Source organism: Callospermophilus lateralis, chromosome 2, assembly GCF_048772815.1.
Source record: "Callospermophilus lateralis isolate mCalLat2 chromosome 2, mCalLat2.hap1, whole genome shotgun sequence".
In the NCBI taxonomy this organism is placed as follows: Eukaryota; Metazoa; Chordata; class Mammalia; order Rodentia; family Sciuridae; genus Callospermophilus; species Callospermophilus lateralis.
Genome location: NC_135306.1, coordinates 151,485,514 through 151,729,306, shown reverse-complemented (window position 1 = coordinate 151,729,306; position 243,793 = coordinate 151,485,514). Strand labels below are relative to the sequence as shown.

Here is a 243,793-nt window from a genome sequence, read left to right as displayed (position 1 = left end):
TGTCCTTTAGAATAGAGGGCTGGGGACTTCACTGTGCCTCTACTGCCCTGTTTTTTATAAATTGTTGGTTAGATCTAGAGACTTGATTCCCATTCTTTCCCACCTCTCCCAATACTTCATAGGTGGTGCTGTGTACTAAATTACTCTATCACTTCAAAGGACACATCTGGCTGTCCCACTTTGAAGGTGTTGGTTCAGGTCTTGTCAGCTTGATCATCCCTTATAAATTCCCAGTCAACCTTTTCCTATCAATTGTGGCCAGGATTCCATCATTTCATTATTGTAAATCCTATAACTTTATATGTGTGGTCATCTCATTATTTTCAAATTAGAGATATAATAATGATTTACAATTTTTTTGCTATAATAACTCCTTAAAATTACCCACTTTAGGGGCTGGGATTGTGGCTGAGCAGTAGAGTGCTCGTGTAGCACGTGCGAGGCCCTGGGTTCGATCCTCAGCACCACATGGAAGAGGATAAATAAAATAAAGGTATTGTGTCCAACTACTTCTAAAAAATAAATATTTTTAAGAAGAAATACGTAACATACATTAAAAAGATTGCATGTGAAAATCTTAATAAATAAATAAGTAAATAAATATATTTTTTTTTAAATCACCTACTTTGGGGGACTGGGGCTTTGGCTCAGCAGTAGCACACTTGCCTGGCATGTGTTAGGCACTGGGTTTGAGTCTTAGCACCACGTATAAATAAAGAAAGGTCTAACAACAACTAAAAATATAAAAAAGAAATTAACCAATTTTGGACTATTAACTTTTTTTCAATATAACATTTTCACCACAAAACATACTAAATATAAGAAATATTTCATTTGTTACAGGGACTAATATTTATTTATTGAGTTTTTAATTTGGTTTCTTCCTGGCAAAGAAAACCAAAACCTAGAAAAATCAAGAAATGTGCAGATGATCACACAGCTTATGTGGGAGAGAAAATGGGAACTGAATTCTCAATTTGGTCTAACGAGAAAGTTTATAGTCTTATCCTCATACCACTTCTATTGGCTCTGATTGTAGTTGATATTCTACTTCATATATCCTGTGGTTTTTCATGTTGCTACAAAGCCTTCAAAACTTATTTATTTGTTCATTTATTTTTTGGTGTTGGTGATCAAACCTAGGGTTTCACATAATGGCAAGTACATGCTTTATCACTGAGAATAGTCTACATACCATTCTCCTATTATGAGTACCTACATTCCTCCCAAATCATTTTGTCATTAAAAGGAATTCTGAAACAAACAAGTTGCATCATGTTGACATAAAGCAGTAATTCTAGAAGGAGGAGCAGGCTCTTCTCCTTTGATATTACCAGAAATCTTAATATGCATCACTCTTCGCTTCCCCATGTCTCTGCTCTCATTTGCTCCTTCTTGTTCTGCTCTTAGGAAAGAAGCTTCTCATTTCTCACTATTAAATATAATGTTAGCCATAAGATTTTTTGTTCTTTATTAAGTTGAGGAAGTTCCTCTTTGTTTGCTGAGAGTTTTTAGAATGAAAGGGTGTTGGGTATTGTGAGCACTTGCATTTTGAAATGATGTGAAACACATGCAACATCCAGAGGGAGATTGGGAAGGTGGATGGATATAGGGATCATGTAGGAGACAGGACTGGGCTAGAGAAAGCAAGGAATTGACATATCTACAATATCTGAGTCTAGGCCATGAATGTGATTGCCAGAAAAGTATGTATAGCCATTGGTCAGTTAATGGGCCAACTTTGACAAAAGCATGTAGAACTGCATGGTAAATACCTGTGAATTTTATGTGTATGATCCTGAAGCTGTCCTAACTCACACCTTACAACAAATACTATTGATTGTCTACTACCTTAGGCACTTATACTGTCTGGTTATTACATTTAATTCTTCAGCTTTCAAGGTGAGTACCAGTAATCCCATTATCCAGATTGAGAAAACTGAAACTCACAATATCACCCAGATCAGACAGCTCATAAAGCTGAGCTGAAAGCCTAAACTTTCCCTCTAACCCCACTGTCAGTGTTTGGACATTGTCGGGGAGGGAGGGGACGAAGTCAGACTGCAGGGACTCTGTGAAGAGGATACGGGCTGCATCTCCTGCTCTGCATCCCCTGGCATGGCCTAAGGCTCAGCATGACTCCCACCAGGAGGGGAAAGGTTTCATGGCACAAAGCACCTAGCCTCACTGGGAGGAAAGCTGCAGGTGAAAAGCAAGCCTCCAGAATTCAGGCAATGGTTTCAGAGCTGGAAGAACAGTTGCCATCCATGGGCCCTGGCCTCACACACCCTTAAGACTATGGCTTATGACAACCTTAGAATGTACTCTGTCCTAGGATGGACTGAGCCTGAGTGCTGCTTTACAGAATTTGAATAATTTAGGTCCCAACAGCCTGAGGTGTCAGTTTCAATTGCTGTTTCCATGGGCACAGGTGCCCCAACCCTGTAAGCTAATAAAAAGGGCAAGGAGGGAGGGGCCACTATCCTATGCCTCAGAACCCTCAGGGTGATAACATTCCTACCTCTGGTTCTGCTGGGAGATCAAACTCACCTAGAGTTCAGGTGCAAAGAACAGAGGACAGAAGTCAGGGGGAACTGAAACAAAAGGAGAAAGGGAGAATGGAAAGGGGCAGAGAAAGATCAGAGTCAGGGAGGCAGAGGGACCAAGATGGTTACAGAAGAAAAGGAAATTGAGAGATTAGAAGTAAATGGTTACAGAGCATAGAAAGGGAGAGAGACTTAAGGCCAGAAGAGGTAAGAACCAGCAAAGAAGGAAAAAACAACAGGTTCCAAGGGCCACATACTAACATAGTAGGCAGGTACGAATCAGAAGGTCAGATAACTAAAAGGGCCACAGAGCTCCCCAGAGGGTAGGTGGACACAAGAGTTCTCAGTCTTTTTCTGATTTTCAGGTACTGTCCACACCATTCTTGCTGGCTGGGTCTGATGCTGTCCTAGGTCTGGCCAGTGACCTGCCCCACCTCTGGCTGTAGCAGGGCCATGGAGACCTGGAGTCACCACCTCTGCCTGGGCCTTCTGCTCCTGCTCCTGCTCTCGGCAGGTAGGAAGCTCAGTGAACCAGCCACAGCATCTCCTGCTATTGCTGCTATTCCTCTTGCCCCAACGCTCTCTCCACATGGTCTCTCTTTTTCTTTCTCTTCAGTAATTTTTATGCTGGGAACAAGCTCTCAGGCTGGGACTGTGAAGAAAGGGAGTGCTAAAGAGGGTGAAAGGGGACTTGCCTGTCTGGGGTGGGAACAGTGACAGGGGGATCTTCCAGAGACAGAGCTGGAAAAGTCAGAGAAGGATCTTGAATGCCAGATCAGGGCTTTATCTTACAGCCAGTGGGAGCCCTTAAAGGTTTTAAGCAGGTACTGGCCTGGTCAGATTTGCATGTTTAAAAGCTTGATTTACAGGAGGCATGAAGGGTGGTAGGAGAGAGTGAGCTTGAGATAGGAGCAGCAATGCTGCCATGGCTCAGGAGGGAGGAAGTGTCCTGAGATGGAGAGGAGAGAATGGATTCAAGAGATATCTAGCAGAATTTGGAGGACCTGACAGGATTTGGAGACTGATGGATTGTAAGTGAAGAAGGAGAGAGAAGATAAAGGCAGGATAATTCCCAGGTTTCCTGAGGTCACTAGGGATGCAGTTTGCTGAGATAGTAAACACAGATAATAAGCAGATTTTAGGGGTTAGGGGTATAGCTCAGTGGTAGAAGACAACCTTAGAATGTGCCAGGCCCTGGACTTGATCCCCAGCACCAAAAAAAAAAAAAAAAAAAAAAAAGTTTCAGAGCATCGGACAGGAGATGAGACAGGATTGTGAGAATAATGTTTAAGTCAGGGAATGAGGAAAATGTCTTAGGAAGGTTAGTGTGAGCTGGGTGCAGTGGTGCATGCCTGTAGTACCTGCTGCTCAAGAGACTGAAGCAACTTCACAAGGCCCTGTCTCAAAATGTTTTAAAAGAGGGGAGGCTAGGCCCTGGGTTCAATCCGCAGTACAGAGTGGGGAGGGAGACCTAATGTGTTTTACAAAGAGATAATGCTAGGCACAGTGGTATACACCTATAGTCCCAGCTACTAGGAGGCTGAGGCAAGAGGATCCTTTGAGCACAGGAGTTGAGACCGAGCAACACAGTGAGACCCTGTCTCAAAACAAGCAAGCAAACAAACAGACCAACCAACCAGTAGCTGACTGCAAAAGAGGGAATATATTGGAAGCTTTGGGAAAAATAGTTGAAATGTAGATGAAGGAGTGGAAAGATTTGAGAGAATAGAGGTATAGGATAATAGAATTCAGAATACCTGGATAACAATTTAGATTCCTGTGACTATTTGGGTCCTTCTAGCCTCTGTAGCAAGGCAGGAAGAATCCAGGTCCTTGGGCAGGGAAGAGTGGGGAAGAAATAGTCAGCATTGCTCCAGAGACGGTCCATGGTCTTTACTTAATTCCTCCCTAGAGGCAGACCAGGGAGGAAAGAGCCATAGCTAAAGAGACAGAGGACAAATATCAGAAGGCTATAAAATAGTGAAGCAGATGATAAGGTTCCAGCCAGGGGTGGAGGATGTGAGCAAAGAGCCCCTCGACTAGGGTCATGGATGGACAACCCTTCTAATCAATCCTCCAGAGTGCTTGGGAGCTGAGGGCAGGCTGGCTCACAAGCTGTTCCGTGACCTCTTCGCCAACTACACAAGTGCCCTCAGACCTGTGGCAGACACAGACCAGACTCTGAATGTGACCTTGGAAGTGACATTGTCCCAGATCATCGATATGGTGCGTTATGGTGGTAGTACAGCTGTAGAATGTTATTTGTGACCATGTCAAGGGGACAAAGGGATAAGAGATGGGGATTATCATCCCAACAATTCTTTATCTGCAAGCATTATATTAACAACAATGATAACATTTATTAATTGTGGGGTGCCCACTGTGCCCAACACTTTGCCCACCTGAACTCAATCTCATACCTGAATCTCACCCCATGTAACTGCTGAGGAAAGTGAGGCCAAGGTGACATAGCAAGTACTAGACTGTATATACAAATCATTTTAGTGGGTGCTGACCAGAATCCTGTAGGTGAGTGTGCACAAAGAGGGCAAGATACGTTTATACAGATGTCTACTCCCTACCCCCACCAGGATGAACGGAACCAGGTGCTGACCCTGTACCTGTGGATCCGGCAGGAATGGACGGATGCCTACCTACGATGGGACCCCAATGCCTATGGTGGCCTGGATTCCATCCGCATCCCCAGTAGTCTTGTGTGGCGGCCAGACATCGTGCTCTATAACAAGTACTGCCTGCCTGGGCCCCTCCCCTTTCCTATCCCTTTAGAAAGTTGCCCTTAGCCCTGGGTGTGTATTGATCCCCCTCCCCACCACCTAATCTGGTTGCTATGCTGCTCAGGAAACTCTCCCTGGGACCCATCTAAAATACCAGAAGCTCACAGACCTTCCATGGCGCCCCCATTTTAGGCTGTCCCAAGCCAACTCAGACTGAATGTGTCCTGGGAACCCGTTACGTGGTTCTGACCAATTATGTCTCTCAAAGAAAGATGTCTGTGGTACATTACCTCTCTGGCACCCTCCACTCTGCAAGACCAGCTCGCAGTCTCAGGGATTCCCAGGACTTTCTCTTCCAGGGTCTAGCTCTCTGAAGCATTCTTTTATGCCACCTTAATCAGTTCTGTCTCTCCCAAACAATACGTGGTATTACATAGCTTTCCCGTGACCCTCTAATGAGTTTTGAAGATAACACCCAAGGATACTCCCAATGTCACCACCGGTTTTACAAAAGCCTTTTTGTCCTGTCCTGGGCTAGACTGTGTCCCTTCAGATTCCTTCAGGCACTACCTATTTTAGACCTCCAAAGGTGGAATTTCACTTTAGGGCATACTCCACCCTCGGTGCTGCACTGCCCTCTATGAATTAAGGGCCGCTCTTCCGCTGTGGTCACTTTGGTGAGCCTCGTCCCGCTTGCTCGCAGGGCTGACGCGCAGCCATCAGCATCCGCCAGCACCAATGTGGTTGTGCGGCATGATGGCGCAGTGCGCTGGGATGCACCGGCCATCACGCGTAGCTCATGCCACGTAGACGTGTCAGCCTTCCCATTCGACGCTCAGCGCTGCGGACTGACGTTCGGCTCATGGACACATGGTGGGCATCAGCTGGATGTGCGGCCTCGTGGCGCCGCCGCCAGCCTGGCTGACTTCGTGGAAAACGTGGAATGGCGTGTGCTGGGTATGCCGGCGCGGCGGCGTGTGCTCAACTATGGCTGTTGCTCAGAGCCCTATCCCGACGTGACCTTCACGCTGCTGCTGCGCCGCCGCGCTGCCGCCTATGTGTGCAACCTGCTGCTTCCCTGCGTGCTCATCTCGCTGCTTGCGCCACTTGCCTTCCACCTACCAGCTGATTCCGGAGAGAAGGTGTCACTCGGGGTCACCGTGCTGCTGGCGCTCACCGTCTTCCAGCTGCTCCTGGCTGAGAGTATGCCGCCAGCCGAGAGCGTGCCACTTATTGGTGAGGCCCCCTGGGCGTTGGGAGAGGTGGTCCCCTTCTGGGCTGAGGCTCCTGGGCATCCATAATACAGGGTAGGGGAGCCCTGAGCTCCAGCCCCAACCAGGAGCGGATTCAGGGATTGAGGCCGCAGAGTGGCTCTGCTTCAGTGAGAGAGAGTGAGCCATGGGTGCATCCTGCATTTTGAAGTGAGGGGAAAAAAGTAGAAAAGCCCTCACCACTAGGGGCGGGAAGGAGTCAGTCTTGGGGCTTTGATGAAGGAAGATCATATAATAATAGGCAAAATGTATTGTGTGCTCCCTGTGTGCCAGGCATTCTTTTGTGTGTTTGACATTTATTAACTTAGGTGAGCATTACCACAGACGTCTGTGGACAACGTCTTGTTGTCCCAGTTGTATAGAAAGGATTGGCATGTAGCCTGAGAGTATGCCCATAACTATATGGGCCTCCACCAGTGTGGAAAACAAGCAGGAGGCAGGCAACTTCTGAGGGTGCACTGGGAGGGATGAGGAATGAGGAGAACTGGGCTCTTAACTCCTTCGTTTTTCTATTCATTGGGCTTGAAGAGTCCTCAAAGCCTTCTGGAGGGCTTCTATTTAGGGGGAGGCAGCTGAGAAACTCATGACCCTGAAGTTCTTTTGGGTCCCAACTGGTTATTTCTCTTACAGGGAAGTACTATATGGCCACTATGACCATGGTCACATTCTCAACAGCACTTACCATCCTTATCATGAATCTGCATTACTGTGGTCCCAGTGCCCGCCCAGTACCAGCCTGGGCTAGGGTCCTCCTGCTAGGACACCTGGCAAGAGGCCTGTGTGTGCGAGAACGAGGGGAGCCCTGTGGACAGCCCAGGCCACCGGAGCCAGTCCCCAGCCCCCAGCCGCCTGCTGGCCCCCCAGCAGGGCCTTGCCATGAGCCACATTGTCTGTGCAGGCAGGAAGCCCTATTACACCATGTATGCACCATTGCCAGCACCTTCCGCAGCCACAGGGCTGCCCAGCGCCGCCGTGAAGACTGGAAGCGCCTGGCACGTGTGATGGACCGCTTCTTCCTGGGAATCTTCTTTTCCATGGCCCTGGTCATGAGTCTTCTGGTGCTGGTACAGGCCCTGTGAGGAGCTGGGACTGGGTCCCAGAAAGCATCCATAGCCACAGCAGCCACAGGATGGATGGCAAAAGCCAGGTGGTTGTTGATCCTCAAATAATCCAGCCTCTCCTTACTGCTGCTAAGAGCCTAGGAAACCCTCTCTTCAGAATCAGTACTGCTGATTTCACAATCTACAAGGAACCCTTGTTGTGTCCATGCCCTAACTAAGGGGGATCCAGATCCTAACACTGCCCTAATTCCTAAAGAAGAACTCCAGGAAGGATCGAGATCGAAGTATAAACTTGGACAGAACTGAATGACCATGCTCAGAGTTAGAGCTCTTAGTGGGGAAAGAGCAAGTGATTACATAAGAAACAGCAGCGGGTATGATGGTGCATCCCTGTAATCCCAGCAGCTCAGGAGGCTAAGGAAGGAGGATCACACAAGTTTGAGGCCCACCTCAGCAATTAGTGAGACCCTGTCTCAAAAATTAAAAAAGGACTGGGAATGTAGCTCAGTGTTAGAATGCCCTGGGTTCAATCCCCAGCTCAGAAAGGAAGGAAGAAGGAAGAGAGTTACTGCATTTCCTGTCTTTATAGGCAGCTGGTGCTTTGGAAACATGGTTGGTCTTGCCTATCACTATCTAGGGCTCAGGGAAAACAATTTGATGTCTCCTTTCCAGAGCAAGAAGTGAAACAGACATCTGTTCCCAAAGCCTTAACCTATAATAAAGTGTGTGCCTAGTATCTCCTTGATGTCCTGTCTTCCCCTGGTGGTCTATGGTAGCAGAAGTCAGGGATCCATGTTTTTCTCTAGAGACAGGCACCTCAGGACTCATGAATCACAGCATAAATTAACATCTTTGCTGACAAGAAAACTGGGATTTGACTGGGACTCTCAGAGAGGGCCTAAAGCTCTATTTCTTCTTCTCTCTGAGCTCTGGACTTAGATGCAGTCCATCCAATTCCCACACACTTACATTTGGGGAGCTTGAAAGTGTCCAAAGTAGGGGCAGTGCAGATACCAGCCTTTCACAGGAATTTGTCCCTTTCTGACTTCCACACAGTTCCAGGCATTATCTCTGTGCCTCAGACTCAGTCCCTATCCTCAGGAATCTCACAACCTGATATGGGAAGCATTCATGGACCTTTGCGAGCACAGAGGCAGTGCCCATAACCCAGGCAGGTGGCAGAGGTCAGAGAAGGCTTCCTGGAGGAGTGAATTAGAGCTTTCCAGGTAAATATGTGAAGCATTTGAATTGCACCAGCAAGTCCTATGGCCAAGTGCTTTCCTACCCAGTCAGCCACCAATAAATTGAAATCTCTTCTATCTCCAAGTGAGTGAATGCCTGTTCTGGAATCCTCCTGCCTCTAGTCAGAGTATCATTCCTAGCACCCTGGTGGAAGATTCAGTCCCTAAATTCTTTATTGTGTCTCCAGGTCTGAGAGGTCTGGAAGCTGTCAGAGAAGGTCCCAGAGCCCTGCAAATGGGTTTACCAGGCATCTTGGCTACACTTAAAGTACACACATGGCCAACATCCTTAGGTTGGCAGAATGTCAGGTAAGGCTGCTCAGTGTCTGATGGATCAGAGGAAGCCTGGACTCTCTGGAAGGGACCCCACGACAAGGAACTGGAGCAGCAGCAGAAGGGACCAGACTGTGAAGAGGGAGCTTTGACCCGTAGCTGCAGGGAAAGCAAAGATGGGGAGGGAGAGAGAGATTTAGGAGCAAAGTGAAGACATTATGAAACAAGACGGAGGGGCTGGGATTGTGGCTCAGTGGTAAAATGCTTGCCTAGCTAAGGCACTGGGTTCTATTCTCAGCACCACATAAAATAAAGATATTGAATCCATCTACAACAAAAAAAAATATTAAAAAGAAAATGGGCTGAGGTTGTGGCTCAGTGGTAGAGCACTCACCTCGCTCGTGTGAGGCCCTAGGTTCAATCCTTAGCACCGCATAAAAATAAATAAAGGTATTGTGTCCAACTATAACTAAAAAAGAAAAAAGAAACAGGATGGAGAAACTGTCAGAGTGTGCAGGACTAATACACAAAATATAATGGAAGACAGATGAAACGCAAGAATTGAGGGAGTAAGGTAGAAATATAGAGATCAGTGAGAGCCCAGGTTCCCCTTTCAGAGGTCTTTAGGTTGAACCCCATGCCTTCTGAAGTCGACAAAAATGTGGTGTGAGGGCAGGATAGAATGAGGGGTAGAGATCTGAATGAGGTCTAGTAATGCTAAACTTGGCTCCTCTGCCCATACCTGGTAGGAGACATGCTGGGTAGACTGTCGGGGAGACATCCTAAATTCTTCCAGTGTCTGAAATCATATCAGAACTTAAAGAAGAGGCCTGAGTTTGTAGCTGGGATGGCCTCTGGTCTTGGCTTTGCCACTTATTCTGTCACCTTAGGCAAGTCGCTTCTGTCTCTGATCTCACTTTACTATATATAATGAGGTCCATAATCCTGTTCTGCCTCCTTCTAGCAGACTATTGTCTGGTAAGGATAGATGAGATAATGTGTGGGGAAGGTGGGAGCCATCCTGTAGGGTGGTTCAGAGTTTGGTTCTACAGCCCTTTAGGAGCTGTGTGGTAAAGGGCTGATTGCTTCTCTCTGGGCCTTAGTTCTGTTTTCCATAGAATGGGGTGATACTGGAGTATGGTAGGATAATGTTGTGATGCACCTGGAACTCTTAAGTTCTACTGTCAGGAGAATGGGGAGAACAAAATGAGACTGGGATCCTTCCTACCGGTGACTCGGAGAGCCCCCAAGAGAGGAAGGGAGGAAAGACCCACAGCTGGGAGCAGGGGAGTTGCTGTTTCTTCTCTGGAAGTAGCCTATTTCCTCAAAGAGAAGTGGTGGCCCAGGTAAGCCCTAGCATAGATAGGTGTTCAAAGGAAGAGAAGAAACCCTGGTGACATCTGGTCTTATTTGCTTATTTACAAATAGAGAAATTGAGGCCCAGAGAAAAACAGGTTGGTCATAGAGAAAATTAAAGTAGAGGCGGGACTAGAATCCAGACTTCCAGAACCCAAGACCAGGCCTTGGCCTTCAAAGGTGGGTCTGAGCAAGTACTGAATACATTAATAGGGACAGTGGGTTCTGTAGCTGAAGGAAAAGGCCATCCCTACCCTGAGTCTCTCGGATGCCTGCGGCCCTTACCTGAGTTATCCAGATGACAGGATCCAGACTTGCACTTCTTGTCTGAAGGAAACAAAGAGCAAAAAATCAACAAAAGCTTCAGTATCTTTCCAGGTGAAAAGAACCCTTAGAGCTCTGGTGACTCAGCCCTGACTTGCTTAGAAAAAGCTGGTCCATTTCCTTCTAGTTCTGCTGGTCCATTTTCCTCTAGCCCAGGATGGGAATTTCCTGGACTGTTTAACTTGATCCATGAGCAGTGGGGCCAGAAGGCAGTGATCAAAGCTAGGGCCCCTTCTGGGCGACTTTTGCTCCCATAGCTGTAACTGTGCCTCCTTGCTACACTCACCTCTCCGGCTTCTTGAACCAGCCAAGGGGACTTGTGTTTTGGCCTGTCTTCTCTGTCAGCTTATGTCATTATGCTTCCTGTCCAAATTGGGACCAGAAGCCACAATGGACCATTTTAGCCGTGGTCACAGTTCTGTCCTCTATGAAAACTGAGCCTTGGGCTGGGACTGTAGCTCAGTAGCAGAGCACTTGTCTACCATGTGTGAGGCACTGGGTTCAATCCTCAGCACCACATAAAAAAGTAAATAAATAAAAATAAAGGCATGTTGTCCATCTACAACTATTTAAAAAGAATAAAACTGAGCCTTGCTTGGCCAGGAACAGCAGTGCACAGCCTCTTCAGAAATTAATGGACCTGTCTTCACCTCATGATTCTGTCTCCAGCCAGACCCAGGATGGGACAGGAGGGGCAATCAACACCTGCCTGACTTAAGCCTGAAGTGAAACTTTGAGGTGTAACGCCAGCTGCTGTCTTGCCCCCTCCCGACCCAGCATGTGATACAGCACACAATTCCTATTCTGTATTATAAATATGCTTCTCCTAGAAATGAAAGTTGGGACTTTCACTCATTTTTGGCCACAGCAGTCTGTGTATTGATTCTGTAGCTGGAAATGAGTTCCTTTCCTGCTGGGAGAAGAGTGTGACCAGGTGTGCCTGCCCCCTCAGGTAACTTATGGCCCTGCCTTGGTCAGGGAGCCCTCTTTAGCTTCCCATCAGGCAGGTGGCCATCTGTGGCCTAGATACCTTCAGGGACTAGAAGCATTCCATTTCAGAAACCTGTGTCTCCCTCAATGGGAGGCTGGAGGGACTGTGCCATGACTGCTGCTCCTCACTGATGGTTTACTTTTAATATATATGAAGGTATCCCTGGGACACAGGATGGGGCTCAGTTTTGCCAAAATCCTTTGTAGATGCAGAAGCCCACCTTTCTGCACAGTTTTGATCCTGTGCCCCTCCTCACCTTTGATGTACTCGCAATTGTATGTGCTGCGCTTGCCCAGGGCCCGGAGGTAGATGCGGGCCGGGCCTTGGGCGGGTCGGCTGGCATTGATCACCTGGAAGGTCTCAAACGGTGGGATTAGCACCTCCTCCTCTCCAGGGAAAAAGGAGTAACCCTTGATAGGAGCCCCAAGGCAGGTCCAGATGCCAAAGAAGGTGTCCTCTCCAAACTGCTGGGCTGCAACATTCTGCAGGGATGCGGAGGCAAAGCCCCCTAGTCTTACCGTAGCCCCAGGCCCTGCTGGCCGGAAGCGCAGGCCATGCACCCCTCGGTACACCTGGCGGCACTGGGGCGAACGCTGACCCCTGCCCAGCAGCTGCAAGGCCTCAGTCAACAGGAAGTGGAGTGTCTTGAAGGAGAAGTGATGGAGGTAGTGAGCCCGAGAGCGGCCTGCCTCGCGCACGGCTGCATTAAACTCCTTGTGCAGGGGGCTGTTGGCTGTATAGGCCAAGAGGGCCACCCCATGCTCATCTCGGAAGCCTGGAGGTGGTGGGGGAAGGCGGGTAGGGCTGAGGCCCCACACTGGCCCCCAGGCCTGGCGCTCCTGCCATTGACTGTTTGCCAGTGCCCAGCCATCTGCATACACTTTATTGGTCTGAAACTCCGTGTGGTTGAGATCTGTAAGGGCAGCCATCATAGCTGCTGCACAGCCAGTGTACTGGTCATCAAAGGAGGCTGGGGCCATGTCTAGGGGTGTTTCTTGAGAGAAGACATCTCGTGTGATGAGATGGCTCTGGACCTGAATGGGAGGGAGCAGCAAGGACGAGAGGATATGCCCCTGTGAGAATGAGGCCCTTATTATCCAGTTCTCCCTCCATGAGATAAGGCTTGAGAAAGGCATAAAGGGCCCAAGCACACCTGGAAGGGTAGAGGATTTGGAACTGCCGGTTGTAAGCTCCCCAAGACCAGCACTGGGGTTGCCCCCTTAGGCAGAGTGATCCCCAAGGGAAGTGGCATTCTTTCCACCCTCTGTTTCTCCTTCCAGGGTTCAGAAGCTGACAGCCAAGCTCCCTGCTGGGGTGATGGGGACGGTAGAGGATACTGTACCTGAAGTGTGTCCATGAGGCCCATGGACACAAGTAGCAAAGGCATCATGGCAGGAATCTGCATATTGGAGGTGACCCTGGGCAAGTTGCTGTGTCTTTTTCCTCATCTGGAAAATTGCAATGTTAATCTACACAGTTTAATAAATGTTAATTGACACCTAGTGTGTGCCACTCCCAGTGCTTCGCACAGAGCACCCAAGATATAAATGAAGGTTCAAAATAGAGAGGATTCTTCTTTTTTTTTTTTTTAATTCTTTTTTTAAAGTTGTTGATGAACCTTTATTTTATGTATTTGTATGTGGTGCTGAGAATTGAACCCAGTGCCTCACACTTGCTAGGCAAGCACCCTACCACTGAGCCACAACCCCAGCCCAAGAGAATTCTTCTTGCTGGAAGGAACATGGGAGACTTCCTGGAGGAGATGACTCGTAACTAGGATCAATATAACAGCAAGTTGAGACTTGGTGAGAAAAAGTTGGGGCTTGAAGAGAAAAAGGAGTTTGGGGCAGCAGCAATGGAAAGAGTAAGGTACCAGAAGGAGGAACTTTGAGGATAAAGAGTGAATAACATGTTATCTAGTCTGGCAGTGCTTGTCGGGGTGGGAATGTTGGGAAGACCAGTCGTGAAGGGACTAGGCTTCACCTCACAAGGGATGTGTGGCCAGAACAGGGGCAGTTCCATGAGCAGTCAGCAGGTGGGGCCATAGAAGGTCTCTAGGGACAGACAAAGCAGGGCCTGGGGGCGTCCAGAGGTCCTCCAGTTTCTCTGCAGATCTCTTGAGCCCTCTTCTCCCAAACCTCAGCTGCTTCCGGTGAGGGACTGATAGAGACCCCTGGTGCTGGGAGAGAGGAGTGTACAGAGGACATCCACCTCCCCTGGGAAGCAGGATAAACCACAGCTTCCTCCACCCTGAGGGCCCAAAGTGACTGAGAAGAGGGTGTTCCAGCATTGGGTCAGGATCGGACAGGTGGTCTCCAATTCAGGGCTGCTGCTACTGCGCTGCATCTTTCTTCTTCCTCCCTGCCTCTCCCTTTTGGAGGGGATGGTACTCAGGGGCACTCAATCACTGAGCCACATCCTCATCCCTAATTTGTATTTTATTTAGAGACAGGATCTCACTGAGTTGCTTAGCACCTCACTTTTGCTGAGGCTGGTTTTGAACTCGAGACCCTCCTGGTCTCAGCTTTCCGAGCTACTGGGATCACAGGTGTGCACCACCACATCCGGCCTTCCTCTTTTTTTTTTTTTTTATTTTAAAAATATTTATTTTTTTTTTTTAGTTATCGGCAGACACAACATCTTTGTTGGTATGTGGTGCTGAGGATCGAACCCGGGCCGCACGCATGCCAGACGAGCGCACTACCGCTTGAGCCACATCCCCAGCCCCGGCCTTCCTCTTTTTTATTATTTTATTTCAAAGTAATGTGTGCTTGCTTCCAGGGAAGTAAGTATATGAATCACAAAATCCAAGTTCCCTTTCTTCTTTCACTTTCTGCACATGCCCTTCCCACTCTTACATACCCCTGCCAGTGGGGAGAGAGAGACTAGTGATAAGGGTATCTTTCAGAACTTTCTCAGAGAATATACAAATAATATATTTAAATGTATATATATATATAGTTTTCTATAGACAGCTGGTTTAATTTATTATTTTTATTTTGTGGTATTGTATTGGGGTGCTCTGCCACTGAGCTACATCCCCAGCACTTTTTTTTTTTTTTTTTGTACCAAGGATCAAATCCAGGGGCACTTAACCACTGAGCCACATCCCAGCCTTTTTTATTTTTATTTTTTAAATATATTTTTAGTTGTAGATGGACACAATACCTTTAGTTTATAGATTTATTTTTTTATGTAGTGCTGAGGATCGAACCCAGTGCCTCACACATGCTACCATTGAGCCACAACCCCAGCCCCTTATTTTTTATTTTCAGACAGGTTCTCACCAAGTTGCTTAGGACCTTGCTGAGTTGCTGAGGCTGGCTTTGAATTTGTGATCCACCTGCCTCAGCCTCCCAAGTCACTGGGATTATAGTCATGTGCCACTGTGCCCAGCTTATCCCTACCACTTTAAAATTTTTATTTTGAAATAGAATCTCACTAAATTGCTAAGGCTGGCCTCAAATTTTTGATCCTCCTGTCTCAGCCTTCCAAGCTGTTGGAATTACAGGCATGCACCACCACCACTAAATTACATCCTAACCATCCCAGACCTCCCAGTCCATTTCTTTTCTAAAATTTTTTTATGGTGCTGGGGATTGAACCCACGGCCTTGTGCATATGAGGCAAGCACTCTACCAACTGAACTATGTCCCCAGCCTACCAATTTCATTTTGAGACAGGATTTTTCTAAGTTGCCAGGCTGGCCTCAAACAAGACCCACTTGTTTTTTGTTTTTTTTTTTTTTTTTGCTTTTTTTTTCCCTAGTTGTATGTAGACAGATACTTTTATTTTTATTTATTTTTAGTTTTATATAGTGCTGAGGATCAAACCCAGTGCCTCATGCCATGCCAGGCAAGTGCTCTATCACTCTGCTACAACCCCAGCCCCTTGTTCTGGGTTTTATTGTCATTTTTTCAGAAAGGAAACATGCTTACATATGCACATCCTATTACCTCCCACCCCACCGCTGCCAAGAAACAATATATTATGGATTTCCTTCCATGTCAGTATATACATATCTACCTTGTTCATTATAATGACAGCATGGTGTATTTCATGGTATAGTTAAATCATATGATAGATACTTAAGTATTTTTCCTAATTTTAAAATATTATGCATCATTTATAGTGAACATTCATATATATAAATTCTTGTCTATTTGTGTGCATGTTTTTATAGGAATTATTTCAAGAAGTAGAATGATATTTAAAGAACATGAATGTCTTTAATTTTGATAGGCACTGCCAAACTGTCATCCAAAAAGGTACCATTTTGTCCCCATCAGAAATGAAGGTAAGGGCCAGGGTTGTGACTCAGTGGTAGAGTGCTTTCCTCGCATAGCCACTGGGTTCAATCCCCAGAACATAAAAAAATAAACAAATAAAATACAGGTTTTGTGTCCATCTATAACTAAAAAAATATATTTTTTAAAAAAGGTGGCAAGTGCTCTTTTGTCCATGTTTTTGCCAATGCTGGATATTATTGATCTCTTTTTTTTCATTTTAATTAAGTGAATATTAATTTGGAATATGGTTTGGAAATGTTATGCTCATACCATCACCCCATTCAAAATATTAAACATATCTATCACCTCAAAAAGTTTTTTTTTATCCCTTTGCTTTTATTTATTTCTTTTGTTTTGCTTTTTTTTTTTTTTTTTGTGTGTGTGTGTGTGTATATGTGTGGCAAGAACACTTAATGTTAGATCTAACCTCTTTACAAATTTTTAAGTGCCTAGTATCCAATTGTTAACAATGGGCCTTATCTTGTACTGAATAGATTTTAAAGGCCCATTTTGCTCTTTGCAGTCCCAGAACACAAGAGAGTCTCACTAAAAATGCATTGAATGAATGATTGGTTTGGAGGGGACATGGTGATTTCAGTTTGTAAATGCAAATTCTCCAAGGGCAGATGTCCAAGAGGTAGCTGAATGATGATAAGAGACATTGAGCCAGGTATGGTGGTACATCCCTGTAATCCCAGCTACTCAGGAGACAGGAGAATCACAAGGTCAAGGCCAGTCAGCAAGACTGTGTCTCAAAATTTTTTAAAAGGACTGGGGATGTAGCTCAGTGGTAGAGCGCTTGCCTGGTATGAGGGAGGCCCTGGATTATAACCCACACATTGTAAAACAAAACCAAAAAGTGTAGTTACCAACTAATGCTGGGCACAATATGGACCCCTCCTGGATTCTCATTCCCTTTGCTCATTCCCTCTCACCCCACAGTCAGGTCTGCACTTGCCTCCTTGGAGACCTCCCTACCTCCTCTTTCACCCCTGTTAGATTATTATGAAGCAGGGAACAGTGCAGATGAAGAGTTCTCATACTCCAGCTTCATGGTAACTCTACCTCAGGTCCTGACCATTAATAAGTTACAACTGGATAACAAGAGAGACTGGGAGAAAAGAACAAGAAGGAAGAACATATCTTCCGATGATGCTATTTTACATTCATTGTGGCTGAAGCTCTAGTCATCTTCCTAATCTGCTTAAAAAGCCTCTGTCCCAAAACTGACTGGAAGAAATTTCTCAAAAAAAGCAGAGTAAAGGGCTGGGGATATAGCTAAGTTGGTAGAGTGTTTGCCTTGCATGCACAAGGCCCTATGCGTGCCCCCCCAACAAAAATTAGAGTAAAAATGCAGAGATGACAATTATGGCAGTAGAGATGAGAACATGTCTTGCAAAAGAAAATAAAACATCCCTTCACAACCTCAGGATAAAGTCCAATCTCTATACCCCAGACTTAAAAAAAAATTTTTTTTGGTGGAGCTGAGGATTGAACCCAGGGCCTTGTGCATGCATGCAAAGTAAGCACTCTACCAACTGAGTTAAATCCTCAGCCCCTGTATTCTGGCCTTTGAGGCCCTTTGGACCTTGTTAGTCCCATTCCCCTCCACCTCTGCTTGGCTTCTGCAGTACAGAACCAAGTTCCAAACAGGCCCAATTATTTCCCCTCTCCCTGGGACATCCTGCTCCTGGCTACTCACTCTTCAAGGCTTAGCCCAGAGCTACCTCCTTCAGGAAGCCCACTGACTCCTTTACCCCTTCCCCCTCCATGATACTGTCCTCTGTCACTGCCCTAAGCATACAGAGCTGCCCTCATGTATGCCTTTCTCCCCTCCTGGCCCATGAGTTACTTGTGGACAGAGACCAGGCTTGACCTCAGCCCAAGGCCAGGCAACCCAGAGGGTGAGACCCCCCCAGAAGGATTACTGAGAGTCGGAGAGGCTTTTGGGGCACAGCTAAGAAGGTAGAACACTGAAGAGCAGGTAGATGGCTGACCTTGGTGACAAGTTTCAGGGGGAGATGGGACAGAGATCAGAGGGATTAGGGATAATGGGGAAGTGAGGAAGTGGAGATAGTGGGCAATCTCTCTTCAGTCAAGGGAGCTGCCCTTCCTCTGTCCTTCCTTTCATCCTGTTCATAGCAATTCTCTTGTCAGTTTCTTCTTTTCCAGCTTGAACGTTCCCTTCTGGAAATGTGAGTATATACCTCTCCCCAGGAATCCCAAATTTCTCTATGACCCCAAACCTTCCTCAGTACCCCAAACCTCTTTATCAAGTGTTCCCTAAAACTTTTCCTTATGATTCCTAAAAGTTCCATTAATCCCCCAAATCTCACTTCAAAAAAGTTTCCCTGCCTCACAACCTGGAGGAGTGTGGGTTGTCCCTTACCTAGGCCTTTTCCAGGGTGGGGAAGCTGTTGGTGGGTCTCCCGTGATGGTCACCAGGGGAGGGGAGGATAGATTTCCCCTTTATACTGTCAATTCCCCACCCCTTGTACCTCCGGCACACAGCTGCTCAGAAATGTGACACTCCCTCTTCTATTTCTGGATGTCTCCTCAAGGCTCAGGAACACAAGTTTCTCTGCCCAGTCTGATGGACCCAGTGCTCTGCCCAAGAAAAAAGGAATCCCTAAAGCCAGATGGAAGGTCGACTGAGGCATGGAGGATATTGCCTGGGAAAACTACCTCTTCATTGGGTTTGGTCCTATGCCCTGCTCACCAAGGAGGAAAAAGAGAGGGTGGCTTCAATAACCCTGGCTTCAGGAGGCTTCTCTTTGCATTTTATTCCTTTCTTGTGAATATCGACTCATCTGAGATGGAAGGAGAGATTCAGCATAAGGAGGTTGGGTTCTAGGTCCCAGCTCCAACTCTGATTTGCCATGTGATCCGGAAGGATTTCTACCCCACTCAGCACCACTGTCCATCACTTGAGTACTTGTGGGGATTTTAGGTCCTAGGATGGGAGAAGCAGTTCCTCAAAGCCAGAGGGTGGAGAGAGAACAATGCAATGATCTCAGTAAGTCTGGTCCTTGGGGGCTGTTCCAGTAGGTCAAGCTGTCCCCACTCTATCCTCTGTCCCTGCAACTGCAAACACTCATGTCCCTCCAGGCATAGGGGCAGGTAAGATATGTAGGCAAGGTGCTATTTTTCACAATTATGGTAAATGGTAGACTGCCTCCTGATTCTCTAACCTAGAAGGGCCCTCAGGTGGCTAGTCTCATTGGAAAGGAGCAAAAGAACTTTTCTTGAAGCTATTTCCCTATCAAGCATTCTGTCTGGGAAGATGCCACTGTTTCCATCTCCCTCCCTACCTGCCCCATACCTGGACACATTTTGTCATCTTCTTTTGTTTTTAGGAAGGGTTTTGGGAGTAAAAAGGATTCAGGTGAAGGAAACTCTTTATTTGCTGGATAATCTGAAGGGTTGGAGCAGGGCAGGGATGGGACAAATTAGTAAAACAAGATCAGGATAGAGACCTTTGTGTAGATCTACTTCCCATGACTAATCCAGCCCCATCAGGTGACATCTCTTAAATTTTGACGTTCAGGACCCCCACTCTCTCCTCCATGTTCAGGCTGTCAGAAAGCTCTTCCCTGAGCCATTTACTGATAAGTCAGCTGGCCCCTTCTCTCATTACCTCTACATGGGCATCCAAAACTCAGAGCCAGGTTATTTATAGTCAAGCTCTCAGAGGGTGGAAGGGAAAGCTAGTGTTTACAAACACGGGGTCACCTGAGTCTGAGAGACTGGAACACGTGACCAACGCGTGGGTCATATGCAAATTGTACGCAAACTAGCGAGTGCTCAAGTCACCACTTCTTAGCAACCAGGGCCCCTAGCGGGGCGACCCTCTTCCTGGTCTGGGGGCCGGGCCTGGCTGGGTCAGGGCACCCTTGATGGGGAGGCCGAATCTCATAGGTTCCTCCCCCAGCCCTGGCCTTGCTCGGAGCCAAAGAGGGTCCTGGAGAAAGAACCTGCAGGCTCTGGGCAAGGCAGTTTCGTCCTCAGCCCCTTACCCTGCCCACGCCGGGTCTGTAGTTGCAGAAGACAGGTGTCGGGTTACAGCTGGGGCTATAGTTAGCCGCAGAGACTTTGTTTAGCAGTCGGGGGACAGCGCTGCGCCTGCAGGAACTTTAGCCCCTTCTGGGTTCCTTCCCGCTTTCTGCCTCCATAACCTCCAGGTGGGTCCTGGGTTCCCTAATCCTTCCTCACTCCTTCAGGTGGAGCCCTATGATCACCCCATCTTCGCTGTCTCAAAAAAAGAAGGCGGGGTGGGGGGCAAGGGATGCGGCTCAGTGGGGGAGTTCTTGCTTAGCCAAAAAAAGCCACAAGACTGGAGATACTGAGTGTGGGGGCATCTGGTAGTCTGGGGAGCAGACACTCAGGGGTGTGCAGGGGACTGTAAAATTCAAGGCCCCCCCCCTTACCCTTAGGCCCGCCCTTGGCCCCGCCCTCATCCCACCTGGACCCCAGTCCAACCAAGGGACCCCTCACGCTGCGAGAGAGGAAGAGTGCTGGAGTCCATCGAAGCCAGGACTCCAACGCTGTGAGCCTCATCTGGCCCCGGCATGATGCTGGTGGCTCTGCTGATCACCCTCAGCTACCTGGGCTTCGATACCCTCTTCCTGCAGGTAACTCTGAGGAACCATTCCTTGCCACAAAGGGGGAAGTTGGGGGCAGACTCCGAGGAGGTGGTTTGAGGGATGTCTCCTCAAAATTGTCTTCTAGGGACTTTTCCCTAGGATTCCTCTCCTCTCAGTCCTCTTCCTCTCAGGAACTTTCATCCCTGAAGAGAATCCCAGATTCCCATCCCCTTTCCAAGAATCCTCATCCGCCCTCATAGCTCCCCATGTGATCCTCCCTCCTTCATGTCATCCTTCCCAACTTTCTCTTCCTCACTTCTCACATCCCACCATGTTCAGCCTCTGGAAACTCCTCCTGTGCCCTTCTGTCCCCATACCCCCTCCTTGACCAGGGCTTGACCTCCTCACACCACCCCCAAATTTGGGATAAAGGCTTCTAAAGTCCTCTCCCTAAAGGAGAGGACTCAGGAATCTCAAAGTTGACAGTGATTTGGTGTGGTGTCTGAGGGCTCCAAGGGCTTCCAGAAAGATGAGTGGGAAGAGTCTGAGGAGGATGGGGACAGGATCAGGTAATTGCGTGTGGACTGCATGTTCATCACCTGCATACTGAATCTGAGAGCCAGAAAAGTGCCAGGGGTCATCCAATCTTAACTCCTGCTGACTGCAGGAAACTTTCCAATGACAAGATGACCCTTTTTAGGTTATGCTGAAGTGATCTTTATGCTGTCCTCACAACAACCCTGTGAGGTTGGAAATATCCTCAGTTTTTAGTCACAGAACCTGAATCCCAGAAAAGTTGAGACTTCCTCAAGATCCCACAGCTATTAGGTGGTGTTTGGACCCATGTCTATCTGACTCAAGTGCTGTGTGTTATTTACACTGTGTTTCTGAACTCTCCTGCCACTAGGCTCTTTGTCCAGAGTTCTGAAATACTCTTTCCTGTGTGACTCCTTATGTCCATAGGCCTATGCTGTTCCTATTCTGCCCCTGGGCCTGGCTCCAGACACCTTCGATGATGCCTATGTGGGTTGCTTAGAGGAGATGGAGGAGAAGGCAGCCCTCCTGCTAAAGGAGGAGATGGTTCATCACACCCTGCTGCGGGAATCTTGGGAGGCAGCCCAGAAGGCCTGGGAACATCGTCGTCAAGGGCTCACTCTGCCCCTTGGCTTCAAAGCCCAGCATGGAATAGCCATTATGGTCTACACCAACTCATCTAATACTTTGTACTGGGAGCTGAATCAGGCCGTGCGGATGGGCGGTGTCTCCCGCGAATACTACATGAGACACTTCCCCTTCAAAGCCCTGCATTTCTACCTAACCAGAGCCCTGCAGCTTCTGCGGAGCCATGGAGGCTGCAGTAGAGGATCTGGGGAGGTGGTGTTTAGAGGCGTGAGCAGCCTTCGGTTTGAACCCAAGAGGTTGGGAGACTCTGTCCGCTTAGGCCAGTTTGCCTCCAGTTCCCTGGATGAGGCAGTAGCCCACAGGTTTGGTAATGCCACCTTCTTCTCTCTAAGGACTTGTTTTGGGGCTCGTATTCAGGCCCTGTCTGTCTTCCCTGAAGAACGTGAGGTGCTGATTCCCCCCCATGAAGTCTTCTTGGTCACTGGGTTCTCCCAGGATGGACCCTGGAACCTAGTGACTCTCTGGAGCTATAATCGGACCTGCAGCCACTTTAACTGCGCATTTTTGGGTGGTGAGCTGTGCATGGGGGATGCAGGACTGGCAGGGTGGGTGAAATAAGCCAGTATGTCCTTAACACAGTTCCCAGAGCCTTCAGGAGACCCACTTGGTTTCACTTGATGAAAATTGGAGGCTAAAATTCAGCTGGAGTTATTGTCCTCTGAGACTCAGGTTCTGCCAGGGCCATGTTTTCTAGATCTGTGAACATTTTCAGATGATTCTACATGTCATCTGCTGCTGGGGATATGACTGTGTAGTAGAGCATTTCCCCTAGCATTCATGAGGTTCAGGGTTCAATCCCCAGCAACAAAGGTTCTACTCTATAGTTTGACAGACCAAAGGAACTTGGTTAGGGAGGTTATCACACAAAGGAAACAGACAGGAGTACTGTTTCAGATCTCAGAGGCCCCAGGCTTGATAGGACACAAATATGCTATTCCCAAGTGCTGAGGCAGGGACCGAATGAAAGAGTGGCTGGGTGTGGTGGGAGCAGAGGTGGATAGGCAATCTGGAAGGATTTCCTGGGAGAAGGAGAAGGAAGAAAAATCAGAAGTTTGCCTTTAAGTGAAGGAAAAGATGAATTCAGTGGGGAAATGGCCTTGGCAAGGCCTGGTGGGAAGGACATTTGGGGTGTGAGTCTGTCTCACCTGCTGTCTGTTGCAGGGGAGAAGAGGCGGCGATGTGTGCCTGGACCAGGTAAGTCGCCCTCCTGCCACCTCTCAGCTGCTTCAACTCCTCCTGGGACTGCTGGCCCCCTCACTTTCTTTTCTTTTTCCAGAAGTAGAGCAGCCAGAGTCTCCTTCCAAGGGGAACTTTTCTACTTTCCTAGAAAATCCCACTCTTGGCTCCTGGGAGGTTCCAATTCTCAAGAGCTGGGTCCTGAAAGTCCAACACCTGCCACTTAGGAATCCTGGGAACTGGTGACCTTCATATGAAGAAGGGGGCTTCAAACAGCCTTGAGAAGCAAGACCATGGTTCTGGACCCACCTCCTGCAGCCATATTCCAAAAGGGTGTGGGGAGACCTTAGGCCATTGCAGGGTTGAGGGAAGCACACTATCTGGTGGGGACTTCCTTGGACAAGCAAGGGAAATACTATGATGGCGCCTCAATTAAATGGTGTCGCAGCATGGAGACATGGAATTATATGATTGGTTTATTCCATGAGACTGGACCATCTGCCCTTGCCAGGCTCAGGGACTGAGGAAATAAAAAGAGTAACTTTCTGGTCACTCTGAGACATGGTCTCCTGTCAGACCCCCACCACACACTTTATCTTGCAAACTCAGAAGCTTTAACATCCAGAGGGTCCTCACAGCACCCAGTAAGGCAGGAAAAGGGACAGATGGATTTCTCAGCACTATTTGTCTGATGAGGAATACAAGGCCAAGAGGGACTTAACTTGTTCAAGGTCAGATAGGTAGTATTGCAGCCAAACCTCTTGCTTCCCAGGCCTCCTGCCTCCTAGTCCAGAGCTCTTTTCTACCAAAGATCTGAGGAATCCCAAAGTAGAATTCTAAGCCCAAAAATATCTGGAAGCCCAGAGCAAGCCATTTCTTTCTGCCCTGCTCACACAGGGTTCAGAAGGAAGTGGAGGAAGGATCTTAAAGCATCAAGACACAGGAATTCTCACGTACTCCGTGGGCATCTGATATCACCAGTAGTAACTTTATTGAAGCAAGGAAAGCTCTTACTAAGTGATCCTCGCCCCCACCCAACTACGCTGCTGAATGTAGAGGAAGAGGCCTTTCCACTGCATTAGGAATCCCTATTGGTCCCCAAAGCCTCTTGTGGGTCCAAGTCCCCAGCCTCCTCTTCTTCTTGCTCCCTGTGCACCAGCACATGAGCTGGGGAGGAGAGGCCAGCTGGAGCCCCAGCCTCTTCAGCAGTCTGAAGCCCAGTTTCCGAAGAGTGTTGGATCCCCACAATTCCTGACATGGTCAGCTCTGGGGTCTCAGAGATGGGGGGCCCCAGGTTTTGAAAGCTGTTGCGTACTCGGGTGATATAGCGACTGAGGATGCTGGCACCATCAGGAGGCCGAGGCATCCCTCCTGCTGCCAAGTTTCGATGAACACCAGCAACCTCGCTTTGTAGTCGAGACACAGTTTTGGTTAACTCTGTCAGTCTGTTGCCCAGGTCTGAGAGGTGGAACATTGAGAGGGATGTTTTTCAGAAGATGAGCCTACTCAGTATTTCTTCTGCCCTCCACAGAACCCCAGGGGACACCTTGTCTGAGATTCCTGAGGACCCAGGACTGGAAGAACTGAGGGGTCAGTGGGTCAGTGAGTGGACAGAATCTGAGGTAGATGAAACTAAGTAGTGGTGGAGGGTGGCTGCTTTAGAGCTATAAAGAAGGAAGGTCTTGTGGGTCAGAAAAGGCAAGATGACTCATGGGGAGAAATTTTAATTGGTAGGGATTTTTAGATCTGCCCCAACAGCCCTCTCCCCAGTCTACACCTGGCCAGCTCATTCCTGTCCTTCGGGCTTAGTTCAAATTCTACCTGCCTTTTCTCCAACTTCTCCCTCTCAAAACAATAGGCTTTTTCTGTCCTTTGGGTTCCCAGTGCAATCTGTGTCTCTCTTTCTACCTAGTATGATGGCTTCTTCCCATACTGAAAGCTTCCCTTGTATGCCTGCTGTATACAGTGCCCCCCCCCCCTACAAGACAAGCCTAGAACAAGGGAGGACACAGCAACAATCACAGGTTGATATGTAAGTAAGTGAACGAGTGAATAAATGAACAGGTGAATAAAAGGGCTAGGTGATTAAATGAAACGAATGGCCTAAGTGCCTGAATGGGTCAGGGGGTAATTCAGTGCAAGGGGCAATATTGTGCAGGTTGTGGTTTCCAAGTGTAGGGTGGGGCCACATACCATGCAGGCTGAGTGAGGGGTGATGAGTTAGAAACAGGGGTGGGGAAAGCTTGGAGGCTGACCACTAACCTTTCCGACGTGTCTCCTCAAACTCGCGCCGAGCAGTCTCTATGTAGCGCTGTACCAGAGCCTTGATGACACGAAGGCGGTAGGACCCACGCTCTCCCTCCCCAGGCCCAGGCCCTGCCCCTGCCCCCTGGTTGGCCTGGAATGGGAAGACAGGAAGGTGAGAGAGATTTCTCTACCCTCAGCCTTCCTCTAATCACTGTGCCACCCCAGCAATAAAGGACCAAGTCAAAGTTTGTGCAGACTTCTTTGTCCCTATAGGCCACACACCTACACCTGGTCTGCCTCCACTTCACAGTGGAGTCCTAAAAGTGAGAAGGATTGGGGCCAGAAGCTAGGGAAGGGTCCACTATGAGAGGCCCATGGTAGTGGGTGGAAATAAAGGTTAGGAGGTAGAAGAGAGATTGGAGAACCCCAAAAAGACATGGCAGTAACTTGAAGGGGCTGTCCTGCCCAACCAGACCAGGTTAGGGTACAGAAAAGCAGAGTAAGTGAGCCCCCTGGATGCCCACCTTCCTCTCTCAGGTCTCTGTCAGCCTGATAATTTCCCAATTGGTTGGACATTTACCCTTGGCTTCTTAAAATGTTTCTGAAAAACATTCAGCCACATCTTGGCCCAGTTTGAAGTATCTGTAGCTTGGGAGGAGGGTGGCATGAACTTCTGTTCACATTGTATAACACAGCACTGGGAATTTAGGAAATGACCAGAGCCAAGAAGAGGGAAAAGGATGTTCTGGGAATATAGCTGGAAGGATAGCTATGCCAGAGATGTGCACACAAATGGATGGTATACAGTTGAAGCCTGGTATGAGAGGGCCAATAAGTAGATGAGGTACTCACATAGGTGGGGATTGGGGGATAGTCTGGCTTCTTGGTTTTGCAGCAGGAGCAGCAACAGCAAATAAACTGGAAAATTCTCCTGAGAAATTTCAATGGTGGAAAGAGGTTAGTCACAGAACAGTTCTAGGGAAATGAGGGAAGGAGGTCTGGGGATGTGACTCAGTAGTAGAGTACTTTCCTAACATGTACAGGGCCCAATACAACAATAAAAAATAAAAAAGAAAGAAAAGAAAAAGAAATGGGGTAAGGAGCTGGGTAATGTGTGGGGGCTGGGTGCCCAGGGGTTGGGGTGAGAGCTCTGAGGTCATCACCTGAGAAGGTAGAAGAAGGCCTTGGGGGAGGGCAGGATGTTGAAGGGCACAGGCAGAGTCAGGCCCTCTCGGAAATAGGATAGGTAGAGCTTAGAGCGAGCAAACTTCCACTCCACGTCAGCATCATCCTGGAGGCCAGGAGGCAAGGGACTGTGAAGGACTAGGTTAGCACCTGGTTCTCCTGCTCACTGAATCTGCCTTCTCCCTCAGCCCTCACATCTCATACTCTCCAGTGTGTCAACCATTCTCCCCATTCTGGCTTCCAACTCCTCGGACACCCACCTCTCCCCTGCCTGTCTCCACCTTTCCTCTCTCCCTCCCCATTATCTTTCATCCTCACATCTTGATCCTGTCCAGCCTGTTCTCCAGCATGCAAACCATAACCCTTCCCCTCCCTTGCCTCTCTCTTCTCATGTTCCCAATTATTTTTCCACAATGCACTCCTCCCCCTGACCGAAAAGAGGAAAGAGCACTAGACTTGATGTCTAGAGACACTAACAGCATTACTGGGACCTTCATTTTACAGAGGAGAATTTATCCAGAGCCACAAACAAGACCACAGAGAAGGTAGAGCAGGAACACAAGTGTCTTAACTCCTTGCACCTGCTCCTCTCCATCCTTTCTCCCTTCTTCTAACTAGCTTAGGTTGACCTTGGTTCACGCACCTCGATCTTCTGGAAGGAGTTGGTGATCATGGCAATGAGCATGTTGAGCAGCACAATGACCATAACGATGGTAAAAATGCCATAGAGGGCCCGGCCCACAAATTCAGGCACCAGAAACTGAGGCATGTCCACCACACTGTGCTCCTCCATGCCAAACATGGTCCAGAACAGAAACTGGAAAGTCTCGTTGAAACTGGCATGTGGGGTCAAGAAAAGGATAGGAAATGAGGGGTGAGGGAACAGCCTGGACTCTGCCCAGACACACTCTTCCTCACCCTCCAGGATCCAGCTGAAGGTGTTCTGTATTCATGAAGTCCTTCTGGTGGAACGCTTGCCACTTTCTCTCTTTTTTTTTTTTTGTGTGTGTGTATGTGTGTGTGTGTCTGTGTGTGTGTGTGTGTGTGTGTGTGTTGGGGGCTGATACTGGTGATTGAACTTAGGAACATTCTGCCTCTGAGCTACATACCCAGCCCTTTTTAAAACTTTGAGACAGGATCTCACTAAGTTGCCCACCCTGGCCCTGAATGTAGGATCCTCCTGCCTCAGCCTCTGGAGTATCTGGGATTACAAGTGTGTGCCACCATATTCTGCAACCTTGCCATTTCTGGGATTCAACTTTTATTCTTTTAGTCAACAAATATTTATTGAGCACACCGCAGTGTCATAGGTGCTAAGAACACATTGGTGAACAAGACAAGCAGTCTCTGTCTCCAAGGACCTTATGTTCTGGGGTGAGGATCACTCTGGGAGGTGACATGGACATTACTAACACTTGATCTTGGCCAAAATGTGGAGAAGTGATAAGATAAAGAACATGCCCCAAAGCAGGGGTTATGAACTTAGAGGGTTTAAAGAACTGAGAGGTCAGCATGACTCATCTCAGAGAGCAGAGTCTGGACCTCTGAGAGGGAAGAGAGGGAAGTAGGGTCCACCCAGATGTAGGACCTCATAGAGTAAAACCTAAGATCCTTACCTTGCTCTGCAAACAATAGGAAGCTAGAGTGAATTCTAAGCAGAGGTGATACCTGCTTTACATTTGAAAAGATCATGTTGTGAGTAGAATGCTGGTGAAAAGATGGGAGTAGAGGTTTGGAGACCAGTTAAGAAACTGTTAGGCTGCTGGTATGGCTCAGTGGTAGGTCCCCGGCACTAAGAGAGAGAGAGAGGGAGAGAGGGGGGGGAGAGAGAGACAGAGACAGAGAGAGAGAATATGAGGGAGAGAAACAGAGACACTGTTATTGTGGTCTGGGTGGGAGAAGATGGTAGTATGAAGCACAGTGATAGCAACTTCAGTGCTGCCTCTTCCAGGAAGCCCTTTCTGATCAGTCTTCCCTAAACACAGTAGAACATGTTTATCTGTTAGTCATTCACAGTTCTCATTACATTTTTCTTCCTATTGCACTTATTTGTGAATCTATCTTGTTCCCTCTATCTTGGTACCAGTTTAGACATAAATGACTACAACCTCACACTGGATCTAGTGTCTGGATCAGTGTAAGGATGGCCTTAACCTAAGAAGGGCCTTAGTCTAAGTACCTCCATTTTGAAATAAAACTGCAGTCCCCACCAGGTATGCCTATGGAGCCCTCCAATATGGTCATCAGGCATAGCCTGATTTTAAAAAGTCACTTTCCACAACCCTGATAAAACTCAGAGTGAAGTCTCTGTCATTTGCTTTCGCCCTGATAAAGGCAAAAGGCGAGATTAGGGTGGAGACCACCAGACCAGATGACTTGACATCAGAACAAAAGATGTCACTGAGAAACCCGGTAACAGCTGATAGAGATTGAAAGGGCAGTCAGAAACCCCCAAATTTAGGATAAATTATGGAGTGAATGAACAGACATTCAGCCAGCCGACACTGCTGCACACAAGGCTGAGAGCCTGAGGACCTAGGACATCCCAACTCTTCTCATCTGCCTGATCCTCTGCGTCGTCCTTATCACTCTCAAACTCTACAGCAGCCTCTTGACTCTGGTAAGAAAAGGACTTCTCCTTATGACCGTCACCTCAGCCAGCCATCAACTCCACCCCAGGAGAAGCCTCTATTGGTTCTTGACCTGGCTGCTACGGTCTGAGTGAGTGCATCTCCTGGACTTGAAACCCAAGACTTAAAACTTTAAATCTAGTACTTAAGCTTAGCATGCAGAAGGAATGTCTGTAATAGGTCTGTCTTGATTGAGTGCGTTTGCAGTGCTTAGAGTTAACTTCGAATTATTTGCTTTTAATTGATTATGTCTTTTGCAATGTCCACCATTAAGGATTGTCATTTCTTGATTAAGAACCTATAGAGTGAAACTGTATTAAGTGATATGAGTGAATAAACATTGAAAAGGGCAGAAGTGCGTGGACATTCTTCATCTCTCCCTTCAACTGCAGATGTCATACTTTTGCCCATTGCAATAATCAGTCTCTCGTTACTCTGACCTCCACATTACACTAAGGGTGTTCTTTCAGAACGCTAATCTGACCTGTGTGTGTTAATATTTAAATACTCCTAGCAATCTTCAGTCATATGTCTACCATACAACCTATCTCAGATTTTCAACAAAAATACTTTATTTTACTCTTTGGGGCTGGGGATGTGGCTCAAGCGGTAGCGCGCTCGCCTGTCATGCGTGTGGCCCGGGTTTGAACCTCAGCACCACATACAAAAACAAAGATGTTGTGTCCGCCAAAAACTAAAAAATAAATATTAAAATTCTCTCTCTCTCTAAAAAAATAAAAATAAAAATAAATATTTTACTTTGAGACAAGGTCTCACTAGTTGCTAAGGGTCTTGCTAAGTTGCTGAGGCTGGCCTTGAACTTGTGATCCTCCTGACTCAACCTCCCGAGTCACTGGGATTACGGGTGTGTGCCACTGTGCCCAGCACTCAACAAAAATACTTTTGACTTAATTTTATATTACCTAAGAACAAACAGTTCAGGAGGGCTCAGCCTTACCTTGCTGCTGTGGAATGAAACCACTAGGACCATGAAGCATGCAGGAATGAGTAGCTTCTGTCCCTGGTACTAAGATTCATGGTTTAAACTGTGAAATCTCAGTCCTTAATAAATAAATTTTAATAGATCTCAGATAATAACCTGAGTTTAGGCCAGAATTCTCTGTAAGAAACTGAATAAAGCTTTGATAGACCCTGAAACCATGAGAGTCTTAACCAGTATTTGCAGGCCCAAGTATTTGTCCTTTTAGTGTCGTAATTAAAACCATCATGTAGTTGCAGAATTTATGATTGGGCAACAGTTTAAGTATCACCTGGAGCTCCCTGGCCTGATGTAGAAAGATCAAGCTCCTAAGGAAGAACTTCATGACTCTAAGACCTTGTCCTAGTTACCTTCTCCAGTTGCCCCTTACAAAATTCTTCCCCAGCAGGGCACCACACACCTGTAATCCCAGTGGCTCAGAAGACTGAGACAGGAGGATCATGAGTTCAAAGGCAGCCTCAGCAAAATCGAGGTGCTAAGCAACTCAGTGAGACCCTGTCTCTAAAATAGTGCTGGGGATGTGGCTCAGTGGTCAAGTGCCCCTGAATTCAATCCCTGGTATCCCCCACCAAAAAAAAAAAAAAAAAAAAAAAAAAAATTCTCTTCATGCACCAACCATGGGATACATCTTGCTGTTCTACAAATACACCTTCCTGCTTTGGTATATGGCCCCTTTCTGCCCAGAATGCCTTGTATCTTCTCTGAAGTCTATAAACCTTCTAGGTGTAGTTCAGATTCTCCTTTTCCTATAAAACTTTCTCTGAGCATTCAAGGCAGAGAAAGGGGCTTCCTTTCTGGGCACTCTCAACAGAAGCCCTCCTTTTACATAGTATATATTATGCCAAATTGAGCCTGTTGTAGACATAGCTATCTTCTCTATGAGAACAAGCCTGGTTAATTTCTTCTCTCTGTGCTTCCAGATCCAGGGACAGGATTGACTACAAGGAAGGTGTCAGTAAGTATTGAGAACTTACTGAGAACTTAGTTGAGAACTCCAACAACAAACTGAATGGCTTTGAAAGTCAATGAATTTAAAAAGTGAGTGTATGAATGAATGAACAAATACTTGAATGAAAAAATTTAATTATTGGCCATATTTAGGAAGAATTGAGCATAAAAAGAATAATGACTATAATAAAAAATTAAAAGATATTTGCACTCATAGTGATATTTAAAAAGAAGAAGGTGGGGCTGGGGATACAGCTCAGTTGGTAGAGTGTTTTGCCTTGCATGCACAAGACCCTGGGTTCAATCCCCAGCACCAAAAAAAAAAAAAAAAAAAAAAAAAAAAAAAAAACAGAAGAAGAAGAAGAAATATAGAGACAGAAAATTGACATCTTAAAATTGCATTATAGAAATTGATTCAGATAAAAAACATCTATGGGGTTGGGATATAGCTCAGTTGGTACAGTGCTTGCCTCGCATGCACAAGACCTTGGGTTCAATCCCCAGCACCACACACACACACACACACACACACACAAATCATTATGGATGCTAAAATCACTGGGTAAAAGAAAGACTGAAAGGGAGCTGTTTAACCCCAGTATCTCCATATATGTTCCCGTTACTAGACGGGCTTCTCTAGTACCTTTGCAACCAAGGTTTGCTAGAATAAAGGGTCTCAACAGTGTGCCTCCCGATGTGGAAAATACCCATCACCAAATAAGCTGTGTTCTTACCAGAGCTCCTTAACTTGAATCTAATCATGAGGAAATAAATTCTAGCTGTGGAATATGACTTGGTCTACAGTCTTGACAAAAGCATTTGTCATATAAGACATTAAAAAAAGGGAATGTTCAAGATTAAAGGAAACTATAGAGAGATGTGACAACAAAATGCAAAATGCAATGTATGATTCAATGCATGGGATTTTTAATTTTTAAAAACTCTTAAGATTTTTTTGGGCAACTGGGGAATTTGGGGGGGAGTGTACTGGGGATTGAACCCAGGGGCACTTAACCACTGAGCCACATTCCCAGCCCTTTTTTATTTTTTATTTGAGACAGGGTCTCACTAAGTTGCTTAGGCTGACCTCAAACTTGAGATCCTTCTACCTCAGGTTCCTGAGTCATTGGGCTTATAGGTGTGCACCACCATGCTTAGCAGCAACTAAGGAAGTTTGAATGAGGAATGCATAGTAAGTAATATTATGGTATTGATATTAAATTTTTGAGTATGCAATAAGGCAAAAATTGGCCACAGACCATACATGAGCATAGTTACATTCTAATAAAACTTTGTGAACAAAAACCATTTTTTTTAAGTGGGATAATGGTTTTGTGGTTATTCTCTTAGGAAACATCTGAACTATTTGGGGGTAAAGTGTCATGAGATTTACAACTTACTTTAAAACATTTCAAATAAAAGAGAGTAATAGACCAAGCAAATGTGGCAAAACAGTAACAATTGGTAAAGTCAGGTGAAGGGTATAGGGATGTCCAGTATACTTTTTAATTTTTTCGTAAGAGTGCCATTTTTCAATATGAAAAGTTTATGAAGGAAATGAGTGAACAAATGAATGTATAAACAGATGAGTGACCAAGTGAATTAATGAGTGAGCAAACAAGAAAACTGATTGAATGAATAAACAAGGGAAAGAAAAAGAGATGATCAAGCTGCAAGTCCCCAGCCTCTGCCCCAGCATACTTGCCCAGCCGCTCTGTCTCCTGGTAGGGCACATAGATGTTGTTTAGGCCACAGAGGAAGGCAGTCAGGATGATCATGAGGATGAACATGAACCTGGCATGGGATGGGATGTGGAAGGGTCAGAGAAGGTCTTCACCCTGGGAGAAATAGGACTTTGGGAAGAGGGATTGGGGATAATGTACTTTATGGCTCTCAGGAGTATTCAATTTGGTTACTATTAAAAATAAAGAAATTAGGGGATGGGAATGAGAAGGAATTTAAAGTAAGTGCCAAAGCAGAAGATTTCCCTTAAGAATAATGGGTATTGGGTCTAATCAATCAAAGCTGGGGAAGGACCAGTCTCTTAGGGAGTGACTGTGATGCTGAGATTGTATAGGGATGGCTGCGTGTCAGGGATTCTTATTGGGTGGGAGCCATCCCTAGAGAGTTAGAACCACATGAGAACGAGTTATCCTGTAATAGGGAAGGCTGGAAGAATCACTAGGTGGGATATGAGATTCTCCTCCAAGCTAAGCCAACCTGCAGCTGTTCAGAGATATAACTAGCACTTTTCTCACCAATGGCACCATCTCCAGTCCCACCTGAGGCAGGATCCTAAGGGAGTAGGCATTAACTGTGTGTTCTGATTAGGACAAGAGACCAGGTTTGGCTGTACATGATTTATCTTTCCAAAAAGGGGAAACCCATGGAACCGAGACTACTATAACCAAGGACTCTTTCAGCTGTCGGTGGTTTACCATCTTTTCTGGGGTCATGAGCCTCTTTGAGAAGTAGGTTAAACTTATAGACCCTCCCTCAAAATAAATATATGTTCATATTTATACTCCAATCTTGTCTATACTTCCAGGCATTCAGAGGTCTCTAGAGCTTATACTTCTGGAGGAAGGCAAACCAGGAATTCCTATGCCACATTAAAGCTGGGGAAAGTCACCAGGAGGTTAAGTGGGGTTTATCAGAAAGGAGGACACTCCAAGCAGGGACAGTACACACCGTATCATGTCATCAATCATCCTGCCGATGGAAATCTGCAGAGTGCCCAAAGACTCGTGGGCCGGCAGAATGTAGGCCAGGCGGGTGAAGCTGAGCATGCTGGTGATAGCAAAAAGCACCTCAGCCAAGAACTGGGGATCCTCTGTGCGCCATTCACTTCGCTCTGAGCAGATGAAATGGGGACAGTGGCTGAGAGACAAGGAAGAGGAGGGACTAGGGGATTCAGGGCTGAGTTGGGATACTCACCAGCAGTGGTGAAATAGTGGCAGGCTGCTCCATTGGCAGCATCCCTGCAGTGCATGTGGGCAAGCCCAGCCAGGAGGAGGCGCAGTGCGAAGGCTGCCAGGTACAGGGACAGGATGACCACATCCAGGAAGTTCCACCAGTCCAGGAGGTAACTGCGCAGGCCCTCGATCCATACTTCCTTACACTCGAACCACAGGAAGCCTGGAAGGGGTGGCAGAGGGCCAGGACAGGATGGGGCAAAACTCTGTTCCTCCTTGTAGGTCAGAGCCAGATTATGATGACCCTTTGATAGGGGCGGGGGAGCTAAAACATCACTGGGGTAAAGTCAATAAAATGTAAATGTTTAATCTATCCAAGTGTAGAATGATCTTATGTGAAAACAAGGACTCTAGGTTCATGCAGACTCCAATCTTGTCTATACTTCCAGGCATTCAGAGGTCTCTAGAGGTTATACCCAAGGATCAGAGGTGGTTGATGCTCAGAAAGTGAGTGACACCTGGGAGGAACTGCATTAGGAGGGAATGGTTTACGTCTGCTATTTTTGACCTCCACCAAATAAATATTAGGAAAATATTGAAATAATCTTGATTTGAAGGGACTCCATATTATCAGTCTACTCAATGTGCCCATGTCTCAGTGGGGCCCATTGCCAGACTGTCAAGACTCCCGTATCCCTAAGGATACGGGAGTCTTGACAGTTGGTCCCCATTAGCCAGATGATCTTGCCATTTGTGCCCTTCTCCATTCCCTGCATATGTGCTCTCTGTACTATCTTGAATGCCTTTCCATATCCTTTGGAAGCCCGGCTCCTCTTTGTGGCCCAGAACAAATACTACTTCCTCCATGAAGCCTTCCCAAGGTGCAGGGAGTTGCCTTTGCTCCATATCCTCCTGGTTAGACTCTATATCTGTGATGCTCTCACTACAGGGCATTGCAGTAATGTCTCCTCGTGGGTCTGCCCTATCCTGGTCTGTCCCCTTGAACTTTGAGTCCCTCAAGGACAGAGACCATATCTCATAAATTTGCCAGTGATACCCAGAACAAATTAACTAATATTTATTAAGTTACTATAGATACCAGTGAGATCCTGTGGTAAATAAGACGAATATAGTACCATTCCTCCAAGGGCATATAATCTAATGAGACAGGCAGGAAACCAAGAAGATACAACACAATGTGGTCATGCTAGGACTGAGGAGCAGGGGAACTGAGGTGTTCTTTGGGAGTGTTTAGGATGGATCCTCACCCTGATTTGGGGGCCCCAGAAAGCTTCTGAAAGGCAGTAACATTTAAGTTGAGACCTGATAGAGGAGCTGAAGCCAGTGGGTGAAGGGGCAGTATGGGAAGTAGTGAGTGCTCTAGGAAAAGTGAGGAGCAAAGGCCTGGATGCAAGTGGAAATAGGATGTGATCAGGGTGGGAAATCAGCGCTATATGGCAGCACAGCACCTTGCTGGGGTGGGCTAGAGGCTCAGTGAATGTGTATAGAATGAATGGAAACATACTTAAGTTATCCATGTATTCTCAGGACTTTGCTTACAGTAGGACTTCAGCAAACATACACTGCCTGAATAAATGAGTTTTACTTTATGTGTTTAAAAGATGTTTCTTCTCCTACAGAAAGAGGAAGAACTTTATTGGTTACATCTCTACTCAGGGCAGGTCAATAAATGTTTTGTTTTGTTTTGTATCAGGGATTTCATCCAGGAGCACTTAACCACTGAGTCCATTCCCAGGCATTTTTACTTTTATTTTGTGTCTCAATAAGTTGCTTGGAGTCTTGATAAGTTGCTGAGTCTAGCCTCAAACTTTCAATCCTCCTGCCTCAGCCTGACAAGTCGACAGGATTACAGGCATGCACCACTGCACCTGGCTCAATAAATGTTTAATAAATAATGGGATAAAAAAATTTTGGGGGGGTTGCTCTTGTCTCTTTCCCTAAAGGTTTACTTCTGGCCAGGTGTAGTGGCACATGCCTATAATCCCAGCAGCTAGGGAGGCTGAGGCAGGAGGAACATGAACCAGCCTCAGCAAAAGTGAGGCACTAAGCAACTCTGTGAGACCCTTTCTCTAAATGAAATATAAAATAGGGCTGGGAATGTGGCTCAGTGGTCGAGTGACCCCGAGTTCAATCCTGGTATTCCCCCCCCCAAAAAAACAAAACAAAACAAAAGATTTACTTCTGGCCATCACTGACTGGCTTGGTACAGTGTGGACGGGTCTTGATATACTGTGAGTATACCAAGTTTAAGTGAGTATACCAAGCCTGGGAGTTTGCCAAGTGAGGGGGAGCCAGCTAAAGAACAGGCCACTAGTCCAGCCTGATGAGCTGACCAACCAGAGGTTGGTGGAACTCTGGGGATTCTTGTAAACTGTATTTGCTAAATTGTTTGAGAAAACTTGGTTCTACTATAGAAAAGAAGAAAACTGATAGAATGGATGAAACATGCATTAAGCACAGATGACTTAGTTTGAACAAATAAAGCAGGTAGAGCACATGCATATGATAGACACACACAGAAAGGCAAGGATAAACACCAAATATTCATGATACATTGAATATACATGAGGCATATGAGGCCCTTGGTATTTATCAGCTCTTAAGTCAGCAACCTGCTGGTGACACCAATGCTGGTTCCACAAGTCCTCTGTTCAAAGAATGCACATAAAATTCATAGTTGCTCATCAGGATAACTGGCAACATACTGAAACATATTAGCCACTGTTTTTCCCACAGATCAAGTCATGGCCTAGGCACCTCTGTCCATTGCACCTCCCTGCTGAAACTTCGTAACACCATCATAACAACATGTTTTGTGGGTGTAACAGACTATATGATTTGCATTTTAAGTTGGTCTGTGAGTCTTTCTGTTCTACACTTCTGGGATAGCTTGTCTGGAAGTACACTTATATGTTATTACTACACCAAGGCAAGTTGCCACTGGACACTGTGGACAAGTGTCTTATTTGTCAGAGGATAGGAACCTCCAGAATTGAAAGTGAGAGGTGCCAGGGAGAAGAATGGTGTCCCTGCTCAGGGAATCTGCCATAGGTTTAGGTCTCCCGACTGGGATAAAGGGAAAAGATTCTTGGTGTGCTAAAGCCCATAGGGGTTTGATTATATATCAGGGAGTATCTAGAAAGGCAGGGTTCCCCCACTGGGGTGCTTATCATGAAGAATAGTGAGGGGGCCTCAAGAAGAATACCATAAATAAAGGGTCCCACATATGTACCTGTGACCCAAATCATGTGTAGTGAAGTCTCCCAGACACTCTGGCTTCGGCCACGGAAAGTGCTCAGCTGTGTCTCCATGGCCAGGGATTCTCCCAGCAGGAAGATGAGGAACCATAGATAGGAGGCGGAGTGTAACAGGAACTTCAGCACTGGGATCTTCAGCAGGCGGCCCAGCTTTGGGAAAGCAGGAGAGCATGGCTCTCAAAGTCTCCCCACTGGCAGGCTGCAGGATTGCTCGGCCACATGAGACTCTGCTTTCTCAGATTTACCCATACTTATTCAGCTACTCACCAAGAATGTATTATATATCAATCAGTGGCATGGATGCATACCAGTAGTCCCAGAGATTTGAGAGGCTGAGGCAGGAGGATTGCAAGTTCAAGACCAGCTTCAGCAACTTAGTGAGGGCCCTAAACAACTTAGCAAGACCCTGTCTCAAAATAAATAATAATAATAATAATAATAATAATAATAATAATAATAATGGAGCTGGGTATGTGACTCAGTGGCTAAGTGCTTCTGGGTTCAATCCCTAGTACCAAAAAAGAAAAAAAAGAATGTACTATATATCAGGCCCTGTTCTCTCATATCTATTATTTCCTTTACAACCATATGAAACACAGAGGTGAAGTTACTTTCCCTTGTGGTCCCACAGGCTTTTCAAACTCAACCAAGTTAAAAGGTAAATTCATTACTTCTATCCTAAACTTGTTCCTCCTATCTCATAAAATGACCAGGCCACCCAGGAACCTGAACAGCATCTCCACATGCTTTTTCTCACATGCACTCTGACACTCTCCCTAACTCCAGTTCTGTGTCCCCAATCCATCTTTCACATGACTAGTAGGGGGAGCTTTTCAAAACACAAAACCCATGGGGCACTCACCTCATTAGTCTGGCATCTTTCATTTTAACATGGCTTACAAGGGCCTGGGAGAGCTGGCCCCTGCCCACTTCACTACTTGCTGTTGGCATTTCTGCCTTAGCAGCAGGGAGCTCCTTTCAGTCTCTAATGCTGTAAGTTTTCCCTCCCCTGGGCCTTCTTCCATGTTGTTCCTGCTTCACGGACACTCCTCTCCCTGTTCCTCGCCTGGTTAGCAGGAACAGGCCTGGTTGTTTATTATATCCCAGTGCCAGGCCCAATGCCTCACTTACAGTAGAGCCTCAAAGAAATATTTGGTTGGGCTAGGACTACTAGAGAGAATATTGGACTGTATAAGGGATTCAGGCTTTGGAGGTAGAGGCCGCAGTTTAAATCCTGATACTGTTGTTTGCTGTGTGCCCTGGGCAAAAATAGCCTGAGTCTGAGGTTCCTCCACCAACTGGGAATGCAATCCCTACCTTCCAGAGCTCATCAAGCTACTGAATGGGAACATGCACAAAGTTGTAGCTACAAAGCACCCAGGACAGAGCCTGGCATAAACCAAGTGCTCAATAAACAAGTTATCATTCATCTTATTCTTGTACCCGAGACTTGGGCGCCAGCCAGTAGCCAAGGCAGAGGAAGGGCATGGTGAGGAAGATGAGGAAGGCGACAAAGAGCTTCCAGATGGTGGTGCTTCCACGCCAACCAGCCAGGTTCCCACACCAGATGGAGGACAGGACTTGCTGGCAGATGGGGTGTGCTACAAACTAAGCAGAGATGGGGCATGAGGAGGTAGCCACCTGGCAGGGAGAAGGAATGAGCAGGTTGGGTGCATGTCCTTACTTTCTGCCAGTGATCAAACATCCTTCTTTTCTTTCCCTGCTGGCCAGCCCAGAAGAGAGGCAACTCACTTGCCATGCGCCCACGCAGACCCTGCCCTCTCTGGCCCTCAGGAGGCTAACTCTAAGATTAGTTTCCTAACTCAGGCAGTGGCAGGTAAAACTGAGAGTACAAGTCCCAGAACTCCCAGGGTTCCCTGCCTTCTAGAGATGTGGGGGTAACAACAGTCTGAACACTCCTGAGAAGGGAAGGGGCAGGGAAAGTGGGCTTGCTGTCCTGCATGGCTGGTCCAAGGGAGCCACTACGAAGGAAGGGTTTTGGTTAAGTTTTTGGTGGGTTAGGATATCTGAGGGTAGATCACATTAAGGGGTAAGAGACTAGAGGCAGCTAGAAAAGGAGCATGTCTTAGATTGGGGGAGGGGTGTTGTCTAATAAGACAGAATAAGAATCACTTGATGTTTAATTCCCGAGACATCTAGTGTAATCTTGTTCAGTGAGGTACTGAAATCCAACAGAACAAGACTGGGCCCAAGTCACTCAGCAGACTAGAGACAAAGCTAAACCTGAGACCTGCAAGCCCGGGTGTAAAGGTGGGTTCTCTAGGGAGAGGTTAGGAGCTTAGATTGAAGGTAAGAAAGGAAGGTGTCGGGGACCTAGATAGAAGGTGCTCAGAATGAACATCTCAGAGGGTCCCGAGGCCAGGAAAACGAGTTGCTTGGGGCTGGACTGGGGGACACCTAGAGGTGGCAGGGCAAGGGATCAAGGCAGTGAGGAGAGGTAGGCAGGGCCCAGCTGACCCGCTTCTGGTTGTAGTTGACAGCCAGCCGCAGTCTTGCCAGGTTGGGGATACCCTCCTCGAAGGCCTGGCTCAGTCCTTCAGCCTCAGGCTCAGTCTCGCTGTCCTCGCCCATGTCGTTGAGCACTGCAGTGACTTCGCTCTGGTTCCGGCACATACCCAGCAGCTCAAAACCATAGTCCTGGCTCAACGACTCCAGGGCAATGTACTCAGGCTGTAGGGAAGTAGGTCTGTGTGTGTCAGCCACCTGTGAACACAATTTCCTCCCTACCCCCGCCCCCCCCACAGTGGACTACCTGTGGACCTTTCTACATCTGATATCACTGAGTCATTGACTTCTTTTTTGACACCTCATCAATCTTCTTACTATAATGATGTACCTCCTGGTCACCTTTGCTTATCTGGTGCTATTTCAACCTCATCACTAAGTTACTTCAAACCAAACCCTCTGTCACCTCAGCCTGTTCCTTGTACTTTCCTTTTCTAATTTCTATTTCCTGTCCCACTTTAACTTCTAATCTTTCTTGTGCTCATTTAATTTTGTTGAACATCTACCTTATATGAGAACCCGTGTTGGCAATTTTAGGAGATGCAGAAATGAATAAGGCACATTACCCATCTTACCCTTGATTTCACTTGGGGCCCTTACCCCGGAGATCTAGGGCAGACTTTCAAGAGGCTAGGTCACCTTCCAGCACTGCCCCTTTGGTGGTGTCACATTGGGTCAGGTCCTTCCCTACTTCAGGCCTCAGTTTCCTTGTCTGAAAAGTGGAGATGGGAACTTTCTACTTTGCTCCCTTCCATGGGCTGCTGTGAGAATGGAGGGAAAGTCCTTTGGAAAGGACTGCCCTTTCCTGCTAGCTGTGCAGTGGGAGCTTTTCATGTTGTCCATCCAAGCTCCTGGTGGGGGGAGCATGCCCCTGCCCTGGCTGGCATGGCAACAGGCCACATCCTGCCTTAGGCTTTCATTTAATTACTTATTATTTTTGCAGTATTGGGGATTGAACCCAGGGGTGCTGTATCACTGAGCTATATCTCCAGCCATTCTTACTTTTTTTTTTTTAATATTTTATTAGTTGTTGTTGGATCTTTATTTATTTATTTTTATGTGGTGCTGAGAATTGAACTAAATGCCTCACACATACCAGGCAAGCACTCTACCACTGAGCCCCAGCCCCAGCCCTTAATTTTTGAGATAGGGTCTCACCAAGTTGCTGAGTCTAGCCTTGGAATCGCCATCCTTCTGCCTCAGCATATGCCATTGTGCCAGGCTCAGGCCTTCATTTTAATACTCTTCTGTTTCCCTGTCTAATGGCAATTTTGAGTCTGGCTTGGCTCACAGGATGCCAGTGGCTAAGTGATGGGTGAACTGGATTGGTGATTCAAGGCCCCTGACTGGTCCCTGCCTCCAGGCTCCACTCATATATTCGATCTTGCACAGGGTTCCCCTGCACTTATCACCACACATACTTTTGCTACCTGACAGCCTTTGCTGGGATTGTAGCCCTACTTCAAATACCCTTCCTGCTTCTCCACGCACAGCTAACCTGAATGCTGCTTCCTCCCTGGAGTGTTCCCTGAACACAACAGCTGCAGCTTCCTGACTGCTTTCTGGGCTTTGGCAGCCCTGTGAACACAGAAGCACTAAATGAAGCCCTGGGAGTGTCTTGACACCCTCTCCCTGCATTAGAGTCCCAAGACACAATATCCAGGACCAGGGCCACACCACTGCTTGGCCCCACCCCATGGAACACACAATAGGAACTCCAAAAAGACAGGTTCTACTGAATGTCATATCTAAGTCTGTCCAACTGTTCTTCTATTTGCTTTCTCTCTCTTCCTTCAGATAGACCTAGAGCACCCCTAGGGTGGGGGTTGTGCCTCTTGCATAAGACTAGGTGCCCCTAGCCTGGCATGGTGGCAAACACCTGTAATCCCAGCTACTCTGGAGGCTGAGGCAGAAGGATAGCAAGTTCAACCTCAGTAACTTAGCAAGACTCTGTCTCAAAATATAAAACGACTAGGGAAAAAAAGAACCGGGATGTATCTCAGTGATAAAGCACCCCTGGGTTTAATCACCAGTATCAACACCACCACGACAAAAAGACTAGGGGTCCCAGAACTGATTGTGACTCCTATCTATTCCAGGTAGATAGATGCAGGTAACCGAGGGCAGGAGGAAGTGTGAGAACCAACCTTAAACTCAGGCTCTTTGCGTGCAAGGCGCCTGAGCTCGCGGCTGAGCTGGAAGGCAGCTAGCATGGCATCCTCACTCGCCAGTGAGAGGTGGGCCCTGCTCGCAATGCCTCGGTAGGTGTTGATGCGGGACAGAGAGAACTTCAGCAGGTCATATCTGCGGGCATTACTGCACTCAAGGCAAGCGCAGGAGACGGGGTGGGGCCGGGCAATGGTATGACCCTGGTCCATAAGCAATTGCGCAATCTCATATAGGTCCTTCTGGCAGGCCAGGGTGAGTGGGGTGACACCAGGTGCAAAGCGGGAGCCATCGATCGATGAATCAAAGAAAGCCAGCGAGAAAGACTTGGTATCTACTTTGCGACCCTTCTCCCTTTCCAGCCGGGCCAGCAGGCGACGCACCACTGCTGGCTGGTTTGTGTCCACTGCTACTAGTAGGGCTTCATGGATCTGTCGGAAATCAAACTTGACATTGGCCAGTAACACATCGGTGATGGCCTCATGACCCAGGCGGATGGCCAGGTTGAGAGCTTCCCTCCAGGAGCGATCCTCAGCCTCCTCCACATTCCGCAGGGGCCCACCTGGCCCACTGCCTGTGGCCTCGACCCCTGACTCCAGCAGCTGCTGCACAAGACCCAGTCGCCCCTCTTGGATAGCACCCAAGAGTGGAGGCGGGAACTTGAGCTTTCTGTTCACAATCTCAGTCCAGTTAGGCTGTAGCTGGATGAAGGAGTGGAGAGGACAGGATTCTGAGTTTTTAGTCTCCTTTGTTTTGGAGTCTCTCTTACCTTCCCACTAGCTACCACTGTGTCCTTCCCTGCCCAATACATACAGGCAAAAAGTCTCTTATTCACCATTTTATTGTGTAGATTCTCATGTTAGTGAACGAGAGTGACAGAATGGATCCTAGGGGGTCCTTGTCCTTAATTTAACTTCCACCTTCACAGGGACCTAAATACATTGGGTCCAAATGGATGCCCTGAGAAAGGGTAGGTTAAAGCAGGGCTGTACAGGTAGCCTAACCCTACATGTAGGCACAAAGGATCTGGCCAGGACCCAGTTCCCATCTTGTTGACTTCATCTTCCAGCTGCTCATCCCTCTGAAAGACCCATAGCTTCTCCAAAGGGCAGGTCCAAACATGTCCACACAGGAGGATCTTTTTAACTATGAACACCCATCCCCAGCTCTGAACAGAACTCCTACCAATATCCCAACATGTTTTTTTTCTCCAACAAACCCCTCTCGCTTTGCCCTCTGCTACTTTGGAGGGCATTTCTCTCTCCTCAGTACTTACTGCCTTATCCCTCTTCTTTGAGGCCCATGCTCATTGCTCTTCTTTTGGGTTCAGTTCAAGGCTCTGGGGGCTCTTCCACTCACATAGTAAAGCTCATAACCTGCCTGGCAGCTAAGCTTCCCCTGCCGACTCGCCAATCTATTGCTTTGTCCATAATGAGGAATGGGAGTAGGATGGAGGAAGGGGAGCAGAGGTTCTTACCGTGAGAGGGTCCATGGCTGCACCCACCTATGCAGGAAAGGCATGAACTCCTCCTCTGTCTGCTCCCCTGAATGCATCTAGCATCTTCTTTCCCACTCATTCAAAACCCCGCCCCGGGCCCTCCCTTTGCCAGGACCAGCTGCTCCCCCTCTGCTCCCTGCCCTGGGGACCAGGGAAACTGGTGTTAGTGTCATGCAATGAAATCTTCTGGGAAAAGGGAGAGAGTGCATAGTTGCTCAAAGAAGGTAGAAATAGAATTTGGACTATCATAGTTTGAGGGAACTTGGAGAGCCTCTGGTCCAACTATCTCATTGTGTATAAGGGCAATGGGATTTGTGCAAGGTCCCTGGCATTATTCCCCAGTCATTAAACTATAACTACTTTGTGAGCAGCAGGTAAAGGGATTTTCTCTGTTTACAACAGTAAATTCTGGGCCCAAGATAAATAACTGTACCAAAGTCACATGGCAGTACGTGATTACAGCTAGGGCAGGAACTAAGGATATAAAAGCCAGTCTCATGCTCAAAACTTATCTTTCCAGAACACAATAGGATCTTATCTGTCAGGCAGTATTTTTCTTTTGACTAGTCCTCAGTTTTCCTTTTAGGAAAATGGACATGAGGATATATATACCATTCCTGGAGGGAAGGACATTCTGGACATTATCCCAAGGCCCTAAAGATTACCAGTTCCATCCCAAAAGTTCCAAGGGAGAAAAGGACAGAGCTGCTCTTAGGAGAATTGGGTGCCATGGTGATAGATCCTTGACAACTAGGAAGGGGGAGCTGGGCCCAGTGGTACTCTAGGCGTGTCCTGAGGGAATAAATGAAGGGAGGAAGGGAGGACTGCCTTCATCAGTCCTTCTCAGCTGCCAAGAGATCCACTTTCAGGGCTAGGGGTATAGCTCAGCGGTACAGCCCTTTCCTAGGACACATGAGGCCTTTGAATTCCAGCAACAACAATAACAACAACAAAACAACAACAAAAAGAGAGAGAGGTGAGAGACCTACTTCTCTGTCTTAGTCATAGTGGGGGCCCAAATCACAGGATTTCATGGCTCACGCTGGAAAAACCTCCCCACACACACTGGCATGTTCTTCTATTTCTCTTGCTGAGAACTGGAACTGGCAGATGGGACACTGGACCCAGGAAATGGGAGGTGAACTCTCTGGGGAGGACACCCACAGTACAGACTGGGATGAAGATGGTGAGGAGGGAGAAGCTGGGTGAGGCGGGGAGGTCTCTCCACAAGTGGCAGCATGCAGGGGAAGAATCTCAATGCTGAAGGAACCTAAGGGAGAGAGAGAGAGGTAAACACAATTGGGCCTGTTCTTAGGAAGGATGGCACCCCAAGAAGTCTGAAGGGAGCCAGGCATGGAGGCATATGGCTGTAATCCTAGCAACTCAGGAGGCTGAGGTAGGAGGACCATAAATTCAAAGCCAGCCTCAGCAACTTAGTGAGGCCCTAAGCAACTCAGCAAGACCCTGTCTCAAAAAATTAAAAAGGAATGGGGATGTAGCCTAGTGGTAAAGCATCCCTGGATTCAATCCTCAATACAAAAAAAAAAACAGAAGCCTGAAAGCCTGAAAGGTGTATCTGCTGCCAAAATGCAGCTGTTCTTGTAGAAAATTTATCATGGCTGAATATGTGACACCTGAGAGACACTATCATGTATCTGTCAAACATTTATTAAGTATTCACTATGTGCCTGACAGTATGCTAAGAGCTGAAGTAAACAGACTGTCCTTATGGAATGTAGTCTAGTGGTGAAGATAAACTGGGAACAAAAAGAATATTGACAGAAAGTAGGTGAGAAGTGCATAGTCCATGGAATTAAGAGAATGCTGCAGGAGCTCAACTGGGAGAGATTATCTGTGAAGATCAGAGAAGTTTTGGCAAAGAAGTGCCATTCGTTCCAGGGGTGTTCTACCACTGAGCTACATCTCCAGCTCTTTTTTGTGGTACCGGGTATTGAACTCAGGGGCACTCAACCACTGAGCCACATCCCCAGCCTTATTTTGTAGTTTATTTAGAGATAGGGTCTCAATGAGTTGATGAACGCCTTGCTGAGGCTGGGTTGAACTCTCTATCCTCCTGCTTCATCCTCCCTAGCTGCTGGGATTACAGGTGTGTGCCATTGTGCCCGGCTGCAGCTCTTTTAATTTTTATTTTCTTTCTTTTTTTAAAAAAATATTTATTTTTTAGTTGTAGTTGGACACAATACCTTTTGTTTGTTTGTTTGTTTGTTTTGTTTTAGGTGGACACAATACCTTTATTTTATTTTTATGTGGTGTTGAGGATTGAACCCAGGGCCTGGCATGTGGTAGGCAAGCACTCTACCGCTGAGCCACAACCCCAGTCCCTTAATTTTTATTTCCAAACAGGACCTCACTAAATTGTTCAGGGCCTTGCTAAACTGCTGAAGATGGCTTCAAACTTGTAACCCTCCTGCCTCAGTCTTCTAAGTCACTAGGATTACAGGTATATGCCACCACACCCAGCAAGAACTAACAATTTGAACAGAAACTTAGAGTAAGCAGAATTTGGACAGAGGGAAAAGTTATGAAGAAAATTCTAGGCTTTCTCTGACAGTGTTTTACATTGTTTGTGTTTAGCTTCTCCAGAGAGTTGGGGCCCTTGTCACTTCCTCAGCTTACCTGATGTGAAGGGAGCAGGTCCTCAATATAAATTTGTCTTGAATGACATTTGGCTAAAAACACATAGGTGGGACACATAGGTTACATAGGTGGGAACTGTAGAGATGACAGAGGCAAGGAGTCCAAATCCAAGTTTCTGCACAGTACCCCCAGATTTCCTATTCTTCCCTTAAGGAATGCTTAGTAATCACATGACCACCCTCCCAGACTGAAGCACCTTACCTGCACAAATGGGGCATTGTTCACTATCCTGGACACCATTGTTTTGGGCCTGGGATTGGTATTCTCTTTGCCTTGCCTTTACTGTCCCCTTCCTGTTCAGCCGGGAGTTTGAATTGGTCAAAGGCCTGTAAGAAAAAGCAGGTAAAGACCAGCTATCCGTGAGAAGCTATAAGGGCTGAAGGAATCTAGAATTAGAGCAAAAAATATTTAGAACAGTGATGTTGACCTAGTAACACTGGCTTGCAGTGATAGTTTTCCCATACCAGATTTAAAGGACTTTTTTTTTTTTTTTTCTTTTGTAGTACTGGGGATTAAACTCAGAGCCTCTTGCATGCTAGGCAAGTAATCAACTACTAAGTACAACCCTAATCATTTTCATGTTGAAATAGGGTCTAAGTTGCCCTTGCCTTGAACTTGTCATCCTCCTGCCTAAGCCTCCTGAGTAGCTGGTATTACAGGTGTGGGTTACCCTGCTGGGTGAAGGAAATCATTTAACCTTTGAACATCTGACAACAGGGCTTCTGGGGCTGGGGGGTATAGTTCAGTGGTAGAGGGTTTGCCTGGCATGAAGACCCTGGGTTTAATCCCCACTGAAGAAAATGAAACCAAAAAAACCCCAGAGCTTCTATTATTGTTCTTAGATTTCAATCATTTATTTCTTTTCTTTTTAAATTTATTTTTTAGTTGTAGTTGGATACAATATCTTTATTTTACTTACTTTTTTTTATGTGGTGCGGAGGATCAAACCCAGGGCCTTGCTCATGCTAGGTGAGCGCTCTACCACTGAGCCACAACCTCAGCCCTATTTATTTATTTTATTTTTTTTTTAAGTTGTGGATGGGCATAATACCTTTATTTTGTTTACTTATGTGGTGCTGAGGATTGAACTCAGTGCTTCATGCATGCGAGACAAGTGCCCTACCACTAAGCCACGACCCAGCCCATTTTTAAAAAATATTTTTTTAGTTGTAGTTGGACACAATACCTTTATTTTATTTATTTTTATGTGGTGCTGAGGATCAAACCCAGTGCCTAGCCTATACTAGGCGAGTGCTCTACTGCTGAGCTAGAACCCCAGCCCTTAATTATTATTATTATTATTATTTTAATATTGATTTTTTTGTTTTAGGTGGACACTATATCTTTTTAATTTATTTTTATGTAGTGCTGAGGATTGAACCCAGTGCCTCACGCATACCAGGCCTGCGCGCTATCACTTGAGCCACATCCTCCGCCCCATTAATTATTTTTTAATTGATGTATCATACACATACCATAACATTACCCCCCCACTTTTTTTTTTTTTTTAGTATTGGGGATTAAACCCAGGGGTATTTAACCACTGAGTCACATCCCCAGCCCTTTTTACTTTTTATATTGAGATGGGTCTTGCTAAGTTGCTGAGATACAGATAAGTGCCACCATGCTGGGCCCTTCATTTTTTTTTTTTTTAAAGGCATAGACAGAGGGCTGGCGATATAGCTCAGTTGGTAGAGTGCTTGCCTCGCATGCACAAGGCCCTGGGTTCAACCCTCAACACCACACACAGAAAAAAGCATAGACACAGGTTTATAGGAAAGTAGAAGTATATTTTCAGGAGAATATGGGTTATCTCCAGAAAGACACCCTTTTAAAATTTGAACTTTGGCCAGGTGCAGTAATATACCCTGGAATTCCAGCTACTTAAAAAATTGAGGCAGGAGGATTGCAAATTCAAGGCCAGCCTCAGCAATTTGGCAAGGGCTTAAGTAACTTTGTGAGATCCTGTCTCAAAGTAAAAAAGGACTGAGAATATATGTAGCTTAGTGGTAAAGTACCCCTGGGTTCAAGTTCCAGTACCTCCTCCCCCCAAAAAGAGTGCAGGCTGCAGTGGGTCAAGTCTATAATCCCAGTTACTTGAAAGGCTGAAATGCTGAGAAAGGAGGATTACAAGTTTGAGAACAGCCTAGGCATCTCAAAATAAAAAATCAAAAGAAATGGAATATAGCTCAGTGGAAGAGTGCCCCTGGGTTCAATTCCCAGTACCCACCCTCAACAGGTAAATTTAGTATCTTCACCAAGTCAAGTAACCACAACTATATCTAATTCTGGCAGGTTTTTACCACCCCCCCAAAGAAATCCCAAACCCATTAGCAGTGACTCCCCATTCCTCTGTACTACAATACTTATATATACTTTGTGTTTCTATGTATTTATCTATTGTGGACATTCTGTATAAATGGAATCCTACTACATGTGGTCTTTTGTGATGAACTTTTTTCACTTAGTGTTTTCAAGGTTTTTCATATTAGAACAGGTATTATACAATATATCTAAAATACTAAATTCACCTGGGTATTGGGGATTGAACCTAGGGGCACTCTACCACTGAGCTATATTCCATTCCTTTTGATTTTGTATTTTGAGATGCCTAGGATGGTCTCAAACTTGTAAACCTCCTTTTTCAGCATTTCAAGTAACTATAACCATTCCTTTTTCACGGACAAATAATATTCCATTGTGTATATATACACTACATTTTGTTTATCCATTCACCAGTTGATGGATATTTGGGTTGTTTCTACTTTCCAACTATTGTGAATAATGCTGCTATGGACATATAAGTTATGTGAATACCTGTGGGTATACACTAGGGATAGAATCACTGAATCATGTGGTAACTCTATCTTTAGGTTTCTGAATTGCCAAATTGTTTTCCAAAGCAGGTGCACTATTTTATTTAACTTTGATTTTTTTCCCCCCAGTGCTGGGGATTGAACCAAAGGCCTTATGAATGCCAGGAAAATCTCTACCACTGAGCTATGTTCTCAGTCTAAGCTGCGCTGTTTTACATTCCTACTGGTAATTTATAAAAGTTCCAGTTTCTCTAAATCTTTGCCAACACTTGTTATTGTCCATCTTTTTAATTAGTCATCCCATTTCTCTGATGGTGACTGATGTTGAGCATCTTTCATGTTTATTGGTCATTTTACATCTTCTTGAGAAAAAATTCTATTCAGATTCTTTGTCCATTTTTTAAAAAATATTGTTTTAATTGTTGATGGACCTTTATTTTATTTATTTCTATGTGCTGCTGAGGATCGAACCCAGTGCCTCAGACATTCTAGGCAAGCACTCTGCCACTGAGCCACAACCCCAGTCCTATTTGTCCACTTTTACAATTAGGTTATCTTTGTATTGTTGATTTAGAAGAGTTCTTTATATATTTTATATTTAGAGATATATATAAAATATGTAATATAATATACAAATATTTTCTCCCATATTCAATGGAATATCTTTTTATTTCCTTGACAATGACTTTTGAAGCAGAAAAGATTTAAATTTTTATGAAATCCTTAATCATTTACAGATTCTGGCTCCCTATAGGGCTGCCTTCTTGCCTGATGACACACGGACAGGTACTTGTTTCTCTTCTAAGTTCTAGACTAAGAGCTCAAGACCCAGACCCAAGGGTGCTCTCTGACCTACCTGATGCATGAGTGGGTGGAGAACAGCTGTAGAAGGATGATAAGGTTTGGGGAAGTGATCTGGCCTTTCACGTTGACCTACTTACCTTTGGTCCTGCATTTTTCGTCTCTTTATCCTGCCAACATCATTCTCTGAGTCCTCCTCCTCTGCTCTGGGCACTGTGTTAGAAATGCTCATTAAAGTTGGCTCATTCACAAAAGGTTTTCACATATTCTTTGAAGAATACCGTTTCCACCCTCTTTGCCTGGTTAATTCTCACTCTTCAAGTCTTAGATGAAATGCTATTTCCTATGAGTGGTTTTTCCTGGATTCTCTAATCTAATTCTAATCATCCTATTATGATTTTCCTTTGCTGTACTTATCACTATTTTAGTTTCAGATTTCTTTGTGTGACATGGGTACGTATCTCTTCATTAGGGTAGAATCATTGCTATTTTATTTACTGTGATAACTGTGGCATATGCTTGGCATGTAAGAAATGTTCAATAAATATCTGTCAATGAGTGATAACAAAATTTAATAACTGTCATCTGTCTAGTTTTCAGAATTTAAGAGACATTTTGTACAGCATTTAATATCAAAGTGCTTTTATAGCTCTGGAGCTCAGCATGTAGTAAATGTCCCAAAATGGTTAGTTCCATTCCATTTTCCTTCTATTAAAATAATAAACTATGTCTTTCATTACATGGAAGATAGCTTCTGAGAGGACTCCCATTGATTGCTGTCTCCTGATATTCATGTCTCTCCCTGAGTGTGGCCTGGACCTAATGACTTGCTTCTAAAGAACAGCATATGACACAAGTGATGGGATGACATAATCTGTCAGTTTCTTGCAACAGGCTGTAGCATGTGCACACTCCCTCTCTCTGGCACTCCATTTTGCCCTCTTGTTTGTTCACTAATGAAACAAGCTACCACACTGTGAGATACTTTATAGAGAGGATTTCATGGCAGAGGAAATTTTTTTTTTTTGTACCAGGGATTGAACCCAAGGGTGCTTAACCACTGAACCACATCCCCAGCCCTTTTTTTAATATTTTATTTAGAGACAGGGTTTTGCTGAGGTGCTTAGGGTCTCACTAAGTGGCTGAGGCTGGCTTGGAACTTGTGATTCTCTTGCCTTAGCCTCCTGAGCCTCTGGGATTATAGGCATGCACCATTGTGCCTGGATAGCAAAGGAATTGAAGGAACCACAGTCCAATATCACATGAGGAAATGAATCTGACCAATAACCATGTGTGTGGGTTATGAAGCAGGTCCTTTCCAGCTGAGCACTGAGACGGCTACAGCATTGTGACAGATCCAGAGCTAGAGGACCCACCTAAGCCATGAGTGGATTCCTAATCATCACAGACCATAAGATGATTTTGAGGTAATCTGTTACACAACAAAAAAGAATCAATATTTCCTATTTTTGCAGTAAAATAATACATTCATTATTTCACTAATTTGTTTAGTCCTTTGAAATGATAGGCAAATCTTTTCCTTTAAAAATTTTTCCCAATGAAACAACAAACTATCCTGTGTTTTTAACTTTTTGTTGATAACCTTATTGGTTTTCTCTTTCTTGCTATTTGGAAAAATAAAAAGAACAGAATGTTAGAGTGACTCAAAAATGTAACCTCTTTGAACCTTACATTCTTTGTAAAATGACGACATAAGTTTGTTGTGAACATTAAATAGGTAAAGTTGGTAAAAGTGCCTAGCAATGTCTGGTGCAAAACAGAACCCCAAAAGTCTTTTTTTTGTTTGTTTTTTGGTGGATACAATCTTTTTTTTTAATATATATTTTTAAAATTGTAGATGGACACAATACCTTCATTTTATTTATTTATTTTCATGTGGTGCTGAGGATCAAATCCAGTGCCTCATGCATGCTAGGCGAGCATTCTACTACTGAGCCACAATCCTAGCCTCACCAAGAATCTTTTAATTATTTCTTCTTTTCTCATTAAACTACACTATTCTGCCACCTTATTTCTCCAATAAACTCCAAACCCCATCACTCTTCAATTGTCTTTCTGAGATGACCACAGAATAAGGATACTCTAAGAAGTCTAGGTATTTAGTTTAATTCCTTCACTTTTAAGGCAAGGGAACTGAGGCCCAAAGAGATAAGGATTTTTGATTTAGGTCAATGCTCTTTCAATCATTATATATTATTTGACTTCTCTGCTGACAATAGTTTTTTTTCTTCCACATGAAGTACTACTTGTGAGCCATCCATGTACAGCAGTGGTGGATTCAAGGAAGGACACTGCTGGGAACATTAAGGAGCAGGTTACTAGGCCTTACCTGCATTCTTTGGAAGACTGGGACCTGGTTCTGCATGATTGCTCTTTGGGCTTGCCACACTGGCTGAAGGTGCCTTGTGGGCTGCAGAAAGCACCATATGGGCTGAACGCCCCAGAGTCCCTGGTTGTAGCTGCTTTAGGATATCCTTGAGCTCTGAAATCTTCTTAGAGCTTCTGCAGAGAAACAAGAGTTACTGGTTTCACTTGGAACACAGATTCCGTTCTGCTCACCCAAGTTGCTGGCATCTAGTGAGAAAGCCAGTTTGATATTCAGGTAGGGTTAGGCCGAGAGAGATGTGATTAATTAGGGAAACCCAGGCTGGGCTTGTGTGCTTGGGAGTGACATGGTAGCCTTTCTCTTCAAGGAGAAAGATCTGAGAAGTGACTGGTAGATCTTTGCTCTGGCAGCTACATACGTCTGGGGTTCTGGGAAGAATGTCCTCCGGATAGAAGGATTAGCCAGCCAGGGTTGAGGATGTGACTCCTGAGTGTCAGAAGAGCCCTGAGAACAGAGAAATATGGAATATCAAGATTCACCACCAGGGGACACTGTCACCTAGGAACTCACCTTAGTGAATGTATCTGCTGTAACTTATACATGGTATATTGGCAGATGTGTGCAGACTCTCAAATTCTCTTCTGGTTCTATAATATATTGTGATTTTGTATATTTAGTTCTCCAATGCAAAGAGTTTTGCCATGACCATGAAAACCCCCATGGATAAAAAAAATACACCTTTTGGAAAAAACAGGGCTATAGAGACTGATATCATGTGCAAACTTTTGTTTGTCATGTTCAAACTTTCAAAAATATGTATATTTTAATTGTCCATATATAAAATTGATTTAAGTCATTCATCTCTATATATCTTTTTATACCTTTATTTTTAATTTTATTTATTTATTTATTTTTATGCGGTGCCGAGGATCGAACACAGGGCCTCACACAAGGTAGGCAAGCACTCTACCGCTGAGCCGTCTATATATCTTTGAGAGAAAAAAATAATACGTATGTATTTATTTGATAATATTGTTTAATTAACAGTATGATTCATTTTGTGAACAATTTTGTTCATGTGCAATAAAAGCCTACCACATTTGGCCATCATTTCTAGCTACCTATAAAGAGATGCTTATATATATATATATGTATAAATGTGTGCATATATAGATATCACATGATCATTTCTACATAGATTTTTATTTAGGTAGTACACTACAGTTTCTAATTCTTTGTCAAAGCAATGCATCTGGGAGGTGGGGTTGTGGCTCAGTGGTAGAATGCTTGCCTAGCCCTCACAAGGCACAGGGTTCAATCCCTAGCACCACATAAAAAAAACCTAAATAAACAAAGGCATTGTGTCCATCTACAACTAAAAATATTTTTTAAAAAAATGCACTTGTCATTATTGACCTTTTTATTTTTTCAAATTTCCTTTTTTCCCTTAAGTTAAAAAGAATAATTGGGTTGGGGATGTGGCTCAGTGTCATAGACTGCTTTCCTAGCAATGTGAGGCCCTGGGTTTGATCCCCAGCCCTACAGAAAGAAGCTACATCTCCAGCCCTTTTTTGTAATTTATTTAGAGACAGGGTCTCACTGAGTTGCTTAGGGCCTTGCTAAATTGTTGATGCTGGCTTTGAACTCATAATCCTCCTGCCTCAGCCTCCCAAGCTGCTGGGATGTGCCACTTCATTTGGCTTATTATGGATTCTTCTAAAGGTAAATGTTTTTATAAAGTATGACTTGACCTCATTCTGAAAGCTTGGAAATTAGTATTTTTATTCACATTGACTGTTTACTATTTCTTTTCTTTCTTTCTTTTTTTTTTTTTTGCATTTCTTTATTTTATTTTTTTATTTATATATGACAGCGGAATGCATTAAAATTCTTATTACATATAGAGCAATTTTTCATATCTCTGGTTGTATATAAAGTAAATTCACAACAATTCGGGTCTTCATACATGTTTCAATGTTTACTATTTCTAATTGTCATTATAAACTATAATTATTTTAAAAATATTTTGTTTAATTTTTGAGGATTTTAGTTTTTTTTCTTTACATAATTGCATGAATTTTATTTTCTGGTGCTGGGGATTAAACTCAGAGTCTAATACATGCTAGAGTACCACTGAGCTCTATCCCCAGCCCTGCCACATGAATTTTAGAGTGAATACTACCAGAAAGGGTAACTAACTAGATGTGTGTTTGGAGATAATTATTTAATCTTAATTCTACATGAGATTGATCATTAGAATTTAGCTTATGAGCACAGGCTAGGTGGAGTCAAGCAGCTTGGGTTCAAACCCTCTCCAAGAATTAGCAGTGTGACCTATTTTCTTACTAGAATATTTGTGATCATAATAACTCTATTTCAGAAGGTTAAAAGCTGTTATGTTTTGCTTTCACTCCAATATACCAATTAGAATTACACTGTAGAAAAAAAGGCCTATGACATTTTAGACATCTTAAAATTATAAAACTGAGTATCACCAATGGTTTCCAAGTACCAACTGTCTCTTGTCAGAATGTTTCAGACTTCCTTTTCTTATGGTTTCATGCGGTAACTACATGTGTGTTTGATTCTATTCACTGTTCAGTGCCTTACTGACTCGGCTCTGGAGTTGTTAACTTTCTTTCTTGCAAGCCAATCAAGGTTGTGGAAGTGCAGAGTAATTCAAAAGCCAAAATGAAAGAAATTCTGGAAATCCCTTATTTATCCGAAAAGTAAGGTGATCATATATATGTCCTGGTCTGTCTGGGATAGTCCTGTAAATATTTTTTCTTTCTCTTTCTTTTTTTCTGTAGTGGGGATTGAACCCAGTTCAGGCTAACTGAACTCTACCATTGAGTTACATCTTCAACCCCTTTTATTTTTTTATTTTTTATTTTTTTAACCCCTTTTATTTTGAGACAGGATCTTGCTAAATTGCTGAGGCTGGCTTCAAACTTGAGACCCTCCTATCTCAGCCTCCAGCTGGGATTATAGGTGTGTGCCACCATGCCTGGCTTCCTAAATTGTATTTATTTATTTATTTATTTACTTACAGTATTGGGGATTAAACCCAGGGCCTCAAGAATGCTAGGCAAACACTCTGCCATTAAGCTATCTCCTCAGCCTTCCCTGGCCCATTTTAAAACATTTTGAGACAGGCATTAAGTTGCCCAGACTAACCTTGCATTTGTGATCTTCCTGAGTAGCTGGGATTATAGGTGTGTGCCATTGAGCTGGGCTCATTACAAATATTAATAGTACTCTCTTTTGCCTTTAAAGTGTCTTGGTTTGAATAATAATACTTTATGTGACTATCTGCAACTCCCCTCCAAGGGTCGTTTACACAATGAACTTTTTTACCAAAAGCCCATTTTGTTCCGGGAAATGTTCTAGGTGCCAGGAATACATTTATAGAAGAAGACAAACAGGTCCCTAATTTCACAGAGCTTCCATTTTATTGAAAGGCCAGGTTCATGGAGATTTAGCTCCATTCATGTCAGCTCCGGGCCCTGCAATCCTGGAACCTGGCTCACTCACTTGCACTTCCCTGTGTAAGGGAGAGAAGGGGAAGAGTTCATTCCTACTTGTAAGAAAGGGCAGCATGCCCACCTGTGCTTGTGTGCAGTGTGTCTACCCCTCAATCAAGCACCAGCTTTCTAACCCAAAACCCTCAAAGGGAGGGAAAATACTAAATCCTGGTTCTACCCTAGTACATACCTGGCTTAGCTCAGAGCTCACAGGGACTGAGAGATCCATCACAGGGTCATCTGAAGAGTCCAGAGAGGAACGCACCCGCAGAAAGGCCAGGCCAAAGGACTGATGACGTGTGAATGGTTGGGAACAAGTCAGGCGAAGTCGATCCCATGATTCTCCTGAGGCTGGAGCCAGGAAATCATCTCAAGGAAAAAAGAGAAACAAACTGAGGGGGAAAATGAATTAATGGAGGGGAAAAAATAAAAGAAAGTTTATCCCAAGGAAAGAGAAGACAGGTTATACAGAGCAAATTTCAACAGGACGAAGAATGAAGACGACCAGTAAATATTCCCCTCAGGTTTATTTTAGGTGCTCAGGGAATGGTAATACCAAGTAGTCCTGTCAGGGCTCTTTCAGACCCAGTTCCTTGCCTCTGACCATCACTCCCCCGTTATGCTTCCACACCATTTCCAGCCTGGGTACATCCTTATTCTACAACTCTCTAGGGACCTCATCAATATCTCAATCAACCAAGAGGCATCTGTGGTGCTAGGGTATGGGGAAACAGCTTGCTCATGGATTAGCTGAGATATCAACCCTTCCTGAACCACAAGACCTCAACCTCTCTCACGATGCTATAAGTCCTGCACATTCACTCATAGTATCAAACACTGATGTTACAAACTCTTTAATTTCTAACACAACTCTAATTTCTAACACTATCCAGTCAGGACTTCATCCTCTCCACCTCACATGCCCCTCCAGTATCATTCTTCCTTTATGACATTACAAACACCTTCAATTTAAACACCTTCAATTTAAACAAATCTTTACTAGGCTCTAAATCCCTAGAGGACAGGAATCAAATCCTATGTTTCTTTTGCAGTGCCCACTGAGCATATCTACATAAACAGAATTCAGGAAACACTATATGCTACATAAAATATAACCATTATGTAGCCTTCTGCTACTTACATCTATACTTAGATATGTTGGGTGCAGAGCAGGCTGAACTGTGTTGTCTGCAGGGCAGGCTGAACAGATGTTGGCTGCAAGATAGCCCACGCACTCAAACCCCACTCTGTCTGGTCCTTTATCACCTGTTGTGTCAAGTCCTGCTCAAGGCTGAGCACTCAACCCGCCTTGGGCCAACAAGGCAGCTTGCAGACCCAGAGGCCCCATTAGATTTGGGCTATAAAAACTCCCTCCTGCCAGGCCCCTCTCTCTCTCTCTTGCTCTCTCTCTCTCTTGCTCTCTCTCTCTCTTGCTCTCTCTCTCTCTTGCTATCTCTCTTGCTTTCTCTCTCCTGCGTGCGCTTCCTCTCTCTCTCCTTCTTTCTTTTCTCTTTGTTGCACTGCTGCAAAAAAGATCTTTTGGTTGCTCGAGTGTTGTGGTCACTTTCCTTTCAATATACATTTATACAAACAAAAAACATAGTAATTAACATGTGTTTTGTTTCATACTCTACAAGTCACAGGAAATATCAATCATACAGTAGCTAATAAACATCCCCAGCTATCAGGCATCCTCGTCATGAAGAATTCACATACAAGCATGTCACTCACTAATTAATCTACTTCTTAGGAAGTAGCCTAAGATAACTAAGCCCTTGAACAGGCTCCCTCCCACAATCTATACTCCAAAGCACTTACATCCTCTCTAGTACTGCATCCTTCTTACTCGGGAACATACCCCACTTCTGCTGTTGCCCTCTTTACCATTTTTAAACATGCGGACCCCTGAGCGGTTCTTCCCCTGCTTTGAATCGGTGAGGGACATTAGTGTGGTTGCAGGGAGCAGGGTGATGAAAGGTCTGTCTAGGGACCAGGAAGAACGGCCCACATCAATTTGCAGGAAAGCACAGCCACAGTTACCTGGGGACAAAAGGATGAGAAAAGGATAAGTGCGATAGAAATAATTATACACAAGGGAACTGGACGGGAAGAGGACATTCCTCACTCTAAAATTAGCAGGTAGTCAGAAAGGTCTGGCAACATGTGGAGTGACACAAGGAACCAATAATTTAATGATAACACAAAGGTTCTCTATCAGGCTACATGACAACATGGAATTACACTAAATAACCATGGGAAGATCCAGCAGAGACTTGCTGCTTCCCTGTCCTGGGCCCTGAAAGTAGTGCCAAATTCTGTTTCTCTTATATCCTTCCTAGGGAGCCCAACATCTTTCTGTCCTAACAAAGTTGGCACCAGATGACTTTGTCAATTCTCTATTTCAAAGAATTCTACAGTCAACCTTTTCCTGTGCACAGTTCACCTTACCAGTAATCCTGAGACACTAATATTTAGAGGTGTATACAAATTCTATTTGTTGGCATTTATAATTAGGCCAATGTCCTAAGGCTTTACCCAGATCACACAGATCAAAGCCGTACATTGCATAGTTCAAGGAGCTCCATTCACACTGTATTCCATATGAATGGAGACCATGGAGTTCTCCAACACCAAATCTTCCCCAAGGGCAAAGGCCACATTTCTCCTTCACACCTATGCAGGGCTTATTCTAGAAGGCTGCTTGGCTGGAATGAACTAAGACCTCTGAGTAGTGGCTTAGAGGGGAATATCACTCCAGTGTCTTACCTCAGAGGCCCCAGGGAACTAACTCACCTACATCAATATAGCTAATGGGCACTGCCCTCTCCAGCTGTAGTTCCACTTTCAGTTGCCCACTCTTGTCCTGAGGGCAGCTGAGCCAAGGCCTCCCCTGACTATCTGGGTTCAGCAAGTTCTCCACAGGATACTTGGGATCCTAAGTCAGAGAGAGAAGGAGAGAATCAGGAACTTTACTAAGTCTATGGGGAAAAATATGCCCATGAATAAGGTATCCCTATAATCCCAAGTCTTTTAAGGCACCCTAACATTATAGAAAGGCACCAGATGGGAATCCTCAGTAACACAGGAACCATGTACCAAGAGATTTAGATACCATCTACCTCTATCTATTTACCAGGCTCCCTCACTTAATCCTACATGTGTATTATTATTACTTCTTAGTTAGTAAATCAATAAACTGAAGTTTAGGGAAGCTCGGAAACTTACCCAAGGCCTCATGCCTGATAACCAACCAAAGCAGGTTTCTAAAACCAGAGCTTTTAACCATTACACTCTATTAATGTCTTTGATTTATCAGCTATTTCAGACATTTTCTTATCTTTATAACAATCCTAAAAGGGCAAAGATTTTTTTGAGAGAGAGAGAGAGAGAGAGAGAGATAGAGAGAGAGAGAGACAGAATTTTTTAATATTTATTTTTAAATTTTCGGTGGACACAACATCTTTATTTGTATGTGGTGCTGAGGATCAAATCCGGGCTGCACGCATGCCAGGAGAGCGCGCTACCGCTTGAGCCACATCCCCAGCCCCAAAGATTTTTATTCTAAGTTTACAATGGATGCTTATTATAAAGTGATTATTCCAAGACAATAAGTGATATATTTACATAGAAAGAAATTCTGAGTTTTAACCCAAAGTCAGATACTTTTTGGTTGAGAGGCCTTAAACAAACTACTTCCTCTTTGGATCAAAAATTTTTCATCCATAAGGAGAGCGGGGAAGCTGGACACATTTTTTAAAAATTTTTTTTAAGAGAGAGAGAGACAGAGAATTTTTTTTTTTGTCGCAGTCTGGCTGGGTATATTAAATCACCCAGCCGCCACAAAGCACTTGTATGTTCAAACAGAAAACTTTATTGCCCAAACCCCACCAACACTCCATAGGAACTCTCTCTGCTCTCCCCCGGGCTCTGCACTGACCCCAGAACTCCATGGGAACTCCAAAGTAGCAGGCGGTGCCTGAGGCAGCAGGAACCAGCCTATTGGGGGTGGGGGGGGCCCTTATTCCCTGGAGCCACCCTATTGTCGGACAGCAGGGGTCCATATACAACTGAATATACAGCTTAACATAACCATCATCATCTCAATGGCTCACCTCTCAACCACTCCCTTCTGGCAGAATGCCAAGCTTCATCCCTCAACATCTTTTAATATTTATTTTTTAGTTTTCGGTGGACACAACATCTTTATTTTATTTTTATGTGGTGCGGAGGATTGAACCCAGCGTCCCGTGCATGCCAGGCGAGCACGTTACCACTTGAGCTACATCCCAGCCCTAGACACATGGTTTCTAACCATGTTATTCCAGCAATAAAATCCACCCCCTCCTTTTTTTTTTTCCGGTGGTGCTGGGAATTGAACCCAGGGCCTTGTGCATGCAAGGCAAGCACCCTGCCAACTGAGCTATATCCCCTGACCCAAATCCCTTTTTTTAAATGAAATCTTATACTGAAGCATGTTATGTGTGTGTTTGAATATTTTTTTCAACAAATAGAAGCAGAGCTCTGGTTAAAGCACAGGTTGGGGGGATGCCTAGAGACATACTTGTCCTCCCTCCTTTCAATTTCTAGAAGTTGGCCCCTACAGAGTAGGGTTGGAAACCACAATATTGGAAGATGGATAATTACTTCATTTCATTTATTATTGTAGGTGTACTGGGGATTGAACCCAGGGGTGCTTTACCACTGAGCTATATCCCTAGCCCCTTGTATTTTTCAGTTTGAAACAGGGTCTCACAAAATTGCTGAGGCTGGCCTCGAACTTTCAATTCTTTTGCTTCAGCCTGCTGAAAGGCTGGGATTACAAGCATGTGCCACCATGTCTAGCTTCTTGCATTTTTTTTTTTTTAAATACAAATGAATCAGTCTTATCTAAAATTTTATTTCAGTCTGTTAGTACTATTTGTTTAAATTGCTCACACAAAATACATTCCATCTAAAAAGGAAACATAAGTTCTTCTGGCAGTCCAAAAATAATTGATAGGGCCTATCCAAAGGTCTTCCACTACAGTTTAAAGAAACTCTAAAAGTAGTTTAAAACAAACTGGATGTTTTATTCTCTGGGCCATAAGAAAGTTTCAAAATCACTTTGATTTTTTTGAATCCCATCAATTGTCAATCATAGCAGGAAAACCCCTGAGCTGATTTCTGATAATAACGTTATCAGAGAAAAGAAAAAAAACAAATATATATATATATATATATATATATATATATATATATATTACTCGGGATTGAACCTAGAGGCACTTACCCACATCCCCAGCCCTTTTTACTTTTTTATTTTGAGGCACAGTCTTGCTAAGTTGCTCAGGGCCTCACCAAGTTGCTGAGGCTGTCTTTGAACTCCCGATGCTCCTGCCTCAGCTTCCCAAGCCATTGGGATTACAGGTATGTGCCACTGCAACTGGCTCAGTGAATATAATGAATTATAAATGATTATTGGCACCATGAAGACTTGGGAAAGGAAGGTGCCTTGCAAGTTAGCTTAAGTATCACCTGTGCAGGAGTAACTGTGTGTCCCTAGAGTAGCCTTGTGTTATGGACTTCTACACTTCTGGGTTCACAGTGGTACTCAGGACCAAGAGCCAAAAGCACAATGTGCAAACTCTATGAAGGCTTTATAATAAGAGACTAATGCAGGAGGCACAGTCTAAATACTAAAAATGATAATATGATCTTGAGTACCTTCAATTTTATTAAGTTATTTTACATGTGTTATGGTTAGCTTCTAGCTTTTATAAGACTATGAGTCTATGAAGAAAACTGTTCAGGATGACTATGAAGATAAGCAGGATAAGTGTAATTATTGTTTTATTTTACTTAGAAGTTAATATAGTAGTTCCTAAAGACCCTCTAAGGGTATTTCTGAAATGTGTAGGGATGTTTTTGACTATCATAACAACTGATAAGCAATATTGTTATTGGGGCACAGGGTTAGGGATGCTAAATATCCCACCATGCAAATAATATTGCTGTAAAATGTAGACTTATCCCCTGAAATGCCACAGCACCTCTGGAGAAAGACCAGAGTTAACACGAGAGGAGGAATAAATGGGTAGAGCAATGATAATAGAGGAAAATGTGGGAAATGCTCGGGCTCAGGGTCTGGGATTTAGCTCTAAGTGGGAATTATAGAACATTTAGGGAAGAGGCTGAGATCACACTTGAGGGTGGTCATGATATCACAGGTCAGGTATGATGTTGAGTGTTCTGGTCTGCTCTCAATGACAAGACTGACCAAATGGTTGTTCTGGGGACCCTGGTGCAGATTCTGGGCCTAGGATCTATCCAGCACCTTTAAGCTATTAGTGGAATCCTGAGGTACCTCCTTTATGGAACTTCAAGTCCTGGGAACATTTCTATCGGTTTCTTGCACTGCTCTGGGAACAACCTGAAGGCAAGAACTATTTCTTCCCTGAGATTCTGGATTCCCAGAGAAGACATCATGTCCTTTCTATTAGACTGGGAGTTTCCTGAAAGTAGAGCCAAATCTCCTACTTTGTTCATTCCTTTCAGTCATCAAGGAAAACAAACAAACATGCCTATTGATTGATATACCTGAGAGGAAAATGACACCACATGACTGATCTTCACAGGAGCCATGGCAGGCCTATCAGCTGTCCAAGTACAGGGCAAAAATGCTTTATCTCAAGAATTCTTCTGTTACCACTTTGGCACTGTTTATGTTTTTGTTTTAGCAGCTTCCAGAAGAACAAGAATCTTCACATTACTCCTGAAGAAAAAAACAAAAGAAAAATAAACTATTATCAACTTGGGAGGCTGAGGATCTCAAGTTTGAGGTCAGCCTCAGTCACTTAGCAAGAAGATGTCTCAATTTAAAAAAAGGGGTGGGGATGTATTTTCAGTAGTACAGTGCCTCTAGCTTCTATTCCCAATACTGACAATCAACCTACCAAACAAAAAAGCCCATAAGAAAAAAGACAAAAAAAATTATGGTTGTTTCTCTAATTATATGAGTTTTTGAGGCCATCAGCCCATTTAATTCTTCTTCTTCTTTTTTTTTTTTTTGTGTGTGTGTGTGTTCCTAGGGATCAAACCCATGGCCTTGATCAAACCCAGTGCTATACCACTGAGCTATATTTCTAGCCCTCGTCCCGTTTCTGATGATTACTACTTTGGGCCTAGTGGGGGTGATGGGCAGGGAGCAGATCTGAACCATCTAATGAGATTCCAAATAATGTGAAATAACTGGAGTGCAACATCAAGGCAAGAGAGCAGCAAGTACAAAACATATTAATGTTAATGTTGGATTTATATGTAGATGAGTTCCTAAGAGTACCAATTGCCCCTTAAATTGTTTCTTTTTTTGAACAGTACTGGGGATTGAACTCAGGAGTACTTTAACTCTGAGTTATACCCCCAGTCCCCTTTCCCTTTTTGCTGGCCTCAAGCTTGTGATCCTCCTGCCTCAGCCTCTGGGATTGCAGGTGTGCTGCTCTACCTCTCCGGGCTTTTTGCTGAGGCTGAAATTGTAATCCTCTTGCTTCAGCCTCCTGAGTTGCTGGGATTACAGGCATGCAACATGGTGCATGGCCCGTTAAACTTTTTATAGGAAAATTTTAAGTATATGGAAAAGCACACATTTTAGTATAACAAACTGATGCATCCATCACCTAGCTTCAACAATTCCTTGGTGAGAGATGTTTTAAAGTTATCTGAATGTATTTCAGTGAGTTCTCTCTTTAAATATTTATGCTGGCTCATTTTATTCATGTTTTCTCGCTGATCCTGGATATACTCCTGGCCATAAAGATCCTTTTTTGTATCTCCAACCAAAAATTTTTTTTCTACCTCTAAGACTCTGCTCATGCCATTACCTCTGCTTGAATTGCTGTTCTGATATAGAAAGTTAGGGATACAGAAGGAACACCAAGTCTCTAAAGGAAAAATATTCCTATTAATATATAGAACAAATAATTCACAGACTGTCTAATGAGCAGGATAAAGGAGACTAAAGGACAGAAAATGGTCAAAATGTAAGGATGCACTAAATAGTCCACAAATTACTTTCAACTTTCCAGTTCCCTATCAGTTTTTTGGAACATAGTAAAACAGGAACAAAACCTCAACAGAAAGAGATCATTAATCTTGTCAGGGAAAGGAGCTAACATTTGATTGAACCATAACCCAGTGATCACCAGAGATGTTCATGTAATCGAAACCTACATTCCAAACCCACAGGGAAACATGATAATTCTGAATCCCAGAGGGAAGTTCAATCCTTTTGCATACAATATTCCACCTAATTATGTACCCTAACAAAAATCCAACCTTCAGCCCTGGCAATGTGGCTCACTCTTGAGATTGCCTGCAGCAGGGAGTAGACCTTTGCCTTATAACAAAGCTCTTCCTCTCTTTACTAAATCTCTTTACTAAAATTCTTATTTGTGATGGAGTCAAGGACCTGGAAGTTCTAATTAGAGGTCTCCTTCAGACCTCCTCAGACTCCTCATTATGACAGTTCCCTTTCCAACTTGTCAAATTGAATGCATTCTAGTGATCAAACTTCACTTTACCTCTGCTTCATCAGTTCTAAGTGATAGCTCCATCCTATCAATTCTCACTTACCACTTAATAGAGTGCCTCACACAACAATCATATATGTCCTATGTTCCTTGACAAATTGTAAACTCTTGCAGAACAGGTTTCATGTCTGACTTGTTGCTGTATACCCAATGTAAGAGGCAGAAAAATTGAGCTCCAAAGGGCTTGAAGTCATGCAGTGGGGTAGTCTGCAGCAACAGGAGTAACAAAACTCTTAGTGACTACCTCGTAATTATCAAGTATTCCTAACAGGTCAATGTGTTGTTAAGGCTTCAAAGACAGAAGAATGAAGGATGAGTCCTGAGTCACCTCTTTAGTTCTCCAGGTGTTTTTTGTTTTTTATTTGGTACCAGTATTAAACTCAAGGGCACTGAGCCACTGAGCCACATCCCCAGCCCTATTTTGTATCTTATTTAGAGATAGGGTCTCACTGAGTTGCTCAGCATTCTGATTTTTGCTGAGGCTGGCTTTAAACTCATAATCCTCCTGTCTCAGCCTCCTGAGCTGCTGGGATTACGGGTATGCACCATTGGCTCCAGGTGTGTTTGTTTGTTTGTATCAGGAATTGAACCCAGGGTGCTTAACCAGTAAGCCACATCCCAGCCCTTTTTATTTTTTATTTAGACAGAGTCTAAGTTCCTCAGAGTCTCACTAAATTGCTGAGGCTGGCTTTGAACTTTCCATTCTCTTGCCTCAGCTTCCTGAGTTTCTGGGATTACAGGTATGTGCCATCACACCCAGCAAGCTCACCAGATTTATGAAACTGATTAGTCCCGGAATGGGAACTCACTGGACATTCAAATTTTTACTATTCTCTGTGAGATATTGAAAACATCAGAATTAGATATAATCTGTTTTGGATAAACTCATAGTACAGGTTGTGCATCCTTAAAATCTAAAATATGCCAAAATATGCCACTTTTTTAGCACCACCATGATGTCACAGTGGAAATTCTATATCTGACCTCCTGTGACAGATTTCAATGAAAATGCAGGTGACTAAAATTACTGTATAAAATCACTTCAGGTATAAGGTATATACAAAACATAAATGAATTTCAGTTTAAAAATGGGTATTATCCTCATCAAGCATACGCAAATATTCAAAATCTGAAAAATCAAAAAATCCAAAACACTTCTGGGCCCAGCATTTCCTATAAGGGATGCTTTACCTGTAAAATATTTGTGATAGAAAAACATCATTTTTTTTCATTACCATCAAACAGATATCTGATTTAACAAGTCCCAAAGCCACTGAGCCACATCCCCAGCCCTATTTTGTATTTTATTTAGAGACAGGGGTCTCATTGAGTTGCTCAGCTCCCTGCTTTTTGCTGAGGCTGGCTTTGAACTGGTAATCCTCCTGTATCAGCCTCCTGAGCTGCTGGGATTACAGGTGTGTGCCACTGGTGCATCCTAGTTCTATTTACTCAATAGATCCAGGCTGGATGCTGAAAGGGCGTGTGAGCTGGGGTTACAGGTCTGCAAGCTAATGAATTCAGACATAGGAAGAACAAGGTGTTGAAAATCAGTGGCTTGGGAACCCTGAAGTTGTTGATTTTGGATATTTGATTTTGTTAATATTTGGGGAGTTTCTAGTAGGTATCAGGCATTGTATTAGGTGTTGGAAACACAGTGGTTAATGACACATACAATCTTTTGTAAGATAATCAAATTGCCCAAGAGATTAAGTTCTTACAGACCTCCTTGCCCTTACAAATGCTGTTGTAACTGTTTACCCTATGCTCCTTCTTGCTTCTTGAGGATATAGATTTTTGTCATGTTCATCATCTCAGAGATGGTCTAAACACAGTAGGCACTAATAAATATTCACTGAAAGAAGAGGATATTATTTAACTCCAATTAGAATTTCAACAGATATTTCTGGCAACCTGAAAACTCAACAATCAATTAAAGGTTACAAATTGCTAAGATGATTCCAAAAAAGAAAGATGAAAGAGGTAGGGTATCAAATTTTTTGAAAAAATCATAAAGTTATAGTAATTAGAACATACTGTCTATAGAAATAGGCAAATAGACTCTAGAAACACTGGTATAGATGAGAACTCATAACCACCAACTGTAAGATAGAGCAGGATCGTAATTCTTTTAGAAAAAGATGAGGTAATATATATAGTCGAGGTATTCAGAAAATTGGTTGACAATGTAAAGAAAAATGAAAATAGATCCCTATCTTGCAACTATTTTAAAAAATTATACTCCAGCAGGGTGTGGTGTTCCACGCCTGTATTCCCAGCAATTTGGAAGCTGAGGCAGGAGAAATGCATGTTCAAGTCTAGCTTCAGCAACCTAGCAAGACCCTGTCTCAAAATAAAAAACAAAAAGGGCTACGGATATGGCTCAGTGGTAAAATACCCCTTGGTTAAATCCCCAGTACCATAAAAAAGAAATATATATATGACATATATGTGTCTCTCTCTCTCTCTCTCTCTCTATATATATATATATATATATATACACACACACACACACACACACACACACCAGTGGATCAAAGATGGAAACATGAATAACAATACTTTAAGACAACATAAACTAGGTTAAAATACAGATGGCTAAGAAAAAGGTTACTTACAACACATGTAAACTTGGCTAGTATTCCAAGTATATTTTTTTAAAACCTACAAATCAATAAGAATAAGCAAACCAATAGAAAACTGGGTAGAAAGTGCAATTCACATAAGGTGAAATCTGAATGAACAAAGGCCCATATAGAAAAACTCATAGCCTGGTAATAAGGAAATTGCAAATATCACTTCTTTCCTCTAAGACTGGCAAAAAACTTACGAGTCTGATAATAGCCAGGCACAGCGGCTCACGTCTACAATCCTAGTGTCCAAGGAGGCTGAGAAAGGAGGATCACAAGTTCTAAGCCAGCCTCAGCAACGTCGCAAAGCTCTAGGCAACTTAGTGAGACTTTGTCTTAAAATAAAAATATAAAAAAGGGATTGGGATGTAGCTCAATGGCAAAAGTGCCTCTGAGTTTAACCCCTAATAACCCCAGCCAATCTTACAACATAAAGGAATGGCAATAATGTGGGGAAATGATTCCCCTCATAAACACTTTCAGCACATATTAATTCTAAGGAGCCACATTGCAAGAATAGTCATGTGGCTAGTAGTTAACTTATTTGAACAACAGCTCTGGAGACTCACATGTGCATAAAGACACATTGTTTCTGATAGCAAAAAAAAAAAAAAAAAAAAAAAAAAGGAACGGACAAAGGAAATATTATATATCATAAAAAAGAGCACAGTACAATGGTTAGGAATGAATTGGATGTAAATATACATCTATATAGGCTTTAAAAATAATAGTGAAAGAATTAAGTTGGGGGGTGATACACAGAAAACAGCATTTGTGTTCATTAAAAAAACAAAATCAGGATCTGGGATGTAGCACCATGGTAGAGCACTTGCCTAGCATGTGCAAGGTCCTGGGTTCCATACCAGGTACCACAAAAGAAAAAAAAATGCAACACTATGTATCATTTAAGGATACACATATAACTTTTTTAAATGGGCTGAATAAAACACACAGCTAATTTATAATAAAATTTGTTTTTATTGCAGATGAGAGGGTAATGGATCTGACAATAAAAGACACAGATTAAATTCAATTTTTTTCTATATTAACCTTTTAAAAAAACCAGGAAGCAAATATATCATATCAATAGTCAATCTGGTGTGATGAGAATACATTGTTTGTAATATTCTATTAATAATTTCCATATATAAAAGTTTCACAGGCTGGGGATGTGGCTCAAGCGGTAGTGCGCTCGCCTGGCATGCCTGCGGCCAGGGTTCCATCCTCAGCACCACATACAAACAAAGATGTTGTGTCCGCCAAAAACTAAAAAAAAAAAAAAAAAAAAGTTTTACATAATAAAAATTATTGTTTCAAGTAAATGAGATGTCTGTAGGTAGTAAATATTAACCTGTAAGTTCCTGTTGGCCCCCAAATAAAGTCGGCTGGCATTCTAGGTTTTCTGAACTCACAGGTCATCCTGGAGTTGATCTATCATCAATAGATCCAGACTGGACGCTGAGGGGGCGTGTGAGCTGGGTTACAGGTCTGCGAGCTAACGAATTCAGACATAAGAAAAGTAGGGTGCTGAAAATCAGAAAGCGATTAAAGGTGTACAGAAAGCGAGTAAAGGTAAGAGCTGGGGAAGCAGAATGTGGGGCAGGAAAGAGTATTAAAGATGTGTGAAATAGCAATGACAGCCTCTGTTGCCCTGAATCTTTAGAATCCCGAACACGCTGCTTTGTCCACTTCTTTGATGCCACTCCCCTCTTCGGCTACTACGCTCCGGGTCAACAAACCCCAACGCTCCTCACCCGAGACCACGAACCTCAAGAAGTTATACCGCGCCTCTGGTCGTGGATCACAAACATTCTCCCGCCAATTTGGTCCGCTGGCCTCCGCCTTCTGATCCCGGTAACACGCTCGGCCCGTTGAAGCTCAGGAACGCGTTCTGGAACCTAAAGAAGCCGCTGTTCCTGTAAAACGATTCCCATCGAGGCAAGGCAGCTGGTGCTACAGCCAGAAAAATACACTTGCATGTGTTTTTAATTTATATTTTTCACTTTAATTCTCGCGTCGAGAGAGCGCAATTTGAACTTCCGGGTTAGATTCGGTGTAGTATGGGAAATGTAGTTTTGAGTCTCCACGCTGCTCTCCTGGAGCCCACATCAGGGAGTGTCGCGAAAGTTGCTGGCTTAGGGGTTCTTCTCTTTGACTCTCCAAAGGGAATAACTGGAGAAATAATTGCACTAAAAATAATGTCGGCGAAATTTCTCACTTTCCAAGAACGATTCCCCGAGGAAGCTTCGAAGTGTACGGGACTCCTACTTTCTAAATCTAAAAGAAGTAGCAAACTGTCTCGGTCCCTGACAGGTCTGCCCCCAAGTCTTGGTGCTCCGCCCCCCCTGCTAGAGTCCCCGCTGCTGATTGGCTAAGAGCACATGAGCGGCGGAAGCAGCTGGCTGGCGCGGGGAGGAGAGAGGGGGTGAACCTGAAGATGGCGGCAGTAGTGGAGGTGGATGTTGGAGGAGGTGCTGCGGCTGAACGGGAGCTAGATGAGGTAAGAGGAGTTGAGAGACAAGGAAAGAAAAGACAGCCTGAAAGCGAAGGAAGGGGCAGTGAGGTATTAGAGAAAGGAGGTCCTAGGAGAAACGGGAAGGGTCCTGAGAGGGAAGAGGAGCTGTCTGGGGGGCGGGATGAAGGAAATCTGAGTTTCTCTTGACTCGGGCGCCCTGAGGTGGTCGTGGGGGTAGAAGACATGCAGTAGCTTCAGAAATGTAAATGAAGGACAGAGAGAAAGCCTGGACGGATGGAGGTGTTAAGATTTTGAGATTATTAGTTGGGGAGGGGGGTCTAAGGGTAGAACTAAAGGTCTGAGAGGTAGCTTTAGAGTTGAAGGGGCGTGGACTTCTGCAATGGAAGGCCGGGCTTTCTCTGTGGAAGAGGACTCTAAGCTTGGCGTGGGGGTTGGGCATGCGGATGGGGGAAAAAGTACTAATCTCAAGTATGATAGCTTTGATTTAATTTTAGGTAGGAACTATTTCAGTTTCATCCTTACATTCTATGTACCTAAAGTTTTGTTCAACGAATGGATGATTGAATGAATGGATGAATGGATGAATGAATGATTCATCCATTCACTTAAGTATCACCTTTGTTCCGGGTCCTGGGCAAGGTACTAGGGACACAAGGGTCCCTTCTCATGTAGAGCCCACAGTGTAGTGGCAGGAGGCAGACAAGAAGATTAGGCATTGCATCAGAAATATAATGGTGGTCTTGAGAAAAGGACACCAATTCATTTTGAGCTAGGGAAAACCTCCTAGAATTTGTTGAATCATAAAGGTTTATGATTTTGTTAAATAAATTCTTTGAAGGTGAACTTGAGAGTGCATGTCTCCTTTCCTATCTAATAAGCATTTAACAACTGATGTAGGCAGTTATCAGTGGACCTTGAATCACCGGAGGAAGGAGTCAGCTGAGTTTGAAAGGAATGAAAAGATAGGCTGAGAAGCAGAGAGAAGGTGAGGAAGGAAAGGGGAAAAAATCCTAAGGCTAAAGAGACAGTGATAGCTAGAGTTGCTTGTGGTCTTGTGTTTGACAGCATGTAGATAAAGACAGCACAGATTAATAGGAAGAGGATCAGTTGTCAGAGATGGAACCAGTGGGATCTCTAAGGGGTCAGAATCTTAGAGGCCCTGTCTGTATTTGGTGGAGGAGAGTGGGGAAAGTTTGGTGATGAAGCTCAGAAAAGGAAGTGGACTTAGGAAGCAAAGATATTGCTTGATGTGGGTTAACTTAGTTTAAATGATTGGGATCATTAAAGTGGGGGAAGAGACTGAGAAACTGACAGATGGTTGGTCCCAGCACTGTCTGTTGAAGCATTGTCTGTTGTCTCCTTCCTCCTAAACATTAGAGACTAGAGATGTTTGGATACCTTTAGATTGGTAAAGTGGGGTGGTTATGGAAATGACCTCCAAGGCTCCTCCTACTTTAAGATTCTAAGATTATAGTTGGCTGTGGTTCTGTGAGATATATTTGAAAACACCTTGAGGAGAGTAAATGCTGTATTGAAGTTATTGCTTATTGTTTGTTAGTCATGGGCTCTCTCCTTTTAGAGGTTGCATGTATCTCTTTCAAAGAGACATTTAGTTGCATATATAAGGGTTCATTGGGATGCAGAGCAGAAGTTTTGGAAGAGGAAAAAGAACTTAAGGTTTTCATGTAAGACTTTTTTTTTTTTTAAACTTTTGATTCTTAGTTTTTCTTTATTGTTTAAGGACTTTAGAGCTACTAGTAGTATAATATATTTTCCAGAATGTTAGGCTACAGAATTTTTTTTTTTTTGTACCAGGGATTGATTGGTACTCAGTGGCATTCATCCACTGAGCCACATCCCCAGCCCTATTTTATATTTTATTTAGAGACAGGATCTCACTGAGTTGCTTAGCACCTTGCTGTTGCTGAGGCTGGCTTTGAACTTGCAGTCCTCCTGCCTCAGCTTCCCAAGCCACGGGGATTACAGGCGTGCACCACTATGCCTGGCTAGAGGTCATCTTTATATGAAACCACTTGTATTCATCCCAGAAACCTTGTTACATATTTTATTTTCTGAGAAAGAATATAATCTATTATCTGGAAATTCTTTGTGAACTGAATTTCTATCTATTCTTCTGTGTGTTTAAGATAAAGTAACTCTGAGAAGCAGAAACAGTCATCCCCTTCAAGCTCCAGAAAGAACAGAGGTCTGGTCTGGCAGACCTTAGCTTGTGTGTTTCTTCTAATGTCTCCCCAGCTGTTTCTGCTCAGCCATCACTAGTGAAATAGAAGGTGAAATTCATCATTTAATATGTAATTGTAGGAATCTATGTGTGTTATGCATCAAGAATTCAAAGATGAGGGGCTGGGGCTGTGGCTCAGTGGTAGAGCACTCGTCCAGCATGTGCAAGGCACTGGGTTTGATCCTCAGCACCACATAAAAATAAATAAATAAAATAAAGGTATTGTGGCCCACTACAGCTAAAAAAAAGAAAAAGAAAAGAATTCAAAGATGAGACAGGATTTTTGCCAATTTACAATCCAGTGAGGAGACATGCAAATAGTCCATTACAATACCACTAGATAATTGCTATCATGAAAGTGTGTAACAAGTGCAGCCAAGTACAAGAGACAAACACTGGAATCTGCTAGGGGCAGTCAGTGAAGTCTTTATTATAGAGATGGGTTTGAGCTGAAAAATTAAAGGTTGGGCTTACCAAAAAAAGGTGTGATTTGCATGTGACATCAAAGTTGCTCTCTGTTGCACCTTCTGCTTGGTTAGATTCTGTTGTTGAGCCCAGATTATATAAGAGTAATGGGTAGCCTGACTAAAATGGAGCTAGTGTACTTTTCTTATACTTTGGAAAGAGTGAACATGGTGTGGTTTATTCTTCAGGTTATTGTATCTGGGTTTTCCAATAGCAGATGTTGTCAGCATGATACATGGTCTGGAATAGAAGTTCATTCATATTCTTTTCTTCTTTTTGTCTGGTTTCATGATTTTTCTCCAGATTTTGAGAAGTAATTTAGGCTTTTTAAAATGGCTTCTCCTGCTTTGTGGAGGTGAATAGAAAAGAAGGTTTAGGAAAGAGCTACCAGTAGAAAAGGTTATTATTTATTGAGCCCTAACTATAAATCAGCACTTGTTTAAAGCCCTTTACCTTTGTAGCAGTCCTGTGTGTTAGATGTATTAACTCCATATTTTAAATGAGCCAGAGACTAGAGAAATAAAGAAGTTTCCCAGGATTCCACAGTTTGTGAGTGAGGAAGTATAGATTCTGGCCAGGTTTCTCTATGCTATAATGAGTTTAGCATGCTATACTGAGCTCCGTGATTCTATTTCTCATGCCACTATTTGTGTTCTAGGGGTTATGTGATTTCAAATTGTATAATCTTAGCTGGGCATAGTGGTACATCCCTACAATCCCAGCTATTTTGGAGGCTGAGGCAGGAGGATTGTAAGTTCAAAGCCAGCCTCAGCAATTTAGCGAGGCCTTGTTTCAAAATAAGAAATTAAAACAAGCCTGGGGATGAGGCTCAGTAGTTAAGAGCCTTTCTTTTCAATCCCCAGTACTTGAATAAAATTGTATAGCCTTAATTATCTCATGTAAAAATCAATACAGTATATTGATAAGTAGTTGTGATTTAGAAGAACATTTTGAATTTCACATTTTTGAGGTAAGATTATTTTAGTATTCCATATTTATGATTGAGGAACTGAGCTTCCAAGGATTTGAGAGATGTTGAGAGTCTGCAGCTATAAGTAGTGTTACTAAGATTCGAATCCACATTTCCAGCCAGGCATGGTGATGAACGCCTGTAATCCCAGCAGCTTAAAGGCTGAGGCAGGAGGATCATGAGTTCAAAGCCAGCCTCAGCAATTTAGTGAGGCCCTAAGCAACTCAGTAAGACCCTGTCTCTATCTAAATAAAATACAAAAAAAAAAAAGATGGGTTGGGGTTGGCTCAGTGGTAGGGTGCTTGCCCAGCATGTGTGAGGCACTGAGTTCAATCCCCTGGATAACATAAAAATAAACAAATAAAATAAAGGTATTGTGTCCATCTATAACTAAAAAAAAATTTAAAAAAAAAAAAGAAAGAAATGAAAAGGACTGGGGATGCGGCTCAGTGGTTAGGTGCCCCTGGGTTCAACCCCTAGTACCAATAAGTAAGTAATAAATAAATAAACAAATAAATAAATCCACATTTCTGGATTCCAAAGTGTTTATTTCCCATCAGTTTAAAGACTCAAATTGCAGGCTTATCTTACCAAAGTAAACTGCCCCTTATATTCAAAAGTCCTGTTTCCAGCCAGTCCTGGTGGTGCATTCCAGTATTCCTAGTTACTCAGGAGGCTGAGGCAGGAGGATCACAAATTTAAGGCCAGCCTAGGCAGTTTAATGAGACCCTGTCTCAAAATAAAAAGGGCTGGGAATGTAGGTTGGTGATAGTGTGCCATTGGGTTCAGTTCCTAGTACAGGGGAGTGGGGAGTCTCATTTCCAAAACATGAAACAATTTTTTTTTCCTGAGAAGATCAAAATAGGGGTTAACCAAAAGAATGTTATTCTCTCTAAATAAGTCCTTTATTTGCGTTATTTGCTGATAACTTGATTCTGCTGAACCATTGATCATGAGGAATGATTAGCCAAGTGGTAGTTAGGGAGATGAGAGATGGGTTTAGCCATCTCTGGTCAGGCATTAAACAGGCTGTGATGATTGGTACTCAGTTCCCTCTCACAACTGTAAACCTTGGTGTGCTTGAGAATATTAGTTGGAGTGCCAGCTAGGAGACCCAGAAGCCAACCTACTCCTAGAGCCAGTGATTTTCTCCTCAATGGAATAGCTGACCAACCTCTGAGAGGAATTAGAGTCATCCTTTTGGCACTGGGAGTTGTTTAAGACTTAAAGGTAGAATAGCATGTCTGTACCCAATCATGGCCAGCCAACTCTCTGGCTAGTACCTGTGAATTCTGGATGTATCCATTTTTCAGTGCCTACTCATCTTCCAAAATGATGCTATATCATGCAGATTAGCGCATGCTGGAGATCAAAGCAGGTATCCCAAGTGCAACTAACTAAGGTATTACTGCCGCAGGTGAATAATTGATTTCTTCAGGGTCCTGTTTTACATTTGTTAGAAGAGGAGATCTGAGTCAAGCATGGGGTGTGAAGTTGTATGCTGTAATCCCAGCTACTCAGGATCACAAGTTCAAGACCAGCCTTTGCAACTTAATAAAATAAAAATAGGACTGAGATCTAGCTTTGTGGTGGGGTGCTTGCCTAGCATGTACAAACCCTGGATTTTCTACCTAGTACCATTTAAAAAAAAAAAAAGAGAGAGATTGGATTATGTTGGTGGCTTTTAAACTTTTATTTAATCATTAATCTCTTTACTTAAAAGCTCACTTTGAAGACTTTTTGGTCCTTGAAGGGACTCAACAGAAGCCCTAGGGTGTTTAAAGCCACAATTTAAAAATGAAGGAGCTGTCTTTTTTGGCCCACTGGATTGGGTCATCCTGTTTTGTGTTCCTTTAGCTCCCTCTGTTTTTCTAGCCCAGCTCTACTAAACATTATTGTAACTGTCTTCCCCACTAGGCTGTAAGCTTCATGAGAGAACAAAATCCTAGTCTTTCTTGTTTATTATTTTATTCTCTTCATTCAACATTATTCCCAGTATACAGTAGGTACCCAATAAGTATTTAATAATAATAACAATTATTATTTTTTGTGGTACTGAGATTTGAATTCAGGGATGTGCTAGCACTGAGCTTAATCCTTTTTAAAATTTTTATTTTGCAATAGGGTGTTGCTAAGTTGCCACAGCTGGCCTTGAACTTGTGATCCTCCTCAGGCCACCCTGACCCCAGTAACTAAGATTCCAGGAGTCCACCACTGTTCCCAGTGGTATGTGCTTTCTTTTATATTTTGGTACTGGGGATTGAATCCATGGGTGCTTAACCTCTGAGCTGCATCCCCACCTCTTTTAATTTTGAGATAGGGTCTTACTAAGTTTGCTTAGGGCCTCACTAAGTTTTTGAAAATGGCCCTAAGCAAACTTAGTAAGACCCTATCTCAAAATAAAACCTTTGATCCTCCTGCTTCAGCCTGCTGAGCTGCAGGGATTATGAACATTCACTACTACACCTGGCTTTATTTATTTATTTATTAATTTTGAGACAGTGTCTTCCTAAATTTTTGAGGGTCTTACCACATTGCTGAGTCTGTCCTCGAACTTGCCAACCTCCTGCCTTAGCCTTCTGGTGTGGGTCACCACATGCCCAGCTATGTGTACTATATTTCTGGTTGCTGCCAGGTCTTTATTGGTGCTGTCCTGTCTGTGTAGAATATCTTTCCCTTTCAAATCCTATGTGTCCTTTAGGATTCTAACCTAAGTCTCACTTGACTTCTAGGATTTTTCCAATCTACACCTTTAGCTTTTTACTCTGCCTTTTATGGTTTTCTCTGTGAAGGTTTAAACTTTAATTTTCAATCTAGTCATCAGACTTCTGAAGCACCTTCTGTGTGCCAGGCACTGTGCTATGCCTGATAATACCAAGATGGATAAAGTATGATAACTGCCATTAAGGGGTTTATAGACTAGTATAGGTAGAGAAAGACTGATAGGTAAATGAAAAAACATGTCATAGGTGCTGCAATAGTGGAGTAGATCCAGTGGGTAAATCAAGGAGAAATGGCAGTCAGTATCACATTTCTTCTTCCTAGGGTGTTTTTTGTTTTGTTTTGTTTTTGTGCTGCTGGGCATTGAACCAGTTAGTTTGGTAAAACCACAGCAGACAGGCTGTGGAAGTTCCCATTCCTTGCTTCTTCAAAGCAATAATCAATGTTTTGTTTTTTTGTTTTGTTGCTTTATTTTCCTCCTGTGGTCTCTCCCTGAAGACATTTGATAAGTGTTCCTGGTTTCCAGGTATTTTCTTCTCTGGGGATTTTTGGTCCAAGCCAAGATCTTATTGAGGGATTAATGCATGTTTGAGGTTTTTTTTTTTTTAATATATATATTTTTTAGTTGTAGTTGGACACAATACCATCTACGTATTTATTTATTTATCTATCTATCTATTTATTATTTTTTAATGTGATGCTGAGGATCAAACCCAGCTCCTCGCCCATGCTAGGTGAGCACGAGCACTCTACCATTGAGCCACAACCCTAGCCTTGCATGTGTGAGTTTAATCTTGAAAATCTGTTTATCTTTGGAATTTTAATTTTTTTATTTTTAAAATTTTTAGTTGTAGATGGACACATAACTTTATTTTTATTTATTTTTTTATGTGGTGCTGTAGATAGAACCCAGGGCCTCATACGTGCGAGGCAAGTGCCCTGAGCCATAACCCCAGCCTTGAAATTTTTTTTAGGGATATAAAATGAGTGGTAGCATAGTGAAGAAGGGGGAAAAAAAAACCCCACTAGAGTAGTCAGTAGTAATCCAGATTTTAGAGTACGAATAGTATTTGTTTTATCCCCGAGATAGCCAACTGATAGTAGATGATTAGAAGACAATGTTACGAAGGCTTTTGAGGCCAGGGTGTAGCAGAAAAAAGTGCTGAGGGAGAACACTGAAGGCAAAATAATACAGAATACTTACTCTGTGTAAAGGCCCCCACCAAGTGTTTTATATGCGTTATCTAATTTAATATCACAACCTTACAAGATAGGTACTAGTATTATTACCCTCACTCTACAGATGTAGACACTGAGAATTTAAATGACTTGTTTAACATCATACACATAGGTAAGTTCCAGCTCTTGTACTCTTAATCAACTTGGGAAGTATGAATAGTGTTTACTTCTTATCCTATTTTACACTAGACATCCCCACTATGTAAGTGTGTGATTTCATTTCCTGAGGTGGTTTGACTGAGGTTGTGCTATTTGTCTCTTCTACCAGACTCAGTTATGCTTGAAAGCCCTATTCATTCTTTTATTGCCACATAGTAGCTAGCATAGAATAGGTTTCAAATGTTTATTAAACTTGAATCTTTAATTTAGTCCTTCCGGGGCTGGGGATGTGGCTCAAGCGGTAGCGCGCTCGCCTGGCAGGCGTGCGGCCCGGGTTTGATCCTCAGCACCACATACAAACAAAGATGTTGTGTCTGCCGAAAACTAAAAAATAAAATATTAAAGTTCTCTCTCTCTCTCTCTCTCTCTCTCTTTAAAAAAAAAAAAAAAATTTAGTCCTTCCACCTGTTTTGAAATCTCCAGGAATTGGTGACTCAGTGTACATTTAAATCCCTCTAATGGTAGGGAGCTTATCATTCCTTAATCATTGTCTTCCGTCTTTGAATACCTCTGTAGCAGTATTCTTCAGATTGGGCTAGAATTCTTATTTCTGTATAGCTTTAACTTTTTAGTTCTCATTATGCCTTTTCTCAGATTCTGTTGTTTTGTAACTCTGAGTTTTGGAGGTACAGGCACTGACAGAGAATGTAGGCTCAGCATATTTGAGACTGACCTAAAAGCTTATGCTATGGAAGCTAACCCAGGATAATCCATTTAGTGTCATTTCTCATCTCCTTGATATTTCTTTGTGTTTTCCCTTCTTGAAGTCATATGTTATCTCTTTGCTCCTCAGAGGAAAATCTGTAGGTAAACATAAACTCATTAGTTCCCTCTAAAGTACAGCTTTCCCAAGAGAGTGCTGGGTCATAGCCGTGAGGTTTTTGGCCCTGGGCAGCTAGGGAGAAACTAGGGAAAGGGGAGGCACAGAGCGTAAGCCCTGACAAGCTTTTTGTTCTTTCTTTCCTTTTTCCCTCTTTCTTAGTTGTTGTTACCAATAACTGAAAGCATTCTATTTCTTAGAATCCTCTTATGACATTGTACTCCCCATTACCCTTAAGATTAAGTCTAACATCTGAGCTTTTCATTTGGTACCCTGCAAAAACAGTATTTTCTCTCCCTATTTTAATGATAACAGTAATAGGGTTTTTTTTTTTTTTTTGACAGTTCAGGAGATTGAAATAAGCAGATATAATAATTGCTATAATATGAAGAAGCACAGAGATCTCTGGGAACACAAAAAATGGCAGGCAAGGGATCAAGAAAGGCTCTTTAGAAGAAGTGGCTCCTTAGCTGACTGTGAATATATTAATATTTCTTTTATGAGGAATGAATATATTAATATTTATGAGGAAAAAGTCACCTTTTAGTTGAACAGCTATAAGGATGAAGTACTTCATTACAACCTGTCTCTTTCCTTCTGGATGTGAGTTCCTTAAGGAGAAGAAAGGGCACTTCCAGCAGAACTAAAGAATCATTCATTGCTGGGGATGAACATAGATTGTGATTTTGTCATGTTCTTATTATCTCTCATTGGCAAAGGGAATGGAGAGAGAGGGTCAGTTTTCTAAATGATGGGACATTTTGATAGTAACTTAAGAGCATAGGCACTGCAGGGTTGGTTTATATAGAAATTGCTTTTTTAAAAAAAGAGAAAAGAAATGGAGATGTACCTTTAGAAAACAGTATTCTCTCAGGGTTAAATGTAGGAGCAATGTATAAACAGGTTTTACTGGTTTCAGATGGCCTTCCCAGTTCCTCTGAATTTCTCTGCAGCATTGTCCCAGCATTTGTTCAGGAGAGAATTAGTCTCTGAGTATTTCCCAAACATTTGCTTTGTGTCTAGTATTAGGTATGAAGTTTGAGGGGGATGCTGAACAAGTAAGCTATTATCCTTGACTTCAAAGCAATTAAAATTATTTAGCATCTTTCCAACATTTATGTAATATATACAATGTGTCAGATTATATCTATTTCATATATATACATTATATATTCATATATGTATGTGTGTGTGTGTGTGTGTATACATATATATATGGATTAAACTGATCTTGGGCCATTTTTTACCCACTAGGATGGCTAAATTGGAGAAAAATCTTTGTAATGATTACATATAGAATATGTAAAGAACTCTTACAACTTGACATTAAAAAGAAATAACCTTTGGGCTGGGATATAGCTCATTTGGTAGAGAGCTTGCCTCACATGCAGAAGGCCATGGGAAGGAAGGAGGGAGGGAGGAAGAGAGGGAGGGAGGGAGGGAGGAAGGAAGGAAGGAAGGAAGGAAGGAAGGAAGGAAGGAAGGAAGGAAGGAAGGAAGGATGGATCACAAGTTCGCAGCTAGCCGCAGCAATTTAGTGAGGCCCTAAGTAACTTAGTGAGACTTTATCTCAAAATATAAAAAAGAACTGGAGGTGTGCCTCAGTGGTTAAATGCTCCTGAGTTTAGTCCCTAGTACCAAAAAATAAAAATAAAAAAGGCAAAAAAATCTAACTAGGCTTTTCTCTGAAGAAAATATACAAATAGACAATAAGCACATGAAAAGAGTGTTCAGCATCATTAGCTATCAGCGAAATGCAAATCAAAACCTCAGTAATATGGTGTGCAAACAATCGGGCAATTTCTCAATAGGTTAAGCATAGAGTTTTACACCCCAGAAATTCCACCCTTAGGTATATTCTTAACAAAAATAAAAATTAAAAAAGTCCACATATAAACTTATAGACAAATATTCATAACAACAAATATTCATAATTATTTTAAAAAACCAAAATGTTGAAACAACCCTCAGTATCCTTCAGCTGATGAATGGATAAATAAAATGTGATATTTCTGCATAGTGGAATATTATTTAGTAAGAAAAGGAGTGAACTACTGATACATGCTATAACATGGATGATTCTTGAAAATATGCTAAATGATAGAAGCCAGTCACAAAAGACCACATACTATATGAATTTATTTATATGAAAGGTCCAGAAAAGGCAAAGCTTTAGATTAGTGATTGCTAAAATCTGGGGGTGGGAATCAGAGGAGTTAGCAGATGAGCATGAAGTTTCTTTTTAGCATGGTGGGAATGATTTAAAATAAGAGGTTATACAGCTCTGTAAATATGCTAACAATCATTGAATTTCCCACTGAAACTTGATGATACACCTCAACATAGCTTAAAAAAAAAAAAAAATCCTATCAGGCATGGTGGCACATGCTTGTAATCCCAGCAGCTTGGGAGGCTCAGGCAGGAGGATCACGAGTTCAAAGCCAGCCTCAGAAACTTATTGAGGTCATAAGCAACTTAGCAGGACCCTGTCTCTAAATAAAATATAAAAAAGGACTAGGGGGATGGGCCTGTAGCTCAGTGGCAGAGCGCTTGCCTAGCATGTGTGAGGTACTGGGTTCTATCCTTAGCACCATATAAAAATAAACAGATAAAATAAAGGCATTCTGTCTATCTACAACTATAAAAAAAATTTTTTTTTTAATTACCTGGAGTCTTTGAGGGTGGGGTTCCAGGTAAGGGACCAGGGGTGTCATTCAGTGGTTAACAGCCCTAGGTTCAATCCCTGATATCAAAAAAAAAACAACAAAAAACCTTGGTCTGGTTACTTTGTCTTAATAGACTTCAAGCTCCTTAAGGGTGAGAATTGTTATTTGTTTATTATTGTATTTCTAGTGTAGAGCTTAATATATGTTTAGTTAACAGTTGAATGGATGTATGAATGGATAAAAGTGAAGAATGTCCTATAAATGAGGTGATATTTGAACTATCTTAAAGGTTGAATAGGAGTGAGCTAGACAGTAAAGGTGAGGAGAGAATTCTATAGAGAGAAGCAGCAGCCAAAGAATTGAGTCATGTCAGAGAAGGAGAAGGTCAGTTTAGAATGACAAGTGGTTCATTGTGGCTGAAGTAGAAGTCAGTTGCCTGATAGAGGTGAAATAAGGTAGCTGATTTGGGTTAGAGTACAAAGTACCTTGCATGTCATACTAAGGAGTTGGGACTTTAACCTAAAGGCAACAGAAAGTCATGAAAGTTTGTCAAAGTAGGATTCTAATGCAGATAGATGTTTGTCCGACTGAGACTGTTCTGGAAGATTAGAGTCCGAGAGATCACTTTGGAGCCCACTACAACAGTCCACAAGAGTACAAGGGTTTAAGCCTGAACTAAGAAAGTGTGACAGTGAAAAACTCAAGGGAGATTTCATAGGTGGTTATATATGATCAGCACACAAACAGTCCAGAATATAAAGGCTTTAGGTATTCATAAAGAATAGTTCTGTTCTGGGAGGTTCTGGAGGAGGTGACATCTAGTTTGGGTCTTTAAGGAAAGGTAAAGAAATTTAGGGTATATGGAAGCTGGAGTGCATACAGGAAAGAATAAGAGAAGAGGTCTCAGGAGGGAAGAAGCCAGAATGAGAAATAGAAATTTGATGGGATAGGAATTGAAGAACCAAAGAAGCAAACTTTATATGCTTTCATGTTTGAAAAGTTTAATTTAAAAAGCTACCTTGCTGGATTGAGGGCTGTGCTTTCTGGTGATGGTAGGTAGGGTAGGGAGATGACGGCAGGTAGCATCATCAGCAGTTGTTACAACTAACATCTGCTTTCACTTTATTGCTCCAAGTGTGCTGCCCATGTCAGGCCTTAGATTTGGATAAGTATATCTGATGTCCCAGTTGATTAGGACCTTGGAGGTCTAAAAGATGAGGTAGTTCCACTTTGAAGTTATTTGCCTTGAATTCTTGGCAGAACTAAGGAGTAAGGGTTGGGGGAATGTGAATGAAAGGAGAATGGGGAACTACAAATGTGGATAGCCTGTGAACCTTTGAACTTCGCTTGTTATTCTAATCACCCAGCAGACCACAGTATCTGTACCCTACCAGATTAAGACTGCTGGACTGGTTGTTGTTTTATAGTCCTACCAGGTTTAGGAGCTAGCTATTTTCTCTTTTTGCTGGGGTTACACAGCATTTTGTTTATGTGTCAGTAGTATCCTTATCATATTGTGTTTAATTGTAGTCTTCCACCACTCTCTGGACTGTGAATACATCAAGGGCAGAGGTTAGACTTATTCATCTCTAATGTTGTGAAATGATGAAGTCTCTAGTCCCTGGCTGTTAATTCTTTAATATGAAAGGATCAATTTATATTTATGAAATGTCAGCTTACCTACCCAAGAGAGGTTTTCAGAGTTTAGAGCCTTTGTGGTTAACACATTTAAAACCAGGGTGGGAGGCCATCCCCTGAGTGATGGAAAATTCTGTTGTGTGCATTATCACTTGGTAAGTTTTTAGTGATTTAATTTAGTAGCATCCAGTTATATGTCATCACACTAAAGGCATTTTGCTAAATTCTGTGGTCACTAAGGGAACTATGGTAGTTTCAAAGACCAAAATATTATAGCTGACTCTAGAGCTTTAGAGTTAGATAGATTTGGTGTGAATTATAGTATTTTAAATTAAGGGAACTTGGAAGTCATCTAAGCCAATCCTCTCATTTTATAGATGGAGAAACTGAGGCATGGGGATAAGTACCCTATTTATATAAATAAATAAATAATTTTAAGAGAATTTTTAATATTTTATTTATTTATTTATTTATTTATTTATTTTTTAGTTTTCTTTGTTGGTAGGTGGTGCTGAGGATCGAACCCGGGCCGCATGCATGCCAGGCGAGCGCACTACCATTTGAGCCACATCCCCAGCCCCAAAATAAATAAATTAAATATACAAATTTTTGGGGGGCAGTACCAGGGATTGAACTCAAGGGCACTTAACCACAGAGCCATATCCCCCACCCTTTTTTATTTTTTATTTTGAGACTGAGTCTTATAAGTTGCTTAGGGCCTCGTTAAGTTGCTGAGACTGGCCTTGAACTTATGATCCTTCTACCTCAGCCTCCTGAACTGCCGAGATTACAGGTGTGCTCCACCACACCTGGCTATATTTTTGTTTATAATGTATATATAACATTTATATGTGTATAATATATATATTTCACATGAACAAATATATAATGTATGTAAATACTTATACAAATATATATAATATGTAGTAAGTAAAGAGCTACACCAGATTAGAACTACAGTTGTATTTTCCTTCACTGAGGATAGTTGTTACCCTGAGGCCATTTCTCAGAGGGAAAATGAGAGTGAGTTAAAATCCTCCAAGGAAGTAAGACATAATACATGGACTAAGTGTCACTATCCATCTTATTCAGTATTTTCTTCTGGTGCTGGTAAACTTTTGAGGAAAGCAGAGTATTGATATGTAGCAATAAAGTAGCCTCCTTCTTTACTGTTCCTTTAGCCTTTTTTATTTTTGTACCTAACACTTCTATAAGAAATTATTTTATATATATTTTTTTACATGTCTATTATCTGCCTTCTGTATTAAAAAAGCAAGTTTTATAAAGGAAAAATCTATTTTAAGCCTGTCTTATAATTGTTAGCTACCTTCAAGATTCTAGACACATGGTATATTGCTTAATCTTTGACATTTGTTTTTTTGTTTGAATTTGTTTGTGATCTGTCTGGGGTTTTTTTGTTTGTTTGTTTTTTTGTATTTGATCATTCATGAATGTATCTAAACCTTTCTTGAAATGCAGAATGCACACTATTTTTTGGGTGGGGGGATGATTGGGGATTGAACTCAGGGTCATTCAACTACTGAGCCACATCCCTAGCCCAATTTTGTATTTTATTTAGAGATAGGGTCTCACTGAGTTGCTTAGCGCCTTGCTATTGCTGAGGCTGGCTTTGAACTCTCAATCCTCCTGCCTTAGCCTCCCAAGCTGTTGGGATTACAGGTGTGTTCCACTGCATTCCAGAATGCACGCTATTGTCAAATGATTTGTCAGATGACTCTGTATGGCTTATTTAAGTATATCTAAGATTACTTTTTTTGGTGGATTTAGTCAGTGTGAGATTTAGTGTGCATTTAAATTTCATCCTTCATGATAGACTCAGTAGAGACAAGAATCTCAGAAGCAGCAAAGCAATGTGACTTGGCAACTGAGAAGAGAACACTTAATCCACAGTTATAGGTAGAAAGCAAGGCTGATTTATTCATTAGATATAGTAGGTGCAGTGACTAGAAGCCCACAAAAATGTTTTTGATTCTTTTTAAATTAGAAGAAAAAGGTGAATAATCTGGCTTGGATTATACATTTTAATACCAATGTAGTCATAAAACACATATTTTTTAAAAAACTTTTCTTTTAATGGAGGAAGGGGTCCACAAAAGGAAGAGTGCCCAGGTCCTGTAAAAGTTATAATGTGGCCTTGACACAGGATCTTGTGAAAAGTAGTTATTGGCTGTTTGAAGCACTAATCCCTGACATTGGTTTCTCTCTTAAGGTCTATGCATCTCCCCAACACTTCTCTAGACCTCAATCACCATGATCATTGATGCGTTATATCTGTGTTTTATATCACATTTGTGCCTTTTATAAAATAGAAACAATTGTGTTTCTTGTGCTGAGTAAATTCCTGATTTTTTTTTTTTTAAAGCTTTTTATTTTCTGTCTTCTCAGGGGCAGGAAAAAGTTTGATTAATTTCTGTATCTCTGTGCTTAGCCTAACCTTCACTTTAGAATATGAGTAACTAAACTGGGAATAAGTAAATGAATACATGTATCAAACCTCTTAGATAGCCTCAGAGGTCCTTTTCTGGAAGAAGAGTATTATAAACAGTTTTCCACCTATCTTTTAGTTTTTCTGAGTGTCTTCAGCAAAATTTAGAGAGCTACTGGGATAGTAAAGAAGATGTGAAAAATAAGGGTGATCATCTGACTTAGAGAGTTAAAAGCCAATATAAAGAATCAGGCACAGAGAGGAAAGAATATTCTTTTTTTTTTATGAAATATATTATTTATTTATTTACTTACTTATTTTTAAGAGAGAGGGAGAGAGAGAGAGAATTTTAATATTTATTTTTTTAGTATTTGGCAGACACACATCTTTGTCTGTATGTGGTGCTAAGGATCGAACCTGGGCCGCACGCTTGCCAGGCGAGCGCGCTACCACTTGAGCCACATCCCTTAACAAATCATGCCAAGACAATTGGATAGCTATATATAGAAGAATGATGTTGAATCTCTGTTTCACACTATATAGAAAAATTAACTAAAAATGAACCAACAAGCTAAATGGAAGAACTAAACCTATGAAACTCTTAGAAGAAAACATAGATGTAATCTTCATGACCAGATTAGGTGGTAGTTTCTTAGATATATCAAAATTATAAGCAACAAAAGAAAAAATGTAAATTGGACTTTATCAAGATTAAAAACTTCTGCTGGGGCTGGGGTTGTGTCTCAGTGGTAGAGCACTCATGTGGCATGCATGAGGCACTGGGTTGGATCCTCAGCACCACATAAATGTAAAATAAAGATATTGTGTCCACCTAAAACTAAAAAATAAATATTAAAAAAACCTTTTGTGCTACAAAAGACATTAAAAAAGTGAAAAGATAACCTACATAATGGGAGAAAATATTTTCAAGTTGTCTATCAGATAAGGGATTTGTATCTAGAGCATAAAAATAACTTAAAATTCAACAGTAAAAAGATTATTGAAGGAAAACCAAAACCTGAATAGGCTTTTCTTCAAAGAAGACATACAGTGACCAATAAACATGAAAAGATGCTGAAGAGAAGCTACGGGTGTAGCTCAGTGGTAGAGCCATTGCCTAGCAAAACAGGTTTCATCCTCAGCACTGCAAAAAATAAAAAATTATAAAGTTGAAAAGATTCTCCACATCATTAGCCATTTGGGATGAAAAATCAAAATCACCTTGAGATATTATGTCACACCCATTTGGATGCCTTAATCAAAAAGAGTACAAATGGATTTGGGATTGTAGTTCACGTGTAGAGTGCTTGCCTAGGAGTGCGAGACACTCGGTTTGATCCTCATCACCATATAAAAATAAATAAATAAAAAGTATTGTACCCATCTATAACTAAAAAAAATTTAAAAAAATTTTATAATAACTGACATATAATTAAAATTTTTTGTTGTAAATGGACACAATACTTTTATTTGTTTATTTTATTTGTTTATTTTTATGTGGTGCCGGGGATCAAACCTAGTGCCTCATGCATGCTAGGCAAGCACTCTACCACTGAGCCACAATGCCAGCTCCTTTTTGAAATTTTTTTAAAAGTACAAATATTATCAAGGATGTGGAGAAATTGGAACTCACTGTTGGTGAGACTGTAAAATGGCACAGCTGTGATGGAAAACAGTTTTGACAGTTACTCAAAAGATTAAGCATGGAGTTATCATCATATTACCCAGCAATTCTACTCCTAGGTATATACTCAAGAGGAAATAAACATGTGTTCACACAAAAGTGTACTGAAAATGTTCATAGCAATATTACTTATAATAGCCCCAAAGTTGATATATTCCCAATATCTATCAACTAATGAATAGATAAGCAAAATACAGTATATATCCACAATGGAATATTGTTTGGCAATAAAAAGGAGTGACCCAGAACTTGAAGTTGTAGCTCAGTGTAGAGTATTTGCCTACACTGGGTGAGGCACTGGGTTCAAGCCTAAGCACCATATAGAAATAAATAAATAAAAGGTAAAATAAAGGTATTGTGTCCATCTACAACTAAAATATATATAAATTTTTAAAAAGGAAGTGAAGTACAATATATGCTACAAAATGGATCAGTCTTGGAAAAATTATGCCAGGCCACACAAAGTGGCAGGTGCTTGTAATCCCAGTGGCTGAGGGGCTGAGCAGGAGGTTAAAACCAGCCTCAGCAAAAGCAAGATGCTAAGCAACTCAGAGCCTGTCTCTTAAAAAAATACAAAATAGGACTGGGGATGTGGTTCAGTAGTCAAGTGTCCCTGAGTTCAATCCCCAGTGTCCCCCCACCAAAAAAAATAATGCCAAGTGAAAGAAAGCCAGCCACAAAAGACCATTATATATTCCCATTTATATAAATTGCATATATATATAGAAAGTAAGTTAGTGGTTACCTAGGGCTGGGGGTGAGGGGAGAATGGATAATGACTTCTAACTAGTATGTGGTTTCTTTTGGGGGGTAATTGTGGCATAATTCTGTGAATATACTAAAAGACCTTAGTATACTTTATTTTTTTAATTTTTATTTAAAAAAATTTTTTTAGATGTTGATGAACCTTTATTTTATTCATTTATTTATATGCAGTGCTAAGGATCGAACCCAGTGCCTCACACATGCTAGGCAGGCACTCTACCACTGAGCCACAACCTTAGCCCCCTAGTATACTTTAAATGGGTAAATTTTATGGTAGGTGAATTAGATCTCAGTAAAATTGTTATTACCAAAAAGAGAATCAGGCCAGGTGCAGTGATGCACACCTGTAATCCCAACAGTTCAGAAGGCTGAGGCAGGAGGATCATAAGTTCAAAGCCAGCCTCAGCAACTTAGCAAGGCCCTAAGCAACTTATTGAGACCCTATCTCAAATAAATAATAAATAAGTAAACAAACAAATAAATAAATAGAATCAGGTGTACAGATGCAAAAGGCTATAGGTGCAATTTATGAATGTGAGTGCTGGGATGTAGTAGTAATGCTTTTTAAACTTTTAACATATTTATGAATTACTTCAATATCTTATTAAAATAAAGATTCTGTCTCAGATTCTTGGATGGAGTCTGAGATTTTTTATTTTATAACAAGCTTCCACAGTGTTGTTGCTATTGGCTGTGGACCACAGATAGCAAGGTGGTATAGGATGTTGTGTTTTAAATGAATGAGATCAAAGAACCTTCCAGAAGCCAGGAGGAATAGATCAAAGTTTTGCAGGAAGGCAGAAAAGGGCTTAAGGAACAAAGTAACCAGCCTATGTAAAGATGCAGAGATCACAGACTATTTTTGTAGAGGACAGGAAAACTAAAATTGTAGGGTACAGTGGTGAGTCACTAATCATTTGCACCTTAGAAGATATAGCTGCCAACTTCTGACCATTTTTTATCTTTGCAAAATTTTCTCTTGCCCTCTGCCTGGCATTTTTGGTTTAACTTCTTTCAAATCTAGGCTTATGTAGATTGATATGACTAGGGGCTAGAAGTGAAATCCTAGAAGTGATTGATTAGCAATAAAACATTCTATGTATAGGTCATAGTGTTGATTATGGACCCATCAATCAGTACTCTTGACCTGAGAACCTACCCAATTAGCTACTGAGTTCTAGACAAGGTGCTTTCAGACTGAGTTTAGTGCTTGGCCCCAAATGAATAAACTCCTTAATGAGAGAGAAAATAAAGATGTCTTTGCAGATGGTACAGGTTAATTATAGCTATAGTTAACTGCTTTCCTTGTTTTTCCACTTGAGTCAGAAGACTGGTTTGGGTGTAATTTAAAACCTTTTTGTTCTGGAGGCAAAATTAAAGCCAGATCATATATTACTCTTAACTTTACTACTTCATGAAGTGCTAATGATCCTCGAGTCCCAAGTATTACTATTCTGTGCTTTACCAACATTCAGTTCCCTGCCTCTTCTAGTAATTTGTAAAAAATGCACACTGTCCTAAGAGGAAAGGCAGGGAAATCACTTGGTCACCTTGAATGTATTTTCCTCACAGCCTTCTGATGAAGTCAGAAGTCCTATTTTGTTTTCCAGGTGGAAAAACTGAGGCATAGACAGTAATTTGCTAAGTCTACTCTTTGACAGAGACGTACCTCCATGCCTGGCCCAGTTTTCTGGATCTTATAGTTTTGCCTTCAATGGACATGTCTTGAGAATTTAAACATGTGCTTGTTTTGTCACATAGTTTTTAACATCATTTTTCTGACTGCTCTAATGTTGGATGAATACTCCTTTCTCAGATGATTATTAGTTACTACCTTCCACCCTCAAATTGGTAATTGAAACCAAGATACTGTACTACTGAGCTACATCACCAGCCCCACTTATTTGTTTGCTCTTTTGGGGGTTGAACCCAGGGCCTTGTGCACGGTAGGGAAGGGCCTTACCACTTAGCTATTCCTCAGCCACCCTTATTTATTTTTTATTTTGAGATAGCTAAATTTTTAGTTTTGCTAAATTGCTAAGTCTGGCCTTGAAATTGTGATCTTCTTGCCTCAGCCTCCTGAGTCACTGGGATTACAGGTGTGGGCCACCTTGCCCAGCTAATTTATTTTTTAAGTGTTTGTTTACTCACCAATTTAAAGCATCTCCAGGTGGTATATTGATTTATTAGCATACTTGCATACTTTATCATAAATAATTTCGTTCAGTTCTACCAAGTATTCATTGAATGCTTAATATATGCTTAGCTATGTGCTGTTCTCCTTGGTAGACACAGACATGGTGTAAAGTGTGTTTTGGCTCTGAGGCAGCTTCTGCATTTATATGCTGGGTACAAGTTAGACATAAACAGGGCCAGGGCCAGGATGAGGCAGTCAAGGTGCTGGGTACAAACTTGAAGCAGTCACTTAAGGTCATAAAGTGTAGTGGTAGTAACTGGAGTGGAAGCTTTCTTAAATTATGAGCCCTAGATTCCTTGCTTGACCCAGGTTGGTCCTAGACTTAAGTGGCAGTTAGGTCATTTAGAAAGCATATCTAAGATAATATAAGGATATGAATGTGTGTTAGAGAACAGTGTGCATAATAATCTAATGTGCATAATAATCATCTGGAGATTTTATTAAAAGGTACCTTCTGATTTAGTAAGTTTAGAGTGGTACCTGAGTTTGTGCACTCAGATGATCTGAGTTCATGAGCTACATTTTGAGTAAAAAAGAAAATTCACTGATAGGAAAAAGCAGAGGACTGAATTCACTATGCTACAGAATCGAAACTTTTCTAGGAAAGGTGAAATCCAAGCTAGGTTCTCAAAGGATAACTTGGATTTGAATAGGAAAAAATGTAGCAGAAAGGCGTTCCAAGCAGAAGGAGGAGTATACAAAGGCCCAGAGACAGTATATGAGTCTCATAAGTAGATGAAACTTGTGCATTGATTTTTTTTTTCAAAGTTTGATTTTTCATTGTCTGCAGGTACCTCCCAGCAGAGCTTTTCCATATTTTGTATCCATTTGTCCCCTTTCATAGTATTTGACCTCTGTCTTTTTAGATGAAGGCCTGAGTTAAGGTACCAAGTAAATTCTGTGAGGCAATATGTGAAGTAGAAAAAGGAAGGAGGGTGGTTGACTTTATTATACCCACATTGGTTCAGCAAAACCTTGGGATTATTTATTTTTTTTCCTTAGCTGGGACATGAAGAAGCCAGAAAGCATTCCTTAAATAGTGATGGGCATTCCCAGTACACAGGCTTAAAGGATGGCTGGTAAACTTATGTGTTGACTTGAGTTGGTAGTAGAATGGAGTTCTGTTTTATCTCAAATATTTTGCTTTCTTTTGGTACTGGGGATTGAACTTGGGTGCTTAACCGCTAAGCTACATCCCCAGGCTTTATTTATAATTTATTTAAAGAAGGGAGACAGCGGTCACAATGGATTGCTCAGGGCTTTACTAAATTGCTGAGACTGGCTTTGAACTTGCTTTTGTATAGCTACAAGTAGAAGACTTGAGCCCTGAACTCAAAACTAGTGCCATGTTTTTTTGTTTTTATGTTTTTTTTTTTTTTTTTTTTTGTGGTGGTGGTGGTTGGGGGGAGGTACTGGAGATTAAATCCAAGGGCACTTAACCATGGGGCCACATCCCCAGCCATTTTTATTTTTTATATATGAGACAGGGTCTCACTAATTTGCTTTGTGCCTCGCTGAGTTGCTGAGGCTAGCTTTGAACTCATGATCCTCCTGCCTTATCCTCCCAAACTGCTAGGATTACAGGTATACACCACTGCACCCAGCTATTGCCACGATTTTTGATGGGGATGATTTTTCTCCCCTAGGGAACATTTAATAATGTCTATAGACTGTTCTACTTATTGCACCTGGGGTGATGGTACTGGCAATGTATAGAACCTCTCCCCCAATAAAGAGTTAACCACTCTGAAATATCAGTAGTGACAAGTTTGAGGAAAACTTGCTTTCAAAAGACAAGACCCCAGAGAGAACCTGAACTTGGAGCTTAACCATACCAGTAGTTAATGTAGGGCAGGGACTAGAGCTCATTTTACCGTTTTCTAATGTTCTGCCTGCAACCATGGTGCCATTTAGAACCATATGGCATTATATGACAGAATATTTTATGTAGTTTCATCTCTCACTAATTCTGACTTGCATTTTTTTCCCTAGTCATACTCAATTATTAGTGTACTATACAATTTTATTCTTTCATGTCTATGTTATTTCTTTGGATGCAATATATTTCTCTCATTTCTTTAGATATTTCACATGTTTTCTAAGAAGCCTTCCCTAATCTATAATGCCCTAGATTGAGTTAAAAGCCACTTCTTCATTCTTCTATAGCTAGTCTTTATCATATCATAAAGAAATTTTCTGTTTATGTATGTCTTCCTCATTAGGCTTGAGTGTTTGGTAGTTAGGACTCTTTCGGGCTCTTTCGGACTCTTTCGGACTCTTTCAGTCTTCTGCCCTCATTGCGTACAGAATATGTATGCATGCATCATACATTCAGTCAAGGATATAAGCCAAACTACAGTAAGAAAAGGGAGAAATCAGTGTGAAATAGTTTGGGGAAAAGCTTAATAGAGAATGTGAGGCATGGAATTTTCCTTAGTACCTTGAAGGCATTGATGAGTGCATGATCATCTTATATTAGGCAGGGATAATACTAAGACAATAATGGGTTTTTCTGGTGATGTCTTTCTACAGGTTGATATGTCAGACCTCTCCCCTGAGGAGCAATGGAGGTAAGTGTCGCATTGTGGGCTCCATGATTTGGTAACTGAAAGTTAATCCAACTAATAGAGTTATATGACTACAACTGTGGGAGGCAGTGGCTCAAGACTGGCAAGACAGGTCTTTTGGGATCTTTCCAAGTATCTGGATCATTTCTGGGTAGCTCCTTCAGTCCTAGAGAGTAAGTGGATAATTGCACCAAACCCTCCATCTGAATTTGAATTCCATTTCCACTATGTGATCTTGCACAAGTTGCTTACCTTCTCACTGCCTAAGTTTGCCCCATTTGTAAAATGAGGATCCTAACAGTACTATCCTTTATAGAGTTGTGAGGATTAATATATGTGAAATTCTTAGAATAGTGTCTGGCATTTGGTGAGCTTCCAGTAAGTGTTATTTGTTTTGAAGATGATTATCATCATTAACATCATCATCATTATCCATGATACCTGATGGAGAGCTCTGGTTGAGAAAATGGGAGTTATGTTTTCTCATTTTAGCTCTGCTACTAAGTTGCATTGGAACCAGAATGAGTCAAAAAATATCTTATTTTTATGATTTGTTGTTATTAAAGGAGTGTCAGGGTGCTGACCCCACAGATTTCACAGGACTGCTGACCAGTGAGCTGAAATCAACCAAGTAAAGTTTATACTGAGAAAAAAAATCCCTTAATTTAGATTAAAATTATTATTTTTAAAAAAATATTTTTTAGTTGTTGATAGACCTTTATTTATCTGTATGTGGTGCTGAGAATCCAACCCAGTGCGTCACACATGCTAGGCAAATGCTCTACCATTGAGCCCCAACCCCTAGATTAAAATTATTGATTATAAAAAGTATAGAATAGCAAAGGTACCAACTCATATGAGAAACCCAGCATGAGTTTGAGGTGACTTTAGGCTCAATATGCACCAATTTTGAACCATAGCTAACAAAATACTTTTAATAATTTGGAAGATGTTCATAGAAATGTGCTATCTCCCTTAAGGAAGGTGACAGTGCCACTGTGCTCTGCTTTGCAGGACACAAATGTTTTGTTCTAAGCAGTGCTTATTAAGAAGATCTTTAACTGGATCATGTCTAGAGGAAGGCAACCAGGATTAATAGTCTTCACGTCCTGTTACATGAATAGTGGCTGAAAGATCTAGAACTATTAGCCTAAAAGGGCACAGGAAAATTGAGGTAATAACAGGAGAGGCTTTTGTTGTTTAAATGAAAACATAATAAATCTTTAAAGGGTGGTTGTTGGAAAAGAGGAGTAGTATGTTCTTTGTTTTCCATGATATAGAATTAGACCCAATGTGTTTAAGCTGTAGGAAGGTAGATTTTTTTTGTCTCAATTTTAGAAATATCTTTAATAATCAAGATATATTGAGAAATATTAAGTTTTCTGTCACTGAAGTACTGGAATTTTATTCATTCATGAAAAAATATGAATACATACAAAGTGCCAGACCCTGCTAATTCTAGAGTAGATTAAATATTTAAAAAATTTTTCTTTTTTTAATTGTAGATGAACACAATATCTTTATTTATTTATTTTTATGTGGTGCTAAGGATCAAACCCAGTGCCTCACGCATGCTACACAAGTGCTCTACCACTGAGCCACACACCCAGCCCTAGAATTGTTCTCAATCAATGGAAGTATCCAAGCAAAGGTTGCAAAAATTATTTTTGCATTGTGCATGACTTTTCTGATCTTTTCTACATCCTTTCTTTGATTTCATGTTATATACATCCATTTACTTGTGTTTTGTCTGAGAACAAGAAATTCATTGCTTGCTATCTTTATAACTCCACACAGCACTTAGGCTTTTTTTGTTTGTTTGTTTTAAGTATTTTCTACCCTCTTAGCTTAGCCTAGCCTTACAACAGCTCTTTGAGGCAGGCAGAAAAGATTTGGACTCCTTTTGACAGATGAAGAAATTGTGGTGGAAAGATGTAATGTTTCTTAGCCAAGGCCACATGGGTGAGTCTGAACCTAAGTTTCTGACTCCCAGTCCTATTCTTTTTCTGATAGATTCTTCCACCCAGGGTAGAATCATGTTAGATGAACCCTTAGGTGCTAAGGCTGGCTAATTGACATTTGGCTGCCTACTCTGTCCACCACGTTTCCACCCCACTAACATTTTAAACATAGAATTTTGAAAGAACTACATGATGAATGCCACTCTAACCACCACCTTAAAAAGTTAACTTTTTGCTGTATTTGCTGTATCATTTATCTACCCATAATTTATCCCACTGGATTCTTCTTCTTGTTAGTCTTTCACTGCCCTTAGGCATTCCATGAAGACATCATCTATATTGTCCTTTTCCCTCTCTCCCTAATACCTTGGTATAAGGGAAATTTATATAAAATCTCCTGATTGTACGCTACATTTGGATTCCATTTTCTCTCTTAATTCCTCCCTCATTCCTCTGCCTTGATTGATTCTGACCCAGAGTGGTAGGAGTAACTATTCTTAGAGGAAGTTTTTGCCAGTATTGACCAAGGGAATTACTTGCTACTAGTCCTCAAGACCAGAGAATGCCAACCTTAGAATAATAAAAAGTTTCCAACTATACTGTTTCTTGAGCCCTTGAGGAAGCAATTTACTTATGGATACTAATGTTATGCAGTCACTGTTGGATGAGTATAAAGTTAAAGCAGTCCAGATTTTCTAGGCTTTAACTTGTCTTAAGAGTTCTTGCCCTGGCAAAAAATTAAAAATAAAATAAAAAAGGTTGGATGAATAAAGCAAGACTTTAACCTTAGAATCAGCACATATTTGCAATGTTACTCCTTTATTGGTGTCATAAATATCATCAACTAAGAATATGAGACTTCATGGCTATAAACTCTGGGTTACTTTCTTCTGACATGTCAGAATAGAACTGAAATGGACAGTGACACAGGCTTTTCTGAGATCTCCTTCCTACTATAAGAAAGTTGTCAGCTGTTTCTATCTTGAGGGGCAGGCAACAGACTACCCACGTCTAATCTCAACAGCTGAGCTTTGTTGTGGGGCCCATAGAACTTCTATTCTATTCTCTAATGTCTGTCATCTAGGATGTATGTCCTTTTAGCCCCTAATTTGCATGGATTCCTTCACTTGCAAGTCACAGGAGCGTGTTCTGAACTATGGGCTGGTAGAATATCCCTAGGAAACACTGCTTCTTTACCTCCACATAATCCCTGACTTGGCTCACCCCATCTGTTTGGCTTTCAGGGTTGAGCACGCACGCATGCATGCCAAGCATCGTGGCCACGAAGCCATGCACGCTGAAATGGTCCTCATCCTCATCGCTACCTTGGTGGTGGCCCAGCTGCTCCTGGTGCAGTGGAAACAGAGGCACCCCCGCTCCTACAATGTAAGCCACTTTGCCTCTCACTTCTTTGTCAATCATCAATAGACCCTTCCTAAGTATCCCATAGCCCAGCCTAACTCAGGCAGAGAAAAACAGTAACAGTGAACTTTATATATGAAATGGTGAATAGTTTATGGGATATATGCATGTGTACATATGTGTGTCTCTCTAAAAGGCAAGTGATTCAGTGGATGAAAACAAAGATAGAACATGAGACTACTTTCACTGCTAGAAAAGGTAGCTGCTTCCTTTTAAACATTGTGGGAGAGATTCATGAAGGAGGTATTCTTCAGAACTATTCAGTTGGAAGGAGGGAAGGTCACTTGACTTGGAAACCAAGCCTCTAATTAATCTTAAAAGTAGGGTGTAGATCCCACTAATCTGTATACCAAAAAATAGCAAGCAAAAACAAAAATCCAGAAATGGAAAACATGAGGAAAAATATATGTAAGACATACAGAAAACAAATAGTTAAGTGGAACAAATACTTCCTTATCAGTAATTAAAAATAAACATGATCCATTGATAGGTATAGGAGATTCAGCTTAGATATAAAAAGAAAGGAATTGAAAGTGAAAGAGTAGAAAAAAGATATTCCATGCAAATGATGACCAAAAGAAAGGTGGGGTTGTTATACTAATATCAGAGGAAGTAGACTTAAAAAAAAAGAAAAGTATATACTGATAAAACTTCAATACACTCAGAAGTTATAGCAATTATAAATGTATGTGTACCTAATGAAGGAGCCTATGTGAAACAGAATTAAAGGGAGAAAGAGGTAGTTCTACAATAACAGTAGTGGACTTCAATACCTCACTTTCAATATGGATAGAACAGCCAGATAGAACATCATTAAAGTAGCAGAGAACTTGAACAACACTGTAAACCAATAGATGTGTACAGAATACTCCACCTAACAATGTATTCTTCTAATGTATTCACCTAACAATGTATTCTTCCCAAGTGTGCTTTAGACATGCTCCAGGATAGATTGTATGTTAGGACAGAAGTACGTCTCAATAAATTTTAGAAAGATTGAAATCATAGATTCAGTTACTCTACTTCAGAACTGGCTGGTAGTATACTGGATCCTTTTACAACTATTTTCTTAGAAGTTTTTAACCTTTTCAAGTATCACAACACCTTTTAACATTAAATTACAGCAGATAGGGCCTAGAGTTGTAACTCGGTGGTAGAGTGCTTGCCTGGCACATGTAAGGCACTGGGTTCGATTCTCAGCACCACATATAAATAACTAAATAAAACAAATGTCTATCAACAACTAAAAAGTGTTGAAAAATTATAGCAGACAGCTGCAAAATAATTTTTGTACTTTGAAAGAATACAAAAGCACACGTTAGAGTAATAATAGTCAATAGTTTTTGAGTTCTTAATGTTTTAAGCACTTTACATGTATAGACTTAACTAAACCACACTACAATCTAATAAGATAGATTCTGTTTTCTTCAATTATGGATGAGAAACTGAGACATAGAAAGGCTAAAAATTTTGCTCAAGTGATAAAACCATTATTTGAACCTGATGATTTTAATTAGGACTTTTAGTCTTTTTTTTTTTTTTTTAGGGACTTTTAGTCTTAATCCCTAAGCGATTCTTTTTCTTTTAGCATATGCTTTTTCAAACCTCTTATAATACAGCCCAAGATTCCCAAGGATCTATAACTCAAAGGATGGGGACTGCCATTTTCTCATTTAATTCATCTAATAGTCTATTATACATTTTTTTTTAGAGAGAGAGAGAGAGAGAGTTTTAATATTTTTTTTAGTTTTCGGCAACACAACATCTTTGTTTGTATGTGGTGCTGAGGATCGAACCCCGGCCACACGCATGCCAGGCAAGCGCGCTACTGCTTGAGCCACATCCCCAGCCCTAATTCATCAAATAGTCTATTAGAGTCAGTATGATCTTAAATGAAGACACTAAAACCTTGAGAGTTAAGGTGTGAAAGGAATATGAGTAGGTTGAGCTAGAATTTGAACCCAGGTCTTCTGTTTCATATTTCAGATTTTCACCTGTTCTATATTTTGCTTCTGGAAGTGGTTTCTCAAGAAGAGAACCAAGAGATAGTCTAAAGCATAGGATGAAGAGAAGCCAAACTTTGCCCTTGATCCAGCATACGTTTTAGGCAACATTGGCCTGTAACTAACCCTGATGTTAGCATGTGCTATATATAGGGACATCTGTACCTTCAGGTCACAATGTATGGAAGGCCCACATGACATCAAGGCTCTTAGAACTAGGTGCCATCCAGTAGACTAAGCCATTGGGAGGGGCTTCTGTACCTTCAGGTCACAATGTATGGAATGGGCTTGACATCAAGGCTTTTAGAACTAGGTCTGTCTGGTAGACTAAGCCACTGCAGGTGGGTCTTTATGTCTGGACCCTGCTGTGCTTCATATTGACATCTGGGACAAGATCCTTGTTTCTTAATGTGTGATTATTGTGCCTACTCTATAAAATGGGTATTACCAACACTTAATTAATCAAGTCTGGAAACATAGGAAAACTCATAAATCAAGTATGGAGTGTGAACTCTTGGCATTTCTGTGCTTGTATTTAGAAAATTTCTTAACTATATAGTGTTGGCTAATCTGCAGAGATTTTAAAAAACCTACACTGTAAAAAGTGAGGATGCATATATGTAATACAGTGGTTTTTGTTAGTTACTTTTTTTTTTTTTTTTGGTAAGCTGTGGAATCCTTTCCTTAAATAGCATCCTAAAGAAAAACCCACTGTGGAAATAGTTAAGAGATGAGTTTTGGGTAACCCTAATTCCATTCTGAATGTATGGAATTTCTTCATACATGCTTCCCCATTGGAATTTCTATAGGACTCATCAGACTACTAATAGAAAGCCACTGATTAGTTCCTTCTTAATAGGAAATATAACTGCAATTTAATGAGTCCTGTTGTACAAGGAATATGCATAGTCATATCATTTCTTAATGGCCACACACTGTAAACACTGAACTTCATTGGTGAGAGGATATGCCAACACTATAGAATAACACTCACTGTGAAACCCATATGTTTAGAAAATAAGAAAAGGAAATCTGTAATATCCTGCTTTATGCTACTATTATACAATGATTTATGTTGGTTTTGTTAAAACTTGTGTATAATGAATATTTTTATTGCTTTAATACTAACTTTGGAAGAAGAAAAATTGCCCAAGTGGCCTGTGTACAATGCCATCTACTATCCTTTTTCAAGCTTATCAGAAGTTGGAGCTGTTTTTTTCTTAGAGGCAGTATAAAATAAATACCATACCCGGTGGGTACCAATGCTTTTTGACTCACTGAGTATATTTCTTTATCATAGTTTTAAAAGCCAAGTAGTGTAGGGTAGGTAGCCTGTAATCCCAGCAACTCAGGAGGCTAAGGTTGGAGGATTGCAAGTTTGAGGCCAGCCTTGGCAATTTAGTAAGATCCTGCCTCAAAAATTAACAAGAAAAAAAGGCAGATTGGGTGGGGATACAGCTCAGTAGTAGAGCATCCCCTCTTAAATCCCCAGTACTGCACCCCGTCCCCCCCCAAAAAAGAAATGTAATTCTGCAAGGTTTAAAAAGCAGAACACAAGGCTGGGCTTGTAGCTCAGTGGTAGAGCACTTGCCTAGGATGGGTGAAGCACTGGGTTCTATCCTTGGCACCAAATTAAAATAAATAAATAAATAAAGGTTAAATTCTTTTTAAAAAAAAAAAAAAAAACATTTATTTTTTAGTTGTGGATGAACATAATACCTTTATTTTATTTTATTTCTTATGTGGTCCTGAGGATTGAACCCAGGGCCTCGCACGTGCTAGGCAAGTGCTCTACTGCTGAGCCACAACCCCAGCCCAAAGGTTAAATTCTTAAAAACAAAAAAGGCAGAACACTTTTGCCCAACCCAGAATCTCTAGTTCTTCTATAACAACCACTTTCTTTTTCTCTAGTTCTTTTCTAATACTGACCTCTCTATTTTTTTAATATATGTAATTTTTTAGTTGTAGATGTACACAATATCTGTATTTTATTTTTTTATGTGTTGCTGGGGATTGAACCCAGTGCCTCATGCATGCTAGGCAAGCGCTCTACCACTGAGCCACAACCCTAGCCCACTGACTCTAAAGTAACATTGATATTGACATACATTTTTACCTTTATATTTTATGCTTTGGAAAGTAGAAAGTATATACTCCTCACATACTTCCAATTTTTAGTTAAGTAAGTATTCACTGTGAATTATGACATGTAAATATTACTTATGGCTGATATCAGGTGGTATGTTTTGGTTACATTTCTTTTCTTAAGATTCTTTTGGAATGGTTGACATAAAACTCTTGTTAGGGCTGGGGTTGTGGCTCAGTGGTAGCGCAGTTGCCTGGCATGTGTGGGGTACTGGGTTTGATTCTCAGTACCACATACAAATAAATAAAAAAATAAAGGTCCATCAACAACTTAAAAAAAAAAAACAACTCTTGTATATTAAGAATAAGCCTTTTGACATATATGTTGCTAGTATCTTTCTCCAGTTTGTCATTTGATTTTTTTTTAAAGTAGGATCAGTACTGAAATTTAAAAAAAAATCTTATTATTTTGATACGGGTGATTGAATCTACAGGCACTTAACCACTGAGCCACATCCCCAGCCCTTTTTATATTTTTTTAGAGGCAGGCCCTCACCAAGTTGCTTAGAGCCTCACTAAGTTGCTGAGGTTGGCTTTGAACTTGCATTTCTCCTGCCTTAGCCTCCTGAGCTGCTGGGATTACAGGTATGTGCCATTGTGCTTGGCAGTACTGAAATTTTTTAAACTAGATTTATGAGCTGTCTTGTGAACTGAAGACTTTATTCTTTACCATTCTAGTTGGATGGTTCATCTTACTATTCCTAACTTTCCTTGTTGGTTCATCTAAAGCTAATGTCCATAGCTACCAGTTTTACAATTCCTAGAGACTCCTTACTCTCAGATCTGTTCTAAGTTAAAGGTGGGCTCTAAAGGAGAAGCAGAGCAGAAACATAGTTGGAACATGCCAGCTATGTAATTACATAAACATAATTAATAACATCATCTAGCATTTATTGATTGCATTATAATTTAGGGATTTTGCTGTGACGTAGATAATATTTTTTGTATTGAGTATATCAAGAAACTGAGGCACAGAGGTAGCGTGCTCACCTGGCATGCGTGCGGCCCGGGTTCGATCCTCAGCACCACGTACAAACAAAGATGTTGTGTCTGCCGAAAACTAAAAAATAAATATTAAAAAAAAATTCTCTCTCTCTCTTTAAAAAAAAAAAAAAAAGAAAGAAACTGAGGCACAAAGACTTAATTAAGCCTCACTCAACCAGTGATTAGCAGAGTCAGAAATCACACCCCTTCCATCTGACACCAGTGCTGTCCCCACTTTTTCATATGTCTATTTATTTGTTCAAGCAACAGATATTCTTTGATTCTTTATAGGCCCATGCTGGGGCTATGCTCAGTTAATGTTGTTTCCTTTGTGAAGAAACTACTTTGAAAAACAGTTTAACGTCATCTAATAAAGCTTAATATTTCTATTCCGTATGGTCCAGTAGTTTAATTCCTAAGTATGTATATCAAGAGAAAATTTTGCACATATATCCTAGGAGCATATACTAAAAATTTCAGAGTAGCACTGTTTAAATTACAGATAGTAAAAATTTGGAAATGATCCAGTATCCATATATAGGTAAATGGATAAGTTTGTTATATTTTTTCATATAGTGGAATATCATATAACATATAAAACTTATAAAAATAACATAATTAACTACAGCTGTGAATAATGGTAAGCGTGAATTTTAGCACAATAAGATTGAGTGAAAGGACTGGAGATGTACTTCAGTGGTAGAATGCCTGCTGCTTAACATGAATAAAGCCTTTAATATAAATAAAGTTTAAAATAAATAAAGTTTAATCCCTAGCACCAAAACATAATTGAGTGAAATAAATAAGTCATGGAAGCTAAAAACAATGAAAACTTAATAGCATGTTTTAAAAATATGTACATGTACGATAAGATCATAGTTTAAAAAGCAAGGAAATGGTAAACTTAAGATTTAGTATACTCCTAATTTCGTTTGAAAGGGAGATTAGATGATACAATGGAGAAGAGCACATAGATAGATATGAGGAATTTTAGATGTTTTACTTCTTATTTTGGCTAGTAGCTTCAGTATTTTATATTAAAAGCAATTGACTTAAAAAAATGAAAGAAATCTTTTCACATGCTATAGCATTTCTGAACCTTGAAGATGCAAGAAGCCAGTAATAGATACATGAAGTATCTAAGATAATCAAACTGAGAAAACAAAGAAGAATGGGGCTGATGAGAGAAGGGGAAAACAGGGAACTGTTGTTTAATGTTTCAGTGTTGCAAGATGAAAAAAAGTCTTAGAGATCTATTACAGGACAGTGTGTCTGTACTTAACCACTACTAAACTGTATACTCAAAAATAATTTAAATGATCATTTTTTTACTTAGGAATAATTTTTTTAAATGAAAATGAAAGTAATCCATGTAGAGACTAAGGATGAGCATATTAATTAACCAATTATTTGAATAATTCCTTTTCTTCTCCACCAGAAGTTAAAAAAAATAAGGCAAGGGAAAACAAAACAAACAAAAACCCTGCCAAGACAGAGACTTCTTTATCAGGTATTGATACATGCCATAAGAATAGGCAAATAGACCTTCAGACAGAATGAGGATCTCAGAGACATAACTTTGTGTAATGGGAACTTTTTTTTTTTTTTGTAGTGGGGATTGAACCCAGGGGCGCTTAACCACTGAGCCACATTCCCAGCTCTTTTTAATATTTTATTTAGGAACAGGGTCTCGCTGATTTGATTAGGGCCTTGCTAAATTGCTGAGGCTGCTTTGAATTTGCTATTCTCCTGCCTCAGCCTCCCAAGCCACTGGGATTACAGGCATGTGCCACTGTGCCTGGCTGTAATGAGAACTTAATATACCATAAAGCATAACAACCTATCAATGAAGAAATTAGGTTGTGTTGTGAAAACAAACTCACCACAAGGAGGAAAATTAAAACTAGGTTTCTATATAGTACTGAGTACAAAGGGGATTTAAGATAATTTAGGGCTAGGGATTGTAGCTCAGTGGTAGAGGGCTTGCCTAGCATGTAGGAAGCCCTGGATTTGATCCCCAGAACCTCAAAATTAAAAAGCGGTTTCAAAAGCAAAAACATCTTCCTAAATATTTTTTGTTTTCTCTTCTGGGACAAAAATAGTCACAGGTGAATGTATGAATTCAAACATAAAGTACATTCATTGATGTGGACAGGCAATAGTATAAAGCTGACTAAAAGTGTGTGTGTGTAAGTGTGTGTGGGTGTGTGTGGGTATGTGTGTGTGTTGTGGTGTTGGGGATCCAACACAAGGCTTTGCACATGTGTCACTCAGCTACAGCCCCAGTCCAGAAGCAAATTTTATTTTATATATATAATAGTCCGGGAGGGTACCCTTTTTCTATAGAAATAGCAAATTGGGGCCAGGGGATAGCTCAATGGTAGAGTGCTTGCCTATCATTCATGTAGCTCTTGAGTTCAATCCCTAGCACCACATACACAAGAAGGAAAAGAAAAAAGTAAAGCTTATGAATTTAATAAAAAGAATTATAGGTAAGAAAGATTTAATAAATTTAAATACATTGAAATTAAGGATTTGAGGCTAGGGATGTAGCTCATTGGTAAAGCACTTTGTTGAGTGTGTGTGAGGCCCTTCTTGATTCAGTTTCCAGTGTTGCAAAACAATAAAAAGGATCTTTTTGCCTGAATATCCCTACAACTTCTCAGAATCCTAGACAGTGACTGAGAAAATATACCATATAGGAAATGATGTCTAGTATTTTAAGAATTATACTAAGTTCTTCAAAAATCTAATCCTGTGTTTTTTAAAAATTAAGGATTTTTGTTCCATAAAGGTTACCATACGCAAAGTTAACATAACCTAATGGAGAAGAGATTAGTAATGATTAATCCTGGCAGTAGAGTAATACCTAGACTATACAAAGGAACTTCTATGAATCAAGGAAAGATAGTAACTCCAACAGAAAATCTGGCAAAGGGTACAACAGAAAATGAGGAAATCCAAATGGCTATTAAGCCTGAGAAGAGAATGCTTAAAGTCCTTAATAATTAGAAAATGCACATTAACATTAAAACAGCAATGAAGCTGGACATGGTGAAGCACCTCTCTAATTTCTTCTACTCAAGAGACTGAAGCAGGAGGATCACAAAGTTCAAGGCCAGCCTGGGCATTTTTAGCAAGACCGTGACTCAAAAAATAAAAACGCCTGGGATGTAGCTCAGTGGTGAGTACTAGCCCAGCATGTGTGAAGTCCTGGGTTTGATTCCCCAGCACAATAAAACAAACAGCAATGAGTTATTACTTTGCATCTATTAGACTGTCAGAAATTAAAAAAAAAAAAAAGGCCTAGTGTTGGTTGGGATCAGAGGCAGTAGGAGCCTTTGTGTAAGCTTTTATGTATATAAGGACTAGTGCAGGCATTGTGGGATAGCAGCATGGCATTGCTCAGGTAGACAAAATGTACATACACACCGTGATACATCATGAAGGGGACATTTGAGAAGGTCTTCATTTAAGTGTAACTTGTGGCAGTAACTCTCAGTCAGGAGTTGGAGATAATCTGGGTATCTATTTCTGAGAGAATAAGTAGTTAAAATGTTGTAAATGGGTCGGGTACACTGGTATATGCCTGTAATCCCAGCAGCTTGGGAGGTTGAGGCAGGAAGATTGTGAGTTCAAATCCAGCCTCAGCAATTTAGTGAGGCCCTGTCTCTAAATAAAATATAAAAAAGCGCTAAGGATGTGTGGCTCAGTGATAAATTGCCCCTGGGTTTAATCCCTGGTAACCCCCACCCAGCCCTGTTCCCAGCCCCCCCCCCAAAAAAAATGTTGGAAATGCATGTCATGAAACTGCATTGCAGTTAAAAGCAACATATTAGGTGTACCTCTAGCAACTTGACTGGAACCCTAAAAATATAGTGCTATGTGGGAAAAAGAAAGAAACAAATATATAGTATAATGCCAATTGGGAAGTTAAAATACAAAGAAAGAAACAGTTTGTATGAATGGACACAAACAAAAATATGCATATTAAATACGTTAGAATGTTCTTGGGATGAGGAATGAGAATAAAATATAATCAAAACAACTCCCCAGAGAACGTTGTATAAAAGGGAGGCAGTAGGGTTGTTGTTGAATAGCAGAAACATGAATTATTTGAGATTAGCCATGAGAACTTTCAAAGAAAACTTTCTTATGGCATGCCAAGAAATTAATTGATAAGGCTTGTGTTTCTCTCAAACTGAATAAATTTGTGTGTTCTTCACTAGTGCAGGTTAACAGCCCAGTCTCTTAGGGGGATACCCCTGACCACTGATTGGAAAAATACTAGGTCTGCTTTACTAGAGGAGGGTTTCTCAACAGGGAGACTATTGACATTTGGGGTTGTTTTTTAAGGGAGGGCTGTTGGGTACATCATAGGCTGTTTAACAACCTCCCTTTTTAAAATATTTTATTTGGAGACAGGGTTTCCCTGAGTTGCTTAGAGCCTCAGTAAGTTGCTGAGGGTGGGTTTGAATTTACAGTCCTCCTGCCTCAGCCTCTCAAGCCACTGGGATTACAGGCATGTGTTCCTGTGCCCAACCTGAGTTTCCTTTTTTAATGACTTGCCTAAATTTTTTCTTGACTGTCATGTACTTTCACAAACCCCCGTTTACTCATCTTGCTGCCTCCTTTCCAGCGTTTCCCCCACAAATGTAGTGAAGGATGGCAGGGAGGCAGCTGGAGAGACAGAAGGTCTAGATTGGAAGCCTAACTCAGGCCACACTTCTTTTTTGGCTTCCCTGTAGCTTAGTTTTCATCATGTATCCAGAGTGTAATGTTACTTAATCCTCAACTCCCTCAGGGATATTAAGGGAAGGGATGAGTTTATGCCTGGAAAAGTATGGGTTCTATTCTTAAAAGATCTCCAAGGAGAAACTTTCATCATCTCTTCTGCCACCAAAAATAGTGTCTTTTCAGATCCCCTCCCCACCGCCCCGAACTGCTGCAAGTTCCCTCTTGGAATGGATGAGTGGCAAGATCTACCTGAAAATCTTTAAAGTACTAGATTTTTCTCAGACCAAGACTTTTAAATGGTTACTAGGATGCTGCTAGAGACTGCTTACTAAGATGATACAGGGTTGTAATCTACTTTCTATGAGAAAGAAAAGAACTTTTATCCTCAGATATAGTAAAAAATTCTAGATATGATATATGCCATCTTCCTCTAAGCCTTGCCTACCTCTTTAGACTTATTTCTCACCTCTTGAAAAGACTGGTTGTTTTTCTCCAGCATACCATGTTTCTTCATCCTGGAACATTTATCCTTCATCCTGGAACACTTATCCTGGAACACTTATCCCTTTTGCACCTGGACCTTCTAGACAATCAAGACAGAGTTTGAAGGAGGCATCCTTTAGGAAGCTTTTCTTGGTTCCCCCACTTGGGTGAAGTACCTTTGTTAGTGTCTTACTCCATTATAGAACTTACATTGCTGAATTGTAGTTATTTGTTTCTCCTCAGCAGACTTAAGATCTTGGGGAGGATTTTTTTTTTTTTTTTTAATTTTGAATTACCCAGTCCTTAGCATAGTGTCCAGTAAGTGCTTGTTAAGTGGCTGCTTGATTGACTCTTGCCTGAGGATGAGACTTGGAAAAGAAGCCATTTTTCTAGGTATTAGAAGAGAAGTGCTAAGACTTAGTAAATTTACTCTGTACTTCTCTGAACCCTGCGGGAGAAGGGTCACAAAGGCAGATTTTTCAGGTCAGTATCAGGGAAGAATTATCTAGCACATATATTAGCAATGGAATGGTCTGTCTTATGTGATAAGGATGACCATTTGCTAGGGGTGCAATTGGAGGAAATTGCCAACTATGTTTCTGCCTTGTAGAGTATTCCAGCAATGTGTGGAGACTTACTAGGTCATAGAAATTATATTGAATATGTCTGCTTTCTGGTTATGTACTGCTTTCCAGATATCTAAAGGCAATATAGCCAGGCCTTTCCATAGTTGTCTCCAGGCCTAATATCCCAGTGCCTTCAGCTGTTTGTTGTGTGATTTTGTTTTCAGTTGTTTGTAATCCTGGCAGCTCTTTTATGGCTATGCTTATTTGTCAGTGTTCTTTGTACAGTGTAGTCCAATGACCTGAACCCAGAGCCCCAAGAATGCTTGGACAAAGCAGAGAACAGTAATCTGCTTCCTCCTTTATTTTGGATATTTTCTTAAGCAGCCTAAGTTGTCTTGGCTTTTTTGGCAGCAGCCCTATTGGCATTTACTCTGTTGCCATTTGTGGGCAACTGAAACCACTAGATCTGTTTCATGTGAACTGCTATTAAGTTACTCTTCCCCTATCCTGTACTTGACTGGGCAGTTAGGTTTCATTATGTGATTTTGGTTCTTTATTTCATCTTATTTGCTCCTGGAATGTTGTAGCTAGAGCATTAGAAATAAATTTTATTCATTTTTGGTCTTGTTTCTTTTATTTCTTTGTTTATGCCCTCTCTCTTTGCCCTACACCCACCCTAAGCTTTATGCTGTCCAAATTTTGGTAAACAAGTGTTTTGTTTTTTTTTTTTAATCTTCATTTTATTTATTTATTTATTTTTATATGCTGCTAAGGATTGAACCCAGGGCCTCGCAAATGTAGGCAAGCGCTCTACAGCTGAACCACAATCTCTGCCTGTAAGCAGGTTCTTCAGCCAAACTATTCATGAAAATACAGAGCAAAGCCATGGAACGCATTGGAAACATTTTCTCTAAGTGACCTCAGTCCATTTCTCAGCATTTTTCAAGCCGATTGTTCTGTTAACTGTCTCTTTCTTAATTCTATTACATGGACTTGAAGTTTTCATTTCATTCACAATATATTCCTTTTCAACCATGGTAGGTGATCCCTGCCTACAACGTGGGGAGATGGAGAGGTGATGAGAATCCTGAAAGTTACAAGCCAAGAAAGACTTGGAAGGCAACTGGTGCCTGGGAAATCATTTTATGAATTCTAGTTCCTCTAAGATTAAAGGGATCTGAAGATTGTCTTGTCTGTCTTCACATGGATTAGAAATAATTATGAGGTGTCAATTTCATCTCTACCAATATACCTTTTGGTGATGACACCCTCTCAACTAAAACCAAAAGGTAAAACCAAAAGGCATTCCAACAAATATGGATGAGCTCTTACTGTTAGCATCCAATTTCATCTTCTATACTGTTGAGCCTTGTGGAGAGATAAGTGGGATGTTGATAATTTTTATCTTCTGTCAGAAAAGCTGGGATTGTCTCACTAAATGTTTGCTGAAGGAATCAGTGAATTGGTTTCAGGCTTGTCTTTAGTTTCAACTTCATATTTTCAGATTCAGAGAAAGTAGAAATAGCTTTTGTTTTCTCTATCCACCTGCCCAAATCCAAGCCTCCTTCAGAACCAACAGCACTCTGCCTCTTCCAGAAAATCTTCCCTGTTATAATAGTTTCTGTACATACTGCTGCATCTCTCCTTTGAACTCCCATGTCAGTATTTGATGCTTTGCTTCACTGCCTAATTTATGTGTTTATGTCCCATCACCCATGTTCTTGGAAGAGATGTCAGGGTGAGGCTTGCCATTATTTTTGTATTTTCCATAGTATTAGGTACAAGTGTTTAAAAGAACTGTTAACCAAATGTGTCTGCATAAGCATTGCCACCAGGTGGCACCAGAGTCCCTGCCTTTGCCAAGCTAGCCATTAAAAAAGGCTTCCTTAATGAAGTTTCAACTTATTTACTAGACAAAATGCCAATAAGTATTATGTCTCCACTTTCCCAGGAAGTCTAAGATACAGGGCTGCTTAACAGGACTTTCAGATGTTAGAACTTGAAGGGGTTTGAGAATCAAGTCTTCCTTCAAAGGGAAAGGACCTCCTTGGATTACCTTGATGAGTTGGAGGCAGAACAGAACTAGAATCCAGGTCTACTAGTTTCTACTAGGCCATCTGGCTTCAAAGGGCTTAATTCCATCTCTAAATTTCTCTATCTCTGTCTTCTGTCTTCTCTCTCTCCCTGTCTCTTTGTCCTCCTCTCCTATTTTCTTTCTCTCTTTTTCATGATGTGATTTAAGTGGCTTTTTTACCCTAAAATTTCAAGACTGATAGTTAAAAAATAAGATAAATTTTTTTATTCCTTTTATACTGATACTCAAACTTAACTCCTAATTATGTCTTTGTCCAACTCAGAATATAATCCAAGTTTTCTACCTCTCACTTCATCTAAAATGTACAGAGCTGCAGCTTGTACAGAGAAAATTATCTTGACCTCAGATACCCCCTCAGAACGTGCTGTAGATAACATTGATGGGCAATGTGGAAGAGGCTATTAGAGCAGGCTAGTTTTTATAAAAACTGGATGGAGACTAGAAGTCCTGTTCTTTCTTAAGACAAATGTGGCCAGACTGTGTGATTTAATTCTTCTCTAGTCTCTGGGCTTACTGTCTAGTTAACAACTGCATGAGCCTGTTTAAGCAAACAATGTGAAGAACAGAGAACCTCCTTCCATTCCCTTTTAGAAATATGATTCTGGTTGTTTGTCCCCTTGTTAATCCATAGTTGATTGTTGTGATATATTTTCCTGGTTTTATCCCAGTATCTCCTAGAAAAGCACCTGGAGCTTGGTGCATCCACACTTTGTATTTAAGACCAGAATATTCTAGAGTGTTTTATTTGGAAGAACAGTTGTGGGTTCCAATCATGGCTTGCATGATTCACTGACCAGTAGTCAGCACTCTTTGACTCACAGAATGGGAAACTCTAAAGCAATGTGGTACTGCTCACCATTCTCTTCTCACCTTTTATCCCCTTTCTCTTTTTATCTATAAAATAGCACTAAAAAACTCAGGCATTTTCTTGCAGAGTAGTGAGTGAGGGAATGATAGCTACAGACAGCCACTCACTCAAAAGAAGCTAGCTGTACACTGTACTCTCCAGTGTTAGCCACCAGTCACACCTAGCTATTGAGTACTTAGAATGTATTGTAAATATGAAATACACATCAGATTTAAAAGTACAAAAAAGTAAAATACTTCTTTGATAATTTTAATATTTTGGGGCTATGGTATAGCTTAGTGGTAGAGCACAATATTTAGTATGTTCAAGGCCCACGGTTCATTCCCCAACACCAAAAAAAATAACTTTTAATATTTTGTTCATGTTGAAATTATGATATTTTGGACATATGGGTTAAATAAACTATATTAAAATTAATATTACCTGTTTTTCTAATGTAATTAGTAAAAAAATTTAAATTATTTATGTGGCTTGTTGGATTTCACTGGTCTAGAAATCCCTAAGGACACATAGTTTTTTAGTTTACTATGGAACATCAGAAAACTAGCTGCTACTTTTCCTTTCTACAGCTCTCCTTTTATAAATTAAAAAAAAATTAATGTCTTTTAATTTTATTTGGTGACTTTACGAAGAAAACCTCCATTAAGTACTACCTTTAAAAAAAAAAAATATCTACTGCTCATCTGAGAATAGTGACATCCAGTTAAAGTAGGGTAGTTGAGGAGGAAGTTATGAGGCATTGGAGAGCAAAAGATTGGTGATTACTCCAAACTTTTAGAATTAGAATTGTTCTATGTATTTGTAACTCTTGAGATAACAAGTATAAGTTACACATCTGAAGGAAGGTAAAAAGACACTCTTTTAAAAAAACAAGTGTGTCTCCATCTTAGGGAATCTTACTCCAGCCTAGTCTTATTTTCCTTTTATTTATTTATGCAAATTTATTAAGGGCCTGTACTGTGCCAGTTTACTAGCTTAAAGGAAATGAATGATTATGGCCAAGTCATTGCCCTTAAGCAGCTTATATAGGTAGCAAATGAATTTTAAACCCCCCTTATTATCTGGATAAGCACTGTAATAATGGTAGAAAAGAAAATACTTTTGGGGAACTAGAAATCATGGCTAATTCTCACTGGAAAGGAGACTGAAGGCTTCATGTATCTTGGTTGTATTATTATCAGGCAGAAAGGAAGGTCGGACAACTTAAAGGCATAGAGAGTGGTAAGAGATGCCCTTCCACTGGTATCTCCTCCATTCTGTCCTTATTGGATGCATGGGGACTAACAAAGAAGTTGTTGCTCTTGCTATCTCAGCCAGGCAAGAGATAGCAAGAGCTTAAGTGGAAAGGAAAGAATACATTCAAGATACAGTTGAATGAGGGATGAAAGGGAAGATGCAGGCATGGTTCCAGGTTTTTAACTTTGATCACTAGTGGGGTTGCCTTTATTCAAAACTGGAAATGTGGGATAGGATCAGGCTAAAATAGAAAACAAGCTATCTGCACTTGCAGGTAGAGCTGCAGAGGGAGCTGGCTAGAGCTGAAGTGCTTGTGTTTGTGTTTCAGATGGTGACCCTCTTTCAGATGTGGGTTGTTCCCCTCTATTTCACAGTGAAGCTGCACTGGTGGAGATTCCTAGTGATCTGGATCTTCTTCTCTGCTGTCACAGCCTTCGTCACCTTCCGAGCCACACGGAAACCTCTAGTGCAGACAACTCCAAGGTGAGAGTTTAGGCAGTGGGGAAGAGCTTGGGCTTCCTGAAGCTAATGTGCTAGAATGCATGAGAGGAAGATGGGTTTAGGCTGAAAAAATTGCAGTTTTTGTCTGCCAAAAGAATTTGGTGTGGGGCCCCCTCTAAAGCAAGCTGATTGGGAGACCCACACCCCTATTCACAGATTTAAAAACCTCAGATAATGTAGCTTATTTTATGGTTATATCCAAGGTCTGTTTATATCAAGAGCAAATAGCGGGGCGTGGTGGCACATGTCTGCAATCCCAGCTACTCGGGAGGCTGAGGCAAGATTGCAAGTTCAAGTCTAGCCTGGGCAACTTAGCAAGACTCTATCTCAAAAATTAAAAAAAATTAAAAAAGAAAGAAAAGAAAAGGAAAGAAAGGGCTGGGGAGCTGGGGATGTAGCTCAGCGGCAGAGTGCCTTTGGGTTCAATTCTGAGTACCACAAAAAAGCAAGTCCTGGTGATCTTTATGGTCTCATTTTAAATATTATTTTCTGTGGACCCTTCTGCTCTCTAAATTAGATTTTCCATTTTATTCTCTCATAAGGCCCTATAGTTTTCTTTCATAGAACTTATCACAATTTATAACAAAATATTTTTTTGAACGTCTATCTCCGCCACTGAACTATTTGTGTAAGATCAGGAACCATATCTATTTTGTTGGTCACTGTATATCCAGACCTTGCCACAAGGACTGGCACATAGAAGCCTACTTTATGAATTTTGGTTGAATGAATGAATCAGTAAATTTGCAGTTTTCCAATAAACAGTAATTCTTTCTTGGATTACAAAGGGCTGTTGCCTATATACTTCTTTGTACTTTATCCAATTGCATTTCTTATTTAATCCTCCCAACCAGCTTGTGAGGTCATTTAACATTTACTTGACAGAAAAAGAGATTTTTCTCATTCATTCATTCAATAAGCACCTGCTATGTGCCAGGCCCTGTGCTGAGCGCTGGGGATACAGAGCTGGATAAGACATGGTCCCTGCCCTCAAGGAGTGCTCGGTTTATTGGAGGAGATGGATGAGAAAGCATCTGTTGCACTGCAGTTGGTAAGTGCTATGAGAGGTGTGCACAGGTCCAGGATAGCCTAACAGGGGAACTGGCCAGCATCAAAGTTGAGACCACCTGACTTAAAACGATTTCAAAGTTGCAAATTGCTCTTCTTTCTGTTCTTATGTTCCACTTTACTGTAAGCTTTTCTCTGGTCTTCAGAGTTTCAATGTACAAGGGAAAGTTGGTGATCTAGAAGTCCCTCTCTGGGCCATGATAAAGGGTATAGGTCCTGGAGCCAGATGGCTGGAGTTGTAGCTCAGTGGTAGAGTGCTTGCCTAGCACATGTGAGGCACTGGGTTCAATCCTCAGCACCACACTAAAAAAATAAATAAAAGCATCGTGTCCATATACAACTTAAAAAAAAATGTGATAACTGTTACCTCATATAAGGTGATATAAAGAAAAAGTGCAATAAAACAAAATGTTAAGAGCCACGAACTGACAAACAGCATTGACTTCTAAATGAAATAATTTTTAAAATGTGTCAATAGTATGGAAATATTTTATAATAACTAACATTTGATAGTGCTGTACAGTTTCAAAGCACTTTTATAAACATCCTCATTTATTCATTCAGTGTTTAATGAGCATATTGTACCAAGAAATGGGCTATGTTAATGAGGTAAGAAAGGTAATGTCGTTTTCCCATTTTACAAAGAAGTAAACTTGTCTCAAAGTGATTTGAGTTAACAAAGGTACTTAGCTAATTCCACCAGTGATTTCATCTTTCCTTGAATTCTCTTTCCTGACAAGAAAACTAGCCTTCCCCATCAATCTTTTGAGAGTTATTAGGTTTCACTTCCTCACCCAAGTAATCTAAATTTGAGATGACATAGAGCTGTCTTAGATCAGCTGTGCCCTTTCTTACGAGACTGAAACTTCTTTTTAGGAATCTCTTTCTTTTGCTTGATCTTAGACCAGGAAAATATAAAGCAGTAGTTCCCTGAAGATGTTTTAGCAGTTGAGGAAGTGAACACCCTTGAACAGTAATACAAATTGCTCAATAAGTCTTAAGAATAGACCTGATGTCCCTATTTATATGAAAATAAAGAATTCTGGGGGTTGGGGTTGTGGCTCAGCGGTAGAGCACTTGCTTAGCACATGCAAGGTCCTGGGTTGGATCCTCAACACCACAATAAATGAATGAATGAATGAATGAATGGTGTTCAACTACAATTAAAAAATAAATATTAAAAAAAAAAGAATAAGAAATTCTGGTGGTCTAATAGATCTAGAGGCCGGTGTCTCTGCATCAGCTCTACTGAGTATTTTATTTCCTTTCTCCAGGTTGGTTTATAAATGGTTCCTGTTGATCTATAAAATCAGCTATGCCACTGGCATCATTGGCTACATGGCGGTCATGTTTACCCTCTTTGGTCTTAATTTATTATTCAAGTGAGTACCTTTTGCTTTTGGTCTTGCTGATGTTTAGGGAAGAGCGGCTAGTGAGATGTCCTTTCTTGCTGTAGTAAGTCTTGAGTATTAACAAAGGGAACATGACACCCAGGATAGGAGACGTGGGTACAGTGGGGAGAAAGGAGATGACAGGCCTTCTGTAATTTGTACTGGCAGAAAACAAGGAATATTTGGATATATACAAACTCAGAGTCTCAAATTTTTGGTTATATTTTCCAAAAAATATGTATTTTAGTGGGAAATTATAACAAAAGTAAGTTTAATAATGATTATAACCAGTTACCCATAATTCTCTAACAACAATTTTCCTTGTCCACATGCTAGTTACTGCAATATTCACTCTACTTGAGATGCCTTATATTCAACTATACCAGGGACTGGCAGAATACATCCTTTGGAACAAATGAATCCACTTCTTGCTTTTATAAAGTAAAGTTTGATTGTAACATAGTCATGCTTCAATTATGCATAGTCTGTTTGCTTATCATCTATGGCTATTTTTGCCTAAAACATTGGAGTTGAATAGTTGTGACGGAGACCATATGGGCTGCAAAACCTAAAATGTTTATTGTCTGGCCTTAACAGAAAAGGTTGCCAAGCTTTGGGCTAAACAGTTGAACTCATTTGACCACAGTTGGCCACACCTGGCGACAGGTCCACTTAGAATGATACAAAATAGGAAACCCAGCAAGGCAGTGTTTGCAGGAGTCTTCACAGTAGTCTGAGTGTTCAGGTATGATGGAACCAGTTAATACTGATAGATGTGGGAACCATCTTGGTCTGTGAGCTGCATCCCCCTAGGAACACATCCAGTTTCCAGAATATCCCAGTTGCAGTGTACCAATCACAGGTCGTGTTTAATATATAGGTGGCATTGCCTATAACACATCTGACATTCCACCTTTGTGAGACATATGAGGAAGCAATTCTAGGAAATTAGCCTGTGGACGCTCAAGTCCTGTGCCATTATTGGACACTTAAGTTATTTTTAATTTTGTACTATCACACCATGGCTGTGTCACTTCCTGAGGTACATCTCTAGGTATTGATTTATTTTGTCCTAAGCTCTCTAAAAGCTCTCTATCAGTTTACAAGTCCTCCCACCCCTAATTGAGGCAGAAACCAAGAATTTTGAGCTTGGAAATTGGCGGGTACAATGAGTTAATTGGTCAAACGAGGGTGGAAGTATGGTTTCCTGGATGAAGTAATGGTGACTGGGCTATTTATCAAAGGGGGTCCTAAGCCTGGGATAGTACCCTGAAGCTAAGGAAATTTAGGACTCAAATTTAGATTTATGAATGGAAAGGCAACTGACCCAGTATACTATAGGTGGGACTATCTTGAAACCAAAAGGCGTTTATGTTAGAATAAGTATAAATAAGTATTACTTTATGTAGTGAGAGGACACCCATGGAATCCTTTCTTCCAGGGATAATACAGGCTGAAAGAATAAACAGGCTCCAGAAAGGTTTAGAGGAATTCATCACTGTAGAGTCTAAAACATCTCATCAAAAGAAAACAAAGATATTTCCAGGTATCTTCCTAACCTGTGTGGTTAAAAAAACAAGTCAAGCTCTTTTTGGTCCTTGACTGCCGCCATCATGGGTCGCATGCATGCTCCCTGGAAGGGCCTGTCCCAGTCGGCTCTGCCCTATCGCCGCAGCGTCCCCACCTGGTTGAAGTTGACATCTGACGACGTGAAGGAGCAGATTTACAAACTGGCTAAGAAGGGTCTGACTCCCTCACAGATCGGTGTGATACTGAGGGACTCACATGGTGTTGCACAAGTACGTTTTGTGACTGGCAATAAGATCTTGAGAATCCTGAAGTCCAAAGGACTTGCCCCTGATCTTCCTGAGGATCTCTATCATTTAATTAAGAAAGCAGTTGCTGTTCGAAAGCATCTTGAGAGGAATAGAAAGGATAAGGATGCTAAATTCCGCCTGATTCTGATAGAGAGCCGAATTCACCGATTGGCTCGGTATTATAAGACCAAGCGGGTCCATCCCCCAAATTGGAAATATGAGTCATCCACAGCCTCTGCCCTGGTGGCATAAATTTATGTATGTACTCAAACAATAAAAGCATTGTTTAACTAAAAAAAAAAAAAAAAGTCAAGATTCAGATAGTTGGATGCAGTGGTGCATGCCTGTAGTCCCATCTATGTGGGAGGCTGAGGTAGAGGATTACAAGTTCAAGGCCATCCTAGGCAACTTAGTGAGACCCTATTCAAAAAAAACAAAATGAAGTAAACAAATTTAAAAAGATTCTGAATTTTGTTTGAATGGTATTTTTTCTTTTTCCCTTTTTAGTGGGAATTGGACCCAGGGGTGCTTAACCACTGAACCATATTCATAGCCCTTTTTTAATTTTTTTTAGGGACAGGGTCTCACTAAGTTGCTAAGGGCCTCACTAAGTTGCTGAGGCTGGCTTTGAACTAATAATTCTCTTGCTTCAGCTCCTGAACCACTGGGATTACAGAAGTGTGCTATGGCACCTGGCTGAAAGGTATTTTTTCTATGGTTGGTTTCTTTTTACTTGCTTAAACTGTACAAGGAGGAGAACAGAATTGAAAATCTTGACCATTTTTATACGGCTGATTATGTTAATTGGTGTAAAAACCATGAGTCTAGTTAGTGAGTTATAAGTTTGATGAACAAATTCAACTTTCTATGATGAATATAACTTACAACTTTAAGTGAGCACATGTAGTTCTTTGTACAAATATTTTAAGGTAGTTTTCTATAATATTTATAGACTCAGGTTTCAAACTTTTGGTCTTTGGAATTATTAAAAAAATAAACTTCCTAATATTATAAAGATCTTTATTCTTAGTAAATAGAATTGGACCAAAATTTAACTTTCATGGCATTATGCAGAATATGGTTAGATGCAAATTAAATTTTTCTGGTAGCTAGTATGTAAACATTTAATTTCTTTGGGATAATATGCAAAAATCTAGAATATTATGTAAATACTCATAATATACCAAGACAGGAAACATTTATCTTCTATTACCCTGTCTTCCTGGGGATCTCAGGCACATCTCAGGAGGGAGGTGGGGCGTAGTTTGTACCCAGTTGCCATCAGTTGAAACAGTCTCAGAAGGATATTTGGCTACCATTTTGAGTTTCTGCTCTTACAGAAACACTAAATCTAGGCATATTGTGCCCTTCTTTTGGAGGACTCAGCCATTTCAACTTGGGCAACTGGCTCAAGATGAAGCAACTCAGTGAGTTGCCAACTTCTACACTGAAATTCCAACATTTGGTGTCCAGTAGTTGCCAACAGTAGAGTCCCCAACACATAGGCAGCTAGGGCATACTCTGGCTTGGTCTTTGTAGCTGACAGTGGTAATTAACTTCTTTAAAAGATGTCAGTGGGTCATATTAAAAATAGATAGCAAACAGAATTTGATCATAATTTGCCAACACTTGGCTCTAGCTTTTGAATGATCCTGCCTTGTGTGTCCCAAAGTAGTAATCCAGAGCAGTTGTGTCTCAGGACAGGCTTTATTGACTGTGTTGCTTTCCTTACAGGATTAAACCAGAAGATGCCATGGACTTTGGCATTTCTCTCCTCTTCTATGGTCTCTACTATGGAGTTCTTGAGCGGGATTTTGCAGAAATGTGTGCAGACTACATGGCATCTACTATAGGGGTGAGTTTACCTGTGCTTTTAATACTGCCTTCTATCACCTCCAAATTTTTCTGGCTGGCATCTCTTGCTTGATGAAAAGAGAAAAGCACTAAGGGATAAGATAAGCCATATGAAATTCTTCAAGACATGGGTAGTATGCATGGAAATTCCTTCCTTAAAGTTTGGAAAGCCAGATGTCAGATATCCTGTAGTTTTTAACTTTAGGATCATTAACATCCTAGTAGGGGGTTAAATTACAAAGGTGTAAAAAAATAAATGTCCTTATGCAAATAAAGTTTAGTATCTAGTGGGAAGATGTGTATTAAAGTAACACAAAAATAAGCATAAAATCACAACTTTAATTAAAAAATCATGAAGGAAAGTTTCATGATACTATTAACAAATATAATAGTGACACACATTTGACCTATTCTTAGGGCTCAAAGATAACCTCCCTAAAGAAGTGACTGTTGAGCTGACTTGAACAATAAGTAGGAGTTAAGTAGATGAAATGTGGCTCATTAGAGAAATTAGTGTGTGTATGAGTACTGTTTGGGGAGCAAGGGTCAACATTTTTGAGGCACTAAGGCTAAAGTGGTTGTACAGCTGAGAATATGGTGGAAGTATCTGGAGAAATAGTGGCTGGGCAAGAAAAAAAACCCGTTGGCTACATTAAAAGATTTTAATTATTGTACTAAAGATACTGGGAGGCTGAGATGAATGACTTTATCAGCCTTGCATTAAACAAAGATTAACTGGCTGCTGGGTAGAAAACATAATTAGAGACGGGTATATATGTTCGACTGGACCACTTGAAAAGACCCTGGCTGTTATTTGGGCAAGACAAAGGTGACTCTGATTATGGTGGAGACAGTGAAAAGGGAGAGAAGTATTTTGAAGGTAAGTTTGATAAGGCTTGGATATAGTTTGACTCTGGAGATTGAAGGAAAAAATACAAAATGTTGGTATCAGAGTTGGTGCTTGTGACCGGGCAGTGTTTGGATGGTAGTGCTTTTTGCAGAGTAGGAAATAACTGAAGGAGGACTAGGTGCTGACCATGGAGAGATACTTCAAGCTTAAAATATGGGTGAAGTAACAGTCAATCTGAGAGACCCAAGTGCACATCCATAGTTTTTTTTTACCAAAATGGAAATATATTTTTGTTGGTTTTTATTTATAAAAATGATGTGTTCTCTTTATAATTACTTAAATAGCATAGAAGTGCTCCCCATCTTAGTTTCATCCCCTCACACCCCAGCCAAATAAACCCATTCCAAGAATGAATATTTCCATTATTTTTCTGGTAACTAAGTACAATTTTAGGCCAAAAGTTTGTCAGTATGATGGGGCTAATTTTATTTTTCTTAAACTGGATCAAACTGAAAGCAGTGTGTTTTGGATCAGTTTTTAGTCAGCTGCTCTAGTCTGAATATAGTTTGAGTGTGTTCCCCAAGGATTTATGTGTAGGCAGCTTGATACTCAGTATGATGGGGCTGAGCTTATAGGACCTTTAAGAAGTGGGGCCTAGTAGGAGGTCATTAGGTCATTGGGTATGCCCTTGGCAGGGATTGAAGTAGTTCTTGAGAGATTCTGAGTTAGTCTTGGGAGACCAAGTCATTGTTAAGATTGAAATCAACCCCTGAATTGTTCTCTAGTTTCCTATCTGGATGTGATCTCTATTCACATGGTCTCCATAATAGATTTTGTAGGTTATTTGTAGTAAAATACATATAATATAAAATTTACCATCATAACCATTTTTAAGTGTAGAATTCAGTGACATTAGGTACATTTATATTGATTTATATTATTATTCTGCACCCATCACTGCCATCCATCTCCAGAACTTTTTTTTTCCCCCTAGTACTAGGGATCAAAGCCAGGGGCACTCTACCACTGAGCCACATACCCAGACTCTTTTTTTTTTTTTTTTTTTGAGACAGGATATCAGTATATTGCCTGGGCTGGCTTGAATTTGTAATACTCCTGCTTCAGCCTCTGGAGTAGCTGTGGTTGCAGGTGTGCCCCGCTTGCCCAACTTCCAGAACTTTTTTCATCTTGTAAAACTGAAATTTTTTATCTATCAAACACTAACTCCCCTACCCTTTGCCCTTGGCATAACCATTCTGCTTTCTGTGTCTATGAATCTGACTTCTCTAGGCACCTCACATGAGTGAAATTATATTGTATTTGCCTTTTTGTAACTGGTTTAGTTCACTTGACATAATATCTTCGGGGTACTTCCATGTTGTAGCATGTGTTAGAATTTCCTTCCTTTTTATGGTTGAATTTATTTATATGCGATGCTGAGAATCGAACCCAGTGCCTCACATATGCTAGGCAAGAGATCTACCACTGAGCCGCAACCCCGGCCCTAAAAATATTCCTTGGTATATTCAATCACATTTTCAGTCCTAATAATTTTTTATAGGCTTTTGCACATTTTGAGATCACATCTCCTGTGCCAGAGTCATAGTTGATTTTTTTTTTTTTTTTAAAGAAAGAGGGAGAGAGGCAGAGAGAGGGAGAAAGGCAGAGAGAGGGAGAGAGGCAGAGAGAGAGAGAGAGAGAGAGAGAATTTTAATATTTATTTTTTAGTTTTTTTGGCGGATACAACATCTTTGTTTTGTATGTGGTGCTGAGGATCAAACCCGGGCCGCACGCATGCCAGGCGAGCACGCTACCGCTTGAGCCACATCCCCAGCCCCATAGTTGATTTTTTTAGGTGTTTCCCCAACCAGTCCTCAAGATTACATTAAGAACTAGATCTGATTTGTCTCTTGATCTGCAGCACATCTGTCTCTGAGAATGGTTTGACCTGAAGAGATCCTTTGTTTATTAATTTCAGTGTTCCTACAAATGAAACCCTGAGCTTTTTTTTTTTTTAAAGAAAGAGTGAGAGAGAGTGAGAAAGAGGGAGAGAGAGAGAATTTTAATATTCATTTTTTAGTATTTGTCGGACACAACATCTTTGTATGTGGTGCTGAGGATCAAACCCGGGCTGCACGCATGCCAGGCGAGCGCGCTACCGCTTGAGCCACATCCCCAGCCCCAACCCTGAGCTTTTTCAATTGTGTTCATAAACATTCTTAATTCCTTCTTACTATTCTACATTACCCTATTTAGTGTAGAACAGCTCTTCGTTTTGCTTCACATGGAGAAGTCTGTAATGTGAATTAAAGTAACTCTTCTTAAATTGAATCAGGGGACTTTGGGTGGAATCTGTTCTTTCCCTCTGGTCACTGAGATCATAAGCTTGTGACAGCTAGTCAGTACCATTTCCATTTACAACAAAGGTCATGCTGTGGTGGAGGGTAAAAGATTGTGAAATAAGCCTGTTTCTGGGACTTCTTCCTCTGAAAGAGTTATTGGGAAGGCAAGGGAGACACATATTTTGTGTTGCATTGGTCCATATGTCCTCCCTCACACTTTGTTCTGAGCCAGTTGCTGTGCCCCCGATTTACCTCCTGGGAACTTAGAGGACCCATATTATATCAAAACAGGAGTAGCTGTCTACTCACCATCTCTACTTAAAGTGGTAGAAAGAACTAGGGGTTTGGAGTCAGACACCCCCAGTTTTAAATTCTAATCTAATTAGTTATATACACTTGAGCAAGTTTCTTTACCTCTCTAATCTCTACCAGCTTTTCCTATTAACCCTTTAAACAGTCTTTTAATTAAAAAAATCCTTGACCCACTTTCTCCTTTTTCTACTAACTTATTTCCTGTCATTCACAGCTAAACATAGAGAAAGTTCTTGTCTTAGCCAGGCATGGCAGCACATACCTGTAATCCCAATGATTTGGGAGGATTGTCCATTTGAGGCCTTCCTGGAACTAAGAGACCTTGTCTCAAAATGAAAAAAATGAAAAAGGGCTAGGGAAGGTAGCTCAGTGGGGGAGAGTCTGTGGGTTCAATCCCCAGGGCTGGGAAAGAAAAAAATTAAAAAGTTTCTGTCCCTGTTTGATCACCTTTCATTCATCTGTAGCCCATTCTAATGTGGCTTTGTTCATACCCTGCTTCTGAAAGAGCTTTTATTCGGGTCACTAATGACTGTGCCACTAATCCTGGTGGACTTCTCAGTTAACAGTATAGTTGACTCAACTATCTATTCCCTTCTTAAGAATCTTTCCCCCTTGGCTTTGGTAACTTTATTCTGTCTTGGTTTTCTTTACCTCTGATATTTCTCATTTTCCTTTGCCAATTTTTCCTTCACTTCAATATTCCTGTGAGCTCAAACCTGAACCATCTTCTTTTTTTTTAATTTGTTCTTTCTCATTATACATGACAGTAAAATGTATTTTAATGTATTATACATACCTGGAGTATAACTTTCCATTCTTGTGGTTGGACATGATGTGGAGTTACACTGGTTGTGTATTCTATGAACATAGGAAAGTTATGTCCAATTCATTCTACTGTCTTTCCTGTTCCCATCCCCCCATCCCTTCCCTTCATTCCCCTTTGTCTAAGCCAGTGAACTTCTGTTCTTCCCACCTCACTTATTGTGAGATAGCATCTGCATATCAGAGAAAACATTCAACCTTTGGTTTTGGGGGACTGGATTATTTCACTTAACATGATAGTCTGAGCCATCTTCTTTACCATTTGCCTAGGTATTTCCCTTTTCTCTTTCCATGGTTGTCACATTACTATTCAGCTATTTGGCATCTCAGTTTTCATTGCCACCTAATTAGCCTAAGCTATCACCTTGGCACAGGTGCCATCAATCTGTTGCCTTTAAAGAATTGTAGTAGTCTCTTAGCTGGTCTCTCTGAATTCATGTTGATTTTATCTCTAACCCGGTCTTCCAGGAAGTCAGATTGATAGGTTAAAAATTTGAGTCTAATCATGTTGTAACCCTTTAATGTTTATAACTTGTTCTTATTTTATATGGTTTATATTTATTTTTTTAAATGTCAATCTCCCCAAACTGTCAGTTCCATGAAAACTGACTCCAGGTCTATGTTTTTCCAGCATTATATTCCAAGAACCTAGTCCTGTGGCTGTTACTTAGTTGGTATCCATTATATTTTAATGAAAGAAAGAAGGAGTTTGGGCATCTTATTCAGGGTTACCAAGATAGTGACAGGTGATTGAAATTAGGTCTGTCTAATTCTGCTGCACTACATATACCCCTGAGCACTGAAGGATCAGACAGACTTTTGAGTTAAACTAAAGTTTAATCCTTCAGTCCCTCCTTGTACTTGCCCAACTTGACATCAGTGCCTTCTGATCCGAATTTATCCTATGTCGTTTTTTTGACAATGGGATTGCCGGTCTGGCTTGACAGGCATAACTGATAACTTTGTTAAAATGGTTGGAAGGATTTTACCCTGTGTTCCTGTTGCCATGTTGGCCCCTTGTGGAGTAACTCTGGGAACCAGTGTCCTAACAGACATTTCTCTGTAGTTCCCTTCTACTGTCAGTGCCTTATCCAAGTTCCCTTTGCTCTTGCATTTTTTTTGTCCCAGTATTCCAGAGGTAGAACTCTGGCATGAACTGAGGGAAAACTCTTCCTCACAACTCCAGTCCACCTCCTCGGTTGGGATGTACCTAATTCTTTTACTCCCAGAGGCCATGGGCCAGAGTTAGTTGGCCCTCTTCCTTTGCTACACATGATTTACAGGGACTCAGTGCTAGGACTGGACCCAGACACTTTGGTCTGTCCTATTTCTGCTCAGTTCATGTATGTAGGAATTCTAAGCCAGAATATATTCCAGAAAAGGCTTTTCTTTAACCTTCTTTTGACTCCATGTATCATTTGTTCATTTCTTTATTCAGGAAGCAAGTAAACACACAAATGCATGCAGACATTTTGTGGAGCACCTCTTATATTCTGATACCAGGACAGATTTTTCCTGAGAAAGTCCCACCTTCTATTCTTAGTTGATGCTAGTGTGCTTTTCCTGAAGAATAAATCAGCTATCACGAAGTGCCCACAAGGCCCTGGAGAGGGTCGAAAGCCCTTTCAACTTTGGAGAAATGGATTTCAGAGGTGCCCTGCAATGTTAACATTACAAGAGTTTAGCTTTTGAGAGTTGCATAGATTGTAGACTCCACAGGTCTTTGCCCTGCTCTCTGATTCTAGCTAGGCTTTCAATTGCCTTTTGCATTTTCTTGTTTTGGCAGTACAGGGGATAGAACCCAGGGTCTTGTACATGCTAGGCAAATAATCTGCCACAGAGCTATATCCCCAATTTACCTTTTGTACTCTTGATGAACAGATCAGATAACTGGCTTTCGGGGAGCAGAGTAGCTGGTCTTTCTGCTGCATTCAGCAAATGTCAGTGAATGCCTTGACATTAAAATAGTGGTGGATCTAGGGCAGGAGTCAGAGGATCTGGATTCTGGTCCTATTTTATTTCCTTTTTTTTGCGGGGGGGGGGTATCAGATATTGAACTCAGGAGGCCTTAACCACTGAGCCAAATCCCCGGCCTATTTTTTTATATTTCATTTTTTATTTTGAGACAGGGTCTCACTAAGCTGCTCAGGGTCTTGCTAAATTACTTAATAGCTGGCTTTGAATGTGGCATACTCCTGCCTCAGCCTCTGTTCCTATCTTGTTTCTTTCCTTTTCTGGTCTTTGTTTTTCCCAGTGATAGGGTGGCTCTGGTGTTTTTTAATAATAAGTGAACTCACCTGGAGCCATCTAAGATTTTTCAAATAGGTAAAAGCAAGAAGTTCTGTATTCATGGAGTTTTGAGACAGTGTGGTTGGCATCTCTCTCTCCCGACCTTGAGGACTCTTAAAATCAGGCTGCAATTTTTGTTTAGAATGGTAAGGCAGACTTTTTTCAAGAGGGGCCATGACAATAGATATAGAGACCACTGCAATGTCTGGGGATATAACTCAGTGGAAGAGTGCTTGCCTAGCATGCACAAGATCCTGTGTTCAATCCCCAGCAATAAGGGGAACAAAACCAAAAAAAGGACCACTGCAATGGAGTCTTGCAACAGGGAGAGAGATTGGGCAGTAGTTCTGATGGTTAAGAGGGGCCATTCCTCAGAGGGCAACTTAGGAGGAAAGCTCTCTGCTAGGTTGAGTGAATGTTATAGCAGGTACAGCTGTGTCCTCTCTAGAGATTCAGATGTCATTTTCCCTTACTCCCTGTCCAGTACCCATGGTGCCCTCTTCCTCTGCTGTGATCTCTCACCCAGTTTTGAATTACGGAAAACTTTGGCTTTTTTAGAGACAGTTGCTTGGAACAAAACAAAACAAAAAAAAACACCAGCAATCACAAATTAAGAAAATGCAAAAGACTAAGTACAGTCAGTCAACCTCCCAGGTACAGAAAAATTGTAATAATAAATGCAGGAGGCTTTTAAAGAAATTCATTATACAGTTTTTCAAGATGAAAAAGTTCTGGAGATGCATAGCAATGTGAATATGCTCAATTGTACATTTATAAATGGTTAAAGGAATGGAGGTGTAGCCCAGCGGTAGAGCTTGCCTAACATGAGCACGATCTTGGATAAAAAGTCACAATCTCAGTACCAAAACATCACCAGTGTAAACATTCTGACATTGTTCCTTCTGGTTTTTTTTTTTTGTACAGCTTTGGCCTCATCTTTATGTATGGTACAAGTCATGCTATGTGTCCAATTTTATGCCCTGCTTTTAGCACTCAATGCTGTATCTCATTTGATTACTTGGGGATTTTACTTTTGGTTTGTTTTTGCAGCACTGAGGAACAAGCCCAGGGCCTCATTTAATGTTAATTCTTAAGGGGCAGTTGACAATTAGTACCTTGACTGTGTACCATAATTTATTTAGGCATTCTTCTATTATTGGTTGATTGGTCATTTATAGTTATTTCCATTTCTTTGCTTATTCTCTCTCTTTTTTTAATCTGAAGTTGTGGATATATATTGTGATATAAAACATAAAATTCACTATTTTAACTATGTTAAGTGTACATATTTAACTATGTTAAGTTAGGGTATAACATTCACAGTGTTGTGTTCTCATCATCACTGCCTACCTCAAATTTTTCATCACCCTAAACAAACTCTGCTCATTCAGTATTAACTCCCCTTTACCTCCTGCAGCCAGTCCTTGGTTACCTCTAATCTATTTTCTGTCCCTGTGAATCTGTCTACTGTAGATAATTTCATGTGGGGAAATCATAATATTTGTCTTGTCATTAGGCATCTGGCTTCTTTCACTTAGCATAATGTTTTCAAGGTTCATTGGTGTCTGGTGTGTATCAGAACTTCATTCCTTTTTATTACTGAATAATATTCCATAGTATGAATATACTGTATTATACCCATTCATCTGTTGAACAAGGGTTTGTTCAACTTTTGGGCTATTATGAATGCCACTATGAGCATTATTAGCATTTTATTCACTGTTCAGTTCTTGTTTTCATTTCTTTTGGGAAACCTAGGTATGGAATTGTGAGGTCATTTGATAATCCTGTTTAATCTCTGTTTTTCAGTGTGCTGGGGATTGAATCCAGAGCCTTGCACATGTTAGGCAAGCACCCTCCCACTGAGCTATACTCCCAATTTATCTAACTTTTGAGGAAATGCCAAACCCTTTGCCTCTTTAATTATGACTAATGCTTAAATGAATATCTGTATGTGTGAAGATTTTTTACATTTTCATTTATTTTTTTTAATTCCTTAAAGTGAAAGTAGTAGATTCAAGGGTGCAGCAGTTTGAGACACGCTGCCAAATGTGATTCAAAAGAATTGAATCTCCTTTGCTGTTGCTGCAATTTTCTGAGAATGTTCTTGTCACCAAATCAACAGTACCCCCACTATTTCATTATTTATGTTATGGGGATTGAACCCAGGGGTGATCTACCATTGAGCTACATCCCCAGCCCTTTTTTTTTTTCCCTTAATATTTATTTTTTAGTTTTAGGTGGACATAGTATCTTTATTTTATTTTTATGTGGTGTTGAGAATCGAACCCAGTGCCTTGGGCACACGCTACCACTTGAGCCACATCCCCAGCTCCCCTTTTTGTTTCGAGACAGGTCTCACTAAGTTTCCCACATTGGCTTTTGAACTCATGATTCTTCTGTGGCAGGCTTCTGAGTCACTGAGATTACAGGCATGTGCCATCATGTCTGACTCACCATTTTATTAGTGGTGTGGAGAGACTGAACTCAGAATCTTGCTAAATTTACCAATCTGGCCTCAACCTTAAGATCCTCCTGCCTCTGCTTCATAAATAACTAGGATTACACACACATTACACCACAGTGCCTAGCTTCACTATTTGAAATGTTAGAAAATGTCTATCTCTCATAGACTCGTATAGCCACACAATGACTTACCTGACATAGCTCCTGATTATCAGCTCCTCCTTCCTCCTTTTTCCCTTGTCCTTGGTGCTGACCCTGGGCAGCCTTTGGGTCCTGTTACATCTAACTTTTCAACCTTTCTCTGGTTTATCCCTTTCTCCCCATTCATCCAGCAACGATGAGCTTCACTTGGCTTAAAAGATGTCCTTTAATTCCCCTGACACTTTGCCTTGTCTCCAGAAGACCTCAGGTCTCTGTGATGCCCCCATTTCAGTGGATTCTCACAGTTTTTCCTGTCCTTCCCTCCTGCTCTCCTCCTCCAGTTTTACAGTGAGTCAGGCATGCCTACCAAACACCTTTCGGACAGCGTGTGTGCTGTGTGTGGGCAGCAGATCTTTGTGGACGTCAGTGAAGAGGGCATCATCGAGAACACATATAGGCTGTCCTGCAATCATGTGTATCCTGCCTTAAGCTCCTGGACCACATCCCTCTTGAGACCGCCCTCCATTCAGGGAGGGAAAGTGGGTGGTTGTGTCCCTGAGCATGCCGTACAGACCTTTGAGTGCTGGAGAGCCACAAGAGGCTTGAAACTGCAACCATCCTCCTCCTGTCCCACAGACTGCAGCCTGTCTTAGTGCATGCAGTGGTTATAGACTGCCTAGGTCAAAGAGAGCCTGAGGCTGCACTAGTGAGGCTGAGCTCACTGAACCAAGATTGGATGTCCAGGGGTGGAGGATCCTCTAATAGGATCCTTCAGTTTAGAATCAGATTTATTCTGAGTAACACTAGTAATATTTACCAAAGGTGTTTATTCAGCTCTCATTTTCTGCCTATGTTGGGAGATCCACAGCTTATCTCCATTTTGCCCCTTAATAACCCTGTAAGATCTGACGAGGGACGTGCCCAGAATTACATGGCTGATAAGAAACGAAGCCAGGCTTTGAATCTTTCACCAGAGCTGGTACAAGGCACCTTGCAGACTAGCAGGGGGCTGAAGTGCTATCCTGGTTTCCCACCATTTCCCTTGACCTGCGGTGTTCAGATTCCATGAGTTCTGCATCCGTGGCTGGTGCATTGTTGGAAAGAAGCAGACGTGTCCCTACTGCAAAGAGAAGGTAGACCTGAAGAGAATGTTCAGCAACCCGTATCCTTTGTTTGGGTCCTTGTGGGAAGTGGGTGGTGGGAAAAAAGTACTGGCCAACATGACTCTGTGTCTGGATCTCTCCCTCCTGCCTTCAGCCTGGAACATGTTCAGCATTCAGTTTGGCTTCTCTTCTAGGGAAATTAGGGGTATGACATGAGGCAGGATTAACTGCTCACCTTCCCATTATAAACTGATAGTAATAGCTGCTGTCATTCACTATTTCCTTTGTGGCTCGTGCTGTGTTAAGTACTTCTCTTGCATTGGTTCATTTGGTTCCTTCGCAACTTTATGACCTGAGTTCCCCTTTTTCTGCTGCATGGTTCCCGGTCCCTTCCTCTCTATACACTAGCTCAGGTACACAGGGAACATTATGTTCCTAGTGTACTCATTATAGTCCCAGTACAGGAGATTCTGGCCTCTTCCTTTCAGGTTTCCTGCTTGGTTCTTCCAGGGCCCCGCTCAGGAACAAGCATAATTCCACAGCCAAGCTGAGGCTTGAGACTTCCCTTATTTCGCAGAGACCTGGGCCAAGCTAATCTCTCCAGTGTTTTTAGAGGGATCCCTCCACAGTTTCATGAGCTTCTCTGTGCTTTCCTCAGAGCTGGCCTTCCCAGGCCCCCTCTCCAGACCCCCTGCCCAGCATTTAGATGTAAAAACAAAAGAAAGGAAACCCATTTCCTGGCCTTATCAGAGTTTGGTTCTTAGTACCCTGGATGGCTCCTCCTTAGAGTCTCTGCCAAGGGTGATTCCCTCGTGACTAGCCTCTGTCCCTGTTCCCTTCTCATTCTGACCCTGGACTCAACCCCTTCCTCAACTGAGACAATCTTCAATTTTGGACATTAGAAGAATATTCAGGTTACCCTATCCCACTCTTTGCAGCTATTGTCACCAACACATGTATAGAGTATCTAAAAATGCCAGGCCGTGTGTTCTCACACTGGCAATTCTATCTTAGAGTGTTGCCTGGAGCCCCCCCGCCCCCTGCATGTTGGTCATGGAGGGCCATTTCACCCTTTTACTTCTCTGATGTCTGTCCTGTCTGCCCCACAGTCTCCTCTTTCTCCCCTATTCTGTGGGTTTAGATGACTTCACTCCAATATGGAGAGCTACAGGGAGGATGGGCAGTTTGCAGAGCAGCTGGAAGGTGTGGTAGACCCAGGAAAGGCTGGGGACTCCTTCCTCCCATATGAGATGAACTCGTAGCTCTTGGATGTATGCATCTGATCCTTAACCCATTGACAGCTGGGAGAGGCCTCATGTCATGTATGGACAACTGCTGGATTGGCTTCGATACTTGGTAGCCTGGCAGCCTGTCATCATTGGCCTGGTGCAAGGCATCAACTACATCCTGGGCCTGGAATAGTCAGGAACACAGCAGTGGAGAAACCACCCCACCCACCATGGACCTCAGGGCACTCTCCTCCCTGCCCATGAAGACCTCCTGGGTGGGAAAGACTCAAAGGGGCGCTTGGGCCACTCAGGACCCCTCCGGCTGTGTCCGGGCCGGGGAGGGAAATGATGGAGAGCCAGCCTGTGGGGCTGTCAGCAGTGGGGGGCTTTTTAAAAGAAAATTATTTTGATGAATATATTTAAAAAAACTTTTTTATTGTGGAGCGTAGGAGTTGAACGCCCCACCCCTTCGAGCCTCACCTTGCTTGAGTAACATGGGAGCACAGCCATGATGCTTTTGGTTTAAAGGAGTCTTCTCATCTCTGGCTGAGAGCGCTGGTGGGTTCTCAGGTAGCAGAGAGCCTCAACCCACCTACTCCCTTTCCCTTGCATCCCCTCTGCAGGGGTCAGCCTGGTCCACTCAGTGTGGAATGGTTAAAGAGCTTCAGTTGTTGCCACAGATGAACACTGAGGGTCCAAGTGTCTTCCCTTCTGCCCTATCTGATGCAGGATGGATGTTGTATTGACTCTCTCTCCCCCTGACTAGAAGCTAAAGGCGGGGTGAGGCAAGTGGAACCTCTTCAGTGACTCTTCCAACAGCCCTGGGGTCTCAGAATTCATTGACAGTGTGTTTGGGGACAACTAGAATAATCAACAGCATGAAAAACCTGCCCCTGAGCATGACTGTAGTGAGGCAGGAAAAGAGGCCATCTATATATAGTTAGGCCACGGAAGCCCAGAAGTGGTGACATGCTCCAAAAGCCACTCTGCCACATCACTTCCTTCCTGAAAGCCTGAGGGAGAATGAGTATGTGTTTGTATATGTGAGTGTGTGTATGTGTGCGTGCGCAGCAGAAGGGTATCCTATGTCAACTTCCCCCAATCGTCAAAGACAAACTTCCTTGAAGCTAACAGGGGATTCCTAGCCCAGGGAATATCCCTGTGTAAATTCTGTCACTCGTGGGCCTGACAGTGGGAATGGTGGATGGGTGGGAAGAAGGATAAGGCCTAGGTGAGTTGTAAAATGGGGCTTCCATCCCCCCCTTTTCCTGAAGAAATCGGGAGGGCAATCCCGGGCTGACAGTGCTGGTTTCCTAGGGCAGAGGGGCTGTCGGGGCTGCCCCTTCAAGAAACAAGCAGGATCTTGTCACTCCCGTCTGAATAAAGCTCTGTGAGCTGGGTTGGAAAGCTGAATATCCATCTGGCTTTTCTTCTTCCTACTTCTTTCCCTGGGGTCCCTGGGGGTGTCTTCACTCTACTGCTCTCATCTGAGAGCTGGGGCCTGAGGGCGGTTGGTGCTGCTTTTTTTGCTGTTCCCCTTCCAACATCCCTGGAGTGGTAGAATACTAGGCTTCTGACTGGTGACATTAGAAGCCTTGGGGCGTCATTGGGCCCCCTTTCAGTCTGAGATGGCTCTCCATCCTCACTACCTGAGGTCAGTACCTATCAGCACCCACCCTTCTCCTGCCACTCTCACCCAGTGGTGGCTTTCACCACAGGTAGCATGACCTCACTGGTCATGCTACCTGTGGGCGCACCATCAGAGGGGAACGAGGACTGTTTGAAGTTCTCAGAGATCACTCTTTCACTTTTATCCCATGGAAAACTTGTGAGAAGCCAAGGCCAAAGTTTGTTTTTATTCTTAGTCCTGAGTCCCATGACTGCCCCAGTGGCCTGCCTCTGGTCTTGGTGACATACCAATGTAGAGTTTCTGGCTCCTTTCTCTGCCAGGTGGTCTTCCCTCTGGACCTAATTCCTAGAGATACAGTGAGGTGTTTCCCAGAAGCCTAACAGCAGAAGGTAGAGGGAGGAACTGAGAGGAGCAGAAATGTGAACTAGACATCTAGAGGAAAAAAAAGAGGATGTGACTTTTGACATAATAAATTAGGAATATGAGTCTGATTTTTTTTATGTTCCTGATGCATCAGTCCAGTCCATCTCCCCAGCCTCCCTGGCTATTATCACCAGCTGTCACTGTCCTGATCAGAAATCACAAACCTCAGACAGAGCTGTTGCACACACTTGATACTTGCATATATTGTAGGATGGATCTGATATGCCTTGCACAACACTGAGAGTAAATACTGCTTTAGATTTTGCCTAACCTTGGTCCTTGCCCTGCCACAACCCCAGCTCCCTTTATTCCATCAGAATCATATTTATGTAGCTCTCCAAGCTGCTAGAGCCTGTGTTGGACCACTGTTTCACCAGGAAGTGCCTTCCCCTCCTCCTAGGGCCAGCTTTCAGCTTATGTTAAGCTTGACTGTGAGATTTTCTGCAGAGGAAAGTACTCTTGGTGTACTTCCTGTGACGTGGCACATGGGGGTAGACACAGCTGAACTGGGCTTTGCAGCCGTGGAAGGAGCTTCTAAAAAGGAGGACTCTTCAGGACTTCTTGGGAGCCAGGTAGGGGGTATTTACACTACTAGTGACCCTCAACTGTAGCTCTGGCCAAAGGTACTAGGACAAGGGAAGTGAGAGGGTTTGTGGGTGTGATAGAGGGTATTGAGTGATGTAGCTGGTTGGAGGTGAGGGAGCCTGAGAAAGACCAGGATGGTGATAAGATGGGAACCTCAAATTGGAACACCGATCATTTTAAGCCTAAAATGATTGGTGTTCCAATTTGGGGTTCCCAGTGCCTAGAAATGTTGTCCCCTTGATTATCAGTATGAATATAAAAGAGGAAGCAGAGGCCTGCTCAACGGGAAACAAAGACATGGCTCTGAAGGATGGAGGGGAACACCAAAGTCCTGACTCTTGTCTGGGTCAAAATCGATCTATGAGAGAATCATCTGGTTCACACGTAGGTGACCTGAGCAACGAGATGAATATAAGACAACAGTTTGCTATTTGGAGAACAGGGGCCCAAGAGTTAATTGGATCATTTCTGGGCCCTGGAGCATTGGCGTAAGAAGGTGCAGTACCTGCCCCTCTTAGTGGCTTAGTGCCTGCTTTGAATCCCTGGTTAGAACAAAAGTGAAAGTGAAACGGGTGTTGGGCAGTACTTTCCCAGAAGGAGTTCACTGCATCCTGCCCTTCTCAGAACCACTCCTGACAGTGGAGAGAGCATCACCTTCCTTTGTGACTAGGTAAGTCCCTGGTCCCTCTTGGGGCTTGTTTCTACATCCCTAATGCAGGGGTAAGATTGGACTAGATAGCCATCACATTAATGTTAAAAAGAGTTGGATGGGTCAGATTGTCACTAGTGATACCCAGCTTGTATCTGCATGACAGAGCTCCAGCCTGGGAGTCACTGGGACAGATGGACAGAGTAATATCAGTGGCCTGGCAGCACAATGAATATTTCAGACCCAAAGACCAGCTGTGGAGTTTATAAATCCTCATGTATGACTGGGATCTAGAAAGACTACTGAGAAAATGTGGTTGTCACCCACATTTTCCCATTCCTAACCTTTCCCCAGAGAGGAAGAAGTCACAGATATATAGAACCTGAGCTTGCCAGCTCCTCATGTACATCACGACCATGGGACAGAACTGTATACCAGGTGGGACTTGGGACTATGCATGGAGGGGAATTGGGTGGGGATTGTGAACAGAATGGAGCAGTGCTACCATGTACACCCCAGGCGAATTCCACCCAAGTCAAGAGTGCTATTACTGGTGTGTGTGTGTGTGTGTGTGTGTGTGTTGCTGGGGATTGAACCCAGGGCCTTGCAAGGCAAGCACTCTACCAACTGAGCTATATCCTCACCCCATGAGTGTTGTTACTCTGAAGTTTCTATCTAGATACTGTGGCTCTGGCTCCATTCGAGGGCTTCTTTGTGTTTCATTCAAAGGCCTAAAGGGTGGGAGCCGAGGAGTCTGCCCCTTGGATTCCCTGAATCTGGGTCACAGTCTTTACCCAGGCAACAATTCCATGTCTGGTCAAGACAGGAGCTGACTCTGTGACTGTCCTCTCCTTAGACTCCAGTTCTTTGTGGGTACTGCTTCTGTATCTCCACATCGTCACTCTTTTGGCTGGAGCCACACCTGTTCCTCAGATTATCACAGCTGCCACTGCCTCAGCTGGGATCTCCAAGGACCCTAGCCCCTCTTGGTCTCCAACACTTCCACCAGCTAAGCGGTGCCCAGCATTGGAGGTGACCTGGCCAGAAGTGGAAGTGCCACTGAGTAAGGAGCAATTATGTTAGGATCCCAGGACACAGTGGCCAGAGGGTGGAAATTGTCCACGGGGTTGGATTGACTCCAAAGTTAACTTTTCACCTGCTGTGTATCACTAGCCAGGCCAGCTTGTCAGAGTGCTCACCATTCTGACCCCCAACCGGGCATCATGGTGTGGGCTCAAAGCCCAGTTCCCAAGACGACCCCTTTCAAAGGGGACAGAGATAATTCAGACTCAGAATTATTGTAGGACCTCAAGGGCCTTGCTTGTAAATGTACTCTAAGGTGCAGCCCCTCTGCTCAGAGCCTGCCTTCCCTCTGGCCATCTCAGAAGAGCATCAGCCTGCTAGCACTGAGCACTTGGCCTAGGCGCCTAGAATCTCAGAGCCTGGGCACTGGAAAAAGGTCATCCTGAAGAAGCAGCTCAGAAGTGGAATATGTGATCTAGGACCCTTCCCCACATAACCATGCATAGGCCTAGATAACTGTACTTCCCCTTTATAGGCTTCCCTGCCTTGGTGGGGTGCACAGCAGCCTTTCAAGTTCCTGATTTATGTGTCCATGAGGAACTGGCAGGGTGGGGAGAAGAGAGAGCCTGCTCTGCAGAAGGGCTAACAGCCACTTGTATCCCCAGATGGAACGCTGACCTTGTCCTGTACTGCCTGCAGCCGCTTCCCCGACTTCAACATCCTATACTGGTTGGGCAATGGTTCCTTCATTGAGCACCTCCCAGGCCGGCTGAGAGAGGGCAGCACCAGGTGACAGGGTGGTGAGGCCAGCGGGAGGGAGGGCTCCCGCTGCAGCTCTCACACACAGCTTTTTCTTCCCGTGTTCTAGTCGAGAGCCTGGAATTAAAAGCACTCGACTGTGGAGATCCTTGGTGCTAGAGGAATTGAGCCCTGCCCTGCGAAACACCATCTTCTCCTGTGTGTTTATGGACCCTGGGCAGGTTGCCCAGCATCATATCATCCTGGCACAGCTCTGGGTGAGGAACCCAAGGGAGGCCTCCAGGGACAGGTCGAGCTCCACTTCTGTATGGGGAAGAAAGGAAGGAAGGGCCTGTCAGAGAAGCCTTCAAGTTAATGCCCCCATTTTCCCTAAGGTCAGCCTGAGGCAGAAACAAAAAGGACTTGAGGACTTGGGCAGGGGAGGCATGGCCTGGAGGAAAATGACCAGATGTCCTTCCATTACTTAACCCTGATCCTTGTCTGCCTTTACTTCTCCAGGCTGGGCTGAGGGTCCTGCCTGGCTCTCAAGAAGCCCTGCCTTCCAGCCAGAGCCCAGGTCCCCAGCTGCCCACATCAGCAGGGTCAAGAGTGAGCACAGGGCCAAGAATAGCACCACCGTGAGCAGAGCCTGGACACTTTCCACCTGGAGGGCGAAGTCTTGGCTGCAGGCTGTGGGCGAGCAAACGGCTCCTCTTCTCAGATTCAAATGTCCTTCCCACCCACCTAGAAAATCCCAGTGACCTCCCCTTAAGGCTCCCTCCTCCAGCTTGCCCTTCTCTTCACCTGTCTCATTAGCTTTTCTGTGTCCTACTCGTCACACATATCTCCTGCTCAGCAAGACCTGTCCAGCACCTTAGCCCAAGACTCACATGTCCTGCCTGAGCACCCTTCCTTGTTTCTAAGATGGCTCCCACTCATGTGCCTTTGTGCCCTTGGTCCTGTCTTCCTTGCCATTCCAACAGGTGACCCTGGAAGCCTGGTTGAAATGCCACCTCTTCAGTGATGGCCAAACACAGCTCTGGCCACATGTGGCATTGATTTCATGTTGCCTACATGTATATATTATTTTTCATCTTAATGAACTATCCCAGGGAAGGGGACAGTGGCTGCTTCTGATCCCCAGTCATCCCCAGCAGGACTCACAAAAAGTCCTCATAAAGGATTATTCAATGAAGGCATCTTGACATCTGCTTAGTCATTTAGACCTCAGTTCTGCTCACAGGAACTTTGCCTGTCCCAGGAGGGAGCATGGGAAGAGAAGGACTGCCACTTAGAAGCCTTAAAACAAAACCAGATTTAGAGGATTGTAGGCCCTCAAAAAGCCTTGCCTCTGGCTCTCAAGAAGCCCTTAAAAAAAAAAAAAAAAAAGAATTGCTCAGGAACAGAGGCCCGAAATGGAGTATGGGAAAATCCTGGGGACAGGGGAAGACTCCAAGGAGCCTAGATTTCCCTCTTTCCATACAGATCAAGGCTGCTTAGCACTCAAGGGAGAAAAATAGACTTTATTTACAAGAAATAACATTTAAAAAAAGATCCATCACAGCCCTTAAAAACCTTCCAATCACTCCAAATCCAACCCCAGTGCAAGTCTGGGGAAGGTAGGGTATGAGCTGCTGTTTAAGGCTGCCCTCCCACCCGACCCTAGCCCTGAGACCCAGGGCCCATTTGTCCTGGAAAAGAACATTCCTTGGGCATCTGTGCCCTTGTGGAAGAGAGCAGGGGCTCCTACTAGGTCATGCCCAGTCTTCAAGAGCAAGGCCCCACCCGCTGCTAGTCCCAGCCACGGGGAGATACAAAGGCCAGGGCCTGCTCCTCTGGTCCCCTCTAGGCTGGGAGTAGAGTGGCTGGGCCCAAGGATACAGCCACTCAAAGCCAGCCTTATATCTGGTTATGATAGAGAATTGACAGCTCCAACAACAACAAAAAAAATTAAGAGGCAAGGTTGGGAGAGGGTCCACACTGTCCAAGCTCCAAGCCTCCTGGGCCAGCTCTGTGAAGGTCCAGGTACAGGCCAGGGTGTGGGCAGGCATCACTGTCTCTAGGGGTTTGGCCACTATTGGCCTGGGAGCTGAGAGAAGGCACTGAGAGGGACAGTAGAAGGAAAAGGACCAGGAGAGGTCAACATCAGGGTACACAGGTGGGGCCACTCACTGGTACTGGCCCTTTAGTGCTTTGCCTGAAAAAGAGAGAGAGAGTCAAACGGTGAAAAACCCTTCCTGCACCCAAACACCTGACTGGGATTCCTTCCTTCATGAATCTGGACACATCTAGCTTCAATTTACCAGTTTCTGGTCCTACTTAAGCAGCTCTGGGTGCTGTCAGTGGGAAGGGGGTTTACCTAGCTCCTCTCTGACAATAAGCTGCTATTATCAGACCCAGGGACACTTCTTAACTCTCCAGTGGCCTGACTTGGCCCTGCCCTGGCTGCTGCCCTGCGAAGGGCCTGTGTTCCTGCTCCTATCAATGCCTCTACCTTGCCCTTGGCCCGAGGGGTGGTAGTGGCCGCAGAAGCAGTGGCAGCACTGGCTGTGGTGGTGGCAATGCGTGGAGAGCGGCGGGTTCCACTGCGGGTGTTGGGGGAGGCCTTGGACTGGGCCTTCTTTGAGGCTCCTCGTCGTAGAAGACTATTTCCCAGCTTCTTAGGTGTGTTGAGGATGTTGAAGGCCATTGACTGACGCCGGTCAGCCTGTGGAAGAAGGTCAAACTGGGAATTCATGGCTGCCTTCCTGGCCAGCCTGCTGCTCCAAGGTTCAGCCAACAAGGCTTTGCTAGTGTCTTCTGTCCCCTCCAATCCCAGTCTAACCTGTTTTAAAACAGCTGGAGCTTTCTTCTGGGCCTCAGTAGTGCTCTGTTTGCGCCCTTCATGTCGATCCCGGGGAGTCATGGGGCGTGGGAAACAGCTGGTGGCCTTCTTGGACTGTGGGGAAGAGAATATGACATCCCAAGCCAGGTATCTTGGGTTCTTAGAGCCAAGTGGACTTCGTCAACCTGTTCCCTTTTCCATGGCCCCATCCATGCAAACCTCCCCTTTAATTCACTTCTCAAACTGGGTTAGCTGAGCCTGACCTGGACACACTGCTATTCAGAACAAAACACAGAAGCCACTGTCACCTACCTCAGGGGTGCCAGGGCCCTGGTGGCTCTCTAAAGAGACCCGTTTGCGCTGCTGCCGTGTGGTGATACCAGTGCCCTCAGCAATCTGGGTTGGTTGCATGCTGGCTCGGCGCAAGGTCTCCCGGGGGTCTCCGGTTTTCATCTCTTCATCTGTGATGGTGCCCAGGCTCAGGGAAGGCTGCAGGAGGTAGAAGTTGTCAGTGAGCCCCAGCTATACAGAAATGGAACAGGAACTGGACCTACCTCAGAACTTTTCAAATGCCTGACACTTGGAATGACTGGATCCTTCCTACCTTAAAAGGCATCCCCCTTCCTGTTATCTACCTGTACCCCAGAAAAATAGGCAGGAGTTCAATACAGACTTCTCTCTGAACTCCTACCACTCACAGTGATTTAATCCTGAGCTTCTACAGCTGCTGGCAATTCTATATGGAAGCATGAGGTGGTCACCCTCCTCAGCAGGCCAGAGACCCAGGACACTAGAGTGTAGGAGTTACTGCACAGTGACCCCCAAGACTCACCCTGGACTCCAGTGGATAGCAGGTCTTCAAGTGTGGGGGGCATACTCGGTTGCGCTGTTGTAACTCTGCAATGCGGTTCCAGTCACCCAGCTGCTCAGGCTCATCCTGGCAAGAACCCATGTAGAAGCTGTTCCTTCCTGTGGAGGGCAGAAAAGTTGTCAGGAGCTAGAGTCAGCAAATTGCCCACTGGCCCTGATACTTTCAGATTCTGCTGCTAGTGTTCCCTTCCACCTAACCCAGGGACTTCAAATCTAATACCAATGCTACAGGGATAGGCGTGAGACATGCTGACCATTTCTATCATGAGGCCTTGGTTGCTGCTCTCTCCCTGGGAAGGTTGTTTGCAGAGGATAGGATTACATATTATTCACTTGTCAAAGCTTGGTGTCTCACACCAGGAGAAAGTAATTAAGGGCCAGGAATTAATACCTGGAGGATTGGAAAGAGTTCCTGGAGCCCAAATAGCAACAACATCCAAGAAAAGTCTGGCCAAGCTAGCCCTTCCAAGAGCCCATCACCAGCTAAGGAGGGCTTCTGACAGGTAACTGTCACTATCAAGTGTGCACCCCTGGTTCGGACTGTCCCAGCATTACCATAGCTGGACAAGCGAGAGTCTGAGACTACAGAGAAAGGCAGGTGGTACCAGAGCAGCAAGGAAGCAAGGGGGCCAGCCTTGGGATTCTAAAAGCTTGCCTCTTTTTCTTGTACCAGGATCTACTTCTAGTCCTCTTACCTGGTGGGGCCCCACTGGACACCCTGGCCTGGGAGCGGCGAGCAGAGCTTCGAGTGGTGGGTCGGTAGCCAGGCAGGCTAAGCAGAGCTGAGTTGCCATCATCAGGAGAGCCCAGGCTGGGTAGAGACTGAGTTGAGGAGGTGGGCCGCAGGGTGGCCTGGGAAATAGGGGCGGACTGTGTACTGTAGAAAGATGAATTGGCACTGTCTGGTTCCTCCACATCTAGCTTCTGCAAGAATATGAGTTGTGTTGATAAAGCCACCTCCCATTCTTTCCTTGAAGCCCCACACCCCACTGCCCCTCAAGGGCCATGCATTTCTGCAAATGAATAGGAAGACTTTATAAAATGCTGAGCCTATCAAGACTCTTTTCTATCCATTTTTTTTTTTTTTCTCCATGAAGTCCTCTAAGGGAAGGCAGGCAGAGTTATCAATCCATTTCAGAGGTAAGGTATAAAGAAAGAAAGTGACTAGCCCCAAATCTCAACTAGGAAATAGGTGAACTAGAGCTAGAACCCACAGATCCTGAGATGCATCATACACTTAGCCTTGGTCCACAACCTCTGCTGTCCCTTAGGGTCCAGAATTCCTGGACCCCCTACCATCTTCTATAACTTCTCTGGCTTTTTGGTAGAAGGCACCTTGCATATAAAGAGCCACCTGCTGCATAAAAGCACCTCTCCTCCCAGAGAAAAACAAGGGCAAGAGCCCAGGTCTGGGAGGCCGTCCACTGGGGGCCACACCACATCTCAGCTGCACAAGAGTGTGCTGGAGGCATGGACTGGGCTGCAACTTCCCATCCTCTCCTTTCAGCCTGCAAGGAATCAATGCTAACCAATGTCTCACATGAGGTGGACACTAACCTTGGAGTTAATTACACAGGGGTCTAATTCAGCTCTGCCCTTTTCTACAGAAAAGCTCCTAAGTAAGTCACTGCCCTTAGGATCTCAGCTTTTTCATCTGTATATTAGAACTGGTTGGTCATCGTGTCTCATTCCTGAATGAGGACCTAAGGGAAAGATGCCTATAAAAGGAAGTAGGGATTACCGTCCTGAAGCCCTATTACCAGCAGCCTGACCTTGGTCATGGTAATGTTGATGATTTGCGTTGTACGCCGACGAGCAGACCGGGTCTTACGCCCAGAGTCCAAGAAGACATCCCCCAGGGAGTCTAGACTGCTCTCCAGGGGGGCCTGACCTCGAGCAGGGATGGGGGTGAAGTAGAGGCTTTCCAGGGATTCCACCTTGGGGGGCAGGCGCTGGGAGATGGGTGAGGCTGGCTCTCCAGGGATGCTTGTGCCATCAGGCTGGGTACGAGGCATCTTGCTGTGGAAAAGAAAACTGCTCAGGCATGCTTCCTGGGTTGGCAATCACTTTGGTCCCCAGTGGCCATTTCTTGCATTTATTATAAGCAGAGGTTCAGAAAAGCCCTTGGCTGTGGGACCATGGACAAATGAATGGCCTGTATGCCCCAATTTCATGTGTTTAATGAGAAATGACAAGCTACCTCAGAGATTTGCTGGAGAAGAAATGAAGTGCTTAGAATAGTGGTACATAGTAAGTAAGTTTAGTAAGAACCATAAATGTGTTTTCAGTCTTAAACTTGTACACTTGCTATTGAAACCTTTCTAAAATGCAAACCTGACCATATACTCCTCAATTTTGACCCTTCTGAGATTCCTCAGTGCCTTTAGGATCAAATCTAGACACGAGCTTCCAAGAGGGAGTCCAACCAGGCCCTCTGAGCCTCCCAGCCTCCTTTTCTACCTTTGCTCACAGTGCACTCCTGTTTACCTAGCACATATACCTGTGGATTCCTTTAAGACTCAGAAGAACAAAAACCTCCATGAAGTCTTTCCTGACCAACTTGCTTCTTTTCCTTCCCACTGTGCCCTATCCAGAAGTCTGTCATCACACCTATGATGCTTTATAGACTTCCAACTGAGCACAGCTGGAAACTGGACATGGTGCACACCTGTAATCCTAGCTACTGGGGAGACCAGGATTCGAGGCCAGCCTTTGGCAAGACCTTGTCTCAAAAGAAGGGCTGGGGGGTGTCGCTCAATGGTACAGTGCTCCTAGGTTCAATCTCCAGTTTCACCAAGAAAAAAAAAAAAAACTTCCATAGAGTAAAAGGATAGCACTTTCACTATCATCCTGGCCCAGTATCTGGAATACAGCCTTCTGAAGAGCAGGTGCTCAGTCAACAATAGATTTAGGGTGGAGGGCTGTATCCTGACCTGCTGATACTGAGTGGGGTCCCCTCCTCGCAGCTCAGATCCAGGCTGTCAATACTCAAGTCCAGCTGGGGTTTAGCTTGGGGCTCACGGCTCTTTAAGGTGTCAGTTGCCACTTGGAATTTACCCAGGTCTCGAAGCTGTTGGTCTGCGTGGGCAACCTGGGAAAGAGAGAAAGAAAGCCTAAGGCAGGTGTGGGCTCAGGGAAGAGGGAAGAGGGGTCCAAGAGATCAGAGCTGAGGTGAGTCTGTTCAGCCAGATGCTTACCTGTGCTTCCAGGCTGCGCACCTGGGCAGTAAGGTGGCGGCAGGTCTGTTCAGCCTCCTTGGTCTTTAGCCCAGCCTGCTGCAGCTCACGACCCAGACGGTCAGCATCCGCCCGAAGCTCCTTGTTCTCCTTCTGCAGCTGTTCCAGGCCCCGCAACTGCTCCTGCAGCTCTTGATTCTGCTGTTTTTTGGCATCATAATGGGTCTTGGCTTTCTCCATCTGTGTGGGCAGAGGGATAGGTGGGGTGTGGCAAAGCCTAGAGGGCAGTAGGAAGAGCAGAGCAGGCCAGAGCTGGGCATCTCACCTGCAGCTTATAGTGCTCAGCTGCCTGTTCCTTCTGGCTCAACTGGGCCTGCAGTTCATTCACCTGGGCCTGGAGGCGCTGGGCCTCCTGCTGGCTCTCACCTCCCTGGGCCTGGAAAGCCTGAGAAGAAAGGCTGGGCTGGCTGTTCCACTCAAATCTACTGACCTTCTCTAGCTGGCTGCTCAGGCTCCACAGGTGTTCCAGACTCCTGAGTATTCTCTGAGGATGTTAAGGCATCCCTCTTCCCCCAATACACACACTCCCCCCAGCTACAGCCTATGGAAACACCACACATGCTCAAAGTCCACATCTGTGGAAGTTTTCCTAACCAGCTCACACCTCTGCTGGCCTCTGACAGCCCTGTCTTTGCCTTGAGACCAGGAACAAAGTATCATCCTCTTCCCATGTACACAGTCTCCCCAAGGAGGAAGGGAAGATAATCCTCTGAGAACACTGGGTGCAGAGCATCCTGGTACAGATGGTGGTGTTAGGCTCTTGGCATATGAGTTCTCCTGTGACAGGGAATTCACTTCTCCAGACCCTTTTTAGGAGGCGCGGTGGCATGTGCCTACAATCCCAACAGCTCGGAAGACTGAGGCAGAAGGATCTTGAGTTCAAAGCCAGCCTCAGCAAAAAGGAGGTGCTAAGCAACTCAGTGAGACCCTGTCTCTAAATAAAGATACAAAATAGGACTGGGGATGTGGCTCAGTAGTCAAGTGCCCCTGAGTTCAATCCCCGGCATCTCCCCCCGCAAAAAAGTAACTTTATCCTTGAAATTTGAGATGTAGAAACCCCGTAGAGATTTAAGTAAACTGACCACGTCACAGTGACCAAATGGCAGTCACCGTCTGAGCATGGTCTACATGACTCCAAAGCCTATAGAATCTCATTTCGATGTCATTACTGCCTCCTTAAGAGCAGGCCTGCATCTGATTCTCCCCCTGCAATGCCAGCAAGTGCTCATTTGCTGCAGACACTCGATAAGAGCATCCCATCCTTGCCTCACCTACATCTCTTATCTCAGAGCAAGCTCAAAAAGGACTATAAAAGGTAAGTTTATCATGTAATCAGAACATGGTGCAGGGTGTATGGGAAGGTGAGCAGAAGAAATGATGCTCTGAGCTCCCATCAACACCTGGGACCCACTAGGGGTTTAGCAAGTCCCAATGCATTAATGCCCAATTCCTTTGCCTCTGACCAGAGGTTCTGAAGCCTGCAGCTGCAAAAGGCAAGTATTAGAACAAAGAAAGTGACACAGTTGAAAGCACTAAAAATGTTAATCATAGGGGCTGGTGGGAGTATAGCTCAGTGGTAGAGTACTTGACTAGCATGCTCAAGTACCACATATAAACAAATAAAAGATGGAATGCTTTGAAAGAATGATTAATTGCATTGTAAGCCAACATGGTAGTGCATGACTGTAATCTCAGCTACTTAGGTTTAAGACCAGCCTGGGTAACTTAATGAGACTCTGTCTCAAAAAAATAAAAAGGGGGTTGGGGTTGTGTTAGAGCATTTGCCTAGCATGTTCAAGACCCTAATTTCTATCCTCAGCACCCCATAAAAATAAATAAATAAAAAATAAAAGGGGCTGGGGATACAGCTCAGTGGTGGAGTACCCTGGCTTTAATCCCCAGTACCTTAAAAAAAAAAAAAAGCACTCTCTCACCCTGGAACCGAAACTATCAAACTACCTAGACTAGCACTGTTCCACAGAACTTCCTGAGATGATGGAGAACTCTGTACATGCATTGTCCAGTAGACTAGTCACTAGCCACATGTAATGACTGAGCAAGAGCAATGTGGCTAGTGCAACTGAGGATCTGAATTTTTTATTTAATTCAATTTAAATATAAAGAATCATAGGTTGACTAACAGTTGTAGTGGACAGTGAAGGTCCAGAGGGATGGGAACCTTTCTGGTCTTCTCCAAGAGGTCCCAAAAGGCATATGTAGCACTCCTGAGCCAGGTACAGAGTTCCTGAGGCTGCCAGGCACCCAGTTGCCCCTCCTTTGACCCCATACCCCTGTGGCTTAGAGAGCACTTCCCTCGCCCAATCTCCTGAGGCAGCTAGTAGCCAGGCCTATCCCCTCCGCTGGCCCACCTTTAGCTTCTGCTGCTGCACCTTGCTGGCCTGGTCATAGTCAGCCAGTTTCTTACTCAGTTCTTCTACCTGGGGAGGAAAAGAGGAGATGAGAAACTCAGGAGGCTTTTCCTTGGATGTCTGGACAAAGTAGGGAGATTCCCCAGACCAGTGTCTCCACAGTTCATAGAAGGAACTTGGGTCCTTTCTCTAGACTCCAGTTAGGGAATGGCCTGCTGCCCAGACTGGCCGGCAGAATCTGAAGGAGGTAACCTCACACAGATGTTAACAGGGCCATCTACCCATATTTAGTCCACCCCCCAGCTGCTGCCACCTCACTACCAACCCACTGCTGCCACCACTCCCAGGCTCCCAAACTTTCCCATGCTGGGGGCAGGAACAGGGAACCTAGGCTAGTCCTCTAGCAGACATAATTAACGGACACCCAGTTTTCCTTCTTTCCAGAAATTGCCAAAGCAAAAGCCCCAGATGCTCAGACCTCTTCCCCATCTCCATGGGCCATTAGGGCTAGTGCTAGCGGTGAGGCCACTGTGGTTAGCACTGGGGGAACAGACTGCTAGAAGACAAGAGCAGGGCAGCACACATACTCCCAGCTCCCCCATTCCCACAAAGGAAGAGGAAAGGGAGGAGAGGGTTGGGAAGGACTGAAACAGCCACAAGCAGCCCTGACTCCTCCAGGCATTCCAGGAGTTCAGGCATGACCAGGCAGCAAAGGGAGAAGCAAGGGCTCCATTGCTAACTGTTTGCTTTTCATTTGACTGTTCCCAATCATCTCAGGCTCCTTGGAGGAGGTGACAGGAAGAATGGAAGGTTCAATAATTCAGAAGGCCTGAGGTTACTGGGAAGAAGGGCGGTAGGGGGTGTTCTCACTAAACAGCAGCTCCACAGGCATGACGTCTCTGAAGCACAGAGATCCTTGAGAGAGAGGCGGCCAGACCACATGATCCCATCTCGTGCAGACCTTGTCTGATCCTCTCAACCTTGGCCTTCCTGCTCTAGACAGCTCCATGTCATGCGAGGTGGGCATGCTAAGCCCACCACTCTCCCTGTTCTGTGAAGGCTGCCTTCAGATTACCTTTGGTTGTAACAAAGGCATACTCTGTGGGGGGCAAAAGGGCACCGTGTTAAACAGGGCCCACAGGTAACTCTGCTATTCCTCTTAGTTGAATATCCCTAACTAAAAACAGGTCTTAGGAGGTTTTGGAATCACAAGGATTCAGTTTTGTCACTGGTTCAGGTCCATGAACAATGAAGCCTATGCCACCCCTCATCCCTGACAAGCAGACAAGACAAAGTAGATAAGGGCGGAGAGGCCGACCTGGGATGGGTGGGATGAGGCCTGAGGGAGGGCCCAGCACACCGCACTCCTGGGCAGCCTGGGCCTGGATTCCACGCTTGACCCTGCCCCCTTCACAAACAGTTCACAACAGGAGCTGATGGAGGCAAGCTGCAGCCGGGGTCATGCACCAAGACTGGTCACCGTTTAAGCAGCCAGCATTTATCAAGGACCCCAGGCATTACCTGCTTAGTCTGCTCTCTCTGAAATACCTCTAGCTGTTCCACCTGTGCACGGGGGAGGAGCAATGGAGACAGTGAGAAGGGTGCCCCTCTGTGGCCAGGCTGACCTCAACTGGGCTCTTACACTTCTCCTCAAGCACTACTTGTAATAAGTGAAAAATGCCAGTTTGGCTGCTTCTAGCCCCCAGTGGCTTTGGGGGCCTCCAGTGCAAATATGCATCTGGAATAGATGTTGGTCACCACAACTTGGCTCTCTAAGGACAAAGCTTACGGGAAAGGGGAGACTGTTGGTATTTTCTTTAGAAGGGAGAGCAACCAGCCACATCTCCTTTTCTGCCACCCAGTGAACAAGGGAAGGCAAGACATCGCAGCATGGTAGCCAGATGCCACAGGGTACAGAGGCCCACTTCCACCATGTCCCCACTCTTAGGTCCAGATGTGTGGAATGTGGTGGAGCTGGGCACCTACCTGGGTAGTAAGTTTCTGCCTCTCTTCCTGGAATCGCTGCCTCTCCTCTAGGACCTTCATCTTGGCACCCTCATACTTGGCCGTCATCACCTCCAGCTCCCGGGTACTATTCTGTGCTTCCTGCTGCATCTCCGTCAGACGGGTCTCAGCATCAGCACGTACAGCTGCCAACTCTTGTACATATTTCTCCCGGGCCTGGTCCAGCTCCACTTCCAAAAACTGCCGGCCAAGGTTGGCCCGCTCTCCCAGACCCCGGTTCTCCTCTGCCAGAAGGCCATGAGCCTTCTTCAGCATGCTCAGCTGCTCTGCGTAGCTGGCCTTCTCTGCCCGCAATTGCTGGGCTACTCGCTCCTGTTCTGCCACCTTCTGCCGCAGGGGCCCCAGCTCCCCAAGCTCCCGCTGGGCCCGCATCAGCTCTGCCCGAAGTCCACCAGCTGCCTGCTTGCTCTGCTCCAGCTCCTCCCGGTGGCGCTTCTCAGCAGCTGCCTGCTCAGCCTGCAGCTGCTGGCAGAGGTGCTTGGCAGGCAGCAGCTCACTCACCAGGGCCTGTGTGCTGGTATGCTCCAGCTGCAAGGCAGATAGGGCCTGCTCCTTCTGGAAGAACTTCTCCTGCCATGCCTTCAATTCTTGGCCCAGCTCCTCAGCTCGCTCTGCCTGTGAGGCCAGCTCCTGCCGCAGGTTCTCAGAAGTCACTCGCTGTTTCTCCACCTCCTCCCGAAGGCTCTGTACCTCCTCTCGAAGAGCAGAGCTGCGTTCTGCAGCTCTGGCACTGCTGCTGGCTGTCTCTGCCTGGAGCAGGCGCAGCCTCTCCTCCAGCTTTTGGCTCTTCTCTGACTCGGCTATAACCAGCCGCTTTAACTCCTTGCTCTCTCCCTCCTTCTCCAGGACCTGACGGTTCAGAATGGACACCTCCTCCTCCAAGCTGCTGATGAGGCTACTCTTCCTTTCTGCCTCCTGCTGGCTCCGGGCTACCTGGGCCTTCCATTCCTCCTCAGCCTTGCTATGGTCTTGGACCTTGGTGTGGAGAGTGGACAACTCCCTCTGGGCTGAAGCTAAAGTGGCCTGACTATGCCTCAGCTCCTGGGCCTTCTCCTCCAACTCACCCCGAAGAGTCTCAAGGGCTCTGTCCTGCTCAGCCTTAGAGGCACGCTCAGACTCCAGGCTGCGTACCAGATCATCAGCCTTCTCCTGCTGCTGCTGGTACTGCTGCTCCAGCCTGCTCACCACTGCCCGCAGTGCCTCCAGCTCAGAGCCTGATGACTCTTTCTCTCTAGCAGCCTTCAACTGGGTTGCTGGACCAGAAGCATCGTCTCCACTGGCCACGCCTACAGGCTGCAGGTGCTCCTTTTCCTTCTTAGCCAACTGTGTCTTCAACTGCTCCATGGCTTGCTGAAGCTCCCTTAGCTCTATTCTCTGGGCTGCCTCCTGCCCACGAAGTTTGGCCAGCTCCTGGTCTTTGCCCTCCTTTTCTGCCAGGGCCTGGGCCAATGACTCCTGCAGGGTAGCAAACTCTACACGCTGCTCATTTAGGGCATTCTGCAGCCGCATCTCAAGCTCAGCCTTGGCTGCCTTCTCTAGGGCAAGGTCAGCTTGGGCCCGGCCCCGCTCCTGGGTCAGCCGTGCCACCTCTCTCTCCTGCTGCCCACGCTCCTCCTGCTGCTGCCCCTGGCTCTCCATCAGTGCCGCCCGCAGCCTCTCCAGCTCACTGCCCATTTGCTCTGCCTCCCGCTCCATGGCCTGCAGCGCTGCCTGTGTGCTACAAAACTGCCGTCCCTGCTGCTCTTCTGGCCACTCAGACTCTCTGTCTCCAGCCCTCGGGGGTTCCTTCAGTAGCTCCCGAGAGGCTGTTTCCTGCTGCTCACCTGCCTTACGCACCAAGGCCTCCAGGCGGGCCACCTCCTTGCTAGTAGCAGCCATCTTCTCCTGCAAAGCAGAGAGGTCATCTGCCAGCTTCTGAGCCCTGACCTCCTTCTCCTGGACCTGCTGAAGGGCTCTAGCCAGGTTGGCATGGAGCTGGGCCAGCTCATTCTGCTGTCGGCCAAGCTGGAGCTCACTGTGGGCCTCTATCCCTGCCACCTTCTCCTTTGCCTCCTGCAGCTCCTGGCGTGCCTTCTCACACTCCTCCTTCAGGGTCATTAGCTGTTCCTGGAACATGGCATCATACTGTGCCTCCTCTTGCTGGCTATCCTCAAATCGCTCCCGCCAGGTAGCTACCTCCTTCATGAGTTGCTCACACTCACTCTCAGCCCTGCGCTGGGAAGCCATGGCTTCTGCCAGCTCCCGCCGCAGGGCTTCAGTCTCAGCCTGATGGGTCTCCCCAAGCTGTTGTAATCGGGCCTCAAGCCCCTTACGTCCAGCCTTCTCTTCTTCTAGCTCCTTCCGTTCCTGCTTCTGCTGCTCCAACAGGCTTTGGGACTTTGCCTCCAGCTCAGAGATGCAGCGCTGCTGTTCCTCTCGGGCATTTGCGGCCTTGCGCTTCTCCTCTTCAAGGCTGCCCTTGGTGATCTTCAAGGACTCTTCAAGGGTCCGGAGCTGCTCTTGGAGCTGTCCCTTCTCCTGGGCCACGCTTTCTCTCTCAATGGCTTTTTGTTGCTCCGCCTTCAGCTGGGCCTCAAGTGATGCCACCTGGGCCTGGACCTCAAGCCGCTCTTGATGGACTGCCTCAATGCGGGCATGGAGTTCCTCCACTTTTTGGCTTAACTCTACCTTCTCCTGCTGGGCCTGTGTCACTGAGGCCTGGGCACTGTCCCGGGCTTCATTAGCAGCCTGAAGTTGCTGCTGCAGAATCTCCAGTTTGGCAGCTTTCTCCTTCTCCAATGCCTCCAGCTGCTGGCGAGCTGTATCCCGCTCCCTTAAGAAGGCCTCTCGTGCCTCGGCAACAGTGGCCAGTTGCTGGGCGTGGTTCAGCCTGGTTGCCTCCTGCTCCTTGGCTACCTCTTCCAACTGCTGCTCCTTCTGCTTCAGGCTACTGCTCAGCTGCTCCACCTGGTGGCGGAGGCCCTGGGAGGCCTGCTCTTGCTGTTGGAGGACCTGTGCTACCTGGGCCTGCTCCTTTTGGGCCTGCTGCTTCAGGCTGGCCAGTTCTTGATCCTGCTGCTGTAGGGTGGCATTGAGTGTGGTGAGCTCTGCAGTCAGAGAGGCCACCTGGGCGGTCAGCTGAGCCCCCTGAGCTTGGGAGGCCTGCTCTAGCTCCTCTTTAGCCTGGCCAAGGTTGGAGACGGAGTTCTGCAGATCGGCAATCAAGCTGGCCAGCTGCTGCTTTTCTTCTTCAAAGCGGCCTCGCTCAGCCAGCAGCTGGGCTTCCTGCTTGCCCTGCTCACTCTCCAGCGTCTCCACTCTGGCTTGGAGCTGGGTGTTGTTTGCAGCAAGAGTGGCTGCTTCTTGCTTCAGGGTTTCCAGCTGGTAAGAGAGGAGACCAGTGGGGATCAGCAGGAGTCTTCAGCCATCATGCCCCCTCTGAGAACTGAGGAACACAGGAACCAACCCCAGCATGCAGGTCTTACTGGCTGCTCCTATGTGTTCCTACCTGCAAGATGTCACCCAACACCTCGCCCTTCTCCTGGGGTGGGTTTTCCTGCAGATGTGCCAAACGTTCCTCTAGCTGTGAAAGTTTTCCCTGAAGGATTTCATTCTTCTCTTCAAGACATTTCTGGGAGTAAACAAGAGACCCATATAAACAGAGAGGTGGAACAGGCACCAGATGATCAAACATGTGACCCTACCATTTGATACCAAGATCTCTCTATGCCCTGGCCTGGGGAAAAAAAACTTCAGGAACCATGGAGCTGAGCCTATGGGGGACCTGACTTTCTGGCCCTAGTTCTTGAGTTAAATTAAGTCACAGTGTGGGATGTACACTACTTCTCCAAGGCTGCAGAGCTTACAATTTCAGTATCAAGAGACCAAATACAGTATCATAGCCCCTTTCTCAGACAAGCATTGACCCCCAGATTATCCAAGCAGCCACCAATTTAAAAATAGCCCCTAAGTATCCACATTAGCAGCAGCCACAGGCCCCCTCACCCACTTCCCTACCACTGTTGGCTGGGTACCAGGTGCATCTTTGAATTCCTAATCCATCCAGAAGTCTGGGAGGGAGTTGTTATTGTCCCTCTTCTACACAGACAGAAATCTGGAGCCCAGATGCTAAGTGCCTTGCCCAAGGGATACATGGTTAACAAAAGTGGAAGAGTTGGGTAAAACAGCAGCAATAAATAATAAAGGCTGAACATTCTTAATCTGGAAATCTAAAATCGGAAATGCTCTAAAATCCACACCTTTCTGAACTCCAATGAGATGCTCAAAAAGTTTTGGGTTTTGGAGTATCTCAAATATTTGGGACTACTTTATGTAGACCTTATGGGATACTCAACCCATAAAATCTATGTCAATATTCCCAAATCAGAAAAACTAAACTTTTGACACATTTCTAGTCCCAAGCATTTCACATAAGGAATAACCTACCTGAAATAGCAGCAAACACACTGAGAGCTTACTTACCCCTCACCATGTGGCAAGTGCTTTATATATATTATCCCATAATAGTTAATGAGGCAGATAGTTGATGTTATTACCCCTTCTTTTTTTTTTTTTTTAACTCCAGGGCTGGGGATTAAACCCAGGACCGAGCTACATCTGTACCCCTTATTATTTCTGATTTTGAGATAAGGTCTTGCTAAGTTGCTGAGGCTGGTCTCAAACTTGGTGTCTTCCTGCCTCAGCCTCCTGTGTTGCTGGGATTAGAGATGGATTTATTATTCTCCTTTAAGGATGCTTAGAAAAGAGAAATTGATTAACTTGTCCAAGAACCACAGCTTGTAAGCAGCAGATAGGATTCAAGGTGTCCTGGACTTAAGCCCACATCTTTCCATTACAGCCACTATGAAACCCTGAACAGAATGCAGCTTCCTTCCTGAAGGCCCAGCAGAACAAAGCAATAAGCCGAGCTCAGCTCTACACATGGGGTCCAGACTATGGCACTGACTCTGCTGCAGTGAGTTACCTTGTCCTGCAGGGTTGTGCTGAGCTCCTTCTTGAGACAGGCCTGCTTCTCCACCCACTCCCGAGTGGCCTTGCTGTGCTCCTCTGTCAATTCGTTGAGGGCCCCCTGCAGTTGCTGCAAGTGACTGGCAAACTCCCGCAGCTGAGACATGAGAGAAAATCCCATCAGCCAAGGCCCAAACTAGCACTGCTGCCATCTGCTACCTGATGCCCAGGGGTGTGGTTTGTCCAATGATCCTTCCCAGTTCTTGAACCGATCACAAGTGATCACACCTTTAATTCAGGACCACACAGCAAAATTTAGGGTTACTGGGGCTGGGGCTGTAGCTCGGTGTCAGAGCACTTGCCTAGCATGTGTGAAGCACTGGGTTTGATCCTCAGCACCACATAAAAATAAACAAATAAAATAAAGGCATTTACAACTACCAAAAAAAAAAAAATTAGGGTTACTAAATTACTACACTGGCAGAAGACAATTATGGCACAGGAAAGAGACAAAGTACTCAGGTTTCAGGAGAAAACGAAGCCTGAGCCGCATGCCGGGAGTCTTCTCAAACTTCTTAGCCAGGCTTCCAGATCATCCCAGCCCCAGGAGCCTCCCTACATGGGCCAGCCCCACCCTAACCTTAAAGGAAAGGTCTCCATTCTCCTCAGAAAGCTGGTTAATCTTGCGATCCATCTGGCTCTTCTCTATCTTCAGATCCTGGCACTGCTTCAGAGTCTCGTGCAGCCGCATGGTGAGGCTGCCAGGGAGAGATGCAGTGAGCACAGTGGTCCTCATTGGGGGCACAGAAGGTGGGGGAGAAGAGGGAAAGCCATACTTCTCATTTTTGCCACGCAGCTCCTCAAGCTCCCTGGGCTCCAGTGGGCAGGCTGTCTGCTTCTCATTCAGCAGAGCAAGGCGGTCAATGCGCTGTTGCATCATGGCGATCTGCGCGTCTGCCCCGAGCGGGGAAGGAGAAGAGAGTCAGCACAGGACTGTGATGCAAGGAGACACAGGAACATGCACACCGCATCCAATCAAGGGGAATGGGAGCAAGCGGACAAGAACAGAACCTAGCTTTCAGGAGGTCAGCCCAGGACTGAGCTCTAATTAGGCTCCAAGGCCAGCAGAGGAGACAATATGGAGGCTAAGCCATCATCCAGAGCTTCCCTGGAGGAAGATCCTAGATGCTGCCCATTCCCTCATATCACAGTGTGCCACTCACCCTTCTCGGTGAGGAGCTTACGACTCTCAGCCAGCTCCAGCTCCAGCTCATCCCTATTGTTTCTCTCATCTGCAAGCTGCTTCTTCAATCGTCTCATCTGGAACTGTGGGGTCTGCAGGATGTCACCCATGGGAGAGGCTGGAGAACCTGAGAGGAAGCTGAGGAAGAAGATGGTCCAGATTTCAGGGTAAGAACCCAAGATACAAAGCAATCAGCAATAGTTATGGGGGAGCAGGGTGGGTGCCTTGGACACTGGCTGGGAGACCCATGCATAGGGGTTATGTTTGCAGTGCTCCCTCTTGCCTCAGCACATGTGGAGAAAACTTGTCTTCTGCCTTCTCCATGCCTTAATTTCTTTGCTGGGGTAGAAGGGAAACATGTACTCTTCCCCTCTGCAGACTGGCACTGAAAGAAGGAACTTTACTGCTGTCTAAGGAAAAAGGGGATACCATAACAGAGTACTGCTTTTGAGGGAGGCCTGCCTATGATAGATCCCAACCAGTTCCCAAATTAGTGCTGGGTCACTTGAAGAGATCCCAGATCTGTACTCTCCTGTGATGAAACATGCTGGTCAACTGAGCCTTCAGGAGGCAAGGATCTAAGGGTGGCATGGATGCTGAGACCCTTTCCCAGAAGGAGAGGCCCAGGACATACTTGTTCCCACTAGAGGAGGAGGCAACCTTCTGTAGCTCTAGGAAGCGAACCTCCCTCTTGCCCTGGTGGCTGAGTGGGGAGAGCTCTTCAGAGATGGTGCTGGAACAGGTGGAAGAGACAGGAACTAGGAGTAATAAATAGACACAACAAGGAAGGTTAGTAATGGAGTTACAGATCTGCATCTTTTTTTTTTAATGTATTTTTTATTTGTAGTTGGACACAATGCCTTTATTTTTTATATGTGGTGCTGAGGATTAAACCCAGGGCCTCACATGTGTTAGGCAAGCGCTTTAACACTGAACCACAACCCAGCCCCTCAGATCAGCATCTTCATGCAATGTGAGACTGCACTTTAAGGGGTGTGAATCAGCAGAAACTAGAGGGAGACATCAGGCAGACCCTGACCCCAGAGGTTCTTCCACTTCCTCAGAGTGTAAGTGAACAGAAAGCACACAACAGAATGAGTGTGCCCTCCATGTTCGGAAATGACCAAGTACTCACGCTTTTCTCTCAAGTCAGCACACAGAAGCATGTTGAGAGCCCTGCTCAGAATCTCCCCACAGTCCCCATCAGCTTCTTCTATGGAAACCATGGGCCTCCTTCAGAATTCTGCCACACTGAGCTCTTACATTACCAGGATGCTGTCCTTCTCAAAACCTTCTCTTCCCTTGGTTCCCTGACCATATTCACAGGCCTATCCTACCTCTAATTACTCACCTCCCTCATGTACCCACCCTCAACCCCTCCTCACAGAGATCAAGTAGGGCCCCTGGATTCTGTTCACAGTGCCCACAGCTTCCATAGCCATCCACATGCTGACAGCTTATCTGGCTCTTATCAAACTCATCTGGCTCAGAGTCCTCTCCTGCATTCCAGACTCATGTTTCCAACATCTTCACCTGAAAGTCTCATGAACCATGAATTAAGTTTGGTGAAACTTAATACCCAGAAGAGAACTTGTCCAGACCTGTCTTTAGATTTTTATCATCACCAGCTGACCCCTTCATCAGAAGGCCAGCAGAACTCTCTCTGTTGCACAGCCAGGCATGAGGCATATTCCATACTTAACATCCGTAATCATACTTACTAGTTTATATACCTACCTCCCATGTAGAAACCTTTTTTAAAAAAGACTGCATATCCCCAGCTTTAAAAAGCCATTCATGAGGGTATGTGCCTATGATCTCAGTTACTTTGGAGGCTGAGGAAGGAGGATCACAAATTTTAAGTCAACCCAGGCAAATTAGACCCCACCTCAAAAAAAAAAAAAAAAGCGTGTATGTTAGGGGTTGAGATCACCCTAACAGTAGATATGATCACCCTCCTGAACCACTGCCAAGAGGCAGCAGGGAGCTCTGCGGGAACTGACATGATGGCAACATGGCCCAGGAACCACCTGCTCCATTATACACACCCTTCTTAAGCACCAAATCGGGTTCCTGTGTCAGGGACAGAAACAACCTGTCCCCCACCCAACACATACTTGTCCACAACCAGAATCCCAGCAGTCTCTGCTCAGAGATGAGGGGAACCTCAGAAGTGTCTCTACTTGGGCTGAGGATGTGGCTCAAGCAGTAGCACGCTCGCCTGGCATGCGTGCGGCCCGGGTTCGATCCTCAGCACCACATACAAACAAAGATGTTGTGTCCGCTGATAATTAAAAATAAATATTAAAAAACTCTCTCTCTCTCTCTTAAAAAAAAAAATGTGATCTCTTGATAACAGATATTGTTGGCTTACAAGGCCAAAATATACACAGTATTCCCAAAATAAATTAAAAAAAAAAAAGTGTCTCTACTCACCTTTCTCCAAGAAGTTCTCTAGGTCCTCAGTGAGGTTTAGGCCATCCTCATGGTCTAGCATAAACTTGAGGATGACAGCTAACTCAGCCTGCAACACAGGAGGACAGGAACATCACTGAAGTGTTAAAGAGACCTCTGGAGGGGGCCTCAGGGCTCCATCCCTAGTGCTAGTCTCAGGTTCTCCTGAGCCCAGGAGCCTGCTGGCTTCCAGTGTCAGTCCTCTAGGACCGAAGTCTCATGGCCTAGTCTATGACACTCAGTTATAAAAATGTTCACCCCACTTTTTCCTTCCCCCCTTCTGCCTCCCCTGAGGATACATCCAGAGTCAAGAGTTCCTAATGAACCTCACTTCCTAACTGACTTCAGGGAAGATGATACAGCCAGAAAGCTTTAACATATAACCATGTCAGCCTCTTTCAGATGATCCAAATGGAGGAAAGAATGAGATAAATGGAGTGACAATTTTACACACACACACACACACACACACACACAATAATTGCAACATATTGTTGAAACACACATACAGTTACATATATGCACATTAAAAGAAAACAAAAGCAAAAACAAAATCCTGAAAGTCTATCCTTTAAAAAGTTATCAAGTTGGCTGAGCACAGTGGGAATATGCCTATTATCCAGCAACTCAGGAGGCTGAGGCAGGAGGACCACAAGTTCAAGGCCAGCCTCAGCAACTTAGCAAGACCCTGTCTCAAAATGAAAAAATAAAGTGCCCCTGGTAACAAAAAATAAAATTAAAAAGTTAGCAGTTATCTTTGGGCATGAGATTATTGGCAAGTATTATGTCCCTCTTTGTGCTTCTCAATATCTTCTATAATGAATGGTTGTCATTATAACCACCATAAATTTTTTAGAGAAAAATATGTACTGATGGAAGAGAAATGAAAGGGATGAGGGAAGTTCAGGCTGGGCCTGCTAGTGGAGTGCATGAGCTTACCTGAATCCTGTATTCAAACTGTTCCCAGTCCCGGGGGCTTTTGGAGTTCATAGTTGAGTGGTATAACAGTAGCATAGTCATCTAAAAGCCAAACAGGAGGCAGTCAATGAGAAGGGCCATCTCTATACCCAGTGTTTCCGCTCAGGGCTATTATGGGGCCTCTCAGCTATACCTGAGACTCTTCCCAAACTCCTAAAATTAGTAGTTCCAGGCCACCATCCTTAACAACTCCAGAAGACACTTTTTTCCTTTTACCAGGAACTCAATGCAAACTGTATAAAAATTTGGGTGCTAGGACTACTATATGCTAAATTTTTGGCTAATGGAAGTGTGGGTTTAAAGCTTGAGGCACCTTCCATAGGGTAGCACAAGGAAATGGGAGAGGGAATGAAACAGACTGAGCTAAAAATATGAAAAAAATGATTGCTAGGTGGGACTTAACTCCATGGAAGCCCTCAGTGGTGGTCTAGTAAACCTCTTTATAAGAAGATCTGGGCTCCTAGAAGGTAAAACTGGCTCAGACAGTTGGCAATGTGGTCCTACCTCTAACTTTTAAGAGCCCCAGAAATAAAGCCCCTTTTTTCCACTTCCCCTTGGGTTAAAAGAAGGCCCTACAGGTCCCTCAGCACCACCACTACCCCTGTCCGAGTCTGGTATTCCATGGGTACCTTGGCCAGTTCCAGCTCTGACCCCTCCATCACCTTTTGCACAGACACCTGGCATTCTGGCGAAGAGCGATGCTTTTGATTTTCTGCAGGGACCACAATATAGAAAACAGAGTGAATTTCCTAAAAACTCCCGAGTCTGAGAAGTAGGAATATGATATCTGAGGGGAACATGAGATGCAGGACTTCTTCTTCCCATGTCTCTCTTTCCTGCCTTACACTCCCATCTAAAGTTAACTCTATCCTAGGTCAGTCTCAGAACTCCAGGTACAATGCAAGAAGAAAGCACGCTGGGGATTCACAGCCACTGTGTCAGGACACCACACTCACCTGCCTACTTACAACTCATGCTTAGCACCACAGAAGGAGTCAGGTCATGTCAGAATCCTGTTGCAACTAAGGCCACAGAAGCAGCCTGCAGCTGAGTCAGAGTAGAGTGACTGAAGACACCTGACTCCTATGCTGCAGAAAGTCTAGACTCAATTATTAATACCTTGTGGGATTTTGTTTGTTTGTTTTTTAATTTTTGCAGTACTGGGGACTGAACTCAGGGGTGTTCTACCACTAAGCTAAATCCCTAGCCCTTTCTTTTTTTGTTTGGAGACTGGGTCAGGCTAAATTGCCAAGACAATCCTCAAACTTTCCATCCTCCTGCCTCAGCCTCTGAAGTAGCTGGGATTAAAGGCATGTGCACCATGCCCAGCTTAACACCTTGCTTTATATCTAGAAAGATTCTCACCTTCCCTACCATTCTCTTGAGGTAGAGATGGGAGACAGCTACCCATGTCAAAGATAACAACTCTGTAGTCCAAGGCTGGACCAGGGAGGGGAGCCAACGAGCACTGTCCTAGAGTTTGAATGTGTGTCCTTATTTAATCTTCCTATCAACCTGATGAACAATTATCCTTTTCTTCATACTACATACAAGGAACCCATGTCCAGAAAGAAACAAGGCAGTGAGCAGAGCCAAGATCTCAACCTAAATTGACCTTTGCTCCTACACCAATCATCCAAGCAATTACCTAATAAAAATGGCTTTTCTTAGAGGGTAACATGATCCTTCCCTCTTCTATCTTCTCAAAGTCAGGGAAAAGGTGCCCAAGGTGATGAGTACCAAAAAGTGATCCTCAGCCAAGAGCGGTGACACACATCTGTAATCCCAATAGATCGGGAGGCTGAGGCAAGAGGAGTTCAAGACCTGCTTCAGCAACTTTGCAAGGCCCTAAGCAACTCAGTGAGGTCTGTCTCTAAATAAAATATTAAAAAGGGCTGGGGATCTGGGTCAGTGGTTAAGTATCCCTGGGTTCAATCCCCAGTACCAAAAAAAAAAAAGTAACCCTTTGCTCTATTTGGATCTGGGGTGGACCCTGGGACTTAAGAGACATAGTTCTTACACCAACTGGAAAAGACATCTCAAGACCTGTGGAAGCTAACCCAGCTGAATTCAACTCTTGTGTTAGAGCAGAGAACTCTGAACCTTTTGACTCCAGATAACCATAATTGGTTCCTTTGGACTCCCAATTCCTGGGATCTGGAGCTGCCAAGCTAGATAAGAAAGGCACTTACTCTGCAGAAAACTGCACACAAAGTTCAGTCTCTCTGGAACCGGCTGCTTTAGGATTTGCTGCCCCTCTTCAGTGTTGTGGCTAGAAAAAGAGCAAGTATTAGAACCAGAGAACTCAGTGATCTTTGCCTCCTCCATTATACACTACCTCCCTTCTCTTCAGGGCTTGGTTTATACTGGATCTGGAAGAGAACCAAATCAGATCCTGGAGGCGGGTGAGAACAACATTGTGTGGTAGGGGAGAAGTGGGGAACTAGAGGCATGAAATGCTCCTGAAAAAGGTGGCATTTTGCCACCATGTGCATATATGAAAAAGTTCTGTAGGAAGGCGGGTCATGAAGAGGTGGAAGAGGTACAAATGGACAGGAAGTTATATTAAATATTCTATAATGGCTTAACTCTAAAATATCAGGAAACCTGGAAAATATAAGAGGCCCATGGGAAGGGAAAACAGGGCCCAGAACTGAAGGAATAGTAGGGAGTGAGGGTCTGAAGTAACTGGGCAAAGTTCACATTCGAGGCCGAAGGCTGAGATGGCCAGCAACTCCCAGAGGGGCCTGGGCAATCATTCTTGATTGGCAGGCCTTGTTGAATTATGTAAAGGCAAAGTGCAAAGAGAGAAGTGAGAGGATAGAGGCAGCAGGGGGCGGTGTCACACAGCCAGGGCCCCCAGCCTTGGGTGCTGGCTCAAGCTGCCCGTTCATTTTCAGAGGCGACTGTCACTTCACCTCTGAAATAGGTGAAATCACACTCAAGGTAGAAAAAAAAAGCTGCCTTTTCTATCTAGGCTATACAGCTGGAGATACTGACTTTCTGAATCTGAACCCTCACATCTCAACCAACTTTCTGGAAGGCAGGGTAGGCCCTAGAACCTTCTCTTGCCCGAGATATCCCACAAAGCACAAAGAACACCCAAGGCAAGACCATGAATGACCTCCTCCCATCTCCCATGTGATTGCCAAGGTTTCTTCCAAGTGGAGCCTTGCAAGAGGCATTCTAGATGGCTGGTATGAGATTAGGGACTCAGATATTACAGTCTTAAGCTCCTGAGGAAGTGCTAACCTCACCAACTCCTAAATGAGCCATCTTTCCTGCCCACCCACTGCTGGAATGTAAGGACTCCTTGCCTTAGTGTAAAATATTATTTACCTCATGAATTCCATTAAATATAATAAAAAGAAGGTTCTTGGTTAAATATTTTAAAAAATATTGGGTTAAGCCAAATTGAACACTTTCTAAAAGAAGAGGATATAATATATATTATTTCCTAAACCTGTTTGACCACAAACCTGTTTTCATACTAAGCCCCTGGTGTAAGTAAAGTTACACAGAACATGCTTTACAAAATGGTAGTCCTGGGGCCGGGGAAATAGCTCAGTTGGTAGAGTGCTTGCCTTGCATGCAAAGGCCCTGGGTTGAATCCCCAGCACTACAAAAAAAAAAAAAAAAAAAAAAAAAAAAAAAAAAAAAAAAAAAAATGGTAGTCCTAGAAAAATCCATCCCTTTATTTTTTTTTTAAATCATTTTTTTTAGTTGTAGATGGACACAATATCTTTACTTTATTTATTTTTATGTGGTGCCGAGGATCGACCTCAGTGCCTCAGGAATGCTAGGCAAGTGCTCTACCACTGAGCCACAATGCCAGTCCCTATCCCTTCCTTTATAACTGTGTTCATCTCATCTGTCAGAAAGTCATCCAGAACTATAGCTAGTCACACCTACATTACCCTTCTCAGGTATTCCTATAGCACTCAGATCACAATCACACCACTTCAGTATGCCAGCTGAGAATAAGAAGAGACCAACAAGTGCTCAGTGCTTATGGGCTGACTTGACATGCTTTCTACTAGGAAGAGCAGAAGTCAATATCAGTAAGACAAACATCAGGGCTTTGGGTTTGCTGGCAAAATACCTCCCATCAATTTTGCTATTAAAGCTGTCAAGGATGTGAGACATCTTTTTGCTTTAGGCTGTTCACATGCACAAGAACAACAACAACAACAAATTGTCAGAAGATTTGATGCCAATGTAGTTTCCCACAGAGATAGCCAAGTAGCCAAGGGACCCACCCCTGTTCAATTCCCACAGCTTCTATCTGCTCACCAACCCTGCTATCCTCCACTGCCTTCCCCTGAGAACAAGGATTCTGAATTAGTCTTCAGAATCAGTATCATAAATGAAATAGACAGCTGGACACAGTGGTGCACACCTATAATCCCAGCAGCTCGGGAGGCTTAAGCAATAGGATCACGAGTTTGAAGCCAGCCTTAGCAAAAGTGAGGTACTAAGTAACTCAGTGAGACCCTTTCTCTAAATAAAATACAAAACAGGGCTGGGGACATGGTTCAGTAGGTGAGTGCCAGAGTTCAATCCCTAGTACCCCCTACCCCCCCAAAAAAAAATACAATAGCCAGGCAGAAATGATGGCATACACTTATAATCACAACAACTTAGGAGTCTGAGGCAGGAGGATTGCAAATTTGAGACCATCCCCAGCAATTTAGCAAGGCCCAAGGCAATTCAATGAGACCCTGTCTCAAAATTTAAAAAAAAAAAAGGGCTGGGATATAGTGAGCTTACCAGCCACTGATGACACCACTGGATCTATCACTTCATTAGGATTTACAAAAGAATGATTTTTGTTAAGAGTTGCAAATTGTTGATTTATAGATGATACACAACCCTGCCTATGAAGCATCCTTGCAAAACAAAAATTTTAAATTGATCAAAATAAGATCTAGTTATCAGTTTATAGGAAACAGGAGGAACAGAGCAACAAGTTAATGCGGGACCATGATGATGCAATTAACAAAATGGAGAATTTAAGAATTTCTACAGGATTAAAATCATGGGATGGGATGGGATGGGGAGAGAGAAGTAAGCCAAAAACAAGACTAGTGAGAGGAAACTACCCCCTAATGGAAGGTAGGTGTGTGTGTGTGTGTGTGTGTGTGTGTGTGTGTGTGTGAGAGAGAGAGAGAGAGAGAGAGAGAGAGAGAGAATATGTGTGTGTGTGTGTCTTGCTACCTTGCCCTGGATGGCCTCCACCTCCTGGGCTCGAGTGATCCTTCTGCCTTAGCCTCCCAATTTGCTGGAACTACAGGTACATGATACCACGCTCAGCTTAATGAATGATCTTGACAACTGAGCTAAAGGTTTTAATTTGGGCTGGGGATGTGGCTCAAGCGGTAGCACGCTCGCCTGGCATGCGTGCGGCCCGGGTTCGATCCTCAGCACCACATACAAAGATGTTGTGCCCGCCGAAAACTAAAAAATAAATATTAAAAAAAAAAAAAAAAAAAAACAACTCTCTCTCTCTCTCTCTCTCTCACTCTATCTTAAAAAAAAAATAAAAATAAAGGTTTTAATTTCCACCTACTAGCTGAAGTGTCACAATGAAAGCAGGATATGAGAAAGATTCCTTAGATCACATATATAGAAATGGACTGGAATGAGAAGACGGTATCCAGAATGAGGCAGAGGAAAGGATGCAAGAAGTCTTCTAAAAGACAGATGAAGAGGATGCTAACCCACTAGAAATCAATGCCAAAGAGAGAGAGGGAATCCAAGATGATGCTGAGATGTTCTATCGGGGTAAGAAGTGAATATGTCAGCATTTGGACCACAATCAGAACAGTGACTTCTTTCAGAGGCATGAAGGCAGGTGTTAGTCAGAGATGTATAAAGTTTTTAAAATTCTGTAAGACAGCCCACTATCACCAGACATTTCAAAAGACATTATGGGTTGGGGTTGTGGTTCAGCGGTAGAGCATTCACCTAGCACTACATGTGAGGCCCTGGGTTCGATCCTCAACACCACATAAGAATAAATAAATAAATAAAAGTATTATGTACAACTACAACTTAAAAAAAAAAAAAAAAAGACATTATAAAAAACACTCATCTGTCTTAAGCTGCTTGGTCCCACTGGACTTTGCTGATGAAGAATTCGAGCTCCATCTTCACTTAATCATCTGTTCAAACACTGCTTAAAACCTAACCAATGTACTGTCCTAAGCTAGGTGGGGAAATGAATGAGACAGTCCCTGCCTTTGATAAATTCAGTTCTACTTTCTTTCCCCTGTCAATGAGCTGCTTCCTATGAATGGGTAGTCAACTGCTTCAGAGAGATGTGACTGCCTGACATCAGTTCCTAATTGCCATGTGCAGCCCACAAGCACCCTCAACACTCAGTCTACCCTTAGCCTGGGGCTCATGTTCTGCTGAGCTTAAACAAACAAACAAAGAAATGGGGGAGTCCCCTCCATCACAATCTCCCCAATTCCTTATTTTATGGGTGGCTTCTAGTTTTCCCTATGGGTCAAAGAAATGAGGAAAGGTTAGCTTTGCCCTCTGTAATTCTTGAGAGTTAAGGACAAAGTATATGAGCTTAATAAAACGTGTTTACAGCTTGACTGTGTGATCCCTGAGAGGTAGGACATGAAGAGAAGGCCCCACATCCTTGATTTCCACAGATAACTGATGTTGAAAGGAAACACAGATATAAAACAGAAGGGCTGAACCAGAATCCTAGCTAAAAGGCAAAACTAAGCCTCTCCAATGCTAATCAACCTCCCAAACCAGTTAATGGAGCAGATAAAACCCCCAGAAATGTTAGAATGGTTTAGGAAGGGGCGTATCCATATTACACTAACTCCCTGAAGTAACAGCTTCCGCTTTCCTATTCCTGGCCCTGGAAATTGCAAAAAGGGATTGTGAGAGAACATAATGATGAGTCAAGAAAAGAGGATTACATAAGACTCCTTTTGAGACATGAGAATGGGCAGCTCTCAGGTGGGCTCTTGAAGGCCCTTCTGTGCAAAAATGGGAGTCTTTGGATGAAACAAGACTAACCCTCTCCCACTGAGAGGCCCAGTGGCTGGAAGAGAAGGTCAAGTTATGCCGGCCTCTGGGCCCACCCAGTACCATCCATGCTTTCTGGTCACAGCTTGTCAAGCAAACGAATAGAGACTCCACCTGGGCAATCAGTTTCCCCAGATTCACTAGAGAAGGGGGCATACTCACATGTTATTAATGATCTTGATGAAGACGTTGCAGTCCTGGAGCTGAGGCACAGCCTCCACGGGGTCAGCCACATGCAGACTATTCACCTGTGAGCCAAAGGAAAGAGCCTTTAGAATGAGACCATTAGAAATGCCAGAACCATATTTGCTCCTTTTCCAAATGCTGGTCCTCCCTGCTTACTGAGAGTGCCTACTGTGGTAGCCTATAGGAATGAAGGCACAGATAACTTCAGGCTTTTTTTTTTTCAGTTGTAATTGGACACAATTCCTTTATTCCATTCACTTATTTTTATGTGGTGCTGAGGATCGAACCCAGGGCCCCGGACGTGCTAGGCAAGCTTTGTACCACTAAGACACGATCCCAGCCCTAACTTCAGGGTTTTTAATTTCAGCAAAGGAATGCTGTTGTGCCCATCCATCCAGTAAATGTACCCCAGTCACAACCCCCTGAGTTCTACCACTAGAGGCCTTTCCTAGGCTTTAATAGAACCTGTGCTCTCATAGGATGTCCTGGCACCAGGGCATACCTAAATAACAGCATAAAAAGGCTATGAAAGGATTCACAAGAAAGTGGTACCACTACTGCCTCCAGAGAGAAAGACTTGATGGCAGAGAGCCTGAGGTAGGAAACGGAAAGGCTTTTTACAATATAGCCCCTTGTATCTCTTACATGTTTACAATGGAACTCTGTATCTATTAACTGTTTTTATTTCAACTCTCTTTCTTGAATTTTTATGACAGCTCTTTGTAGCTCTTGAAGTTTGTAACATTTGTTCAAAACTTAAATGTTTTATACTCCCCAAGGATATAAGATCTTATTAATGCATTTTAAAATTTCTTTCCAGACATAAAACTTTGCATAAGAGGAATAGGGAGAAACAATTGTGAAAACAAGATAATTAAAAAAAAAAAAAATTTAAGGGGGCGGGGGAGAAAAAAAATTAGGAACTCCAAAGACAAACCTTCTCAATTCTGCTTCAACTGCCTGTTCCCATTTATGGCTTCAGACATTCATATAAATCACTTTACCACTAGAAATCTCACCGGAGGTCCTGTAGAAGTCAATTTCTACAGGAAAACCTATGCATGAATTCCATAGGTACTCAAGTTCAGAAGGAGCCTGGGTTGAAGTTTATTTTTGCATTACCATAGGAGGGTTGGCTAATTAAGTGAATTAAGTACCTATGCAGCACAAAGGGCTGGGGAAGACAGCCAGTGCACACAAGCCTAAGAAACACGGTTATTTTCAGCAAATAGGTATGTGCAAACAACTAGAATCTGTCCAGGTAGGGCTGGGGATGTGGCTCAGTGGTAGAGCACTCACCTAGCACATGCGAGGCCTTGGGTTTTATCCTCAGCACCACATAAAAAGAAATAAACAAAATAAAGGTATTCTTTTTAAAACTAAAAAATAAATATTAAAAAAAAACACATGTCCATGTAAAAGCTAGGTGTGATGGCTCATGTCTGTCTGTAATCCTAGCTACTTTAGAGTCCGAGGCAAAAGGATCACAAGTTCAAGGCAAGTCTGGTCAATTTAGTGAGATCCTATCTCAAAATAAAAAGGGCTGGGGATGTACTCAGCGTCAAAGCACTTAACTAGCATATCGAGGCCCTGGGTTTGATCCCTAGTACTACAAAAACGAAACCAAACAACAACAACAAACTGACTTTTAGATGGGATCCAAATTAAAATAGGCTAAAAAGTTAGTGTTTTTTTTGTGTGTGTGGTGCTGAGGATTGAACCCAGGGCCTTGTGCACAGGAGGGTAGCACTCTACCAGCTGCGCTATATCCCCAGCCCTGTTTTTTTTTTTTTTTTAACTCTCCTTTCATTCATTCTTTTATAACTTCATTTTATTTATGTCTTTATTTTTACATGGTGCTCAGGATGGAACCCAGGGCCTTTCATGTGCGAGGTGAGCACTCTATTGCTGAGCCACAACCCCAGCCCCTTGTTTTGTTTTTTTTTTTAAGTGTGGAATATAAAAACATGACCTCTCATTGAAGTCTTAAAAGACATTATATTTATACTATCATTTGAAAAAAGCTCCATCTAATTGGTCAGGACAGGTTAGTTTATGGTTTTTTTTTAGGAAGACTCTGAAAACTTCAGGTTAAGATCCCTTATAACCAGGTGAAAATAAGCAGACTTAAGCACCCAAAACCCATCTTTTTTTCTTTTCTTTTTTAAAAAATATTTTTAGTTGTAGATGGATACAATACCTTTATTTTTTTTTTTTCATGTGGTGCTGGGGATCAAAGGATCAAACCCAGTACCAATGATTTACAACCCTAGTCCCCCATCTCCTTTTTTCTTTTCCCCCAAAAGCACTGTTTTTATTTATTCAGAGTCCTAACCACTTCAGTCATAGAACTGGAAGAGGTTCCTTTTTAAATCCAGTCCCTCTGTAATGTTGGTTTGTTGTTACCAAACACACAGGCAAGTGGCATCATGCATTTGGTAAACTAATGACAATGTCTGGTCTCTCTCTGCTTCTGTAAGAATCCTACATTTAGGATTTTCAACTGTAACTACTCCAACTAGTATTTCTGAAGGTTTGAAATCAATTGATAGAACAGTATTCAGGCATGTAATTGCAATTTCTACTATCTGTTCAAATGTCCAATCAAATTTCTTCACTTTTTTTTTTTTTTTCAAGGAAACTGGCTGACTCAGTTTGTTTAACTCCTGCTGAAGTGGCTTTAAATCCACAGTAGTAACCTGCAGGATCACACTTGGTAGTCCTGAGGGACTTATTCTTCACCTATAACAATTAAAATCATACAACAACCAAGTGGCTTCATTTCAGCATTCAGTGTGTAGACCTGAGAAATATCAGCAATTCTTTTACACAGCACATCCACAGGAATCTCACAGCCATACTTGTATTTCCAATTAGCTGCCTTATAGCGTGTCCTCTGTACCTGCAATATGCTGTCAGCTGTCATTCCAGTCATCACATAGCCAATGTTTTCATTTATCTTGAATAAGTGTGCTGGAATCCAATAATTTGTCAGGTACTTTCTCCTATGTGACAATTACTGCACAGTCTTTCCCTCTGACAGCTACTGATGTAAGACCATCCTGGTTTATAGCCTTAAAAGCATATTCTACTTGGTAAAGCCAGCTCTCAGGCGAAAACAAATGGTAATGTGGCAGTCAAAACCAGCACTGGAACCACAGGATATGTTGGTGCTCTCACTACTCTGGGGGCCCCAAGGCCCCAGCACCAGGCGTACAAACCCCTCAGGAAGTTACAGTCCTCCATCTCCTTTTAATCCCTGCAATCTAAGTAAAACATTCAAGGCCTATGAATGTTTGTTCACTAACAACTAAAAATCCTACCAATTAGCTGATCTAAAGTCACTTAAGTAATCTAGATTCATTGCTTACACCAATTAAGTAACAATCCAGCAACAAGTTTCTTTTATGAATATAAAAGTATTTTTTTTTTCTTCCTGTGAATTACTTTGCTCTCAAGAGAGAATCATTTAAAGGCAAGGAAATAGAGGAGCTCTCACATTTCTAGTAAAGGTGTAAACAGATGGAACTCCCTGGACAAACCAAGAGCTGCCTGTAAGGTCTGCAGATTGCTTAAGATTGTCAAATCTCAAAACTGCCTGCATAGGTAGGTATGGTGGCACACATCTGTATTTCCAGTGACTGGGGAGACTGAGGTAGAAGGATCTCAAGTTTGTGGCCAGCCTTAGTCACTTAGCAAGACTCTGCTTCAAAAATAAAAAATAAAAAGGGCTGGGTATGTAACTCTGTGGTAAAGATCCCCTGGGTTCAATCCCCAGTACCAAAAAAAAAAAAAAAAAAAAAAAATCCCTGCAGTAGTTTATTCACTACTACTTGCCATTTACAGAGTAATTTCAAGCTACACTTTAAGTAAAATAAATTGTTACCAAAAATTTATAAGACAAAAAAAAAAACCTCCCATTCATACTATATTTTTAAAAATATTTTTTAGTTGTTGTTGGACACAATAACTTTATTTTTATTTACTTATTTTTATATGGTACTGAGGATCAAACCCAGTGCTTCCCACATGCTAGGCGAGCACTCTACTGCTGAGCCACAACCCCAGCCCCTCATATGAGTATTGTAATACATGCATTTTTAGCATTTTCAGGATTCAGTGCAAAGGATGGAACCCAAGGCCTTCTGCATGCTATATCCCCAGCCCTTGATGAATTTTTTCCCATTAGTAATTTTTTTAAACCACAGCTATAATTATCATGTGTATGTGCACATTTTTTTTAAAAGAGAGAGAGAATATTTATTTTTTAGTTTTCGGCGGACACAACATCTTTATTTGTATGTGTACATTTTTTAAAAATATTTTTTAGTTATCACTGGACCTTTGTTTTATTTATTTATATGTGGTGCTGAGAATCAAACCCAGTGCCTCATTCATGCTAGCCAAGGGCTCTACCACTGAGCCACAACCCCAGCACCCCCTCCCCCGTATGTAAATATTCTATGCCATTCTCCTGGCTCATGTAAGTCACATTGCACCTTGCTAGTTTCACAAAATTCATTTTAGTTGCATAACTTTTTGTTTAAATTGAAAATTCTATTTAATTACACTTTAATATTTTAATGAATATTCATTATGGCTTTTTATATATATACTAGGGGTTGAACCCAGGGGAACTTTACTGCTAAGCTACATCCCTAGTTCCCCCCACCCCCTGCCTTTTTTTGGAGAGGGGGCAGCATCTTACTAAGTTGTTTAGGGTCTTGCCACATTGCTAAGGCTGGCCTTGAACTTGTGATCCTCCTGCCTTAGCCTCCTGTCACTAGGATTACAGGCATGTGCCACTGCATTATGGATTTTGAGGCAAGTTATTTGTTATTAAATAAGACTAGTCAGCTGGACACAGTGGTGCATTACTGTAATTCCAGTGGCTCAGGAGGCAGAGGCAGGAGGATCACAAGTTCAAAGCCAGCCTCAGCAACTCAGCTAGGAACTAAGCAACTCAGTGAGATCCCGTCTCTAATAAAATATAAAAAAGGTCTGGGGATATGGCTAAGTGGTTAAGCATCCCTGGGTTCAATCCCCATTACCAAGAAAAACACCTAGTCATGTTATTCTCTGTGATGGTAGTGTTCACAGTAAAAAGAAGCCTGGAATCTAAACAAATAAAAAGATAAATCAATCAAGACAAAACAAGGACTGGAGTTATAGCTCAGTGGTAGAGTACTTGCCTAGCATGTGTATGGCACTGGGTTAGATTTTTAGCACTGCACATATACTTAATTTTAAAAAAGATAATGTGGGCTGGGGATGTGGCTCAAGCAGTAGCACGCTCACCTGGCATGTGTGCGGCGCGGGTTCGATCCTCAGCACCACATACAAACAAAGATGTTGTGTCCACCAAAAAACTAAAAAATAAATATTAAAAAAAAAATTCTCTCTTTCTCTCTCTCTCTTTTTTTTTTTTTTTTTAAAGATAATGTGGCTAAAGGAACTCCCAACTTTCATAGTTAACCCTCTAAACAGAGATGTGGCTCATGGTCCCAATAACCCAGTCAGTTTTTTGTGGGAGGGGAAGAGAGTAGAAGGAAATCAATGTTTCTGATACAGGCAAAAACCAATTAAATCCAATATACCAATTTTAAACTACAATTGAACAATCACCCATTTCAAAAACTGAAGACTATGAATGTACATTCTATATACTAAAAATATTTCCTGATTAGAGTTTTGATGTAATTAAAGACAACTGTCTAATAAGTCATTTCTTTAAAATATTCTCTAACTTAAAAAAAAAAAAAAAAGTTACTGAGAGGTTGGGAATGTAGTTCAGTGATAGAGTGTTTGCCTAGTAAGCCCGAGGCCCTGGGTCCAATCCCTAGCACCATACCCCATCCCCCAAATTTGTTGAACCCCAGTACTGAACAAAAAGGAAAAGTGCCAACTAGCATGCTCCACAATATCTTAAATATCAAAACCATTATTCACTGAGATACTATGCTAAATGGTTTTGTGTATGTGTACTAAAATTTTTTTACACACATTATGACATTATCCTCATAATAATCTCATGAGGTATTATTAACCCCATCCCATACTTTAAAAATGAAATGCTAAGAGGCTACCTTGCCCTCAGTCACACAGGGACCAGAACTGTGATTCTAAAGCCAGATTGATTCCAAGGCTCATGCTCACAATTACCACACTCCATAGCCTCTTCTGTTTGTAGCTTTAAAAGCTCAATACTTGGTAGTATTTTCTCATCTGCCATTGTCTCGGGAGGAAAATGTATGAAAGACATATTAGAAGAATTTTGGTGAAGTGATCAATAAGGCAGCAGAAGGAAAATGGAAGTCGACAGAAATACAGCAAAAAGAAGGAGAACCTTGTCGGAAGATTAAAGGCCTTTGAAGATCAAAGTTTCTGCCAACGTTGGTCACTAAAGTTCACAGTCAACTCTTCAGTCAAAAAAAGTGTACAGACAGCTGGGCACAGTGACGTACTCTAATCCCAGCAACTGTGGGAAGCTGAGGCAGGAAGACCACAAGTTCAAGGCCAGCCTCAGAAATTTAGTGAGGCCCTAAGCAACTGAGCGAGACCCTGTCTCAAAACAAAAAAATAAAAAGGGCTGGGGATGGGGCTCAGTGCTCAGGTGCCCTGGGCTCGATAGATAGATAGATAGATAGATAGATAGATAGATACAGAAAACAGATGATGATGATTTCTATGCTGTCCTGTGGCCACCCTTTTTATGACCAAAGAGAATATACGCTTTAGAGAAGCCTCTACTAAGCCAAAAAAGTAGAGGCATGAATCACTGTCAGTGGCAACATCTTTAGAAATAATAAGTTTAAAAACCAAAGTGAGGGCAGGGAATGTAACTTGGTGGCAGAGTGCTTGCCTCACATGCATGAGGCTCCAAGTTCTATCCCCAGCACTGTCAAAAAAATAAAACAAATAGGGCTGGGGATATAGCTGGTTGGTAGAGTGCTTGCCTTGCATGCACAAGGCCCTGGGTTCCATCTCCAGCACCACAAAAAATAAAAATAATAAATAAAATAAAAAATTTTAAATCTAAGGGGAAAGGCAAAGGAAAGTTGTATTTACTTCATACTGAACTGAGATTTTACACAGACCTGGCTCCTAGAAGACTCCTCTTCTGCCCCTAGGTAGCTTCCCAAAGAAGTACAACAGACAAAAGAAAAACTACTCACCCAAGAGAGGAGTGCAGCTGCCCGGGTGGCATGGAGCGTCATCTTGGTGATACCAGACAGTCACCCCAACACACCTGGAACCCGAGAGAGAGAGAGAGAGAGAGAGAGAGAGAGAGAGAGGCAATCATATCAGATATCCATGATCAAGGAGTAGAGGAGAAATGGTTCCATTTGCCAGCTCTGGAAACTTAAATAAATTACTCTTCACTCAACACTTAATCCACCAGGGCACCAAAGGAATTCTGAGAGCTCAGAGCATATTATAAAACTTATCACTACATTATAAATTATTATAAAGCTTTTAATGTCAGGGATGACAGTAAAAAATTCTGTTCACAAGAATTTCTCATGTAATCTTTTCAGTTTGTGGAAAACAGAACATTCAAAGTTGGTCTTCAGCTTCATTCTTTGGAACATAGTACCCTTAATCATAGAACAAATGTGTTTTTAGACAGATCTGGGTCTGAATACTTGTCTATGTGACCATGGTCATGTGACTCTGGACAATTAACATAATCTCTTTTAGCCTAAGTTTCTTCATTTGCAAAATGGAATCCATACACCTCTCTGGCTTATTGTGGTGCTTAAAGATAAAGCAAACAGCATAGCACCTGACACATGGTAGGTAATCAATAAATTATTTCCATTCTTAATCACTTTCTGCAGTTCTACCCAACAATAACCAAGTCCATGGGAAAACCATTCCAATTTCTGGATTTTCATATCTTCCACTTCACATCAAAGACAGATATGGTTCAAATGGGGGGACTGGACATATCCAAACCAAGGTCTCCTGATGAGTCCAAGACTAATTCTGGAGATCACAAGGGACATTAAATGAAAGATTAGGCATTTGTCCTGGTATTCTAACCCCCAATTTCCTTTGCAACTGGGAATCTGCCATGTGCCTGCCAACCTACCCATGGGACCACAGATTTGATGAGTAAATATTTCCTAACACCTCTTAGCAGTCCCTATAATTCCCACAAATCTCCACAGGCACAGTCAGCCCCACCCACTCCTGCCACAAGTGCCCCGGTATGTCACTACTCCAGAAGGAGGAACAAGAGTGAGAGCCACATGATCTATAAACTTCCCCCCAGTGTTGACATCTTCAAGGTGCAAATTCTGTAGAAGTAATATTAGCTGACCCCCTTCTGTATGTAAGGTTTTGAGGACAAAGAAAGACACCATTCTTGCCCATAGAGATACATAAATCTGATTATTTGCTTCTCCTTATCTCTTGGTACTTTCTATTCAAAGTACTCTGCTTACCAACCAAAAGGTATTTTCTTAGTCCCTACATATGTTCAACCTGTGTTGAAAGCTAGATGGGCTAGGAGGCAATGGTCTTTGACTTTGAGGAACTTACAGCAAGGTGAGGAGTAAAATTAAATACACCTGAATCACTAATAGAAGAAAATAATTAAATGTTAATATAACTAAATGCTAATCATAATTAAATGTTTCCTGGGGCTGGGGCTGTAGCTCAGTGGTAGAGTACTTGCCTTGCACATGTGAGGCCCAGGGTTCAATCCCCAGCACCATAAATAAATAAAGAAAGAAAGATAGATTTTTGTGTCCACCTACAACTAAAAAAAAATTAAAATGTTTCCTGACCCTGGAAAACTAACATGATTCTGTCACACCAGCATCACAGTCTTGGAAATGAGCCGATTTACCTGTGCTTTGGCAGGAGCAAGTGAAATGGTTAAGAGAATTCTCAGGAGGATGGAGAAGCTAAAGGATCCCTATGTTCCTCTGCCTTGGATAATTTTCACCAAGCATGACCTATCTGTGGACACTGACTGCCGCACCTCTGGGACAGGGCAAGAGTTGAGGCAGATGATCTCAACTATTACACTGAAATTAGGCTGGCCAGCCTAAAGCTAGAAGGACCATTCGTGGCCAGTAGGCTGAAGGCAGCAGTAGCCAAATGCTCAACTGGAACTTCTTTTAAAAAAAAGTCTCTGAGAGACTGATTCAATAACAAAGGAAACATGGCCCAGATCCCCTCCCCCTCATCCCCACTACTGCCTCTAGACCTACAGTCTTTCAGTAAGGCCCAATGTTTCAGTCAGAATTGTTTTTTGTTTTTGTTTTGGTACTGGGGATTAAATCCAGGTGTGCTCTATCACTGAATTACATACCCCAGACCTTTTTATTTTGAGACAGGGTCTCACTAAGTTGCCCAGGCTGGCCTCAAACTTGCGATCAGTCTCTCAGGTAACTGGGATCACAGGTATGTGCCCCTGAGCCCAGCTTCAATCAGAATTTTTTTTTACAACCAGTGGCAGATATTGTCCCTACTGAGACATTCTACAGCTATGCTGCAAAAAATGACCTGAGATTTAATCAACTTCTTTTCTTCATCTCAAAGGCAAAACCTACAACCTTCTGTTTATGTCCTCTTGTGCAAAGCCAAGTGCCTTTTCCCATGGTCCCCAGGCAGAGAAATAGGAGGAATCCAAACACTAGGAAACACTAAAGGATCTTGCCATTAAAGTCCACGACGGGGCACTTCCTCAGAGACAGGACTCCAGACTGAGTGACTTAAGCACACACAGCTATTCGCTGGTATCAATGGCTTCTCTGGGTCATCAGTGATTGAACCCAGTGGCACAGCCAGTGCTAGCACTGGGACTACTGCTTTAAGCAGACTTTGGCTTGGAACCCAAGGGCTTCCAGCCAAAGCACCATCCTTTCCACCCTCCCCCTGAAATTTGAGGCAGGCCCCACCCAGAAGATTGGGTGATGGTGATGGAAAAACAGATCCCTAAGATTGTGGCCTGAAACCATTTCAGAGAAGGATCTGCTGAGATCCTCCCCAACTCCATCAGCCCCCCTACCCCTCACCCAATCAACAAACAAACGAAAAATCCCAGAATGTAGGCTGAGCCCTGAGTGCCCTCAGAATCCAAGATAGAGGCTTCCCAGAGCTGGTATGGCTCCTCTTTTCCCTAGTCCAAGAAGAACTGAGACACAGAAGCAGCTGCCTTGCAAATATAAGGCCCTGCATCCTTTTTAAGTTTCCCCAAGATGCAACTCCCCCACATCAGGACCAATTCCCACATTTACAGGAACCTTCTATATTTCCAGAGAAGCTATCTCAGGATATGAAAAGTGACACTCAAGAAATGCACACCACCTGGCATGCACCCTCTCTGGATCTTAAAGAGTTAACAGCCTAGCCATGATTTCCTACCAGGGCTGAAGCTAATGCAAACCACCTGTCCAGATGCAAGGACCAGCACCAGAGGGTCAGGTTGCTGAGCTCTGGGGTCTGTTCTGAAAAAACTGCAGTTTTAGGAAAGACCAAGTAATAGGCCAGAAGATCTGAGTTGCAGCAGTACTGCTCTCCTGACCCCGCCCCCAGCCGGGGTGTCAGCTCCCCTGGAGACTGCCTCTTAGTCACTTACAGCCAGCCTGAACACCACCTTACCTAAAGATAACACAAAGTGACCTTTGGTCTACAGAGCTGCTAAACTGTACTTATCTCTCAGTTCATGGGCCCCTGTCTCCACTGAACTCCTTTCCTTAATGCTAACTCTCACTCTCAGAATTTCAGGGCCACACATACTACCACCTCACAGGATCCTTCCCTGAATCCCATTCCCCTCTCCACTGGATGGTTCCAAAAGCCCACAGACTCACAGCTAAGAAAATGGCTGCCCCATCTCTGTGCCCAAGCATATCCAGAGAGCCTGACTGCCTGTAGCCACAAGAATCCATATTGTGCACCCCTTTCTGAAAGACATACTCCCCCTCTCCCCACCCTGCCATTCGAGAAACAACTGCATCCAAAGAGTGAACATGATCTTAGAGCTCCTTCTCACCCAACTCTGGTTTCTTCAAAAGTGCTTACTGGTGTCACCCCCTTCCCCCAAGCAACTACCTGGACTTCTCACCTGGCAGGTGACTCCAAACAGTCCCAGCAAAGAACAAGCTATCTTGCCATAGACTAATTTGTCATTTAAAAAGTCGGGGGGTGGAGCTGGGGATGTGGCTCAAGCAGTAGCAGGCTCGCCTGGCATGCGTGCGGCCCAGGTTCGATCCTCAGCACCACATACAAACAAAGATGTTGTGTCGGCCAAAAACTGAAAAATAAATATTAAAAAACTCTCTCTCTCACTCTCTTTAAAAAAAATTAAAATTAAAATTAAAAAGTCGGGGGGGGGGGGCGGGGTGGAGGCCAGGCATCCATATTACATACCTCTAGTCTCAGGTTGAGGCAGAAGTATCATTTGAGCCTAGGAGTTTGAGACCAGCCTAGGCAACATAGCAAGACCCAGTCTCAAAAAACAAAAATCAGAATAAGAAATATCTTGCTGGTTCATCCCCTCACTTAAACAAGATAAAAGGCCACAGGATCAGCCCTCCATGAGAAGCCATGGAAGGAGAAAATGATCTTTTTTCATCCCCTGGGGAATCCTGAGTAGATTTTCTGGTCTAAGTCCAAAGAGTTTCTCTGAACTCCTGAGGTCAGAGGCAAAATGATTTGTTGGATGTATTCCCTGAACCCTCTAAAGGGACTTGGTTTGGACTCAGACCTCCCCATCTTCACAGAGATTACCCTCTCTTTGTAGGCTAGAGTTTGGCCCAGAAACCTGAGGCACTGGAGAGGAACAAGGGAGAGATGCTGGGGAAACCAAGATTCCCTGGTTTCTTCAAAAGTGCTTACTGATATCACCCCTTTCCCCCATGTTCAGTAGGTTCCAGAGTCATCAGATGTGAGCAAAAGGTTGTGATCATGAACTAGATAGACCTTGGGCCGCAGCCAGAAAATGCACGCAGTGCCTGCGCACGCGCATACACCAGGGCCCACTCCAGTAGTTCATCAGCACCTGACCCCACTACTACACACACCCTGGACCCTACCAGCTGACAAAATGAACCCGGTTTCACTACCCACCACCTTGAACACAAGGCCTCACAAAGCAACAGAGAAGCACTCTCCCAGGCTGTCTTTATAGCTCAAGTACAGGCGCACACGCTTTCCTCCTCTGAACAAAAACACAGTGACATCTACGCAAGAGGGAAAGAAAGCAACCCTCTGCTCTGAAAGGCGCCAACTCCCGGATGTTGGCAAGCTCTGCTCCCAGCGCCTGTTTCTGAGTGTTTACTTGCTCTCCCTCTTCTCTCCCTCCCCTTTAAGGATGGCGCAGGAAAGGGAGGTGAGGGGGGAGAATCCACCCCACCCCCTCGTCCATGTTTGAACAAAAACCCAGAGAAAGAGTGAGGGAGAAAAAGTCTCATTGCAGGGGGGCCTTACCAGACTCCTAAAGCCAAACGTATCTACAGGTTTTAATCCGCCATTAGCATTTAAAATCTTGAAATGAGAGGAGGAAGGGGGGGCCAGTGGAAAGTAACCCCACACACAAAAGAAAAGTTGTTGGTTTTCTTCTCAGTCAGCCTGGCAGGAGCGATCTTCCTGGCTGACAGCCAGAAGTGCGTCACAGCCAGGAGTCTGCTTTCTTTAAAGGCACAGCAAGCTTCCGTGGTCTGGGAGCAACAGCCAAGCAGGGACCTCTTAGCAGGGGGTGGGGGTGCACTGGAAAGGATGGCGGGGAAGAGGGAGGCTGGAGGCTTGCTCCCCAAACAAGAGGGCAGGATGCAGGGGAATAGGGCACGAGCCAGCGGCCAAGCAAAATCACTGAAGTGCGACGGCAGTAAGAATGAGCCAAACTGTGGCATAAACACACAAAACACATCCACAGCGGCCTGCCTGACAAACCTGGGATCACCCGGACACTCCCCCTTCTCTCTTTTTCCACCCAGGGCTTAAGGCAGAGGGATGGCTTCTCCATCTCTCTGGCCAGCCACAGCAGGGCAGCCCAGACCACCTGCACCTTCGGTCAACCCCTGCCCAAGGCTCTCAAGAGCAGGCAAAACGCAGGCCCTTTCACGGGGCAGCTTCCTCGCAGACCAGGGCAGGCGTGTCTGGGAGCACACACATGCCACCCGGCCAGCTCGGCTTGCACACAAAGCGTCTGCCTCCTTCCGTGGGCGCAGCCTGCCCTGAGACATGGCCACCCCCGAAGCCCATTCCCGACGGGAATCTCTCCAGCCCATACCTTCTGCGTAGCAAAGCCAGGATGTTGCACTGTGCCCGCTCCTCCCCCTCGGCCACCCAAACAAGAAGCCCAGGCAGGTTCTGGCCCTGGAGTACAGGCCTGCGCTGTCCTGTCCCGGTGGCTGCGTGCTATTGTCGACTGTGGAATGGCCGCCAAAATCCCAGCTGTGCTGCCAGAACCTAATCCCCTGTTCCGCTGAGCATTTGTGGGGAGGGGCTGAGGGGCCAAGGCACGGGACTGAGTACGGCAGGCACTGGCTGGAGCCCTTAACAGACAGAGGCACTGGGACCTAAAGACTCTGCCTCTCCTCCATGGCAGAAAGAAAAAAGATGTCCGACTTTTAGAAGACAAAACCACAGCGTTTCCACCCACTGAGCAGCGACCTTCACAAGCTGAAGGAGAAGCCCATTTAACATTTACTGGGCACCTACTATGTGAAAAGCACTGCTATAGGATATTGCAGGAAGTATCCAAAGATGAATTAAACCCAGCTTCTGCACTGAGGTGGGTTATAATTCCACAAGAGATGAGAAATGAACTAAAAAAAATTATATTTCAAGACGGGATGTGTGAACACCTACAAAAAAACACAAAGAAAAATTATAAGCACTTGACAGCAGGGAAGGATTGAGAAAATGAAGTGGTAATTTAACCTAGATCTTGAAGCCCAAAGATAGAACTTCTCCCAAAGGGGGAAAGGGAGAGAGGAATGGGAAGAGGAGAAAGCACAGAGGTGTGGAAGCAGTGGGAAGACAGGCTTGAAGGGTGAATTGAGGTCAGAGTTGGAAAATTTTCAACTTAAAACCGAAGAATCAAATAAGGGTTTAAAGTTTATTTGGATGTTTGCTTTTACCACAGAGCTGTGAGAACGGTACTCCAGGTTTATTCTGGTGTATAAAGAGGGAGACTAGCAGCAAGGAGTGCCCAACAGAGAGGAGATAGGTTAACAGGGTACAGAGGCTAAGATAGAATGGAAAGAAGGGGAATGGGAGGCATTGAGGAGACAGGTAAAGGACTGATAGGGAGCAGAGGAAGACACTGTACAAAGGAGGAAAGAGTAAGGGCTGACATGCATAATCAAACTCAGGAGATGATGAGGGTTAAGAATAAAAGAGAAAACAGGGCATGACACAGTAGCTAACATTGAGTGCCTACTATGTGCCCCAGACTGTTCTACTGACCTATATTCTTAAATAGTCCCTCAGTGAAGCACGCACTATTGCCACACACTTTTAGAGATGAGGAAACTGAGCCAAAGAAATTAAATAATTTGCCATAGATCACACAGTGAGTAAAAAGTCAAATACTCTACCACTAGATGTTAACCACACAACCCTGGCCGTACTCCTACTATAAAATATGGATGAAGACACCTCTGTAATAAGGTGATGAGGATTAATTCAGTAACATCTTAAGGTACTTGACCCATTTGCTAACACAGCACAAATAAGGCATGCAGTGGGTACTTCCAAGTTTAACTTATCTCCTATTTAATATTTTGGTCCCTTGTTATCAAGGTGTCCCAGCAGGGGCTGGCTCACCATTTGCTGGAGAAGCTGGAGAGGGTGCTCATCCTGAGGAAGGAGACTGGATCCTCAGAATGTCTGCCTTCTTCCCACCAGTCTGCCTTTTAGGTTTCACTTTAGGGGTTAGATCAAATCCCAGCTCCTCCAATACTGAACTGTTAACAGAAGCTAACTTGTGAGAGAAGTTAGATTGGGGACTTTCTGTGCTGTTTTATGTTTGAATTTATGGATTTTTTTGTTTTGCAGTACTGGGGATCAAATTGAGGGCCCTGTGTATGCTAGGCAAGCATTCTGCCACTGAGCTATATCCCAAGCCCTTTTTAAATTTTACCCCAAAGATAGGAGTAAGTTGCCCTCATTAAGTTGACTAGACTGGACCCAAACTTGCAATCCTCTTGCCTCGGGCTTTCCCAGTAGCTGGGATTATGGTGTGTACCACCATGGCTGGCTGAATTAATAGCCATGTATTATTACACTGGTGGTCAGAAAAATTATCTACATTCTGCATTTAGTACTTATACTGCTTTATTGTGTATCTGCATGAAAATCTTGTCTTCAAGAGCATCACCTAGTTCCACCGTTTTCTCTATGATCCACTATAGTACCTAAAGCTCACTGAACAACATCTGAATGGCAGGTTTCCCATTCCAACCTTCTGGCCACCAGAGAATGACTATAGTTAAGTGATTGGGATGAGATGGGGGTCAGCTGTAGAGGCTTCCCATCACCTCCTTTCCCTTAGGCCCTGTCTGATCCCACAGTATCATCTAGAGTCATAGTTAGCAATCACCATCACTAGTGAGGAAAATTCTTTTTCAAAACAACAACACAGGACTGGGGTTGTGGCTCAGTTGGCAGAGTACTTGCCTGGCACTGGGTTCGATCCTTGCACCACATAAAAATAAAATAAAGGCATTGTGTCCATCTACTAGGAAAAGTATTAAAAAAAAAAAAAAAAAGAATATCACAAAAGCAAAAGCAAAGCAGATACAATAATTTTTATAGAAAAGAAAAATGACAAGCTTAGAGACTGGCACAATCAACACTCCAGGAAGTGTATGGGGGTAAAAACAGGAGGCAGGCCTGCTAAAATTGCCCTGGCCACATCTGGCATTGTGTTTAGCCCTAAAGCTTCCCAGACAAGACAGAAATGATACTGTATTTAAAAATAAGAAGTCTCAGGGCTAGGGCTGGGGCTGAGTGGTAGAGCACTTGCCTGGCACATGTGAGGCACTGGGTTCGATTCTCAGCACCACATAAAAATAAATAAACAAAATAGAGGTATTGTGTCAAAAAAAAAAAAAACTACAACTAAAAAAATAATATTTAAAATAAATAAATAAGAAGTCTCCCCATCCCTGTCCTATTCTCTAAACTCAAAGCCAACAGCTTCCAGCTGGGCAGTTTCAGAGGTGCTGAACTCTACTCTGGAACCTCTGTGCCAAGTGGCCAAGCGTCTGCAGGCCAGCCAGAGAGGCTTGCCGGTTTCCCCCGCCTTCTTCTATTTCCCCTCCTGTGGCAGGGCAGAATTGCCCCAGCCTCTCAAGCCAGATAGGCGGCAGGCAGGCCACATGGCTCTTGCCTGATTCTACAGGTCTCCACAGGCCTTTGCTCACTGTACCCCCAAAACGAAAAGGAGTGGTGAAACCATTTTTTAAAAAGAAATAGAAAGCCAGACACAGTGGGGCATGCCTGTACTCCCAGCGGCTCGGGAGGCTGAAGCAGGAGAATCGCAAGTGCAAAGCCAGCCTCAGCAAAAAAAAAAAAAAAAAAAAAAAAAGAAATGAAAAAAAGAAAGCAAGAAGCTAAGCAACTCAGTGAGACCCTATCTCTAAATAAAAATACAAAATAGGGTTGGAAATTTGGTACTGGGGATTGAACTCAGAGGCATTCAATCACTGAGCCACAAGAAATAGAAAAGGTTAAAAAATAATTTTAAAAATTTGGGGGAAGACTGTTCAGGTAGAAGTTGGAGGGGATGGTGTTCAGTTAGAAGCCTGGTAATATTCCATCTCCTGAGCCATATCATGGGTGGTGTTCATTTGATTATTTGTTAAAAATGTCAATATTACAGTTTTTCATGTATATTACCATTCTCTATATTTTTTAAAAGACAGAGAAATAGCAATTTTCCTGAGACTGCCCAGAACCTAGGATGATTCTAGCATGAATAACTAGCCTGGTATTCAAGGCCCTCCATGAACTAGACCAATTTTACCTTTTAAGTCACGTATTCCCTTACCCAAACCCCTCTACCTTGTTAGGCAGGTCTATGAAGTTATAGATTTGTCCTGAGGATCAGACAAGACTGTGTAGAGAACTAACTCTAGGGACAGACCCAACTGGGCTCAAATTGTGGCTCTAACACTGGACTAGTTATGTGACCTTAGGCAAGTTATTTAATCTAATTCTCAGTTTCCTTTGTATGAAATAGGGATAATCATAGTATTGTCTTCACTGGGTTACTGTGAAGATTAAAAATAAATAAATAAAATATGGAATGTGTTCAGCACAGTGCCTAATGATAGTAAATGCTCATTAAAAGTTAACTATTAATTACAACAGTAACAGCAACAACAACAATGACAGTCTGTAGGTATTTATTATGCTAGGACATCAAGTGGCAGAGAAAAGACTAGAACCATTGTATAAAGCTGTTTTAAAAGATGAAGAAATCCGAGACTCAGGAATTAAGTGACTTATTTACATACATTAGTCACTTTAGTAGTGAGCTGTCTATGACATCCCTACATTATTCTGTACTGCTCTTAAGCAGAAAAATCACTAAATACCTGGATAAAAGCCAGCACATTCTCCACAGCTCAAAAAAGCCTTGTACTTCTTCCTCAGAAAATTATCTTAATAAAAAAACAGCTCGGGCTGGGAATATAGCTCAGTTGGTAGAGTGCTTGAATTGTATTCAGAAGGCCCTGGGTTCAATCCCCAGCACCAAAAAAACAAACAAAAAAAAAACACCAAACAAAAAAAAACCCAAAGCCAACTCTAATTTCTTTCGTTATTTTCTTTCTTTCTTTTTTTTTTTTTTAAGGTGAGGAGGACTTGGGCAACTGCCTAGCAAGCAAGAGGCCCTGGGTTCCATCCCCAGTACTCAATCAATCAATAATAATAAAAGGTAGACTGGGAAGTGAGTTTGGTATTATAACTAAGATGCTACAAGAATGAACAGCTCCAATTTCAAGTCATCACTAAAAAAGTTTTTTCTGAGGATGCCAAGAGTTTTACAAACATTAAAGGACCAAGACTCCTCTGAAGCAGCAAGCACCAAAGAAAAGTCTTCTAATATGAGGGCTGGTGGAGATACCTCAAGCATGAGAGGCAGGAAGGAAACTCCACTGTTGGCTAGAGGGAGGGTAGAACTTTAAGAAGCCTAACCTCCAACTTATTTACCATAGCCTCCTTCTCCCTCTCCAGAGGGTAGAAGCTGGTTAATGAGTTAATGTTGGTAAGCCTGAGGCTTCCTGGGGACAAAAGCAGAGGGCAAATCAAAACCCAGAGAGGATTCATTAGAACATCCAAGAGGCCCACTCATTTCTCCCTCAAGAAGACCTTTCTACAAAACACCTAAGAACCTGTTTCACTGTAAAATGACTCTGTCCCCACAGGCAATGTATCTGGCACAGTATTTGCTAACAAACACAGAAGTGATGACAAAAAGGCAAAAGAAACAAAAACAGAAAAGTTACAATGTAAAGATGTGTAACTCCAATGAGTATGGCGGTACACACCTGTAATACCAGGGACTTAGGAACCTAAGGCAGGAAGGTCTCAAGGCCAGCCTCAACAACTCAGTGAGATCCTGTCTCAAAAAAAGTGAGGTGGGCCATTGCAGTGGTGCATGCCTGTAATCCCAGAGGCTCAGGAGGTTAAGGCAGGAGGATCATGAGTTCAAAGCCAGCCTCAGCAAAAGCGAAGTGCTAAGCAACTCAGTGAGACTCTGTCTCTAAATAAAACACAAAATAGGGCTGGCAATGTGGCTCAGTGGTCCAGTGCCTGAATTCAAGCCCTGGTACCAAGGGGAAAAAAATTAAAAAGTAGGGTGGCGGGTATAATACCTGAGGATATAGCTCAGTGGGGTTTAAACCCCAGTACCAAAATAAAATAAAAGACTCATAACTCTAAAGACAGCCTACTAATGGTTGAAAACACTATGCTTGATTTTGAAAGCCCCTGGAAGGCAGGACGGGGTGATGCATGCCTGTCTGTATCCCAGCAACCCCAGAGGCTGAGGCAGGCAGATCACAAGTTCAAAATCATCCCCAGCAACTTGGCAAGACCCTAAGCAACTTAGCCAAAGGTTGTCTCAAAATAAAAAATAAAAAGGGCTGGAAATGTTGTTCATTGGTTAAGTGCTCCTGGGTTCAACCCAAAGAAGGAAGGAAGGACGGAAAGAAGGAAAGGAGGGAGGGTGGGAGGGGAAAAAAGGAGGGGGGAGAAAGCCCCCGGAAGTAAATTATAGACCAGTCACTTACCAGATATAAGACACAAGGCAAGTCACTAGCCCTAGCTTGGATCTCAGTAAAGAAGGGGATTGGGGGTTAGAGTATAAGTACTTTTCTATCTCCAAAAATTCCCATGCTTTTTTCCTCAGGATACCAATAACAGCAGCAAATTTTAGAATAGAAATATTCTCCTCAGAATCTGGTCAAAATATCACTGGTTAGAATTTCCTTTCCAAATAAATGACAAATCTTCTAGGGGGAAAAAAAAAAGATGCTAAGCAACTTGATAATTATTAGATAAAATAAATCCCATCTATCCCACCAAGAAGTACAAAATTCTACATAAGCAATATTTTTTAATAATTGAAATTTCTCCCTTTTAGGATTAAATCCTTTTTGCTTCTCTCTAGAGATTTAAGTTCTACAAAACATATGTTACTCTTTCCTTAGGATTAATGAAATTTAATCAAGAAAAAGGGAAACATCAGAGTATAAACTATAAACATGAAATAAACACTTCTACATACTGGGGACTCAAAGATTAATTACATAGTCTTTAAAATCAAGTTTATAATCCCATGGAGGAAGAAATACATCTATAACAATAATATGAGGCCAAAGAACACAAGCTTGGGGAATGCTCAAGCGAAGATGAGATAGCATTGGCAAGGTTAGTAGAGACCAATACCTAGTGACTAAAGAGCCAAGAGGACCGGGGGTGTGGCTCTGTGGTAGCCCCCTTGCCTAGCATGGGCAAAACCCTGGGTTCCTTCCCCAGTACCAAATGAGAAAAAAGAGAAAGAGACATGCAGAGACAGAGAAAGATACAGAGAGAACATACGCAAGCAAGCAATAAGAGGTGGTTAAGTGTCTTGAGACAAGGGTATTCTAGTGTGCTTTTGAAAAGTGACTAGCATCTAGTGCAGTGGTACACACCATAAACCCAGCTACTCAGGAGGCTGAGTCACAAGGGTAGCAAGTTTAAGACCAACTGGGAAACTTAGTGAGATGTCTCAAAATTAAAAAATAAAAAGGCTCAGATGTAGCTCAGCTCAGTGGTTAAGCACCCCTATATTCAATCCCTGGTACAAAAAAAAAAAGGGCTGGGGTTGTGGCTCAGCGGTAGAGCGCTCGCCTAGCACGTGCGAGGCCCTGGGTTAGTTCCTCCGCACCACATAAAAATAAAAAAATAAATAAAAATTAAAAAAAGAAAGAAAAAAAAAAGAAAAAGTGACAGACATAACAAACAAGAAATCCAGGGGCAGAAAGCAGGTGGCAGCTTCTCGGACTATTCCCTGAAGACCTTAAAGAGCGTACTACAGGGATACTGCCACCTCGATGTTCATAGCAGCACAATTCACAATAGCTAGACTGTGGAACCAACCTAGATGCCCTTCAATAGATGAATGGATTAAAAACCGTGGCATTTATACACAACGGAGTATTACTCTGCACCAAAAAATGACAAAATCATGGAATTTGCAGGGAAATGGATGGCATTAGAGCAGATTACGCTAAGTGAAGCTAGCCAATCCCTAAAAAACAAATGCCAAATGTCTTCTTTGATATAATGAGAGCAACTAAGAACAGAGCAGGGAGGAAGAGCAGGAGGAAAAGATTAACATTAAACAGAGACATGAGGTGGGAGGGAAAGGGAGAGAAAAGGAAAATTGCATGGAAATGGAAGGAGACCCTCATTGTTATACAAAATTACATATAAGAGGTTGTGAGGGGAATGGGGAAAAAAAACAAGGAGAGAAATGAATTACAGTAGATGGGGTAGAGAGAGAAGATGGGAGGGGAGGGGAGGGGGGTCAGTAGAGAATAGGAAAGGTAGCAGAATACAACAGTTACTAATATGGTATTATGTAAAAATGTGGATGTGTAACCAATGTGATTCTGCAATCTGTATTTGGGGTAAAAATGGGCGTTCATAACCCACTTGAATCTAATATATGAAATATGATATGTCAAGAGCTTTGTAATGTTTTGAACAGCCAATAAAAAAAAAAAGGAAAAAAAAATTAAAAAAAGAAAGCAGGTGGCAGTTGTAGAAGTAGAGGTTAAAGTGCCCTGTCAAGGTAGGGGCATCAGAAACTAAACAGAAAGGGATAAAGGGCCAAAAGTTTTTTCTCCACTTGGGGCGAGTACTGGGGCTGTGGCTCAGTGGCAGAGCACTTGCCTAGCACGTGTGAGGCACTGGGTTCAATCTTCAGCACCACATTAAAAATAAACAAATAAAATAAGGGTACTGTGTTCATTAAAAAATTGAAAAAAAAAAGGTGTGGGGAAATCTCAGAAAAAGGGAAACAACATAGTAGAGGAAGGGGATCAATAGAGACGGAAGGGGAAAGATATGGGGAAGTACTGAGGAACAAAATCTACATAATTATGCTATGTCCACGTTTGCATATAACACAATGAATTACACCTGTACATAATGACAATGCACTATTATTTCTATTATATTGGGGGGTACCAGGGATTAAACCTAGGGGTGCTTAACCACTGAGCCATATCCCCAGCCCTTTTTATGTTTTATTTTGAGACAGGATCTCACTAAGTTGTTTAGGGCTTTGCTATATTGCTGAGGCTAACCTCAAACTAATGATCCCTCTGCCTTAGCCTCCAAAACTGCTGGGATTACAGGCATGTGCCACTGCTCTCTGCTTGCATTATAATTGTCAGAATAATAATAATAATAGAAGGGACACCAGTAGAGCTGGGCAAGTGGATTGGGGGAGGAAGAGGGAAGGAAAAGAGAAGGTACTGGGGAAGAAGGATGATCAAATTATGTTTGTGCATGTATAAATATGGCAAAAATGAATCCCATTATTATGTATAATTATGATATACCAATAAAAATAAATTTTTAAAAAAATAATGAAAAGGGATATTTGAAAAGCTGAGTAGCACCAAAGCTTAGTATGTCCGGGTTGGAAAAGGTGGGGAACTGAAGAGATGGCTGAGATTCTGCCTTTGATGAAAAGACTTCAGCATGGGAAAAAAAAGAAAGTTATTGGTTTAGAGGAGATGTGAGGAACTGAGTAACTCAGGAAGGGCTGATGGATAAAGTTTTACCCAGAAGTAATATCTAAGCTAAATACTAAAGAGTTAGATAAATAGGGTTTCCACCAAAAGTTTAAAAAAATAAAAGAGCATTCTAGGTAAAGAAGAGTGTGTACAGAGACTGTATTAAATCTTGCAGTAGTGTGTAGTTTCTTGACAAGGATAAGTAGCACCAAACACCAAAATGTGAGACACTTACATCATGTTAAGGAATACAAATTTTATCCTGTGGTAATGAGACACAACCATGGTTTCTAAAGGGAGAGTAAAGAGAAGCACCATGATCAAAACTATTTCAGGGTGGTAACTATGAAACACAGACTGGAAAGGTATGAAACAGGAAGACAATAAAGTATAAGAACTATGAGTATGACATCTGGAGTTAAGTCTGCCTAATTCAAATTGTGCCTCAAAGAGCTTATAAATTGTACAACCAAGGTCAAGTTATTTAACCTCTTTGTGCCCTCAGTTTTCTCATCTGTAAAATGGGAATAACAGTATTTTCAGAGGGTTGTATAATATGAGGAATTCACAAGATAGTATGTGTAAAGTGTTTAATACAAGTCTTGGTACAGGGATAAATGCTAGCTATTATCAAAGGCTGCAAGTTCATGAACAGAAGGTTGTATCCACATATGGTCTAGTATTGATAATGTGATAATGCTCAGACTATGGAAACTTTTTTTTTTTTTTTTTTTAGTACAGGGGATTGAACCCAGGGACCCCAAACTTGGATGCCCTGCTTAGCCTTCAAGTCCCTGGGATTACAGGTAAACACAACTGTGCTGGCAACTTGAAGCTTTCTTTTCCTACTTCTTCATCAAGTTAACTCCAAATTATCCTTTATAACTCAGTTCAAATATTTCATCTAAACAATCCCTAACACCCTAGAGTAGGTAAAGACCCTATTGTACATTCTTGTAGCACCATATTCCTTTCCTCCATATCAGTCACAGTTTCTAATTACACTTGTGTTTGATTAATTTCTCTTCCTCCACTACCCTAAGTTCCATGAAATTATACAATGTGTGCTCATTACTAAACTTTTACAACTCAGCATGATGCCAGGAACAGTTTAGTGCTTGGTAAGTATTTCTTAAATGAACAAAAGGTTTCAAACTATTTTAAAAGTGACTCCCCTTTAAATGAAATCTTCATATGGAATCCCACAATACAGATAAAAGTAGGTTTTAGAAAAAAAAAAAAGTAATAAGTGGTTTGAAGGATATAAAGCCCTGTTCTCACGGCTTCCACATGGCTCTTGAATCAGTTCTACAATCCTATAAAGCTTTTGTAGAATACAATGTAAAACAACTGTTTGTTTCAAGCAAGAAGAGATGTGTGTGAAGTAAACTGTGATAACTAAAAAAGAGTGATAGCTGGATACAGTGGCATGCTTAGCTAATGGAGAAAAAAAAAGGGGGGACATTGAAAAGTCAACTATCCTATACCATTAATGCTAAGGTATCTTAATTTCAGAGATAATAAAAACACGAAAAAAATAGCCAGTGGCAATTCAAAGCTTCACCAATTATAAAAAGTAATTCTAGCCACTTGGGAGGCTGAGGCACAAGGACTTCAAAGTTCAAGGTCAGCCTGGGCAACTTAGCCAGACTCTGATTCAAAATTTAAAAAATAAATAAATAAAAAGGGGTGAGGGTATAGTTCATTGGTAGAATGATTGCCTAGCATGCACGCGGCCCTAGACCATGGATGGGTTCAAGCCCTAGCACTGAAAAAAAACCTCAAAACTCAAGTCTGTCTCACTCATAAATCAAACCATTATGTTATACTGTCAGGCAGTTCTGAGAGTTAAGTCTTAAGACATGGAACATCTACTGGGATATACAGTTAGAAATTATCAGTAATTAGTGAAAAATATGATTTCAGGGCTGGAGACACAGATTTGGGTCCCATTTGGAAACAGCACAAATATAACCACAAGAGAGTCTATGGTAGGATCATATTTGTTTATTAGGCCATTAAAGGCTGATACGTTCATTTGCGATTGAAATTTGCTAATCTTCTACCAAGGCTTCTGCCTCCCATAGCTCCAGGGGATGCCAGCATTAAGAGAGGAAGTGGGAGACTTCAGGAAAATTTCCAGAACTCTAGGAATTCCTTTCTGATCCTTCCCCTTATTTCCATTTGGGAAGGTTTTGTTTGTTTGTTTGTTTAAGAGGAAGCCAGCAGCCACACCAATGTCAATAAAAATGAGACAGTACAGGGGGTTAAAAGACTAGACTTCATTTTACCTTCTTACTTCAGGTCCACATCTCCTCCTATTTGGGATTCAGTGGTCCTCACCCAAACAACTAGCATTTGTGAATGGCTCCTTATAACTGACAAAGGGTATTACAGCTCTGTACAGTAGACATTATTATTTACACTTTGCTAAAGAGGAAAAAGTTTAGAAAAGTTAAGTACCTTGCCTAAGGTTACATAACTAAAAAGCAACAGGGCTGTGATGTAACTCTTATCTTCTCTGGCTTCTAACCTGGAGCTCTTTCAAGTAGACTCATGCAAGAAACCTTGAGCCACCCACTTACAAACCATCATCCCTATGTACACTTTCACTGCATTTAAAAAGAAAACTCCATGGGCATTGCGACTAAAAAGGGGCTAGTGGTATACTGGTAATGTTCTGTTTCTTGAAGCAGGCACTAGTTACACAGATGTATTCACTTTTAGGAAAGCCACTAAGCTATATACTCTGTGTACTTTTCTGTATTTATGATACACTTTAATTTCTTAAAAACACAAGGCAGGGGCTGGGGTTGTGGCTCAGAGGTAGAGTGCTGGCCCAGCATGCATGAGGTTCGATCCTCAGCACTGCATGAAAATAAAATAAGGATATTGTGTCCACCTATAATAGATAGATAGATAGATAGATAGATAGATAGATAGATAGATAGATAGATGGATGAATAAGCAAGCACCAGGCAGGCTGGGCATGGTGGTGAATGGTAATCCCAGCAATTTGGGAGGCTAAGGCAGGAGGATTTCAAATTCAAGGTCAACTTCAGCAACTTAGTAAGACCCTGCCTCAAAATTAAAAAAACAAAAATAAAAATAGCCAGGTGCAGTGGTGCATGCCTGTAATCCCAGCAGCTCAGGAGGCTGAGGCAGGAGGATCGCAAGTTCAACACCAGCCTCAGCAATTTAGTGAGGCCCTAAGCAACTTAGTGAGACCCTGTGTCTAAATAAAATACAAAATAGGGCTGGGGATGTGGCTCAGTGGTTGAGTGCCCCTGAGTTCAATCTCTGGAACCGATAGACAGACAGACAGACAGACAGACAGATAGATAGACAGATATAGAGCGAGCCAGCGTGCTGGGGATGTAGTTCAGTGGTAAAGCACTCCTGGGTCCAATCTTCAGTACCTCAAAAAAAAACCCCAAACACCAATAGTGGGCATGGTGGCACATGCCTGTAATCCCAGCTACCAGAAAGGTTGGAAGACTGCAAGTTCAAGGTCCAGTCTAGGTAACTTAAAAAGCCCCTCAAAACAAAATATTTTAAAAGGACTAGAGATGTAAGCTCAGTGGTAGAGTGCTTGCCTAGCATGCATGAGGCCCAGAATTCAATCCCCAGTAACTCAAAAAATAAAATAAAGTCAAACAAGAAAATACCAGGTAAATTTAAAATAGAGAGTAAAAGAGCTCAGGCGTCTTAAGTTGTATGCATCAAGGCTATACATATATTTATTTACCTAATTTTTCAAATAGATATAAATCAGACAGCTACCAGTTAAGTGAGGATGCACAAAATACTGAAATAATATACGTATCTACTTCTCCCCATCCAGAACATCTTGGTAATGTGACTAAATCTGATGAGAATGGAAGCAATGGAAACCAAAAATAAAAGGGCATCAGAAAGTCAAACTGTCCTACATAATTAATGCTAAGGTATCTCAATTTCAGAGATAATAAAAATTGGGGGGAAAAAAGCCATGGCAATTGAAAGCTTCACCAGTTATAAAATACATCCCAAATTCAGTGTTAGAAAGTAAAACAGAGTAGTATTTTCAAATAAATAAATACAATGTTGTCATTTCAATAGGTAATCTCAAAGGTGTGGGCTCAGAGGCTTGTACAATGTATCTCCTATACAAATTCTGTTTCAGAGATAAGGAGAGACAAAGGTCATCACTTAACAATTGTTAGAAAACCTTATTAAAGTTCACACATCAGAAAGCTGAGAATGACAATGACAGTGCTTCTCTACCAGAAGTACTTGCATAGTAATTCTATTTTTACTTTCATAATGCCTTACTTCATTAACTCACTAAAGAATAAAAGTCACCTATTAAAAGTCAATTAAGATAAAAAGTTGTTTAGAAAACTTCCTTTCTTGCTTATACAAGTTTGTTTTCCTTATTCTCCAAAACCAATGAGGCAATACAAGTCAGACAAAAGAAAAAGTTAAACTCCCAGCCCTTTTCCATTCCTTTCCAAGTCCTCTCACAAGATGAGAAATGGTAACATTTTTCTATGTCCCCCGAAAACATAAGTATAAATACATCAGAGAGGGATTTTTATTTTTATCTTTAGAATACTAGGCTTACGCTTCATACATTGTTCTACAACTTGTTTATCTCCCCTAATAATTTATCAACATTTAGGGCTGGGGCTGTGGCTCAGAGGTAGAGCGCTCACCTAGCATGCGTGAGGCACTGGGTTCAATCCTCAGCACCACATAAAGTAAAACAAAGACATTGTGTCCACCTATAACTAAAGAAATTAATAATAATAATAATAATAATAATAATAATAATAATAATTTATCAACATTTCTTTAGGCATCAATAAATAAAATCCTAACTCATACTTTTAAAAAGATGCTGTAGGGCTGGGGATATAGCTCAGTTGGTACAGTGCTTGCCTCGCATACACAAGGCCCTGGGTTCAATTCCCAGCACCACACACACACACACACACACAAAAAAAACTGCTATAAAGGAAATGCCATAATGTGTTCCCATACTGCCCTATTGATGGACATGGCTATCTTCTTTTTTTTTTTCAAGCCAGGGTCTCACTTCATTGCTCACACTGGCCTCAGGTGATTCTCTTTCCTCAGTCTCCTGAGACTAGAGGTATGTGCCACCATACTTAGCAAAAGAGCTTTCTTCAATCTGCTACCATTTCAAACAATGAATACTCTTGTATATATTTCCATTTATTTATTAATTGATTGATTGATTGGTGCTAGGGATTGAATCCAGGGCCTTGTGCATGGGAGGCAAGCAATCTACCAACTGATTTATCCCTAGCCTATATTTCTTTTTAAATAAAACTATTTCTACACACTTTCCTTATTGTCCTGTGTTCTGATTGCTCCCTTTTCTATCATCATCCCTGCTTTCCTTACCCAGAGAATTATCCTCAGGGTCCAGTGTGATAACGAAAGACAAATGAATTTGGAGGATGTCAAAATATAAGATGACAGTTACTGGTGGTAGATTGGAACTGGCCTGCTTGGCTACATATCCCAGCCACCTGCACAGGCTACCTCCTCCCACCTCACATGTACTCCCTGTTCTGGTCTCAGCAGCTCCTTCCAACTCAACTGATGTGGGCAGAACTGGTTTGGGGAATTAATCCTACTTTGTCATTCCTGTCCCTGGCAAGTGCAGACAAGCCCACCAACTACCTAAACTATTGAGACAGAGGAAGAATATATTATTGCTGTGAAAGAGTATAATACACAAGTATATAGAGTAGAATGCAAAACTCCCCATTCACCAAACCTTAAACCACATTCACTAATACATTCCCTCCTCAGATGTGACCACTGTTGCAAGTTTCTTGTATAACCTTTCAGAACCGGGTGCAGTGGCACACGCCTGGCTTGGGAGGCTGAGGCAGGAGGATTGTGAGTTCAAAGCCAGCCTCAGCAAAAAGTTGCTAAGCAACTCAATGAGACCCTGTCTCTAAATAAAAATACAGAAAAGAACTGGGGATGTGGCTCAGTGGTCAAGTGTCCCTGAGTTCAATAGCCCCAGTACAAGAACTTTCAGACTTTTCCTAAGCACATCTGCACACATGCACATATACACACACGTCTTTGCTTTATATGCCTGCCTTCAAGCTATATAATTAATTGTTCTACAAATTGCCCTTTTCATTTAAAAATTTAATATTTTCATTATAATGTAATTGTAACGTGTGTGTACACACACACACACACACACACACACATATATGTATACATACACATAACAAATATATGTGTTGGATTCCCCATTCTTAGAACCTTGAGAAAAATTCCATAGTTAGGATGTACCCCAACTTTATTCTCCCATTTTGCTTTTCTCCCATTTAGTTTGTTCACAGTGTTTTGTCACGACAAAACATGTTGCATTGATAATACTGGAATACCCACCTCTTTTTTACACATAAGCTAGTATTTCTCTAGGATATTTACAAAAAGTGGAGATGATGGGTCAAAAAGTTTGTACACTGCAACTATAAACAACCATTCAAAAAGTGTAGCAGTTTTAGTTTCATCAAAAAAGCATAAAAATTCCTCTTTCTACACTTACAGGCAGATTTTTAAAAATTTTATTGATATAAAATGTATAAAAAATACATTATTGTTTTAATTTACATTTTCCTGATTTCCAGATAGTTAAAACATCTACTCATTCTTATCCTGTCCGTCTCCCCCAGTATCGAGGATTGACCCCAGGGGATGCTCTACCACTGACTACACCCCTAGCCCTTTTTCTTTTGAGACCAGGTCTTGCTAAGGCTAGTCTTCAACTTGGCTCAGCATTCCAAGTAGCTAATCATTCTTATTTCTTTTTTAAATATATGTTTTACTTGTCAATGGACCTTTTATTTATTTATTTATTTTACTTATTTATATGTGTGGTACTGAGAATCGAACCCAGTTGCTCACACATGTGAGGCAAGCGCTCTGCCACTGAGCTACAGCCTCAGCCTCCATTCTTATTTCTTATAAAGGTATTGCCATTTTGATTTTAAACAGGAGGGCTCAGAGAGGTTAAGGTGACATAGTCAATAAGTAGTAGGCATCAAAGCTAAGTTTTTTTTTTTTTTTCTGTGGAGGTCTAAGCTTTTATTTTTTTTTTAATTTCTTTTTAGAGAGAGAGAGAGAGAGAGAGAGAGATTTTTTTTAATATTTATTTTTTAGTTTTTGGCAGACACAACATCTTTGTTTGTATGTGGTGCTGAGGATTGAACGCAGGCCGCACACATGCCAGGCGAGTGCACTACTGCTTGAGCCACATCCCCAGCCCGAAGCTAAGTATTTTTAACAAAGTTAGCAAAGTTAGGCCTCTAACTCTGTCAAGTAAACTTCCCACTACTCACTGTCAGCAAACTATGGCTTGTACACCAACAGCCCATGTTTTGTAAATCAAGTTTTACCAAAATAGCCACCCCCACTCATTGACTTATTGTCTATAGCTACTTTCATTTTCTGATGGCAGGGGTTAGAAGCTGTGATCATATGGTCTGCAAAGGCTTAAAACATTTATTTCTTGGGTCTAAATAATAACAACCCACATTTAACATCTAAAGAAAAGCTTTTCAATGGCCAATTGACGACAGTGGGCTTATGTTACTCAGTGGCTTATTTTTAAATGAATTTATATACAGTATAGGTCTGATACATAATATTGAAAGAAAGAGCTCAAAAACACAAATAAAGTCAAAAGACATACCTCTACTACCAGGCTGCAACACTACTCCAAAGGGTTTCCTATCCACTACTCTTCATCTTCCTTTGTTTCTTCAATTTCAACTAATGGGAAACAGATCTGGCTGGTTCCTATTGTCCTTCAGTGACTTTGACAAGCTATGTGCTCCCACCCACACACCACAATAATATGAAACCAAATAAGCCCTACTACATCTGCTGAAAACCTCCCAACATATCCTAACCCAACACAGCTCTCTCCTTGCTTTCACTAGGAAGCAGCTGAAAATTTCCAGCATGTCAAGCCCCTGCCCCTCCCTTGTGGGAAAGACAGGCTGATTCTTCCCTCTCCATCCTCACCTTCTGAAGATTCTGACCACAAAGGTAAGAAGTCCATTCTCCTGGGAATTTTAGGCTGTTCAGCTCTCAAAGAGCTGACAAGGAAGGTGTCATCATCTATATTTCAGAAATGGGGACACTGAAGGTGACTTGTCTCTTTTCCTTTTATTTCCAAAGATCATTTTAGCTAACAGGGCTTCATATATCAGTGACCCCTCTAATTTCTCTTACCATCCTCTCTCAAATTTTGATTTTATATAAGAATGGCAAAGATGGGCTGGGGTTGTGGCTCAGCGGTAGAGCGCTTGTCTTGCACATGTAGGGCCCTGGGTTCAATCCTCAGCACCACATAAAAATAAATAAATAAATATAGGTATTGTATCCAACTACAACTGAAATTATATAATAAAAAGAATGGGACTGGGGTTGTGGCTCAGTGGTAGAACACTCACCTAGCATGTCTGAGGCCCTGGGTTCAATCCTCAGTACCACATATAAATAAATAAAATAAAGGTATTATGTTCACCTACAACTAAAAAATAATAAATAAGTAAAAGTTTAAAAAAAATGGCAAAGAGACCATCATACTCTTCAGGAAAGTGAACTTAATCTAGTATTTCAAATAAAAAATTAGTGATTAAAGAAAGAACAGTGCATTTTCTCTTATAAATAAGCAAGCATAAGCAAGCACTACTACTGGTTCTCTGGATACCTATCAAGAACTCTTAAAATGTTCATATTCAAACATTAAATTAAATAAGCCAGACATTAAAGGATAAATTTGCATTTGTGTATGTGCATCTATGTTTTACTGGGAATTGAACGCAGGGTTTTGAATATTATAGGCCAGCACTCCACTATAGCGCTACATCCACAACACTTTTTATTTTGAAAGAAGGTCTAAGTAGCCCAGGCTGGCCTCAAAGTTGTGATTCTCCTGCTTCAGGTGAGAGGTAGCTAAGATTATAGCCATACCTCCTCACTCGCCTGAAATGGATAAATACGGTATAATCTCACTTATGAGGTGGGCAAACTCTTAGAGACAGAAAGTAGATTTGTTAATGGTTACAGAGTTTCTGTTTGGGGTGATGAAGAAGTTTTGAAAATAGTTATACAACACTGTAAAATATCTATATATAAATATATTAAAATGCCCTATATATGTTTATTTAATATTTTATATATATTATACACACACACAAGCATTCTACCAACTGAGCTATTTCCCAACCCACAATATAATATATACAGATATATATATTTGGTACTGGGGATTGAACCCAGGGGCATTTTCCTACTAAGTTACACCCCCAGCCCTTTTTATTTTTATTTTTTGAGGGAGGCCGAGAAGGAGAATGATGAGTTCAAAACTCAGCAAAAGAGAGGCAGGAAGCAACTCTGTGAGACCCTGTCTCTAAGGAAAATACAAAATAGGGCTGGGGATGTGGCTCAGTGGTTGAGTACCCCTGAGTTCAATCCCCAGTACCAAAAAAAAAAAAAAAAAAGAAGAAGAAGAAGAAGACAATTAAAAAAAAAAAATGGTTACCAGGACAGGAGAACAGTGATGACTGTTGCACAATGTCAATAAAAAAAAAAATTATATATTCATAAGGAGAATGATCAGAAATCTTCTCTGCAGTATTATTTGAAGACAAAGAAATAGAAAATAACCTTAACATCTGTTGATAGGAAATGAATAAATACACTTTGGTAGATTCACAGATCACGGACTACAGAGTAGCTAAAATAAACTACTTGTGTCAAAATAGGCTAAGAAAATTACATATGTATAGTAAAAGGTCATTATATGACATTTATATAGCATATTATGTTGTGGACACATTCAATATGTGTAACAACATGCATGGGCCTCATAAATATCAAATTCAGGGAAATATTTAGCACTGGGAAGAAAAGGAGGATATAGGATGGGAGAATTTGAAATGTTTCTTTTCTTATTAAAATAATCAAAAAATACAACCCTAAAGTTCCTATGTCGAAATGCTGGGTGATGAGTACTTAAATTTTTCTTGTATTATCCTCTACACTTTTCTGTCCATTTTAAATATTTAATAATAATTTTTTAAAAAGTATAGGCAAGAAAAAAAATGAAAAAAGCATCTATAATTTTAAAAAAATTAGGATACATCCACATGACAAAATATTATGCAGTTATTAAAAATGTGTGTTTGTGGGACTGGAGTTGTAGCTCAGTGGGGAGAGCACTTGCCTCGCAAGTGTGAGGCACTGGGTTTGATCCTAGCACCACATAAAAACAAATAAAGGCACTGAGTCCATATACAACTAAAATTTAAAAAAAAAAAAAATGTGTTTGTTGGGTACTGGAGATTGAACACAAGGGTGCTTTACCACTGAGCTATATCCCCAGGATTTTTTTTTTGGCGGGAATGGCGGGGGGGGGGGGGGGGGGGGGGGGCATGTGAGGGCAGGGTTTAATTAAGTTGCTGACAATCTAGAGGATCTAAGTTGCTGAAGCTAGCCTTGAATTTGTGATCTGTGATTCTCCTGCCTCAGCCTCCCAAGTTGCTAGGATTGCAGGTATGTACCATTGCACCTGGGAAAATGAGTTACATAATTTTAAAGACATGGGGAAATACTCAAGAAATGTTGTTGGGCTGGGGGTATAACTCAGTGGTAGAGCAAGAAACTCAAGGTTTTTCAAGATCCAGCATGCCAACTTCCCTTTCATCCTCATTTTCAGCTCATTTTAAGATATTATCTATAGCAGGCACTTTTTTTCCAAACATGCCAGGCACTTTTTATGCTCTGTGTCTTTGCCCACAGTGTGACCTTCCTGAAATGTCCTGTCTTCTAAACTTGTTGGACTACTATTCATCTTTATAACCTGGCTCAAATGCTTTCTCTCACGTCCCTTCTCACAACTGTTCTGTCCTTTATATGCTCCCATACTGCTTGTTCCTCTACTCACTTTATTTCATTCCCATGTGGGTCAATGCTCCTAGAGAGTAGAAACCATCTTATTTGGCTCTACTTGCCACATTTGCACAAAATGGGTATTAAATAATGTTGTCCTGGGTTCGATCCTCAGCACCACATAAAATAAATAAAATAAAACTATAATAAATAAATAAATAAACAAACAAACAATGTTGCCCAACTGAATGATAGCCAGCATGCCCTTTATCTAGTAAATTCTTTCAGTGAGGCAGCCAGTAAAGGCAACTGATCAAATAAGAGTCCCTCTAATTTCAAGTCATATACTTAGCATGAGTAACAGGCAGAAAATGTCATGGACCTGCCACTTTAAGGGGATTGGCAAACTGGACTGTGTATACACAATCCTAATTAAAACTAAAGGGCACCAAGGGGAAGTGAAATAGGGAGATTAAGAGGCGTGGATTCTACAGGTTAAGTCCTCCCCAGTTAAGAGCCCTCATCTTCCACACTAGTGCCTCGTGAACTCACTAAGCAGCCTATTCTCTCTTGGGGTCACCTGTAGAATCTAATGATTGAAAAGCAACTGATTAGGTCACTTTGTCTCTCCAGCAACTGGCTCTGCTCTTGGGCACTTAACTTCTAATTGTGGTTACATGGGGCTTTTTCTCTAAATGAATCCCACTGCACCATTCAGAGAATTCCTTTTAAAGAAAAGCTTGAAATTAACAACAGCAGGGAAGAAAGTAATTCAATCCTCCAAATCACAATATACATACTGTCCATTTTGATGAAAGTCACCCCACCTCCTTTAAACAATAGGTCCTCCCAAGGAATGACTTCTTGGGCACCAGCATGTCCTGTAATTGTTTTTCAGGAGAAAGCTCCCAGTGCCTGCTTCTCATTAAACAGCTACTTCATGTTTGATCACCCAGCTGTGACTGTTGACTGCAAGTTGCAAGGAGTCACTATAATTTAGGGGTAAAAGGAAATTTCGCTCCTACCCACAGTAGTCAAGCAGCTTCACACAAAAAGTTCCCCACCTTGAATCTTCTTAGGCCTACCTGATTTTCAGATCTAACATCTCTTAACCTTTTCAACACACAAATGAGGCAAACCAGGACTACAATAAGAAAAGGAATTGCAAATACTCATATAATGACAATGTTTTTTTGATGGTTTGGCACTGGGGATCTAGTGACGGAATCTTTTGACCAGGATGCCTAAAACCTCATTTTACTAATGTGTTATCAACAAGACCACCATTTATAGGAATAGATTCCTGGGTACTATAAATCACCTAATTTGAGTGTGGTTACCTTAACAGCTCCTCTGTTTGACCCCACACTCCAGACCTCCAGCCTGCCCCCAACCCTTGTTCAAATCTACAACTGCTAACAAAAAAAAAAAAAAAAAAAAGAAAGAAAGAAAAGAAAAAAAAATCAAAGAAGTGACTTAATACATCATTTCTTCACTTCTTCTACAAAAGACTAGAGCTATCTAATCATCTGCTTTAACCACACCACCTGGGTTCATCCTGACTGACTCTGGGGACTAGTAAGCAACAACTGCCAGGATGAAAATTCCTAAGTCCTGTCTTCTGAAGATGGAACTGCAGTGGCTCCTCAGCTGCAATTTCCTATAGCAAATGTTCCAAACCCCTTTTCAACTCTCAACATATTTGAGAGGATTACCAAAAGAAAGGCTAATTTTCTTTACTATCTGGTCACCTTGACCTAGAAGCAAGAGTATGCACCATGAGTATAAAGGAAAGTGACTCCTATTTAGCAAACAATTCCCATCTTACTAAACCAGATGAAAACCATAATCAAAATACTCCTTAGCTGTGCATAGTGGCACACCCCCATAATCCCAGAGACTCCAGAAGCTAAAGTATCACAAATTTGAGACCAGCCTCAGCAATTTAGTGAGACCCTGTTGTCAAAATTTAAATAATATAAAAAAAGGTTGCTCAGCAGAATGTGAGTTCAATCCCCAGTACCAAAAAAAAAAGTGTCTCCTTAGTAAGACATTAATTTACTCTAGGAAATTATCACTGCTCAAAATATCTTCAAAACATTTATTTCTTCGGGAAGTACTTTAAATATCACTCCGTGTGAAATACAGAAAAAATTAAGCTTTTTTTTTTTTAATAGTCACAGTTCAATCTTCACCAAAAGAAAAAAGGAAGGGGGACTGCTTTGCTTGATTCTTTGGCTAACAGTATCTTCTGGCTATTTGCAATAACTGACTCCACCAAGCAAAAGTGAAGATTTATTACCACTAAGGATACTCAAAAGAGTGGCTCAGAAGTCAAAAAGTGTTCTGAGCATCAGCAGCATACGAGAATAAATGTAAAGCTGAGAACACACTTTAAGAGGGACAACTTACAAACATTGTAATTATCCCACAATTACAATGGATATGTACAGTACAATCATACATTACATAATCATAAATTCTGACCCTGAAAAAAAATCTCGAGATCATATAATCCAAATGTCTATTTTTATATATGAGAAAACTCCAATCCATTGAGGTTAGGCAATTTGTTTCTAGTTGAATTAGTAGCAAGAGCTAGGACTAGAAAATTCAGATATCCTGGCTCCAAAAAAAAAAAAAAAACACCACATATTTATCCATACAGCTTCCTATTTTCAGCTCCTCACTTTTGTCTTCCATTCCCCTGGGGAAATAATTTGGAACACTAAAGCATACCAGGAATGGTTCTGAAACCCAGTAGCAGAGAAATGGACTTAAGACCAGGACCTCCCTGTGGTGACCCAAGGTTAGTGTCTGGCTCACAAGAATTCTGGGCAATCTACCTCAGAGAGGGGTCAGTGAAAACTTCTGGATACTCCCCCCCACAACTGGAGTACACCTCCTACAATAACATGTTTGCTATAAGTGATTGAAAGAAGGCTACTTTGAAGAACCTTAATCAGGGAAAAAGAAAACAGCAGAGGTCCCATTTAGGAAAAAGTTGATATATGAAAAAGCAAAGGGACAGCAGGAACCATCTTGGCTTACCTCTTGGCAGAAAGCCTGCGCAGGCTAGGCGAGAGTGATCCCAGGCAGTCTGGATTCAAATTTGTCTCTACCCAGAAAAAAAAGGGGCAAAACGATAGGAATGCTTCTTCATTCCGCCTTTCCACCACTGTTGGTCAGCTCAGCCTCATCATCCTGGACAACCCCGGTGTTGTAAAGATCAGACAGCAGGGAGAAGGGAAGCCATGTGGGCCAGGTCAATGGAGTGAGTCAGTGGCAGAGCAGGAAGAGTCACTGGGGCAGAAATTCTGGCCTCCTGTGGCAAGAATGCCAAACCACACCCCCATCTGGTCAGTACTGAGGAGGCTCTGCCCTATCAGGATTCCCGTCTCTAAACCAGAAAAGGTCCTTCCTCCAGAGGCTCCACATCAATCTTATTTTCAAGAATATTTCCAAAACCTTGCACAGTTTTCTTCTCCTAAAACATCAGACTTTGGTTTAACTTCCCAAATCCTCCACTGTGTGATCATAAGTCATTTATTCACCATTATTTGCCACTGTTCCATGAGTAGACTGGGAACTAATCAAGCCAGTCTTCCCACTTCTGTGCATGAGCCAAGACCTGTCTCATTCTCATGCCACCAGGAGTAGCAAACTTACACACCTTCAGGGGTCAGGCTGGTCACAGAAATGAATGTTCCAGTAGGACATGTGGAAGAACTAGGGAACACTGTGCCTTCCTCAAGGCATTCAAATATTTTAATTGAAATATTAATGTAATACTTCACTGTGAACACCACAATAACCTTTTAAATAGTTAAGTCTTTTTATCTTGCAAGTGAGGAAACTTCCCTATAGTTAGGCAGCTAGCAAAACACAGTTTTTAGACCTGTCTGAAGAAATCAAGCATTCTGTACCACTAGGCTTCCCAGCAGTACAAACACCACAAAAGACAGAGGTCTCAAATTCATTTTTCATGAGATACAACCTAAATAGTGGATGAGAGGCCCATATCACAGCTTATCTAACTAACCATTCCCAAGTGTCTCAGATTCTGTCCATCTTCCAGCCAAAGCCTTCCGCTTATTCCAAATCCTACTAAATTTCCTCTTCTCTTGATTTCTATAGGATTTCCAAATGAGCCAGCACAATCAAGTGCTAAATTATATACTGCCTTGCAAAGGTGGATTCTGCTGCTGTGTATTTTAGTTTTAGCTTCACTAATCAGACTAATGATAAACTTACATAGTCCCCAACCAAAAATGTTTAACTTTTATCTCATCAAGAAAAAAACAATCACGCAAATCCAAATTAAGAGACATTCGGAAAAACAACTAATCTGAACATTTTAAAAACATCAATACTATGGGGCTGGGGTCGTAGCTCAGTTGGTGGAGTGTTAGCATGTGTGAGGCACTGGGTTCGATTCTCAGCACCATATATAATAAATAAAGGTCAATCAACAACAACAAAATTTTTTTTAAAAAATCAGTACTATGAAAGACAAAAAAGAATACAAGGTAAAATAAGCCAAATCTGGTGGCACACGCCTGTAATCCCAGTGACTCAGGAGGCTGAGGCAGGAGGAATGCAAGTTCAAAAATAGCCTCTGCAACTTAATGAGGCCCTAAGCAACTTAGCGAGGCCCTAAGCAACTTAGCGAGACCCTGTCTCAAAATAAAAAATAAAAAGGGCTGGGATGTGGTTCAGTGGCTAAGCACCCATGGGTTCATTTCCCGGTACCAAAAAAAAAAAAAAAGAAGAAGAAGAAGAGAGATTAAAGAGGCTGGAGCTGGAACTCTGTGATAAAACATTTGCTTAGCACGTGATGCACAAGGCTCTGGGTTCAATTCTCAGTACCACAAAAAAGAAAAAACAAAAAAAAGAATGAAAGAAATAGAAACTGGGGGCAGTGGTGCTGTGAGGCACACCTATAATCCTGAGGCTGAGGCAGGAGGATCATGAGTTCAAGGCCAAATTAATGAGACACCTTTAAAAAAAATAAATAAATAACAGTTTTAGGTATAGCTCAATAGTAAACCCTGTTCAATCTACAGTATTGTAGAAAAGAAAAGAAAGAGAATAAAGAACTGCTTTCACCAGGCAGGCACAATGGCACACACCTGTAATCCTAGTGACTGGAGACGGAGGCTGATGATGGAGGATCGCACAAAGTCCCCACAATTTAGTGAGATGCTGTCTCAAAATTAAAAATAAAAAGGACTGAGGATGTGGCTCAGTGGTAGAAAGCCCCTTGGTTCAATCCCCAGTCTACCCCCACCCCCACTCCAACAAGTGTGTGCAAGCGCGCTCACTCTCTCTCTCTCTCTCTCTCTCACACACACACACACACACACACACACACAACTGTTCAAGGTTAAAGCCAGGCTAAAGAAATGACAAAATCATAAGTACATGCAGTGCATGATCCCTCAATGGATGCTGAATAGAAAAAAAACAAAAACAAAAAAGTGTTATAGGAGTTACCTTTGGGAAGATTTCAGAAATCCAAAGTATTGTATTCTAGATTTATTTGAATCAATGGTAAATTTTCTGAGTGTTAATAGAAGTGTGGTTATATAGGAAGATATCCTTTTTTAGGAAATACATGCTGAAACATTTAGGGATGAAATAATATATGCATATCTAATAGTCAAAAGGGTGACATAATGAAGGATACAGAGCCAATGTGACAAAATGTTAATACTAGATGAATGTAAATGTATACAAGTATTTGTTATATTATTCTTCTGAAGTATCTGTAGGTTTGAAATTGTTCAAAATAAAAAATTGGTAAGGAGGGAAATCCTGCATTATATACTTTTTCATATACTCAGCTGGGTGAGAGAGTAGAAAATCATTCACTGCCTGAGGAAAATGGGCTCTGGAGGCTAGCAACCTGACAGAGTCCATTTTCCTGCAGTTCATGAGGGGTACAGCAGGAGCTCTCAGGGAACAAGAGGATTCTCCAAAACTTACACCATCATGCCACAGGAAATCTAGAAAAGCAGGAAATCAAAGCTATTACGTTATTTCCTCACTCTTCACTAAGGCCATCAGAGAAGTACAGACTCAACAAATGCCCACAACAAAGCAGAATGCAGCTGCTGTGCACACAGAGCACCAAGTATTAAAGTCACAATGCATACACCTTGCCACAGAGCACCAAAAACTTTACAGCCTGTAAACAAGTGACCTTAGCAAGTCATAGGAAGGTACTCACGTGGTCAAATAAATACGTCTGAAATATATGCAGTCTTTACTCCTTGCTAGATAAACTAGTTCTCAGCTGCAATAAGGCAGAAGAAATCTACAAGGATTAATCACTGGCATTTCCTGCACTAGCTTCAAAGAAACTGGCCCTTAAATAGGACAGAAAGAGCAGGTGACACAGTTGCCAACAGGGGCCTCAACACAGGAGCAGGCTGTGCAATAAAGCCCTCTTTCCCTTCTACAGCCACAAGATTCTGTTTCTATCAAGTGACCCCTTGCTAAGGCCACTGACTACCCAATGGCCAACCCTTATCCTTGGTTCTCTCCTCTCAATGACCTCGCTCTTTTTTACATAGCTCCTCTCCCAGTCTACCAGAAGGAATAGTCAAAACTATTTCCCCCAAACTTCCATTAACTGTAGTAAGATCTATAGTACTATAACATGGAGCTTGTTTCTCACACCTACAATGTTCAGAGTTTGTTTTTTTTTTTTTTTCTTTTTCTGGTACTGGGGATTAAACCCAGGGAGTTTACCACTGAGCTACATCTCCAGACCTTTTATTGCAACAGATTCTTGATAAGTTGCCCAGGCCACCTTGGAACTTGCAATCCTCCTGCCTCAGCCTCTCCAGAAGCTGGGGTGTCACCATGCCTAGCCCACGTTTAGGATTTTACCAAAGATTCAAAATGAAGACATATAAGGACTGCTTGTCAAACTATGGAATTAAACTATAAAGAACAGAAAATACATGCTTTAAGATGTTACCTGACAAAAAGAGCTTAGCAAGTTTGATGTTACCAAAAACAACAAGAAAAAATTTAATAGAAGTAAATGTAAAGTTCTGTTTGGCATTAAAAAATAAAATAAAATAAAATAGAAATGGTAGAGATTAATTCACCTGTTACTATTAAAACGGCTGCCTTACCAGGCACAGTAATGCACAACTGTTATCCTAGCACCTCAGGAGGCTGAGGCAGGAGAATTGCAAGGTTGAAACTGGCCTCAGCCACTTAGTGAGACCTTGTTTCAAAATAAAAAAGGACTAGGGATGTAGCTCACTAGTAGATCACTTGCCTCACACGTGAGAGTCCCTGGGTTTGATCTCCAATACTGCAAAAAATATATATATATTTTTTTTAAATGTTTGAGACTAGGGTTGTGGCTCAGTGGTAGAGCACTTGCCTAGCATGTGTGGGGCCCTGGGTTCGATCCTCAGCACCACATAAAAATAAATAAATAAAGGTATTGTGTCCATCTACAACTAAAAAAAAAAAAAAAGTATATATATATATATATATATATATATATATAAAAAAAAAAAAGTTTAAGGTTGCCGGGCATGGTGGTGCATGCCTGTAATCCAAGCAGCTTGAGAGGCTGAGACAGGAGGATCATGAGTTCAAAGTTCAAAGCCAGTCTCAGCAATTTAGCAAAGCCCTAAGCAATTCAGTGAGACCCTGTGTCTAAATAAAATACAAAATAGGGCTGGGGATGTGGCTCAGTGGTTGAGTACCCCTGAGTTCAATTCCCAGTACCAAAAAAAAAAAAAAAAAAAGTTTAAGGCTAGGCATGGAGGTGCATACCTTTAATTCTAGTGACTCAGGAAGCTGAGGCAGGAGGAACACAAGTTCAAAGCCAGCCTCAGCAACTTCATGAGACCCTATCTCAAAAGAAAAAAATTAAAAAGTGGGGTGGGGATGTAGCTCAGTGATAGAGTATGTCTGGGTTCTATCCCCAGTACCACCACCAGGAAAAAAATTTTTTTAAATAAAAACATAATGGCTGCCTGCCAGTAGGGGAAAGGCATCTATGGTGAGGGTATTACTCGGTATACTCTCAATGAAACACGAATCTGACAGAAGAGCTATCCATGCAGACTATTACCAATGCAGTCTCGAGTTATTTAGCAGAAGGTGACACACAGTGCCCCCACTTCTGAAGAGCAAAGTTAGAGTAAATGCAGAGGAAATAACCATGCATAATGAGGCTGTGCTAAAGGGTCTGGAAGGAGTATGTCATGCTGAACACAGGACAGAATATAAATAGTTAGGGAGGGAGGAGAGGACATAAAATTTTCAAATATATGCATGCCTGTAGTGCAGATGAGAGAAAGAATTATGAGTCCCTCACAAGAAGATAAAACCAGCAGGGCATGGTGGCACAAACCTGCAATCCCAGAGACTCAAGAGGCTGAGACAGGAGGATTGCAAGTTCAAAGCCACCCTCTGTAATTTAGCAAGGCTCTAAGGAACTTAGCAAGACCCTGTCTCAAAATAAACTAAAAAAGGAAAGAAAAACACAGAATTTATGATTGAAAGTTATAGGGAGATAGATTGTGGCCTGTCAAAGGGAAGACTTTTCACCATATTATAGAAGTTAAGAATGTAGAATATGGGCTGGGCGCAGTGGCACATGCTTGTAAGCCCAGCAGCGCGCAAAAAGCTGAGGCAGGAGGATCCCAAATTCAAAGCCAGCCTCAGCAATTTCATGAGGCCCTCAGCAACTTAGTGAGACGCTGTCTCAAAATATAAAAAGGGCTGGGGATATAGCTCAGTTGTTAAGTGCCCATGGGTTCAATCCCCGGTACCAAAAAAAAAAAAAAAAAAGAGAGAGAGAGAGAGAAATGTGGGATATGCAATTCAGAAGGCTTGACTAGGACACCAATGGCACCATCTACAAACTATGTGGCTTTAAGTAAATGACCTAATCTATCTTTTTCTCAGTTTTCTTCCCTATAAAAAGGAACAATAATCATAATAGAATTTGCCACTTTGAGTTTTGGGAAGTAGTTCATGTAAAGTGCTTAAAACAATGTCTCGGGCTGTTGATGTAGCTCAGTTGGAAGAGTGCCTGCCTCACATGCACAAGGCCCTGGGTTCAATCCCCAGCACCTCCAAAAAAATAAAAATAAAAAACAGTGTCTCATTCTTAGTATATACTGAAAAAAATGTTAGCTACATTATTAACTGTTGGTATTATCAATTAGATAACCTGAAAACCTTTCTACTAAATATGCCTGAAAATGCTTAGAAAAATAAAGAAACATTCTTTTAGACTGTGCCAGTTATTAAATTCTTGTGTCTCATTTCCACCCCTATTCCATTAGGCTCTGCTCTGTGATGCTGGGGTTTGGACTCCACCAACTCCATTTCACTCTTACCAGCTGGATCCCTGTTAAGTTATGTCAACAGGGGGTGCTAAAGGGAAAATGGAGAGCAAAGGCTACCTGGGACTTCCTCCTTCCTGTCACCAGCTGTTTCTTGAGGACAACATTTGTTCCACCCAGTTTTTTTTAAACATCTAGACCCAGCCTCATTATGCCCTTCAGAGGCACCTGAATCAGCTGGGCACAAAATAACCGAGCCGCCACGAGGCACTTGTAGGTTCAAACAGGAACTACTTTATTGCCCGAACTCTCACCCGCACTCCATGCACGCTTCCCGGGAACTCTCTCACCCTCTACTGGCTCCGCGCAAACTCCACAGGAGTTCTCAGGAACTCAAAAGTATCAGGCTCCCGAGGCAGCAGGAGCCGCCCTATTGCTGGACAGCAAGGGTCTATATACAACTGAATACCCAGCCTGTTTCAATCCAGCACCATCCAGTCACAGCAATTATACACAGCTTAACTTAATTATCATCATCTTAATGCTCGCTGGTGTCACCTCTCAACCACTCCTTCTGGCAATGCCAGGCACCATCCCTACTCGGCTGTGGCTCTCAACATTTCCCCCCTTCTGTCTAATTAAACAACAAGCATGTGGCTTAGGGACCGTGCCTGTCTTAGGTTGTCCAATACTACATATGGTTCTTACCCGTCATCGGATGAGCTGACCTCAAGGCATCAGCCTCCTATCTCAGGTTGGTACCATTGTAATTGGATCTTACCCATCATTGACTACTGGCCCAGCATACAGCCATATTTGTGGATAGGCCTTTGCACCAATGGGGGGATGAGGTTCTTTGCCTCACCTCTGTTGGCCCCCAAATTTTAAAGCATACAGCCATATTTGTGGATAGGCCTTTGCACCAGTAGGGGGGTGAGGTTCTTTGCCTCACCTCTGTTGGCCCCCAAATTTTAGCTGAACGACCATCACAAGCAGAAGGGAGGAGGATACAAAAATGCCATGACACCAAGCCAATTGACGGCTCCTTTGGAAAAATTGTACCACCGATGACACCATCAGCAAAAATACCCCGGCACTACCACAAGTTGATGCACCAACAGATAGCTCACAATGCATACAAGTGATACACAGTCCAGGCAAGTTCTGCAAGCAGTTCAAAGCAGAGAAATCTATTAATATGTCCATTCCCTCCAAAGTAAATCGACTCCTTGATTGAGCATCACTTGTTGAGTTACATTATTTATTGATGTAACAGTTTATACAGTTTGTTGTGATAGCTATCGCAGAAGCTGTAGTTTGGTTTTATCTTTGTCTTCACCGGCACTGGGATGAAGATAGGAATTCTGGCAATGATGGCTAAAAAAAAATTATGTAACATTCCAGCAGGCACTAAAAGAAAGCAATTTTCTAAACAATTTCGTATCCTGAATAGAATTAGATATAATGAAAAGGAAAGGTGAAAGTAAACAAACAGATCTGTTAACCTCCTTTTTTGTTCACATTTTAAAACAATCCTCAACAGCTGTTTACCCAATTTAAATTAAACCATTTAAATCACGTGAATAATAAAAAAATATTTGGATCCATTTTTTCATGAGCGCTCCTCATATATGATATATGGACATACACACATACAGACATACAACACAAAACACAAGTGTGCACAAATAATACAATATATACAACACATAACATAATAGTAAAGGTCTTGTAGCTTTTCACAGGTGAAATCTCCATTACAATGTTTAAAAACTCCACAGTCAAAAAATAGAAAAATAAAATAGAACTTCATGATGTGGGAAAGGGCAATAATAAAATAGATATTGAAAAAAAGCATCCTGGTTTCATTAGCCTCCAGGTGTGGGAGAACCACTGTCGCATATGTAAGGATAGTCAAACTGGAGTTCTGGATATCAGCTATTATGGATTTGAGCCAAATCATCTTCTTTTTGGTCTGTAGAAATCGTTTTAGTTAATCTCTCTGAAATCCAAATCGGTTGCTGTTCTCCCTGTGGAAACACACAAACAGACCCCCAACTCCAGACAATCACTGGGTCAGGACCTTTCCATTGTCCTGTTAGAATATCCTTGGGCTTATGTACATTTTTTGGACACATGTGCCTTTCTGCAGCACTAAGCCCTGATGAATCCAAATTTTAAAAGTTTAGAGTAAAAAGGGTTATTTTAAGATTATCTTTGGGGGATATATACCCTTCCCAATTCCCTCTTTTTGCTTTAATAAGTACATTTTAATAGTTTGATGAGCTCCTTCAACTATGCCTTGTCCCTGTGGATTGTATGCAATTCCTGTTATATGAGTAATGCCAAATGATGAGCAAAACTGCTTAAAAGAGGTAGAAGTATAGCCAGGGCCATTATCTGTTTTTAACTGTTTTGGAACGCCCACAGTGGCAAAATTTTGTAAGCAATGAGCTATAATATCTTTAGTTTTTTCTCCGGCATGAAGGGAGCCCATCAAAAATCCAGAAGAAGTATCAACTGTAACATGCAAATATTTTAATTTTCCAAATTCTGGCAAGTGTGTGACGTCCATCTGCCAAATATGGTTAGGTATCAGTCCTCTAGGATTGACTCCAAGATTAACTTGTGGTAAAAATCACACAATTCTGACACTGTTTTATTATTTGTCTAGCTTGTTCCTTAGTTATTTTAAAACGCTTTTTTAAAGTATTTGCGTTGACATGGAAGGATTTATGAAAATTTGTAGCTTCTTCTAGCATAGAAAAAAATATGTATGTCATGTGTAGTTTTATCTGCTAAATCATTGCCCAAACTAAGGGCTCCAGGCAATCCTGTATGTGCCTTGATATGTCCTATAAAAAATGGATCTTTTCTGTCCCAGATTAGACTTTGTATAGTGGAAAACAAAGAGAAAACAGTAGAGGAAGGGGAAATCCTACCAGCATCTTCAAGGGATACTATAGCATTAACTATATACTGACTATCAGAAAATAAATTAAATACAGAATCTTTAAACATCATAAAAGCTTGTAATACTGCATTAAGCTCTACCTTTTGAGCTGATTGTTTGGGTACTAAAAATGTAAAAGTTTGATCAGGGGTAACTACTGCTGCTGTACCATTATTTGACCCATCAGTGAATATATTTGGAGCATTCATGATAGGTATTTTTCTTGTCATTTTTGGAAAAACTACAGGATGCGAAGACCAAAAAGACAACAAAGGATTAGATGGTAAGTGGTTATCAAATGAAACATTAGATTTACACATGATTATTGCCCAAGTATTTAACTCATTAGCTAACTCATCAATTTGATCCATAGTATATGGAGTAATAATTTAATTGGAAGAAATTCCAAACACTCCCTTTGCTGCTTTTATTCCTTTGAGTATTAATTGTCCTACAGCCTCAGGATACCTAGTAAGAATAATGTTAGGAGAATAAGATAAATGTATCCATAATAATGGACCTTCTTGCCAAAATACTCCTGTAGGAATATTTTTGTTGGTAGTACAATAAATAATAAAGGCAAACTTAAATCAATTCTATCCAAATGCATATTTTCCATTTATGTTTCAATGATTTTTAATGCCTTTCTTGCTTCAGGCATTAACATGCGGGGTGAATTAACATGTGGGGTAAATTTGGATCTGATGGACCATTTAGGATATCAAATAAAGGTCCCAACTCTCCTATTGGTATGCCTAGATAAGGCCTTATCCAATTTATATCTCCTAATAACTTTTGAAAGTCGTTAAGTGATTTGAGTTGACCTACTCGTATTTGAATTTTTGGTGGATGGACCATGGTAGAGGATAATAGAACTTCTAAATAATTAATTGGAAACTTTAATTGTACTTTATCTATTGCTATCTCTAGATTATAATTTTTAATAAATTTGTAAGTGTGGCATAACATTTTAGCAATGTGTTTTTACCTTTGTGTGCTAATAATACATCGTCCATATAGTGAAATATTTCAGGATTTTGATTTCTAAGTAGCTGGATTGCTTTGTTAACATAAATTTGACACATAGTTGGGCTGTTAGCCATCCCTTGAGGGAGTACTTTCAATTCATATCTCTGATCAGGACCTTCATGATTCAACACAGGGACATTAAATGCAAAACTTGGACTATCCTCAGGATGAATTGGAATTGAAAAAAACAATCTTTAGTATCTATAACTAAAACATATTAGGTTTTTGGCAAAGCAGACAATTGAGGAATCCCCGATTGAGCAGGTCCCATAATAACCATCTCATTATTAATGGCTCTTAAATCTTGCAATAATCTCCATTTACCAGATTTCTTTTTGATGACAAAAATGGGAGTATTATGGGGAGATACAGAAGGTTGTATATGTCCCTCCGCTAATTGTTGTTTGACCAGGTCATGGGCTGCTTGTATCTTTTCTTTAGTCAGGGGCCACTGAGGAACCCATACTGGCCTTTCTGATTTCCAAGTAATTTTTATTATCTCAGTGACCCCTCTGAAAACCCAATCCATGTTTGTCTGTTCCTTGATCTATTTGTATTGGTGCTATACCTTGTTCTTGTTCTCCTAATCTTTTTCCTTTCCTAAAACCTTGTCTAGCCATAATAGTGGGTGCATTTGGATTGATGTTATTTGTTAATGTCAAACCTAATTGAATTAGGACATCTCATCCCCATAAATTTATAGGAAGATGATCCAATACATACGGCTGTATAGTTCCTTCATATCCTTCAGGATCCTTCCGATCTAATACCATTGCACTTCTATGGGGATTAGTTGCCGCTCCTAGGCCTTGAAGCGTTTGAGTGGCTTGTGGTAACGGTCAATGTTTTGGCCATTCTTGATGAGAGATGATGCTAAGGTCTGCACCTGTATCCAGTAGCCCATTAAATTCAAGTTCTTGAATATTTAGTTTTAGCATGGGGCGAGAATCTAAATTTAAAGAAAGCATAACCCAATCTACACCTGTGGAGCCTAATCCCCTGGAACCTCTTTCTATAGTACGGCTGGAAAATTTATCATGTAGGCTGGGTATTATTAATAACTGTGCTATTCTATCTCCTGGTGAAATTACTGATATACCCCTTGGAGAACTGGCTATAATTTTTATTTCACCTTCATAATCGGGATCAATTATCCCAGGACTTATCATAAGTCCTTTTAGAGTAGAAGAACTGTGTCCCAATAATAAGCCTACTGTTCCTTGGGGAAGAGGTCCTTTTACCCCTGTGGGAATGATTTGAACTCCCATCTCCGCCGAAAACTAAAAAATAAATATTTTTTAAAATTCTCTCTCTCCCTCTCTCTCTCTCTTCTCTCTCTCCCTTCTCTCTCTCTATCTTTAAAAAAAAAAAGAATGAAGATAAAACAAAGATGTTTTCCAATAAAGTGTTTATCATTAATATATCCTTACTAAAGTAAACACCTAAAGGATGTATACATCTATTCAACAAAAAGAAAAGAATAAACTGTAAGAAAGAATGGTAACAGCAAATACACATGGGTAAAAGGAAATAATCACTAACAGCACAAAACAATTATTAATTAGAATTATTCAAGGTGAAGATGTATCTTAGTGGTAGAGTCCTTGCTAAGCATGTACAAGGCTCTGCATTCCCTCCTTAGCATTACAAAAAAAAAAAAAAAAAATCACTCAACATTAATATAGATTTCTTTGGAACAGTCTCATTCTCAGAAGTGCTCATTTTGATTCTGATCAACACTTTTTGATATGTGTAGTACATAGAAGGTAAGAAGCTGAGTTGGCCCCAATACATTCTGACCAATGGCTTTGATCAATTGGGCACAGCCATCAAAATAACTCCTGATCAGCTGTATTTAGCCATCTGAAGCTGGGCTTTGCCATCTCGCCCCACCCAGCCCCATCCTAACACTTCTAGAACTCAAGTCTTAGTTCAAGGCATTCTTCCCACTTCCATATTCCACAAGTCAAAAAAAGAACATTCTAAATAGATTTTCTTTCTTTTTCTTTTGGGTACTGGGGATTAAACCAGGGGTGCTTTACCACTCAGCTATACCCCAAGTTTGTTTGTTTTTAAGACAGGGTTTTGTTAAATTGCTGAGGCTGGCCTGGAACTTGAGATCCTCCTGCCTCAGCCTCCCAAGTCACTAGAATTACAGTGGCCACCATGCTGAGCTCTAAATATGTTTCTCAATGAGCTTTAAGGTAAGATCTTATAGCTTTGGGGGAGTACAACTTCTGGCTTTGGACTAAGATTCAGGCATTGCAATTAGTCATCATTTTCTTGAATTTGGACCAAAAGAGTGCTTTGTGTTTTTTCCTCTAAAGGAGAAGATACCACACAGGAACAGAGAGGGAGGGAACACATAAACCCACTGAAAGCTTCCTCATATTATCTGAATGCTTGCTTGGGTTCCTGTATATTCACAGGGGTAAAGATCTCCAATCTAGCAGGGGATCATTAACTCCAGGCCAGCCTCAGCAATTTAGTGAAACCCTGTCTCAAATTAAAAATAAAAAGGAGTGGGGAAAACAAAACAAAACAAAAAAAGGAGTGGGGATACAACGTAATGGAAAAGCATCCCTGGATTCAATTTCTAGTAACACCCCCATAGCCCCCAGGAAAAAAAGTTCCTGGAGTGGGATTGTGGCTCAGTGGTATACGAGTGGGACCCGGGTTCGATCCTCAGCACCACATAAAAATAAAATGCATTATGTTGTGTCTATCTACACCAGAAAATAAATATTAAAAAAAAAAAGTTCCTGCCCATCACAGAATAGTAACACACCTGACAACCCAGAATTTTGGAAACAAAGAACCAGGCAAAAGACCCAGGAGAAAGGTAAGTGTTTATTTAACCAAGTAAATGTTATTACATTTTCAGAAGACAGTGCCATTCCAAGAAAGAGGATAGGTTGGGCTGGGGTTGTGGCTCAGTGATAGAGCGCTCCTGCACATGTGCGACCCTGGGTTCAATCCTCAGCACCACATAATTAATAAATAAATAAATAGATAGATAGATAGATAGATAGAATGAAGTTGTTGGGTCCCACTACAACTAAAAAACAAATTAAAAAAAAATAGAATAGCTTAACACTGAGGTTCAAAATTCACTAAAGGAAGAGGGGAAAGCCAGGCTCCTACTGCCTTTCATCCCCCCAAAACACATCATTCCAAGGCACACATTAATGGCCCTGCCATGCTCAAATCTTACACAGCCATCAGGATACAATGTCCAAAAAAAACCAAAAAACAGTCTCTCATTGTCTAGAGGAGCAGACAAACACGCAAAGAGACTAACAATACCAAATGACAAGCACTACCTCAGAGGTAAGCAAAAGAGGGTATGGTACGCACAGGAGGCAACAACTCAGATTCTCTCCCACCCACGACTTTCACACATTTAGAGGTCTTAAATTTGAACTCTCCGAAGTGCTAGCATGAAACACCTTTACTGATTTGAACTTCACTACAACCTAGGAAGTACGTAAGATCATAATTGACTCTATATGAAAAATGAGACTCTAAATAAATCACCTAGTCAAGACAACACGCACCCCGACCTAGCCCCTTCCCCAGTTCTAATTTATGCCCAACCCTCAAAATCCCAAGTGGAGCCAAACTCGCACTAGCTATGTAATACTGGACAATTAAACATTATATACCTCAAGGTCCCCACCTGTAATAAACTAAGTATAACAAGGTTTCTAGACAAATTGTTAAAAATATGATTCTTATAAAGGGTGCAACACAATGCTAGAAACGCAGTGGGCGCTCAGGCAATGTTTAGTGGTACTGTTGTTGACAATAAAAGGCGAGGACTTTCCGTTAAGGACCCCTCGATTACAGTCCTTTCAGGAACTTGCACTACCCGCCATCCCGGTCGCCCTCAGACAAAATCCCACGGACACGCCCCCAAACAGGCCCTCCCCCTTAGGCCCTCCCACAGCTTCCCTCCCACAAGCCTTACCCCCGATTGACTGTCCCCTAGAAGGGTCACCTAGAAGGGCTTCCGCTCGCACCGACCTCTCCAGCACCCCTTTAGGCCTGGGCATCCCTGTGGGCGCCCAGGCCACACACGAGCAGGGGGCCCGCGCCGGTTACCTGGCCGCGACTCCCGCTCCGCGCCACGCGCTCCCCGGGGTCGCCGCTCGCCGCGGACTCGCGCCAGCAGCGGCAGTACACAATTAGTTTAAACTATGGCCCCGCCCCTTCGCGCCGCCCTCTGATTGGCCCCTGTCAGCTGCTGTCGTTCTAAGGGTACGCTTGAGGACCCAGGAAAAGGAAGTGTGAGGGCCACTGGGAAAGGCGAAGTCGTGTCACACTTCCGGCCCCCCGACCTGGACTTGAGGGTAAAAGAACTACGAATCCCAGCACCACCCTGGGGCCCCGTCCCCCCCAGCTACAGGCCCCTGTTAGGCATCGTGGTTATGGCTCCAGCTGGGGCGTGGTGACGAAGGTAGTTGCCAAGGAGAGTTGCGATTAGTAACCCTAAATGTAGTGGGGCGCAGTGGCTGGAGCGGAAGCGACTGTGGGTGAGTCCGGCGGGAAAACAGGAACAAGGGAACCAGAACACTATAGAGGGGAGGGGCTCCACAAAAGAACTAGAAAGCTCTCTAATCAGAGACCTTCTCCCAATCCTCACGCCCTTTCACAGTGAACTCAACACTCCACCATATAGGATAGACTGGAGGGTAGGAGAGGGGAAGAGCGCTGAGACACATGCCCTTACAGATTTAAGGGTGCTTCCTAACCCCCTATCGCAACATTGAGGTTTCCAGGACGCATGCCTCAAGTCCCAAACACACCTAGGAGATCGGAAATCTGGAGTTGGTTTTCCTCAGAGGAACCGAGACAGGGGAATAGCACTAGATAGACTAATCACGGCCCCGAATTCTTGGAGATGTGAAAATTTTATGAAGCTTGAAGCGTCACTTTCCTTCCTCTTGCCAAACAGTAAGATCCATTCTCAGAACGTCCGCACGTTCCTCCCATACACACTACAAGTATCTCCAAATTAACCTCTTCTTCCTACACCTTCATGGTCTGCTTCTTGAAGCTCAGTAATTAAGCTTCATTTCCTTTGCAGTCCTCGTGATAGAGTTGTTGCATTTAGTAACACACCTAGCTCTTTTAGTCTCTTTATGCTCATCTATGAGTCAAGAATGTTTATCCCCATTTCACAGACTGGAAAACCAAAACCCATTGAAATGACTTGCCCAAGGCCACACATCAAATCAGTAATAAAGCTATAAATAGACTCCGGTTCTTCAAGTTCCAATCACATCTCTTTAGCTTAAAGGTACTGTCTCTATATATCTTTTTATTTTTTTTAATATTTATTTATTTTTAGTTTTAGGCGGACAACATCTTTGTTTGTATGTGGTGCTGAGGATCGAACCCAGGCTGCACACATGCCAGGCGAGTGCGCTACCGCTTGAGCCACATCCTCAGCCCTGTCTCTATATATCTTAAAGGGTTTTTCCAAGAAATGGGTTAAACTGCCCCAGAGAAAAGGAACCTGTATGGTCTACTTTGGGCCATTTACACTTAAGCCTGAACGAGTTTCAGGTCCTTCCCTGGAAGTTTTAATGAGAAAGGGAACTAGAGAGACTAAAGACACTAGGAATTGAAGATATTTAAACAGAAAACAATCTGGCTAACGACCCCTGTGTTCTGAAGTGTCCATGAGTAGCTAGACCTGATTATTGACCCATTCCTGTCTTAAAGTTCTTCCAGGCTTGTTTTTGTTTGCTTGTTTGTTTGTTTGTACTGGGGATTGAACTCGGTGGTTCACCACTGAATTACACCCCAGCCCTTTTTGTTTGTTTGTTTGTTTTTTTGTTTTTGTTTTTGTTTTTTTTTTGAGGCAGATCTTTCTTGCTAAGTTGCTGAGGCTGTCCTCAAACTTCTGGTCCTTCCTCAGCCTCCCAAATCGATGAAATTACAGGCCTAGCCAGGGCTGGTCCTTTGTCTGCTTCCCACCTCACTTTATCTTCTCTTCTTGAGTCCTCCTCCCACCCACAATTTTCATTTGTCACCTATATGCAGTGTATCCAGCCCAGCCCTCATATCTAAGTTCTATATCCATATAGCCAATTGCATCCTTCATTATCTCCTTCAAGATATCTCAAAGGCGGGGCTGGGAAGCGCGCTCGCCTGGCATGCATGCTGCCCGGGTTCGATCCTCAGCACCACACACACTGCCAAAAACTAAAAAACAAAAATAAATATTAAAAAATTTTAAAAAAAGATAACTCAAAGGCAACCATCTGTACACCACTCCAACCCAACCCTCAACCCTCCCCTGCAAGCCTGAATGTCTTCCAGTGGTCCCACAATATATAATAAGCCCCAAACCCAAGTATCCCCGCCCCCCAGTACTAGTCTGGGGCCAGGTTTGTGGCTCAGTGGTAGAGCACTTGCCTAGCATGCATGAGTCACTGGGTTCCATCCCCAGCACCACATAAAAAAACTAAATAAACAAAATAAAGGTATTGTGTCCATCTACAACTAAAAATAAAAAATTCAAAGACAACAGTCTTGCTGAGTTGCCTAGACTGGTCTTAAATTTTCTTTTTCTTTTTTTTTTTAAAGAGAGAGTGAGAGAGAAAGAGAGAGAGAGAATCTTTTTTAATATTTACTTTTTAGTTCTCGGCGGACACAACATCTTTGTTTGTATGTGGTGCTGCCGGGCCGCACGCACACCAGGCAAGCGCGCCACCGCTTGAGCCACATCCCCAGCCCTGGTCTTAAATTTTCAATCATCCTGCCTCCACCTCTCAAATAGCTGGGATTCACCATACCCAGGCCAAGTTATCTTTCATACTTTTCTTCCATTCTTCATCTATCATTAAGTCCAGCCAGCTTAACTTCCTAAATATCTTTTTCTAGTCCACATCCTTCTTGCCTTCCTTCCCAGCCATTTTGTGAACTGTAACCAAATTAATCCTTCAAAATCAAACCTGATGATATTCACTCTCCCACCCCAACCTCATTTAAATGTATAGTTTTTGGCTTTCTATTGCTCTTAGCATAATGCAACATCTCAGGGTGGCTCCTGCCCACTCTCTAATCTCTACTCTAACCATAATACCTACTTCTCACTTCAGTTACATATCCTTCTTTAAGGTCTTCAAGCTGTGACTTCTGTCTGAAATGCTTTTCTTTTTCTTTTGTTGCTGGGGATTGCACCCAGGGCTTTGTGCATGCTAAGTGTGCAATACCACTGAGCTACACCCCCAACCCCTGAAATGCTCTTCCCCCTCCTATCCTGTATTTTCTTTCTTTTTTTTTTTTTAAAGAGAGAGAGAGAGAGAGAGAATTTTTTAATATTTATTTTTTAGTTTTTCGGCAGGCACAACATCTTTGTATGTGGTGCTGAGGATCGAACCCGGGCCGCACGCATGCCAGGCGAGCGCGCTACCGCTTGAGCCACATCCCCAGCCCCTATCCTGTCTTTTCTCCCCCTATACTTTATCTTTTAGAGTTGTCAATCAGTTTTTCAGTAATGAAAATATCATATCCCTAAATTAGAGCAACCTCATGTCCTTCTCCTTGTAATATAATTCATTTGCAGTTTTTTAGGTATTAAGTACCTGCTGCTTGCCACCACTATGAGATTCAACTATGAGAAAAATATGGTTCCTGCCCTGGTGGAGTTTATAATCATATAAAGAACAAGCAGATAATTATAGTGTTATCAATGCTGTGGTGGCAATAAATATAGGGCATTATGGAAACCAAGAAAAGAAGTTCCATGTCGAGATTTGGGGATAAGGGTAGGCTTCTCAGAAAAATGGAATCCTGAGATAAGTCCTAAAGTAAGGACAAACAAGAATAAAAAGGATAAAGAAAGAATCTATATTCCAAATAGAGAGTAAAAGGAGAAACTTTTCCAAAGGCCTAGAGGCAAGTGCAGAGAATTTGCTGTGAATTGTTGCATTTGGCTGAACTGCAGGTAGAGGTGAGGATATGAGATGGGAGTAGAGTGTAGACCAGGCTGAATCTTGAGCTTCCCTTTGGCACCTGGGAATATAACTTGCCAGAATACATTAGGTTATGTAACAGATTTTTCCAACATTCTTTGGTTTTTCTCCTACCTGTAGTCTACAAGTAGTAAGCTAGGCTGATCAGTCTTCCAAGTTCCCCACCTGGTTATTCCTCAAAGCTTCCCGTAACTTTCTGTTATTACCTGTCTGAGAGAGGGCAGAAATAGACTGGCAGTAGATCAAATTCCAGTTGTTAGTAATTCCCCAAACTGGAAACAAATCTGTGTCAATTTGGAGCTGGATAAATAAGGTTAAAAGTATGAAAGATTCCATGGAATACTCTGCAGCTGGTAAAAAGGGTATGAGAGCCAGGTGTCGTGGCACATGCCTGTAATCTCAGTGACTTGGGAGACTGAGGCAAGAGGACCACAAGATCAAAATCACCCTCAGCAACTTGGAAAGGCCCTAAGCAACTCAGCAAAACCCTGTCTCTAAATAAAATACAAAATATGGCTGGGAATATGGTTCAGTGGTTGAGCACCCCTGAATTCAATCCTCAGTTAAATAAATAAATAAATAAATATTTTAAAAGGACTGGGGATGTGGCTCAGTGGTGAAGCACTCCTAGATTCAGTCTCCAATACAAAAAGAAAAAAAAAAAAAGAAAAGAAAAGAAAAAGAAATGAGTACAGAGACAACAACTGTTTTCATTTATTGAGCACTTGTTGTGGGCCACATAATAGATTCCAAGATAGGATTTGTGTTCATTTCACAGGTGAACAAACAAGCTATGATGAAATTTTGTTCAAAGTACAGTGGGGGTAAGCATCAGTTTGCTATTGCTGTATAACAAAGCATCCTAAAACACAGTGGCTTACAACAATAAGCATTTATTCTTGCTTCTGTGTCTCTGAGTTAGTTGTATGGTTCTGGTCATGGCTAACCTCATCATGTGACTGCAGTCATCTGTAGGTTGGGTGGCTCTCCATCGCCTATTTTGGGATGGCCTCAGCTGGGATCACTGGCTCTCTTTCACATGTTGATCACCTGTACATCTCTCATATCATTCCAAAAGGCCAGCCACGTTCTCAGGGCACTAGCAGAGAGCAATCTCTGCTTTAAAGTTTGTTAGCTTCATGTTTATCAACATCCCATTGGACAGAACATGTTAAAATGCTGAACCCAGCATCAAGGAGAGATGGAACTACAAAGGTATAGGGCAAAAAGGGATGGATACAGGGGATACCATGAATAGGGACCATCAGAGCAATCAGTCTAATTCAGGATGCACTGATCAATTTTATCTGGAAAAGAAAGACTTTATAAAAGAAGGTACACTGGAGCTGAGTGTTGAAACAAGAAAGAGTACTCACTAAGCAGGCAGCTGTTACTGGAAACTGGATGCTGGCTGGTTTGCCACAATCAATAGAAACCCAGCAGGTCTTTCTATGCTCATGACAGGGTTCTATTATTTGTACTTGGCTTCATTCCTTTTGGTCAGGCACAGGGCAGCAGGCACTCAACAAATGTTTGCAGTATTGAATTGATATCTTACTGTGAATGAAGTGTGGAATGAAACAGCTGAACCTGGGAGCCAATTGTTAGAACAGCTTAGCATCAAGTCTCCCAAAACAGAAAACAGAAATCCTGTACGAGGCAGTTTTTCTTTCATTCATCCCACAAGTTTCCTGATTGCCTGCCACAAGTTTCCTGATTGCCTGTTGTAAACCAGGCTCTGTGTAAGATGATGGATAAGACGCTAGCTCACAACCTCCATTTAAACCTGTTTAAATGGAGAAAGCTAATAACTCTTTTTTTTTTTTTAAAGAGAGAGAGTACTTTTTTAATATTTATTTTTCAGTTTTCGATGGACACAACATCTTTGTTTGTATGTGGTGCTGAGGATCGAACCCAGGCCGCACGTATGCCAGGCGAGCGCGCTACCGCTTGAGCCACATCCCCAGCCCGCTAATAACTCTTTCCAACAAGAAAATTTGATCAGCTTCTTAGGGCTCAATTTTTACTACTAACTCATTCAGAAAATTCATCAGGAGCTACCAAAATTAGGTCTTAGGATGCACTGAGAGTCTATGGTTTCTAAGGAGATTAACTGTAAAAATCTGCCCTTCAGTATTTTAAGGTAAAATCCATGTTCAGTGGTATAGAATTCTAGGGTTCCAACCCAGTACATATTTTGAGAGGAATAGTCGGTCTTACTCAAAGGCATCAAACCTGTTACAGGTGCTGATGTGGGAAGGACTCTAAGCTAGGTTTCATTTGCTATTTGCTTTGTTGAGTACCTGTAGATTTTTTTTAACCCATTAATTCTCAAGTTTCAATTCTGTGCAAATATTCAATCTGTTGATATAGGTGCATTAAAATAGATTGGAAATACAGTCCAAAGCTTATATATGTATTTATATGCATATATATAAATATATATAGTATATTATGTATTATACATTATTAATTTGGGAAGGATACTGGGGATTAAACCCAGAAGCACTTTACCACTGAGTTACCTCCCCAGCCCTTTTTATTTTTTATTTTAAGACAGGGTCTCACTAAGTTGCTGAGATTGGCCTTGAACTTGCAATCCTCCTGCCTCAGCCTCCTGAGCAATGGGATTACAGGCCTGTGCCACTGCACCACTATAATTTTCTTTTTCTTTTGGTATCAAAGATTGAACTCAGGGGCACTCAACCACTGAGCCACATCCCCACCCTATTTTGTACTTTATTTAGAGAAAAGGTCTCACTGAGTTGCTTAGTGCTTTGCTTTTGCTGAGGCTGGCTTTGAACTTGCGATCCTCCTGCTTCAGCTTCCCAAGCTGCTGGGTTACATGTGTGTACCACTGCACCCGGCTCCACTGTGTGTGTGTGTGTGTGTGTGTGTGTGTGTGTGTATATATATATATATATATATATATTTTTTTTTTTTTTTAGTTGTAGATGGACACATTATCTTTAGTTGTTTGTATTTATGTGGTGCTGAGTTTTGAACCCGGTGCCTCACGCATGCAAGACAAGTTATCTATCACTGAGCTACAACCCCAGTCCCTCCACTATAAATTTTTATAGGTGTTCCACAACTGGGACAAAATGGAATAAGACTTAAAAAAAAAAAAAAAACACCTTTTTTTCTTTTTTCTTTTTGCAGGGAGGACTGGGGATTGAACTCATGGGTGTCTTACCACTGAGCTATATCCCCAGTCCCCCTTTTTTTTTTTTTTTTTTTTTTTAAATTTTGAGACAGGGTCCCACATGAAGTTGCTGAAGCAGGCCTTGAACTTGCAATCCTGCTGCCTCAGCCTCCAGAGTCACTGGGCCTATATGTGTGTACCAGCATGGCCAACTCAAGACAAAAAATTCTTATTGTAATGTTAATCCAGCATGTATAAGAAAGTACCTGTCAGGGCAGTAAGAGCCTCTACCGGAATGTCTATGTGTTCCTACAAACTCCATTCTGCTGCTACTTGTGGGATCTTCTTAGCCAGCCCCAAATCTTCCTTCTTGTGACTTTTGCCAGTTCTGCCTTCTGTTCCAGCTTGACTTTCCGTTCCCAGGACCTTCTATCTCCAGTGACAAACATGGTTATCTCCAGAGTAGAAATCAGGATCTCCTACTCCTCCACATAGTTGGTAACCTGCTCTAGATCGACCACACTCCTGTCATGCTTCTGTTGTTCTTTGAAGAGACTCTGGGTTGCTGGTCTGTCTCCAACACCAGCTCCTATGTCCCTTTCATTCATCACATTCTGCCTATAGATTTGATATCTAAAGATTCAGGTCTCCCTAATCAACAGCGCATGTCCATGAGGCCAGTCCACCACTCAACAGAGAATTCAGCTGTTGTGTGACTCAAGCTGGCAATTCCTCAAAGCTCAGATGAGATTGCTATATTTTGGGGGGTTGGGGGAATTCAAAGGGATTGAACCCGGAGGTGCTTTACAACTGAGCTTCACCCCCAGACCTTTGCATTTTTTGAGACAGAGTCTTGGGTCTTGCCAAATTGCTGTGACTGGCCTTGAACTTGTGATCCTCCTGCCTCGGCCTCCCAAGTCACTGGGATTACAGGTATGCACCACTGTGTCTGATGAGACTGCTATTTTTTGAAAACAAGACATTCCCTTTGTAACTCTCTAAACCTACTAAACTCTATCCTTGCCTACATTAAATCACCAAAAAATGAATTTATTTGTACTGTATTATAGGTCCTTGGTTTTTAATAGAAAGTCCGTTTGTTTATTTTGGTATTGTTGAGGATCAAACTTATGGCCTCAAGCATCCCAGAGCAAGTGCTTTACCATTAAGCTAAAGTCCCAGCCCCCAGAAATCCCATTTTAAGAATACTTCCCATCAGGCATGGTGGCATACACCTGTAATCCCAGTGACTCAGGAGGCTTGCATATTCAAGACCAGGAACTCAGGCCCTAAGAAACTTAGTGAGGCCCTATCTCAAAATTTAAAAACAAAAAACAAAAACAAAAAAAAGGGCTGTGGGTGTGGTTCAGTGATAGAGTGGCCCTAGGTTCAATCTCCAGTACCAAAAACAAAACAAAACTTGCCAGTTTCATTGTCTCTGCACATAGAATAATTTATTCTTTGAATACAGTGATGAAAACTAAATAGTCCAAGGTTTTCCTTTTTGTTTTAGCTGCCAGGAATTTTGGAACTACATATAGTCATAGGTTTTATGTGTGTGAAACTGGGGATTGAACCCACACGACCACTGAGCTACATCCCCAGCCCTTTTTATTTGAGACAAGGTCTGGCTAAGTTGCTTAGGGCCTTGCTAAATTGCTGAGGCTGACCTTAAACTTGCAATCCTGCCTCAGCCCCTCTTGTTGCTGGGATTACAGACATGCACCACTGTGCCCAGCTAGGTGTAGATTATTAAAGTCCCTGATACATCTCTTCTTTTAATCTACTTTCTGATCTTTCTTTTCCACATTTATTTTTCTGCATCTGCATTGTCCAGTATAGCCATTAGTCACAAGTAGCTAATTCAAATTGGGATGGGGGGCATAATGTAAAATATCTTAGTAATTTCTAATATTGATTACATGCTGAATATTTTGGATATATTGGATTAAATAAAATTTTGAGATGAAATTAGTTTAATTTTACTTTATTATTGCTCCTAGAAAAAATTTAATTACGTTAAAAATTACATACGAAGCTTGCAATTGTGATTTTTATTATATCTCTATTGGACAGCACCATTCTATAGATCATCCTGCTTTAACAGTGTGTTATTGAAAACCTCATCCTTTTGGAAAGGAGGGAAAGTATTAATGCAGAGGAGGTGACAGCAGTAGATGATGTGCAAAAGTGGGAGGTTAACTAGGATATGTACTTGTCCATCTGTTTGTCTTTTGTTTGTATGATTCACAAAACAAAACAAACAAACAAAAAAACCTCCTTGGCAAAATGAGTTTTTTCAGCTCTCTTCATCCCAGGTAAGTAGTATTCTGTAGCTTGCCCATCTCCAGGAAAAACCTGTTCTCAGATTTACTTTAGCTAATATACTGGAAAGGATCTGATAAGACGATTCACACCACATTGCAAATAACTGGTAACTTTATGTTTACCCCTCTCAGAGGGAATTTCCATTTTAACAGGGAATAATCCCTGAACCCAAAGGAACGAATCCCTAATGGTGGAGTTTCAGTCATCAGTGACGGGTGAGTGAGAAGTAGAATCTGGTTTTATATGTGTGTTTATAAGTATGGCTACACTCTGGATGTGGTTGAGAGTAGGGTCTTTGGATAGAAAGGTGAAGTGGCTGACCAACAAGCTGAGGAAAGAAGGTAGCAAATCCCCAGCTGGATCAGAAATGGGAAGGGCTCTCAGACACCAACCAGATTGAGCGCTGGCCCTCAAGGGTTTATTAAGCAATAGAATAACACAGTTGATGTCACCAGAGGGTAAGTATGAAGATGGTCTCCGTGGTAACTACTATGGAGTAGCAGAAAGACTCTCAGAGTAGGATTCAGGAGACTTGTTATTGCAGTCCACTGACTCACTGGCTTAACTCTGGGCAAGTCCTTTACCCCTTGGGTCTCATTTTCTTTCTCTGGAAAATAGAAATGGGTGTTTATAACTATGAAATAAGTTCTAAGAGATGTGAAGGGTGCTTTGAGAAGTGCCTTACAAATGCAAGAAATAATGATTAATATCTTAAAATGGAAATGCAGCTGGGCAGGCCTACTAGAATGAAGAGTAGAAAGCAGGGGTGGAAGGCTATGGGGAAATTGAAGTTTGGATGTACCTTGTACCTGGAAACATGTGTTCTCTGTCCTCCTAGGAACCCGGACTACCAAGGCCCATGCTTGCACCTGATGAATGATGGCCTGAACTATGAGCAAACGGGACTATAAGAACACTTCCGTGCAGGAGCCCCCTCTCGACTACTCCTTCAGAAGCATCCACGTCATCCAAGGTCAGCCCTCAAAACCCAGCACTCCCACTCACCATGGCAGCAGGCTTGGTATGGTCCCTAAGGAGGGACCAGTCTTCCACTTAAAAGTCTAAGACTCTGCACATACACTTGCAGATTTGTTGTTGTTATCTTTGCAGGATAAGAAGGAAATGGGAGATTTTTTGTCCTCTCCCGCTGGTGCCAGGGATCAAACCCAGGACCTCACATATGCTGTGCAAGCACACTGAGCTCCTGACTTTTAATTTTTATTCACCTAACTCATTTCATTTGAAGGTTCTCAGGTGTGGGGAGGGAGGCAGGATTAGGAGTCTCTTCACAAGCAGTGGTACTGTGCTGCAGTACCCTTCTGCCACCTCAGGATCCCACCTACTCCAGGATTATGACAGTCAGCCACCTAGTGGATGCTGCCTGACCTGAAACTGAGGAGAGGAGAGTTAGTGGTGGGTGAGGGTGGGAACAGTGTGTCTAATAAGAGAATGGAAGGGAATGTGAAGACATGCTGGCTAGGTTTGGCAAATACTTCCTTCCCCTTTAGACTAATTTTAAAAAAAAGAAAGAAAAAGAAAAGAAAAAACAAGAAGTGGGTGCTTAGGGGCAAGAGGGAATAAGGACCCAAAACCCAAACTGGTGTCTAGTTCTGACTCTGCAATTGACTGTGTGCCTAAGCAAGGTCCATCTGTCTTATGGACCTCATTTTTAAAAAATGAAGTGGGGGTGGGAGTGTTGGATACGTCTCTCCTCCTCAGCCAGACTTTCTGAGGTGGTTGTTAAGGCTACCTTCTTATACTTCCTTTCCTCCCATTCACTCTGGAACTCGCTCCATTCTGGCTTCTGCCAGACTCCCTGGACATATTTAAAACTGTTCTTTCCTGGTTCTCCCTTCATCCCATAATTATTTGTTAAGTTCTTTAATGGCTTCCTCTTCCTCCTTGACCCTTGTCTCTATTCTCACTCTCTGGAGAGTCTCTGTTCCCTAACTTGTACACCTTATACTAGTTCTTTATGAGATAACAGAACTGGCATCCACCCAGTCACCCAAACAAAAAAACAAACAAACAAACAAAAAACTGAGTACCACCATTGAATATACTATTATACTATCTTTACATCCAGTTGGCCAAGTCATGTTGATTTTATGTCCCTCTCATCTCTTGCTTAGATGACTGACAGAGCCAAATTGGTCTTTTCATGCCACCCACCCACTAAAATCTATACTCGAATTGGAAGCTTCACAGTGATCTTTCAAGTGAAAAATCTGAACCATCTCCTTTGCTTTAAATGCGTCAGTTCCTTCCCATCACCTATAGGAAAAAGCCCCAAACACTTAGCTTGGCATTTAAGACTCATGATTGAGACAGTTGTGGTGGCACACATCTGTAAACCCAACAACTCAGGAGCCCAAGGTAGGAGGATCACAAATTCAAGGCTAACCTTGGCAATTTAGTTGACCCTGTCTCAAAATAAAATTTTAAAAAGGGGTTGGAGATGTAGCTTGGTGGTAGAGTGCCCCCAGAACCATACCAAAAGAAAGGGAAAAAAATGTTGAGACTGGACAACTAACTAACTTAGCAAGACTCGTATCCAAAAACAAAACAAAATGCACTGGCATGTAGTTGAGTAAAATGATGACCTAGCATGTATAACCCTGGGTTTAATCTCCAGTACTGGAAGGAGGGAAAACAATTTGGTTTGCTTCCTTTTCCCTTCTTATGTAGTGTGCTTGTGCACACTCCCTCGTGCTGTTCTACAGTTCTGTGGCTTTGCTTATGCTGTTCACATTCTTTGCCTCCACTGAGGTCCAGCTCAGGCTTCACCTTCCCTGGGAAATTTCCCTGAGCTCCTAGACTGAGTGAGGAGAAGCACTCATCATACTATACTGCCAGTTTGCTTCCATTTTACCTGAACCACCTCCTCCAAGACACAAACATCTGCTTTATCCCTTCTCTATTGTTCACAGAGAGCCTGGCATGAACTATCTCTTGTTGTGTTCACCATCATATATCCAATATTTTAGACATTGTAGCTCGCCATCAGAAGACAAGGAGGACCATCAGGGTGAATTCTATTGAACTAAATTCTATGTGTACCACTAGTGGACAACTCTTGATTTTTGTGCTGTCATCTTCCTGGTTCAAGCCCAACAACTCTAGTTCTTAGATTTCCTCGTCTATAAAATAGAATTACCACCGGGTGCAGTGGTACACGCCTGTAATCCCGGTGGCTCAGGAGGCTGAGACCAGAGGATCACAAGTTCAAAGCCAGCCTAAGTAATTCAGCAAGACTTTGTGTCTCTAAAATAAAATATTAAAAAAGGTTATGGATGTGGTTCAGTGAACCCAGCCCCTGGGTTCAATCCCCAGTACCAAAAAAAAAAAAAAAAAAAAAAAAAAAATAGAAGTGGCTTTGCTCATTCTTAACTCCACACAGAGGTGGTACACAGAGGACTCAATGATACCACAGACACGAGACCATCTGAACCTGGAAAGCCAAGAGTTTGGGATGGGAAGTTTTTGACCCCATAGTTAAATCTTGCATTGATTGTTAAGAGCTTATGGAACAGGGGTCACTCTAAACTCAAGCATAGTGCTATGGCCTGTTAGCCCTTCGGTTATATCTGGGGATGCTCATCTTGACAGATTTGTTCCTTCCAGAAAAGCAAAGTTGATATATCCAAGCCATACTTTGTCTTCACAGATCTGATAAGTGAGGAGCCAAGGGTAGGGCTCCGACCACTGAAGCATTCAAAGTCAGGAAAGTCATTGACCCAGTCCCTGTGGCTGAACAACAACGTCCTCAATGACTTGAAAGACTTCACCCAGGTGGCTTCACAGATCCTGGAGCACCCAGAGAACCTGGCCTGGATCGACTTGTCTTTCAATGACCTGACTTCCATTGACCCTGTGAGTTTCTAGCTGTAGGAGTTCAGTCAAGGGGTGAGAATGGAGAGGCGGGTACAGTAAGGCCACTGTCCATCCCCCAGCCTCTCTACCATCTTATGAAGGAAGTTAAACAAGCAGCATGGTGTAGTATAAAGCACACGGCTTTAAGGTCACAGATGCAGATTCCAACCTTGGCTTTGCCTCTTAACTGTGACTTTGGGCAAGCCACGTAACCTCTTAAAACCTCAACCTTCCTGTCTGAAAAATCAGGATAATACGCCAGCATCATAAAGGGTTTGTAAGGATTAAATGAAAAGATACAAGAACCAAGTGGCACATGGATAGCTGAAGCAAAACTGTAGCTGTCATTACTGGGTACCTACTATGTCTCATGCTGAGTTCTGCTATGAATGAGGTAGATAGAAAAGTACAACACTTACTTTTTGCAACTTCTGGTTCATGTTTTAAGAAATGGGAAGACTGTAGCCCTGATATAGTGATCTTAATTTAACTAATATCTTAAAAGTTTCTCTTATGTACCTAGCATGATACTCTGTACTCTGGTCCCTTGCTGTGATAAGACTTTTAGTTCACCTCAAGTGGGAAGGTCTTTAGTGAAGCAGCAAGTAAGGCTCAGGGACCAGTAGGAGAGCCATCACCTGGCCAGACAGTAGCAGTGATGGGTCTAGGGGCCTACACCTCCTGTCCAAGACAGAAGGTCCCCATACCTTCTTTCCTGAGATCACAGTTCTATTTCAATGTGATATCCCTCTAGCCCTTAAAAGGTAAATTAAAGTAGGTTAGAATCCTCCAGTATAGCTATAAGGATTGGAATAGAGGGCAAGTTGTTCCCCAAACTCTTCCTTTTTTTTGCCAGCAAGTTAGTCCTGAGCAGAAATCCAGGGTCTTGCCAGACTGTCTTTCGGTTTCCTCCCTAACAGATCCTAACAACATTCTTCAATCTGAGTGTCCTCTATCTTCATGGAAACAGTATCCAGAGCCTGGGGGAAGTGAATAAGTTAGCTGTCCTTCCTCGGCTTCGAAGCTTGACACTCCATGGTAACCCCATAGAGGAAGAGAAGGGGTATAGGTAAGTATCCTGTCCCTGAGCTGGAATTCAGCTGGGCTCCCCTAGGAGACAACAGAAGGTGAGACAGGAAATCCAAGACCATTCTTCTACCACATGTAAACCTGGGAAGGGAGAACTATAAGCATTTCTTGCTATCAGTTTGGATGAACCCAGTCTCTCTCACACCATATTCAGGTCCCTCCATTCCTTGCAGTGAGGGAAAAGAGCAGCAACAGGTGGAGGGGAAGGGGATTCTGGTTGGGGGGCAGGCCCCCAGCCCAAGTCTTCCCTACAGGCAATATGTGCTGTGCACCCTGCCCCGTATCACCACGTTCGACTTCAGTGGGGTCACCAAAGCAGACCGTACCACAGCTGAAGTCTGGAAACGCATGAACATCAAGCCCAAGAAGGCCCGGATCAAGTAGGATGCACTCTGAGGTTCCCAGGACCCCAGCAGTCCTGAAGGCCTGAAGCTAGTCAGCTTAGTTTGAGAATAAATGATTTGAGCTGTTGTTCAGAGTAGAAGTCACTTGTACCTTGCAAAGATGCCCTCCAACTCCAGCAACTGCCAGTAGCTCTAATATTACTTCATTGAGGCAGGCAATGGTGGGAAAGGCCTGCTGGCCAGAGACACAGGGGACCTGGGTTTGCATGTGTCCTTGGAAAACTTATCTAGCCTCTCTGGGCCCCTCTGTTCTCTTCAACTTAGATATCATGGGATTAGAGATCAGCATTTCCCAAATTCTTCACAGAATGCCAGGTTCTTGGAGCTGCAACAGAGGCCTCAAAGACAGGCCCAGAAGATGGGCTATATTCTACCTCAATCAGATCACAGTAGTCCTACTCTTAATATTTATATGTTGGTATTCTGCTTAAGATTCCATTTCATAGCCAGGCATGCCTATTAATCTCAGCAGTTTGGGAAGCTGAGGCAGGAGGAACACAGGTTCAAAGCCAGCCTCAACAACTTTTTAAGGCTTCAGCAACTTAGCAAGATCCTATCTCAAAAAATAAAAAGGGCTGGGGATATGGCTCAGTGGTTAAATGTCCCTGGGTTCAATTCCCAGTACAAGAAAAAAAAAAAAAAAAAGATTTCATTTGATAAAAAGATCTTCTTGCTTTTGAAAACATTTGCTTGCTGGGTCCTTATTAAGCATCTCTAGCAGAATCTGGTCTCCTCCACCCCTAGCACTATTGTAATTCCACTGAGCCTGAGGCAGGGTCTCCAGCATTCATAACTGCCTCAGATTTAGTTCTGTCCAGCTGTGACAGTGTTTGATAGGGATAAGAGCAGTCTTATCCAACTTGAGGTTAGCCTAGGCTAAGTCTAAGCTAAGCCTGGGAATTCTAAATGCTAATCTCCTAGATTCCTTTTTTTTGGTACGGAGGATTGAACCTAGGGCGCTTCACCACTGAGCCACATCTCCAGCCCTTTTTATATTGTATTTAGAGACAAGGTCTCCCCGAGTTGCTTAGGGCCTCACCAATTTGCTGAGGCTGGCTTTGAACTTAAGATCCTCTTGCCTCAGCCTCCCAAGCTGCTAGGATTACGGCGTGTCTCACCACACAGTTCTGGATTCCTCTTAATGATCCTAGAAGATACCTCCTCCCCCATCTCATTGCTCAACGACTTGAATAGCCAAAAATAAATAGTTGGGTAGTAGGCAGGACAGAGGGGCTGGAACCAGCACACAAATGAATACACTTCCTTTATCGAGGGTGACAAACAAAAAGAAAAAAAGACCAAACATGTAAAAACCCAGGGTGCTGGAAATACAAACTCAATTCATTCAAATTCAAGCTCATCCAGACCCTGGGCACAAACCCTAGTGAGGTGCATGGGAGCACCAAGTCAGAGAAAGGGGGACAGGAGTGAATCTGAGGCCAAGAGAAAGGGTGGGAAGGACCTCCCCCTAGGTCCCTTGGTGTTCACTCCCACAGTGGTATCTCCACCTTCCAATGACTGTGAAGACCTTCCAGTCCCTGTCCTCTTGGCTTCCACCCCAGCCAGGGCTTTGAAGGCCAGTCCTGAATGGTTCTACCCTCCCTTGCTCCATCCTCACTTGCTCAGGCTTCTAGCCTCGCTCTTCTCTTCCTCCACGTTCTTCTCAGTGATTAGTAGCAGGTTAGGGTACTGTATAAGCCGAAGTGAGGCTGGGGGCCATGGGAGGTGGGATGGAGACAGGTGAAGAGAGAAGAGCTGTCCAAAGACCCCTCTCTTCATGGGATCCCAAACTGTACAACCAGCTCCTCTTTTGCGTCCACACGGATCTGAGAAAGTGCACTGTAGGCATAAGCAGCTATCCTGGAGACCTGAGGCAGAAGGGCCAGAGAGGAAACAAATAGAGAAATATGTGAGAGGGGATCCAGAAAAGGAGAAATGGGGGGATGGGATGGCAGTGAGGGAAAAGAAGAGGGAATGAGGGAGGACAAAAAGCTGATAAGAGGGCTGGGGTTGTGGCTCAGTGGAAGAGTGCTCGCCTAACACGTGCAGGGCCCTGGGTTTGAGCCTCAGCACCACATAAAAATAAATAAGTAAAAGGTATTGTGTCCAACCACAACTAAAAAAAATAAAATAATAATATAAAAAATTAAAAAAGCTGATGAGAAAGGCAGAAGGAAAAAAAAAAAACAAAAACCCAGAATAACAATCAAGGTTGAGGATAGAGAGACTGGTGAGGACAGAAAAAGTTAGAGAAAGTAGGGTAGGCCACAAGGCTCCCTAACTCTACTCCCTACCTCTTCTGAGACAGAGTGGTAAACCCTTCTGCTATACTCTGGGCAGTTTGGGAAGGGCAAAGGAGACAGGCTGGTGTGACTCACCTGCTGCAAGTCAGAGAAGGGGATAGGCTCGCTGGCCAGCACTTGGTGGGGCTGGCTGGTAAGAGACGGCAGCGGTGGCAGCTTCTTCCAATGGGTCAGGCTGCTGCTCAGCACAGCCAAGCGTGTGCTGGCCAAGAGGAAGGGGATAGGGAAGGTTAGTTAGGCCATAGCCTTCACTTCCCTACCCGGTCCTGCCCAGTCCTGCCCGGCTCAGCAAGCCTCACTCCATGAGGCCAGAGGAGCAAGATGACAGGGGCCTCACTCAGCTCGTCACAAACTCACTCTTGGTGCAACTTTGTCCTCAGCACCCTCAAGATTACACAGGGCAAACAGGGCTGACATAAACATCAACTGTGGCTGCACCAAAATGAGGAGGCTGTGCTAGGGCCCAGGCTCCAAAGATGGGAAGGTATGGAGGGCAGATGAGGGGCCCAAGCTGGCCCAATGTTCACCTGTACTGCCTTGCCCGGTCCATGTACTCATGCTGCTCCATGCCCTGGGAGTCTGCAGCAGACACATCGATGATGTTGCTTTGAGGAAAGAAGACAGAGAGGACGTGACAAGTACTTCTAAGGGGGACAAACATGACTCCGTGCAGGTGCCAATTCAAGTGCTGTCTGACACCAATATCCCACCTGCCCATCAGAGCAGGGCAGGGCCCAACACCACCTCTCCTCAATGACCTTATCCCATCCCCCATATCCAGGCCCATTCTACACTAGGCCTGTGCTGTGACACATACTTACCTAGCTGTTTTTGCAAGGATGGAAGAGAGCAGGGCCTGCTCATCTGTGCGAGCAGAAGGCAGGCTGTGGTAGTTGGGCTCAGCTCCATTGAGGGCTTTGGTAGGGGGGCTACTAGGGTCCAATAGCAGCTTCCGCTCCTCTCGGTCCTAGGAGAGGCCATTGAGAAGTCAGGCCCAGGACTTTCCTGTGTTTCTCCCCTCAGCCCAGCTCTCATCTTTAAACACCAAAAATATTTTAAAATATGAATATTCAAAAGTGCCAACTTTATGGAATGTTAGGTAAGACTTGGTCCCTGACTGCCCTTAGGAGCTCAGCTGAGTTGGTGGTCTGGGATGAACTAGACCAAGAGGTCCTAGAGGTCCTGCACAGATGAATAGAGGTACATAATATGTGTTCAGAACACAACCCAGCACCCAGTGGAGAAAGGATATTGGAGGGAGAAGACAGAGGAGGTGGGAAAATACCAAAACAATAAGGTCTAGAAGGAAAATAGTACAAGTCAAGTGCCTTCCTGATCCCTTAGACAAGGCTTTCCCCAGCAAAGCTGTTTGTTCCCAAGATGCAAAGGGCCTGGTGAGTCTAGACAAGATCCTAGGCTCCAAGGACAAGCAAGCCCAACCCCTCACATGGCCATCCTGATCATCTCAGGGCAGAAACCTCTGCCCAGCCTTTGAGGGGATATCATGACTCTGCTCCCTTGTTGAGGTAGGTCCATTTACCTTAGGTGTTCACCCTCCTGTCTTGTGCTCTGTATATGACTCCCAGACCAAAGTGAAGCGTGCCTAGTATATCCTGACCTAAGAGAACAGTGGAGCTTTCCCTCTCTTGCCAAACTACCACACCTCTTTCATTTTTTTAAGCTTTCCAGATGCCTTTACTTATTTTGCAATAGTGGGGAATAGAACCCAGGTGTGCTCTACCACAGATCTTTATTATAATTATTTTTTATTTGGAGATAGTATCTTGGTAAGTTGCCCAGGCTGCCCTCAAACTTGCAATCCTCCTGCCCTGGCTGGGATTATGGACATGTGCCTCTATGCCTAGCTCATCATACCTCTTTCAATGTGACCTGAGCAGCCTCCTTCATTCTAGTAGCTCAATTACTACTAGTCTGCACTGATGATCATTACATCCCCTAGAATTGACCTAAGTTGAAATCTAGCCTCCCTAGTCTTGTTTCAGGCCCTGTTCTAACCTGCTTCTTTCTGGATTTGACTCTACTATAATAAGGCCAGCAGCTACAGATCCCTCTGGCTTTGTGTCAGCTGCAAATTGGATAAGCAGACCTGTTGCATATCTAAGCCACAAAGAGCTCAGGATAATGCCAAGGATGGATGGGGCAGGGAGGGCCATGGAGGGGGTGGAACCTGGCTAATGCTGAGTCATCAGCTCTCAAAGCCAGCCTACCAGATTCCTTAATGCTCCTCTCCAAGCGTCTCTCAGTTACTACCACAGACTTCCCTACTGTAGGAGCCAAATCCTCCACCCACAACTCCTCACAGAGGGCCACTTCCTCCAGCCTTGCCTGCCCCACCCTAGGCAGGCCCAGCCTCTTCACCTTCCTCTTTCTTTTCAAGCCTAGGTTGCCCAAGTGTCCTCAGGCCATTTAATTCAGTTCCCATTATTAAGAGAAAGAAGTTGTGGGCTTCTGCATCATCACCTCTAAACCCCCAGACACCCTCTATCCTCCTCCATCCTCAGTACTAAATGGCTAAAAAGATGATGTTGTGGCTATAATCCCAGCTACTCAGAGGCTGAGGCAGGAGGGTCACAGATTTGAGGACAGTCCTGAGTAACATAGAGAGACCCTATCTCAAAATTTAAAAAATAATGGGGGGGTTGGGGTTGGGAGTGCATGTAGCTCATTGGTACACTTGCTTAGCACTGCACGAGACCCTGGGTTCAGTCCCCAATACAGAAAGAAAGAAAGAAGAAGAAGAAAAAGACAAAACGTCAAAGATAAAACTCTAAGGAAAGCTGGCTCCATAATGAGGCCCGGATTTGCTTCCTATATCCTTTCCCCAGCCCCCACTTAAGACAGATCTTCCTGAAAGACAGAGTAGTTTCTCCCAACTAGCAGTTCAAGAACAAGGTTGTTTGCCTGACTCCTAGAAGAGGTCATGCTACCCACTTCAGAATGGACAAATAATATCACCCTACACCAAAGGATGAGTGGGGCACAGAGTAGATTTATCACACTAAAGTTTGTCCTTGAGTCAGCATAACTCAAGTCAGTGTTTCACTGTCTACCTTAGCATGAACCCACGTGTCTTGCCCATGACTGGCCACCTGGTCTACAGCGTGGCTGGAAGAGACAGCCCAATAGATACAGCACATGGTTTGGCATCAACACACCTTGGCTAGGGTACTTCTTGAGTTGGTTAAATCCCTTAGCTTCTCTGAACTTTTTCTTCACCTTTAAATAGATACTTATATCACAAATGATTGGCAAGAGTCAAATGAGGCACCTGTAAAAGCCCCTTGAAAATTCATACATTCCCCACCACCCCTATACTAGGGACTGAACCTAGGGCACTTTACCACTGAACTACATCCCCAGACTTTAGACTTTCAATTCTTCTGCATCTCCAGCCTCTTGAGCAGCTAGGATTATAAACATGCTCACTGCCCACCATTCCTGACTGCACATTTCACTTTAGTATTATAATAAAAGAGCAGGATAAGGGCCTACCCAAGAGCTGCAAGAAGGCCTTGGAGATGATGATGAATGGCTGTGGCCTATGCCACAGAACACTTCAAATCACTCAGCACTGATCAAGAACCTTCTCTGGGGGTTAGAAACAGAAATGAGAGCCCATCAAAGGAAAGGTGGAGATTCAGGAGATCAGCAAGCTCAGCTTTCCCTTTAAGCTGGGAGATCGTATCCTTTCTTATAAGGAATTAAACCTTGTTCCCTATAAGAATCCATATTATATTTTAAAGGATCAGTGTGCTACTAGACTACAACTTTTCCAGTAGATAGGAATATTATGCAATCTTCTCTAACAGGCTAGAGTGAAATGAGAAATACAAGTCATGAAGCAAGCCTAACATTGGGTGGGAAATATGACTGTGTTCACTTAGTGTATGGAGCATTGAGTATCAGGAACCACTCATACTTCCCACATAAATAACATTTTCCTGTATTTAAATCCTTATCCCAAAATAACTTCACTGGGGATAGAACTGTTCTGTTTCTGTGACCATCTTCCCCCCACTATGCTGCAGGATACTTGATGAGAAAATTCTGCTGTCTGTATGTACTATGTGTTTAAAGGTAGGTCCCAGACTCAGAGGCATTAAAAAAGGTGAGTAGCCAGCAGTTTGAGACTTCATCCTTGGAAAGGTCTCCCTTCTCAAAGGTGGTCAGTCCAGGCAGGTAGAAAAAAGTACGAATGTACCAAGGAGAAGAGGGACACAGCCACATTCTCCAGATAGGTACCCTCTAGCCTGAGAGGGCTACCCTCTAACTATAAACTTTCAGGCATTAGGCAGCGTTTGCACCCAGGCAAGCCAAACTCAGAACCAAATGAGCTCCCCATCCCAACTCTTTTCCCCAAATCAGCAAAAGGTAAATCCAATAACTTGCTTCCCAAGCCAATTTCCCACACGTCCCAATGTCCTTATTGTATCTATGAAATTCTTCATTAGCTATCTTCACCAATTTCCAGAGGCCTTCTCTGAACCCAGACCAACAGTAGCCTTTTTTTTTTTTTTAAACCAACCCCAGGGACAAGATACATAAATTTCTGATTCATCTCAGGACAGATTAGTTAAAGGGCCTCAGCTTACCCACCTCTACAATGGATTCGCAAAACCCACTAATACAAGCACAGAGAAGGCACAGGAAGTTGGGAAGGGACTGTTTCCCGGGGACCTAGGCTTAGGATCCATGAAGCTGTAAAGGTCTGACGGTACGGAGAGTTGGAAAAGAAGGGAACACGTCAGCTGGACGGCTGCATGCTCAACCCCAGGCCAGCACTGTGTAGAGACCTGGGACTTCAAAAGGGGTAGGAGTTCGGCTAGGCGTCCTCGCTGTAATCTGTCCCCTCCAGGCCTCCGTACTCAGTGAGCCCCGCGGTACAGCTCGCCCTCCGCTGCAGGTCTTTTTGGGGCCCCAAGCCTCAGGGTCTTAGCCCTCACTCCCGAGCCCCGCCTGCCGCGGCCGCACCTGGTCCGAATCCTCGTTTTCGCTGCTGTAGCAGCACCCCATGGCCGGGGTCGGGCCGGGCGCTCAGGCCGAGCGGAGGAGGGACGGCGTCCGTCAAGAGCCCTTCCGGTCACATGACCTGAGGCTGCCTCCCGCAAGCAACCTGCCTTTCTCCCCAGGCCTACAGCGTCCCAGAGCCGCTTGGGCTCCACTGCCAAAACCCCGACTTCCGGTCCCGCCCCCAGCCCCGTGATCATAGCCACCCAATGAGAAGGCGCACCCTACGTGACAAGATACGAGACACGTGATACGAAAGAGAAGGGTGTGTCATATGACTATCATCTCAGTCTCAAACTGGAATCATCTCCACCCCTGGCCGTAGTGGCCTTCTTGTGAGTTTCGCTGTGATCGCATGGCCCCCTAGGCCACCTTTTATGGCCAGTAAGTGAACTCATGTAAATGCTCCATGATGCACTTCTTGGTTTTGCTTTGGTACAGTTGATTGAACCCAGGGATGGTTTATCACTGAGCTAAATCTCCAGCCCTTTTTATTTTTGATACAGGGTCTTGAAAAATTGCTGAAGTTGGCCTCCAACTTGACATCCTCCTTCGGCTTCCCAAATCAATGGCATTACAGACTTGTGCCCCATGCCGAGCTTGTCACCATACATTTTTAAATGCCATGCGAGCTGCGAATGGGATCCAGACCCCGTTCTTGTAGATCATACAGTTGGTGCGCACACGTAGGCTCTATATGCCTGATGCCCATGGGATGAGGGGGTTTACGCCTTCACAAGCTAAATAGGAGTAGAGATCATCTCGGTAGAGGCGGTAGAAGCGCTAGACCCACATGGTTGACCTTCTCCTCAGGCGTTTCTCTTCAATCCTAGCTTTTCACAGTAGCCACAGTAATCTAATTTACAAAGGTGGCCTTAGATTTTCTGTAAAACCTTCCCAAAGGGGCTGCGGTTGTAGCTCAGTGGTAGAGCGCTTACCTAGCATGTGTGAGGCAGGGTTCCAGGCTCAGCACCACAAAATGTGTCCATCCACAGCTAATAAATAAAGCCCTCCCAAGGCTGGAGATTTCGTTTGGTGCCTAGGATGTGATCCCCAGCAGCTTTAAAAATAAAAAAATAATAATAATAAAAAAAGCCTCCTGCCTTCTGTTGGGCCAAGTCTGTCATTCCAGATGATTCATTGCCTGGCATCTACTTCCCACTCCATGCCATGCCCAGGGGAAATACTTCTAGTCCCTCCCACCATCTATTTTCTTTTTAGTATTGGGATTGAACCTAGGGGTGCTTTACCACTGAACTACATTCTCAGCTCCTTATTTTGTGACAGGGTCTCACTGAGCCACCCAGGCTGGTCCTGAACTTGCCATCTTCTTGTCTCAAGTCTCCCTAGTGGTTGGGATTTACAGACTATACCTGGTTTCACTCACTTATTAAATTAACAAATATTTACAGTGTTTTATCTGGATATGCAGTAGTTAAACAAACAAACAAAAAGTCAAAAGTCCTTGTACTAGTGGAGCATCCAATCTAGGATCACAGCATATTGTCTTCTGTTGTTCCCGGATCAGTTTCTTCTATCAAACTTGGAGTTCCTGAAGGACAGGAACAGGTTCTAATTCTTCTCTGTGAACCAAGCCCTAACACTTGCTTAGAGAAAACTTGAATTTTGAATTGAGTAAATTCCATTCTATCACCTTGGCTCACACCATGTCCATGTCGTCATCACAGAAGTTGGAGAAGTCACCAAATCTAGTAGCACTTGTTACCCTCAAATCAAGACCTTGGAGTTCTATATGTTTTTTGAAGGCTCCTGATGACAGGAGGCAGCTCCAGCTTGTCCCTGGATCTGGTAACTGGAACTGCAGGTCTCAGATAACAACAGCAGCTTCAGCATCAATTATTGAAAACAGGTCCAGCTTCTTGTCTCTCCCTTACTTCCCCTAAGGACTTCCCCTCTGGTCCTGTACTCCGGTCTTCCCTAAGCAGGAGCTTCCAGCCCAGGTAAGCGGGCCTTCTGGGTTCACAAGCACACCCAGTTCATGTCCACTATCACTCACCTATTCACATCCATTCATATAGTGTTTTACCCACCTCCAACCAGGAGCTTTGCAAGGAGGCCTGCAAAGTCAGATCTGGAAGGGGAGGGTGGTCCAGAACATGGGAGAGGGACTTGGAGAAGAGAGCTGGGGGAGGGGAGTGTGTGTGATGTGTTTATGTGTATGTATGTACTTATAAAGGGAATTCTGAGAGATCACAGAGGAAGGGGAATATAAGAGAGGGAAGATAGGTCTGGAGATGAAATATAGAATCAAGGACTCCTTCCATTCCCAGGGAAGAGTAAAGGGACAGTCTGGTGTGGGAAGACATCGCACTCTAACACCTTATGAAGTGTTTTGATTACCTTTACTGAAGCAGTCCACAGTGACAGTGAAGGGTTTTTTGACTACAAAGCTTTGCTCTTTTGCAACACAGTAATGGGTCAGAAAAGACCCATATCGTACCCCCACCATACTGTATAGTGGGATATGGTGAGGGTATGATATCCTAGGAGGAACTGAAGAAAGAAGTCCTGAAGAAGGGGTGACTTCAGGGATGAAGGGAAATGGGTTGTAGCAATGTGGAGATGGGACCAGAAGTCAGGTGGTATGGGGTTGGGTGCTGAACATAGACAGTATGCCATCCTTTAAAGTACAGTGTTTTGGAATCATACCAACCTGGATTCAAATCCCAATTCTGCTGTGTGACTCTGGGCAAAAGACTTAATCTTCCTTAGCCATGGCTTGTAAAATGTGAGCCTAATAATTGCTAGTGGCAAAGACCACGAATGAAAAATTGTGGGGTGGGTTTCCCATCCCTGCCTCCCCCATCTCAGGCCCAGGTAGGGATCATGTCCCCTGCCATTGCACTGGCATTCCTGCCACTGGTGGTAACATTGCTGGTTCGATATCGGCACCACTTCCGACTGCTACTGCGCACAGTCTTACTGAGGAGTTTCCAAGACTGCCTGTCAGGGATGCGGATTGAAGAGAGAGCCTTCAGCTATGTGCTCACCCATGCCCTACCTGGAGACCCTGGACACATCCTCACCACCCTGGACCACTGGAGTAGCCACTGCGAGTACCTGAGCCATATGGGGCCTGTCAAAGGTCAGTGTTGCCTAGCCTTCTGCTCCAGGAAGTACCCCTAAGATCTGGGATTTGTCACTGCCTTACTTGGTGAATTGGGCAGGTTAGTGACCCTCTTTGGGTCTCTTTTTTCTGATCTGGGAATGAGAGACCTGCATTAAGTCATTCATTTATCCATCAAATATTTATTGCCATGTTATTTGTACCAGGCATGTGCTAGGTCCTGGGAGAGGAGGTAGAGGCCACAATAGAACCAGCCACAAATGCTGGACTCAAAGGGAGCAAAATACATGGAAGAATAACCGTAACTCATTGCTATCTAATTATCTGTGTCCCAGTCTTTCTTCCCTACCAAAGAGCCTTCTACATCTGATTCTACATCAGGAAAAGTGCCTGCCTGGATTTATCTCAGACCCAACTCCCAGCACAAGTGCTTTCACAATCTTAAGAAATTCAAGATCACAAAGATATCCAATGAACAATAAAATGGGATGAAACAGGAAGCTTCTCAGGAGTCTCAAAGATGGAATGGTTGCTTTTGCCTGGGCTCTCCTGGAGGAAGCCACATTTGAACTGAGTCTGGAAGGATTTGTTTCAGGTTGAACAGGTGGATAGGGACAGGTGTAGAAAGGCAAAGCCAACCACAAATACAAATGCAGCATGAAGGAATGAGACAGCATGGTTGATTCTGGGCAGTTGTATCAGATGGCTGTTATATAGGTTATAGGTAGAAGAGCTGAGAACTGTAGCTGGAAAGGTAGGATAGGATCAGGTCTGAGAAGTTCCTAAACACCAGGGTGAGGTTCTCAAGTCCAATCTAAAGGCTTTTCGAATCACAGGAGCAGGGATTGATAAGATCAGATAGGTTATATAGATTTCTAGTCTAGTGAAGACTAGACTAGCAGGGAGCAGTGGGGCAGCTGTAGTTATGATCCAAAGAAGTAGGATCTTAGGTGGCTGAAGCTGCAATGAGGCAGGTGGGCACTGAAGATATCTTTTTATGAGGAGCCCTGCATCCATCTCCCATGTCTTCTACAACAGCCCTCTCACCCTGTAGGTCAGGTCCTGGTGCGGCTGGTGGAAGAGAAGGCCCCTGCTTGTGTGCTGGAGCTAGGCACCTACTGTGGATACTCCACCTTGCTTATTGCCTGTGCCCTGCCCCCTGGGGGTCGCCTTGTCACGGTGGAGCAGGACCCACGAACAGCAGCAGTAGCTGAAAAACTCATTCGCCTGGCTGGCTTCGATGAGCACACGGTCAGCCTCCCCATGCCCCTGACCCTGATCTTTTCTCTACCCCAGGCCTTGCCCTAGCCAGGCCTCCCTTTTGAGGAATTCCCATTTAGGAAGAAGGAAGCAGCTTCACTTAAGCAGCTGGGATCCTGGAGGGTGTGTGAGTTCTATCATCTTGTCCCAAGTCACTTGCAAATATTTTCTTCTGCATGACAAAAGTAGCAGCTAAGAGGAAGGTCTCCAGAGCCCAGCAAATATGAATCCAAATCTTAGCCTTCCTCTAGTTAGCTGTGAGTCCTTGGGCAAAGAACATATCCTCTGAATCTTAGTTTCTTTATGGGCAGAATGGAAATGACAATACTAATCCTGATTTCTTAGGTTCTAAGCACCTAGAAATGCCTAACATGAAGTAAGCCAGATCCTGGTTGGGTCCAGAGTGGGAAAGCAATCCGGCCAATCCTTACCTCCAGTACCTCCTACCCAACAGGTGGAGCTCATTGTTGGCAGCTCAGAGGAGGTGATCCCACGCCTACGAGCCCAGCACCAGCTGAGTCAGGCAGACCTTGTACTCCTGGCACATCGGCCTCGGTATTACTTGCGGGACCTACAGCTGCTAGAGGCCCATGCTCTGCTGCCAGCTGCTGCAACTGTCTTGGCTGACCATGTGCTCTTCCCTGGTGCGCCTCGCTTCCTACAGTATGCCAAGAGCTGTGGCCACTACCGCTGTCGGCTCCACCACACTGGCCTCCCAGACTTCCCAGCTATCAAGGATGGCATAGCCCAGCTTACCTATACTGGTCCTGGCTGAGGTCCAGGACCAGGGATATTTACCAACACTCCCTACCCCTGCCCAAGCAAGGACCTCAGAACATTTATTTCCTCCCTGTTCAGAGCCTGACATGTGCTGGGCTCAGAGCTGGGGGCCGTTTCTCCCTAACTTTACCCTTCTAGCCTCCACACTGACCCAAAGTGTCATATTCTATCAGGCGCTTGGTTCCACCGGTCCCCCTCCTTCTGGAGAGATCCATGGATAGACAACAGACCATGGGCCTGAGCCCCCAACCCAGCTCTGTCACTGGTTTGCTGGGTGACTCCAGGGGAGTCTTGCCCTGCTCAGAGATTTAATCCACTCTCTTAACATTAAAGTTGCTGGCTAGGAGAGCTTCAGGGCTTCTCAGATCTGGGCTTCAGAAAGCCTCTCCTCCCTAGCCCATACCATTCTGCATGGAATCAGAGGAAAAAGCAGATAATGAGAGCCTAAAGGAACGGCTTGGTGCCAAGTTGGGCCAGGAGAAATGACACAGGAGCTTAGGCGCAGGCTTCCCAAACCTGGCCCACTTGGCCAATTAGGTTTGCTTTATATCCCTTGAATGTCCCCTCCCCAAAGCCTAGGAAAAGATATGCACTCCTCTGGGCCCCACCAACAAATAGGGAATAGACATGGGGGAAAAGTCATTCCTGTGTCTTTATTAAAGAGAGTTAGAAAGAAACCAGACCTGGCAACCAAGGGGTGAGGTACTGACCAGGCAGGTGGGGTAGGCTCAGGCTCTGGGAATTCAAGGGCCAACTGATGGCCTAGGAGGGGTCAAGGAGACCAGGTTCTTGCAGCAGCTGAGGAAGTGCCCAAGGGTGAGCTTTTAGGCATTGGGGCCATCAGCTGGTTCTGCAGGCTGAGGGACTGGGGCAGGGATGTAGGGTAGGTTAGGCTGGCCTGGAACCGCCCTGAGGCCACCCTGCCTTGTCTACCTAGATCATCCACTGGTCCTGATCCTGTTCGTTGCCTTCCATGTCCACCTGGAGAGGAGGCTGGGTGTGGGTGGGGAGGGGCCTCAGCCAGCCTCAGCCCCAGATCTGGCCCTTGGATGAATCCAGGGTTTCTGTACCCATTGGCCATCAATTAGGTCAGGGGCAGGGGTTCAGGAACAGAGGCCCTCCCCTACACTCCCACCTACCTCATTGACCTCTCCATCATCAGGTGACTCGTTATAGTCATTCATCTCGTCCATGTCCTGCATGTCCTCATCATCCTCTGAGTCCTCTTCACTGTCCTCATCGTCTTCATCATCCTCCTCTTCCTCATCATCATAGTGCTGGTAGGGTAGGGGAAAGCCTGTAGGCCCTACAGAGCTGCCTGGACCAGTATAACAGCTGGCCAACTTGGAAACCTCCCTCTCCCTGACCTTGCCCCCACCTTGAGTTTAGCAGGCTGATAGATGTTCTACAGGACCTTGGTGTTAGGCCCAATGCCCACCCCATTAAGCTCCCCTTTTTAGCATTGGCCCACTCTGAGAACCACAATTGCACCAAGTCAGAAGCAGAACATTCAGAATTAGTACAGTTGTGATCCACCCTGGGTCTCACATAGGCCCCACTTTCAGGAGCCACTCACCTCTGAGGCTGGCTTGCCAATAGGTACCAGGTTGTTGTCTTTCTCTGCGATGCTTTGAAGCTGCAGGCAAAACAGGGAGGGGAAAGCAAGGCTAGGGCCCAAGCAGGGCAAGTCAGGGAAATGGGACTGACCCACTCTGCCCTCAAGAAAACCATCAAGTGTTGGGGAAAAGCTTCTTCCCGGTTCTCAGGAAAATTCAATCCCTTTTCTCCCATTATCTGCCATGTATAAATCTGACTCAACTACTTAATCTCCTGGGCCTTGGTTTCTTCATATAATTATGGTGAAGGTAAAGTGAGATAATTAACCTAAAACACGCCATCTGCTAGGTTCTGATAAATGATTAAAATTGTTAATTCCTGTGATTTGAGGAACAGAGCTTGGGCTGAGTGTCAGAAGCCTAAGTTCTAATCTGTCCCAGAATTTCCAGGGTGCCCAGCAAATCAGGGTACCATAAAGATGAGAATTTTGGTCCCCTGATTCCCAGCCTGATTATTCCCAGCTAAGGACAAAAAAACTCTCCAGGGCAGGTCCTACAGTAAGGCTGGGTCCTGGCCAGAGGGAGGGATACGGGATATGTTTCTGACTGTGCTATGCTTTGCTAGATCCTCACTCACCCAGGCCTGATGCTGCTGTTCCTGCTGCTGCAGCTCTGTCTCCTCCACACAGGGCCGATCCAGATTAAACCACAGTGTCTCAGTCACCCGGGGGAAGAGTGAAGGGAACAAGGTGGACATGGCTCCTAGACTGAGGGAAAGTGTTAGGTGAATATGTTTTGTTTTAGTTTGGTTTTTATTTGGTTGTAATTTGATTTAGAGACTGGGTGGAGTGGAAGGTAGCAGGGAAGCAGGCCTTCCTTCTAGGAATCAGACAGACCTGGATTTGAGTCCTGGCTCCACCATTCACTAGGTGTTTGACTTTTGCCAAGTCACTTAACCTCTCTGGGCCTGTTTCCTCATCTGCAAAATGGGGATAATAACAATTATATCACCCTCACAGTTATTCTGGTAAATAAAATAATGGATAAATCAAATCGTAGGCTGGCTGTTCAAGGAGGTAAGAGAATGGGAGCCAGATGTAGAGATAGAATCCAGATTTTAAACTGGTATTACAAAATTAGGGAAAGCAGGGCTCTAATGAAATTTATGTCTACCCCATCCAAGCCCTAAAATTTACTTTTTGCCCCTTTATGATGGTCCATACCACACCCAAACAGTTCAAAACATTTGGGACACTAACCACTTCTTTGATGGACCCGTCAAACTGGGGGCTTGCACCACGTGCTATCAGGGTCCAGTAAGCATTCTAAAAGGCATGAATAAATGAGTAAGCAGATGGAAGACTGAATGGATGAACTCATATTTAAGAGAACAAATCCAACTTTGTGAACTCAGCTGACCAGGTAAATCCCAAAGGTTCTGATTTAAAACTTCTTAGCTCACAGACAGGAAAACTGAGACCCAGCGACAGGAAGATACTGGCTTCAGGTCACAAGGTGAGTTGGGACTAGTGCAGGGAAGGGATCCAGGCCAGGCACTGAAAGAGGTGAGATGAAAAAAAAAAAAAAAGATCTGTCTCGTTTTCTAGCTTTTGCCCTAACTTATTGACCGACCCAAGACCAGCTGCTGGCGTTCTCTCGACCACCAAGCACGTCCACTCTTGACACCCTAGAACTAACTCAAGGACAGAGATCTTGACACCCTAGAACTAACTCAAGGACAGAGATCTTGCCTCCGAAAACCTAACAGGCCACCACCCAGTCTTTGCTCATTACGATAGACCGTGCGGTTGACCAACAGAAAGAAGGCAGAGGCGGGACTCGGACAGGAGTTTGCCCTTATAGGGTCGCTAATCGTGAAAGGAGCGGGGGTCTGGGTAGAGCCAATTAACTGAAAGAAATGCTGGGTGACAGGAAGTGACACCAATGAATGACGGGTCTTGTGTGAAGGGGTGGGGCTTAGTCTTGAGGAAGCGGCCAATGAGCAGAAGCTATTTACGGTTAAAGGAATCTGAACATGGAGCTTCTGGGGAGGCAAGTCAAAGGGCTGGGTTCCCCTGGGGGAAAGAGGAAAGAAGGAACAAGAAGACGGCCGCAGCCTCGCTTCTGTACTTACCCCGCCGGAGGCGGCAGCCGGCGGCGACCCGGAAGCGCTTCACCTAGCCTGAGCGGAAGAACCCACCAAAATCCGGGGACCCACCAAACGCATGCGTCCTTCGTGTCCTTTTGTTTCCCGCTCCCGCCCACCACACCGGAAGTGACGTTTGTATAATAGCCGGTACAAGGTGGAGAAGGAAATTTGCGGCGCCTACCTCTTGGCACCGCCTTGCGTTCCACCCAATCAGCTTTCCACCGTGACCCGGCCAGCAGGAACCCATTTATCCCCGCCCCTTCGTGGCCGGGCCGTATTTGCGCGCTAACCCAAATAAATGGTTACCCTCAACCTGCTTTGGTGTAAGGTCTTAGTCCTGGTGTCCCGGAAAATCTGCTTCTACCCCAGAGTCGCTGGGTGATCTTATACTTTTCCTGTATGTCTTCTCGCAGACTTGGTTTCCCATTTGAACATATTCGTTATTTAATGTATGCCTTGAATAAAATTATTTGAGTCTTCACTGTATTCCAGGTTCTGTTAGAAGCTGGGGATAAATCTGTGAATATGGTCACTACCCCCAAAGACCTCAC

The 243,793-nt window shown here is 43.0% G+C and overlaps 12 protein-coding genes, 1 non-coding gene and 2 pseudogenes across 33 annotated transcripts; 7 read left to right on the top strand and 8 right to left on the bottom strand.

Moving 5' to 3' along the window:
• The first annotated feature begins 2,999 nt into the window (after positions 1-2,999).
• Positions 3,000-7,707, top strand: Chrna10 (cholinergic receptor nicotinic alpha 10 subunit). Its single transcript, XM_076846737.1, has 5 exons — positions 3,000-3,060; positions 4,627-4,772; positions 5,138-5,292; positions 5,985-6,517; positions 7,183-7,707. The coding sequence occupies exons 1-5, from the start codon at positions 3,000-3,002 to the stop codon at positions 7,629-7,631; spliced, it is 1,344 nt and encodes a 447-aa protein (XP_076702852.1). The 3' UTR covers positions 7,632-7,707.
• Art1 (ADP-ribosyltransferase 1) lies at positions 4,062-18,523 on the bottom strand. The gene is made up of 5 exons (XM_076846736.2): positions 18,477-18,523; positions 13,141-13,246; positions 12,055-12,832; positions 10,769-10,810; positions 4,062-9,286 (listed from the first exon to the last, which is right to left on the bottom strand). Exons 2-5 carry the CDS (start codon positions 13,201-13,203, stop codon positions 9,189-9,191), a joined length of 981 nt encoding a protein of 326 aa, XP_076702851.1. The 5' UTR covers positions 13,204-13,246; positions 18,477-18,523; the 3' UTR covers positions 4,062-9,188.
• Positions 18,524-19,908: 1,385 nt separating this feature from the next.
• On the top strand, positions 19,909-23,482 carry Art5 (ADP-ribosyltransferase 5). Of its 3 annotated transcripts, none has more exons than XM_076846733.2 (5): positions 19,909-20,268; positions 20,521-20,718; positions 21,634-22,363; positions 23,014-23,046; positions 23,132-23,482. In XM_076846733.2, the coding sequence occupies exons 2-5, from the start codon at positions 20,656-20,658 to the stop codon at positions 23,272-23,274; spliced, it is 969 nt and encodes a 322-aa protein (XP_076702848.2). In that variant the 5' UTR covers positions 19,909-20,268; positions 20,521-20,655; the 3' UTR covers positions 23,275-23,482. The 3 variants fall into 3 exon arrangements, with proteins under 3 accessions (XP_076702848.2, XP_076702847.2, XP_076702849.2); XM_076846732.2 differs by having other exon boundaries at positions 23,129-23,482; XM_076846734.2 differs by lacking the exon at positions 20,521-20,718 and having other exon boundaries at positions 20,206-20,268; positions 23,129-23,482.
• Positions 23,483-24,106: 624 nt separating this feature from the next.
• LOC143388255 (short transient receptor potential channel 2) lies at positions 24,107-43,415 on the bottom strand. Its single transcript, XM_076842143.2, has 13 exons — positions 43,401-43,415; positions 41,905-42,624; positions 39,710-39,922; positions 38,675-38,839; positions 37,207-37,381; positions 33,976-34,176; positions 33,730-33,892; positions 32,740-32,832; positions 27,104-27,296; positions 26,439-26,566; positions 26,128-26,206; positions 25,291-25,426; positions 24,107-24,486 (listed from the first exon to the last, which is right to left on the bottom strand). Exons 1-13 carry the CDS (start codon positions 43,413-43,415, stop codon positions 24,107-24,109), a joined length of 2,661 nt encoding a protein of 886 aa, XP_076698258.1.
• Positions 42,756-68,785, bottom strand: Xndc1n (XRCC1 N-terminal domain containing 1, N-terminal like). 2 transcript variants are annotated; one of them, XM_076846731.2, is made up of 10 exons: positions 68,513-68,785; positions 62,144-62,318; positions 58,361-58,502; positions 57,452-57,607; positions 55,758-55,936; positions 52,462-52,547; positions 52,047-52,219; positions 49,837-49,909; positions 46,281-46,405; positions 42,756-44,691 (listed from the first exon to the last, which is right to left on the bottom strand). In XM_076846731.2, exons 2-10 carry the CDS (start codon positions 62,186-62,188, stop codon positions 44,459-44,461), a joined length of 1,212 nt encoding a protein of 403 aa, XP_076702846.2. In that variant the 5' UTR covers positions 62,189-62,318; positions 68,513-68,785; the 3' UTR covers positions 42,756-44,458. The 2 variants fall into 2 exon arrangements, with proteins under 2 accessions (XP_076702846.2, XP_076702845.2); XM_076846730.2 differs by having other exon boundaries at positions 68,527-68,785.
• A 401-nt stretch (positions 68,786-69,186) lies between these two features.
• On the top strand, positions 69,187-129,911 carry Rnf121 (ring finger protein 121). Of its 2 annotated transcripts, XM_076846723.2 has the most exons (9): positions 69,187-69,258; positions 91,779-91,816; positions 95,019-95,160; positions 110,642-110,796; positions 113,157-113,264; positions 116,825-116,945; positions 126,508-126,641; positions 127,227-127,328; positions 128,571-129,911. In XM_076846723.2, exons 1-9 carry the CDS (start codon positions 69,196-69,198, stop codon positions 128,689-128,691), a joined length of 984 nt encoding a protein of 327 aa, XP_076702838.2. In that variant the 5' UTR covers positions 69,187-69,195; the 3' UTR covers positions 128,692-129,911. The 2 variants fall into 2 exon arrangements, with proteins under 2 accessions (XP_076702838.2, XP_076702839.1); XM_076846724.2 differs by lacking the exons at positions 69,187-69,258; positions 95,019-95,160.
• Positions 99,198-99,269, bottom strand: Trnaa-agc (transfer RNA alanine (anticodon AGC)). The gene has a single exon. It is a non-coding gene; the product is annotated as a tRNA-Ala (tRNA).
• Positions 114,860-115,398, top strand: LOC143391317 (small ribosomal subunit protein uS15 pseudogene; annotated as a pseudogene).
• A 10-nt stretch (positions 129,912-129,921) lies between the features above and the next one.
• Positions 129,922-134,745, top strand: Il18bp (interleukin 18 binding protein). Of its 5 annotated transcripts, none has more exons than XM_076846727.2 (6): positions 129,922-131,123; positions 131,761-131,806; positions 132,140-132,223; positions 132,642-132,848; positions 133,474-133,597; positions 133,677-134,153. In XM_076846727.2, exons 3-6 carry the CDS (start codon positions 132,187-132,189, stop codon positions 134,032-134,034), a joined length of 726 nt encoding a protein of 241 aa, XP_076702842.2. In that variant the 5' UTR covers positions 129,922-131,123; positions 131,761-131,806; positions 132,140-132,186; the 3' UTR covers positions 134,035-134,153. The 5 variants fall into 5 exon arrangements, with proteins under 5 accessions (XP_076702842.2, XP_076702841.2, XP_076702844.2 ...); XM_076846726.2 differs by having other exon boundaries at positions 131,525-131,806; XM_076846729.2 differs by lacking the exon at positions 129,922-131,123 and having other exon boundaries at positions 131,366-131,806; positions 133,677-133,824; positions 134,066-134,745.
• Positions 134,746-135,049: 304 nt separating this feature from the next.
• On the bottom strand, positions 135,050-212,443 carry Numa1 (nuclear mitotic apparatus protein 1). Of its 6 annotated transcripts, none has more exons than XM_076846717.2 (26): positions 212,356-212,443; positions 168,907-168,980; positions 161,708-161,793; positions 156,685-156,764; positions 155,122-155,204; positions 154,454-154,534; positions 153,497-153,584; positions 151,695-151,818; positions 151,041-151,198; positions 150,654-150,771; positions 150,458-150,575; positions 149,834-149,974; positions 148,358-148,480; positions 144,832-148,230; positions 144,367-144,408; positions 142,846-142,914; positions 140,742-140,861; positions 140,438-140,656; positions 140,174-140,331; positions 139,013-139,259; positions 137,936-138,164; positions 137,203-137,339; positions 136,683-136,859; positions 136,371-136,484; positions 136,041-136,253; positions 135,050-135,743 (listed from the first exon to the last, which is right to left on the bottom strand). In XM_076846717.2, the coding sequence occupies exons 2-26, from the start codon at positions 168,946-168,948 to the stop codon at positions 135,732-135,734; spliced, it is 6,378 nt and encodes a 2,125-aa protein (XP_076702832.2). In that variant the 5' UTR covers positions 168,949-168,980; positions 212,356-212,443; the 3' UTR covers positions 135,050-135,731. The 6 variants fall into 6 exon arrangements, with proteins under 6 accessions (XP_076702832.2, XP_076702830.2, XP_076702837.2 ...); XM_076846715.2 differs by lacking the exon at positions 212,356-212,443 and adding an exon at positions 197,992-198,219; XM_076846722.2 differs by lacking the exon at positions 212,356-212,443 and adding an exon at positions 197,992-198,219 and having other exon boundaries at positions 139,178-139,259.
• LOC143392112 (proteasome subunit alpha type-6 pseudogene) lies at positions 164,134-164,716 on the bottom strand (annotated as a pseudogene).
• Positions 212,444-212,558: 115 nt separating the features above from the next.
• On the top strand, positions 212,559-227,150 carry Lrrc51 (leucine rich repeat containing 51). Of its 7 annotated transcripts, XM_076846705.2 has the most exons (8): positions 212,615-212,786; positions 217,018-217,063; positions 220,234-220,317; positions 221,844-221,927; positions 222,551-222,685; positions 225,380-225,585; positions 226,506-226,654; positions 226,929-227,150. In XM_076846705.2, exons 5-8 carry the CDS (start codon positions 222,604-222,606, stop codon positions 227,056-227,058), a joined length of 567 nt encoding a protein of 188 aa, XP_076702820.1. In that variant the 5' UTR covers positions 212,615-212,786; positions 217,018-217,063; positions 220,234-220,317; positions 221,844-221,927; positions 222,551-222,603; the 3' UTR covers positions 227,059-227,150. The 7 variants fall into 7 exon arrangements, with proteins under 7 accessions (XP_076702822.1, XP_076702820.1, XP_076702825.1 ...); XM_076846707.2 differs by lacking the exons at positions 212,615-212,786; positions 217,018-217,063 and adding an exon at positions 212,559-212,603; XM_076846710.2 differs by lacking the exon at positions 217,018-217,063 and having other exon boundaries at positions 226,977-227,150.
• Positions 221,356-234,557, bottom strand: Lamtor1 (late endosomal/lysosomal adaptor, MAPK and MTOR activator 1). Its single transcript, XM_076846712.2, has 5 exons — positions 234,374-234,557; positions 230,203-230,348; positions 229,909-229,986; positions 229,457-229,583; positions 221,356-228,946 (listed from the first exon to the last, which is right to left on the bottom strand). Exons 1-5 carry the CDS (start codon positions 234,413-234,415, stop codon positions 228,854-228,856), a joined length of 486 nt encoding a protein of 161 aa, XP_076702827.1. The 5' UTR covers positions 234,416-234,557; the 3' UTR covers positions 221,356-228,853.
• Positions 234,558-236,784: 2,227 nt separating this feature from the next.
• Tomt (transmembrane O-methyltransferase) lies at positions 236,785-241,518 on the top strand. The gene is made up of 3 exons (XM_076846703.2): positions 236,785-237,515; positions 238,552-238,748; positions 239,212-241,518. Exons 1-3 carry the CDS (start codon positions 237,194-237,196, stop codon positions 239,530-239,532), a joined length of 840 nt encoding a protein of 279 aa, XP_076702818.2. The 5' UTR covers positions 236,785-237,193; the 3' UTR covers positions 239,533-241,518.
• Positions 240,171-242,863, bottom strand: Anapc15 (anaphase promoting complex subunit 15). 2 transcript variants are annotated; one of them, XM_076846713.2, is made up of 7 exons: positions 242,513-242,863; positions 242,353-242,418; positions 241,990-242,072; positions 241,731-241,860; positions 241,114-241,173; positions 240,677-240,814; positions 240,171-240,530 (listed from the first exon to the last, which is right to left on the bottom strand). In XM_076846713.2, exons 3-7 carry the CDS (start codon positions 242,013-242,015, stop codon positions 240,471-240,473), a joined length of 414 nt encoding a protein of 137 aa, XP_076702828.1. In that variant the 5' UTR covers positions 242,016-242,072; positions 242,353-242,418; positions 242,513-242,863; the 3' UTR covers positions 240,171-240,470. The 2 variants fall into 2 exon arrangements, with proteins under 2 accessions (XP_076702828.1, XP_076702829.1); XM_076846714.2 differs by having other exon boundaries at positions 240,171-240,518.
• Between the last annotated feature and the right edge of the window lie 930 nt (positions 242,864-243,793).

Excerpts from the sequence above, each read along its gene's own strand:
- Chrna10 (XM_076846737.1), top strand. The coding sequence starts at position 3,000 with ATGGAGACCTGGAGTCACCACCTCTGCCTGGGCCTTCTGCTCCTGCTC. Across the intron at positions 4,773-5,137 it reads TGTCCCAGATCATCGATATG|GATGAACGGAACCAGGTGCT; the intron begins GTGCGTTATGGT and ends TACCCCCACCAG. Across the intron at positions 6,518-7,182 it reads CGAGAGCGTGCCACTTATTG|GGAAGTACTATATGGCCACT; the intron begins GTGAGGCCCCCT and ends TTTCTCTTACAG.
- Art1 (XM_076846736.2), bottom strand. The coding sequence starts at position 13,203 with ATGCAGATTCCTGCCATGATGCCTTTGCTACTTGTGTCCATGGGCCTC. Across the intron at positions 10,811-12,054 it reads CAATTGCGAGTACATCAAAG|ACAAGAAGTGCAAGTCTGGA; the intron begins GTGAGGAGGGGC and ends TGTTTCCTTCAG. Across the intron at positions 9,287-10,768 it reads CTGTCATCTGGATAACTCAG|CTACGGGTCAAAGCTCCCTC; the intron begins GTAAGGGCCGCA and ends CTTTCCCTGCAG.
- Art5 (XM_076846732.2), top strand. The coding sequence starts at position 20,656 with ATGATGCTGGTGGCTCTGCTGATCACCCTCAGCTACCTGGGCTTCGAT. Across the intron at positions 20,719-21,633 it reads TCGATACCCTCTTCCTGCAG|GCCTATGCTGTTCCTATTCT; the intron begins GTAACTCTGAGG and ends TTATGTCCATAG. Across the intron at positions 23,047-23,128 it reads GCGATGTGTGCCTGGACCAG|AAGTAGAGCAGCCAGAGTCT; the intron begins GTAAGTCGCCCT and ends TTCTTTTTCCAG.
- LOC143388255 (XM_076842143.2), bottom strand. Across the intron at positions 32,833-33,729 it reads ATGATTGATGACATGATACG|GTTCATGTTCATCCTCATGA; the intron begins GTGTGTACTGTC and ends ATCCCATGCCAG. Across the intron at positions 26,207-26,438 it reads GCCTTCTTCTACCTTCTCAG|GAGAATTTTCCAGTTTATTT; the intron begins GTGATGACCTCA and ends GAAATTTCTCAG.
- Xndc1n (XM_076846731.2), bottom strand. The coding sequence starts at position 62,188 with ATGGCTCCTGTGAAGATCAGTCATGTGGTGTCATTTTCCTCTCAG. Across the intron at positions 52,220-52,461 it reads TTCTTCCCAGAACCCCAGAC|AAGCTCTAAGAAGATTTCAG; the intron begins GTATGTAGCTGC and ends GTTTCTCTGCAG. Across the intron at positions 44,692-46,280 it reads ACAATGCCCCATTTGTGCAG|GTTCCTTCAGCATTGAGATT; the intron begins GTAAGGTGCTTC and ends TCTCTCCCTTAG.
- Rnf121 (XM_076846723.2), top strand. The coding sequence starts at position 69,196 with ATGGCGGCAGTAGTGGAGGTGGATGTTGGAGGAGGTGCTGCGGCTGAA. Across the intron at positions 91,817-95,018 it reads TCCCCTGAGGAGCAATGGAG|GGTTGAGCACGCACGCATGC; the intron begins GTAAGTGTCGCA and ends TTTGGCTTTCAG. Across the intron at positions 95,161-110,641 it reads GGCACCCCCGCTCCTACAAT|ATGGTGACCCTCTTTCAGAT; the intron begins GTAAGCCACTTT and ends TTTGTGTTTCAG.
- Il18bp (XM_076846727.2), top strand. The coding sequence starts at position 132,187 with ATGTACATCACGACCATGGGACAGAACTGTATACCAG. Across the intron at positions 132,224-132,641 it reads GGGACAGAACTGTATACCAG|ACTCCAGTTCTTTGTGGGTA; the intron begins GTGGGACTTGGG and ends TCCTCTCCTTAG. Across the intron at positions 133,598-133,676 it reads CTGAGAGAGGGCAGCACCAG|TCGAGAGCCTGGAATTAAAA; the intron begins GTGACAGGGTGG and ends CCCGTGTTCTAG.
- Numa1 (XM_076846717.2), bottom strand. The coding sequence starts at position 168,948 with ATGACGCTCCATGCCACCCGGGCAGCTGCACTCCTCTCTTGG. Across the intron at positions 148,481-149,833 it reads GCACAACCCTGCAGGACAAG|AAATGTCTTGAAGAGAAGAA; the intron begins GTAACTCACTGC and ends GTTTACTCCCAG. Across the intron at positions 140,657-140,741 it reads CTGAGCACTATAAGCTGCAG|ATGGAGAAAGCCAAGACCCA; the intron begins GTGAGATGCCCA and ends CTGCCCACACAG.
- Lrrc51 (XM_076846707.2), top strand. The coding sequence starts at position 222,604 with ATGAGCAAACGGGACTATAAGAACACTTCCGTGCAGGAGCCCCCTCTC. Across the intron at positions 222,686-225,379 it reads AAGCATCCACGTCATCCAAG|ATCTGATAAGTGAGGAGCCA; the intron begins GTCAGCCCTCAA and ends TTGTCTTCACAG. Across the intron at positions 225,586-226,505 it reads ACCTGACTTCCATTGACCCT|ATCCTAACAACATTCTTCAA; the intron begins GTGAGTTTCTAG and ends CCTCCCTAACAG.
- Lamtor1 (XM_076846712.2), bottom strand. The coding sequence starts at position 234,415 with ATGGGGTGCTGCTACAGCAGCGAAAACGAGGATTCGGACCAG. Across the intron at positions 229,584-229,908 it reads GACCGGGCAAGGCAGTACAG|CACACGCTTGGCTGTGCTGA; the intron begins GTGAACATTGGG and ends CCTCTTGGCCAG. Across the intron at positions 228,947-229,456 it reads CCTTCTCTGACTTGCAGCAG|GTCTCCAGGATAGCTGCTTA; the intron begins GTGAGTCACACC and ends CTTCTGCCTCAG.
- Tomt (XM_076846703.2), top strand. The coding sequence starts at position 237,194 with ATGAAAAATTGTGGGGTGGGTTTCCCATCCCTGCCTCCCCCATCTCAG. Across the intron at positions 237,516-238,551 it reads CCATATGGGGCCTGTCAAAG|GTCAGGTCCTGGTGCGGCTG; the intron begins GTCAGTGTTGCC and ends CTCACCCTGTAG. Across the intron at positions 238,749-239,211 it reads CTGGCTTCGATGAGCACACG|GTGGAGCTCATTGTTGGCAG; the intron begins GTCAGCCTCCCC and ends CCTACCCAACAG.
- Anapc15 (XM_076846713.2), bottom strand. The coding sequence starts at position 242,015 with ATGGTGGAGCCAGGACTCAAATCCAG. Across the intron at positions 241,174-241,730 it reads AACAGCAGCATCAGGCCTGG|CTTCAAAGCATCGCAGAGAA; the intron begins GTGAGTGAGGAT and ends TTTTGCCTGCAG. Across the intron at positions 240,531-240,676 it reads ATGATGGAGAGGTCAATGAG|CCTCCTCTCCAGGTGGACAT; the intron begins GTAGGTGGGAGT and ends ACCCACACCCAG.